Here is a 278,675-nt window from a genome sequence, read left to right on the forward strand (position 1 = left end):
CTGATACACATTTTCTTAACAGCAACTTTAGAGAATTTGGTTTGAATCAAGGTGATGTAATTAAACTGATCACATAATGTGTTCTCATCAACTGTTTGCATCTTAATGTATGGTGTTGAAAAGGAGAAGTTGCCTTTTAATCATTCAGTCTGACAATTTAAGTTTTAAGAGCAGAAAATTCTGATGTCAAGACCAAGACCAAGAGATATCAACGGAGCAAGTCCGGATCAGTATCAGCATCTGGGCAACTGCCCACCTACCCCTCCCCTAACCCAACAACAGTCAATGGATAACAATGTAATTAAATATGTGTTTATTGTTCATCGTGGTGTAAGATAGCAGATGAACTTTGTTGGTTTTTCTCACGATAGTCACTTATGATGTAGATCGCGACGTTTCAACTGCAATACTACTAGTCTTCATCAGGCGATGAGGTCGATTTTTAACATGTCGCTATTTGTAGCACGTTGGTACGCTGCTATTGGTGCATTTCGATCCTCATTATTATTCCGATCGTTAGATGGCGTTCCCTCATAGGTCCTCATAAATCGGCTCTTGTGTTGTTTGATCGTGACAATTTTTATAATCATTAAAATCTCTACAAATGTGATATTATTAGAACTATGGTATATATAATCCTTACAATCTTTATAATCATTAAAATCTTAACTATCATAATATTATTAGATCGATGGCATTTAAAGCAGATAGATAGATCGTGCTAACCGCACAAACTTAACACCTACACAAATTGCCGATCTCTTGAATTTCGTCGTAAGATCGACATATTTCCAATATAACGGGTCGATTTATGAAGTTTATTGATCGTGACCCCCAATGGTACACACGTAGGGTCAAAGAGGCTATCCATACAAGACCTCATCCCAATAACATAAATAGGGATAGCAGAATCGACATTCCCGAAGCTTGGATACCCACGATCAAACAACACAAGAGCCGATTTATGAGGACCTACGAGGGAACACCATCTAACGATCGGAATAATAATGAGGATCGAAATGCACCAATAGCAGCGTACCAACGTGCTACAAATAGCGACACGTAAACAATCGACCTCATCATCTGATGAAGACTAGTAGTATTGCAGTCGAAACGTCGCGATCTACCTCATAAGTGACTCTACCGTGAGACAAACGAACAAAGTTCATCTCTAATTGACAACAAGTTAGGATTAATGTTGGGTTAGGGGAGGGGTAGGTGGGCAGTTACCCAGATACTGCTATTGATCCGCAAGAGCTTACTTTGTAATAACGCCATTGTATTTGTATTCATCACTGACAGGGAAAGTTTTTTTTCCAGTTTCTTACATTTGGTTTCATTAGTCAGACGGTAACCAGAGGATACTGAACACTCCATGTAACTGCTTTTAAAGGTGAGCTGTCTTTCTCTTATAGTTCCATAGCCGCTGGCCATTAATTTTTATTTTTCTTGTTAATCATAACCATCACAATTTCCTCAAATGTGATGGTACATCTGCTACTTTTTTATTAACTAATCATTCTATGCAGTTGTAATCGAACAATGTAATCTGAGGTGCATTCTAAATCCAAGTAAAAGTGACACTGATACGAGCGAAAGCTGCGAGGGTCGAAAACTTTTGCTTTGATCGGATCTCTAAAAAGGATGTTTATCAAGATTGTTGTGTGTGCTCAAGTGATTAGCCTTTAAAATAATGAAAAATGAATTTTACACTTAAACCAGCGAGTCCTCTCGGAAAGAAAACAATTGCCCTCTAAAAAGTTGCGGAGAGAAGGCTTCAAAAAATAGCCTTCATCTTGTTTCGTCATTTGAGTTTTTTTACTTTTCCCTTTTTTATATTTTCACGTTAGGGGCCATTCTGATAAACGCAAAAGAGATGAATAACATGCATGAGATCCTAGAAAAGATCAAGATAGGCATAAATGTGGTCATATTTCTGTTGAGGACTGATCGTGGTATACAAGCCAGTGAGGTGTGTGGTGAATGTTTAATTTTGCTCAACAATTTTCACTGTGGTATTGATGACCTTGATGTCTATGAGGTGATATTCAATATGTATTACGCAATCTCTGGTTACACAAACGCAGCAAGATACACCAGCAGACTAATTGGTATGTTCCACAATGCTGGGATATTAATGATAGAACTGGGAGAAAAATATCAAGAAAAGAGTAGGTTTGCAGAAGCCAAGAAACTCTTTGAAGGAGCAGTTGCTATCATGAAAACTATCAGCTATAAAAGAAAAGAGGCACTGGCTTATGAATACCTTGGAGTCGTGTTTTATTCGCTCGGAGAATATCAGAAGGGTAAGGAATATTCCGAAAGAGCACTTGCCATCGCAACAGAAATTGGCGACAGGGAAAGAGAAGGATCACTTTACGGGAACTTTGGAGCTGTTTTTTACTCACTCGGTGAATATCAGAAGGCTAAAGAATATTACGAGAAAGCACTTGCCATCGCAACAGAAATTGGCGACAGGGAAAGAGAAGGATCACTTTACCTTAAATTTGGAGCTGTTTTTTACTCACTCGGTGAATATCAGAAGGCTAAAGAATATTACGAGAAAGCACTTGCAATCGCAACAGAAATTGGCGACAGGAAAAGAGAAGGATCACTTTACGGGAACTTTGGAGCTGTTTTTTACTCACTCGGTGAATATCAGAGGGCTAAAGAATATTACGAGAAAGCACTTGCAATCGCAACAGAAATTGGCGACAGAAGAGGAGAAGGATCACTTTACCGGAACCTTGGAGGTGTGTTTCACTCACTCGGTGAATATCAGAAGGCTAAAGAATATCACGAGAAAGCACTCGCCATCGCAACAGAAATTGGTGACAGAAAAGGAGAAGGAGCATCTTACGGGTGCCTTGGAGCTGTGTTTCACTCACTCGGAGAATATCAGAAGGCTAAAGAATATCACGAGAAAGCACTTGCCATCGCAACAGAAATTGGCGACAGAAGAGGAGAAGGAGCATCTTACGGGTGGCTTGGAGGTGTGTTTCACTCACTCGGTGAATATCAGAAGGCTAAAGAATATCACGAGAAAGCACTTGCAATCGCAACAGAAATTGGCGACAAAAAAATAGAAGGAACATCTTACGGGAACCTTGGATCTGTGTTTCTCTCCCTCGGTGAATATCAGAAGGCTAAAGAATATTACGAGAAAGCACTTGCAATCGCAACAGAAATTGGCGACAACAGAAAAAAAGGAACATCTTACGGGAACCTTGGAGCTGTGTTTCACTCCCTCGGTGCATATCAGAAGGCTAGAGAATATTACGAGAAAGCACTTGCAATCGCAACAGAAATTGGCGACAAAAGCGGAGAACTAACATCTTACGGGAACCTTGGAGCTGTGTTTCACTCACTCGGTGAATATCAAAAGGCTAAAGAATATTACGAGAAAGCACTTGCAATCGCAACAGAAATTGGCAACAGGGAAAGAGAAGGATCACTTTACGGGAACTTTGGAGCTGTTTTTCACTCACTCGGTGAATATCAGAAGGCTAAAGAATATTACGAGAAAGCACTTGCAATCGCAACAGAAATTGGCGACAGAAGAGGAGAAGGATCACTTTACCGGAACCTTGGAGCTGTGTTTCACTCACTCGGAGAATATCAGAAGGCTAAAGAATACCACGAGAAAGCACTCGCCATCTTAACAGAAATTGGCGACAGAAGAGGAGAAGGAGCATCTTACGGGTGCCTTGGAGCCGTGTTTCAATCACTCGGTGAATATCGGAAGGCTAAAGAATATCACGAGAAAGCACTTGCCATCGCAGCAGAAATTGGTAACAGGGAAGGAGAAGGAAGAGGCTATATAAATCTTGGAGCTGTGTTTCTATCACTTAGGAAAAATAAGCAGGCTAAAGAGCATTTCGACAAAGCGCTTTCCATCAGCACAGAGAGCGGAAACAGGAAATGTGAAGGGGAGTGCCACGCAGGCCTGGCAAATTTTTTTTATTCGCTTCATGATTACCAGAAGGCTACAGAACACGATGGCAAAGCCCTTGCCATTAGCAAGAACATTGGCGATAGAAAAAGCCAAGGAAGAACGTACCTACACTTTGGTCATGTGTCTCTATCGCTCGGCAATTATAGCGAATCAGAAAAGTACTTCGAGAAAGCGCACTTGATAAGTAACAAAATTGGAGACATTATGACTGACTTTGAAAGCCTCCTCGGAATCACCTTGTTAAAGATACCGCAATCAGAGTTAGAGAAGGCAATGTTGTATCTTTCTCAATGTATGAAAAAATATGAAGAGATGCGAAGTCTCCTCGCAGGAAACGATGACTTAAAAACATCTCTCTTAGAAGGGCGCGGTAATTTTCCCTACAAGTTGTTCAGTCAGTTGCTTTGCGTCACTGGAAGACATCGAGATGCTCTCTATGTGGAGGAGCTGAGACGAGCTAGAGGCCTTGCGGAATTAATGGGAGACAAGCTCTCAGTTGAAAGCCACATCTCAACTGATTCAACATCATGGTTTGGGATCGAAAAAATTGTAAATAAAGAAAACAGCTGTGATGTTTTGTACATTTCTTATTGTGAACGGCATGTTCATCTGTGGGTTTTGAAAGCAAACGGAGACATTAAGTATAGAGTGAGCCCCGAAATGGAAATCGACGCTCTCATCGCTGTATCAGTTTGTAACGTGGAGGACATTTTTAAAAGAAGTGCTTCCAGCTTTGGCGTTCTTATGAATGAGAATTGTGAAGATCGATCTCTGGATGACGACACTCCCATGCTCCATGAAGCGAGCCAAGCGACTGTGCGAGTTGACCAGACCAAAGCCAAAGCCCAAACCCAAAGAATTCTTCAGTTGTGCTTTGAACAGATCATCACTCCTGTACAAGATCTACTTACAGAGCCTGAAATCATCATTGTACCAGAGAGTTGCTCGTACCGAGTCCCTTTTGCTGCCTTACGAGACGAAACAGCTGGAAAGTATTTAGCAGAGACTCACCGTATCCGAATCGTTCCTTCTTTGACAACTCTCGGGCTCATTCAGGAATGTCCAGCGGACTATCACAGTCAGACTGGAGCACTAGTGGTGGGTGATCCCATGGCTGTCGAAGTGCAATACAAAGGACGTACCTTACAGTTGAAACCATTGCCTTGTGCAAGAAAGGAAGCAGAGATGGTTGGTCGACTCCTGGGGGTTCAGCCTTTGTTAGGAGAGCACGCAACAAAGAAGGCGGTACTTCAAGCAATTCATTCAGTGAGTCTAGTACACCTTGCTGCTCATGGTAACGCTGATAGAGGGGAAATTGCCCTTTCCCCTAATTGTGCCTTGGACAGCATTCCAAAAGAAGAAGACTACCTTCTGAAAATGTCTGACATTTCGAAGGTTAGGTTGCGAGCTAAGCTGGTAGTACTTAGCTGTTGCCACAGTGGGCGTGGAACGTTTAAAAAGGAAGGAGTCATTGGAATCGCTCGGGCTTTCTTAGCATCCGGTGCACGTTCAGTGTTGGTAGCATCGTGGGCCATACAAGACGAAGCAACAGAGCAGCTCATGAATCATTTCTACGAACATCTGGCTGCTGGAAAAAGTGCTAGTGAATCCCTTCACCAGGCCATCAAGTGGTTGAGGAGCAAAGGCTTCACCGAACCTTGTCAGTGGGCTCCGTTTGTGTTGATGGGAGACAACGTGACATTTGACTTAAAAAAATTTAGGTAAGCTTGAGCTTAATGAGTAATTTGTATAACAAAAGCTAATTTTTTTCGTTTGTCTCACGATGTAGTCACGTGTGATGTAGATCGCGACGTTTCGACTGCTAGTCTTCTTCAGGCGATGAAGAAGACTAACTGTATGCAGTCGAAAGGTCGCGATCTACATCATACGTGAAAACGTCGTGAGACAAACTAAAAAACTTAGCTTTTATTGTTATTAACCACTATGAATAACCACAACCTATTTTACGAAATTTGTATAATGTAACCTACACTGGTTTCTTATGATTTCGTTGTGAACGGTGTTTTGGAGCCGAACATCTTGGAAATGTAGTGATTAACAGAGTTCATACAGCACACAAAGGAACGGTTAAGACGGTTAGTTAGATTAATTTGCCATAGCTCAATATGATTTTTGTACGCAAACTGGGTTTAGGCATGGTATCCTTAACTTAATTCGCAAAGTTGAAAAACGACAGCCTTGAGCTAATGGCATCAAAGAAGTAAGCTGATCAAGGTTTTTTTTTCCGGTTTCTCAGTTTTATTTTTTGGCAATTTGGTCCATTTGCTCTAAGGCCGAAATTGTTCCTCTATCGTCACGTGCGTTTAACTTCCTTCTTTACACAAATTTTTTTTTCAGGAAAGAAGAACTGACAGATGATAAGAACGAGGCGGACAAGAGGCAGAGCAGAAACTGATCCGAGACAAAGACCCCTCTTCCTGCGCTGTGTTTGAAACTGGAAACTGGTGTTACTTTGACTCCTCTACCTGTGCTCTGGCCGAAACAGGAAACTGGTATAATTTGTACAGACATTTTTAGTTTGGTTCCAGTAAACTATTTACTTTTGAATACTATTCTTTTGATTTCGTGAGTCACTCGCTAGACTCATAAGGTAGATCAATAGAGGAACAAAATAATAAGGATGAGGATTAAAAACACTAAGGACATGAGATAAATGTTTTAAGATGCCAATATTGAGACACTTATTTTCCGATAGCGGTTCCTTAAATCTTTATTCTTTAAGGTCCATAGATTTAATTTGCGATTCTCGCTTCTAACTACGATGCATTTTATTGTAAAGTATGAAAGACAGTCAATTTTGTATATGTCAAGAAAGCAATCCAAGGCTAAAGGTTTGTCTTTTCTGGTCATTTCTAAGCTAGATGAATTGTACTTACTATGGAGATAATTTGAAAGTCAATCTGGAGGAGATAAAAGGATTACTTTCTAGGTGTTTTAGGTTTTATTTTTAGATAGAGGTCACTGTAAGACAAAATTGAGATGATTCTCACTAATAACTGTAGTTGATGAGGATCGATTGTTAACAGTGGTCCGATCACGACCTGAGTACGATTTTTTGACAGGTAGTTGATAACAAGCCATGAAATGCCAATCTTTATCGTTATCTAGAGGTTGTGCAGTGTTAAAAATATGATTAATTCCATTTATTTGCGATCAAATTCCTTGACGAGTAACAAAGGACGAACTAATTTGCTCCGCTCCCAACATGAGGGGGGCGAAGGTTCGAACCACTTTGAAGCTTAATTTTTTGCGGCTTTTTTGTCCGACTGCAATTTCTACAACTGTATTTCTTCGGTGGGAATAATTCCGTTATTCCGCATTATCCTCAGGTCAAAATATCATTGATTTCACTTATTTTGGATCCAATCACTGTTAACTCTCGGCCTATGGCAATGCCTTCTATTTTCTAGAGTTTGAAACAGAACTTATGATCATAAAAGAAGAATGATGTCCAATTTTGTGAATTTTCAGAGAACATGCAAAACAGCAAAATGCTCAAAAAGATGTTGAATTTTAAAGACGTTTGATTTGCTACTGATTTGATTGCCTCAAGAGAATTCTCTCTTGATATTCACGTAAAGATAAATACCACTAGACTACTAGTCATATATGCTTTTTTTTTTAGTATTTTTTAATTCCTCGGTAATAAAATTTGTTCTGTAAGCTGTGCTGTTGATTCAAGTATCCACATTTGTTTTTCTATGTAAGATATAATTTGTGACAATTGCTCACGGAAGGCGAAGGGAATGTTGGCTTACAATACTCAGTATGATATCAAGGGCACCATTTGAAACTAATCACTGAGCCTTAAAATAATTTTTTTATTTTGATTTCCCAGGTGATTGAATGAGCGTCCAAATTTGTTTATTTATCAAGAGACAACAAAAAGTCGTGCGAAGGCCAAGTCAAAATTTTAGTGCTTCATTTTGTAGCACGCGAAACAGATTATTTACGAGTAGCTTACCGTCGAAAAGGGATATCGACTTTCAACTGCAACTTAACGTACAAACAAGTTTTCCTATTATTCAGAAATAACAGGAAAACACTCTCCGAACTTGAGTCAACTTTTCAAAGAAGATTTTCCTCGGGAGGCATATTCGGTCACTTGACGCATTTAATCCAGTTGCGCTCTTTCGAGAGTATTGGATAGATTATGTTGAAATATGACCCAATCCTTGACTCTCTAGAGTGCGCCAAGCAAAACCAGCTGGAATAACACAACCTCCGACCAGTAATTTTGCCAATTTAATAAAACATTAGGCTGCTTTTTGTAATTCTGTACATCTGCAGTAATAGCTACTGGGGCAAGATAAAAATGGTACTTTTCGATGGATAGTCATATCAGATGGTTTTCACGCAAATTAGTACCACAGGGAGGGAAAAGGGGAAGGGAAGAGGTTACAACAACCTCTTGTCTTTATTCTTTAACAATTACCAACGAAGTAACAAAACAAACAGAAAACTTGAAGCTCTCAGAACAACAGCAATTTACTGCGACCCATAAAATTTTCAAACATAGAGGTATACTGAGAGTTTCAACGATCAGTTATATGGGGATAAAACTTATTGGCAGCTGTTGTTCCAGCCTTTGCCCACTCTTGTAATGAAACGTATACTAAGCTAAGCCTTTCTACAATAGAATGTCGCTTGAAGTAAACTTCCTCCCTTTGATAAAGCATAACAAAAAATTCGATGCTTAGTTTCTCTTGTTTACAATGATGGGTAAATTAATTATTCAAAAGGGTTAACAGCAGGTCACGCTTCTCGGTGAATCTGTTTTCTTCGCTATTTTATCAATGTGCTCATTTTATGGGAACACCCTGTCAATAATAAAATTCCTTTAACAAGACAAACTCTCCCGTAAACTTGAAGTACAGCCATACTGAAGTTTTTTCCTTTGCTTAAAGGGAACCCATGTGGTTCATACCCATGTGATTTTAGTTTATCATGTGCTTCTTTCCAGATTTTCTATGTATATTTCTTTAGGACTGAAATTTCCTAAAAAAAATGTGACCACGCCCCTTCCATCAACCCTTTCATTCCTTTAAGTGATCAACATGTGAATTCTTGTTACAATTTTAAGATATTTAAGACAGCCAGATAGTGAGAATTTACAAAATCATAGACAAAGAAGTATTGCCCTGATAATACCCAAGATTCTCAGGAATAAACAACAAATAAATGTATGCCCATCTGTTGGGAGAATTGGTTCATGGATATTAAGAGTGAAATGTCTAACTCTGATTATTTTGAAAGACTTCTATGAAACGTTGTTATTACAATGTGGGATGCTAATGATTTTATCCTTCTTGTCCGAAATCTCTGGTGAAGTCTTCAAACTTTTTCAGATCTGCAGAGTTTACTGTCGGTTTAGAAGTTGCCAAGGATCGTAGCATGTCCGGCTAAAAATAGTCATAAGGAATGTCGTAGCTGTTAATATATCTTGAAAAATAAGGATACCATTCACTAAAAAACACCGAAACTGCAAAATAACCAGTTGAAGCCTATGTGGTGCAATAACAGGGATTACTGTCTTTAAAAAAAATTCCCATTCTTTTAAATATCTTAAAAGACTCATGATCAATCAGTCAGCTTTGTTTGCTTGCCCTTTAGTCTCTGGATGGTTGATTTTAAGCTGAAAATTTCTGCATGGCTGTCAATTGCCAATGCAATGCATCCCTGGTGATAATGAGCCTCTCACTTCCCACAAGAGAAGGAATCCCATCTTCTTAACCCTCAAGGAATGACTTGCATTTCATTTCTCCCTACAATATCAGCCCTGAATCAAACATTAGGGTCATGAGAATAAAGGAAATGAACACTTAATAAAGAAGCTCTTGATTAAACAAATTCTCCTTTTCAGCAACTTAGGAAATGTATAGAGAACAGTATGGAGAATATGCATACTGATGGAAGAATTGTGAAGTAATTACCAGATTAACAACAGGCTCTAACAGCTTCTCTCCAGGTACTTGCATCCAGGTCATCTCTCTTGCACCTGGATCCCCTACAAAGAAACAGGGGAAAAAAAACTTGTGTCAAGATCTGGAGAAATTGTTTTCCTTAACACGAGGGTTTATCTTTTTTTGGAAAGGTGCACAGCAGAAGGAAGCCAAAAAGATGATATTGCAACCAAAGGGAAGGCATTGTAATAAATGATCATAGTAAAAATGATTGTAGATTTTATTACTAGACAAACATTCTCCTGTTGATATTCCAATATTTGTTCATCCAGCAAAAATTTAAAATTGTAAATCTCTTCCAAAAGCCTTCCATTCTAAAAATTCCTCCTGGTACCTGATTCAGAAGTGTTTTCATATATATTGTACTTGGGGTTGAGAAAATGCCCACAGAATGAGTAGCAAGGTTGGGCAAAATAACTAGTTGACATAGGTCAAAATTAAGACAACATGAACCAGACAGGGAAAGTCTCCAGGACCCAGGATATCTTCATCAATGTTAAGGCCTTTTCTGACAAAATCAACGCATTAAAAATTGCACATGATCAAGTGTCAGTGGTCAAAACCATCCAACTGGTTATTGAGGATTTTCTCATTCATCTACAGCCTGCTTGTTCAGACAAATGCTTAAACTTTCAGAAGTTCACATACCTTTGGTGAATTTGACAAAACAGAGGAACACAATAAAATAAAAGATATGGATAAGAATTTGAGACTATTCAATCTCAACTGTAAAACAAAATTGCCACATAAATACCTGGTGAACATGGTGTTAGGAGATCATCTGCTATGACTTCTGGGTTTTGTGGGGAGGGACCCCTCGCCTTTTAAAACCACACAAATAAAGAACAGTGACAAATTAGGTGCAAAGAAAAAGAGAACATCAGCAAATGTCTTCACACTGATCCTTAACTTAGGGGAAAACAATGAATTTGGATTTTGATGTGGGAGGTCTGTGACAGGAGAGGTAGTGTACATTACAGAACATTTTATTCAAGCAACAGAGGGAAAAGAAGACAATGTTTAGCTTTTTCAATTAGTGCTCTCAAGAACTTTGACTTGATAACTGAAGTAAAATATTTCATGCCTGAATTTGAGAAAGACATTATACAAACCAGTTTAAAATGTGTTGCTTGTTGTACTTTTCTGACCGGCTGCATCATAGCATCACGCACAACAATGCTGATGTCTGCACCCGAATACCTGAAATCATGGGGAGAGCGTACATAGTTTTAAATCGACAAGTGTTGACAAACAAGTGCTAACTAAGATTTGTAGACTTGGATATTAACCCTTTACACCCTAACATCAGAATGCATATTCTCCAAACTGTTCTCCATGCATCTCCTAAGGTGCTGACAAGGAGAATTTGTTTAAAAATCAGGGGCTTTGTTAGTTGGTGATCGTTTCCTATATTCTTGGGACCTTTATATGTGATTCAGGGGTGACATGATGCCAGTCACTCATAGGGGTCAATGGGTGAAGCTTTCATGCTGCAAAAAGTGGAACATTCAACAAGGCCTGCATTTTAACTTTTAATTATCCAATATTGATGATCCTTGATTTAATGCATATCAAGACTGACCAAACAGTAATTTTTTCAGGCATGTAATAAAACTCCACTGCCGAACTTAGAGGTAATAGGAACAAAGAAAAATAAAACTGGAGAACATAGTTTGATTTATTGAAAAAAAAAAATCCTTTGAACTAACATTCAAGAAAATTAATGCATGACAAACAGACTTTGTAGGTTTGCAGGTTAAATAAAAACTATATTTAATCTATGATCCTGAGGTTGTTTATCCCAATTAATAAGTTTGATTGTCCTCACCCTTCAGTTTTCTCTGCTAGATCCCTGAATTCTGTGGGTTGAATACAGTGTTTGATGTTTCCCATATGTAACTCAAACATCTTTACCCGAGCTGATGCCTCAGGTAATGGGATATAAATCCTTTTTTCAAATCTAGAAAAGATGTTGAGGAAATTACTCCAATTTTCCATAAAATGCAGAATATTGAATTAAAGATACATTGTGCAATGCATGAGCATGCTCATGCATATGAACATGCTGGTAGATTTCAATTAACAATTGGTTCATATGTCAGTGTACGTTCATTGAGATATGAAGCACGCAGGAAGTTTGGAGAGCATGAAAGATGCATAAGAGTTGCTTGAGGCATAGCCAAGAGCAACTCTAGCTTCTTGAGTGCTCTCCAAACTTCCCAAGTGCTTCATATCTTGATGAACACACAGATGACTTATGAACCAATTGTTTTATAACATTTTCAACCTAATGGAAAATTTTTTCTCTGGGATTTGTTTGCTGATGTCATGAGCATGCACAATAGGAACATGAAGCATACTCGCGCAATTGAATTTGATTAGACAAATTTACTAGCTATGTTATAATGTATTTTGCTTGCTTCTGCCCTAATACTGTATGTCTGTCTTGATATTGATTGACAATACTGACAAACTAAAACTTGTAAGTTCGGCCTTGAACTGCAGAGATTTTGTGCCTGTGAAAGGTGTAAGAAACAAGAAGACTTCTTCCCTTTTTGCTTGGATTTTTTTTTTAACACACGAAAGAATCAGTATCATCATCACAAAAATCTAAACTGAATTCAGTGGTCAAATACTTAAGGGTTTTGCACAAAAACTCACAAGTATGAACCCCTTATAAGCACAAGTATGCCTTGGGACAATAATTATAAAGAAATGCAAAATAATATCCTAAAGTCATGTATAATATACCTTCTTCTGATAGCAGAGTCAAGAGTCCATGGAATGTTTGTTGCTCCCAGGACAAGTACATCTTTATTATCAACTCCAACACCTTCAGTTAAGATGTAACAGATTAAATAAAATAGCACTTTAAGGACTTCTTAATAGAGAGAAGACTCCCCCTGTCAGCCAAACAAAATTGCCACCATATCACTCAGTCTTTAACCTGTGTCAATATTCCTGAAGGACAAGTCAGTAGATAAAGTACATGTGCACTGTTTTGTTAAATGCAATGGAGTTTCAAACTATTTTTAATCCTAGATATCTTGAAAATTCTGTTATCTTTCACCTGAAACCATATCCCCCCTTCACCGAGTTGCTAAAATGTACACTGATTTGTTAAATGCAGAGGAGTTTCAAATTATTTTGAGCCCTAGATATCTTATACATCCTTTTATCTCAAACCTGAAACCATGTCCTTTGGCCATTAAAATGTACCATTAAATATCTTCAACATTTTGTAGCACCAGTACCATGGTTTCTAAAACCCCCTTAGTATCCTGAAGCCACTGATAATTTCTCTGAACCCCTTGATACCACAAATTCTCAAAAACTTGTGAAGCCTTTTTTCCCTGCAGGCCCCAAGAAGCTTGAACAACAACATCAAAAAAAAAACTCCATTGTAAGGGGAATTCAAACTTTACCAGTGGTAAAAATAACAATATTTGTCAAAAAGAGAGAAAAAACTTGAAAAAAGGGTCTTAGACAAACTCTTATTTGATTTTCTTAGAATGAGAGGAAATGAAAAAAAATCCTAGAGAAAAAGTTGCCAGATAATTATTTCTGATTCACAAAATGGTGTAGGAAACATTTACTGAAATAAGCCTTTGAGTCATCTTTCTACATGTACATGCACTCTTACTGTTAAAACAAAATAAAAAAGGAGAACATATGTAATACTAAAATCAAAGAAAACTATTCCAATCTTATGCTTTTTGTAACTGTCAGGGACTTATTTTCCCTCTTTTTCAGGCCACATTCTAGACAGCAAATGCTTTATTTACACTGACTATAGAACCTAATCCCTTCCCTGCAGATTTTTAGAAATTTCAAGGTAAGATATATGTTGTTTTTATAAGACTTACCTTGCATTTGAACCAGAAACTCTGTTTTAATTCTCCTAGCTGATTCACTTTCATTTTCGCTTCTTGAGCCACACAAGGAATCAACTTCATCAATAAAAATTATGGCTGGTTTATTGTCACGTGCTAATTCAAATAGCTGCTTTACAAGCCTGAAAAAGTAAGCAGATGGGTATTAAGCATGATTGGGACTCCCATAAGTGACCAAGAAAGAACTTCTCCAAACAATATCAATATAATATCAAGCAGAAAAGAGATGAAAATAAAGAAATCCATTAGGAGATTACAAGTTGATCCAATACCAAATTCTTCAAACTCACATCATATCGGTTGTATAGCAAACAGTTGAGAGAATTAGTAAATGAGATCTTGGCAGTGAAAGGGTTAAAATGATTGGACAGGCATGGAGTCACAATGGCATTGCTTCCCTCCAGAAAACATTCATTCACACTAATGGAAGTTAATCCCGCAACATGTACTGATTTTTTCATGAGCTTATTTTTATTGATGGTTAGACCCAAAGAGAGTTCAGAGAAGAAAACTGTTTGAATCACAAGAAAAGGAGACATATTATATTACAGTTGCTTTAATTATACATCAGATTGGTTTAAGAAAGAGTGACAAAAGTTTTCTGAACCACTAAGTAAAGCAAAACTAATGGTACCCTGGATTACTCAATCGAAGGAAATTTGCAAAATTTAAAAATTTTTTTTCTCAAGGAGGTCTGTTGTATAAGCCATGAGCCACAGTTTTGAGTTTGCCTGATGTCACTGGGTAAATCGATAAATGGCCAACATGTCTTCCTGCTTGTTTTCAGTGGATTTATTTATAAGTACTTGAAATAAATTGGATAAATTTTCATCACAAGCTAGGAAAATTAACTAATGGACAACTTCTACACAGAAAACATTATGTTTTAGACAGTACCGTTCACTTTCTCCAAGCCACTTAGACACTAGGTCAGATGATGAAATAGATATAAATGTTGAGTTGTTTGCTTCGGTTGCTACTGCTTTTGCTAAGTAGGATTTTCCTGTACCAGGAGGCTGTAAAACAAAATGGAAACTGTTGTAATATATCACTGTCTTATTCTCCTGTTAGGTATTTGAAATAGGTTACCACAAAATGTTGAGTTCATGGCATTGGCAAATGAATTGGTACATGTATCTTACCCCATACAGCAAGATCCCACTCCATGGCCTTCGTTTTCCTGTCATTCAAAAGATGTGATAAATCAGTGGGTACGACATCATAAACATTCTAGGCCCGGGCAAGACAGAGACCTACCTGTAGTTAAGCTTCCCTTGAAAGAGATTATCCTTAAGAAAATTCTAGTTATCACAAAACGAAGCATAAAACATCATGCCCACAATTTACAATAGGCCTTTGCATACTGTATCAAGTTATTTGCCATCACCATAACTCTGGCTTTTTGTTCATTTCAGATAATCTAAGCTCAGCTCTCTATCTTAAGCTTAACAGTGTAATGTGTATAAACCAAATTCCTGGAGAGATAAAAACTTAATTGATAAGTAAAAACCAATTTGTCATTTATCAATTGACCTCATGTGCTGTTTTTAAAATACACAATTTTCTGCACCCTCTATTTACCTGTGGATTATGGACTCCAGTATCAAACAATATATGGTGTTTAAGTAAATCTACGTTGCTTATTTTATATTTTATCACAGTATCAAATTGTCTGGATGATGTGCATACAAATAGCAGCAAAGGATAGTAAAATTTAATTTTCAAAATTTGAAGTAAAAACAAAGGCAGTTGCCTTGTTAGTTACCTGTGAACAAGTGAGGGAATTTAATTGGTAGAATGACAGCCTCCTTCAGGGCTTCCTTAGCTGAGTCTAACCCAGCAACATCAGACCACAGCACTTTGGGTTTTTCCATTACAATGGCACCTTAGAAAAGAGAAACAAATCCAGTTCCTCAAGAACAATTCCTAAAACACTAAAAGTCCTGCAATATTTTTAGCAAGTTTTGGTGATTTGCAAAACTGCCTTTAACCTAAAGGAGAAATATAATACTATTAGTTACATTGGAAAGAAAACAATATAGATAAAAATACCCCAAGGAGGATTGAGGATAGTCAAGACTGGACAAGATGAATTCAAAGTGGATTGAAAATGATGCATATCCCCCAGTGCAAATGGACAAACCATGAGAGCATTTGAACGCATCTCATAACTTAGACAAGGAGTACCAGAAAAATTAGCTGTAGAGCAAATTACCTGAGACACAACTGAAAACTATCTGTACAGCACAGTAAGAAAAAGAACGTGGAAACAGGTGTAAGACAGATTAAGATGTTACTACTCACTGTTTAGTTGACCCCTGAGTTTTTTTGCTTGTGCATCGTCTTCATCGTCATCACTGTTATCGTCTTTGTTGCCATCTTTGCCACTGTTGGAAAAAATGAAGAACACATACTTACATGCTTATTATTTTTTTAATCCCTTCACTAGAAGAACTGACCTCAGAAGAACATTTCTCCTTTCAACATCAATTAATTTTCAAGCAAAAAGAAAAAATTTCAAGAAAGGGGAAATTGTTTGATTAAAGTCAGTGAAACTCAGACAGTGTGGAGAACTGATCCTAAGAATGAAAGGGTTAGTCATTGACCCATAAAAATCAAAAGAAAAGTGGAAGACTATCAATTTAAATCTAATTTTTGGCTCCCTTTTAACCATTCATTGAGAAATATAAAAATTGATGAATAACAAATTATTATCTCTTTTAAGAGACTATTAAACCAGCTAGCTGGTTAAATTTACAATACATAATGAAGCAGCATACAAAAAATAAATTTATAATAAATTGTAAAAAGTTAATTTTAGATAAAAAAATCAAAGTGATCTACAAAACTCATTTAGCCCTACTAGCATTCAGTATTTTCTTTTAAATAAAAGGTACATAATATTAGAAACAGGTATGTTTTTAACCCTTTAACTCCCATGAGTGACCAAGACAGAATTTCTCCTTACAATACCAATACAATATCTACCAGATAAGTGATGAGAATAGAGAAAAATATCAATTTGGGGATAATTAGTTGATCCAATGCTAAATTCTCTGAGTTAACATTATGAGAATTGTATGGTTGAAAGTAAGGAGAATTACAAATTTGATCTGGGAGTTAAAGGGTTACAGGTTGTTCCCACACAAGTAGAGTAACCAAGGTAGCAAAAGCGAATAGCTTTATCCAAAAAGGTATATATAATTTATATTGTCTTAAAAATGCTAATTTTCTCTTTACTAAATGTGATTGTGAGAATTTGGGGCTTCTTTAGGCCAATCTTTCTCAAATTTTCTCTGTTGAAATAAAAGTTACAGACCCTTTATTGTTTTCTTTTCCTCCTCCTGATGATGCTACAGGTTTCTTTTTGTTTTTGCCTTGAAGACATGTCTTAAGTTTCTCAGCCCTATCAAGGTATTGAATACACTTTTGTCTGATACTCTCCTTGGACTTATCTCCATGAGCTTCATCTAAAGTTTCATAATGGATGAGAAAATAAGGAAAAAGTTTTACAAGTTGACCACAATTAAAAGTATTAGGTAAATAACTGACTTCAGTGCTAGTGAGCTTTATGATAACCTCCATAGCAATTCTAAAAATTCCATTTTCTTCCCTTTTCTAATAATCCTTGAACCAATCCTGTATAAAAATTCTGAAATTTGTCTGTCAATTCTTGTTTAGTAGACACACTTGTTACCTTTGATCAATGTACAACAAAATTCTTTCCTCAAAATTTCAAATGCCCAGGGAGTTATGCAGGGGGTTGGCTGGGGGTAGAGGATATTGAAGTTTCAAATTGATTGCTGTATAATTACAGGAATTCTATGTTGCATAAATTTATTGTGGAACTTGCTTGCAGGGATTTTATCAGGAAATAGAGTACAAAGAAAATAGTTTCAGCACCTGGAGAACATTCTCCATTTCTACATAAAAAAAAAAAGACTAAGGCCATCCAAACTCTGAACGAGAATTTGGTTCAATAGCTGGAAAGTTCTCGGATCTTAGATGCCTAAAGAATACTCTTTACTTGCAAGAGAGAAATTTATTCTGGGCAAGTAACAGTTTGAGAGTTCTTCCTCTAAGAGCAAAGATAGAGTCATGAGCTTACAAGTATTAGCTAAAACCTACCAAGGTTAATTTTGTTTTACATGACATTAGGTGATTGGAACCATTTCTACTCCTTATGGAAGGTAAACTAATCTATCTCAGCAAATTTAAAGTAATGGATGCAAATAACAGTATATGTATAAAGCACCTGTAAAATAAACTGCATTTTAAGTGTCACACTTTTATAATACAGAATCACTTTGGACTTTTGAGCAGTTTATGTTCAGTTTTTTTCCTGCTCAGTTTGTGTGATGATATCACTCAGGAAACAATTACCATTGTTTTTCACAATAAATTGACATTCAAATATAGAAAACAACACAAGGGGTAGTTGCATGAACCACATATTACACACGGCCTTAGTTTCGCTTACAAGTGGAACTTTTGGCGGCACACGAATCACAACTCAATTAGTTGTAAATTTAAAGAGGAACTACTGATTGACAGCAGATAAAATGCGTCTGAAAAAGAGTAACAGAGAGACCTCGCGTACACCGAATGAAATACAGAAGAACATCTTTCAAACGAAAAACAAATAAGAAGTGGAAACAGTTAACTTCGTAAAAATAATCTGTACTTACATTTTATGGCATGCAAAAAATATTCCACACCATGTTCATAGAGTCGAAGAGCCTCTTCGTAATTTCCAGCTTTGTCCTCATCTGTAGCCTTAGTTACAATCTCTATAGCTTTCTAAAAACATGACAAAAGGACACGGTAGATTGAAAGCTTGAATGTTGCTTAAGGCGCTAGAACTAAGTGAGACACTTTTGCAGGTTTTCCTGAGTCGCCACGGCTTTCGATCTCATTTTTTTATGACAATTTAGGAAATCTGTGAAACAAAAAACCTTTTGAAAAGCAAGTAACAAGTTTACCTTTAAAGTGCCTCCCTCTGACATAGCTGCAGGTTAATCAAAATAGCCCAGCAGATGAAGCAAAGGAAAAGAAATCCTTCGCTGATCGACAGGAACTTACAAAAGCTAAAATGGCTGCCAAACTAGGAATACCGCTGGTCAGGTTTTATATCCTCGGGTTTGACGTCAACCTCCGAAAATAAAAAACTTACTGACGTCATAATAATTTTCAGGTTTATGATTTAGATAGTGTACTTCACTCGGGCTAATATCTTTGGTATTCATGAGAAAATTTGGCTAGGCTGTGGCAGAGAATGTAAGCCTCCTGATCAAAAAGGAAAAAAAAAATGCCTCTTGGGCGCCCCGCTCCCTGCCGCGCAAACTTTTCCTTCGATGAAATCTCTCTTAAGATGGACCAAGCTTAGTCACGAGGAACTGCTCGCAGTCAGGCGAACAGTAGAGATACTTCAGTTGATTTAGAGAGGAAAATGAAGGTTCCAAAAAAGAGAGAAATAATAGCCTGAAAGTGAGAGAAAAGGGTGAAGACAAAAGGGAAGATGGATAAACGGGAACAACTCGCCCTTTTTGATGATCTCCCTCTCACACCAATGTTCCGTTCCAATTATTTCGGATGCGGGGAGTAAACTTTTCTAGCAACCTCAGTTGTTATCTAATGGTCTTTTACCATGTTATCTAATAGTCTTTTACCCCCATCTCACCCCTGTTCATCCCTTCCACGCAACCAAAGCTGATTTTACTGTTGTAAAGACAATAACATTTTTTCTGTGAGGGCAAATTCGGAGGAGTCTATGTCTCTAGCGAAGTTACGACATGCTTTGCAAAGAATGAAACACATACATAATTATTTTTAGTGTTCATATGGTTAAAATTTGAGGCAAAGGGAAGTTATAGAAAAAAGGATGGAAAGTTTTCATACGAGGTGTACAAAAAGGGTACCATTTCTTCCGCTTGGTAAAGGTGCAATACACAACAAAAATCCGAACACTCCCTATATGTATCCAGAAGGCTGACAGTTAGCAAGTTATTCTTGATGCTCAGAGATTATAAAGAAATCCAAAGAATCCGAGAGAAGAGTAAATGATTGTATTAAACTTCAATGAAATTTTCTTTCTTTCTGCTGCTTGGTTCTTCAAAGCAATGGTGAGGTCGTTTCCGAATGTAAATCGACGACGGAAACCTCACTTTAAGTTGACACCCAAAATGCCTGGCGCTTACAACTTGGAAGTGAAAATGAAAGGTTGGCAAACTTTCCATTTGTCCAGTACCTGTGCTCGTTAAAGAAGAATGTGAACTTGTAGTGGACGGTGAACTGGATCTCAAACTTTTTCCTGATGAGCAAGTTTCCTAAACCAATAGAATACGAATCATAGAGCATGTTAAAGCAAAACCAATGCAATTCCAGATAAGTTTCAACTACCAGTCGAAAGTTGCTCCAAAATTCGCTGCAACACACCATTTCCGCATGTTAGCCGGTGTCACAGCGGATTTGGACCCCCCCGCGGATTTGGACCCCCGGTCCATATCTGCTAGCGGATTTGGACCCCCCCGGTCCAAATCCGCTAGCGGATAAGGACTCCCCTTCGCAGATTTGGACCCCCCTACCAAACTTTCCTTTTAAGCATCCTTTGTATCATATTTGGTAACTAATTCTATTTGCAAGCTTTTTGTCGATGTTCTTTTCAATCGCAACACAACATTCCTCAATAAAGGTAAAAGAAAAAACAGTCATTTCGTTCCAATTCTACCGCATTTATTTTAGCGAGTCGTACAGTAAACGTAAGAATCAGATGAGAACAAACTACTGCATTCGAACTATTGAAATTTTTACGATAAATCCTTGCTTCTTCTGATGCGAATCAACATTGATACGAAACGTCATAACAATAGTGGAGACTATTGCGTCCAGTCAGAAAAATAACTCAGTCTGATTTTCTAAAATAATAACAATAAACAGTTTCTGAACAAGAACGAAGAAACTACTCCTACTACAAGTCGTTCGTAAAGCCTATGATAAGTAAAAATGTTTCTATTCTGAACTATTGGAACTCTCAGCTTATTTTCAGATGCAAATCAACATTAATCAACATTAATGTCAACGTCTTAACAAAAATGGAGACTATTACATCGAACTCAATCTTATTTTCTAATTTTAATGATTATTAACTGTTGAGGGATCCAAAATAACACCTTAACAATTACGAAGACGTCAGAGTCTGGCGATCTGCAGACAATGCAGAGCCACTCGCCCTCCGGGGTAGTCTTAAATCATGTGAAACCATTCCTCGCACAACTCGCACCGAACCATGTCGTCCAAACACTCGGCATTGAATAATGACAAAATAAATTAGTGTCACAAGTTTGTCTCCTATTGAATCTAGTGGTGTTCGACTATCGCGGAAAAGGTTCAAAAACGACCTCTCTCCAGACATCAAATTAACTCTTGGGCATTTTCCCTTGGTCAAAAGAAACATCCGACGGGATGCCAGTTCGTATGCATTAACGATACGCATGTTTTGAATGAAAAACATACTTTAGTACGCACTGGAACGTAAAGTATCATCCATTTTTACTAGAACGTTAAGGACGATGTTTTCACTCAGTTTTGTTGGGGGTCCAAATCCGCGGAGGGGGTCCAAATCCGCTAGCGTATTTGGACCGGGGGGGTCCATATCCGCTAGCGGATTTGGACCGGGGGGGTCCGTATCCGCTAGCGGATTTGGACCGGGGGGTCCAAATATAGGGGGGTCCAAATCCGCTGGGACACCGGTAGGAGTCACTTTTCTCCCAGTTTCCAAACGCATGTTTTGAGAGTAACACATAAAAGAAATGAGTAAATTTTCCAATGCTAGTGTATAGTTGGTCTTTATTTTGTCAAAGTGATTGATTCAAAACCCTCCTCAACATTCTGTGTCCCGAAGTTTTAAGTTTTACGGCTTCTGTAAACGTTTTCTTTTTCAAGCCCAACGGGTTAAAGATTGAGACAAAGCGTACCCGACCACTACATGACTGTTACACCACATGGTTGTTCTTTGTGCATGTCATGAGCAGCGGACAATGCCATTAGGCGCCATTTTGAAAAACAAAGCTGAAAAACAGGGTACTTTTTTGTGGGCAGCGATCGAGATAAAATTTTGTCCAATATTGTTCCGCTGTATCGGGATCAATAGTATTATTTTGTAAAGAAGGCAGTAAATTAAGATGGAATGCGTGAAAACTATCGATGGATTTATCAAAAACTCACAATCTACGAGGAAATCTCCAACTTCACTTCTTTTGAGACCAAGCTGAAATAACAAAATGACAGCCAACAACAGCGAAAATTGTGGCCATGATGTTGTGTCTACTTCTTTCCCAAAGGAGATCTGTTACATAGATGCACAGATAAACAGTCTGCTAGACGTACATCTAGATCCACGATTACTCTCCGTAAATCTACATTGCAACAATATTTCTGTGATAGAGAATCTTGACAGACTGCAGCACCTTAAACACCTCGATCTGTCGTCCAATCGCATCACAAGAATGCAAGGGCTTGGTGGTTTGATGAGCCTAAAAACCCTCAACTTATCCTGCAACGAACTGCGTGTAGTTGAAGGATTGGATAGTCTAAGGTCCTGCTTTGCTTAATTTCTTTTTTTGAAATGTTGCTGGGGTCAGGGGAAGTAGGAGAGTTCTCAAGTCTAAATATGGCAAGTTAAGGCATGCTATTAAAAGATAATGGCCTAGTCTCTTTGCAGCTTCTGCTGTTTATATAACAACTATTCATCTCAGTGATGGTGTCGTTGGTGGATATTTACTGAACCACAAAGCAGTGAGATAATAGAGCAATTAGGGATGATTTTAATTAATTAATTTTTTATGTGACGATCACAGTGTTTTCAGTTGTAAGTTGCTGGGAGGTGACTAGCAAAGAACATTTGGAGTTTGAGTAGCCAATGAGGGTGCATCCTCAATGCTATCTACTGTTTTAGTTTATATTAAAACAAAGTAACTTTCTCTTCATAATCATTGGATCTTCATGATTCTCTGTTCCCATTCCCTAAAATCTGAAGCAAATATTTAATGAGACACTATTATGATATTGAAATGCATTTAAATTGATTTGCAACAGAATTTTGGAAATATAAAAGATTATCAGTTCCAAAGTACTTTTTTATGGGAGTTGCAAAAGAAAACAGATTTGGGAAATTTGTCTCACCAGGGAATGTTTGACTTCTTAAACATTTTTATTAATTTGTTTCCTTGTAGGAATCTGGTTAAGCTGGATTTATCCTACAATGTAATCTATGATCTCTCAGGCCTAAAGAAAATTCATGGATCCTCCTTTAGCTTACGAAGCTTATATCTCCATGGAAATGAGCTTAGTTCACTGGATCATTTAATTAACTGTCTTGCTGGATGCAGAATGCTTCAAGAGTTGACATTTTCACTGTATGGGGAAGCCAACCCTGTTTGTGAAATACCAGATTATCGATCCAGTGTACTGGCTTCACTGAAAAATTTGGAAGTGTTAGATGGCCAGGACAGGACTGGGAAACCAGCAGCAACAAGGGACAGTGTGCTTGACATTCCAGGTTGGATTCTTGGTTTTTGTTAATTACTTTATTCACCAAATTAAATGGGCAGCATCTATTTATTTTGTAATGTTTCTGGTGCAGTGGTGTTTATATTTGCACAAAAATGAACAGAAAGCTTTTATGTCTCCCTTGCTTGAGATAAATTTAACAGTGATGGTGTATAGTACTGAGATGAATGATACTATAATCCTTGAGTAAATGCCTCATATTCCTGGTATTCTTAGGTAATTTTGTCCCCATCTTAAAAGAGGGATATTGATTAATGTTATTTTTTAGAATTGACTTTGCTGGGATGGACTTTCTTATAGAGAAAACTAATTTTTTTGTTATTGACAATTAACAGAAATGGATGACTATCTGGAATATTTAGAATCAGAAAATTCCTCTGAAATCCCTAGTGTAAGTAAATTCTAAAATTTTGTTTAAGTATAATTAATGTATTCTTAAACATGTACAGGTTAATTGTGTTCTTGAAATTGGAGTGACTGTGACCCAGAAAACTATAATTTGTTCCTTCTTTTTCCAGAAAGAAACAAAGTATGAAGTTTTGACTCCAAAGATTGACTTGGCGCTGGACAGATTCAGGCAACGAGGACCTCTGTCATCAGAAACTGACGCTGGAGAGGAGAAAAGAACTGAGAATCCCACTGAGGTTTGCACCACATTACATACCCTTTGGATTTTAAAATAAAAGATTTTCCATATAGGCAGAAACAGCAAAGAAAAATAATAATTTAAAGAGAATTCAAAAGTTCATATAAATATTATGCTTATTATAAAAGGTGACTGGGGAGATGAAGAAGCCTTCTAGTAATACCATGGTTGTAACTGGATCAAAAGTCTTCATAAAACTTAGGAATCAAGTTATGTATAATTTGATTATAAATGTGTCATTTAGATGAAAAAGAAGTGCTTTTGTTGACAAACAATGCTTTAAATCTTACAGGTCGTAAAAGTTGAACAGGGCTGTAAATAGACAAATGAAATAAGAAAAAGAACTTTAGATATGCCACCTTCCCAGGGTGGTTCTTTATCCACCGTTTTTCCAATTTAATTATAATTTGAAGAGCTAGTTTTCCTTGGAGACAATAAAACTGAAAACCTGGAGGAAAGTCTTTGGCGAAAGATTTGGCCTGCCACAACATCAATCTGCATGTGATGTTAAGAGCAGGAATGAAACCCCAGACCAAACCTGTGGGAGGGAAGCACACTCACCACTGATCCATCCTTGCTTCTCTGTTTTTTTCATTAGTTTTCACTTTGTTTTTCAGAGGCCAGCTGTTAAAGTAAGCCTGTCAGCTGATCATGAGATTCGTTTAGAGACTCTTGAACATCAACTTAACCGTCTGATTCACAACACAGTAAGTTATATGCTAATTACCCATCTAGGTTCAGTTGTGCAAAGGGGAGATAGCACTATCCAACTGATAAATTGCTATCCATTAGATAAATGATAACAAAATGAACTGTGCTATCCAATGGATAGAGATTTCTACAGACATTGAAATGATTTAGTTGGACTGAAAGGATCCTTTACTATAAGGAGATGTCCTCCAAGTTTCTGTAGAATGTAGAACTTATAGTTTTTTGTTAATTGTCACTTTTTGGGGGATGTAGTTGGGACAGTCCTGTGTAAGATCTAATAGGGATCTTTTAAAATTGTTAGAGGACTTAAATTGTTAAATTGTCCAGAGGAAATGAAGATTTTGTGACAATGAGCCAAGACCTATGTCACTGTGACTTGTTCTAGAGCATAACCCTTAAGGAAGCTTAATAGTGTGAACCATCCATCAGATAAGAGTTATTTATGGTACATGTTTGGCAAGGAATTTTGAATCCTAGGGGTCAACAAATTTATTCTTGTGGTGAGAGAAAAAAAAACATGATGCACATGGAATATAAATGATTATTTTTTTTGCAGGAAAGAGCACAGGTTTCAAGGCAGATCAGAAATCCAAGTGCAGAGCCTGGTAGGTTTGAAGCTAGCAGGAGGATGATAACATTTATCTTGTCCAAATTTTTTAATGTATGGTGGTTTTGGAAGTGTTCAAGTCCTTAGGTACTAGCTGAAATAACACAAAGTTGTTTTCCCTTATCTAGACCACATCACAGACATCAGTGAATTGTGAATTATTAAAGAAAGAGAGGGTGATAGGGTGCTGTTTAACTGTAGGGTCTAAGGAGGCTGTTGATGATAGGGTGCTGTTTAACTGTAGGGTCTAAGGAGGCTGTTGATGATAGGGTGCTGTTTAACTGTAGGGTCTAAGGAGGCTGTTGATGATAGGGTGCTGTTTAACTGTAGGGTCTAAGGAGGCTGTTGATGATAAGGTGCTGTTTAACTGTAGGGTCTAAGGAGGCTGTTGATGATAAGGTGTTGTTTAACTGTAGGGTCTAAGGAGGCTGTTGCAGATGTGCTAATACCAGTTTAGATGTGTACATGCACAGATAAACACGAAACAAATAGTTGTAGGCTGCTTTCTCCCTTAAAGCCCCAGAGTGTTGAAGGGAACAAGTGTATAATGTACCTTTGAATGGGGGGAAGGAGAAAGACACACTGTCCCCAATCACTTTCACCAAAAAGTCCTCCATCCATAACCAAAAAAAAAAAGCTAATAAAATGGCTTGCTATTTAGTCTCATGTTAAAGAATGCAAGCACATATCACATGATGTTGTTATTCTCACTAGATATTAACCGATCAGCTGATTCTGAATCAACTGAACAGCCAGACAAAAAGAAAAAAGAACAACTTTCATCCAAAGCTAAAAGAAGTCAATGGGTTCCAGTATCAAAGAAGCCAGGACAGACAAAGACACGCACCAAGCCAGCGGTTCATGTCACAGTGGAATCAACAAGCTCCACATCACCATCAGATGAACAAGTGAGAAATCTGATGATAAAAGGCAAGACTGCATTGAAGGGGAGGACTGTTAGGGATCCTAAAGATGATGAGACTTTCCTGGTCAGTGAATTATCTCTGGTCTTTTTATTTCAATTCCTTGAACCTCCAACTAACAAGATCAGATAAGTAATTCTCCCTTCAAGCTCCTGTACAATTGTTTTTTAATTAACCAGGAGAATTTGCTGTTATATCAGTTAACTAACACTCTTTGGCTGGATAGCATTTTATTCTCATAACCAGTTTGTTTCATAATGTATTGATATCATGAGGAGAAGTTACGTTTTGATCACTTTTACGAGATCAAGAATTTCAAGAATTAGATCGAGCTTCTTGTCCCCACAAGTTTGTGGACATGGAAAATTACGTTTGCTTGGAGGAAACCTGAAACTAATAATTATCTGAAGAAAAAAAAAACTCTTATTAGGTAAGAGTTAAACAAGATAAGATTCGCATGGATTGAAGATGGCCAATTTGAAAAGTTTGCAGTTAGGTTTACAACCATGATCTGCCTCCAGTAGGAATTCTTGGTGATTTCTTTGCTTCCTTTTCACTTTTTCCCACCACACTAATGATTTGGTATGTCTTTGATTCCATATGTAATTTACTCTGCAGTCACTCATTCAAGAGTTGGACTCTGAGCGCGAGAGACGATGGAAAGCTGAACAGGCTGCCAGGCGGATGGTTGAAGCCATCAAAGAGCTTCAACAGAGAGGTTTGAGTTGGGTTCTCTTGTTACTTTTTCGATCAGAAAGAATTGACATGTATTTTCCTTCAACATTGAAGTTTTTTTCGTGCGTGCCAGGACTTCTAGGGAAGCGCAATTTTCCGCGTAAGAAAAACACAGTATTCAATTTACCTTGGCATATTCGTTTTTAAATGTCTTCTGAAAACGATCAGAAGACAACTGGATGTCTGTTTCTCCTCGGTCAAGGAACGCGAAAAACACAGGAAAATTGTCTTATAGCAGTGTGGGTCACATGACCGTACCGATTTCACAACAGAGAGTAGAGGGAATTTTTTTCGCTCTCTTGTTTTGTCTTTCAAACTTTTTCGGTTTACTTTAACGTGATTGGGAGGTACCTGAGTTACTTGTCTACAAGAGTTATTATCGAAGAGCTGAACCTTTCTCTGTGTCTTTAATGTCAGTTGTGACCCCCGCGATCGAGTCCCTTATCTTTCCTAATTTTCTTGTACTTTTGTGTTTCTACTTTATAGAGGCAGAGGAGAAGAAACTAAGAGAGACTTCTCTTGCGGCGAGCAGTCGCCTGAAGCGTGCATTACTCAAAGAGAAGGAAACTAAGGATTGTTTACAGAAATCTTTACATGAATTGCAGGTGTGAGCGTTAAAACGATTGGCGACCTTTGGCTCATTTACAGCCTGTGAAAAAAAAAAATGAAAAATAGGAGTGTAAAGTTAAGGTTTTTTTTTTTAATTGCTCGTCCCATGGAGCCCGACCAAAGTCATTCGAGTCTTCTATGTTGCACGAAAGCCATTGATTTTTTTAAAATTTTTCTGAATTTATTTGTTGTCAGACCCATAATGTCGAGCTGACTGAAGAGGTAAAGAGATTGAAGGAAAATGAAGAAGAACAGCAAAAAGCATTGCGAGCTCTGGAACAAGCCACTACCAAGATGGAGACTGAAAAGATAAAACAACAGGCTGAAGCGGTACGTTATCGCGCAACCGTCACTGGTTTGCTGTACGGCGTTTTTTTTACTAAGAGTTGTAAAATCGAACGCAAGGTGGTCTCAACGGCCAATCAGAACGAAGAAATATCACAAGGGGCCAATGAGAACTCGAAGCAAAAGCCAGCAAACTGTCCAAAGCTCTTGCCAATGTGAGTGACCTGTCCGCGATTGATTTCAGTTTAGTATTTGACTGGTTACCGAAAGCGTGGTGCAAGTTATCTCGACTAATCAAAAACTATAGTTAAGGAAACCAGCGCAATTCCGGGTAATTTTTACTGAGAAGTTCAATTGCTGACGTGAACTTGCTAATGTAAATGAGGCCTCAGAGATCAGAAATACTCAAGAAAAAGATGTCAACCGGTTAGTTAAACTCATTTAAAGGAGCTCAAACGTTTTTAAGGTGGGTCTCACCAAAAAGTCTTTTTAATAGTTGTACTGTTTTAAGGTCACCCAACTGCAGCAGGAGCAGATGAAAGTGGGCGCCTTAACGAAAGAGTGTGAACTGTCGAAACACTCAGTGAAACAACTGAAAGGTCAGGTCCATCAGCTACAGGAACTCCTCGCCAACAGAGAGCAGGAACACAGGTAAACTAGTTAATCTTTCAACTTCTAGAGGTGACTGACATGTAACTTCTCCCTTTAATATCCATACATTCTCCAGTAAACAGGTGGTGAGAGTACTCAAACTTATCAGGTACAATTTGTTGTCTTGATCTAACACCAAATTCTCGCAACTTATTCTCAAGAAAATGTGAGCAGCTTGAGGGGAGAATTAATGATCAGATCTTGGGAGTCAAAGAGTTAAGAGGCCAGTTGTACCATAACATTAACGTAATGCTCCGCGGTAACTTATACCAAGGTCGATTTCCTCTGGATTTCTTTCATAAATTTTTTACCTTAATTTTGCCATGGGTTACTTGGTAATTAACCCTCAGTCAGGAGACATTAGTTCTCAACAAGTCCTTAATGCTGTAATGATTAAACCGATAATTTCACGCAAACCTTAGTGATTACTATTCCTTGATGGCAGAAAAGCAGTGGAGGACCTGGTGCGAGTGGACGGGCAGGAGATGCGGGAGCTAGTAGAACGGGAGGCTGCTAAGCAAGAGGGTTTTCACCAGCAGATTATTAGAGAATATCAAGAAAAGTAAGAAAGAAACTGGTGACAAGTGACTGTTGTCTGTAGCCTTTTGATAGTCCTGACCCGTAACGAAACAGTATCTTAACGTACGCTAAACAAAGGCGAACTAGGCGGACTAAAGTATTCAGCCCGTGTAGTCGGTGTAACAACGCTGATAAAAGCTCATTAACTAGTGACGCTATAAGTTTTCGGGATATTTTCTGCCGCCATGTTAAACTTAATTTACCGAGAAGCTGGAGACTACGAAAGATTTCATAGGTTTGACGTTAATACACAAACCCTGCAGCAATGAATCAAGAAGGAATGCCTAATGGTCAAGGATGAAAAGATGAAACTGGATTGAAAATCACGAACATGAACAATTTACAATTGGATTTTTCAAGTGACTCGCCCTTTTTGGCAAGCCGCACTCTTAGACTGAGGTACTGCCTGAAATTCTTCCCTTAGTAGGTTTTCCTAGAGTCGAGCAGCTGGGATGGCATTGTAAAAAAAGAGCTAAATGGTGTTAGGACGTTATATTTTCTGTCTGGTTACTGAGTGCATGTAAAGCATTGTGCCGAACGCCCCATCGCTTCATGAACCTCAGCATTTGCTGGTGGCGCCAAAGGATTCCGTGTTACGTAGTTGGTAGAGTGTGCAAGGTTCTAATTCCTCGGTTCGAATCCTACATTCTAGACAAATAACCAACACCTTCTTTATGTCTTGACTCCATGACAGGTTGAACAAGCGTGATCTGGATTATGCTGCACTTGAGGACGAGTTCAGAATGGGTCTACAGATTGAAGCTAATAGGTTTAGAGAGGTTTGTAATTCTGATAAACACTTTGTAGATTACTTAGAGAATGCGTGTTAGGTCTTCAAAGAACCAAGTCTCTGTGGCAAGAATTGAACTTTTGCTGTTTGCCTTTCGCACTTTTCCCAAAAATATGAAAATACTTCCATAAGTTGTGAATAGGAGATCTCCTTCTCCTTTTTGACGGTTCCCTTGAGGGATAAGAAGAAAAGTGAAAGAAATCTGAGGTAAAGTTTGGCGTTCACACTGCAGCTTAGTTAATTTGATTGGAAATCCGTCTGTGATCTCTTCTCTTGTCCTCAGTGCCAAAATACCTTTAATGGCGAGAAACTTTCGAGAAACCTTGTCATAGAATTAATTCCACTTCCTTTTCCATTTCTCTGTACAAAATAGCTGCAAGAGGCGTTTGAGCGAATGAGCGATGAGCATGCGCAACAGAAGGAGGCCCTACACACAATAAAACAGAAGGAGAGCAAAGCAACTAATATGGTCAATGAACTCACAGCGGTAAGAACTTTTTGATGAATGATTGTTTGAGCTGATTGGAGGGGCTCTATTTCACTTTCCCTTTTATTTATTTTAAAGTATATAAATTTTCTGAAGCTGCTCGTCATTTTCAGTCTCAAGGCCAGTCTTGGTGACGTGACGTTTTCATGATTTTCATTATTTTAAAGTATATAAATTTTCTGAAGCTGCTCGTCATTTTCAGTCTCAAGGCCAGTCTTGGTGACGTGACGTTTTCATGATTTCAACTAAAGTGGTAACATCTTTTTAAGTATTCCTGCTTTTTTTTTTGTGCAGCAAGAATGTTTTCAAAACCCTCTATGTTCTTCGGCGATCGGTCGATGGGAGTCGGACACGCTCTGTGTACTTCGGGAAATGGACTACAAAAGTTAGACACGCTTCGTTCGCTTTGGGGATAAACAGTCTTATACCCTTCGTGTGCTCTTTTTTTTTTCCGAATTTGGTTTTGTCAGCCGTGGCCACCACTGATCTTTCTATTTATTAATTTGCACATAGATGGTGAAAGAACAACGTGGGAGATTAAGTGAGCTGTCACGAGGGAGGCAAGAAATTGTCGGAGATTACAAGGTGTGGCTATGATTATCTATCCAGATTTACCCTTGGGGAAAATTTATCATCCCAGGGGTATTGCAGTGTTCCCTGTCTCAGGATATCTCAATTCAATTGAGGCCGGTTACTTTTAATACATGATTAAAATTTAAACTAAAAGAAAATTCATTTTTAGGTTGAATTTCTTGTATAAGAACACGATTTATCGTTAAATTTGGTATAAATAAGCACTTGGAAATTTTTCAAAGACGCTTTATGGCTTTTACACTTTTGGTGTCTTTGAAAAATTTACTCGCATTATATTTATTTACACTAAATTGCACCGGATATCATGTTATTACTTACACTAATAGCCTAAGATTAGAGTTAACCTCCAGTTGGTTTTATCTGATTTTGAGGGAAACCTGGAGGAAACAAGGTATAGACAAGGTTTTCTGTAAAGTTACCAAAGTATGTTGATGGTATTGTCTTGTTTCGTAGGAAAGAATACAAAGTTTAGAGAAACAACTTAACGAAGCTAATAAACAGTTGACGAGACTGGAAGTACTAGAACAAGTAAGTATCAACATCACAAACAAAGGGCAGAGGCTTCTTTTCTGTTTGAGCATTAATGACACAAACTCAAAGGGAAATGTTTTTCTTAAAATCAGTTAATGACTTAAAACAATTTAATTCTCATGGCAAAAGACAGACCTATACACGAGGTAAAGCCTGGCCATCCGTAAAGACCATCAACAGCTAAGGACCAGAATGAGATTTCTATTCGCTGATGACCTGCTGTTCGTCACCTGTGCGGGTCTGCTGTAGCTCCAATCTTGGATAGAATAAAAGGAACAATCAATCTTCCTTTCCTCTTCCCCCCCCACCCCCCCCCCCCCCCACACACACACACACACAAATTAAAGGAGCAACGATAAGACCTACGTAGAGCAGTAAAAGAAATTACAAATCATGTAATTTGTCCAAGATTGTCGATAATCATTCTTGTTTGTTTTTAGGACAAAGCTAAGTTGACGGCTCAGATACGAGCTCAAGTATCAGTCATGGAAGGCCTGAGAACCGAAAGAAAACTATGGAGCGAGGAGCTTGCCCAACAAGGTAATGGAAATGTTTGCAAAAACACCTACCTTTTAAAATAATTGATTCTGAGTAAGAGCTTTGTGCTGTTTGTTTGTCACCAGGATCGTCCCTTGCTCAGGATCGAGGACGAATGGAAGCTCGCATAGAGGCGCTGACTGCTGAAGTAGGTGAAGTGAAGAAGGAATGTCAGGTAAGGAAAGATAGAGTAATATTTGATTGAGCGTCGAATGTACTCTGGGATTGCTAAGATTTTACTTTCCTTCACTCCGGGGTTGATCAAGAAAACCCGTGCCACTTATTTAACCGATGAGATGCAAAACAAAAGCCAATCGCGTGTCGGTCACTGGGGTCCTCCCGCGTTAGAAGTCGGGTTCTCATTGGCTTCCTGTTTGTATATTATCTTTATCAGCTGTTATGGTTAATTTGATTTTGTTTCTTGAAAGCTTAATCGAAAGGCGCCCTTATGAAACAAACCAATCGTCTTCACGCTCCTTTATGCATTTTTGAAGCCTTTTCTTAGTATTGTTGGTTGTTTCAGTGATTTAGAATGTTTCGAATATCAAGTTATTCTGACGTTCCTCCGAAGACACCTTCGCAAACTTGCAGCTGGCGAAAAATTTTAAAATCTTTTATGCATCCTTCCTCTTTTCAGAATGCCAATGAAACGATCGCCATCAAGGCTAAAGTTATAGAGGATCAAACGGACTCCATTAGGAAGCTCAAACAGGTTAGTCCTTAATCACACACTCAGGTAGTAACTATTGATCTCTTGTCCATGATGGCAGCTTTCTCTTTTTGGTTTTAGAAAATTGCAGATCAGGACTCTGACATGCGCAAAAGGAAGGAAGATGGCGAATCACGTGAGAAAAACCTTGAGGAACAGCTAGCTGTTGAGACATCAGCAAATCAGGAGTTGCAAGTGAGGTTCTTTGTTGGTAGAATGAGAAAGTTACTCTGACAGACCGCTTACTTAAACCTCATTTGCTATGACTCAATTCTTTTGTTATCCCATCATTGGAGAGTCCAAAGGGTTCAAGTTGATTGGTCAAGAAATCTCGTGACACAAGAGCCAATGAGACACAATACTAAAACCAGTTGCAGAGAGTGCACTTAAGTTTTCCCGCGCTTGAAGTGGCGTACTTGTATTTTCTTTGAATTCTCATTGGCTCCTGTTGATATCGACCTTGTTCTGATTGGTAGTTGCGATAATATTTGTTCCCCGACACTTAGTCGTAAGGCGCTTTGTGCTTTTGTTAAACGTTAAAGGAACAATTGGATGGACTTGTGGACCGTAAGGAATCACTCAAACAAGAACTAAGGAAAACACAGGAAGAGTTGGAGACCAGTAAGGAAAATCACAGGTATGTTATCTGGTATTACATCTTTGAAATAAACTGTGTTCAAAAATGGACACAGTTATATTTTAGGACGACAGAAGAGTTTCGCAGTACTTCGTTTTATTTTTAAGCATCCGTTTTATGTTTAAAGCATCAAGGAGGCGAAGAACTGAGGCGCATCTGCGAGTTTCTCATCTTTATACGTAATATTTGACCTCTTGTGTTGGTAAACGGAAGCTAAAGTAAATGGAGGCTTTTCAATGTAAAATTGTACTTGTTACTTGTGATCTAAATGTCATCTGATCTACAACAGGATTTTGAAAACAAAATGGCACGAAAAGAGTGAACTAATAAGCAAGTTGGAAAAGGAAGTTGTTGAGATGCGAAATAACTTAAGAGGAAAGGAAAAAACTTTAATTGAAGAGAGAGACAAAGCTGTGAAGGCGGCCGAGTAAGTATTCCGATTTTTTTGCTAGCTTACTGCTTTGAACGAAACAACCTTGCCAAGTGAAACAAAGCTAGCTCTAAAGGAGACAAAAGCTTTGTTCGTATTGTTGTTACAGTTATTCGTACTTAAGAACTTCGGGAAACTTAAAGCGCATAGGATTAAGTGTGGATACACCAAGCGAAAGTAACAACATCAGTCAATCAGAAGAGGGAAGAATAAGACAGGCTGTCGGGAAATGCGAGTGACTGAAAAGTGATTGATTTTAGTTTGATTGGTAGATCTGATTGGTTGAGAGGGAAGTGCAAGTTTTTTTTTGACCAATCGCAAAGCGAACTACATACGAAACCAAAGCAATCCGGAATTACTTTCGGCGCTCTTTTAAACATGACTCTAACCAGGCTGCCAGCCGATGTCTTTGTTGTTACCTTTTTTTTTGTAACCATACGACTTTTTCCTTTTTCAAAACGCTCAGTTCCGCCGTAGAGAGGTTAAAAGTCTGTGATGATGCTTTCCGCAAACAGCTCGAACAAGAACGACGGGCGCACGAGCAACAGCTTCAGACACTGGCCAACGAAAAACAGCAGGAGGTAGAACGAGCTAATAACAGGGTAAGGAAAGAAAGTGAAAAATCTTGTTGATCACCACAACGGTTGTACATCCGAGGCACGTCTTCTTGAATTAAATTATGCTCGTTTCATCTTTCCTAAAAATATGGCGGTGTCCCATGAAAATCCAGATAGGTCTCATTCCGTGGAAATCGAACGCTTGCGTGGAAGTGTCATGCACTTTTGACCCGGATGGCGCAAAAAACCGGGCTATGTTTAGAGCGGAGAAAATCGGTCTGGTAGGGACGAACCCCATAGACTTTATTCTGATAATCTTTGTGGTCAGGGCCCATTGAGCGCCATTTCGCTGCGACAGGGCTTTTCAACAAACCGCTTTTTGAGCACTGCTTAAAAAAAACCCGAATCGCTTTCATTCGTTTAAACATTGCGATCATTGCACAAATTCAATCAATCTAGTTTTTGGGCGCCTTGTTGGGAAAAAAATAGTTTTGTTCCAGGAACAAATGCTCTCACCAAACATCATGTAATACAAAGCGAAGTATCGCCACGTCTTATTCAAACCACGTATTGATATGTGAACCTTTTCCTTTAAACTGTATTACCACTATTTCAGTCTAGTGCCGAAAAAAAAAGAAACGGTAAGGTTGTGTTTTTCTCTTCCTTTTTTCGTAGGTCGTGGAAGTGGAAGATGAGATGCGCATACTTCTACAAGAGAATGCGCTGACCAAGAAAACTTTAGAGAAACGTCTGCAGAAACTCACATCTGCTTTCACTGAAATCCAACATGACTTAGCTAGAACGTGAATGTGCTACAATACTTTCAACAAATTGTAAATATTTTTCGTGAATATTTTCGAGAAAAACAGGTATGTGAATTATGTATGTAATAAACGATAACATAAATATAACGGCAGTTTTATCAATGTTTCTTCTGGTTAGTAACGGGAAGTGACTGAAAATGATACGAGAAAGGAGAAGACGAGGATCCGTGACGGTCTCTGATCACGCAAAGGGCTTTCAAATGGCTGGCGCTCATCGTAATCAATTCGAATTCATCTGAATTCGTAGTTCAGTCGTGGGTACCTTTTTTAACACACATTAAAGCTCAGCACTATTCGCGATACTCAAAGAAACTTCAAAATTAGAATTGGGCCTGCTAATTTGACCAATATCAGTTCGCAGATTAAACAATAGATATAATAGAGCTGAAATATAGTGTCACATTCCAAACTGTCTCATCGATCTATTGTTACATTTCGTACGTTTGTTATAAGCAACCTCCCGTAAATGACCATCTCTCCTCTCCTCACTCCGTCACCCACGATCGAAAACCATTCTCGCGAGCGCCTAGTCTTAGTCACAGACCCGATGGTGTCCTCTACGAGGACTTACAATGTATTTAAAATTGCTTCTTTTTTATTTCTTTACTCGAAGGAAATCCTAATGCTGTTCGTTTAAGTTCAAAGTGCTTTTTTCATTTGCTCAGGTGTAAACAAATCATAGCCCTCCACCCTTCCTAATAGAACACGACCTCCAAAGAAAATCCGTTTTAATCAAAGAGCATAGTCGCAACCATTAGGTAACATAAACCTCTCTACTTTTACAATATTTTTTTTTCTCTCATATCTATTTTGAAAATTCAACCTAACAGGCCGTGCAAACGGAAGTTAAATTCTTCATTTTATAGAGTATATAAAAAAAAAGGAAAATTTAATTCTTATTATTTTCGCTATTTCTTGATTCAAAATAATACCATGCGCGCTCAAGTAGATTTATGTACTCAAAGGAACGAGTTGATACAAGTCTCGCCGCGGGACAACGAGCAATAGAATGAAATAAAATTGTTACAGTATTTTTCTACCCTCTGAAGGTTATTTCATTTTAGTATATTTACACCTTAATTTGACTATTCGATCACCAAACGTAATATAATAACGTCTCGACCTGGTTGCAGATAATTCACTATCAATTGTCTTTTACCACTACAGAAATGGTAATATGCAAAGGGGCCGCGTTGGCTTGCCAACGATCTCGCATTTGGAAACTATTAACTTAGTTAGTCGAGAAGATCTCAGATAAGAAAACCGTTTTGTAAGCTCAATTCAGACCACGCGTGGTGTACCTGGCTCGGAGTCAACAGAGACCAACAAAGGGCCAGTGCACGGTCACACGGTGGTTTTCAGGGATACGGCTATTTCTTTCCCTGAGCATCGTCTTTTTTTAAATTTTTTTTGTGAGCATACAAATCTGCTCTTTTCTACTGACTTCTTCATTGAGAAAAGCTAGGAAACCTGGGACAAGCTCGACCATGTGATCTTGCTTGAATTTTCATTTCTCCATCTTAAAATGATTTATACTCATCTGTATGTAACTATTTTGAGAAAGGCAAAGGTGCCGATGGAAGACTATAGTGCAGTCAAGTGGTCTGAATTGAGACAAGAAACAGTCGATAAGAATACTATTCAATAAACCTTTAAGTAGCTGTTCATGTAGTAGTTTGATGTACGGATACCAAAAGTTAACACAAAATTTCAATCACTCCACGGAAGATTTTCAATGGTTAACTATAGCCGTGGACATTTGCAGCCATTAACTAAGATTCCTATTTCGTATTGCTTGATCAACAACCATTCAACAGAACAAGGATTGGAAGCCCATATATGTTGTAACACAATCCCACTGACCATAGACGAACCACCAGGGGCTCAAATAATTAACGAAATCGAGGCTCCTTTCCATCTGCTACGCATTGGTTTGAACTGTGAATGTTTAACCCGTTCAATCAACACCAACGTTTTGCTCCATTCCTTGAGATAACGTTCCACTTGTCAAACAAAAAACTGGAAATCCCTAGGAGGCTCTTTGCGTCTTGCAAGCGTTCTTAATACCATTTTCCTGATCTCGTCCACAAGAAAAACAGAGGAGGCTACACATAGTAACAAGAAAATGTCCATACAATGTAGGGCTTCGGTGAGAAACACTGCTTGAAGAGGTGGAAAGTAAATAACTAACATCTGTCCCATAAGAGATCCGCCTACAGCGTACAGGAACATACGGTTTGTGAAGAAACCAATTTGAAAAATAGACTTCACCTGTCAATCAATGGAAGAAAGTGGTCAGACCAGTGTTAGGATTAAACCAGAAGGTTGTGTACACCATAAAATATTTAAAAAAAAAAAAGAAAGAAAGAAAGAAAGAAAGAAAGAAAGAAAAGAAAGAAAGAGACTGTTAAAAAAAAAAAGACTGAAGATGTCTCACTGCACAGCTTGCCAAAGAAAAAAAGTCCCCCCCCCCCAAAAAAAAAAAAAAAAAAATTGCTATTGTTTGAGCCACCTTCTGCAACATTTGGCCCCCTAAAACTTCCGCCCATTTCAGAAGTTGTTCGTTTGAGTGCGAAATCTGTCAGGCCCTCCTAAAACGGTTCATCAATGGTCGATTTACTTGATCTACTTCCGGAAAGCACGGTAAGACGTGTGCGGGATTAGATCCAGGAGAGTCTGAATATTTGGAATATGGAGTAAAATCCGATAACCCTAATCTGCCGCCAGGGAAGCTTTTACAGGCTTAGCTTATATGTTGAATTTGAGCGTGAAACTATTAATAATTGGCAAGAACATTAATGGCAAACGAAGTACTAACCTGTGAACGACAGCTGAGCGCGTTGAACATGTCAAAGAACACAAAGCACGTGAATGTCATGGTGGTATCACGTGGAGTGATGACGTTATCTCTCATCTACAACAGAACAGATTGATTTGAACTAGAATCAACAGTGTCCAAAAGCAGAAACAGCCAGTTCTCTCTACTGGAAGGCGATATTCTCAACCGCAGAAAAGTGGCATCGTGTTTTACAGCCGCTTTTTCTACCAAATTAAACCAGATGTTTTCGTGCGGCCACCGATACACCAAAATAATTTGGTGGAACAGATCTTGGAGCTTACTTACTCCATTTTCAAGTCACAAAAATTCACATTCTGGAGAGGTTCAGAGTTTTAAGTTTTGCTTTCACTGAAGCTGAATTTCAGGGAAAATAACATTGATTTTTCCTAGTTCTTACTAGCAACGTTCTTGAGAGTTTTAGAGCTTTTCCCACAAGTGACGACTTAAACTAACTTGTGCAAAACATTAGTACATTTTACACCTAACGGACAGCACCTTATCTTTTAACTCCCAGGATCTGAATACTAATTCTCCCTTGAAACTAATATACATTTCTTTGCGAACTAGTCAAAAGAATTTGGTACTTTATCAAGATTCATCGAGATAGCTTGTTCAAATTTCGAGGGGATGTTCCATAGTAATCAGCAAATGGGAACTCAAGGGTTAAGACCGTACCTCTCTCCAAAATACCCACAATGTACCAGTCACTATCAGGCTCGCAGAGAGGAGAACGTTCGTTATCAAAGTCTTGGTAATCATTGGGTTCTTGACATTCCGTGGGGGCTTATTCATGACGTCACGATCAACCGGCTCCACGCCAAGACTACAAACAACGGAATAAGACCTTGTTAGCACGAAGACGAGCGGAAGATTTTAGCAAGGTAACTTGCTCTCCATTGAAAGGGGCTTCAATAACTTTTTCCAATCGCGGCTGCGACAGTGTAATAGGCGGCACGAGGCCAGTAAAGAGGCCGTAAGGCGAGACCCAAATATGAAAGCCTGCTCGCAAAGGACAGCGGTACTTAGAGGCGGCGGTAACCCGCCAATAACCGACTTCTATTGAAACACCTGCATTTAGGTATATTACAAATCGTGCTCAAAGATTGAGTACGGCGCTAAGTTGCAGTCAGAGTACAGCAACGGAGAAATTCAGATTCCTCACCTCTGAGCGGGTGGACCATCCATTATGATGTTAATCCATAAAATCTGCATGGCATTTAGAGGATTAGGTAACTTGAGAAACGTCGATATTGTTATCAACGAGATCGCTGCAATGCTCCTACACATGGGAAAAAATTTTATAACATTGAGATGATTTCAACTGAATGCAGTTGTACTGACGTGTTCTTCAACCTTTTTTTTTTTCCAAGCCGAGGAAGATTCATTCAGATATGCAACTCTGTTTCCAGGGTCAATGAGCGGGAACAAGAGAGACTCTGGGAGCGAGCTTACCGAATTTGAGGCAAACCTTAGAAGGCAGTTCCTGATAGGACTTCGTGCCGTATATTAATTGCCTATTTCAAATAATGTGAAAAAACTCAGTACTTTGATACTTTCTAAGTATGAAATCAAAGGTGCACACAGGGAAGAATAAGAATAACTTCAAAGAAAAGCATCCATCGAGTCACATGATCTGTAACGGCACACAAAGTCATTGATATCTGTACCGCGCACAATTTTATTGTGCTGCACGTAGAGAAATTCGGGTTTTTCTTTCCGGCCAGAACGCATTCGAGATGTAAATCGTACTTACGTGCTTAGCTGGAAGCGGACAAAGTTGCGTATGTTGTAAAATATTCCTTTCCCTTCCTCAATAGCAGCCAGGATGGTAGAGAAATCATCATTCACTAACACCATGTCTGACGCTTCCTTGCTCACGTCAGTCCCTGCTCGGCCCATGGCTACTCCAATGTCAGCTCGGCGCAGAGCTACTGCGTCATTTACGCCGTCACCAGTCATAGCCACCACATGATCACGCTGCTGTAGGGCCTACGAGGAAACATGGGTAATTTGTTACAAGAAGGACTACACTAGAATTAGGCGCTTATCAACTAAGAGCCACAAAGCCGAAACGAAAGTAATCGCAAGGACAAATCGGACAAAATGTCACAAAGCGTCACAAAGGGTCAAAGGGAACTGTGTATGTAAGTACAAGTTAATTGTCACTGATTACTTGAGAGGGTGGTGCTAGTTTTCTAAGCCAATCACAACGTAGCAGAGTCAAACCACGGTAAAAAATGGTTTACTTTCGACACGCAATTGAAAATTTCTCTTAAGCCTGAGCGCCCGTAGTCTTGTCCAGTGAGAACCAGGCATTTTACGTGTCGCCACTGATTTCACAGATCTACAATTTTTTCCCAACTGCCACTAAATGTCGCGCGTACATGAGGCATTCTTAATGATGCAGAAATCACCATGACTTACGGGGACGCGGGTTGAAGGATCAAAGAATCTACAAATCATTATATAACTTACCTTAACAATGGCAACTTTATGTCTAGGACTGACTCTGTAAAACACGGATGCCTGTTGAGGGGAATCAATATAACAGAATCAAAAACTCGCACTAAGGTTCCACGAAGACCTAAGGATATACTTGGTTAGTGAAACGAGAATGATAGAACCAAACAGCAGGACATGTATAACCACTTGACTTTACCTGTTGTATGGCGTCTCCCAATTGTAAACTATCCATCGTTTGTAGCTCCTCACCCGAAAGCGTTAACCTTCCTTTAACATGAATTCCTAATAATTCCGCTGAAAGTAACGTGAAAGGGAAAAGAAAATGTTAACCTTTTCATTCTCAGGATCCAATGACATTCTTCCCTCTGACTGCCTCAAATTTCCTTGTAAATTAGCCAGGAGAGTTTGGTGTAATAGCACGAGTACACACTTCAGCTGATAAGCTTGTCATGTCTATTCTCTTAACCCGTATAACAAGCAAGCAATAGCAAGGAGAAGTTCCATATCGGTCACTCCTGCATGTCAAAGCGTTGAAGAAGAAGCACGCCGCAACAATCGCTTGTTCATTAGCCTGCCATCATTGTTAGCACTACAGACGAACGTTTCTCCGTCCGCAGGAAGATTGAAGAAGAGGCGGTGAACGTTTGCCGGGGGTCTAGCACCAGTGGAGCCCTTACACACTCCTCACCGGCTCGCGTTGCTTAAGGCCCCATACTTTCCCGTGGGAAAAAGAAACGCTGGTGAAGAGCTTCCCCCCTGCTGAGGCTACCTGATGACAGCATCAGGTATCTCAAGGAAATTATTGAAACGTGTTTTTATTGAGATCGCATTTCGAGTGAAAATAAAAAAGAAAAACAAAGCCCTAGTAAATACAACGGCAACGCAAACGAGATTATCACAAGGAGCCAATGAGAACTAAAAAAGACACAATGCGCCAAGAGCGGGAAAATACAAGTGACAAGCTTCAACTGCATTTGCACTTGATTGGTTAACGATGTGGCGCCAACTTTCTGAACCAACCACAGAGCCAGGTGGAGACTCAACTGAAGATTGCTGTACATAAAGTTACCTATAGTAAGTGCAGTTTCCCGCGCATCTCCTGTCAGCATTTTAACCTGTACTCCACTCTCTAACAGCGTATGTACAGCTTCACGAACTCCTGGTCTGGGAGGGTCCAACAGACCCATGATACCCAGGAATGACAGCTGTTGTAAATCAGTTCCCATAGCCAGGGCTATGACTGAAAATAAACATGTAGATAAATCAATAAACAAAAACTAAGGCAGCAGCTAGTCTCATTCTAGGAAATTTTAAAGCTAAAATGAAAAGTTGACACAACAGTTGGAGCAAGGTCGAAGCAATTTGGTGAACACACATATTTAAAAAAGTTTCCCAGTAATGGAGACAGTAAACAACTATCTTCCCTTAAACAGTAAACTTTTTAAGCTCTGTCTAATAGTCTGACCATAGCTCCAAAATATGAATTTACAGAGTATATTTGGGAAATATCTTTATATTCATGAAGCTGCCATATGGTACATTGACTTCTTCATCTTTCAGAATTTTAGTTATTTGGAAAGGAACTTTTTCAAAGATTGATTCCAAGGGAAAACAGTTACGAAGCAAGAATGAAATGGTTGGAAGGTAAAATGTATGGATATGGACAGAGAAAATTACTTCGGATTGTAAATGACTAGAAAATATTAGCTTACTAGGAAAGAAAGACACAAAAGAGCTGATAGTGGAGCAATTTGCAAGTGAGTGTTAAAAACCAAAACCAAAGTAATAACCGATCAGAACAAAGGTTAGCATCATCATTGACCAAATATGAGAACTACAAGTAAAAACAGGCAACCTGCTGAAGCGCGGGAAAACGCTGGTGACCAAGGTGAGAGGTTTTAATTTTGCATCCGATTGGTTGAGGTGGTGGCGCAAGTTTTCTAGACCAATCACAGAGCAAAGCAAAGTAAAACCAAAGTAAGCCAGGATCAATTTCAATACTCAATTGAAAACTGCTCTAAAGCAAGAATGACTTAGAATGAAGAAGATCGACTTGGATTGTAAATAAAAAACAAAAAATTAGTTTGGTAAAATAGAAAAACACTGGCAAGGCAATGACAAACCAAGAAGGAACAAGTATGGTTAAGGATGGAGAAAATGAACACAGATCGCAAATTACAAAGTTGAAAATTTTTAGGCTGAAACTTCCATGATGCACTATTTTTAAAGTAGCTCTATGAGCCAATCAGAAGCTGGATCTCTGTAGAGCTGGGAACACAGTAAGGAATTCTTTTCTGCAACAGTTTTAGCAGTTAAAATGTACGATAGAACAAGGATTAAAATCAAAACTAGGAAACAAGATGGGTACCTCTTAATCCTCTGGATGACATAGCGGACACGGCGTCATTAAACATCTCCAGATCTCTCGCTGTCAGAGGAACAACAGAACCTTGTCCGTGGTATGATGTGCACTGCTGCAACACTCTCTCAGGTGCTCCTTTCATGTAATACATTTCTGAATTGTCCTGCAAGGGATTTGCAATTATTGGGTAGAGTCTTTTAGACATTGTCAACCTGTTGGTCGTTAAGTTATGTCAAAATATTATGACCACTTGTTGTCAGACCCTCTCTCTTCTACTTACCTTTTGTCTGTATCTAACGGCCATCCACTTTTTCTCTGAGCTAAAGGGAATTTCGGCCGTGCGTAAGTTCATTCCTCTTGGGTCATCAATACCAAGCTGTTCAGAAAACAAGATATGCACATCACTGAATTTGAACACATACTGAAAAAGCTTCATGTTATCTCGATATGGGACAACACCGTTTTGTGTAGCAAATGCTGCAACATGTCAAGCTTTAATTAAAATAAAATTGTCAGAAATACCTTTTGCCCTACTGCTATGAGGGCTCCCTCTGTTGGCTGGCCAAAAAGGGATCCATCTTGAATTTGAGCATTGTTACAAATATAACCAACCTTGGAAAAACAGACAAGCTCAGCACTACTGACAACAAAACATGAACAAAGATGTCATCCTTGGAAAATTTTCTAGAGTGCACAATAACAGGTGACCTTGCCTCCTTGCCAAGTTTGCCTCAAGTTCTGTCATCCCCAAGTGACAATCCGCCCACCTTATGGTAGCATTGCCCCCAACTATTAACCAAATTTGAATAGGGTTCTAAATTTAACAATTCTTTGGGGCGATGGACCTTGGGGCGACTATGTAAGGGGGCAATATCACCTTCCACTATGTGTACTTAATACAGGTTGTTTGCTTTAATCAAGTTAATTATAATGTAACATTTTTCTCAGTGTTCCCAGCCATCTATTGAAAACTATTGCTTGAACATCCATTTTTCACCCATCTCCCCTAGCTGAGAGCCTGGAACAGGTTACAGTGACTAATCAGTTCTTACCTCAACTACTTTTGTAACGGATAAGTTGGTGTTTGGTGTCAGATTATGGCCTGAAATGCTTACATGACCATACCCATTGTATCCTACTCCAGACACCTGTAGAGAAGACAAATAAAGATTTTATGCAAAATCTCCTAGTGATCTCTCTAGGGAAGTGCAAAGATCCGTACTTAGAATTTGTCCCACCATAATTTCACAGAAGTATAGAAGGAGCTCGAAGATCATTCCAGTAACATTAACAACAAAGTAGTAATGAAATTAAAGTTGAAGAAAGATTAGGATGAAAGGAGGTTTAAATGGAAAACTTTTCTGTAATACTGCAACAGTACAATCATTATGATATCTAACTAACTGGGGAATCAAAGCAACTGAGGAGTATTTGTAAATGTGAGTCTGCAAATACCTGAAAAGAATAAATTTCATCTCAAGTGGGTAAATTTCCATCAACTTAGTAATCCTTCTCAAAAATTTTATTATAATGAAGCTGTGCAAGACTTTAAAACATGCCCATTCTTGACCAGGGACACTTCCCAATGAAAGTTTTGACAGTTTAAGGTAAATCGGCAGAAACAAGTTTTATTTCAAGGGAGTATTTTACACATTTCCTTATTTAATGTATATAGCCAACACTATTTCCTCTAAAATGCATTTGTCTCATCTAAATGCCCCTTAATGTAACCAAGCTAACCTCTGCATAGTGTCCATCGGCAGTAAATATCTGCGTCACTGTCATCTCATTCTTGGTCAGAGTACCAGTCTTGTCAGAGCAAATAACACTAGCACATCCAAGAGTCTCCACAATTGGTAGCTTTTTTACAATGGCATTTCTTCTTGCCATTCTCATCACACCAAGAGCAAGAGTAACAGTTACTACAATGGGGAGACCTTCTGGGATGGCAGCTACAGCCAAGCTGTGGAAAAAAGAAAAAAATTGAAATAATGTAATCAAGAATTATCATTATCACTATCAGCTTATTTCATTTTAAATGAGGGGCTTATAATTATTTCTGTCATCAAGTAGGCAAAGCACTTATTTATTATCAACTTTAAGTTTAAATTCGATTACTAGATATTTCATTTTGAACTAGAAGTGCTTGATTGTGTAGGACACAAACTTCAGGAGAAAATGGTTAACAGCAAGAAATTTGATGGGAAAATGACAAAGCAAGTATCACAAGGGAAGGAGATGGGCATGATTTTTTGAAAGCTTTCTCAGTGGGTTCAAAAGAGCTGATCTCAGGTTTGTTCAAATAGGTGATTCATATCTATCGGGGAACCTCAAAACTTTTTGTTGATCAGAAGTAAGTAAATCATGCTGATTGATCAAGCAGCCACCAATTTTCATACAAAATGTGTAAAGAGTAGATGGGATGGAAGTCTATACCATGTAATGCACAAAACTTTGCCAATCTTGAATGGAAAGAGAAATGTTTTTCCAATAAATTTTTGCACCAACAAAAGCAATCAGAACTGACCTGACACCGATAGTAAACATCTCTAAAATGGCTCTGTGTTGCAGCCACCCCAAAAGAATAATAAGAGCTTTGGAAACAAGACAAAAACACATTAGTTGGTTTATGAAACTGCAAATAATAATATAATAATAATATAGGAAATTTCTATAGTGCTCACTCTAGAGTTTGGAGCACTTTACAATATGTACTAAATTAACCAGGAAATAATACTAGCAAATTAATTAATATTAATAGTCCTACAAATTGAAAGCTTGACTAACAAGAAAGGTCTTAAGCTTTGATGCTTGAGTGAGAATCTGACCGAAACAGTTCAAAATACATTGCTAAAGGTAAACATTTTTAATCTTTAAGCATAATCATGAAGAACTCAAGAGGAACACACTCACCTATGATACAAAGAGAGTAAAAAGATAATTGTTTCCCTAAGATATCCATGCTTTTTTGAAGAGGGGTCTTTGGTGGCTGAAAAGAAGAAAATTAAAGTGAATTACCCACTTTAATTTCTTTACTGTGTACACCTAGCATCTTTAAACTGTGAAAAAGATTAAGACACAACACAATGAATCTTAATTTACCAATATTTCATCAACTCTTTTTGAGTCTATTTTTGTTACTAACCTCCTCTGCTTTCATCATTTTAAACACTTCACCAAACTCTGAATTTTCTCCAGTCCCCGTGACAATGCCCTAAGGGGAAAAGAATAGATGATTGCCTCTGGTCAGTGAATGATAACTATACATCATGACAAAAGGCACTGTTCATGTTTAGAATAAAGTGCGTCTCCTTAAAGTAAAATACTCCTACTTTTCATTTTGATCGGCCAAACAACTGTTTATTTCCAGGTTGATTTCCTGTGAGTTTATTTTGCAGTCTCAAGAAAATAGAGCCAGCAATGTTCAGTTACAACTAAATACACACCTTGCCACGTCCACAGCGAACTAGAGTACCCATAAAAGCAATATTTCTTCTTTCAGAGACACCTCCACTGGATTTGGAAGGGGGAACTTCCTCAGATGTTTTACATGCTGGTTCAGTTTCCCCAGTAAAACTTGATTCATCTATTTTTAAATCTATAGCCTGAAGATAAAAGTACAAAAATCAATGTCATTAATGCTTAAATGCATCATGCTTCTTTAAAAAAACTGAAAACCAGTTGGACTCTTTTACCACTGTGAACAGTTATGTTATTGTCAATAATATTGGCTATTTTTAAATAACATATCACAGATACCTAATTTTTTATTGTGATAATTAATCCAGTACTGATGATTTAACTGATGATTTAACTTATGATTTAGAGAATGCTATTTACTGCAAGTTCAGCAAATGAGAAAAATGACCCCTTATCTTATCGACATTTTGTGCAAAACTTAAATTGGCACTCTGGTAAAACAGCAAAAAATGTCTAGCTCAAAAGCATTAAGTTAAAATATTTCCCTTCACCAGTAACCCTTTACTTCCCAGAGATGATTAACATGTAACTACTCCCTAGACTATCCATACCTTATCTGGCAAACAGTTCATGACAATACTCAAACTTATTTGTTAAAAATTTTTCTCTTGATTTAACACCAAAGTCTAGTAAGTAACTTACAAGGAAATGTGTTGCAGCTTGAGGAGAGAATTAACTATCAGATCTTGGGAGTTAAAGGCTGGGTTTAACCACTATGCTAAAGAAGTGAGTTTGGAGAATTTGCTTTGGGATCAACTGATAAAATCCCCTCATTGATATTTTCCTTCATTCTCCTGACTGTTCCACTTGATATTGCTAGGAAAAAAAATCTGTCTTGGCCACTCATGGGAGTTAAAGACTGAGTTAACTGTATAAATGGCTAAAGTGCAACAAATGCCAAACAGCATCTTTAATTAATGTCAAGAATAACCTCTTTATAACAAAGGCAACATACCTCTACTAGCCTTAAATCTGCTGGAACTCTATCTCCCACTGATATGGTAACTAGATCCCCTGGGACCAGACTTCGAGCTAGAAAGTCTGCTACTTTTCCTTCCCTGATGCTGTGTTAAAAAGAATAAAGAAAATCAATTGAAAAATAAGTTATATAGAATTAATGTATACCAAATGAATGATGCATGGTAATTTTATTTGCTACATAAAATCAAACACTAATGGGATGATCTTCATAGGTGATGTTCATTGCAGTTTTAACAACTGTTAAAAAGGTTCTAACCCACACAGAGCTTAAACCAATTACAGTACATATGAGCTATAAAGCTCTATAGGGAAAATTATGGAATTCTCTTTTCTAGATGACAAAAAAAAACCCTACTTTCTCTGCGGATGACCTCCTAACATCCCTCAACATTGTTAACAGGTTATGTATTAATAATGTATTTCATGGTTACGTCTGTCAATATTTGAGACAAAAAAAATACATTTTTTACCAGTGACACCCTGGAGGAACCAGTTTCTTGATAGCTTCCACTGACTTATCAGACCTGTATTCCTGAAACAGGAAAGCAATCATGTTAACTTCAATTATCAAATAATACTTGTATCTTAATACTCCTTCTTACATGTAGCATTAGTAACATGATTGTCTAACTTTCTTAATTCATTCAAAGCACACAGTCATCCCAATAGCTTAACATGACTGACATGATTTGATTGGAGAAAGGATAACTGGGTGAGGTAAACAAAACAAAGTTAAAAGTAAGGTCAGCCCACAAGAATCATAGTACAGTTTACCACGACGTCCCATAGTTTCAGCTGTATGAGGCAACTATGAGAAATGCTACTCCCCTGTTTTTGGGATGCTGGTTCTTTTCAGAGTTTCTCTCTCCTCCTCCCTTCCCACCCCTCTCCTACCCTGTCCCACCCCTATCCCCCCTTTTGTGTGCTTAACTGTTTTGTTGCACAAATCAATGAATGCTGAAGCTTGAAGTGGAAAGAAAATAATCTTTCACCCCTAGCCTCTCTCAGCTTGGCCTCATTCCTTTTGTGCATTTAAAACTACCAGCTACACTTGCTAATTCTCAAATTGAAACAATTGTGCTTTGAACATACCTGGACAAAAGCTACTGTCACAACTATGATTATGGCCTGAGAAATAACAAAAGTTTGATGCATATCAAATAAAAAAAATATACAAATTATTCACTTGATGCTTGAACACATGATATCTGTAGATAACAAAATCAATTAATATTTCCTGATGACCTCGTGGGGATAAGAGACATACGCTTTTTAGAAGACATTTCCAACGATCATTGTAATCTTATCAAAACATCACATTAATACAAGTACACCAAAATTTTTGCTTAAGAAATGTTGTAAGTAATTAGAGCACTTAATCTTGGTGTCATTGTCCTCAAAATAACGTGTAAGACAAGGACCAGAATCTGCTCAATGCAAGCTGTGCAGTCAACATGAGGTCTGCTTAATATACAGAGTTTTAACCTTCCACACAACAACACCTCTTTAAATGGATATCTGGCGGGGGGGGGGGGGGAGGGTTCTGCTCATGTGAAACACCACTATTATGAATACATAATATTAATAATCAAACTTTCTTACCACTGTTATACTGACAGCATCATCATATTGTCCCATTGTTACACTAACCAGCCCTGATGCTAGAAGCAATATTATCATGGGCTCTTTGAACTGAAATAAAAAATTTGATCATATTAGAGATTGGCAGTGACAAAAAAAGAAAATTTCCTTTTAACCAAACCATTATTTCTCAAAACAATAAGATCCTTAGTTATATAACAATTCTCATTTCATAATGAAATTCAATTCTCTCTCTGCCTGTATCAAACTAACTCTAGTGCTAAATGTTGGGTTTCCTCAAGGTTCAAAAACAGCTAATATCTAACCATTTTTCACACCAGTGAATAAAAAAGACACTCCTCAAAATAAGCAAAAAATTTTTGTTATTCCTTATGAAAAAGCACTAGTACCAAGAGACCAAGTTTTTATTATTTTCTTCGAAATTTGTAATTATCTCTGAGTGAGAGATTTTCTAATTCAAAGACCTGTAAGTGATGCTTTTAACTTTCAGTATACCACAACAAGATACTGTAAAGCACTTTGGAGTTTACATAAAAACTATTATTTTTTCACACATCACCAGTTTGTATATCACTCAAAAAAGGAATACCAAGTAAAAAAATAAACAAAGCCACAGCTGATTCTCATGTACTCTGACATGTTAATTAATATGATAGTTGGACTGTGTGCTTTTTCCAATTTCAAAGATGACACAGCATACAGCTGAATGCTTAAGAAGCTTTCCATACCAACAGTAAAATTATGATGAAAGAAGAGTCATTGTTGAGTAATAGAAAGAGACATTCTACAGAGCTAATCAAGAAAAAAATTTAACAATCAGGTTTGGAAGATTTCTACAGTAACCATGGCTTCACCTCAACCAATTTGGCATTTTTTAAAACATCATGAAGTTAAAATTGATACTGGGAGCTATGGAAAGGCTGGGTTAGAATTCATTCCATTAAATAATCAGACAGATAAAAAAGATATTTTATCGTTTCTTTATATTTTTCTTAGATGCATCATGAACAGAATGAAATCGTTCATTGGACAATAAAAAAATTGACATAATGCCATACAAAGAGCTTTAAAATGAAAGCCCTTTAGACAATAGCTTTTTCCAACTGAAGTGCAAATTTTAATTCCCAGAATTTCCATGCTGTGGTTTAGAATATTAGCAAGAAAATTACTAGTGTTATTTTATTGGGAACCGTGCTTGAGAAAAGTTTCGTTAATTGAGATTTTTTAAAATCAGTATGCAAACGTACTTGTACGTGTAAATCGTAAACACGTTATCAATAGCCTAAACAGTACAATTATCATTCGAAAAAAGTTTTTCTAGCGCGGATTTGTTCTTGTAATCATCTTCAGGCTCCAACATTATTAGAACTGCCACTCATGATCATGAATATTACCCAGAAGAAAGCTCAGTTGCATAAAACTGGCTAAACAAACACGAATGCTTTCAAGTAAATTTATTATACTAGATTCAAACAGTATCAGCATATGGGAATAGAAACTCGTTATGTGACTTAACAATGAAACTCACAGAGTAAATAACAGTAAACTTTTGTAAAATAAAACTAACTTCTAACAGGTTAAAATGCATGTTCAGCTTACATAATTTAATGTCACCACGAAAATTCGCACCACACTGAATTGCAAATTCTACAACTTATTCTCCATAACTTCGATTTGAAAAGCCACACATATAGAAATGCTAATTTTAAACCATAAACACAGGAAATCTCCTCGAATTTATACCGATAGCTTGTAACTTCCACTTTATTCGCTGTTTCCTTTCAAGGCTTTTTGGGTAAATATTTCTGTAGTGGCGACATGATTAGTAAATCATCTGTCTAACATGTAGAGCAAACTCCATACCTGATCTATGTACTTCCTCCAAAGCGGGGTATCCTCAACCGCATCGAATTCATTTAGCCCGTGAAGCTTTCTCCTTCTCTCAACTTCATCGTTGTTCAAACCAAGTAACGGATCACTCCGAAATTGTTTTAAAACTTCCTCGACCGATAGCGAGGAAGCCTTGCCCGACGAAATTACAGTGGACATCATCCCTACATCACTATCCTCCTCAGAGTAGTCCTCCTGCTTTAGCTGAACGTAAGTGCCCATACTGCAGCCAAGTCGTTACGTGCTTCGCCATGATTTCACTAACATATTGGCAAAGTACACAGAACACTTACCGGAGGTCGGACGGTCACAAAACACAAATTAGCATTTCCCAACATGCATCGAAGATTAGAAAATCTTGGGAAACTGGGTCGAGTAAAGGATCGCAGACAGGTGTCTTCTCGTACGCTCTGAGAGAACGCCTAAAACACCCCTCTTGAAAAGAATGAGAAAATTAACAATTTCCGTGATTATTTCCAACGGCAATTGATTGATTTATGAGACGAAACGTTTCTCCTTTTTCTAAAAAATTGGTTTTCTCAAACAGAAATGCCACTACCCTTCATACCCTGTTTCTTCCTTCATAAAAACTTACACAACTTTTGTTTTTGTACAAAAAGTATCTTGAGCTTGGGTTACCTATGGTCTTCCAAAGGTGGGTGAGGAGTTGTAAGTGTAATTTGAAAGTTAAAAACCATCTTATCACACCTATAAGTTCATATGAAGTTAAAACTTTATTTTTCACTTATTTAAAATATCACCTCTAAATAATTACATTATACACCTAAGGTGATTCATTAGCACTAATGTTATTTAAAAAATTCTTATTATTCGTTACAAAACCTCTCATAAGGCTTTTAAACTTGGATTATACTGCCATGCCTATGGTGACTTGGAAAGTGAACGAAAAAGTAGTTCTTTCTACGACCTAAATTCAGCTAGTAACAAAAAAATAACTTGAAGGTAAGACTTATTTTATAATACTGATTTAAACTTTTTTTTACCATAAAAATTAGCATATAAAAGCAACAACATTTAGAAACAAAAATTCCATTACCAATGAGAATTCAGAGTAAAACAAATAAATTACCTGGTGCACAGAAAAATGCACAAGTAACCAATCACAACTGTCTTCCTTTGTGAATTTGATTGATTGAAAGACTGGTATAGCAAAGTGATGAAAAACTGACCCAATCTGTGATTACTTTCCACTTTCAAATGAAAATTGCTCTAATACTAATGACTTAGGTAAAAGGGATGAGGCAAGAAGTCAGTGTTTAAAACACATTTAAACCTAGCTGAGCCTTGGGAAAATTTGTCTTTTTACAGCTCCCAGGGAGCCCATACATTACCATGCAACTCTGGTAATGATGCTGGATCTGGTTTTGGGTAACGCACTGGTACAGCTGTGGCATTGTATTCCTTAAGCCTGCGCATCAAATTATTCACCATCTCTGGATATACCTTTGACAGTTCATTTCTTTCTTCTGGATCCTCTCTTATATTGAAAAGAAAGGTACTGTTTATATTATCAAAATAATTTGGTGCATACTCGATGGGATAAGAACTCTCTGCTGGTGGAAGCCAACTTCCATTCCCTGGACATCCTGTTAAAAGCTTCCAATCACCAACTCGTATGGCAGCTTGTCGACAGTGTTTATATGGCTCAAAGTGAGAGTCCCAGTAAGCATCAATGGGGTCGATATTGTGCAAGATTTCCTTCCTTGGTGAAGGTTCTCCATTACTCAATGTTTCCCACACATTGTAACCGTCTAGAGGTAGATCCTCAACAGAACCTCCTGATAGATGGACAATTGTTGGAAACCAGTCAGTGACATGGATCAGTTCTGAATTTATCTGTCCAGGTTTTGCTAACAGTTTGCTGTGCACAAGACCTATACCCCTCATCCCGCCCTCCCATAGTGACCCTTTCCATCCTCGCAGAGGATAGTTATTACCGGCTGCATATATCTGTCCACCATTGTCTGTACTGAAGAAAAGGACGGTGTCATCCCACAGGCCATGTTTCTGTAGGGCCACTGTTATGTTGCCAATCCCTTCATCCATACAGGTAACCATGCCTGCATAGGTGCGGCGAGCAGGGTTTTTTATATCTTTGTATATCTCTGTATACTGTTCAGGTACCTGTAAGGGTGAGTGAACAGCTTGATATGCGACGAAAAGGAACAAAGGTGTTTCTGGATCGTGAGAAGAAATTATATCAACTGCTTCATTTGTGAACAAGAATGTTGAATAGTTCCCAGCGACATCAGCAGCAACTTCTTCATTTCTCCGCATGTCGTACCCGTTCAGACCACCGTATCCTTTTGATGGATATCCAAGGCCATTCTTATGAGTATAGTAATCTTCTCCACCTGTCAAGTAACCGAAAAAAGAATCGAAACCCCTCTGAGTTGGAATGAACTCTCTTTTGTAGAATCCAATATGCCATTTTCCGATCATGTGTGTACTGTAGCCACTCTCTTTCAGCTTACTCGCGATCGTAGTGTCATTTTTAGGCAATGCATTCGCCTGAGAAGGCCAGATTATTCCGTGTTGTAGGCCAGTGTGAATTTGATACCTGCCGGAAAAGAGCTGACTTCGAGTTGGCGTACAAATTGGTTGCACGTAATAGTTCTCCAAGCGCACTCCATTGGCTGCCAAACTGTCGAGAAAGGGAGTTTTTATGCGTGGATTGTGGTAACCGATATCATTAAAGCCATAATCATCGGCCAGAATGAACACTATGTGCGGTGGTTTTCCAGAAGCAATTTGCAAGCCGAACAGGAAAACTAATGTCACGAGACGCTCCTCCATTTTTGATGTTTTCATTTTCACTAGAAAGAAGGTGTGCACACTCTGGTTGCGTTGCATCATGGTCGTGCGCAAGCCGAAAAGGGACAATCCAAGACGAAAGACGAAAAAACATCTTTCTTAATTCTTCCCCGAGCTCAAAACTTACCATCTCTACTTTTTCTACCTAATCCAAAAGATTTTGCAAATCCGAAAACAAATTTGGACTTGATATCTTTTATACAAATCGCTTTTGAAAAGTTTGTCGAATCGAGAAATTACGGTGGCCGGTAAGAACAAAACAGAGTCACAAAACCTACAACACAAACACAAACTTAAGTTTGTGTTTGTGTCGTAGAGTTTGTGTTTGTGTTGTAGAGTTTGTGTTTGTGTTGAAGAGTCTTGTGTTTGTGTTGCGGATTTTGTGATTCTGTTTTAAGTTTGTGTTTGTTTTTTTGCAAATCCGAAAAAATATTAAGAATCGTTTTTTTTTTTTTTAGACAAATCGCTTTTGAAAAGTTTGTCTGATCGAGAAAACAATTTTAAATCCTGGTTTGATTCATAAATCCACAAAAGACTTTCATGAAAATCGAAAATAGTTTACAATCCAAGAATTTCTCTAAAATCCAGAAAATTTTGGCAAATCGAGGAAAAATATTTTGTCACGTAGCACTTTTATGCCAGTAGTCAGCAATTTGTTACGATACAGCATATTGTGTCGCACTAGGTTGCACTAGGTCGACTTGGAGTCACTACGCGAACGGACTAAACTGTACCAAGTGTCTTGAGATGTTCTACCACAAAAGTAGAAAAAAATTTGTGAGCAATGAGCTATTCTGCCGTCGATGTATTGTTCAGATTTAGAAAAATACCATGGTGTTTCTACGGACTTAAGGACTCTAAAGAGAAGGTTGATTAAGTGTGGTACGGAAGCCGTAGTGAGCTCCTAAGAGCGATTTCCTCCGAAATCGCTCTTAGGAGCTCACTTAAGGCGACTCTATGTAGTAGGTCGTGTAACAATCTTTCAATTATCTTAACATGCATCGATGATTTGAAAGTCTTGGAAAACTAGGTGGAGTATAGGATCGAAGGGAGGTCCACAGATACCGACAGGTGTCTTCTCGTTCGTTCAGAAAGACCTACCAAAACACCTCTCTTGAAAAGAATGGGAAAATTAAAAATTTCCGCGATTATTTCCAATAGCAATTGATTGATTTAAGAGACGAAACGTTTCTCCTTTTCTAAAAGATTGGTTTTCTCAGACAGAAATGCCACTACCCTACTTACCCTATTTCATCCTTCATAAAAACTTACACAACTTTTGTTTTTGTACGAAGAGTATCTTGAACTTGGGTTACCTATGGTCTTCCAAAGGTGGGTGCGGAGCTGTAAGTGTAATTTGAAAGTTAAAAACCATCTTTATCACACCTATAAGTTCATATGAGGTTAAAAGTTTTTTTTTCACTTATTTAAAATATCACCTCTAAATAATTACATTATACACCTTAGGTGATTCATTAGCAGTAATGTTATTTAAAAAATTCTTATTATTTGTTACAAAACCTCTCATAAGGCTTTTAAACTTGGATTACACTGCCATGCCTATGGTGACTTGGAAAGTAAACGAAAAGGTAGTTCTTTCTATGACCTAAGTTCAGCTAGTGACAAAAAAATACCTTGAAGGTAAGACTTATTTTATAATACTACTTACTATAAAAATTAGCATTTAAAAGCAACAATGTTTTGACCGCTCAACAGTCATTTTCAAGTTGAAGGATAACATATTTATCATACACTTAAATAATCAATTGTAAAAATGCTAATGAGATACTAAAACACTCAACAAATTTAAATAGAACTTACTTTAACCTTAACCCATTAAATAGCAGTGGCTAATTAGAAACAAAAATTCCATAAGGAGCCAGTGAGAATTCAGAGTAAAAACAAATAAATTACCTGGTGCACAGAAAAATGCACAAGTAACCAATGATCACAACTGTTTGATTGATGGAGAGACTAGTACAGCAAAGTGATGCAAAACTGACCCAATCTGTGATTACTTTCCTTGTTCAATCAAAAATTGCTCTAATACTAATGACTTAAGTAAAAGGGATGAGAGAAGAAGTCAGTGTTTAAAACACATTTGAACCTAGCTGAGCCTTGGGAAAATTTGTCTTTTTATAGCTCCCAGGGAGCCCATACATTACCGTGCAACTCTGGTAATGATGCTGGATCTGGTTTTGGGTAACGCACTGGTACAGCTGTGGCATTGTATTCCTTAAGCCTACCCATCAAATTATTCACCATCTCTGGATATACCTTTGACAGTTCATTTCTTTCTTCTGGATCCTCTCTTATATTGAAAAGAAAGGTACTGTTTATATTATCAAAATAATTTGGTGCATACTCGATGGGATAAGAACTCTCTGCTGGTGGAAGCCAACTTCCATTCCCTGGACATCCTGTTAAAAGCTTCCAATCACCAACTCGTATGGCAGCTTGTCGACAGTGTTTATATGGCTCAAAGTGAGAGTCCCAGTGAGCATCAATGGGGTCGATATTGTGCAAGATTTCCTTCCTTGGTGAAGGTTCTCCATTACTCAATGTTTCCCACACATTGTAACCGTCTAGAGGTAGATCCTCAACAGAACCTCCTGATAGATGGACAATTGTTGGAAACCAGTCAGTGACATGGATCAGTTCTGAATTTATCTGTCCAGGTTTTGCTAACAGTTTGCTGTGCACAAGACCTATACCCCTCATCCCGCCCTCCCATAGCGACCCTTTCCATCCTCGCAGAGGATAGTTGTTACCGGCTGCATATATCTGTCCACCATTGTCTGTACTGAAGAAAAGGACGGTGTCATCCCACAAGCCATGTTTCTGTAGGGCCACTGTTATGTTGCCAATCCCTTCATCCATACAGGTAACCATGCCTGCATAGGTGCGGCGAGCAGGGTTTTTTATATCTTTGTATATCTCTGTGTACTGTTCAGGTACCTGTAAGGGTGAGTGAACAGCTTGATATGCGACGAAAAGGAACAAAGGTGTTTCTGGATCGTGAGAAGAAATTATCTCAACTGCTTCATTTGTGAACAGGAATGTTGAATAGTTCCCGGCGACATCAGCAGCAACTTCTTCATTTCTCCGCATGTCGTACCCGTTCAGACCACCGTATCCTTTTGATGGATATCCAAGGCCATTTTTATGAGTATAGTAATCTTCTCCACCTGTCAAGTAACCGAAAAAAGAATCGAAACCTCTATGAGTTGGAATGAACTCTCTCTTGTAGAATCCAATATGCCATTTTCCGATCATGTGTGTACGGTAGCCACTCTCTTTCAGCTTACTCGCGATCGTAGTGTCATTTTTAGGCAATGCATTCGCCTGAGAAGGCCAGATTATTCCGTGTTGTAGGCCAGTGTGAATCTGATACCTGCCGGAAAAGAGCTGACTTCGAGTTGGAGTACAAATTGGTTACACGTAATAGTTCTCCAAGCGCACTCCATTGGCTGCCAAACTGTCGAGAAAGGGAGTTTTTATGCGTGGATTGTGGTAACCGATATCATTAAAGCCATAATCATCGGCCAGAATGAACACTATGTGCGGTGGTTTTCCAGAAGCAATTTGCAAGCCAAACAGGAAAACTAATATCACGAGACCCTCCTCCATTTTGGATGGTTACATGAAGTATGTTGTGTAACAATCTTCAATTATCTTTTTCCTGGTGCATGTCGGTAGACACTATAAACATGGCGACCGCGGAAGGATTCAGGACACATCGTACAACTCGAAGCGATTCTCAAAAGAATGGGCAAACCACGCTTTCCAGAGGATGGGGTAAGCAAGCAGCTCAGAGACTCGACACGAAGGACCAGTTCAAGAACGACCCCCTTCTTAAAACTTTGGAAGGAAAAATTGCCGTCAATTTTGGTGATTATAAACCATGGCAACGCACTACTCAGTCAAGATTTCAGAACGTAGGACAGACCAGGAGAAAAAGTGCCAGTCGTCCTTTGTCAGGGCAGACTGTGGTATCTCTTGGAAGTGCTCCTGGATTTTCTCGAGAAAAAACAATAAAAATAGGACCACGGCCATTTAGTGCAGCTACGAGTACGGCTTGTTCCACGGTTTGCAATCACCCATGGACGAAAAAACCCCCAGTTGTTGACGATGCTGAGGAGAAGAAGAAGGAAAATGTGTTGTCTATATTAAAGGTATTTCCTGATAGGTGCAATGACCTGGTTATAAAATGTACTAAGCTTGAACATCACTCTAGGGCTAAGAGTGACAGTTTCAGTGCATGTAAAGTTGATGCTTAGCTGTAAGAAAGTCAAACAACAACAACAACAAAAACAACAGCAAAAACCACAACAAAAACAACAACAACAACAAAGTTAAGAACATTTGATCATTATCATCAACATATTTCCATAAAGACTAGGTGAAGGTAGGACAGGAAACAAGTTTGCACTTGTTTTGCTCTAGTAGTTATTATTATAGCACAATTTACTATTAATTCAACAACATCAATAAAATAAAAAGAAATTTCATCCTCTTTGCATATTTCCACACAGGGTGAAAAAGAGTGGGGTAGAACACAGGAGTCTTAGTTTTTTTTTTTTTGAGATTTTTCGCTAGTTACAGTATCTCCCTTTGTTTGCCCTTATTTCTCTTACACTCTGTTTTCCATCATGTTTATATCCTCAAATTTATTGACTCAACTCAAATAATTCCAGAGCAAACAGATTGCAAGAAAGACAAATAAATATATAAAGATAAAGACTTCATGTATAATAATATTTATTTCTCAATGGTGTGTGGTTTAGTAAAGGTAATCTAGATCTAAAGTGTGATTCTTATGTTGTGCTTTGAGAGACACACAGTCTTTCTTTATTCACAAATATTAGATTTAATGGTACTTGCAAACTTTCAAACAAACTTTACAGATTACAGTAGGCAGGTTAAAGACATACCTCTGGCTAATATCTCAGGGAAAGGTTACTAAAGAGTGCACTATTCTTTCTCCAGATTCAAATTAAAACAAGACAGAAATCAATAGCTGAGTATGAAAACAGAAAGAAAGACCTGTATCTTTTGAGGATTTTGATATTTTGTTTTGGTAAAACCTTATTTGTTAGTATCATCTGTCTCTCTGAGTATCTTGTGTGCCCTTATTTTGGAGGGGTATATATATCTTCATATGCAAGTAACAAGCAGTGGTGGAGTCTTGTCACTGGAGAGAACCAATCCTTTACGCCCTGACATGCATATTCTCCATATTTTTCTCTTTTTTTCTGAGGTGCTTACATAGAAATTTGGTTTGTATATAAAAGTAATGAGCTTATTTGGTTGGTGATCATTTCCTTTCTTTTTGTGACTGTAATTTGGGACTCAAAGGTCAATATTGTAAGGAGAAATTAAATGCTAGTCACTCTCAGGGATCAAAGAGTTGAACATTACTGCAGGTATATGAACACCAGGGGTATGACGGGGAAACATGGTGGCCTTTCTGTTGATCTGCTTAACTCCAGATTGAAAGGTACTGGTCTAAGTCCCAGCTGAAGTAACTATCTTGTGCTCTTGTGTAAGACCCCCTTTCTTGTATTGTATGAATATGTGAGTGACCTCCTTAACTGTTTTACCAGACTTATTGAAAACATGAAGATCACTGATGAGATTGAATCGTCAGAGAACAGGATTGTGAGTTAAACTGCAACTGTATCTTCTTACATTCTTGTTTTGCTACTTTTGTCATTACTCCTGATAGTATAGACAATCATTTTTGCCCATCAAAAGGTTTAATCTCAACCAGAGCTTTTAATGTATAACCTACTGTTATTTAATTTTTTTAGCATGGAGATGTGAAGTCTTTACTTAGGAAATATGAAAGATTCAGGGTAAGTTACATTTACCAGAAATTTGATTTGAAATGTTTCAGTCTGAGGCTTTGGCTAGGAAGATTGTATGTAAAAGCCAGTTGATAGTAATCTTTACCATATAACATGTTGTATTTAATGCTAGTATAACTATTGGCTTAACATTTGAACTTCCATGAGTGACCAAGATCACTGGGACAAAATGTCTCTCTATCAAGCAGACAAGTAATGAGAATAAAGAAAAATATCAATTATAGGATTATTACAGTAGTTGAACCAATACCCAATTCTCCAAACCAACATTACAAGAATTGTATGGTGGACACTAAGGAGAATTACTCATGATCAAGATCTTGGAGATGAAAAAGTGAAGGAGTATCTGGAAAGCATGATATATTAAATGTAAAATTTACCCAACAAAGTATTTTATAACATACCTAGTAAATTTGTTTAATCAAATTCAATTGTGTGAGTGTGCTTCACATTCCTAAAAAAAAATTTTCCATTAGGTTGAAAATGTTATAAAACAATTGGTTCATACACCAGCTGTGTGTTCATCGAGATATGAAGCACACAGGAAGTTTGGAGAGCACGAAAGATGCATAAGAGTTGCTCGAGGCGTAGCTGAGAGCAACTCTAGCTTCTTGAGTGCTCTCCAAACTTCCCAAGTTTGGAGAGGCATGCTGATGTATGAACCAATTGTTAATTTAACAGCAATATTAACATACTTACTTCTGTTTGCTTGGGTTGTTCTATAGTTATGGAACAAGTCTTTTCCTTTTTTTCAGCATTTGATTTGTAATTGAATGATTAAGGTATCATTTCTTTGACAGGGTGCCATGTCAACATTAAATAAGAAATTTGATAAAAACCTTGTTATAACAAAGAAGAAACTGGAAGAAACAAAAGAATTAGTCGACAAAGAAGTAGCAGGTACATTAAGTAAAACTATTACTTTCTCTACCTCAATGGTCTATGAAACATTTCTGTTGTGAGTGTGAAACTATTCTTGAGAACTATAAGCTATTGTTGTCAATTAGTGAAGTTTGTTCACCAAAAAGTTAGCCTCTAAAACTTTTTTCCTGAACTTCACAATTTACCTCGAGGGTGAAGTCATTCTATGGACAGCACTACTGTATTCATCTCCCTAAGTGAGTTTCATTGTTTACTTTCATTTATTTATCATTTACCTGATTAGAGTTAGAGCACCAACTGAATGTAATGGACAAAAAGTTGCTAAAAAAGAGGGAAGAAATGAACATACTGTTAAACTATAAGGTAAGTTGAAAATATGAGGGAGTGAGGCACTGCAACAGAGTGTAAGAGAAAGACTGAATGGTATTTCATACATGGAGGGTGTACCAGAGACCACAGGGTTTTGAATTGTGTTAAAAATTGAGGTGGCTGAAAGATGTTTTATTACAAGAAAATCAAGGGTAGAGAGCTTTCTAAATTTTCCAATCATGGTTACTTAGTGAACAAGGTAGACTAAACTTATGAGAGTAAAAGGGAAGGGGGTGGGGTGGAGAGAATGAAAGAGATTCCTCCCAATGTGAAGTTGTTGTCTTAATTGTTGAGGGTTCAAATTCATGGATGTCTTCCTGATGGGAGTGCACAGCACCAGGGGATTTAACTACACTCTAGCACACAATGTTTTTGATATGTTGGTTTGAAGTCCTTGTCAGGGTCACCTTTACCTTGACAATCACACTACCCTATCAAATCCCCATATTGTTAAACCTAGTATTGTGAAATGTTATGAAAATTGAAATCTTGGTTATGCTTTTTATTTGTTGTTTTCTTTGTGTATCTTATGTTAGGATAAAGAGTATCCTGCAAAGGCACTCCAAATAGCCAAACTGAAAAGACAAAGGGAAATTTTAGAGTCAACATTTAAGGTTAGCATTGGTTCCTTACGAGACCTTCGACATCTTGTTATACTTTATTATATGATATCAGAAGTAATAATTTTTACAAAATGTGTACCCAGAGAATTAGAGCCACTCATTGTAGTTAGGCCATTGAATTACTGGCTCATTTGACAAACATCTTCTAAACTGCTAGTAGGATTTGAAGGTAGACTTAATGGTTTTGTGCTATGATGGAGTGAGGTGTTAAATTTGAATCCTGGTTACTGAAAAGAATGATGTTTCTAGTTAGTAATACAATCATTCTCAAAAAGAGAGAAATTCTGATGTATTAAGTGCTGGTAAAAATAATTATTTTAAATAGATTTATGGACTACAGTGACATTCACTTTGAGTTTGAAATGTTTTTTTTTCTCATGACTTTTTTCTTGATTTCATTTTACTAGGAGGAACTAGAAGAATTACAAGTTGTGGTTGATGCAGAGAGAGATAAATTCAGTCAACATAGAATAACTGTCCAACAAGAAATAACGACACGAGTAACAGAGGTACATTTATACAAGAAATTCACTGTTCAGCATTACTGGCTAAGTATCAAGGAGACTGGTGGTGAGGATTCTCTGGGGGGTGGTGGAGTAGGTTAAGAGTAGGTGACAACAGAAAAAACTGACTGTAGAAGTTTTGTAAAGAGTTGCCTCTTGTTGCATGGTGTTTGTAGGGTATCATAGTTTTATTTTATTGTTTTATTGTGCTTTTGTTTTTTTTTTCAATCATGATTTTTGTTTTTGTATATTTTTCAAGCCAATGGCAAATTAAGGCTTAAGGAGCAATTGATTGGTCATGAAAGACCTTGACAATATGTGTCTGCAAAGTGAAAATAGTTGATTGTCAGACTTTTGCATATGAAAAAAGCATATGAGCCCTGTAACAGTCTTTAATATGCTCTTTCATGTTAGGATACAATAAATGCTATGGGAGATGAGATTAAAGAAATGGCTTTACAAAATATGATCATGAAAAAGGTAACTTACTTATGGCTGTTCTTGTTTGATTTTTACTGAATTGAATTAAAATGCTTCCATTTATGTTGATTTTGTGTTCTTCATCTTATAGGAAGTTGAAATGCATAAAGATGAGCTAAAATCCCTGGAAATGAACAATGCAAAGTTGGAAGCTGAAATTAGGTAGGAAACCTATCCCACATGACCCTTAGCCTGTTCTGGTGATAATGTGTTGAAAGTGAGCTGGACATCTTGCAATTTTATTTTGCTGACGGAATTTCATGTATTTGCTATCCCAACAGGAAACTCTTAGATAGTGAAGCCTTAGACACACAAGCTGAGATATTCCCAGAAGTGTTTGGAAAACGAGAGAAGTTAGTAATTTCTGTGAAATATCTTTTGTTAACCCTTTATTCTGTTCAGGAGCTTTCAATCATTTAAAATTGAAGGCAGTTTTATACCCAAATGGCTTGGTCTAAAAGACTTTTATATTAGGCATAATAACAATGATTATGAGAATAATGATGATGATGATGATCATAATGACAATAACAAATATGAAGGTGCCATCCAAAGTCTAAGTGGTTCTAACTAACTTCCTTTAATTGATATTTTTATTTTGTCTCTTTGACCATACCCATGGGTGCTGTTGTAAAGTAATGATTTATTTTCATTTTTCTCCAGGTGCACACCAGATATGGAGCTTCATCTTGATATACCAACCCATGACTGGCTTCCAATATGACATCTCTTAGAGATTACTTTCTCCACAGATGAATCAGAATCTGATTTTAATGTTTGTGTCTTCAGTATGACAAATGTGAAAAGAAAGTTTAAACATTCAGTACAAAGTAACTTTTACTTTTTTGTTGTAAACATGTTCACAACTTGACCCCTCCACTTTTGTTGCTGCAAAACCCTTTGCTACTCATCAAACTTTCAATGCAATGCTTTACATCAGATTTCTTTTAGTTTTCCTCTGGTATTTTGGCATGTTTCTTCTCACCATTTTACTGAATTACTCTCAAGAATAGAGATGTGTTATGTATTTAAAAGGAAACTTCAAGCAAAGCTGATGTTAAGATTTTGTGCTAATGAAAACTGTTGAATTATCTGCAAAAAATAGAAGTGATCATTTTCTAAATTAACTGAACAAGAGGTGTCCATTGTGATACATTAATGTATTTTCCCTTCATATTTTAAGTTTTTTATGACTGCGTGTAAGAAATTTACTAAGTGTATATAAACTGATATGAGAATCTTGATTGTCAAATTTTGATTTTGGAAACTCAAAATTTTATTTTAATGTGGAATATAGGTAATGGAAAAAATGAAGGTAATGAAAACTTGAAGTAATTCTTAGCGAAATGGCGGTGGTGTTTGGAAAATGGTCGAATGCCCGTGCATCTCTGGAAAAACTGCGTGATAAAGCGCACGGGGAAGGCAAGGGGCCTAAAACTGTTGCATACACCCCAAAAGAACCTAAAATGATAATCCGTTGTTCGTTTGTTTTTATATGACGTACCTTTCTATCACTACCCACATCTCATTGCGTGCTACGGATGAACATTTAGCATTCCGCCATCTTGCCGGATTTCGATTCACGGATCTTTCTTATCATGGCGAGTTTATTGAGAATGGGTGCTTTACCTCGAATGTACGCTAGAGTTGCCTGTAGATCAATCCAGACGTCAGCAGCCCGTAAATATTATCCAGTTCCAAAGATCAGACCAGAGTACGGGTCTGAACTAGCCGCGCTGCAAGCCAAGGAACAGGGTCCGTGGACCGAGCTCACAATACAGGAGAAAATCGATTGTGAGTTACTTTATTTAACCGCGTTTACTGATATACATTTTTTTATGTTCACTCAGAATAATTTGAGATCACTTTAAATATCAGCAGTCGAGTTCTTTTAACATTTTTAGTTCATAGTAAGCCTACTTTCGGTAGGAGTTAATTTGTACATGTACGTCGTATTGATTCACTTGCTACACTGAAGGTTGGAGATTAACGCGAGTGGGTTGAAAGCAAGTGCATATCTTCTCTGGCAATGAAGTGAAAGAGAAACAGTAGTGGCGACTGTGTTTTGATATGAGTTAATTCCAAAGGGTTCAAGAATGTGATTTTGCCGTTGAATCTCGAGTCATAATTGTAGTCGTTTAACTGAGCGTTCTACATTGATATATATATATATATGGCAACGGTTTGACGGGACAACCACAGTAGGAGTGAGGAAAGGTTGAAATGAAATTCTTGGTCCAAACTAGTGATATGGGCTAGTTGTGGTGAAAGTACACAAAGTTTTAATATTGATGTGATTGAAAGGAACTGAACTATTACACTTGCACTGATTACTCAAGACTGTAATTGTAGACTATACGAGATCTTAAAGCATTTAAGGTTTTTTATTTGTTAAATCAAAATTTTGCGCCTTAATTGTCTTGGTTTTCTTTTATGCAACGTACTTGTGATTTGGAAGAGGGTAAAAAATTTTAATGTTTCACGAGCTGAAAGCTCTTGATTTTCAAGTATTATACTGCTATAACAACATCCCTCTGGAATCAGTCTTTCAGAAACTGTGGCTCATTGCATACACATGAATAGTTTTAATTTTATGTAATAACTATTTGATTTTTCTTAGTCTTTAACTTTTGCTTTGAAAGTGTGTGATATTAAGGAGGAAGGCAGTAACTGTTCACAAAGATTTATCCACTTGCTCTTTTGCATTTCTAGTGTACAAAGCTCAGTTTCCTAAAACTATAGCAGAGGAGAAGACAGAGGAGCCTTATGTAAAGAAGATGATTGGAATGCTCTCTATTTTGATGGCTGTTTCAGTTGGTCTCTTTGCATTTCTAAAAAAATATGGTAAGTGCACTCTTAGCAATTTATTGGGATACTGATTGTGTATTTTCATTTGTCATTGAGATGAATAGCATGTGGTCACAATTAATGATATTTTGTCTTGGAAAACTGTTTTTTTTTATCTGAAGTGTATTTCCAATCCTCAGTTTAAGAGAAAAGGTTAAAAAGTGTGAGAAGAAGTTGTGACATAGTCATTTCATTTATATTAAACTCTTTGGTAAATGGTGGGCCTAATTTTTATATTTTATGTTCCTGTAATTTTACCTTCCTGGCCTTTACAACTTGTTTTAAAAAAAAAAGAATTTGTACTTAGGCAAGGCCAAGAAGTGTTATTTGTTTTAACATAAAAAGATAATAATTGTCTGCATCACAATGAGTAAGGTCTACATGTATACTCAGGGATGATGTTCACATCTTCATAAGAAGATACCAATCTGAAATACCTCATCTGAATGATCTACCCACATATCACTATAGTTCTCAGGCTTTTCCTTTTTATCAGTCTACAGTGGCATGAGTTTCGATGCAAACTTGCTGAAACTACCTAATTGTATAAAGTAATTTTGAAACATTCAAATTTGCAAATTGATTTGCCTGTTTGATCTCTCTTTTGATCCTAAGCAAAGGAAATCTTCATTCTAAATTGTGTTGGTGTTGTTACTTCCTGCTGTTTAGTGACAGATGCACTTCCACTATGTGTTAAAAATTTTTCTCAGTATAATCCTGTAATTTGTGTTTTTCACTAGTTGGTCCAGAGAGGCCTCGTACCCTTACAGAGGAGTGGAGAGCAGATGCCAAAAAGATAGCAAGACAGCGTAGGGCAAACCCCATCACTGGTGTCAGTTCTAACCAGTCTTAATCAGAATTCAGTGGTTTTTACTCTTGAACTTTGTTGCTAGCCTGCTAATGAATGTGAAGTGTTCTCAGATTTTGGAATATGGTCTTTTTTGTGTGCTAATTAGATGAGTAAATGTAAATAAAAAGACAGTAAAACACCTTTTTCTTTTAATTCTTTGTGTTTTAGATCATTCAAAACTTCATACTTGAGCTAAGATCATTCTTGAAATCTTTACTTTGACTTGAAAATTAAGAGATACAGAAGCAAACCATGCTGAAATAACTACAAATGGACAGTACATGAACTTTTATTCTTCAATCAAATATTAACTGTTTTAATGAAAAGAAACTGAAGAAATTTGTCTATCTTTCTTGCCTTAGATGAAAAACAGTAGCAAAGTTAACTTCAGATTAGAAGAGTTTGAATATACAATTGAGAGAATGTATTAAGAACCCTTTGTTTTCCTGATAATTGCTTCCAATTGGTCCCACTGTTCCTTTGGAATCTAAAATGCAAGCACAACAAAAAATCAAAAGGTAAAGTTAATGTAAAATGTGATGTCAACAATTACACTGCCAATGATCACTGACTTACAAACCACACTATTGACTTGGCAAGTGTTGACAACTACCAGCACCATACAAACGACTCCTTCACAACATTTACACAACATATGAACAGAACAGAATATCTAACATACTGACAGATTGAAAATGACCAATCATGACCAACTTGCACAAAGTCTTGTAACCAAAAACAGCATGCCTGAACTGAACGATCAGTTTACTCAGACTGAACTTAACCTTTTAACTCCCATGAGTGACCAAGACAGAATTTTGCCTTACAATATTGTTACAATATCAACCAGATCAGTGATGAGAATAAAGGAAAATATAGATTTGGGGATAATTAGTTGATCTGACATTAAATTCTCTGAACTAATATTATATAAATTGTAAGGTTGACAGTAAGGAGAAGTAAAAATTTGATCTGGGAGTTAAAGGGTTAAAACTCTCGCCCAAGGACTACTGTCCTGCAGGAGATCATACTACATATTCAAATGTAGTGATTAAGGTTATAAACATACCTTTCTGAAATCATTGAATTCACCAGCCATAGAGACATACTCTCCTCCATCAAATGTTACAACCTGCACAAAATGCAAATCATTGAGAGTGATCAGAGGTTTATCTTGAATAACAGTAGGTGAATCAGAACTCCATGGGTTATCCTCCAGGGCAAGTCCTCAAAAAGTTTGTGCAAATTGTCAAGTTTCTATATTTTGGTAACACTTTTGCTTAATAAATATTTGAAATATCACCATATTCATGTGAATTAAAGTACATCAAGGATGCACGCCATTATGATTGTCTATTACTAAAGAAAGCATTGGGTTGTGGAACAGAGTCGTCATTGGTGTTGTTAAGAGGATATTACTCAAAGAAAGCTTCCCGTTTTTTTCCTTTTTAGGGGTGAGAATTTCTAATTTTCTACATGAAATTTTCCCTATTTTCTGTGGCATTTGTTACTTGACACCCTGTGTGTGTTAAGGCCAAGAATAAACAAACAACAGTGACAGAGATAAACTAGTTGAGGCATACTTCTCCTGTCATCCAACTGGAGTAGTCACTGACAAGATACATTGCTAGGTTTGCCAGTTCTGGGATTTCACCGAGTCTGCCAGTTGGAATGCGTTCTATAGCATGCTTTGTAAATTCTCCTGTGGGATCTAGACGGCTGAAGGCACCCTGAAATTACATAGATACACCTCAAAAACGTATCACGTTTTTTCCCAGTAGACAAATATTTATTATTATTAACATGAAAAATAATTATACATTAAGTCAGTGGTATAGCTCAACTAGATATGTCCCCTCTTAACCCACTAATGTACAAAGTTGTAAAATGAAAGAAATGGAGACAACTACTTGATTCTGGAAACTAAAGATTTGAAAAAATGTGATGGTAACACTGCCAATTGAAAAATTTAGTGTAAAAATTGTAAGGAAAGTTAACATCATGACTACAGTACTTCAAAAGAGAGGGGAACACAAACTTTATAACTAGAATAGGGTGGGGCTGATATTGGAGCAGGGGCAGAAGCTCTCTTCCCCAATTTTCTAGTTACTAATGGGAATCAGAGGTCTTGTACCTTGGTCTCAATGGGTCCTGGAGCAATAGCATTGAATCTCATTCCATATCTTCCCCATTCTGCTGCCAGGGATCTAACAAAGGTTAAAATTCATTTAAAACCCAAGTAAAAATAAACAAACTGCTTGAGGCACAGAAAAGCACAAGAGATCAAGTTGTCAAAGGTTTTAGCTTTGCTTGTGATAAGTTGAGATAAGGGCCTACACAATAAGGGCCCTTATTATTAGCACTTCTGAACAAGTATTTTTTTGCCTGCAGGAAACTATAAGACCTTGAGCAATGCAAGCAAGGAAGAGGTCCATCAGGGGTCCAGCAGTGCCAGACCCCTTGAAAACCTCTCTCTAACTCATCTCAAATCTTCCCACTGATGGAAAAACACTCATCCTTCAGTGCTTTTATTGAGGGTAAGCTTGCAGGCTATAGTTGAGAGGGTGTTTTGTAAAGCAATCATAAAGTGATATGAAGTTAAACCAATGCAATCCCTCAATGCTATTGACAATCAAGTGAAAACTGCTCCACCATTTGGGGTAATTTACTTTGTCATATGTTCTTACCTGGTCATGGTCTCCACACCAGCCTTAGAGGCTGCCGATGGTACCACAAAACCTGAACCAGATTTGGCATAGATGGTTGTGATTGCCAAAAAATTTGCACCTGAAAATAGATGCATGCCCTATGAAATCACTCACAGATTGCTACTTATAGGTATAATTTGGAGATTTTAGCTTTTATTTATTTAAAAACTGATATCAAAAAATGTTTTCAAAAGTAGGGCTCATGGGTATGTTCCTAAATGGCATGGGAAAAAATAATGAGTAAGAAGGGAGAAGGGCAAGGAAGAAAAGGGGTAAAAGAACTATCATATTGTCTCCAAGATATTTTTCGACTTAACATAAATTTAGTCCATTCTGACCCTGGTAAAGAAACAATGCAATTGTTAAAAAAAATACCTTTTTGGGCTTTAATCAAACGCTTTCCTAAGTCTAATGTTACATATGCTGTGCCATTTAGGACAATGTCAATGACTGTTCTCCAAGCATTTGGTGACAGCCTCTCTGTTGGAGACACAAAATTCCCTGCTGCATTGTTGATGATTATATCAGGGAGACCACACTTGTTCTCACAGAAATCTATAGCAGCTGCCACTTGTGATGGATCACGCACGTCCGCGGCTACTGGTAAAACCTAAGGATTGGAAGTTGTTTCATGAATGAACATTTCATGACAATGATCAGACCTAGTTCTGAACAGTTTTGGAGTGAGTGTTTACACTCCCAATATCAAAGAACCAATCCCCACCACTGCCTACCATACATTTCTTATAATTTGAGTGATGAAAATTAAGTATTCAATCAAACAATTTGCCATGGTTGATTCTTTCTTCTCATCACCTTTCTGCTTAAAAATGTACCAATATTTTAAGGAGAAATTCATCATTGGTCATTCCTCAGAGTGAAAGGGTTATCTAATTGATAATTTGCTGTTGGAGGTGGAGATATTCTGAGGGGATTCTTCACAGAATATGAAAACTGACTGTGTTGAACATGTTTTGACACATGGACTATATTTGCTCAGGAGTGCTCTTCAATCGAGAGTTTCTCAAAATCTAAGCAATAACAACAATTATTCAGAAAAAGGTAACATCACATGGAGCCAGGAAGAACTCAGACCAAAGTATGTAAAAATACAGATTCATCAAGTGGATTGAACACATTTTTGAGACCAATTAAAGTGAACAGTGATCAGAAAACTAACAATCTGAGTCTACTATCACCATGCAATGGTGAAAACGGATATATTGTTTCCTTTAACTAAGACTTACTTTGTTTCCAGTTTCACCAGATATTTCCTCGGCTGTCTTCTCAAGAACTTCAAGCTTCCTATTTTTCAATTAATGTAACACAATATAATTAACTGATTATGTCCTCTGATCATCCATGTGAGAGTAGCCCTGGAAAGGAATGTTGTCTGGGAGAGTGATTGACATTTCAGTAACCTAAGTAGAAGTATTCATCAGAGTCCTCTCTTCGCTCTATGAATCACTTGCACTCACAATGTCAAAACTTCAGTCAACAACTGTCCTTTCCAGGTCTACTCTCACCTGAAGGATAACACCACAGGATGAACTGTTACTCTCTGGTTTCAATCAATTGCTAATCATACTATCATAATAATCATTATCAAATACTCAGTTCACCACAATAATGACCACAAAAAAATTTGTTTGCTACTGCAGAGAACTGAGCACAGTATCTATAAATTTCTGTAATAATTTGTCAAGTGACAGCATATCAGGTCATTTTATAAAATCCCATTTTTCATTAATCCTGTAAAATGTACATTTTGACCTTTTTCTAGTTCGCAAATCCAGAAAATAAGGAAATTACTCATGTATCAATAATTGCACTTACCTAGTTGGCAATTAATTTTTTATTTCAAACTAACCTAAAAATTTTGTGAGTACCAGGCAATATTGAGAACTTAACTCTAGTCTCCAGAAATCTGCAGCATTTACATATCAGATATTATAATAATTAAAAAAAGAATAACGAACATTCATCTTAACATTAATTAAAATCAATTTTTCATTCATTATTATCATGAAATAATACATTTATTGATTCTTAAGGAATTTTTCTACAAATATTCATCTAAAAGAAAAACTTGCATTAGCACCTGCTAGATATGATGACAGTCGCACCTCGTTCAGATAGCATTTTCACCATTCCCTTCCCTAGACCTGTTCCTCCACCGGTAACGAATGCAATCTTGCCCTCAAAACATTTTTCGGGCAACATACAATCGCTTCGAACTGGAAAGTTGGCCCCTTTGGAGGGACGATTAACACTTGTATTGAAGTATCTGGTATTTTTTATTCTATTCATAAACAAAAGTCTATGTCTTAAGGGATCTATCCTAGATATAAAGTGCCACAATGAGCGAATCACTCTCTTCGAAGCCGCCATGTTGAAATCGGCTAAAAACGCACCTACTATCCCATACTGGAATCTACTTAGAACTAATTTTCTCATCACCCCTCTCTACTACGTATTGAATCTTTTTTAAGAAGTAAACTGTAGTTTATATATCTTGCAGATAATTTTTTATTGTGTTGAATAAAATAACATTTTGTCCATGAGACGATTTCTTAAAATTTCTGGCATTAAATTTCAGAGGTTTTTTCTTTGAAGTCACGTTCAATCCGTATTACCCCTCTCCACTTGGACACTTGTTGAAAACTATCCCAGTCTCTCTTAAAAAGCTACTTTTACTCCGCATTCCTCAATTACACTCCCGGACAAGAAGGACACTGATTCAATTACATAATGGCTTGTATAAGTTCTTAATTCTTAGTGCTGCGACAACAACAATGATTGAAATGCTACCCTTATAACGCTTTTAATTTACGGACGATAAAATGGAAAACTGAACAGCAGCGAAAGTCATGGATCCCTTTCGTGTTAAGCTGTTGTCTATCTCAAATGGAATCACTGATCGAGAATTCGTTGAGTTGAAGTTTATGTGCAAGCAGCACATTCCTGTCGGAGTTTTGGAGAGACTTAAAAGGCCACTAGAGTTGTTTGATGAACTTGAAAACAGAAACTTGCTAAATGCGGAGAACAAGGAATTTCTGGCCGCCATCTTAGGTGGAATCAATCGCCTGGAACTGAGAGATGACCTATTGGGTAGGAGTTTTTAGATCGATACATTTATGTAGCTTCAATTCACCACAAAATTATTAAACTTATGAAATTGATGGATTCTCCTTTTAAGGAAGTATTGATATCAACCGCAGTTTGCTTTAATACGCCCCTTCCCTCAGTTCAATTCTCACACCGTCATGAATTACGCTGGTATCCGGTTAGATCGCTCCATGGTTAGATCGCTCCAAGTCAGATCGCTCCATACGGAAGTCAGATCGCTCCACTCAAAGTTAGTTCGCTCCATCAAATAAGTTACTTCGCTCCATACATAAGTTACTTCGCTCCATGTAGAAACCTAATACACTAACTTACTTCTGATCTTTATAGTTTATAGTTGATGATGTGTATTGCGTCTTGCGATCGGTCGAATTACCGATGCTGGAACAAGTGTTTCAGTGTGTAATGAACGTAGAAAACTAATAAACTAACTTACTTCTGATCTTTGTAGTTTATAGTTGATGATGTTGCTTGCGATCAAGTTGCTGAAATATAAAGTGATCGACGATTCGTTCACAAATAAAATAAAAGAAATGACCAACAATGAATATGATTTATAAATATTGCTTTCAAAGAATCGCCATTTTTAAAAGTTGTCAAATCCAGCCGTGAGTGAGACTGGGTTCGACTCCGGTTAAAATGGCGAGTCTTTAGTCGCGTTACAATACTCTTTCTTTTCTTTTCCCTTATCCTTCTGTCTTTTATCAACCTTCCACGTTAGTTTTCTTCATGGAGCGAAGTAACTTATGTATGGAGCGAAGTAACTTATATGATGGAGCGAACTAACTTTCGAGTGGAGCGATCTGACTTCGGTATGGAGCGATCTGACTTGGAGCGATCTAACCATGGAGCGATCTAACCGTAAACCATTACGCTTTTTCAGAATACTGTACATGATCTCCATGGAAATGTATCAACAATTTAAATGCATTCTGTAAGCTTCCTTAGAATATAGAGAACCTTACCTTTATCATACTTTGGGTGGCATGGCTCATGGTATTTCTCTGCCTGTGGTCCAAAAATTCGACCTGGATTTATTCATATCTTGAACTTTAATTAGCATATAGGAACATCTGAGATTTTATTCAGTGGTAGCTTTTTTGATACAATATTGACAGAACACAATCATCTGGAGTTAAAATAGTGTTTGTGTAATGTATAATTGATTTTGATGTTGTTTGCAGATCAAGCCAGTGAAAGAAAAGTTTCATCTCCATTGAGTACATTTCAAGAATCTTTATGTGACCTATACAAGAATGTGATTGGATGGCTACAGCCTCTTGCATGGAATAAGTCATTTCATATTCACATCAAACACATCTATACCAATCTCCAGATGATCACAGAGACTCATCAAGGGAGAACCATTAAGAAGGAGCCCTTGAACTCGTATGTTGAGGTCTTTCAACGGCACTCACCTTTCACCAAGCAGAAACGTATTCTTATTGAAGGACAAGCTGGAGTGGGAAAGAGTACGTTTTTGTCACTGATAGTGTACGACTGGGCTTGTGGAAACCCCAATTTACAGCAATTCAAGCTTATCCTTTTTATGGAACTGAAACAGATGAAAGGAAATCTGAAGAGTGACCTTTTTGAGTTTCTCTTTCCAAGAGATTTTCCTTACTCTGCTGATTATCTCTTCCAGTATATCTCTGCCAACCAAGAAGATGTTCTTTTAATTTTAGATGGTTATGATGAAGTCAATCCTGTGCAACTGAAGGATATCGAAGATCTCATCATGGGCAAGATATTCAGAAATTGTACTGTCATTGTGACGTCACGGCCAGGTAAAGGTGCCCGTGTACACTGGTTCATGGATTCTCGTATTGAGATCACTGGTTTCACAAGTGAGAACATTCATGAATTTGTTCTCAAGTACTTTCAAGATGATGTACCAATGGCTGAGAGTTTGATATCACAACTTGAAATGCATCCTGTTGCTGAGAACATTGCCAGAATTCCTCTTACAGCAATGCTCATCTGTGCAATGTGGGAGGAGATGCCTCAAGCAGCTCTGCTTTCATCAATGACAACTCTTTTCACTGAACTCACTCTTTTGCTTGTGAAGAGATATTATGCCAGACAATCTGGTCAGAACAGCATTGATCCTGGTGATATCTCCACCCTAGAAGATATTCCAGATGATCTATTCCAGAGCCTGTTATCACTGGGGGAGATTTCACTCAATGGATTGCTGAATGATCAGTTACTTTTTGATGTACACGAACTTGAGCGAAAGTGCACCTACAAAGGTGTTTTAGACATTGGTTTCCTATCAAAGGAGTTGGGAGCTTCAAGGCTTAAACCCATTGAGAAGTGTCGGTTTTCACACAGATCCTATCAAGAATTTCTTGCAGCCCTGTGGTTGAGCAACAAGATCAAGCAGGCTTTCACAGACAGATCTGTCTTTGATTTTGTCAGTGTTTACATCATGAACTGCCTGTCCTCAGGATTAAATTCTGTTCTCTTTCTTTTCACACCTGGGCTATTAGGAGATGCCTTTCCACCTGTACTGGAGCTTCTTTTGCAGGAAGGTGCTGCTGAGGTTGAAGAAGATGAAAGCCTTGCACAGTTGTTCTTTGAAGTTTGTATTCTTGCCTTATACGAATCAAACCAGGGACAATTGGCCTATAAACTGGGATCACAAATGCCCCCAGGTGTGGCAGCACTACATCATTTAAATGCAACCCCATACAAAGTTAGGGCTCTGGTTTTTTTTCTGTTGAATGTCCAAACAGTGAAGTCTCTACTGATAGAGCACAGTCAAGTAGGAAAGCAAGCTCTACAAGTACTTGCAAGGTTCCTACCTGAAATGGTCTCAGTCCAAGAGGTCAACCTGCAGTCAAACATGATCACTGATGGTAATTTGATTGCTTTTACAAAGTCACTCTCTCATGTGCCTCATCTGGAAAGGTTATCACTTGCAAACAACTGCATCACAGATCATGGTTTGGGGTTTCTAATCTCAGCTTTTAAAGATCTTCCAAATTTGGAACACTTGGATCTCCATGGCAACAAGCTCTCTGATGCAGGTTTTGGATTGGTAGCTCCAGCACTCTCACTCCTACCAAAGCTGAAAGAGCTGCGGCTTGGTTGTCCTGTGGTATCTGGGACAGAAGAAATGCCACAAGGTATAGGTGTACTGGTATTTCTATTTGTATCAAAGCATTGTGAGTTCTTTTAAGCTGTTTATACTGTTTTCACTCCCAAATCAAGTTTCCAATCTCAAGAACATTCAATACACTCAGGGCTTTTTGAAGCAAGAATAGTAGAGGCAATGGTAATGACAGCTTTGCCAGGTTAAGTTTGCCACCAGTTTCACATTAGTGGTGGGAAAAGGGTGTGGTTTAAAGGATTGGCTTTGGGAAGTTGAAAATTTAAAAAAAATCCTAAGCAGAATCACTCAGAATGGCATCCACTCAGAATGGATAAATTTCAGTCAAAATCCTTACACTTTAAAAATGTCCAAAATGGATATATTTTAACTTTAAATGTTTTCAGGTTATAATCAATTCAGATTGGTCTAGTGTGTACTTTCCTTTGTTTAAGGATAATGATAAGGTATCTAGAGCAAAGAGAAATAACCAGTCAGCTAGTCTGAAACTATCTTAAAACATGAAGTGTAAATCAATCACAGTGGAGAATGGCACTCCATAGTTTGTTCCATAACTAGTTGACCTAATCACTTGAAGAACAAAAGCAGTTTGCAGCCCACATCACAAGTGATTACAATATAAGACGGACCATATTACTTCACTTCTATATGCTTTTTGTGTTAAATGTCTTCTTTCAGGTGAAGAAAGGAGTTCACCCAAAGTGTTGTCTGAGACAGTGTTTAATTCCCTGATGGAGGCTGTCCATTCTCATGCAACGCTACAAGAAGTCAGGTGAGTGCTTCTTTAAACTAGTTTTTTAAGGTTGAGTGGAGGGACAAGACTGGTGAGCCCACAGCAAACAAAAATGGGTTTCATAACAAATAGCTCATATTTTGATATAATTTTTAGCCTTCAATAAAATTTCATGACATCTTCCAAAAAAAAAATGTGAAGAGAAAAGATATACTTGTTGCCTGGAAGGGTAAAGTCTTGATGTAAGACCACGAAAACAAATTCTCTCATTTAAAGTGATTCATAAGGAAATGTAAAGCACACGCAAGTGAGAATTTTGAAAACAGCCATTGGAAGTAAAAGATAAAATCGTTTTCTGTTTTAGCAGGGTACCTTCTTCTAACCTTTCCTACCGGGAGTATTTTGGTGTCCTTGAGAGTTTTGTTCCATCATTGAATTTGATATCACAAACACAATTTAAAAAAGTATGAATAATAGAAACGTTGTTAGTCATGTGGTTATGTAACATTAATGATTTGTTTCTGTTCTTAGCTTGGACACAAAAGCCCTGCCATTGGGGCTGGATTGTTTAAAGTTTGACAGGCTCAAGATTTCCTGAATTATTGTTGAAGAAATCTTCAACACATTAAATCTTCAACAAATACCTCCAAATATGCAAAATATTTGTCATAGCAGTGGTTCCATTGGGCATTCATATGAAACTAGGATAAGGAGTTTGCCCCTGGTTGAAATGAAACGAGGAACTGTTTTTTTTTTATAACTTGATTGAATTAAAAGATTATAGTTGGACAGAAACTTAATAATGTATAATAAATTCACTCTTCCTCTCTTACTAGTTATTCCCATTTTCTTTTTTTAACATCTGCACAAAGCTTTTTTTAATGGTGGCAAGTGGGAGTTAAAAATGAGGGGGGTAGGGGGGGGATTTTTTTTTCACACTACTCCCTTCATGAAAAAATTGCACTTCACTCCAGCCTCTTGCTTGCCTCCCTTTGCCAATAAAATGCAAAAAAAACAAAAAAAAAAACGACAACCTGTTCTGCAGGCTATTACTATTTTTAATTGTTTTCCTAAATGGAAAATTGATTGAATTTCATTACCATTGTAATTTATTAATTGTATTGTAATATATAGATTTAGCCAAGCCTAAAAGCGGAGCTCGCATTTTTTTTTTTCCCGCACGTCTCAAACGCCTTGCCCCAGCCAGGACTGGAACCCGGGTCGTCCGACTCGGAGCCCAGTGCACTGACCACTGGACTACTGGACAAAGCCGTGACGTTGGCGTGCCCGCAGTTCAGTTGACGACGCATGTTAAAAGTAGCACCTTGTACGGTCGAACGGTCGTACATCCAACTTTTTTCGGCTTGATGGGTTACTACTATTTTGTATAATTGTGGGGCTAAGCTCTGCGAGCTCCGCTCTAAAGAATAATTTGACATGTACAATCATTTAATTGAAGTTGTACAACTGTAAATATTTAATGTCATAAGATTCATTTGGATCTCTAAACATTTTTAAATTGATTTCTTGTTTTACTCTAGGAGTAGTTATTATTAGTAAAATTATTGTAAACCATGACTCTTATCTAGTATTCTGATTTATTCATTAAAATTATCAGCTCAAATACCTCCATTTGATTAGTTGTGGACAACAATTACACCCTCTTCATAGTGAGGTTATTGTTTACTCACGTTCGGATGCGCAACTTGCTTTCCAGGGATATTCATCAAGCTCCCTTCATGTGATTCTTGTTCCATTTCAGCTGTAAGAATTTTTGCGCCAACTTAGGAATTTACCGAAACACATTCCATTTCTGATGGTCTGATTTCAGATTGATTATATTATCGCGCAGTTTGGAATAATTGCGACAGGTTATTAAAAGAAAAACATGAAAGAAAATTTACACTGAGAAGTTACAGAGTAATAAGTGGGGTGCTGGTCAATACAATAACGATCCGAAATGCGAGTACGATTTACCTTATCACTTCATCAATAAATAGAGGCTTTTTTTCTGACAGTGATCTTCTCTCCTAGCCCGTTTCACCTTCCTTTCCACAGGAATACCAGGGGTGCTCTAAGTAAATAAGTCTTGAGTTACATTTGGTTTCGTTCTGTGATTAATCAGGAAATCCCGAGCCACAATAGTGACCAGACCAAGGTAAAACAATCAAGTCCTGACTTAAGAGAAATTTGCAATTGAGTGTAGGAAATAATCGGAAAATTATATTGGTTTTGGTTTACTTCGCCATGTGATTACGCCTCTCTCTCGACCAATCAAATGCAAAGCCAAACCGATCACGCCTTAAACACTCGCGTTTTCCCGCGCTTTAGGAAGTTAAGTCGGTTTTTCTTCTTGGCTCTTAATGTTTTTTTCCGTTCTTCGGATTGGTATTTGTGACAACTTTGGTTTTGGTTTTGCGGCACCTAATCGAAGAATGGTCTATTACTCGTCATCAAAAAGAGGTTGCACGTTTTTTCTCTGGATGTTCTTTGGCTCCTCGGGATTCATCTGATTCGATTATTTTGGTTTTTTTTTTCACTAGCGAGTGTTTCTCGAAATGTTTTCTTATCTCGATGCAGTCTTCCACCGTCTTCGAATAACAAGCAGATGGGGACTGGGAATTGACGCGTTTGAATGCAGGTGAAGCCCTTTCACCTGATGGAGTTGCCAGGAAACGCAGCGATTCAGGATGTTTCAGTCTTCTTATCAGTAGAAACATGAATAGACAGGGGTACAAAGAAAAATGGATTTAAAGAAGTTAAGGCAAAAAGATCACCTTGTACCCCCCTTAGTTAGAATTTTGCTAAAAACAAGCAGGCAATTTTTCAAAAAGCGTAATGAACATTTTTGCGACGGCAATTAATTAATTTGCCTTCGCAATACTTTAGAGTCGAAAATGAACCACTTAGCTGTTCGTCAAACGTGTAATTTACTTCACTAAAAGCAATTTTTTTGCCGTCTGCCTCTTTGTAGTACACCAATTTCGAACATTTAAAAAAAAGCACCAAAGATTTAAATCTGTCAATCATTTTTGTTTTGTCTTACCGAAAAAAGAAGACCATTTTTTTAATGCGCGGTTAATCAAAAGACTGCTTACATATCTTGACAAGAAGGAACAGAACGTATTATCGTGTTCTGAAGAGCGTGTAGACTTAACTCAGAAGCAGATAAGACTTTAACAAATACATTTTTTCTGTGCTCAAATGCAGCTGCGAAATTTTCGAGCTAATTTGAATTTAGCTGACTAGCAAAAACGACGTGCGATAATTCATATTTGTTTAACTGGTGACAGTGTGTCACTCGGAGATCGCATACATGACAACAACATTGCATCTATGCACGCCATCCCAAGGAACTGAGTCAACAATAAATCAACTAACAAATTACATCCCTACCCCTGTGATTACAAAAATTTACCTAGTGTCAAATTCTAATTTGAAGATCGGTATCGTAAATTTTTCGTCTTACCTTATTTAATGAGAGAGAGTCCAACTGCAAAGAAAAGTAAGCATGCTTATGTTCAGGTGAATAATAAAAACCGAATTTAAATATCCGTTTCATTCTATGACTAATGAAATATTTATAAAAACTGCAATTATGAATTTTCTGTACTGTCAGTTATAACCGTGATAATGGCTTGTATGCCTCTCCAGTGGCTTCAAGACGACAACAACTCATGTTATCAACATTTAACCACATTATTTTTGGGCACAGAGGACTTTTTACCCTTTCTTTGAAAGATGATGGAAGCAAAACTTATTGTACTCGCGGTTGTCAATTCCTTACTCAGTGCATTTGGAAGTTTAATGAATTTAGTGGTTGCTTTTGTCATCGTTAACAATCGAAACCTGCAGAAAGGGCTAAATCTTCTGATCTTGAGCCTTTGTGTAGCAGACTTCATGAACTGTGCAATTTCGCAACCGATATATGTGTACGCTGTTCTAAACCTTGGTGAGACAAGCCTAACGTTTATGAAGACTTTTACGATGGTCGCTGTTATCACTCTACACGCTTCCACCATGAATCTACTGGCCATGACAATCCACCGAATAAGAGCGCTTTCCCGCCCTTTTTCGTATCTTTTTCTGTCGAGGCAGCAAGTTGTAATCGCAGTCACCCTGGTTTGGGTAATGTCGGTTCTAGTGGGTGTGTTTTTCGCAACTGATACTGGCAAACTTGTAGCGGCGTATTTTCATTTGGCAATGACATTAGCGTGGATTGCTGGCTATGTCGGCCTCTTTTGTTTGGTTAAAAGGCATAGGGCGAAGATAGTTGCATTGGAAGGTTCACCCACGACACAGTTGCAAACTGCTAGTCTCGAATATGAGAGCGAATCCGTAAAAACCTCGGCCATTTTAGTAGCTTCCTCGCTGATTTGTTTCTTCCCGGATATTGTGTTGGATTTCATGGGACGCGCAGACGAGAGCAGAATGGATTGGGGATTCACCATTTTGTTCCTGAGCTCATCCTTAAATCCTTGCTTAATCATTTGGCGCAGCCACCAGTTTCAGGCCGTACTTACCAAGATGGTGCGAGACATTCGGCAGTGGCAAGGTTTTCAACGGTAAACTGGAGTGCATCGTTTGTGAAGCTTCTATCAAATGGTCCTTGCAAATAAGTCGACGCTCTGTATTTAGTAACAACACTTAAGCTAAAAGCTTTGCTTGTAACTGTCGAAGGTATCTGTGATAACTCCCCTGGAAAAAAGAGACAGAAAGAAATGACAGAAATAATCTCTAAAGCGTCTGTTTGATCACGGTAGTTTTTTGTTTGTGGTGAGCTGTCTACCTGAGCAGTCGTCGTGTTAAATGTTCGATTTATAGAATACTGTTAAAATAGAAAATGGAAAACTTTATTTTAAATTGATCAGTACGCCTTTGTTACTCAGATGGTTAGAATAAAAATTAATTGAGTGATTTAGCTATTTTAGAATTGATGGAAAGAGGAAATAAACTTTATTTCACTAGAGCGAACTATTCTCAAAAATAATTTTCCCTAGACTGGAATTTCACATCGTTATTAATTTGTGCAAAATGCGAAAAGCACGTCGAGCCTCTTAAAATATCATATGTAAACATTTGTTTTAAAAAAAAATAGTTTCTCAAACACGTTGTTTAGTTTTTTCCCTGAACGAACCGATGGTATGTAATGGTTTCTCAAAAGAATCTGAAAATATATGACGATGAAAAAAGAAAAGGTCGCCCGTTTCCGTGTAAAGAAGATAAAAGTTTTAAGCATAAGGAAAATAACAAGAGAATATCAACTGTTTATAATCTCTTGGAAAATAACCACCATATGTTTGAAGGTTGAGACGCGTCGCTCATGCAAGCTCTCAGTCGCACGCACATCATGAAAGGCATCCATTTGTCTGTCCTGATTCATGGAGCTTGCTCCTTTTTTTTTTTCTCGTGTTCCTCAATTTGAACGAGCTGCAGAGGACAGAGTGACCCCCGCGAAGATTTGGGAGAAAAAAAGAAGAAGGAGAAAGGCAAAGAAAAGCCTTGATGTTGAGATATCATCTGTGTCAATTCCAACTTACGCCCAGAATACTTCATTTTCGACTCAGAATTTTTTGAGCCTTAGAAACTGAGCTATCTTCGATTTCTTAGTTGTTATATTCTCCGAAAAAAAGGATAAAATATGAACATTAATGATAATCAATAATTAAAAAAGGCTCGTTAAACAATTTACTGTATGCTGCAGCTGCTGAATTTAAGACAGAGTGGCAGGTTTGTTTTTAAGTCCCTCCAATCATGTGATAGTTTGCAATATGTTTGCTCTGGACATTTTAAAAATCGTACTTTTATTTTTATTTTTATTTTTATTCAAATGTTTAATGAAGTAGCAACCTCCTGAAGATAAAAATTTACGTTCTTTCGCCGCTTCTTAGTCACCTAAATTATTTGTAAAAAAAAGATATAGTCAAAGATGTAGGACCTACTGAACCGTTTATTCCCTAACATCAGTATCCATATTCTCCGTACTATTCACTATACATTTCCCAAGGTGCTGATAAAGAGAATTTGTTTAATAATCAACAGCTGCTCTAGTTGATGATCATTTCCTCTCTTCTCATGACCTTAATGTTTGATTTAAGGGTGATATTGTAAGGAGAAATTAGATGCTGGTCACTCTCAGGGGTTAAAGGGTTATAAAGAAATAAAAGGATTGCTTTGATTGGAGTTTGATGGTTACTGGGAGGGGGGGGGGACTGAATTGCACCTTTTCAAGCAGTGACTTGGTACGTTGCTTAGAAACGCCTTGATGTTTGATATGCTTGTTTGAGGCTTATATAAAGTCAATGAGAAAAGACCCGTCAAGATGCAAGTTGTTTTAAAACATATTGCAACAATATTAATTGAAGATTAAAAATGATCGTTCCAAAAAGAAATTGATCGAAGATTTCGCTCTCTTCTATCAAAAACAGAAGAAAGAGTCAAAGACTCTACATAACTTAGAGTTATTTATAATCAGTCAACGCCGCTAGATTATAATTTTATGTAATTTACGTATCAATATTCTTAAGCATTCTGATAACCGTTCCAAAGCTATAAGGCGCTAAACGATTGAATGTTCTAAAACGCAAATGAAAGTAAGAAAGACGGTCAATCAAGTCTTACTAGAGATCTCAGGGAGCCAATGAGGGCAGTGAACACATGATAATGGTCTTGTATTTGATTGGTGCAGAGCAGGTGATTAATGGCCGTGCAAAACTCTTCAGATCAATCACAGCATTAGGAAGAGCAAAACCAATGCAATCCTGAATCACCATCGACCCTCGGTTGCATTTACTTCAATTCGCTTACATAATAGTACTTGTATTGTCTCATGTTTCCAAATATGCAACTTCGAACTTTGTTAGGGGATGCTAAGCATTTTGGACCCTGGTTGCAATTCTATTTTGTACATCTCTTATTTAGAAATAAAATCTTCTCTGTTGAGCTTTAGCTCTTTTGTGAGTCGTGACGTCGCCCATAGAAACACTCCTTTCCAGACTTAGCGCGCCAAAAAGGGAAGGGACGCTAAAGGACCAAGCCTTTCGAAAGATAAGCTGGGTATCCGTTCATCAATAAATTTTAATAAATTAAATGATTAAATAACCTCAGCAAGCCCGCGATGCCCCATCCTTACGGTGACTTTTTCTCGGATTTCAAACGTGTGCATTAGTGGCAATTTTTTTTACTCCTTTCTTTGTGAAAATTATAGTGTCACCCCGCCGGCTGTGCCATGCTGACGAGTCTGTCGACCGGCACTTGCACTGAGCTGTCCATAGCTCCAGACCCACATTTGAAAACTATAGTAAAAAAGATTTTTACAATGCCATTTTTGTTACTGGGTTCAAATGAGCCAAAACAAACCAATCACATGATAGAAAAAGAACAGTGACCCCAAATGAATTCAGTTGCGGCAATCAGCGCGTAGGGAAAAAAAAAAAAACAAGTAAAGGTGACGTATCAGAAAACGCATTATAATCTACCTTGATTTGACGACCGGTTTTTTTTTTGGTCCTTCTTTTTCTTTGAAAAAAATATCTGAAAGAGGGGCACCTTAACGTCAATTTATTTTTATCTATATTCTAATTTTAACAAAAGGTGCTCTCAGCTTGTTCCATTCTGTGCGTCAACTCATTGCATTTAATTTAAAGTGACGTTAGCAGGTAAGCTGAATATTTACGCAAGGAATATTTAGTCGATCTTAACGTGACGTGTATTTTAATTCCTGACAGTTCGCTGTTGAAATGTCGGAAACTCTTTTTATCAAAGAAATCATCGTAGCGCATAATGTTGCACAGCCTTTATTGTAGATAGATGTGAATTTGTTCTTAGAAAAATTTCTTCCACGTGGCCATATGTGAGCGAGTTGGGCTCATTCGTTAGCCAGTGGTTCACAAAAAACATACATAATCAAGTACCGCTTCAATTTTTACTCGCTTCTGTTTTATTTTGACAATATTTACTTGCGATTTTCGAATAGCGATCAACCTACAGTAAAGAATCTATTCCTATAAAGGAAAAAATTGTGTAATACAAGTTTTTTTTAATCTACCTTTTTTTTCGCTACAATTAAAAATACAGAAATCTGTGTTCTAATTACCTTTTTTGCCAATGAAGCTGCAATCGGTCTAATTTTTATCATGAATTCTAAAAGTTAGATCTGCATATATTTGAGACAACCGGTGTTAGAGGTACGAATCAATTTTTTTTAAACTTTATTTCGGCCCTCTGCGGAAAGAATTAATCAAACAGAGATTTTCTTGTAAAGAAAGGCTACCGTTCCCTAATGGCCCATCTCATACACATCTGCACGTTTTGCGAAACGCTCTTCTAAACTGCTGACTTCTGCAAACAAAAACACAAGGATTTATTACAGCGTTGGCGAAAAGCAAAGTGTAAGCCCACTGCAATCTGGTTTTTTCAGCCACTCCGAGCAGTTCATACACCACATCGGGAAAGAAACAGATAACAGACGTCCCCACAAGAATTGCCGATGTTTTAGCTGCCTCGCTCTCGTATTTCAAGTTCGCCATCATAAAAGGGCATGAGACCATTCCTTCTTTAGAGGAAATTCTTTGCTTGTGTTGGCGCACAAGCCCGTATATCCCTGCATAGCTTCCAATCCACGCCAGAATGACGAGGAGATGGATATAAGGTGCGGCGGATTTTCCTGGCTCTATATCGAAAAAAACCGCCATTGTGACTGCTGCTGACCAAACGGTAACGATAGCGCACCAAGTTTGCTTTCTAGATATGAGAATGAGATGTCTGAAGAGGCGAGAGAGCGCTCTCAAGCGATACAGCGTTATGGCGGCTAGATTGTTGGTGGAAGCGTGCAGACTAACAAAGGCGAAAAAGTGAAACACCTTTATCAAATTGTGAAGATCGCTTTCCGTGCCGTGCGCGAGTAGATAGATGTAAATTGGCTGAGCTAGGACGTTGCTAAGAAGATCTGCCAATGATAGGCTTAAAATAAACAGGTTTAGTCCCTTTCGTAGGTCTTTGTTCTTGAAGATCACGAAAACCACTGTAGTGTTCAACACGGTCCCAAACACACCAAGAAGACCATTCAGTATTGATAGGCTAATAACTCGAGTAGAAGTCATCTTTTTTCAGTCTAAAAGACTGGATAATTCCACGTTAACCCATTCGTATCCTTAATAACAGCAAACTGTGCCCTTAGTAAACTTGATCGGTGTGTGTGTTCGCGTCAAATGGACTCAGCCTTCGCAAAGCGGAAGTATCAATTAATTGACAGCAAGGTACATGTAATTTTTTTTTTCTCGAGTCATGTATTTGGATGTCTTTACAAAACGATCAATGGTTTTAACGTGAACAAGCATTTGAAAGTAAAAAAGTCAGAAATTTCTCAGAAAGATATCTATTAGTTGCCTGAGTACTAATTTAAACTTGATGTTTCCTTTTTAACTTTTTGACCTCTTAGAGTGACCAGCATCTAATTTCTCCTCACAATATCACCCCTGAATCACATATTAGGGTCATGAGAATTAAGAAAGTGATCACTAACTGAAGAAGCTCTTGATTGTTAAACAAATTCTCCTTTGTCAGAAGTATTTGTACGCAGTTTATCTGTCTCAATTCAATGTGGAGCAAGCACCCTTTTATTCAACAAAAGAGATTTCAGTAAATGGATATTTGGATATCAATAAATTTCTGCCAATTAAACTGTTTCAGAAACAATGCAGTGCTTCACAGATGACGCCACTTAGCAACAAAAACTTTAAGAATCTTTTATTTGCCAGTTTTCCCAACGTCAAGGTTTATTTCAAAAAATATAAATAAAAATGGAGAAAAATGAAATTTCAGCTGCCTTTCTACATTTTGCTTGCACGCTCCTCGTAAGGTATCAGGGGGGGTTACACTGAACCCCAGAGAAAATTGCTTTGATCTTTTTCATCGAATATCTCAGTTTTATAAAAGAAAGGTCAATTACAGCCCAAACGTGATGGCAAACATACAACTTTTGTTATTATTCTATCCTTCGCTTTTCGTTTTCTGTTTTCCCATAAAAATAAAACCACGCTTATGTCCGGCCTTTGTACAGGTGTTGTATACAGTGTGTGCAGAATAAAGTAACGATTTTTTCGCTTCCTCTGTTTTAGAGATTTTATCAGTGACTCTCGTCATCCGTCTGCTTGACATTGTATTTTAAGAATTTTCAAGACAATTATCGTATTGATCACAACTGGAAAACGAAGAAGAAACTGAAATTTTTCGCATTTAGAATAATTAAGCGCTTATTGAAAATTCTGGCGAAAAAAAAGGGGGGAGCTTATCAGAAGGAAGGCGCTTAATCGAGGGGGTGCTTATTGAGAAATAGTCAACCTATACTGATTCCAATTTAGTTAAAGCTTTAAAAAGTTTACATTAAGTGGAAATAAAAACCGGTTTTCCTTGTATCCCTGCGTTTTAAGAAAGCAAGGGAAGGGGGAGGGCTTGTTTGATATCATGGCGGGGGGGGGGGGTGGGCACTTCTTTGGGGGAGAGGGCGCTTATTAGAGCGCGGGCAAAAACCTTTGCATGACGGAGCAGGACATGCTACATGACTGTAGATCTATTGGTTCCCAGTTTCCTCTCCCAGAAAATTGGTAAAGGTGGAAACGAGTGCACGTAACTCGTAAAAACTTGTCTATTATGATGTTTTCTCTTGATGCTGATCTTATTTGTTTAACCCACAGAGATGTCTCGATCACTGCTGGTTGTTGTAACCATATTTACCCAACTAATCTCCCACGATGGATTTTTCGTGGTATCTCTTGCCTCTAAGACCTGTTCTGCGAAAACTGAAGATTGCAATTTGGCGGAAGTAGATGCTGCACATCCAAAACTTTTTATGCTGGATGGTGTTGAGGTGAAATGAAGATTTGAGTTTTGATCTAGAAAAGATGTAGCTACATAAACATAAACAATTGAAAAAATATATATTTGCCTTATCCATGGATTTGATTTTTAAGGAAGGAATGAGAAATATCACGTATATTTACCTCTCTATCAGTAAGATACCAAGATATTTATTTCGAGGCGGAGGAGTACTTCTTATCTTACCTGTATAGGTGTATGCCACGAAGAGGGTTTATATCAATTGGGAGATACTTCTTAGTTTAACAGTAACTCATCAGAGCTGAAATTATGAAAAGATTTATTACAGACAGTACAGAGGTTCCCAACAGAAGCATATTTGTCAACTTCTGAAACTAGCTAGTTTTGGAATAATTTAGTCAGAACACGATATTTTTCTTCTTTCCTCTCTTTCTGAATTTGTAAAAGGTGGGACATGTTCAGGAGGTAAAATTGGTGGAAGGCAGAGTACACCAGTTAATTACTAAAAGCCTTAAACCTCTTCTTTTTGGTAAGTAATGATCACAAGATCACAATTTTATCACTAACCATTAAGCAATGATTTGTAACTAATGTACCAGTAAGACATTAAGGTTCAAAATGTGCCTGTTGGTGTGGCTAGGTTAAACCAAACCAATCACAATGGAATGTCTGACAGGCTCTATCAAATCCAGTCAAAATATTAGGATTTGCATTTGAAGTCACTGTAATAAAGTCTTAATTTAAGACTTTGTTATTATACCATAGTTTAACTACGTCTCTGTATTTTTCTGTGAATCATCATCTTGCAACCCTACAGGCAATTTAGGTTTGTTTGATCCTCAATGCTAATCCCCAACCTTGTGCCTTAATAATTTCTCTTTAGGTGTACCCTTTTGATATCATTATTGTTGTTTGCCTTTAGAAATACCAGAATTTCTAAGCGATGAGGAATGTGAACACATAATCAAACTTGCTGGCAAAAAAGGCCTTTTTGAAAGCACTACCTTACCTGATCATGAAGATCATTCTGGTGAGAATTAAAAGTGAAGGACTATTCAGATCTCTAATATGTGGATATAGCTTTTTTAACTCTGGTGTGGCTGGAGACAATCTGACCACTTCATTAGCTTACAAGAGAAGACTTCTCTTCACCCAAATCAATCAGCTCTAGTAAGGTCCATTCTAGGGTCAAGGGTGTATATACCAATTTATCTCACTCCTTCTAGCTATGCATTATGAAGATGACTGGGAAAATGTCAGCTTGTTGCTTTTGAAAAATCATAGAATGACTCCATCCCAGGAATAAACCTTAGAGCCCTTTCAATAAATTGAAACCAGTTTATACTCTTGTGTAATGGGAAGAACTATCAGTTCTACCATTCTTTTTTGGACTAATCTTTGGCTATATCCAAGACTTGCAATAAACAATTCAATACAAGGAACTCATTTGTCAATTGTAATTTTACTCCTTAGTTACAGTTTTAAGACCAGATTATCTGATAAGCGGCCTCTTTACTAACCTTTTAGCTTATAGTGATGAGGAAAAGAATGAAAATTGTAAGGATTTACTTTCCAATGACAGAGATAGTGATGGCAAGATCTCCACAGTTGAGGTAAGTCAAAATCAGAGCTCATATACCTCTTTCACCTCTTAGATCTCAAATCTTATTTTCATAAATGATAACAGTACTCTTAATTCCTCTGTTGACTAGTTTTTAGAAACTGGTGTAATATCATAATAATCTACATTTCTTTATTCATTTGTGCATTGTGATAAGTTCTCATTACCTGCCTGGTGAAAATTGATACTATTTTAAAATTATGTGAAGTCATATTTTGATTGGCCAATGGGTGGATCACAATTGAATTATTATCATTATTATTATTATTATTTATTGAATTATTACTGAAATGGTACCTAAATAGATTTGTACTGAAATTTTGGTTAATATGGATAAATAGATTGACACTTGTTAACAAGAAACATGGTCTCACTTTTTAGTTTTCCACCTTCATAAAACAGGAGTTTTCAATGTCAGTAAGTGATGCCGATGTGGACATGATGTAAGTTCATGTGTTCAGTTCCTCTTTAACTATTATTTTACTGCTGTGGGCTTTTACACACAAATTGAGTGCCTAGAACAGGCCAAGTCATCCCTAAATGAAAGTCCTAATTTTTGAAATTTTTTTTTTAATCAGGTTGCAAAAAATAAACTTTGATAGAGACAGTGATGGTAAGCTAAGTTCACATGCTTATATTTTGGTTTGGTCATTATTGTACTAATTAAACAAACAAATACATCGTCAAGTGGCTCTGAGGTGCTCAAGTTGGTCACAATCAAATTTCCAGGAAGCCTTTAAAGGTTTCTTTTATTTGTAACTGTGAGAAAATGCACTGTATAGAATACATTACATTACACAGTATCATATATATTATGAAGATCAAGCTTGGACACACTGATGACTTAAGTATGCTATCCATTGATCTGTTATGATGATGAATGGCCATTATGTCAAGGCTTGGCAGGTCTTCCAGAGTGCATCCTGTGGCTGTTCAAAGTCAGGCAAGATCAGATACATATTATAATTCTTTGTTTTTTGGAATTATTTATTAAGCCATGGTTGAGCTGTTGTGTCAAGGTCTCAGGCAAAATGACCCACACAGGTTTCACTTTGCAGCTAGGAGAAATATGCCTCTCCCTGCCTAGGGGTATTAGTGGTTACCAGAAAACTTACAGTGGGGGGAGGGGGGATAACCAGCAATGGTTTGACGAGCCAACTAGGAGAAGTAGCAATGCTCCTATTAATGCTTTGGAAACTGGAAACTTCAATGGGTGAGTAAGTCAGTCTCATATGCAGGCTTTATCTTTCAAGGTTTGATCAGTGAAAAAGAATGCCTCAAGGGCAATCATGTGGCATTTGACAAATACATGACATACCTGGAAGACAATCATCCACGAGAAAGGACAAGACTCAGTAAGCAGACTTGGCTGAGAGTAACAGGCAGCACTGATCTAGTGTTAAGGGACTTGCAAAGAAGGCAGGAAAAGTGTTCTACCATTCACTATGTTAAAAACTATTTCTTGTCTTAACTTTAAGGAATAATCTTTTTTTAATGGAATCCACCTTCATGGAAATTTAAAAATTCAAAAAGTGAAAACTAATTTACCTTTCTCCTTTTGCAGAGTGATACAGTTGACAAAACTGCCACAATTTTTTATTGAAAACAGCGAAGACTTACAGGTAAAATATGTACTCTTTGTTAATATAATGGTTTGAAGTTGATTGAAGGTCTGCTGTTAGTTGGTCAATAGTTGGTCAATGGTTGGCCAATATTCCACCCATGGTTGGCTGACTATCAACTAAGAGTTGACCAATGTCTTAATATCCTGTCATTCAGCTGATGCCACTACAAGGGAAACACTAACTAATGACTGAATATCAGTGGTTATGTAGTGACAATTGATAAACTTTTAACTGAAATAATTATCAATATTGATGCATTGCTTGATTTATCAATCAGCTATCAAATTATTGATTGAATATCAATGGTTATGTAGTGACAATTCACAGACTTTCAACTGATACATTGATGGATATTGATGCATTTATTGATTGATTTATCAACTTATTCTTTGACCAAGGTTACTTATGCCCAACATCTGTAAAATGACAATTTTGCAAATTATGCATCAGGCCTGTGCCAAGCTTATTAATGAAGGCTTGTTTACTCTTTTGATCAGGTTGTCCAGTATGGTGTTCACGGTCATTATCATGCACATTATGACTCTACAAATGAATGGAATGGTGAGGCTTCACGATGCTGTTTTGGGAATTACTCTGATAATTGCAGCCTGTGTAGGTTAGTAAGTCTATGTTATGAATAGCCTCCAATCAGTCTTATATTTTCAGATAGCTTGATTTTTTATTTACCTCATGGTTGAGCACTGTAAGACCTCTTGCTTAATTTGAAAAGCTTTTCAAATAAGTAGCATTGTTTTTTACTTTGTGCAGAGACTATTTCAAATTTACCTTTTTTGAAATTTTAATTGAATATATGTGTCATGAACGTCTATACACGTCAATCACTGTGTGTTACGTTACAGATACTAAGTAATCAATTGCTTATTGTACACTTCAGTCTTGTTGACAATAAACCTTCATTCTGATCAAATGTCAGTGAAATATCTTTGAAACTGGTGCCGAGACCCGGGTCAACCGTATGGCCTGCCACCCAGAGTAGCAGTAGCCACATGTGCATTTCATCAGACCTTTTTTCTTTCTGCCTCAGGTTTATGACAGTGCTCTATTACCTTAATGATGTAAAACGTGGTGGAGAAACAGCCTTTCCAGTTGCTGATGAGAAAAATATCAACCAAACGGTATGAGAAGCGTTCAAAGCAATTGAGGTGAAAGGTGAATTCACTCATTTAAGTAGTGCTTCGGAATTCCCTTCCAGCTTGCCAGCTAATGATACCTTGAAAAATGACTACATGAACAGTGGTACAAGAAACAATTTTGAACGGAAAAATAATTATAATTGAAAGAAGGATCACTTCAGATACGGAAATGACTAAAGTGTTTTTTGAAAATTAAGTCCTCCTCCCCTCATGACCGCCCCCCAATACCGGTACATTACTCTAATCAACATGGTTCTCAAACCAAGTGGGTGTTGTCATGGGAGCCACTTGAAGTAGTAACCAGCTGTGCCATGCAAAGTCCGTTTTTTTCTTAGGCAACTCGACGTGAATGAAAGAGGTTAGCGAGTGAGCAAAAGTTGCGTGAAAATTGAGGGCAGGAAGAACGAACGAGCATACGCCCAAATTTAGCGCGTTTTATCTACAACCCATTATACCTACTTGATTTTTCTTACTGCCATGGTAATGTCATACTTATTCCTTGAAACTATGTATAGGAAATTGAAAAGGAAAACCGGACAAATTTAAGCATCCACTGCTATGACGCTAATGTGGTTGTACGTCCTGCAAGAGGCAAAGCTGTTATGTGGTACAATCACATGATCAGTAACGTGACTGGTTTGCTTGGAACACACGACGTACGCTCTTTACACGGAGGGTGTGATGTCCTGGAAGGTTCCAAGTGGATTGCAAACAACTGGATAAATGCACCATTTGAATGGAAAGAAGTCAGCTGATGGCGCTGATTAGAATTTATCTCCATTTTCGTTTGAAATTCAACGCCAAATTCAACGCCAAATGAAGTCTCTCTCGATCTTGATGTAGAGAGTATATATACTTTTGCGATAAAAGTTGATATTTTGCACACATCTCAGTGTTGTTTTCTGGTTGTTATGAGCCCCATAACGTCGTCCTCTAAAAGAAATTCTGGAATGTGAGTAACTGACTAAAGTGGGTTAATGGACTTTAATATACAATTTGGATTGGTCAATGATTTCATATATTTTTTGAAACTGTGTTTCCGCATTAACCTAGTATTGCATAATCTTTCCTAATTTGGTATTTAAACTATTATTTTTTTCCCCTGTTACATATTTTAGTGCAGAACAGCAGAACACTTAGGGACGTGTCCGAGTCCGTGATTCACCAGTATATTAGTACACTTTTTTTTTGCTCTGATTAAGGCCTTGAAATCTTCATAGTACATTCGGTGATGAAATTCTCTCCTGATTCTACGTCCATAGTTTACCTCGTCCTATCCAACTGCACTAGGTAGTGTTCAAATAACGCGTGAATCGATTACAAATATAAGTCGTTATTAGGACAGTTGGTTATCACTAGTAATTTTGTACTGTAAAAAAACCTCTTCAGGCAGTCGCCTGAGCGTGCTACACTTGTCAATCTGCTTCGCTTTTTCAGGCTTACAAGAAATGCTCAGAAAATTAAGCCTTTGGATAATAAATAACTTATCACACGTTTTGGTGTGTAGTATTGTTGCTTATTTTACTCGTTCAGTGTTTGTAATTTTACTCACTCTACGGCCTCGTCCAAATAAAGCAAAACTTTGTAAAAAATACTCAGTAATACTACACACCAAAACATCTATTAAGATATGTTATGTAACCTCAAGGAACAAGTCGAGCTTTAGTAAGTAAAATTATCTTCCTTTTTCACAACATCCCTTTACCGAATTTTCATGGATACGAACCATCCTCCGGGAGAGGACAATCTAAATATAAACCCGTTTCAGAAAACACCTTGTGGCAGTGACACAGTTACTATTAAATTAAATGAATTTAAGAAAGTGCTAGTAATGTTATGTCTGCGATGGGATACTTTATAGAAACTAACACAACCACACTCCTTCTGGTAGAATATCCGCTGTTCACAACTGAGCCCTACGTAAAAAAAGCGGAAGTGATCAGAGACATTGATGCAAAGAGATTCTTTCGTGTCTTTCATGTAGGGAGAAATAGAGTCTTATGAATTATTGGTAAGTACATGATAGTGTGGAGAACTTCAAAATATGTTGATTCAATCTTTTTTTGTCGCAAATTAGAGGCAAGAGCAATGTTACGCTTTGAATTGGTATCAGTACGTCGCTGTCGGCATTACAGTTTATCACTAATACAGCGGAAGTAAATGCTTTTAAAATGTGAAAAAAGGTTTTTTTAATTTCATGGTGAGGTTCTTGCTTTATCCTACTTCGTCCCTCTTCCGCCTCAGCTACATATGGGAAACTTTTGTGCTCTAGAATTGATAACATGCTGGCGGGTAGACTGCTAAGATGTATCTTTTGGTCTGATTCTGCTAAAACAGTCAACAAAACTTGTAGGAAAATTGTCTAGAAATATTTATGTTTGATTTCATCTTGCTTTGCATAGTTTGATGTGAAGATTTTCTCTCTAGGAAGATTACTTTTGAAGAATAAGTCTGCATAATGGACTCCACTGAGGGGAAATATTCGAGCGAGGAAGTCAATACCGAAGAACTGATTAAAGTAGTCAAGACAATGTTGCTTCAGTCTATATCGCTGGACAACTCGGAAGGTTTCACCATGGCTGTAGAAGCTTTAGAAGAACTCAAGATTGATTTCAATTGGAGTGCCTTTTCCAAATCCCTGGTGCATGGCCGTGGTGAGTGGAATACTCCGCTCACTCTGAGTTCAAAGCTGGGTCGGGTATCCATGGTGAGCGCTTTACTTCAAAAAGGAGCTAATCCCAACTTATGCTCTGATTCCGGAGTTGGGAAATCGACTCAGCGGACGCCTGTCCATGAGGCGAGTAAATCCGGGTATCTTCAAGTTGTCGACTGTCTGCTGACGTATGGGTGTGACGTCAACGTACCTGACGCACGTGGTTGGACACCAATTCACGATGCAATTTGTCATGACAGGATTGAAATTGTTTTCAAGTTACTTGAAAATGGTGCAGATCCAGGAAAAAGCTTTTTCGTAGCTTCTTCAAATTTGAAGAATCTTGATCTCATTGGAAGGGGATCTCTTATGTTTTCTACCAAGCCTTATACAATAGAGTCATCAATGCCCGCGTCCTTTGAGTGGAATTGTCTATCGTTTGCTGCTAATTGCCACCAGCCTCGGGTAGTGGCGAAGCTAATACACGAATATTTACATGATGCTGTCAAACACCAAAGTTCATCTGGTAGAACTGCTCTTCACGAGGCTGTCAACTTACCAGAAGGTTTGAATCTCGATAAGGAAGCTGTTGTTCGAAATCGGCACGAAACTATGAAAATCTTACTGAATGCAGGTGTCGATCCAAATTTGCCAGATCACTTGGGAAAAAACGCTCTTCATCTCTTCTTAGACCATGTTAATTTATATTAAAATATTCCGAGATCGTTCCAGAAACAATCCTCTTACTGCACGAATATGGCATTCGTCTAGACATGTCGGACCACACGGGAAGGACTGTCCTTCACCAAGCCGCTGCCTTTGGCCTGGTAGAGGCAGTGCAGATTATTCTTAACCTTGGTGCTGATCTTCACGGCGTAGACAACGATGGAAACACGCCAGCACATGTCGCAGCTAACCACGGTAATTTTGAAGTACTAAGCAGCCTGATGAATCACTTTTCACATGCGGAGCTTTTCAACCTTCACGGAAATACGGTGTTACATTGCGCGATAATGCCAAAAGCCGACGAGGATGCTCTGATACGGGTCGCGCAGACTGTGATAAGCGAGAAGGGCTCTTATAAAACGCGGGTTAACGCTGATGGAGCATCAGAATATGACCTGGCTGTAAAGTTTCAGTTCAACGCACTGGCCCGCTTCCTTTTTGACCACCGTGATGATGCTATGGTTGCCAGTTCTGATGGCCTGTCGGATACTACAGAAGTCCGACATGAACGAGGTGCAGGTAATGAAAGCAGTAGCCTTGAAATGAGGACCGAAGAGAGCACTATGGCTAGTGAAGGTGTCAGAGATCGCAATGGGCAATTTACTTTAGGTAATGAAAATGATTTTGATGAGAACTGTGAGGACTCTGAAATACCTGAATTGAGAATAGACGCCGACACAGACGTCAGCGAGTATTTAATGAATCTTTGTTACGAATATCGCGTTAGAGGCTTTCACTTGGAAGGTGAGGGAATGTGCCACGAGAGATGCAAAATTGCTAAACAGACCGTGGATTTTGTAGAAGAACTTTTGAAACTGGTTTCTGAGGAAGATAGGAAGTTCAACAGTAAAATTTTAAGCACCGGAAGTGCTTTTGAAGGCTACAGAATCGGTAAGCCCGACGAATTCGATTACATGTGTGAATTAGAATCCTTGACGGATGAAAAATGTGAAATTCTTCCGACTGAAGATCCTGGGTTTGTTCGTGTCCGAGTTAAAGAGGATTACAGAGAAGAATGGAGGATGTTTCTATCTGAAGAAGGATTTCTTGACGCCTCAAAAATCAAATATTTCCTGGCGGAAAAGTTGTACGTGAAGTCTGGTTCGAAAGCCTTTGCTCGAAAACGATGGAATTTGAGCTTTAACACGACAAGCTATGATTCTTGCGTGCTATGTCAACCAGTCATAGCTACGAGCAAAGCTGGTTTGAAGATGACTTTGTTTTGGCGTGGTAATGTCTATAAATTCATGCCTATCGATATTGACATCACACCAGCAATGCACATTCCCGGGTGGCCAAAGTCAGCTAAAGTACCCCCATCCCACGTCCTGAGCAGCTGTGACGAAGTGGGGTATCATATTGTTCCCAAGTCAGAAGGAGGAGATTCTTTGTTGTGGAGATTGTCCTTTTCCGTTGCCGAACTGCAGATTCTACAAAACACAACTCCAATCCAAGCAGCCTGTTATACAGCTCTGAAAATAATCAAAGGACAGACGTCATTCAGAGGTGTACGCTCGCAATTTTTCGCTCATTTTGGCTTCCTTCACACTTACGTTCTCAAGATGAAGTTCTTTGAAGAACTAGAGCGCTACCAGGACCAAGAGATGTGGCAAGAAGGCAAGCTAGTTGAGCGGATCTGCTCCGTGTTAGAATCTACGGCACGTCTTCTAAGCCAGAAACGGCCTTCCCAAGTGGAATCCTACTTCTTGCCAGGACACAGAGTCCTTCGACAGGCGGACAAACACTTCGGAAATTTCGTGGCAGCATCTATCAAAACGACCCTTCGGAAGGTAATACGAATGTTGCGCAAGGAACAAGAAGCGCTGGCTGAAAACTCACCGGACGGCACTAGCTTCACAATGCGGTTTGACCCGGATTCAGGTTCAGAATCAGACAGTGAAAGTGGTGCAATTCTTAACGATCCAGGTACAGTGGCCAATAACATTGCTGCTTCGCTACTGTCATCTATATGCGAGGGTAAATAAATTATACTTCAGGAGCTCTAAGTAGATTCATTAGTAGCCATTTCATAGGACTCTGGAATGATAATTGTATCAACAGTATAACTTACTCTTCCCAAAAATATTTGAACAATTAGAACCTAAATTTTAATCCACTGAAGGGAAATTTTTTGATACGTAACTCTGAAAGACTTCTATTAAAATGACCAAAAGAACAGAAAGCTTAAATAAAACATTATATTTGCGTAAAAACTTCATTACAATAATTACAACAAATGGTTCCTTTGCCTCTCTCTATCTCCAACACACTTAAGACTTTTCTTTCCTTGTAGCAGTTACTTGGTACATTTTCTAGAAATTTCTCGAAACAAATTTGTTTCAAGAGTTGTAAAAGCTGATAACAACAAAAACAAACAAACAAACAAAAAAAACGAAGAAACTTGTGAAGTTAACAGCGTTTCAAGTCTTCCCAATTTAGCGCAGATTGTTGTATCTGCGGCGTTAGATGACGTTTTCAAACTCGTTAATGAAATGAATACCTAAAATTTCTTTTATGTTCCATTGCCAAACAGCTCCAACAGAAAGTTTTGAAAACAAAAATTTATGCCATATTTAATGTGCAAGAGAAAACAAGTGATGTTAAAATAAATTGAGAGGGATAAAATATTTCTCACTGTTTTTACTACTTTTGAGCTCAGGTTATTGTTTTTCTTATCAAATCCCCACAAAAGTCATGTGTGACAAATCGTGAGGTTATGATCATGATTTATTTACTGAGGTATATGTAGCTGGATACTGACCAAGAATTGTGTAATTATCAAGCTATCTTAACCAAATAAGCTTGGTAAATAAAGGAATAATCAGATGGCATTCATAAACTAAACTGAAAATTTGCCAAATGAATTCACAAAACCAGAAGTCTTTAATCTGTAGTAGTTTTCTTTGTTTGACTGTCTTGAGAAATACACTTGGACTCTCTTGACTGCTAAACTGGCAGAAAACTTTTTTCCAATGACACAATAAGTTGCCTTGAACTTGCACATTTCGGTGTGTAAACCATGTAAATCTTATATATTTCTGATGTGAGATCAAAGTGGGCAATCCCAAGCAGAAAAACTTGCCCTCAAAGGCAGCTTAAAAGAACACAGGATATGCTCCATGTCTCCTACTCTCAGAGCCAATTGTCTAATAAATATTATCCATGTACACTTAATGATCAGCTGTCTATCACTCAAAAATCTCCCTGCTTATTTAGACTTAATGTGATTGTGAGAAAACAGGAGTTGATCGCAGTGCAAGAAGAAACTCTCAGTACTCTCAAGAATTTTCTTCATATCTACAAAGGTTGGTCTTGTTTTGTTCCAGACATGCAAAGTTCCAAAGGAATCAACAAAACCCAAAATATTTTAAAGCTAAGGACTTTTCTGTAAAGACTATCTGCTTGAAGAGGGTCCTTCTCTTGGTGACTCAGGATCAACCTGCATTCCTTGGTGTTCATCTGCTGGTGATGTACCACTTGATGTGATGGTTAACAAATCACTAAAGTCCATTCCTGTTCCTTCTTTTTCCTAGACAGGAAACCAGGCTTAGTTTTACAAATATATTAATAATAAAGAAACTGCTTTGATAACAATAATATCATGATATAATTATAGTAATAATAATAATTTAATAATAGTAAAAATAATATTTATAACAATCATCATCATTGCTATTGTCTAAATCATCATCCCCAGTATTACATAATTATGAAAATTTAGTTGACATTCACATTTTATCCAATTCACTTTCAAGATCTCATCAATAATTGTCTGCGATATAATTCTCATGATATTGGTTTGGAGAATTTGCTCTAATAACACCCTAATTACTATCTTTCTTTATTCTCATTATTTGTCTCCAGTACTGACATTATTAAGAGAAGTTATGTCTTGGTCACACATTAGAGTTAACAGGTTAAGCACTTACATCAGATATCTTAGATTAATTCATACACTACTTGCTTTTTTCCTTGATCAATCTTTCCCATGTGCGAAATTATTTGAAGGAGTTCTTCTGCAAAAAGTGCCCCTTTACTATCAGAATGACATGTAGAGACGGAATGGTAAAAAACGAGACATACAAAACACTCACAGATCTATATTCCAAAAACATTTCTTTGAAGGTCATGAAGTCTGTAAAGCTCATCAGCATCTCTAAAATATCTCCTCCGATTTGATCATGACGGCTTCTGCAAGTGGATCAAAAAGAAAGCCAATTGTACTTCAAGAGCTTGTGAGATGAAAGGGTCCTCTTTATGTTCTCACTTGCTAATGGGAAAAAGCAGCATGACTGCATTTCTTTTTTTAGGAGTATGTCTGCTTGTGTCTTCTTATTAAAGTAAATCTTTCTTCCAGTCAATGAAGATTGCTGTGGGTGTGCACTTAAATCATTCTCAGTCTGGTGACTTACTCTAAAGACTTTGAAAATTCTTCCATGGAGAAACCCGATATTCTTTTTTTAAGCTCCTCTTCAATGTAATTTTCCACAAGAGCAACCTTAAGTACAAACAAGAAAACAAAAATGAAAAAATTATATAATAATAATTATGGTAATGTGTACAATGAGAAAAAATACCATAAGACAAACCATTTTATTTTTATGGAGGGGAAGGGCAGGGGAGGGTGTGTTTCTGGAATAGAACAAAACTCAAAACAAAACCAGATCAAAAACACAGATGAAGCACCATATTTCTAAAAGAGATAATGTGATCCCTCTGCCAGAATGAAAAGGCAAGTTATATGCAACATCAAAATAGTATTTAATTAAGACAAAAGTCTCTCTATTTATTACGTCACCTCAGTTATGACTTACTGCAAATAGCTTTCCTTTAGCTGAGGGTCAAGACCTGGGCTATAATACTCACATATTCCTGGAATATATCCATATATATAAGCTTGTTCTCTTCTTCATCTGTAAAGTGTTGGTAATACTTTTCTTTGAAGTCATGCTGCATTGACTGAAATTTTTCTTCTGCAAAAGAAAAAAAAACCTATAAGAAATTAGGGCTGTATCCAATTCATCCAAATATCCACACATATCCACCTATTATCCAACAGAACTTACCCATGATTATGTCTTCTATGTGACCAACAGTTGTATCAAATTTTTTATCAGACCGACTGGACCTGGAATTGAAAATAAAACATTGCAAGAAACAATTGGTTTGGTCCATTATAATTGGCAATAAAATCTCTTATTGGAGAGTCTGTGATTCTAGAGTTTTGATAAAAAAGTGAAATAAATTATAATTTAACTGTGGATGAGTGGTGATTAAAATCTTCAATGTAAACTACATAGGAAGTCCAAAAGGAGAGTTCACACTTGCATAGGAGTGAACCTGTGCCTGCCTGATACCAGGCTAATGTGATCATATTCTGGGTTGGCAATAATACTGATTTGTAAAATTTTTGCCTCACAAAGGAAAAAGGAAAAAAAAAAACCAAAAACGGTATCTAAAAGATAAACCTCTATCACAGTACATTTTGCTAACACTTGTCTGCTGGATAGCGACTTATCCTTTGGATAGTTTACTGACAAGCATACTGGAGTGAAATAAAAGAAATGATGGACCACTAATTTCTTAAGCCCTGGTTTAATCAAAAAACATTGTCAAGACTTCAAGTTAGCCGCCAAATAGTGTCTATTACTAAATTCTGGTTGCTAACAGTCAATTTTCGGTTGCATTGGCAACCAGTTGGTCGTAATTTTGAACCCTGATACTCAATGTGTTAGAGACAGTGTAACCAAAGTGTGAAGTCCCCAATATTCTTAAAAACTATGTCGATTTCGTTATAAAATAAGCGAAAACAAAACCCAAGACGGCCCAAGGTACTGAAACAGACAAATAAAGGAATATAATGGAGTTCACTGTATGGGCGGTTGGCCACACAAGGAATTGTTGCCATTGGACTTCCGCATATGTAAGATTATACTTGAACTAATTACATACAATAACATTCATTTCCAAATTAAATGTTTACATTCCAGTGATAGAACAAAGCGCATCTTCAATTTTATGTCACAAATTCTTAGAGCAGTTTTTACTTTACACTTCACTTTGCTAGGAATCATGGTTTTGATCGCTGAACGGATATCGATAAAGAATGTAAGCGACCTCCGGATTATCTTCTGTAACCAAGATCTGGCGATTATAAATTTGAAATTCGTTGCTTCCTTCTGAGATACAAACCTTGTACTTTTACGTTCGAATTGTTCAATATCATTCAAAAACATACTAATTGGGATCAGTCAAACTCTTGGAAGAAGTCTCTAGTAAACTGGCGATATGAAATACTGAAGCTATAAACGACTATCGATCACTAAAAATCAATGTAAAAGCATATAACAAATTATTACCTTCCAGTTACCAAATCTTCGTCTAAATCAAGCTGCTTAAAACCTAAACAAGAAGAAAAACAATTTACAACTGACGAAAACACATCAGAAACAAAGCAACGTTATTTCAAACCTTACCCGCCATATTGGAAAACAACAGTCACCATGGTGCAAACCGCTGACAGTAAGATATGCTATTAGGGTCAACACTCAACATGTCAAACATAATGAAAATTTCTTAAACCAAAAAATCCTTTTGACAGATCGCTTTCTTTATCTCTACAAATAAATATTGGGTAATTTGTAATTGACACAGATTATTATGATAAGAATTCTAATAGAGTTATTGGAGGGAAAATAAAAAGTCGGGCTACGATTGAATATATCTTACACAACGTTATTCTTGTAGGGCAGCAGCTGGGGGTCCCAACCTCTCTCGACCTTCCTCCTCTCACGCGAAAATGGCGGCTGTCGCTTCCGAAACTGAACAAATGGTTGATGAGACTAACGCAGAAATTTCAGCGCCAGAGAAACCTACAGATGAGAAACTTATAGAAGAAGAACAAAAAGATGGAGGTACGTTATCTGGGGGACATATTTTCCCCACATGTAGACACAATGCACAAATTTTCGTATTTGGCGCAAACTTTAATTTGACCTAACACGTGGTTTATGCCCCAGCATTTCAGTATGTGTGATTTTGTGAAGTATTTAAATAATCGGTTGGTTTCTGTTTTAAGGGATCTATTGAATTCTCAAAGATTTTAGAGAGACATCTAAATGCATGCCATAAACTCGCTTGGAACTTCTCAAAACCTGCCGATCATGATTAAGCCTAATTTTCGCTCTTGCTAATAATGATTATGTTCGCTGCTAAAATGCTCAATGCTCAGATTTACCACGTATTAATAATATTCACCGCTTTGAAAATGGAAAATAGCTTGTTTTACCATTTTATTTGACTAATGCATCAACTCAAACATCTAACTGTTATTAATATATTATATTGACGCTGACAATGACATTTGACATAACTAAAATAATGTTTGACGTTTAGTACTTTTCAAGTGATACGGTATGCAAGAATTCGAAGTGTTTTCCAGCTTTCAAACTGGTTCAGCAAGTACATGTATGGCAGGTTATGGATTGTCCATTAGGAACCAAAGAATACCGTATTTATTTAGTTGTGCCCACCTTGAATAAGTGCCCACAATGTACTTTGTAGACAGGAAAAGTTGATAAGTGTTCATGGAGTAAGAGCCTGCCTTGTAGCCAGAAAAAGGTAATAAGTGCCCACCTCAAATAAGCACCTACCTTGTTGTAAAAAAAAAAAGCTTCTGTGGCTCAATTGTAGATTGAAATGTACATTATGTATGTATATGCATTATATTTTGTGTCTTTCTATATGGTTGTATATGGCTTGTTTGGCATATTTTGGTCAATGAGTACTTTATTAAATGAGACAATTTTGACATACATTAAAAAAAGTGGCAAAAATTGTTTCAGGTGATAGACAAAATTATCTTCTATTCCCTTTTGAAACTGACAGAGAAGAAGATATGGAATCAAAACTCACTTGATGCTGCATTCTCTGCAGCTCTTCAATTTGGACCATGGGAGTTGTTTGGCTTAACCCTTTGAACTCTAAGAGTGACCAGCATCTAGTTTCTCCTAACAATTATACCACTGAATCATTCATTTGAGGTCATGAGAAAAACAGGAATGATCACCAACTAAAGAAGCCCTTGATTGTTAAACAAATTCTCCTTGTTAGCACCTTAGGAAAGGTATCAATAACAGTATGGAGAATCTGCATACTGATGTTAGGGTGTAAAGGGTTAAGAGTGAACTGAGGCTAATGAGTTGGCTCACTTTGCAGTTGCTTAAATGACCCTGTTTCCTGCAATGTAAGCCCTCTTGATTAATGTCCGGTAACAGGCCTGGTTTGGTTTATGTGAGGATTTTCAATCTATTTTCTTGTGATAAACAAGATCTTGGTTTCTGAGCTAAGATTTCAGCTCATTTATATTCATATAAAATTAATTCAGCTTAGTAACAGATACACAATGTATAACTGAACAACAGTGTTCTTAAAAGATTGTTTTTAATGCTGTTTCTGTGGTGCTAACAACTATGTTATCCTCTCCTGTGGCGGTGAAATGAGATTTTGGAAGCAGAGCTAATCCAGTTGAGCAGGCCTGTATCAAGCCATTACTCTATGATGGGTTTTGATTCAGAATTATATCTAACTATACATATTATTCATAGAAAAAACAGGAGATGTTCAAAATGAACCAGATGACAAGGCTAAAGAAGAGGAAACGGAAAAAGAACCAGAAAAGGTAAAATTTGGATTAAAAGTGATGTTGAGAGTATCACTCTGAGGTTCTGTAATAAGCAAGCCTGTAGAGTTGTTCACTCATAATTCTTTCTAGGATTTGACTTTTTCCCAACTCAGTATAGACTGTAATGGCACGAAATACTTTGGTGTAGGCGTAGTATTCATGTGCCATCATGAAACTTCACAAATACTGTACATGTAATATATCGTATTTGACCAGTGAGTTAGATAATCATTAAGGTATTGATATTCACAGGTTAGCTACAACTAAGATTGCTGGAAGAATTTAGACGTTGATACAGGCCATTTTTTCCAGACTTCTTTTCCAACAGTGAACCTGTAAAGATAAATTGACACAATATACTGCAGGGCATGAAATTGTGCCTAATACAGGCTCCAATGCGACTAAATTTTTCCCTTTGGCGACCAAATCCTGAAAATTAGTCACCAAATTGGCGACTAGAATGTTTCATCATAACCTTACCAAGAGATATCATGAATTAAAAAGATTTGCAAAGATAAATCCGCGGCAAACTTCCTCGTTAAGTTTGTTTCCAAAATGCAGCATGTGCATCTCGATCGATAACTAGACGCCATCTTGAATTTAGGTAAGCTTGAGAGTTGTATATCATCCCTCCTAGTGTCCACTTTGTAGCACGTTAAAGATCTTTCCCCTAACTTAATTTTGGAGGGTCTCTCTAGAAAGCTGACAGCGTAAAAAAAGGTTTTGTTTGTCTTTGAAAATGGCGACCAACTTTTTTTGAATTGGCTACCACTTGGAAGAATTTACGAGCAAAGTGGCTATCAGAAAAAAAAGTTAATTTCATGCCCTGTACTGTATTACTATCCCTGTGATCTATTGACAAAACTGTTTTAGAGATTGCAAAGGGCTATAGAAATTTTGCTATGATTGTGGGGAGTGAGAATGTAATTCATTGAAGATGCTCCATCCCAGACTACAAGTGTTCCCTTCTTTTCAGGGAAGTCTGCTGTGTAAGTCCAAAAAACTAAATTTAGAAAAAATTGATGTTAGCGTGCAGTGGGGAGTAGCACAGGAGCTTTGCTAAAAAAGTAGGGACTAGGGACTAAGCCCAAGAGTTTGAATTTTGTGTTACATTGCTGGAAATTTGTGAACAAGTGGTTATGCATGTAAACGCTTGTCAACCCTTCAGATCATTAATGGGTGATTTCCCACAGGAATGTTTATTGCAGTTTGCCAAAAAGGAGGGAGTGCTTGCTGTCATCTTTCAATTCTCCTCCCCCACCATGTTCTTTATCTTTCGCATAACTTACAGTTTTAAATTTCATGTGGTATTTCAGGGTTTAAATGGAGAAGAAAAAGCAGCTGACAGTTCAGAAGGTTTAGCTGACAAGGTAGCAAAACACTACAATGAACTTCCATCAGCAGGAAAAGAAATTCGTAAAGAAAGTCCTATATATTACCTAAGGAACTTTAACAACTGGGTGAAGAGTATAATCATCAATGAATGCTTGGAAAAAATCAAGAGGTAAATGTGCCATTGCAATCTTAATGGTTGAATTGTTGTGGGTGAATGGTTGGAAAGATGTCAGCTGGACAAAGTATTTGTAAGTTGTGTTGACTTCTAAGGCAAGCCACTTAACCCTTCAAATTCCATGAGTGACCAGGACAGATTTTTTCCTTACAATATCAGTGTAATATCAAGCAGCAAAGTGATGACAATAGGGAAAAATATCAATCATTAGTTGATCCAATACCAAATTATATGAAAAAACATCATAAGAATTGTGTGGCAGACAGTAAGGAGAATTACAAATGAGATCTTAGGAGTGAAAGAATTAACTCTCACAGAGACTCACTACACAATGTAGGAATAGAACAAGCACCAGAAACAAGAAAAAATGAATTGGGAATAGGATGAAGTGCACTGCTTGATGCTGCTGAATTTGGGATGGTCTACAGTTGTTCATTCACAGTTTACTTTTAATTCTTAAGACAGGAGTGCTAGAGGCAGAAATGAACAGCAAATATGTGGAGGGACTTGATGGAACTTAATTATTTTATTGAACTTGCTACTGTTGTTAATGTTCTGACAGAGTCAATTCAAAGGAGGTGGCTGTGCTGGACCTTTGTTGTGGAAAAGGTGGAGATCTTCTTAAATGGCAGAGGGGAAGAATAAAGACACTTGTATGTGCAGGTCTGTTTTAGTAGAATTCTCCAGGTTTGATAAGTGTTTAAAAAAAAACGTAACTGAAATAATTTTGGAAGTTGTTGATTGTACATACATGGAGAGATTCTTTATTTACTAACCATATGTCAATGTGGAATTCAGGTAGTTGGTTTATTTTAGAGGGTGGAAAAGGAGGAGGGGATAATTAGAGAAAGGGCAAAAAGAGATTCTGTGATTCAAATGGAGGTCACTAGTGGGAAGCAAGTGTAGCCAAGTTTGTTCTATCTCTGCACCAGTGAAGTAATTATCCCTTTGACCTGTAAGAGTGACCAGCACCTAATTTCTCCTTTCAGTATCACCGCTGAATCGTAGGATATGTGTAAAGAACAGTATGGGGAATATGCAAACTAATGTTAGAGGCTCAAGGGTTAATTGATCAATTGAAATGTGTTTTCCTAGATATTGCTCAAGTCTCTGTGGAACAGTGTGAGGAGCGATACAAAGAGCTAAAAAAGACGCACGAGACTCGACGTTATAGGGATCCTCTCTTTACACCTGAATTTATCACAGCTGATTGTAGTAAGGTAATGAAGATGAACTAAATTTTTTCCTTTATTTAACAATAGTTAGATCAGGGAGCTTTTCTCGCAGTTTCTGTGGCTTTACGGTTACAGTAGCTTACTGACTTCCAGAGGTTCTGATTTTAGCTCTAGCTTGGTCATTGAGCCCAGTGTTCTCCCTTATTTTAAGCACAACAGATAAAGAAATTTTCAAATTGTAGAGCAATCCTTTTACCTGTTTGATTTTCAAGAATCAAGTTTTCAAGTGATTTTAGGCAGTAATAATAGGTACTACAAGTGGTGAATTTTAGCAATTACCAACTGGAAAGGAGAACACTGTGTTCTGTGTTTTGTGTTCCTTGGGTGAGACATGTTACTCTCCCAGGTCCCACTCCATACTGTAGTATAAATGAGTATCGGTGGACTGTCTAGGAAACCTATTGAAAACAATTTTTTCAATTTTTTTTGGGGGGAGGGGGAGGGGGGGGGAGGGAGGGGGTGTGGTACAGAAACCTGACAGGAACCTTAATAAGCTGGATAAAATATGGCTTGGTTTGTGTTCTGACTTAACCTTACAGAAACAAAACTTTTCACTAACTTGAAGTGACCCTCTTTTACTTTGTACATCATAAGAGTAAAGGAATCAAGTGTCCTATCTCCTGTTCTAACCTTTAAATTCCCATTAAGTTTTTTTCATCATTTTCCCTCTTGTTAATTTTTCCAATGTTACCCCTGTTATCACAATTTTCTGGTTCTGCCACATATATGTTTTTAGTAATCTGTGCTCTTTTTTGTAGGAACGACTTCAAGATCTTTACCAAGACAAGAATATCGAGTTTGACTTGACAAGCTGCCAATTTTCATTTCATTATTCATTTGAGACTTATGAGCAAGCAGACATGATGCTAAAGAATGCTTGTGAGAAACTTAAAGTCGGAGGTTTTTTCATTGGGACAACACCCAATGGATATGAGTTGGTGTAGGTGTCTGATGATAACAATCATCTTTTATAAGTAGTATTTTTCTTTAAACGATTAGCTGATTATACACAAATTTTGATTGGTTCCCGGAAACAGGACAGAAACATAAATGACATCACTATCTGCAACATTTTGCTTTGTTATCATTTCAAAGAAATAGATTCCATGTTACCATGGATTCATACATTGGTAGATCAAAGGAGATTTCAAAGGGTGATAAAAACATTAGTGATAGTCTGGGCTGTACCTTGTGTGCCCCTTTTTTGTTCTTACTGTATTTTGATTTCATCTGCGATCTAAAAATGTGCATGGCAAAATGGAAACTAATGGATGTGTGATCTGAAGGTGAATAGGAGTCAGAATATAGGTGGCCCACCCCAGATGATGCCTAAACTGCACTCAATGGTATTACTTCCTTTTTTTGTTTCAGTCGTCGATTAGAGAAATCAGAAGGTCTTTCCTTTGGAAATGATGTTTATAGAGTTACTTTTGAGAAGAAAGGTGACTATCCTCTATATGGCTGCAAGTATGATTTCCATCTTGAAGGAGTGGTTGATTGCCCTGAGTTCTTGGTATACTTCCCTCTGCTTGAAAAGTATGTAAACATTTGTAGATACTAATTTTGACATTATCAACAAGTTTAAAAATCCATAAAATCCATCTTAAGGATAAAACTTGAAACATGTGATGACAAGAAAGTCCAAAGCTTGATTAACTGCCCAAGTTTTTAAAGGACAAACACTTGTGCAAGATTACCTGGGTTCTGTAGGTTTTGTAGCTATGATACATGTTTTGTAGATCTCTGTCCCCTTTAGATCCTTTTCAGTCTTTTTAGATGGTAACTGGTAATTTTAAGATGTAAGTGGTATGCAATGATTTGAATACAGGTTGCTTGTAGTGGCTGTTTTAGTTTTGTGAATCCTTTGCACTGTAGCATCAATATGCATATTCTCCATACTGTTCTCTATACATTTCCAATGGTGCTGTCAAGAAGAATTTGTTTAGCAATCAAAAGATTTTTCAGTTGGTGATCATTATTTTCTTTTATTATTGTGATGTTAATTTTTGATTCAGGGGTGATATTGTAAGAAACAATTGTATACTAGTTACCCCTAGGGATCAAAGGGTTAATTGTTTTCGCTGCTGCATCTCTTGTTCCAGAATGGCAGAAAAGTATAATATGAAGCTAATGTACACAAAGACATTCCATGATTTTTTCCGGGAGAAAACCAAGGAATCCACCTCTCTCCTGTACAAAATGAAAGCGCTTGAGGTATGTGTGTATTTGGATGTATTAGAAGTGTTTTTTGTGTCAGGATATTCGTGTATGATGTAAAGAGACATTTTCAGCCAAAGATGAACATTAACATGAACATTAGTTTTAAACACTGAAAAATTTAGTTGACTTAAAAGTGTTTGCTGATACCATGAGGATTATGAGTACCAATCAGAAAGCTAAATTTTCATTCTAGAGTTCTGCAGCTTTCCAAACCGCCTAGATGTAGGGAAAGGCTGTAAACTGCCATATGCTGCTTAGAATGATTAAAGGGATCAATCTCCCTTTTCCTTCAACTAAATTATTCTTGTTTTCTTGTCACCATACTCCCACCAATAGGTTAGCTCCATTTTCTGCATATAAGCACACACATCAGCACAGTCGATAATACCAAATTATCCTGTTATACTCTTCAACTGATGCTTAACTTAACTCAACCCATTCATGCATAAATATAAATATTATTTTTCTGTTTGCTTCTTTGATTAAGACATACCCACCACGTTTAGAAAATGAGAGCTTGGTTTCAAGTGCTGAGGATGCATACACACATGCAAAAGACTTTTTAGAAGGAATTCAGCTGAATCAAGATAAATCTTCCTCAACCAGCAAGTACAGAGACCACAGGGAAAAGAACTTAAAACATGTGGTAAGTTGAAGAATAACTTTCTTGTTTTTCTTGTTGTTGTTGTGGTTTTTATTATTATTCTTAATACTATTATTACTATTGCAGTAAACTAGTATCATGAAATATTATGTTGCTGCCCCTTTTTGTTTTGTTTTGGAAACAAGCTTTCCTTTTTTATCACCTGATGAAGAATGTGGGCTATATTTTGTATAAAACTGGTCAAAACGCAATTTCAGTTATCGATGTTTGTTAAGAAATGTTATTCACTCTCTAAGGTGCTTTTGGAGATTGCATTTATTATGATTTGATTTTAAAATTTTAATGACATTTCTCTTTTTATAATTACAATCTAAAATAGAAGCAAGGGTAAAAGTTAACTTCATGTAATATATTATACAGTCTGTGAAAGGTTTGCACGTCTCTGTATTATTATACACATGTATGCATGACTCTGGAATGTCTCTAGGAATGCCAAATGATTCATGCCCTCATCTGCTTTTCTAGAATGTTAGTAATGTTAGAAACTTTGACTGCTTTAGTTCTTTGGAGTAAAAGGCCGAAATAGGGTAATTTTTTTTCAATTTTCATTGTCAGTTTTAAATATTTATGTTGTCATAATTTGTATCATTCACAGGGAACCATGTCAAAGTTTGAATGGGAAGCTGTTGGTAAGTTTTAAACTCCGGAGAGTATGTTTTTCATGAAATAATAATATTAATAATACTATCTAAGCTTGTTGCCAGTGTGGTATTCTCTTAGCTGTTTGCTGTTGTTTGCTTTAGGAATGTACTTGGCATTTGTGTTTGTGAAAATTGATCCAGAAGCAGAGCAAAAGAAGGCAGAAGAAGCAGAGAGAAGGGCAAAGGAAAGAGCAGAGCGTGAAAAGGAGAGAGAAGAGAGAGCCAAAGCTGAACAGGAAAGAGCTGAAAAAGCTAAAGCTGAGGAAGATAAGGAAGAACAGGCTGAAGAAAAACCAGAAGAAAAAGCAGAGGAAATGGAAGCAGAGCCCAAAGTTGAATCAAGGAAGAGGAAACATGAGGAAGAGCCAGCAGAAGGTGATGGTGATGATGGTGAACCCGTAGCAAAGAAACAAGAAACTGTTGAGGAAACATCTGGTTAAATATGTTGACTCTAAAATTATGCAGTGATTTAAAAAGACTCTCATTTTGAAGAACTGTAACTATGGGTGAGGCAAGGAATGGAACATTTTCCTTTCCCCCAGAACTAGGACTTTTTTTCCAATTGTAAAAAAAAAAAGAGATACATTCCTTGGCATAGAAAAATAGATTGCATTTTTAGCTTGATAGGTTCATCCAAAATAGCTTTGTCTCTTTCTGTGTGCAAAGTAATACTTAGGTAACATTTCCACTCCCAAAATCTGAAAGTTAATTTTCCTAACTGAGCGGTATAGTATGCGGACTGGTTGTGATCTGATTTTCTACTTGAATTAATATCTTTTTCTGTACAAACACAACATGGACTAGAGGTGCAAGGTGAAAAAAGTAGGTCACATCCTTATTCTCTTCTGAAACCCTCATCTGGTGTGGTTATTATCCACAGACCACAATGTATCATTGATATTTGAGAATGAAACAGACTATGTGCAGTCCAATTTGTATGCACCTTTTAAAAGTTTATTTTAGAACTTTAAAAGTTATATGATACACAGTTGATTACACTCTTGTTACCCAACTGTGCCTTTATTTAATGTGTATGCTTGTGAATAGCTCTCTTGTTCGTTACCTCATGTTATCATTGAGAAATGTTGTGTAACAGGCTACAAAAAATAAGGTTATTAGAGCAATTTACAATCAATTGTCAACAGTAATGCATGATTAACGCACAATTTGAAAGTTTCAGTCAGAAGTGGTTGGAAGTGGGAGTCAGCCATCCATGTTTAAATATCAGGGAATTTCCTTGTTCTTCTTTGGAAGTCTTGATAGGCAGTTGATGGAAGTGAGACTCTATGTTTTAAACTTCAGATGAGTATGAAGAAGAAACTGGTATTCTTTTACTGAGAAGATACATTTACACCAAAAATGCTTTGCAATCAAATTGGTTTTGGGTAGCGCTTGGAAAGTTGCAATATATTTATTAGTTAGTGGTGGAGTGACATATGTTCTTCAGAATTAGGGGGAGGGATGAAGGGAAGAAAATTGTATATCTTTTTCTTTTTTTTTTTTTAAGAGGAATTTGAGGGCATCCCCTTGGTCTGTTCTTTAGCTCAATCGAAAGGACCCTTCCAAACCTTACATTTGCTACATTTTTACTTTGTGCATGTAACATTATAAACTAGTCATAGATTTTCTTGTGATGTACTATTGTTAATACTTAAACTTTGATTGATTAAAAAGAAAGCTATTTTAGTTCAGGTGTTTTGGATGTAGGAATAAGTGATTCAGGTGTAGTTCAAAGTGTGTGAACTGATCTCGTTTTGAAAAGATCAGCCTGGAAAATACGTTCGTAACGCCTTACTGCCTAACCCCTCCCATATTTCCACGGATCAACCGAGAAAAATAATAGTAAGTTACCCACCCCTCCCCTCTTGCCTTCTCTATCACCTATTCAGATATTGAAGCTTTCATCATAGGGTTTGTAATTATAATCATTATCAGCTATTTGTCTTCTTTTTACTGGTTTTACTTTTCAAATAGTTTTTCATTTCGTTCTTTTCTCATATTCCTAAGGGCGGATACTTTCCAGTCCCAGCCTCCCTTAGAGTTTCATGCTATTACCGCGTAGGACTGTTGCGGGTTTCTTCACTAGAAGTGTCGTAAAGGTACCCAGGTGTTTGTGAATTGCACAAATTTTTGTCTTCGTTTCACTCTATAATGGACGAGTTTCAGGTGCCTTGAGGTATGTAGAGGTATGTCAGTTTTTTCCCCTTTATATTGGCGCCCAAAATAATGGTTTCTCTTGATACAATCCGTCAAGAAAAGTGATGTACTTGTGCCTATGCATGATTACATATTGTTTATGTACGCAGCAGACTGTGTGTCTCAGTTTGTCCAAGGCTACATTTCGTAGTCCTTTGTTTGGAATTTTTTTTCTATCTGCGTCGTTCCAATTCTCTGAAGTTTGTTTCTAATTATATTATTGCTTTGTTCGTACGTCTTTTGTGATAACTTGACTTCCGTAGTAGGCATATTTTTTTTGTGCAACATCATGGCGAACCAGCTATGAGCTGAAATCTATCATATTAAACGAGGGGACCAAAGAAATTAAAAATTACTCCGGAATTCAATGAGTAGTCCTTTCGTGAAATTAATTATCGATTTTTCGATGTCATGGCCTGGTGAGTGTTAGTAGTTTTTAAATTTTACCCACCGTCAAAACACTTGATTATGTTTTAAGCTGTGTCAATCTTCTTTCATTTAGAACTTGCATTAAATCTGGTAACTAAAGGTCTGGACTAATGATGGATTTGCTGTTTTATGTGTAAGTGCAGTCTAATTAGTGTTTATTATTCTTGGGATAAATTACGTAAGCATCTTCTTTCGCGCGAGGATCAAATCTTCGCCGCAAAATTTTTAGTGCTGAATCATATAAAATTAGGCGTTAGTTACGTCAAGATTGTAACATATTATGTTCCTGAAATAATTTGAGCATTATTCTTAAACTTAGAGAATAATATAATCTTTCTGTGACAATATCATCCCTGGGTAGTCGACAACTGTTTAACTCTAGCATACTTCTCTGTGTAAATCGGTTTAACCAAAGATATGTTTATTTTTGTGTTTTACTTTCTTTCTGTGAAATCATTACTGCTTACAACGTCATATATTTGTATGAAGTCATTCTTGAAATAAGTGTTAAATATGGGGACCATCTTCGTGAGTTCTTTTTTACTCGCAAAGAATGTCTGTTGACCACTGTCCCTTTTTTGTGATTAACTCCTTTGCCCATAGCCCCAACAAAAACACAAACTACAATAAATGGTTGGATATTATTATTTCAAGCTTGTAGACATGTTTTCATAGGTATAAGATTAAATCAGTTTCAGATGGTTGACCTAACAAACGAACCATAAGTGGAACCACTTAGGACAGTGTTTCTATGTGAATTACTTGGTAGATCAGTGATTATTTTTTTTTGACAATCACACAACACAGAAACAATTTAATCACAACTCCAGATTTTGGCCTTCAGCCATTGTAAGATGGAACTGTTTATAAGATTAAAAAAGCTCAAAATATAACAAGCTTAAATACTAGATATGAAAAATGCAGTTGTAGTTTATGCATTATTAGTGCCATCACATATTATCAAAAAAGGATCATATAATAAGTGAATGGTGCACAACAAGAAGGTTCTAGTTTTTCTTGTCTTCTTATCACCATTTGCTTATCACATGAACCTACAGTACAAACTATTTCAGCCATGTACTTTCTCATTACAGAAATTATTTATCCTTATTATTATATTTTTCCTAGTTTTCCTCTTAAAGAGGGATCTGTTGCAAAGTTTTGTACCTATTTGTAAGCAATACAAGAACTATGAACAGTGTGTGTTTTTTTTTTGTTAATAATGAGCTCTGCATCTTTAAACAAGAGAACCAAAGTCTGTGAATTAGTATGAAAGTCTGTCTGTCAAAGCTCACTGGTTTCTCGTTTTTTTGTTCATTCAAGTTGTGATGTGGTTCCTCTTTGTTGTGTTACTTTTTGCTAGCCACATAAACTTTTATGATGTTGGTTTTGTTGTTACATGTAATAGAGGAGTCATTGTAATCTAAAGTTGTTAACTTTAAGATGGATTTTTTTCAGGATTATAATAGTTGTGGTCATCTTAAAACTTATCTTCTGGATATTTTACTTCTATGCAAGAAATCGAAGACGACTTATTGCTCAAGCATTAAGGCAACATAGTCAACAACAGGTCAGTTTTTGGTAGTGTATTATCCTTGCTAGGTTTAAAATTTCTAAAACCTTTGTGATGAGGTGTTAAGTCTTCCTTTTGCAACTTTCCCTGAGTCCCTGAAGCTGAGGCTGATGTATTTGTTCCTAAGTCCTAAATTTATTAACAAAGGTCCTTCCGACTCAGCCTAAATCATTGTTTTCTAACCCTAGTGGGTGTGCATTAATGCAATCTTTGTCTCCACTGCATGTCTGTCTGTTTACTGTTTAGCCTTTTATGATCTGTGTTATGACAGCCCCTAGGGTTCCAAACTATAAGAATTGTATACATAATTATCTGATTAATTAGTATGGTATCAATAATTTTGAACATTTTAAAGATGACTACCCAGACACCATCAAATTTAATTTCATTTGTTACTTTAGCTTTTTCCTTTTCCATTGTTTTATTGGTTTCAGATTCCTCAGGGCCGCCAGTATGAAGAAGAGCCTGCAGTTCCTCAGCCAGCTTATGTTTTCACTGAGTACCCATTTGGTGTCAATGGTGTACCAGCAAACCTTCAAAATCCTCCCGTGTATTCAGTTGAGGATCCTGTTAAATTAGATGAACCTCCACCTCCCTATATAAATGATGATGACACAGGAGGACTCATAGAGAACCAGGAGAACTGAAGTTTTCATAGAGCTTGTACATATGCATCATATGCAATTTTACCTTCAGACCAGTTTTAGACTGTAAATTAAAGGCACTTACCTGCTGTGGTCTCAGATTAGGGTAGTATCCAAGTCCATGGCTGCAAAGACATACATCCATTAACCATAGATATTAGTAGCTATAAAAAGACAGCTTCTGTTTAAGGAGAAGCATTAGTGAGTGTTAGGGCTAGACGTTTCTTGCATTGCCATGAACATAAAAAAATACAGAGACAAAGAGAGTTATTATAAATCTACCAGTAGCTTATCAAAAATGTTGCAATCTGATTGGCTATGCCACTCTCTGTCTATCCAGTGATAGTTAATGAAATGATCAGCCTAGCAGCACAATGTGTGGTTGTAAGCATATTGGAGTCAACACTTGTTGCCAACAAGTTAATAATGTTATCTCAATTTTTATGAGTCATCTTTAAGGAGAGCTTTTCCCTCATCAACTATCACAGGATAGAAATCTCAAGCTCACAGCATAGTTATTAATTAGTATTTGTCAAATTATTTCCTATGATAAATATGGAGCTTTTTTACCCTTAAAGAGTTTTCTTGGTTTTACTTTGAGTTCTGATTGGCCACTGATAATTTTTCAGTTGTTCTGATTGGCGATAACTTTGGTTTGGTTCTTTGACACTCAGTTAAAGAGTGCTCAAGAGAGAGGTAGAGGTAGAAATATGGTTGATCTTATGATTAGAATATGATCACATTTGGCTGGTTCCATCATTTGCCAACCATTTTATATGGTCAAAATGATACTTTTGTTCTTTCCCAAGATTGGGTACTTATTGAAAAGCAAAATGCTTCATGTCATTGTTTGGGTTTACATTATGGATTAGCTGCTAGAAAGGTTTAACAAAATAAATGACATATATGGAATGGATCTACCAATATCTTAAACTTTTGCTAGACAAATTCTTAGTTCTCTTGCTGTATGTACATTTTGCTTCATTCGCCATGTCCATGACTATGCTCTGATATAAAAGTATCACTATTTTTTTTGGTGGTCCATCTATAGCTCTTTTCTGGAAGTGCTGAAACAGGTTTCTGGCCCTCAATTAAAAAAAAATTACTGTTATCACTTAGATAAAAATGACCTACAGGTGTAGGATAATGAATTCCATCTCTGTTTGTAGTTGTCCTTGTTATTATTGGTTCTAGGTGCAGGTTCGCTCACATGAATTTAGCTGGAATTCTTTTTAATTTTTTCATAGTTTGTTTGCATATTAAAGGTCAATTTACCTCTGTATTTTAACTGTAAATTTTTTATCACCTAAAATAGGGAATTGTAATGTTTGTCTTTCCCTATTTATGCACACACATGTAGTCTCAAAGAAATGTAAAAAAGAAAATAATTTTCAATTAATATTATCCTTACTTGTTTTAAAATTTTTGATGCAGTGTGCAATAGGTGTATGTTTAAATTAGACCGTATTTGAGATGAAAGATTTAGTGCTGAAATAAAAATGCATTTCAAAAGTCTTCACCCTGTTTCTTCTGTTTACTGATTTCTTGACATTTTATCAGTTTTGCAAGACCCTTCTTGCATTTCAAGCAAAAGCAAGAAAGAGGTTTTTAGGAAAACATTCCCTCACTCCATTGGGGTTTGTCATCCATCTATTCCTTAGTTTTTGTCTGGTTTTAAAACACCTTTAATTATTGCAGCTTTTTCACAACCTTTCACCTCATAGATGCGACTGCCTTTAGTTGAAAGAGTAAAGAAAACTTGTGGTTTGGTACCCCCAGCCCGATGTTCCTCAATCTTATGTGTAACTTCATGACCAACTTTTCTTGAAAAGAGAAAAAGCTGAAGACTATCGGTTTGAAAAGAATTCAATGGAGGGTGAACACGCATACCTAGCAGACCCTATCACCAAAGGAACGAAGCCTCTAGCGTCGTCAAATCTGCTGAAGGACTAGGACTAGCCCAATTCAGGCAAGATGGCGGTAAGTGTAGTGTTTTGAAATGATTACCATGCATTTTCTTCTTCATCGTCTTTCTGTGAATTAGGAAATCGAGAGCTGATTTTTTTATTCAATAAGTATAACTTTGCTTTCATTTTAAAATATTTTTATCATCATGCGTTACCATATAGCTCTGAATTAGACCGACATCATTAACGTCGGCTACACAATACTACTCTACACGCTGATTAGAGCCGTTCTATCTTAATATTTTTAAATGATCCCTCTCATCTTTGGTTTTATCTATGTCACTCATTTAGTTAGTGTTAGGGAAACTTGTCTGTCGAATATCTTGTTTTATTTTGGAAAAGACAGATTGTGGATGAAACACTTGATATGCCTGCCATATTCCAATTGAACTATAAATACCCAAAGATGACTTCAAAATGTGTATATCACTCCCTCCCCTCCCTAAATCACTTTGGTTAGGGCAGTAGCTAATTGTGTAAAGGACTGGAGTCACATTATAGGAAGGTCATAGAATTTATGCCATTACTTTACTACTATTATTTCATGTTGCTCTTGATTACTAATAAATGTTTTTCATATAACTTGCATTTCAGCCAAAGAAACAAGGAACTAAGGGACAAAAGCAAATTCTGGAAGAAAACAACAAAACTCTGGATTTTTATGCCAAGGTTATGATAAGTATTGAGGTAGGGGTTTTTAAATTTTTCTGAATGTGAGCATATTTTTTTTTCACTGTAGTGACAAGTATTGTATATGGAATTCATTCCTTTTTTGGTATTAAAAAAAATTCTGCAACTTTTCTCAACTTTAATGACCTTCTCATGGAAAGAAATGAAGGAATTCTCGTTAATTCATCCTTGATTCCTCATTCTTTATTTCAGGTAACATATATAATATTCCGATTCACATTTTTTGGCTTCAACTCAAGTTGGTTTTCATGGGTAAGGTCTTACTTCTTATACAATCATTGTTCTTAGTGATATGAAATATTTCTGTTTGTTTGATGGTGGTATCAAGAGTTTAATTAAAACAAAACCTGAATTTTTGTTTTGTGATTGGTTACGATCTAGCTGGCTTTTGCCAGGTCATTGTACAAGAGCCTTTTTCTAAGGTAGTGTGAGCTCTTTAAGCCCTAAGAATGACCAGATCTAATTTCTCCTAACAGTAAAACTGCTGAAACATTCATTAAGATCATGAGAATGAAGGAAATGATCAACTTAAGTTTTGATTGTTAAACAAATTCTCCTATTCAGTATCAAACAAAAAAATTGGAGAAAAGTATGGAGAATGTTGATACTGATGTTAGGGTGCAAAGGGTTAAAGGGTATTTGCACTTCATGTAGGAGGAACTGGAAAAACTCTGGCCATAATAACTTTTTGAAGTTCTGCATTTTGCCTTTTTGCACCAAGGTCCTCCTGGTGCTTGCCACAGCACTTTATAGTGGATGTTACAAGTTTATGGCTTCAATGGCAAAACCTACATATTCCTCATCTGGAAATCTTATAGACGGAGGAATGGATCTTAATCAGGAGTCAGGAACTGCAGAGTATGTACTTTTAAGCTATAAATGCTGAACAGTGAGATAAGTTCTCTTAAGTTAGTGTACACCTAAGTTGTTCAAAAGATGGATGATCACTTTCCAGTACATTCCTGTTAGCACTTAAACCCTAAAGGTGACCAGCATCTAATTTCTCCTAACATTCATTTATGAAGATCTTGATATTAAAGGAAATGATCATCAACCAATGCAGCTTTGATTGTTAAACCAATTCTCCCTGATAGTGCTAGGGGAGATGATTAGAGAGGAGTATGGAGAAGAGGGATTTTGATGTTCGGGTGTACAGGGTTAAAATGCATCTGGTCTTACAGAGCCATAGGCAGACAAAACCTTCAGCAGTACCAATGTCAGAGAAACCTCTCTTGTGTATGGTTTGCTATGTGAATGAAACTTATACAATTTTGTTTGCTTAGATTTACTGTTTGATAGCTGTCTAAAACCTGGAAGAGGAACTCTTTTACTAAGGGTAGTTCATTGGTTCACCTCACACTGGCTGTAGCTCAGACATACTTTGGTACCATCTGGAGAGTGATTTGTCTGAATGATAACAAAATTTATTATACAACTAAGGTGTTAACAAAAAACAACAAATGTGAAAAAATACTGTATTTTTTCACACATGTTTGATATCTCCAATCAGCTGCTGACAGGTCACTCGCCTTTAGCACCACTCTGTCAGGTTGATGAAGGAACTATTTTCTAATTAACCATCCACCATGAGTGTATAGTAATAAGTGTAGATCAAAGCTCTAAGGTATTCAATGTCTTATGAATGCCTGGTTTTGTTCTTAACACAATCTACTGTCATCTTTGATATATTTCTGAAAAGTGGACAGCAACTAGAATATATTTGTGTTGTTTTAAGTAAGAGACAGGGAAATTGCTATTAAACGATGATGTCATATTTGTACATATCCTGTTATGAAAAGATAAGAACAAAAAAAATTCTAAGAACTGAAATGTATATATAATTCAACAACTCATTGGTAGTGAGCATAATATACATGGTCTTCTGTGATAAAGACTTGGTAAAAATAACCTAAAAGTATTTATTATTTACAATGGACTATAATAAAGAATATAAGACCCCTCCCAGTTTATTATTGTACTAATACCATATTTTGAAATTTCATGTAAACACTAAAATCTAATAGATGTTATTTTGTCATTTATTTGTCACAGACATGTTAAGGACCTCATAATATTAACAGTGATAGTTCAGGGACTTGGAATATTTACAGACTACATGTGGCTGTTTTGGCTCCTGGTGAGGGCATTTCTGTTTTTTTTGTTATCAGCTTTTGAGAATCCCCGCAGCAGCATTTACAAAAAGATTTTCAGGATTGCTCTTTGGGTTTTACAAGCATTGGCCTGGTAGTAGGTGTGCTGTACTCTGAATGGAGGTGAAAGATGTGGTGGTGTGATGATTAGGGCTCTGGAAATTGGGTCAAGATGTCTGGATTCAGGACCTGGATGGGTCATTGTGTTGTGTTCTTGGGAAAAGCATTCTCACAGTGCCTCTCTTTCTCTCCACCCAGGAATATAAATGGGTAAAGGAAGAGTCAAGAAAGCCCAATTAAATGCTGGGGGGTAACCTTGCAATGGATTGGCATCCCATCCCCAGTGCTTCAGTTTGCCACTATTGTACCTTTCTGTTCCAGTTCTTCATTAAAAATGAAGGAAGCCAAATGGACACAGTGTCAGGAAAGCCTAATGAATTGCTGGGGGGGGGGGCTAACCTTACAATGGATTGGCATCCCATCCCCAGTTCTTCAGTTTGCCACTAATGTACCTTTCTGTTCCAATTCTTCATTAAAAATGAAGGAAACCAAATGAGCACAGTGTCAGGAAAGCCTAATGAAATGCTGGGGGGTACAGACTTCATCTACCCACCTTTCATTCTGAGTGGAGAGAATTGGGTTTCAACCCTGGTTGGGCCATGGTGTTATGACCTTGGGCAAGAAACTTTACTCTCACAATACCTTTTTTCACCCAGTGTTATAAAAGAGTAGTGGTTGACTTCTAGGGAAACGGGGGGGGGGGGGGGGTGGGTGGTAATCTTTGATAAACTGGCCTCTTTCTCAGGGGTAGTACTTAGTTCTTAGTGCTTTAGAAACTGAGAATAGACACCAACATTTAATAGCTAGCTGGATTTAGGACTTGAGCCCACTAATGTGTTCTTTGGGTTTCGTTTCAGGTGCCCTGTAGAGCTGTCTACTTGTTATGGGTTTATATTCTAGGACCTTGGTTCTTTGCTCAACCCGAGGAAACAGAAGTGGATCCAAAGAAACAGAAGAAAATGGAAAGGAAAATGAAAAGAGCAGGAATGATGTAGCATATGAGCGCCTGTACAGTTTGAACAATCAACTTAAGTACTTCTGATTGACGTGAGAAGGGAACTAGCAACCCAGGAAACCAGAAAGACAACGCGTGATAGGAGCACAAGAGGGGTGGGGTGGAGATAAGAACCACCACCTGTCCTCACCCCTAGTGCTTCAGTTTGCCACTAATGTACCTTTCTGTTTCAGTTCTTCATTAAAAATGAAGTAAACCAAATGGAATGGCTATCTATCCAGCATTACGTACTTCTGTCAATTTGGAATTCTTGACTTAATTTTCTAAGGCCATCCTGGACCGTTGCTGAAAGAGGTCCATGAAGAGTTGTTTACGTTGAACAATTAATCTAGGCCAGGGATGATTTGTAGGGAATATATTTGGGCGTAGTTCCTCCAACCCATCGAGCGCTACCTTTCTCCTAATCCGAAATTAGAGCGCTTTTCGATTGAGTGTCGTTAGACTAAAACCAAGGTAATCACAACGGCCAATCAGAAGAGAAGAAAACACCCTGAAGAGCCAATGAGAACTCAAAGTAAAAAAAACAAGCAAACCCAACTGAAGCGCGGGAAAACGCGGCCGACATAGTCGTGACTGGTCTTAGTATTACTTCTGATTGGTTGAGAAAGTGGTGTGAAGTTTCAGGACCAATCAAGTAAGGCGAAATAAATGCAATCCCGGATGACTTTCGACACTGAGTTGAAAATTGCTCTATCAGCCAGCTTGTTCACAGACTTAACATCATCTCTCAGATCCTCTTCCGGAGTGCAAGTAAGGCAAGAGTTGCGAGTAATTAACTCTTAGAGCGCTTTTCAACTGAATGTCTCTCACTCCAAGACTCTCTTTTAAATTAATTTTACACCGGTTAATGTTCTTGTCGTTCACATTTGTTTCCTCAGTAACAGGTAATTGATTTTCATCTTTCTGGGATCTCGGGTTTTACCTTACCACAGCATTCCCACGCGGTCCAAAAGTTCGCCTCCCATTTTCTTCAGCCTCTGCTTAAGTTGCAGTTCCACTTAATAACTCAATAAAGGCAATTCTAAACTCTTTTAACCTGGCTACGTGAATAAACGGGTTGAACAATGAGTTTGATATTGCAAACGACGGAGAAATTAAAATACTAGCATACATGACCTCTGGAGACGTGTTATTGCGGTGGAGTACCAAAATAAATCTATAAAGGAATAGAGGTGTATAACAAAGGAAAAGGACCAGAGCGACGGTAGCTGTTAGTTGTAGAGATTTCCTGTTCAGTAGAATTTTCAGCCTTGCCTCTGCTGCTACTTGTTGTGAAATTTCGTTTTGATGTCGTCGAACCTCGTGATGAACAGTGAAATGGCAAAAAAAGGTCGTAACCGGAGAAAGGACGATGAATGTGTTTTTGAATCCAAAAGCTACTTGTGGGTGAATAGAAAGAGGTATTTGCAGGACGAGAGAAAAGAACCATGCTGAAGCAGATGTAATCAGCAAATGGGCTTCCGTTACGAGTCCAGTATTACTGGCGAGTGGGTGCTTTATGGTCAGATATTGTTCCCAACTTATAGGGACCAAGTGGGTAAGATACGACGTATCGCATAGGAAATTCGTGAGCAATATTGTGACAGGTTTAATGCACACGATCCTATCGTTCTCTTCCCGACAAACACTGATGTCGTTACAGCAATGAACATTGATTGAACAATCACACCCACGGCTAAATCAGACACGGCTATACATGCGAGCAGAATATTAGACTTGTTGGCTCTCAACCGAGATTTCGTTCGCACAGCCATCACAACCAACGCGTTTAAAAGCCGTGAAAGGGAGTGAAAAGATGTTTAAGATGATAAAAGATAGAAGAACAGCCTGGATTCAAGTGGCAGAGGGGGGCAGCTCCCCCGCTGGAAGAACATGCCTTTTGGAACTAGGTGGAGGTACCTCGTAGTCCAGTCGGCTTGAATTCATAGCTTCTGTGACTCTCTCTCTCTCGGTATACTATTGCTAGTATACACTTTCTGTCCTTTGCGATCCAAATACGTGTTTACATTGCTATATACTTCCTTTGTTGACGGTTCTTTTGTCTTCTGGTATATCTCAGTTTTGTGCTCATTTTCCTTTTTAAGTCTTTTATAATAAATAGCATACTGTTATTGTATTTCATCTGACTTTTCATTACAATTTTTTTTGGCAGGGTTCATTTTTCTGGAAAAAAATTGCTTAATACATTTCCCTGCAAAAAATTTGCTGACTCATAGTGATCAACTGAACGATGAATGACTTCAAACGAAAAATGATTATAAAACGGGCACTAAACGCTACGGGAAGATGAGTGGCCATAGTTGTTGCCTGACTTGACAAAGAAATTAGTCAGCGCCCTTTTTTTTCCTTTAAAAACAATGAGTAATTCTTAACCAAAGTAAATGCCCTAAACATGAATAAGCTGCCTGAAATGGAATCTAGAGGTATGTTCCACGAAGATTAGCCACCATTTTCTGACCAGCTGGTACCTGAAAACTTCTTCCCACCCGCTTTACAACCACTGACAGACCCTGACGCGATGTCGTTGAGAAACGAACAAAGAAATCATTTCAAACGGGGAAAGCTTATACGAGGCCGAAAAGTTTATTGTATCAAAACGTAGAATAAACAGTTTACTATTTTTGCTGAGTTTGATTAGTACAATAATGTAATGGATCGTAAAGGAGCAACATGATAACATGAGATCGAAAAAGAAAAAGCAGCTGCAATCGCCATAATTTTTTTTTTCTTCTTAAGTTCATTCGGTGTCGGATGGGATGAGAATTGAATTTTAAAAGATACCAAAACGCTAGTTTGCAGGTCAAAAATTAGTCAGTGCATGACCCAAGTTGTGGTCGTGGGATGATGCAAAATGTGAGAAAAGAGCTCTTTGTTGAAGCAGATGACAGTTTGACCGACGGAGTTATATTTAAGTGCCTAGCGAATTTCCTCGCATAAGCGCCTACGCTTTAATAAGCGCCCACGCTATAATAAACACCCCCCACGACTAAGCGCTCTCCTCTTCCCTCAGGCACTTTCTTAAATAGTAGGCTTACAAGGAAAATATATTTCTCAGAATTGCCCCTTTATAACTTTTTCAGCTTTAACTACAGAAAAATCAGTACAGCGGGATGATTAGCAACCCCCTTTCATTAAGCACCCGGGTGCCTATATGGGGAACAACGGTAAGTTAACCTTAGGAGTTGATACGCTTGTCTATACAATCTACTGTTTTTCACTAGTTTTCCTATAATTAATCAAGGGAAAACAAAAGAAAAGGAAATGATGTGCTATTGCTGCCAATCCAATAATAATAACTAATGCAAAATTAATTATTTCGACCCCAAAAGCCTGCTTTTGAAACGAGTACTAAACTGAGGCCAGGGGTGGGGGTGGGGGGGAGGGGGGGGTATCTTTTCCTTTGTGTAGTCCCATCACCACCTGACACGCTCACTCTGAAACATCAAGTTGAAATAAAATACTGCCACATGCTTCTGATATTGCTTATCGAAGATTTATAAATGCAAGCGTATTCAAAACGCACAATGAAAGGCCACTTGGCTTCGTAAAAGAGTGAGTCACTTGTTGGCAGATTAACGCGACTATCATCTGAAGCTTCGCAAGGACATAGTCTGGCAGCCGGTGTATCACGAAACGCCGCGCCCACGATCTACACGTTTCTTGCTTCCTATAATTATATGTTTAATGGCTTTGGTTTTTCTATTCGAAACTGGAAAACTGCGGTTAACTATTCCGTCGAAACTGAAACTCCGCTCTTGAAACCGAAAAACCGCTTAGATTTTGTCCTCATATACCGGAGAATGATTGTCATTAATATAGAAAGAACGAAAACCGCAGTAGATACCGAAACAGCGGATAAGCCACGCCAATTGTTGACTAACTGATCCGCTCAAACGCGATCTTGGTTTGTTTGTTTTTTATCAGAGCCACATGGTTCCTCATCAAAACGATTTGAATTGAAGCTTTTTTTTTCTTTCCATTAGAAAAGCTTCCACTTCAGAGGCACTCGCGTCGCCAAGTAACTGACCGACGTGCCATCTCCCTGCAGAGCTGCCATGAGTCACGAATTTGTATTCCGCGAAAAATTTGACAGAAGCACTGATGGGAGGATGAACGTGACATCTGTCAACGGAAAAATTGCCGACAGCCGAAAAGGAATTCGTTCTATTACGAATGAAGTTTTGCACGGGAAGATAGTAATGATCATGAAAATCGGAAAAACGAAAAAAGAAAAATCGAAAAAAATTAATTTTTCTATCATCGAACGTTTCTTCTTTAGTGTTTCTCTAAGAGGAAAGAGCCGATTTCGTGATTAGGAGTACAAATTATGCATGAATCTTATTAAGTTTTTGCCAATTTGTGCGCTTCAGTTTTGTTCTGGATTTAGTGTGCACCGCAGCTTCGGTATCAACTTTTTCAACATGTAATTTCAATGAGCGAAAAGTTTTTTTTTGTGTTATTTTCTCTTTTCTAGTTTAATATAACTTTTGTATCAACTTACGCTGATTGAATTTCGCTTTCGAGCGATTAATACATCTCTTTTTTCCGGTTTTGATGGACATCTTGGCGACTTTTCCGGATTCTAGTCGGTCCATGAGATTATAGGTAACATTTCTTTTGCTTTTTATCTACATGAGATTCACCACGTTTACGCGCGTAATGATTAGAATAAATTATGTTGCGATTCATAGCACGTGTCAGAACAAAGGTAAACGTGTAGGATGGATGGCAAAACATTCATTCTTTTATAATCATGAAAATGACGGAGATCACGTAGCGAGGGTTTTGTGCCCAGGGAAATGCAGCTGCGCCAGTTATCTGAAGCTTTTCCACAGTGACCGCTTAAAAAAGATTCTTAACTGATAATGTTTTCTTTTATTTTCATTAATTCGTTTTTGAAAGTGAACTACTAATTGACTGTTTTTCACAAGTATCAACAGCAAAGCCCGCTAGAAATAAAACATAAAATTAACAGATTTTCACCTTTCGATGAATGTACCTTTTAACTTATGTACAATTTTAAAATTTAAAAAGCTTCTCGCACAGTTCTTGGAAGTCTTTTCATGATTGGCTGCAATTTTTAAGCAAGATCTGAGGTTACATGTAGTTTATGATAGCGGCTCATGGTCAAAAGTTGACTTAATGGAGACTTCTCTTTGGCTTAATGACAAAGCAATTTCGATCAGTGAACAGAGGGCCCAAGTTCTGAATCCTTTTCGGGACTGGCTTCATTTTTTTTTGCTCCTTACTCGTGATAAATGCATGGCCAATATCTCTTTATATAATCTGTAGAGTTGTCTTGTATAGCACCCCTGATGAAATAACCAACATTCCCGATTACACTTGGATTATTGGTTCATTCGACTCTGGCGTATCGTTGATAATGACATTAATTTGAGGTAACGTTCGTTCGTGTCGCGAAACAGCAATGTTAGATACCTCATCACTGTTCATATTCACGTTTGATACGGGAGACGAAAGTCTGAAATTTGCGTCGCTTGGTATAATGATGGGTAAAGCAGTGCGTGTTATTGCTTGAGTCAGCGAGGTGACATTGTTTAGCTCCATACCGTTGGTGAAATTACCATCACTGGCTGCCCTCGGTCTGCTGTAATAATACGACAGGCGTCTCGCTAGCAAACGCTTTTTGAGGCCCTCAAGCGACACCTTAATGTGCCATCCATTTATCATGGCAAAGAACACGATGTTCATGAAGAAAAACCCGAGAGGAACGTACTCCAAAGACAAAGGTGTGTAAGACGAAAGAGTTATCACGAGCAAGGCGATAGGACACAGCGCCCTTAGTAAAATTGTGAGAAAGAATCGGAGCGCAGACGTGCACAAGACGAGCCAACCGGTTTTGCTCACGCCCAGAAATCGAAGCAGAGAGTTCAAGTCGAATACAAAGACGCTTCCCTCGAAAAGAAGCCCCACTACGCCAGATATTGAGTTCTGTCTGTAAGCAATTATCACGCCGTAAGTCGTGGCAGTGACAAAGTGATGCAGCAAGCTAATCTTGTAAAGAGGGAGCTCGCGTCTCAATAAAAAGTCCTGACAAAACTTGAACACGTAGTTTCCAAGGTATATGGCGAAGAAGATCAAGAAAGTCGATGATGTGTTGCGAAGAGGCTTGGTGTACGTGTCTCTCGAGGAAGAGCAGTACAGTCCACAGGAGAAAAGCAGGATGGCAAAAATTTGGTCCCTGAAGCTGGAAAAGGGAGAAAAAATATGTGTGATTAATTAAATACAAAGCAAATCCACAAGGGATCAGATTACTTTATTTCCCGCCCTTAGCCGATATCAGGAACTTTGAGTATTAAGGACGAAACCATATTGACCCGAGGATTAGAAATTATATTAGGACTTTATCTGACGGGGGAACCATTCGGCAAGAAATAATGAAATTGATAAATTTATGACCCTCAGAATAAATAAAAGTCGAAATGAATAAATCGTATATTTCTGTACAATGAGTTAAAGCCTTAAGCTAATTGTTAATTGGCGTCAGAACCATCGTCAGCTGACTGCAAAAAAAGGCGCTATTCCACACAGAGACACGGGAACTTATCAATCGGTGTAAGCCGCGTTCTTAGCGGAGCACCGCCAATATTTACAGTATTGTTCTCCTCTACCCTTCAATATCCCCTGTATTCGTTCAGCGGATTACAGAATACTAACTATAGTTTTTGTGGCTTAGAACTTATCCGTACAAGTGGTCCTATTCTCGTCCTCAACGCGGAAGTAGGGCAAGATCAGAGCTGCTATTCTCTTCAGTGAGCACCATACAATTTTTTTGTTATTAGTAACAGGAATATAGCGATAGATCAAGACTCCCCCAGTTTTACTTTGGCCTAATTTTTTACTCTTTGTCTTAACAAGGAGAGAAAAGTGCAGCAAAGTTGCAAATTGATACTCTTGAGATTCATGGAGTTCGGTTAAACGCTACGGGATAAGCTTCTAGAATCAACTTTTGGATTAGATGCCAATTAAAGAGAATTCAAATTTTGTCACGCAAGACTGCAGCCTTGTCACATTTTTAAATTCGTGCTTGAAAAGTAATTTATTCGTCGGCGTCTCGATCAAGCCACATTCGATCTTTTACAAAGAAAATAAAGTAATTCGAAAATGAAACAAACTCTCAATGGATACACGTGTGAAGGCTAAGACCGCCTGGTAACTATCCACGTGTCGAGAGGAAAAAACACGCGTCCAGTTATAACTTACATGATAATGTCAAGATTCGATACGGAAGCTGAAATTTGGCCAATCAGCTCACTTGTTCTTTTAGGTCTACGATGGTCTTTGTTTTGTTGCAATCCTGTTGTACTATTTTTAGATAACGGGAAGGTACTGCGCTGTAAATATACTATTTTGAAAACCGAAATCTACGAAAAAACAGAATGAATTATTACAACCGTGCGTGTTATTCCCCGTAAATTGTTTAAAGCTGTGTTCGTGACAGAATGACATTTCGCGTGTCGCTTTAAGTTACATAAGGGGTAAACCCCGAAATACCGAGGTCACATTTCTAAGATTTTTCTGTGTGAAATTCAAATATGAAGGATAAACGTTTTAAAGACACCTATTGACTACATTTTCGTGGCATTAAATGAAAGAACAGCCGTTATATCAGGAACATTATAAGAATCGAAGTCAGGAGGTCGATCGGGCTTCACGTAGCCGAATCGATCATTAGCCAAAGCCAATTATTATTGTGCTCGTAGCACTTTTTCAAACCAAGCGGGAAACTCTGCAGGCTGTTATGAGCTAAGATGGCTATCGAAATTAAAACACACAAAGCCACAAGCAGAAAGGGAAAGGAGGTTGCGGAAAAAAATCGCTGGAAAGTGACAGTTCTAAAAAACAGCTGGTTGAGGTTCAAAATTGGGTCTCTAAATGTACTTATTATTCAGTAATTGCAATAATATAGAATATTTTTTTATCGCATGAAAAACACGCATGTTTTTATCACACAATAGTGCTCTTTCAGAATTAAGTGAAAATTCCGTACTTAAGGAATACTACGTAAGTTTAATTTCCTGCAGCGAATCAATCGTGGATCTTTAGATATTAATATTTTGTGGTCAACATTCATTTTGAATTTTCCTTACAGAATATTCCTTTTCCTTGTTTAGAACGTCTCGATACTTATTATTCTTTAAATGATTTTCAAGACAACATTCAATACTCGTCGCTTTCTTTGACCAGAACGTGCTTAAATCTTGACGCAATACGCGCGTGATACGATGTGTTCATGCGTGAAAACACGCGTGAAATAACGACCTTCAGCCTGAATGAATGATTCGCGGAAAAGAGCTTCAACGAAAGCGCCTTACTGAAGTTTAATGGAATAACACTGTTTACTTCCACGCTTCCTTTCCATGAAAAATGTCTTTCGAGAGACATTTTCCCCTTACGATTATTAAAAAAATTACTGTAAAGAAAAAATTGAAAAGGTTATAGCGGTACTTACAGTTTTCGGATGAGCCTTGGTTTTTCCTTGTAGAATTTGATCAGCCGTTTAGCGATCTCGCTATCTGACTTTGAAATAGGAAAGGCGAGCGCTGGAGCGAGGAAGAAGTAAACTCCAGCTGAAACATTCACAGTCAGTGACAGGACTAAAAAGAGAAACAGATTCGACGAGAACATGATTTCCAAATTTCATTTCGGAGTTTCAGCAAAGAGAGATATAAGTAGTTTAGTCTGTGGACCTCCAACCGATCCTCATTTAGGTGTAAATGTACGGAAGACGATGAAATCACACAGGAACTGGGAACTGGCAACGTTCTGAGATAATTTTTCCTAGACTAAATAAACATACGATCCCTTGCGGTCAGAGTTGGTCGCACACGGTGTAGTAGGAATTAAACTGTCAAATCTTCTTTTCCGCGAAATACTGCGTACTGGTTGACTGACGTTTCTGAGAAATTATCACTTTCGTTTTTGCGTCGCTTCTTATACTCTATCGGTGAAGTACATTAGAGCCCCTCGGTGCCAGCGGAATATATTCTTTTCAGCAAAAACTTCCTGGATCTCAGTACCTTAGTAGCAGAGTGCAAATCAACATGTAAATTATTACAGACAATAAACTTTGGCCTCAATTAAATGTGCAATTTTTGTTTTCGGCTTAAGCGGGGTCAGTGAGGTCTCATTTACCGGAAGTAAACATCGTGGGTCCTGGTATCCTAAGTTCTACGATAAACATTTCTACAAGAACAAGGGAAATTCATTCATGCAATACCGGTGTATTGGTAAAATGTAAATTACTTCGAACATTTAAACCCGGGAAACGACATTTTATCGAATAGAGATCTTCTTCATTCAAAGAAAAGTCTGCTACTTGTAACAAAACGAAAATAGAAATCCGGTGTTCTTTAAAAAAGCATGACACATGCTAGGTTTTGTTAATAATTCGACTTTCTTATAACCTCGATTCAGTTGTTTCTCTCACAGCGGATGTTGATAGCGGCGGTCGACGTCATGATACAAGGGAAGTCGTAAGAGACTGACTAATGAAATCGTAGTAAACAAACTGAGAGCTGACAAATTTTCCCTTGCGCTTGTTATTACCTTGTTCTCTTATTCAATTATTTTTTTACCTTCTATACTAAGATTTCAAAAGTTCCCTTCAATAATTTTAAGGTAGAACGGTTAGCAAGTAGTAACACCAGCTGACTGTACAGATAAACAGATGGACGTAACTCAAAAAAGGTTTAAAATTTACTGCCGGAAAGTTCCCTGTCATGAAAACTGGCGTAGATCGGTTGTGAAAAATGACATTGTGTTTTTAGGTAAGCTTGAAGTTTTTTTTTCGAGCTGACAGATCTCTCTTGTTGTAGTTTTTCTCATGACATAGCTTGCCGTTCTAATGTGAGGCAAAACAAAATCATTCACGGGTAGTTATTTCTATTTTTTCACACATTTGGTGTTCTGCAATAAATATACTTCACTCTCAGACCAACATATATAAATAATTGAGTAGTAGTTTTATGAGTTCAAGTCTTCCTGTTTTATTCAATGTAATCAATGACAATATGATAAAAGAATGTTCTTATTGCTTTTAACCACTATTCCATAACTCGAAAACAAAGGAGAAACGCGTCATAGTGGAACAAGTGTTCTTGAGTTGTAATTAATTCGAGCCTTAAAACTGTTGAGTCGGCCAATTCATTTTTTCGTGCTGCTATTTTCAAAATTTTTGAAGAAGAGTAATTTTATTTAACTTTACTACTCCCCCTTGACATTTGCAACGTCTTCCTTCCATTCTGTGGCTGTTAAAAGAAGATTTTGAAAACAGGAACATCAAAATGATGCAGCCGTGAATTCATAATTGCTGTCAGTTGTTGAGTTAGGCAAGCTCACGTAAAAATGATAAAGCAGCGCTGTTATGAATTCAATGCTTACAGTATACTCCATTTTTCAAAGAACTAAGATATTCAGCCGAATTATTTTCTGTAAGATAAGGAATTCTTTCATTCCTATTTCAAATCGTTTTGCATATTTTCGATTAACATCTGAAAGCTCTCCAATAATATTGAACTTATCCTGTCGTTTATTTTTAAAAACACGAACCCTTATATATCATGCATGCAAAATTGCTTCATACCCTGATCTTTACAACCAGAAAACATAGGCAAATTACAGAAACCGCACCGCCTTGCCGAGGAGATTTCTTTCTTTCGGAAAGACAATGTTTTTGGTCTCCTTTCATTCTTATGTCAGTCTGTCGATAATTATCGTGCACAAGAGTCCGAATTCATGCATAGAGAGCGTTTACTTAGCTAAAATTCCTTTCCTTAAATAACTCCGTCATAGTTTATTTTCGATGAATTCAGAGTACAGTTCTCGCAATTCCCCAACATTATTTTTCAAAGGGTTTAAACGCCATCCCGCTGTTCTCGCATGATCCTCTTTTGCTGAAGGAAGGATGTAAGCTGTTAATTCGTGATGTTGCTTCGCCACAATACTTTTAGATGTGCACGTTTCACACAAAGGTTATTAAGCGAAACAGGAACCGTAGGTCGCCCCATGTTGGCTTAGCACTCGAAGCTCGAGACAAAATATTAGAATCTGTTAACTGTGCAACTGGCTTTCCGCGCTCACGTTGAAGCAAACAGGTAGCTGGTGGAGGGAGGGGGAGAGAAGAATTGGTAATAGGGGGGGGGGGAGGCGGGGATGGAAAGGTCACAGAATTAAGTTTAGTCATTTGGTGGTCTTTTATTTTCTTGCACTCAATGTAGTCGCACATTTTTAAGTTTTTTTTTTATCGCCTGGGTATTTAACACGGTTTGCCAAGATCCATAACTTTTAGCGGTGATTTACTTCGGATGGAGTTCGTACGATACTTGATCTGTCCATTATTTCAAGTATCACCTGCCTATGATAAAATTGCTTCAATGAGTATCATAGGCTATTTATGTTAAACGAGACGACACAGGAATTCCACTAAATCTTTCCGGCCATTCTGAAGATATTCCATCCAGGAGGAAGGAGGATATAAAGGATTAACGATCACTCCAAGTTTAATTTTGTTGTTTGGTGGTCTGTATTCCTGAACACACTAACCTGCGCTTTGTGCCGTTTCGCCTCCGCGAAAACCAAAGCAGAGTGGAAAATACCCTTGTCGAGCGCCTCAAACAAGTTTGTTCGCGTAGAGCACGGTTTTGCAATGATGAAATAGGTTGTGGTGTAACCCGCGCACAAAATGTAGGGACACACCAGCTGTTTAACCTGCTCAACAGAATTTACTGTGACATAGTCGAGGAACAGCTACAAAGTACGAGTGTTAAAGGTTTCAAAATATTTTTTTATCTAAAATTAGTTTCACCTGGCCTTTCCCTCGCCTAGCGCACTCGCACGACGATTCTCAGCACTTACTATGTTCAAAGGGATTTAGAACCGGTAAACAGAAGAAAACAATCCAAACGCAAAATTATGACCTTTATTGTCTGCCTCTCACCCATTTACGCACAGGAAGGACTTAAAATAAGTTAAAATAGGAGAGGACTTTGAATACGGACAGAAGAACTCTTATCAGGCACAATATTTTGACCGTCAACATTTTTAGAAAGAAGCACCAATATCACCCAATCACATTGCCTAGGAACCAATAAATTAATGAGTCCTCTCCCTCACTTGAGTGACCAAAATGGGGTTTCTCCTCACAAAATTGATTCATTTGAGGTCCAAAAACATGATTAGCTCAAGGTAAAAAGGTGTGTAAAATTATAAGAAATTAATTTTTAAACCTCTCACTTACTAATATCAGTATACATATTCTCTGTGCTGTTATCCATGAATTTCCCAAGGTGCTGACGAGGAGAATTTATTTAACAATCAGGAGATTCTTTAGCTAGAGATAATATCCTTTCTTCTTGTGTGTGATCCAAGGATAATATTTAAGGAGAAAATTAGATGCTGGTTAAAAGGTTAAGGTTGTTACAACACTGTTAGGTAAGTCACTGATTTGAGTTTTGGCCTCAATCTGCTTCGTGTGGGTTACTTCTCAAGGAAGCCAGTACAATTCTTTTGATTGTTGCAATGAGACAGGGGAAATTGTTCATTAGATTTTAGGAGTTAACAGTTTATTCATTGTTTGTTTCAAAATATATGGAATACATGTAACAAAATGCAGATGGTAACATAGCTGATTACAACTTGTGTTGGCACCAAATCTGCCATTAAGGTTTTAACCAGGTACAAGGTCTGGCCAAACTAAAACAACTGTTTTTTTAGGAGGATGTAAGCTAAGAAGCATAAGTCAACTCCTTGAGTGTTCAGGTGTTTGACTTATGCCATTCCATGTTTTCAATGCCAAAAGGAATAAAAATTATTTTCATCATTCACACATTGTTCACAAATGTAAAGACAACAAGAGTAACCATTTCTCATGCTCAGACAACAAATACTGGGGGGGAGAAAGGCGACCTATTATCATCATAATAGGATACATGAAAAAATTACTCAGTTCTGATTGGTAAAGATAAATGCATTTCAGGTAGTTCAATGCAGAAGAGGGTTATTTCAATGCAAATAAGTAACAAACCAGACTGAACAATTCCTTGAACTGTTCAGTTGGACTTTGAACTTTTTTTTGCATCTTAAAGATGTGAAAATATCATTGTATATTAATGTTTTGATCATACATGTCACTTGCAGGGTTTGAATAAATTATTTTTACACTTGATGCACGTGCTTTACTTCTGCATAATTATGATAAGCTATCTCTTATTTTTTCATTTATATTATTAATACGTAATCACATGATTTTTCTTCTGCAATTTGGAATAAATAAGCACTTGTAAATTTTTCAAAGACCTCAAATTGCACTCACCCTACGCACTTGTGCAATTTTGTTAGTCTTTGAAAAATTTACTCGTGTTTATTTATTCCAAATTGCAATAGAAATCATATGATTACCTGCACTTATAAAAAGTATTCATCAAGAGCATTAACAATTACAGATTGGCTGAAGAGGAATCTTAAAGTAAACTTTCCATTGCCGTCAGCTATTCATGCCAGTTGAATGAGCACCCCTGTAGGTAAAAAAAATCCATGAACAGCTCACAGTCAGTTTATACACATTCCAGGAAGAACAAAAGTGATCCTGCAAAATTAATTGAAGGGAAAACAGTCAAGTATTACACAATGCTTTGTGTCATTAACTTGTACAGCAAATTAGGCTACATGCACATTGCATCCCACATAAATTATATGTGCTGTGGCCACAATATAACAAAATGTTCTTTTCTGCAAAGAAGTGTTCTGATCCTCACTGTATGCAACTTGTCTCCTCTTAATCAGAGAAATCAACACACAGTAATTATAGAATAATCTCCAATGGAATATGTGACATTTGCTTGTCCAATAAATGAAACCTCTTCTTTCATAGCTGAATATCATCTTTTCTTTTCTATCACCAGCTTTTCATGTCTGTACATTTGACCTAAGGACACCTGCAAAAGATGCAATATAAAACATATCATATGGTCTTTCTCACTCTGTCTCTACCCAGAACACATTTCATGCTACTGATCAGAGCTAATATGTGGGACATTTGTGATATATAGACCTAACATCTGCCCTAGCTTACCTTCAACCAATGATTTTTCAATGGATCAGTTCATAGATTATCAAACTGCTAACCTAGATCTGGGCAGGGTTCAGTACTCACAAGTGTTTTTTGTTTTCACTTGTAACACATACTAAAATTGACACCAAACAATATCTAGTCTAACTCTTTTTTTTTTTTTTTGCTGTTTTGGAAGTGTTAGTATCTAATCCTGATAACTTTGATAAAAGAAAAATGGCAAGTAAAGAATAAGAAAAAGATGAACAAGTACCTGTCTTTTCATTACTTGTAAACTATCCTCTGCTCTCTTAATTAGTGTCCTGATTTTTTCTGGATCTGAGATATCTTTGTTTTCTCTGAAGGCATCTTTTATTCTTCTGGTGGCATACATCCTAACATAAAGATTTAAACAACATCCATTAAAAGAGAAATTCCTCAGATTTACCTCCACAAAAAAAAGATTGAATTTGGTACGCTAAGCCTTTTTTGTATGCCATTTATCTGACCTCCCCAAATAACAAAAAAAGGCCAGTTGATGGAGATCCAGGATTCAATCATTTTTTACAGCTGTTCCAAGTAGCTTTTACAAGAAAACTGCTTCAAAGTAAATTAAGCATTCAGTTTTGCTTATGAAAGTATGCGAGTTTGTGAAGAATCCATTCCAAAGCTGTTTCGTGCACAGATTTTCTGCCAAGCCTGGAAAAAAGAGCAGCTGGGCTATCCAAAATTGAAGTATTTGCTTTTAAAATAAGTTGACATAGATGCTGAACTTTTCATGTGTTTAATTCAAGGTATTGGGTTATGTCATCAAAAGTTTGGTGTTTAAAGTGGGTCTTATGTGTATTTTCTTTTTTGGATCCTTGAGGTATGCTCTTTGTTTTGATTGCCAATAAAGTTGCTATTAAGGATCAAGCTTGCTATTGAAAAATATTCTAGTCCACATGCTTTGTAGGCCTATTTGTGTAACACCTAAGTTAACCACAAGGATTTGGTATTCTCTGCAGAGTACAGTCAACCCCAATAAGATTTCAAGTGTTTCCTTTGCTTGTGGGCTCCAATTTTTATTTATTTTTTTATATTTTTTTAAATAATGAAAACTTTGTAAATTATCCCCTGCCACACTCCTATTGCAGAACACAGCAAAAATGAGAAAGTAAATCAGTTTCCAATCTTTATCTATGTCTTGTAAGTTTATGGTTTCTTTTGATGTTGAAAGTCTCTATACTAACATACCCCTTGAGGGGTGTATTGACTTAGCGGTCAATTACATTTCCAAGGGCAATCCCAACATTAAGCTAAGCAAACCTGACCTTAGAAGCCTCTTCACTACAGCTACTGCCCAGACTCATTTCATATTTAATGGTTCTTTTTATGATCAAATAGATGGCGTAGCCATGGGGTCTCCCCTGCTCCTGTCTTAGCTAACCTTTTCATGGGACATCATGAAAAACTTTGGTTGCAAAATTTTCATGGCTCTACAATTTTATTTTATCGTTGATGATACTTTTTGCTTATTTAACTCAGATTGTGATGCCACTATATTTTTCCACTATATCAACTCTAGGCACCCTAACATCAGGTTCAGTATAGAAAAGCAGGTTAATCACAAATTACCCTTTTTAGATGTCTTGACTAACAACCATGACCCCAATTCCTCTCTAACTAGTGTTTACTGCAAGAAAACTTTCACTGGGTCACTAACTAATTATTTCAGCTTCACCTCATACTCTTACAAAGTGGGTCTCATTAAGACTCTCGTTGATAGGGCCTACAAGATTAATAACACCTGGTTGGGGTTTCATGAGGACATTAACAAACTTACTGATATTCTAAAAAAGAATCTTTTCCCTGCTCATTTAATTGAGAAGATTATAAACCGTTACATCACTGGGACCCAAAGCAATTATCATCCCCTGGGGTTCCCTTCCCACCACTTCACTTATGTTTTACTTTGAGCTACCCTAGATAGGCCACTTTTCTGCTATCACTTGAAAAAAGATTCACCATTTTATTAAGTGCTATTGCAATGACTTGGATATTAAACTGATTTTTGCTTTGATAAAAATTGGCCACTTGTTTGGTGTGAAAGACCCTGTCCCTAATGGGCTCCGTTCACAAGTGGTTTATAAGTTTGTATGTGCTGGCTATAATGCCTGTTATGTTGGTGAAACCTGCTGGCATTTTTCCACAAGTGTTAGAGAACACTTAGACAGTGATATGGCCTCTCACATTTTCAAGCATCTGAAAGAATCTGCACTTTATGTTCAGCAGATAACTTCCATGTTTTAGATCATGCCTCTACCGGTTTTCAACTCAAGATAAAAGAGGCTATTCATATTCAAAGAGAACAACCATAACCATCCTTGAATCAACAATTACACCATGTAAATCTAAAACTATCCTTTTAATTCTCACACTTTCATGCTTTACCTCTTTTCTTGTTGTCACTATTTATCATAATTAGCATTGTTCTACTTATTATATAATTAACTGAAGATGACAGAAGTTTCTGTCGAAACATGTTTTACAGACTTAAAAGTTTTGTCGCTTTCTTTAAATTCTTGACTTGCCTGCTAATATCAAGACCCTTTGGAAACATTATTTTCATAGGTTGTGAACAAATAAAAAAGAACTAATTCTGCATCATGCAAAAACCCCTTTCACCCCCTCAACAAGCAAATGAGGAGCCCCTAAGGGCTTGACAAATTGGAGGGAGGGGAAAGAAATGGTAACATTTCCGCACAGCCCCATACTATTGTAAAACAAATCTGTTTTCCCAAAGGCAATGTATAGTTTTTGTCATCGTTTTGTCTATCCAAGAACTGAATGCATAACGTAGTATGGGGCTGTGCGGAAATTTTACCAAAGAAACAACTGGAATGATGAAATGGACCAAACAAAGCGGTCATATGACAACCAAATGTCAGTCAACAGCTAACCAATGTCAACAAGGAGGTCTGGGACTAATTAAGTTATTCCCTTGGAATATGAACCACGTGCATGCCTTGAGCGATGTTAAGTTATTTCGTAAGCGTTGTGACTAAAGGGTAAGATACAACGAGAAAATCTACACCAGCGTCCATCTTTATAGAACTGCGCTTAAGATACATACTGGACAGACTCTCTTCCTAAGATCGAGGTTACGTAATGAAAGGTAGAAATTTGGCAACAACGTTTCAGGGAGGGATGGCTAAATTTAGAGATAAAAAACAGCATTTGCAAAATATCAGGCAAAATCTTCTTTTTGATAAGAAAGCATGAGGAGCACTACACACCTGAAGTTATAACTGGTAAATGCACTCCCCATTCTTAACATCTGACGGTAAAGTTGTAGAACTTCTCGACTTGAAGACATATTGAAGACAGCCGCCATTGGCAAAGGATCAATGTAACGCATGCTCTTTTCGATTGTTTTGCTCGTGGGCTCATGTGCCTCGTGGTACCTCGTCGGAGTGACTCAGTCAATTCTGAGAAGTTAAGCTTGGCAGACCTTGACAGGGACAATAAGGATTAGTCAACCGTAATCATGACTCAGTTATTTTGCTTACTGTCCATGAGAATGGTGTTGTTATATCAAAGGGCCTGAGCGATGGCTAGGAATCACGTTTTGTTGTTGTGGCTTTTTTTGAAGCTGGTTTTTCTTATTCACTCGAGGTGAGAATTTTCATTCCTATTTCCTTTCAGGTGCCAGTGTTTTTACACGTGATTTGTGATTCCATGCATGACCCCTTACTTCCGCTGAGAAAGCGAAATCTCTGAATACTCGTAGATCCATGCAACATGGCTTTGTTGTAATATTTATTTACCTCTCTCTCTGTTTGTGCTTTGATTTTGTACATTCAGTCCCATGAGGAAAGAAGCACGGCTTATAATATAAAGCGCGAAAGTGCTGGCAGAATTGTTTCGTTTTCGATTTGGATTTGAATCAGATGGAATTTGATATACAACTTTAAGAAAATTCGATTTGTTTTGTTAAACTATAGACGTAAACTTCTCCTTGCTTGTGGATCTAAATAAATTGTCGATCTATTGCAGTGATTTCTAGCGAATACGATACATTTACGAGAAATAAAATGGTAAACAATTATCTTATTCATCGCTCCTCATTTGTTGTTTACGTCTGCAGAATATTCAAAGTATTTTATTTAGAAACCAGTCTCTGCTTGTTTAGTTATTGCACTTTTTCAGAAATATATAGTAGTTTACACGAAAGGAGACGTGTTTCCAACAGATTTGTTACAAATTTATCATAAATTTCAGTTTTAAATAGAGTTCGGAAAAATTTGTTCTGCTCTACCTCCCAACTCAAATACGTGTCCTGAAGAAGGAAGAAAATGTGTCACATATCATGGATCAAAACTATATAACTTCTAAGGAGGAACAAAATCATTAACTTCCTATGGAAACAAAGACTTGAACTTTTGCCTTGCATGTGATCAGGTCATGCACCTTAAAACTGCTGCAAATTTGTGTACCAGCCTGCCTCAAGAAAATATTTTTGAAGTCAAAGCAGCTAAATGCATTCAAAAACGAAGTGAAAAATACATTTGGAAAATTTTAATTGGTGGTGTATAATATGAAAAAGGTGTTTTCCTGAATATTACAATTTCTGTTACTTCAAACCTATTATCTGCTACTCCTTGACTATGACCAGAGATCAGTATTGGACTATGCTCTAATGTTTATGCTTTGACTACTGAAGGCTCCATATCAATGATCTTCCTGTTGCATTAAAATGAGGAGGGCTCTAATCTCACAGTGTTTGCATTTAAAATTCTTGAATTTTTAGCATTTTTGATGTATAGATTTTTTAATTTACATTTGGGATTTCTAACATTTTACAATGAAGTTGCTAAGTGACACGTACCCTTGTATAATTTGTTCTATTTTGAGTGGAGGGATAACAATACTTCTACCTCCATAGGGAAAAAGTAAGATTTGTTTCCCTGGAAACCTTCAGTATTCTACAGGGCAAAGCCTAGAGGAACAGTCAGGGTGTCTGGGAAACAAAACTTGCCATTTCCCTTCAGGCTAGTTGTTCAATGTCTACTGTCAGAATTTTTGGTGTAAAGGGAAATAAAAGACAATTGTTGAGGTAATGGGGTTTTCCCATTGTCGTACTGACCTTGAGTGTGGAATCAGTGTTATCTTTTGTCACAAACTTAATGATCTAGATTAATTTCACTGGCCAGTAAAGCAAGCACAAAGAACTGAATAGATTTTGTTTCAAATACCTATTTTTAATTAATTGCTCATTGGAATTTATTTCTTTACAGTGAACAGTTTGAAGATCCTTTACAGCAGCATATTTTAAGTAATGAGGATGGTAACCATGAATTGAGTGCATTGGTAAGGAATGATCAATTTCAGTATCTGAGCAAATGTGCTTATATACACCCCTTGCTTAATCCAACAGTGGTCAACTGATAATAAGATAGGTTAATTTTGTGTTAAGAGCAGTTATCCAGATACTAACATTTATCCAAGACTCTTTTTTACATTATATTTCCATTTTTTTGATATTTTTGTTATTTTATATCGTTGTTGTTGTTTTTTTTTTAACAGGAATTTCAAAAAATCTTATTTGAATATGATAAGGATGGAGATGGAGAACTGTCAGGACAGGAAATGTCAAAATACATTGAGGATACTTTGGTGGGTATTTTTGGAACAAACTACTGTCTAAATTTATAGGGCAATTAATATTCATGTTTTTGCGACAGCAATAAGTAGGCATCTATTTTGTATTGCTTTTGACCTTTGATATATTCATTAAGTGTGAATGGTAGTTTAGTTTATACCTGATTGGTAATAGTAGGAATATTTATAGATATGCCATTTTGTAACCTCGGTTTATTAGATTTTATTTGGAAAATATTGTACACTATATAAGCATTAAATTATCATATAAGCATTTAATTATTATTAATATCTGTTTTCATTTAAGCCTTTGATACTCAGGAGTGACTAATGGATAATTTCTCCATGAATATATTTATAAACTCTATATATTTATACTCCATGTACATTTTCAAGCAGAAGAGTGATGAGAAGTACCAAAAATGTCAACTATAGGATTTTGTTAGATTTAGTCCTAAATTCTCATTGCTAACTTTAAAAGAAATATATGGTAGACAGTGTGAAGAATTGGTATTTAGATCTTGGGAGTGAAAGAGTTAACACCAAATTGCACTCATAATCATGTTGTTTCCTATACTTACATAACAAAAGGTGTAAAGCCCCATAAGAATCAAAGTTGATCGAAACATTTTATCACTTTCTTTAATTGTAATCATCAGGCAACCTTAAAACCAGAAACTGGTGAAAGAGATTCCAAAGAAAAGCTACAGAAAGGTTCAGTTGGTAATAGGGGTTCAAAGCAGAAATCTTCAAAAACAGCACAGACATGGAGTGTGAAACAGATTGTTGGGGGTCTGGTAGTAGTCTTTTTTGTGACTGCAGTCTGTGTTGCATTACTACAAAGGAGGGACCAAACACCTAGCCAGACAGGTGTGAATTATGGACAAAATTATTGTTTTCCATATTTATCTACATCATTAAATTATCATTAAATTTTGTCTTAAGGATGTCAGTTTTCTTCTAAGACTCTGTATCAATTAAAAATGATTTTTACCTGGAGTAACAGTACACTATGTGGTGAAAAAATGTTTCTGTTATAGATAGATTGTTTAATGTTCTTAAATGTTACTGAACCAATAATACATATGTATTTTTTGCTATTTGATGAGCAAAGGAAAAGACAGCTAGTGCTGAACTGGGCTATTGTGCAAAGTCTTGTAATTAGTTATGATAATATCATAAAATATTGTGTATTATAATTTCTTTTTGGGTTATATTATAATTCAACTAGCATCTTAACTTTTTACTTTTTAAGGTTGCAACTTATTTAAGTTACAATTATGTTTAAAAAATTCTTGTCAGTAAGGACTTGAAGTTTTTCTTTCTCAATTTGTTAGCAGTTGAGGTTGCTGATGTTCGAGCTGCGCGTTTGCGGAAGCTAGCTGGTGAACAATCTGACACCAAAACAGAAAACTCACCTCCAGCTTGTGTGAAAGAAACTTCTGCTTTAAACAGACAACCTTCAATAGATTCAAACAAGAAGGGCCTTCGAAAAAGAGTTGAAAATAGTGAGATAACTGCTACAAACACTGGAGAGGGGAGAGTTCCTGGAACTAACAAACCGAGAGATGGGTTAAGACTTCTAAGCTCAAATGCTGTGAGTTCAGAGCCCTCCTCTCCTAATACAGGGAGGTCACTTTCATCCATTGAAGTGGAGCCTTCTGTAGTCAGAGCGTCAACATCAGAGCTTAGTCCAGTATCCATCACTGGTTGTAGTCAAGGAACTACGGCTGACAGGTTTCAAGTAAAAGATATAACAGAAGTCAAGAAAGAAATTTCAACATCATTGTCAAAGAGGCCGACAGGTACATATCATCAGCTACATATGTTACAAATTTCCAGTAGGAGTTAGTAGAGTTTTGACTTCTTATGACGGCTGGTTGAAAATATGACTGTGATAATTATTTACAGTTTTTTTTCACAATGCCATGTTATTCATTAAAAATGCTGTTATTACCTCTAAATTATTTTGTGAATAATCTTAAACATTTAATATAATGGATATTATTTAAGACTGATACTATATTTGATAAAAGATTTAAATGTGCTCATCTTAACATTATAAAAATTGTTTGTTTTAGCACCCAAGCAAGAAAAGATACAGGTTAGACCAATTCTATTTGAACAGACATCGTATTGATAGCTTGTATTATTATGCTGAATTCCATGATTTGCATCATTCTGTAATAGCTTAAGGGGTGAGCCAATCATTGAACCAGGCATTTTTTGTGTAACAAATTACTTGGCCAGTTATATGTCAAAGAAACATGTCAAGCACCCTCGAGAATCCATTTAGTACCCCTAAAGGACCCCTTAGGTACATGTTAATCAAAGTCATGAGCCCCTCAACTACACTCTGATAATATTATACAATGTACAAAGGGGTAATTTATGCAATAGTAACAAAATAGAATTTTGAAAAATTTCCAGTGTCTGCAGACTGTTCCTGGAAAATTTTACTATTAAGGAAATTTCTGTCACATTTTTGTGAAATGGGAATTTGCTGTACCCAAACTTTCAAGGAATAATGTGCCATGGACATGGAAAGGACACAAACTTTTGAAGAAATATTCTCCCTTTAGGGTGAAAGAGATCATGAGAGTGGGCATAAGTTTATCCAGGTGGCTGTAGTGAGATATCTTATGTACAAGAGAATAATATTTGAATAAAGTATGGGTGAATATTAGAATTGGGATTTTGACAGCATGATGAAGAATGAGGGAAAACAAAATTTGAGAGCTGGCACATGTACTTGTAATAGTATCTGTTCATACTATCATTTTGTTGTTGCTAGGACCTGCCATATCAAGATGTTGCAAAGAAAGTGTTGATGCAAGTTCTGGAGTGTTCTTTTGTAAGTGGATTAGCCAGCATGCAGAAGAGTGTTATTAACCCTTTAACTCCCAGAAGTGATTAACATGTAACCTCTCCCTAGTATATCCATACACTATCCAACACACTGGTGATGAGAATATTCAAACTTGTCTGTTAGAAGTTTTTATCTTTATCTAACACCAAATTCTTATTACTAATAACTGGAAAATGTGTAGCAGCGGGAGTGGAGAATTAACAATCAGATCTTGGGAGTTAAAGGATTTAAAAAAAGAATTTTGGAATTGATTTTTATGTATTATAGTGTATTTTTGTAAAATTAAGATAAATTTTGTTTAGAGGGACTCGTGACTAAGATCATAGATGTACATACTTATTGCCTGTGGAAAAGAATATTATTAGTCATGGGTATTTGGGACTCTGTCTGTTTGATGTCAAAAGAAAAGAGAGAAATAAAATGTTAAACCCTGAAGAAGTGGTATTTTCTTCCTTTAGCAGAAAGATTCAGTTGTCTATATGACACTAAAATGTATGATAGTGTGTAAAATGAATGTGACTTCCTTTTTGTCACTTTATTTTAACAACAGGTTCTGAACCCAATTTAGTTACATTTCTCTGGGTAGTTAAATGTCTCCTTTATTTATCTTTACAGGAAAATCAAAGTTCCAAAAAGGATCCACATATTCCACAAGTCAAGGTATAGAGAGATTGCAGTTTTTTTATTGCCAGTTGAAAATGATGTAATTATAGCCTATTGGTGTTGGTGGAATTGGTGATTGTTGGAATGATTTGGTAATACATAACTCCACTTATAACCACATGCAGACTGCAACTCAAAAGCTAACCAGCATTAAATGGGGTAAGTTACAAAGAAACTGTGGTGCTGTGTTGGTGGGAGAGTATAACAGGGTTATTTAGTATTATTAACTAAGTTGATAGTGTAAATTGGCCACTGTAAAGAGTTTCAAAGCTGATGCGTTAATTGTTAGCCCTTTGTCAGAGCAAACATTTGCAAAACATTCTTTTATGGTCATAACTAGAGATTGAAAATCATAAGACTGGTTGCCTTTCCATTCTAAACATATTTTTCATTCTTCAGACTGACACAGACAGAGGTTTGGCAGTTTTGCAAGTTGAAGCATCTGAACTGCCTGTCAGCTGTGATGACTCAGGCAAGGTAAACAACAATGAAATGCTAGAAATCTGGTAGAATTAACTTGTAATTCTCAATAAAAGTTACTGGACCAGCTAACTGTGGTTTTTGAAATTGTGTGAAAATATTATTTTACTGGTTTTACGCTTTAACTCCCATGAGTGACCAAGACAGAATTTCTCCTTACAATGTCAATACAATATCAAGCAGACAAGTGATGAGAATTAAGAAAAATATCAGTCAGGGATTTTAAGTTGATCCAATACTAAATTCTGCAAACTAACATCACAAGAACTGTATGGTTGACAGCAAGGAGAATTACTAATAAGATCTGGGAGGTTAAAGGGTTAAAAGAAGTGGTACTTGTCTTCTTACCTGTATGTGTATTATTTTTTGTTTTTATAGAAAATAGAAAAACTTCTCGCTAAAAGGATTTATCGGGAAATGGTAAGTTTGTGTTTCTACTTGTAAATACCAATGTACTTTACATTTGTAGAGATCTACATTTATTTTTCAATGTAAACAAGATTAGGTAAACCTGTGATTTACAACAGAAATCTTGTTATTTATGCACCAGTTTCTTGCCTTTCTTGTTGTGTTTAAGAGTTAAGAAATGAGTTGAAATGAAAAGACAGAAATGGGAGATGAAGACATTATGATGACACCCTGAGAAAGTAGTGGGAGGGGGGAGGGGGGAGGGGGGAGGGGGGAGGGGGGAGGGGTATCAGTAGAGGATAAATGAACACTTGATTCAAAATGTGCTCATTTAATTTTCTTTGTAGGACCCAATGAAGTTTGCCATTCAGTGCTTTGATCGCTGCTCTCAGCTGCCTGCAAAGAACTTCAAATTGATTCAAGATGGAGAAAGGATTTGGAAGGAAGTGGCTTCAGCTGTTATGGAGCCCTGTGTAAATACTGTTTTGAAGCATCTTGTCCATGGTGAGTTGTAACATACACTCAAACTTTTTGCCCCTCAGTTCACTGTATCCAAGATGATGGATTTGATGTTGGTAAAATCTGAGCCATGGTTTCACTGCTTATGGGTGACTTACCATCTTATATATGTCTCATGTTAGTTACAAACAGTTCTTTTAAATTGCAGCTGCTGCAAGTCCTACAGCGGTTGAAGATGACTTGTGGGCAGATTTTGTCCAATCAGGCCAATCAGAGGTACATTCTATAAATATGTACTGTACTTAATATTGTAAAAGATAATTATGTTTCTTCTTGGATGAATTGGTTTGGATGTTTACACCCATCTTTCCTTCAGAGCCATGATATTTTCACCTAATGCAGGCTTGTGGAGTACAAGAGCAGTGTGATGGTGTAAAATATAATTTTCTTTTACCAGGGTCCATCCCAGTATTTCCTGTCGAGTCTTGGAGGCTGGTCAAGCGATGGAGTGACAGTTTCTGTAGAACTTCTCAACAGACTGCTGGAAAAAGGCAAAGAGGACCCAGAAGTGAAAGAGACATTTGTTGAAATGGTATTATAGACAAATAGTGTTTTAGGCAAAGTATAATGCAATTTCAGGAGGGGATTTCCTTGTCAAGTTGATAGAATTAGCTGACGTTATATACCCTAGCTCTATCTGAAAAACCTGCAAACTAGGAAAGCACATGTAGGTGGACTGGGCAGCAGACTTACCCTCCCTTTAATGTGATGTACAAAAGTATACTTAAAATTTCCATGGTAAGTACCTCCCTAACTCTGTAGAAATTCCCCCTCCTGCTTTTGGTTTGCATTCTCAAGGTTTGGTCGTCTTGAAATTTTATGCCTTGTCATGCTCCAGGCCTGAATAGTCTTGGAATTTGAGTGTTGGCCATGAAAAGTCATGGAACATGACTGCTGGTTAATTTTTCTAAGAAGAAAAGAGTAAGAAATACAGGCTATTTTGAAACATAAATTCTTAAATGAAGGTCATAGAAAACTTAAAAAGGGTCTTTGGAAAGGTCTTGGAAAGTAATGGAACTTTATAACTTGGAAATGATACAAATTCTGATTCATGCTTGTAATGAGTTTTAGGTTCCCCTCTCTCTGGCTTCTCATTCAGCTTTAATTTCGTCTGTAACTGTGGTTCTCCCATGAATGACCGAGAGAGAATTTCTCCTTACAATATCAATACATTATGAAGCAGAGAGGTGATGAGAACAAAGACAAATTTCAATTAAAGGATTATTAGTTGATCCAATATCAAATTCTCCGAACTAACATCATAAGAATTGTATGGCAGACAGTAAGGAGAATTACTAACAAGATCTTGGTGTGAGACGGTTACATGTTTATCGTCATTACATTTCAGTCAATATACATTTCGCTGTGTATCAGTTAAAATATTGATGTTCGTACGTTTTATCCGTAGATAGCAGTCGGAGGGAAGCAAGTCGAAAGAGTGAAAAGGTATGTTGGACAATTATTGCTTTGATTGGCATAAAAAACCCGAAAATTTAGGTACAAGAAAAAGCCAGACATGTTACAGGGACGTTTCAGTAAATACTGTCAGCATCTGAATTATGAAAAATCTTATCAAACTTCTTTTTATTTCACCATATAGGATAAATGAGATCACACTGGAGTGCAAATGTATTTTCAGAGGATTGGAAACCCTCCTTTCTTTGGTAAGGCATAAATATTCAAACACGCACCTAGTTGGAGCAGTTACCAAGTGAGCGTTGAGAGTAATCCCTGATTGCTGTTGTTTTGCTTAGGTAATTTAGTGTTAACAACTGGGTTGAAAACGTAAATTAGCCACCGTAAAGTTTTTTTACTCTTTACGGTGGCTAATTTACTTTTTCAACCCAGTTGTTAACACTAAATTATCTGCTATACTCTCCCACCGACGCAGCACCACAGTTTCTTTAGAAACTTACCCCTTTATTCAGTTGTTTTGCTTAACTTCACTCTGTCATAGGTCCAGGAAATTCGCGCCACCTTCTCAACCAATCAGATCCAAAACTAAAACCAATCCAGATTTGGAGGCTCGCGTTTTCCCGCTTTTCATGTAATATACCAGTTTTTGCTTTGACTTCTAGTTGGCTGATGATGATGCCAACCTTCACTCCGATTGGCTAATGATGATGTCAACCTTCACTCTGATTGACTGTAGTGATCATTTTGGTTTTTGGAAACTGACTGTTCTAGAACGTTGACTAATTCGATTTCTTTTGCATTCTGTTGTTTTGGCTTTTAGCCTGTTATGGGTGACTTCCTGGCTGAAGCTCTTGAAAGAGAGCTGGACACTGGAATAAATGAGCTGGTAACAGTTTTGTTGATTAAAAAAACATGAAGATTGTTTACATTCCCTTGTTTGTGTACTTGATATGAAATATTCAATGAATGTCTCTTTTCGCCAAGGGTGTCTTCTTCCAACACAAATCGCTGTTCTCGTCCTTCTTGGCAACCTCTACAATGGATATTAAAATAGACAAGAAGTCGCGTTCCTCCATTTGTTTTGTCGAGCTGCCTCACTTCCCGCAGGCCTTCCGTAGCGACGTTGATCAACTTCAAGTACGTAACGTGAAGTTTCCTTAAGCTGTGATATGGATCGCCATGTGAAATTTTCTCTTTTTATTAAATATGTCCTCAAAGTTAACACTATTTTCTTTTGTAATTTTCTTGAAGTGCACTTTGTTTTATATGCTTTATTTTCATCAAATTCTTCATACAACATCTCACTGGCAGGAGAGAGTTTGACTCACGTAATATTTTTTCGGCTCAGATAACACCATGTGATGGTTTGCAACCCCATCAGAGATGATTTTATTTTTATGCATTTCATATTGTGGGTGAGAAAAAAGATGAATGAGGGCAGACTGCAGTGTTCACAGAATTAGCTATTTCTTTTTTCCCCCTTTGTGAAATCGTTCATTACATAACAATAGTTTACCTTTCACTTGTAGTCTCAAATCATGGATGGCATTCATTCTTGCCAGAATGTTGTTTACAAGGCTCTTGTGAAGCTGCTGAAAACTGATAATCGAGACAGGTATTTTCATTTACCTTTTGACCCCTAGAGTGAGTAGCATCTAATTTCTCCTGACATAGTTTCCCCTGCATCACACATTCAAGTCATACGAATAAAGGAAATGATCACCAAATAACGAAGATCTTAATGGTTGAAAAAATGATCTGTGTCAGTACCTTAGGAAGCGAATGGAAAGCAGTATGGAAAATATGCATACTGATACTCTGTTATGGCGCTTTCCACTCGCAATTTTTGGCCTTACAGAAAATAATTGGCGTAAGTGGAAATCTAAGTCTTACTCCTCGTGCGTAACCGGGTGCGATTTGTATTCTATAGCATGTTGTCAACGCCTTAAGTGTTGGGGCGTTGTTTGCACTATCGTCTGCATTATACGGATGACACAGTCGCCAAACGGTCAGTGCACTGGACTTCGGGTCAAGAGGTCTGCGTTCGAGACCTGGCCGGGTCAATGTTTTGTGTTCTTGGGCACGACACTTTCCTCTCACAGTGCCTCTCTCTCCAGCCGGGAGTATAAATGGCTTCTGGAGAAATTTTAGGGAAGCCCGATGAAATGCTTGGGGGTAACCTTGCGATGGACTGGCATCCCATACAGGAGGGAGTAGTAATACTCTTAGTCTCTACATGGAAACCGAGATAAGCACCGCGGGCTGGGTGGGCCAATAGGCTCCAGTATGGACTTTGTTTTTCCGTGCAATATATGCAACTTAAAACTCAGTCCCGCGCATTTTGATGGTTGTTGGTATGTAAGAACTCAATGTCTCGTCTCCCAGGACAGGCCATGAGAACAGAAAAAAGCGCAAAGTGTAACTTACAACTGTAAAAATCATCATGTTTCAGTGTGTTTTGGAACGGTTAGGATAGGATTTGCCATCTTTAGATTTAAATGACTTCGGCACCCCTATCCATTCTCGTGAGTATCAGAGGAAAAGTAAATTAAACTTTAATGATATATGTATTTGTCTTTCAGCGCAATAGCATGGCTGGCCGGGGTTGTCTCACTCAATGATCTGAGACTGTCAGCAAACTTGCCTAGAGATAACTTGATGAAGGCAACAGTGGCCAACGATGGTAAGATAGAGTGAAAACAAATTTGTATTAGCCGAAATGCTATCAACAACGCTTGTTATCAAATAATTTCTCATAAACTCTCGACAATTCCCATCATAAAGTATTTCTCCATTCGCGGTAGAAAATTTTGTCCTAACGAGTTTTTAATCCACGAGTCTCCATGGTGACAAAAGGATTTGTGAGGGAAAGAATTCTCGATTATTTTAATAGTTTTACAAGAGCCTTTACGGTAACGAAACATCTGTAATAAGTTATGGTAACTTTCAGAACTCGTGTTTCTCTTGGTGGTAGGTTTTATGGTGAATCTTTGCTCAGTGGCTCTTCAGATGTGTGATTCGTTCCTCCTGACCAAAGGGAAAGATAAATACAAACAAATTGAAGCACTTTACTGCACCTCCAAAGCTTGCCGTTTAAGATTCACGAACGAGCGAACGCTGGCCGGTGGACACATTGGTAAGTAACAGTTTCGGCAGACCGTTAGTTCGGGAGACTTGCGCCTCAGATTGATATCGTTAGAGTAAATGTTTGACACTTTTTTGGAAATTACTTCGAGTTGCGAATCTGAATTAGGGACAGTTTTTTCTTTCCTCGCGCTAATCTTTGTAGTGTCGACGACCTTTTGACTGATTGTCATGCAACAAAAACCAGAGCAAGAACGTCGACCAGTCATGACAGACAAAGGGGTGAACGTCACAAGGCGCCAATGAGAACTCATAGAAAGTAAACTTTAGGCTTGGCAAAACGCGATCAGCCCAGTCGCCAATGGTTAACATGATGCATCTGAAAGGCCGAGAGAGTTGCGGGGGGTTTCGCATGCTTTCTCGACCAACCGTCAATTTCTAAACCAATCTTGATACAGAGATGGTAGGAACAATCAAGGAAAGTTTCAAAAAAAACGTCGGAATCGCTCATTGTTCAGCAGGTTCTAATCTAAATCTAATCTTTTGTTTGACTTACTAATTTCATCAACTGTCATCTTGTAATGTGCTCATGTAACTGTCTTTAAGTATTTTCTAATTAATACAGGTTGCATATGTTGTTGTTTTTTTTCCATGCAGGAACAGAGAATGAGGACAGAACGGATCTCCGTAGTGTGCTTTTGCCCTCAGGAGACCTTAAGGGTACTTATTTTCCTTCTCTTTATGTGCATGCATATTTTATCGTTGCTAAATGATCAGTGATTTTATTTTTTCGTTTCTTTTTTTTTTTTTTTAGTTTCGTTTATTAATCTGCTCCAAACAATGTCGCATTTCCTAAAATGGCGAGTCTTAGTAAAACTGTTCCACCACGCGTTCTATTTTCTCTTTGTCTGTCTTTATAACCTTGTCTCCCATCCCACTGTAAAAAATGATCAATCAGTTTTCGCGAGCCAGTTTTCCCTCAAGTGATTGACGAACAGCTCTTCACGTGACTCCGATGCAGGCTCTCGCTTAAGTTCTCAAGACGACAGTCACTGTTATGGGCAACAGTCCTTCATAGGACTTAGCCTACGTATAGCCTCGCTTCCGTTTCACCTTTTTTTTTTGGGGGGGGGGGGGGAAATTGTACGGCTACAAGTAGGCTACGTTGGACTATGTTCGTCGAATTGTCTGTTCGTCGATCTTTTGTTCCCGAGGTCAAACCAGTTACTGTATTACTGTTCCTCTTGTTTGACACTCGACGTTGCATGTCATGTTATCTTTGTAGGTCAGTTCAAACTGATAACAGAGATGTTTCACATCACGCACCGCGCGCTTCATATCGGACTCACCACTACCATTCAACACTACAACAGAATCATGAGGTTAGACATACTCAGTACTCATTCGTATATTAAAAAAAAAAGTCAGTCTTTTGCAATCCTGTTTTTGAAAAGCAGCTGAACCCTTTGTGAAGTTGCTAAGGCGATAGCTCCTTTCTCGATGATGAACAAGCAGATGGGCTTCCTTTGGGTTAACCCTGTAACTTCTAGAAGTGATCAACATGAGACTTCTCCCAATCATATCCTTATTATCCAGCAAACAGGAAATGAGAATATTTAAACTTATCAAGTAGTAGTTGTTATCTTGATCTTACACCAACTTCTCATAACTAATTTACAAGGCAATGTTTAGCAGCTAGAGGGGAGAATTAACAATCAGATCTCGGGAGTTAGAGAGTTAAAATCTCAATTTGCTCAAATTTTAGTGTAGCTACGTTACACAAATATCTCCATGATGAAAACGTACGCTAGCGTTTGAAAAGAGCCCAAGGAAAAAGAAACAGAAACAAAAAGTAAAGATCAACAACAACCAAAAAAAATACGATAATTGAAACTTGGCAAAAGAGATCGGTTATTTTTCCCATTATTGTGTTTGGCTCTCTCGATGGCCAGTTACGCCAAGTTTTAGCGCCTAAGTTCGCGAGTACCGACTTTTCTCCCTCAGTGCATCACAGACTACCCATTCAGACATTCTCTTAATCTCGGTAATGAATTCCTCCGTTCCAAAATCGGTACGTTTCTTTATTCCTAAAATTCCAGACAGTACACGATGTTATCTGAAATGAAGGAGGGCAGCTCTTTTGAAGCGGAAACGAAAAAAATGCTTGTGGTGAGTGTATATCATGTAAACAAATATATCTGACCAGTTCAGGCAAAGATCTTTCAAGAGCAAACAACAATTTCTTGATCTCCTTGTTGAATTGGGGTTTAAAATGGTCTTGCGCTAGCGCAGGACCCCAAGTAGTTCTTTTATTCCTGACCTTCTATTAGAAGAAAGCTTTCGCCATGATACGAGAGAATTCAGACTTAATCAATCAAAATGCTCTTCGATGTAAGCTGCTTTCACGTTTAAGCGATTTTTCATGTCAATCCACTTGTTATGTCCTGTTTACAGTTATTCGTACTTCAATGGAATACTTGTCTGGAGGACGACCACTTCATGAGGCTGTGTTCAGAGTTTTATATCACAAGCGCCGCCTGGCTTCTTCATCTTCTTGACAGCTGTGCTTCTGAGTATCAGGTAAAAAGTTCATACGGTATTTAGAAGAGGGATGAGGGGTTTTACATGTAGGAGACGGTGTGTTCTCAGGAAGGAAAGAGAAACAAAAAGGAAACGTGTCGAATTTATATAACAAGACCACCAGCACTCCATAGCCCATTTTTAGAGTTTCAAGACCACAACTGGCCTCCATTGCATTGAACTGGGCTAGCCTGCATAAATATCGCTTATAAATAAATACATAAATGAATAAATAAATAAATAACTTTGACCAGACCATATGGTCCGGAAAACAGAATTTGACTTCATCCAACAATTGTTTACTCGTATTTTCAAGATAAGTGGTTTGTATTAATGTAGTATTAAATTAATATTTGGTGTTTTATTGTGGAATTGGAGGAGAGAGAACTTGGTAAAGGCGTTGTATTACCAACTAATCTTATGGATTTTGTTGCTTTAGGGTTTGTCTGAAAACGAAATCAGAGTCAGGCAGCGAGAGATACTTGTGAATATTCCCGAGTTCTACGTCAAAGACATGTGCTCTTGGTTTAGCTTTGTCGCCGCACATAAACCTGGCGCTCTTAGGGGGTTGGACGTGAGTATTTAATTGGTTTTAATTCACCATACTTTGATTCAGTAGTCAACTAGCAGGGAACACATTTAAGCCTTCAATTTTTAGACGCGCTTACTGGAGAAGAGCTGTCCATCCGAGACTGCGCGAGAAGAATTGCCATGCGATAGCGAAGAGATTACCGTGTGTGAGAGAGGAAATAGGCTCATTTTAGAGAAGGGATGAGCAAGCTCGATCAAAGTGGAAAGCGCGAATTCGCGTGCAAGAACGTACTGGAAGGTACTTGGACGCTTGACTGAGTAGAGGCGTGCACTTCGAAAAGAGACACGATTGCGTACTGAAGAGGAGATACGCGTGCGTTACGAAAAGAGAGACGAGTGCATACTTAAGGGGAGATACGCGGGCAAGAGGACGTGTGTAAGAGGTGCTAGAGACGATGCCCGTTAAGAGAACAAATGTGCTTTTTCATTAAAGAAGAGTTACGTTCGTGCAAGAACACGTGTGAAAGGAGTGACGACAATACATGATCGCAGTTTAATATTTTGTTTATAATATCATGCGATTCAAAGTGAGTGCATATTGCTCGCCATACCACTCATGTCACAATATTTCTTCTTGACAATTTTTCTGAAAGCCTGCCTCAAGGACTACGTTTTGCAACTTTTACTTTGTCTTATTTATGATTAAATTGTTTGTGTTTTAGATCTGCATTTTCGTTGACTGCTGTTGTGCTCTTATGGAACGGAGAGACATCATGCCCGGACCAGTGGCAGCCACGAGAACTGTGACAGCTTTGTTGTCATTTGCTGAAATATGCCAGAGATCTAAAGGGTATTTTGTAGTTATGTTCAATTATTGTGCAGAGGAGAATGTTTTTAAGAAACAAGAGCAATTTAACACAACAAATGACGGAGAGAGTATTAAACAAACAGGTTCACATACAAGAAAGGAAGAAAGAAACAAGCAAAAAAAAAAAAGGGAAAACAAAAAACAGAGATAGAAGCGATTGCAAAGTTCAGACATTCAACCAGGGCTCAATATGAACTCTAAGTATGACTGCATTTGTTGTTAAAAATGTCTGAAAGGTAAATTGAGGGGGCAATTTTTCTTTTTTCGTTTTCGTGTTACTTAATTTGAATCTCTTTGAGATTAGTGTTTGCGAAGAATTAATTAGCAGGATAAAAGAAAGGGAAAGCAAAGTTATATAATTCTATCTCTACTATAAATCGGGATTTTCAATTTTTTCTTTTAATCATTAATGACAAGACTTTGTGTCGTAATTTATAGAATAAATAAAGTTCTCATCATGAATCTCCCGACTCCCAATTATTTTGATTTGATTCTAATTCTGGTTTGTCTTTAAGTTTAACTGGTATGTTGAGGAAGATTTTCTGTTTGACAAAGGTGAAAATGCCTGTTGAAAGCTACAATCGTCATTTTTCTTTACCAATTGAGTAATCAAGAAAATTTTCTGTGCCTTTCAGGAAGAACAAACTGTTGGAGACAACTACGTGGGGAAGGTAAGGAAGGGTTTAGGAATGATTTATCAGGTTTTGTCGGTGATCTCTGATGACCTTACTCGCCTATATATTTTCTGATTTGCAGCGGTATCGAAGGTGACATGGTGGCCTGCGTTGCTATGTGCCCAGCGGTGAGAGAAAAACTCGGTCCAGCTCTTATTCATACTTACTCTTCGGTTGACATCGTGGAGGGCCTGGACGTGGACAAAGAAGAGTTTGACAAATTTTCTGCCAGGTATAATCAGCTTTTTTGCTGTCCTGAGATTTTAAACGCAACAGCACATCCAATATTGTAGCTGCATTTACGAGAATGCTGAGGAAGCGATCTTGTCCCGTTAGAAGAGGACGCAACATACTCAACCTATGCAGGATGTTTAAGGATTTTAGACATTTTTAGTTGTCGCGGACCTGGAAATTTTTTTCGTTTTGAATGGAAGTATCATTAAACCTTTTACTCTCAGATCTCACCAGCAATTCTCCTTACTGTCTGTTTTAGGTTTGAAATTGTCAAGTTATTAGAAAAGCTATGGAAGAGACCCGACTGTTTACCTTCGATTTTACAAGAATGTGGAACGGAAAGTTTTCAGGTAAGACAATCATCGGCCATGAGCGTCCTTCGTCAGGTAAAAGTTTGTTCTTTTTTCTATACTATGGTAAACCAGACAAGGCTAGATCATATTGTTATTGTATATTTCTGTCAATACGCAAATTGTAGTCAAGTTTCATGACTATTTTTTGTTTCATCAGTCATTCTTAGGTGCTGTGTTTGACACTCTTCTTTACGTTTTGAAAGATGGCTTGCTCCGCCTAACAAATGTTAGGAAACTTCAGTGTGCCAAGCAGTGTGGTAGGTAGCTTTTCAAGAGAGGTTAACGAACGGCAGACCGATCAAATTATCCCTCGGTGAGCTAACAAACGGAAAACAAACTGCGACAGACTCACACACACACACGCAGTCAGACACACAGACTGATAGACTTAAAGCCCACTGGGATAGAAAGACGGACAGACAGATGGACAGACCGACTAAAGCCGACAGGGGTAAACAGATAGACTGACTGACTGACTGGTAGACAGAAAATGCTGAAGTGTAGAATAAGCCACAAACCCATGTCAGCATTTTTGTCACTATTGATTGACAGCAAACGTCACTAATATTCTAATCGATGATTAAGCGTGGTCGACGTAAGCCAATGCCCCAGTCATCTTTTAACTGATTTTAATTTTAGACGATCACCAATGCGGCATTGTTAATCAATACACCTTCAACTTATCTAAAAATGAAATAAAAATAATGAAAAAAAAAAAACCAAATCGTTTATCTTTCTCTTTCTCTCTAGCTTTTTTTCTTAGAGTAGCATCCTTCCTTAAAAATGCAATGCGGAAATCTAAGTCGATATCCAACCTTAAAAAAAGTTTTGTTTTTTGCACAGATGAAAAGTGGAAGGAGTTAAGTGTAGATCAGCGACAGGAGAAGGAACATTTTTTGAAAAGCGAAGAGCACGTTTCGAAATCCTGTATGCAAATGGTATGCTGTTGTGTGAATTAAAATGTTGAATTCGTCGGAGTTATAATAAATAACATCAAAGCTGCATCTTTCAGGCGAATGCAACCTTAGCTTTTCTGGAGAAGATCACAGAAGAAGAGAAAGTGGCTCGCTGCTTCTCCCGTTCTCCATTATCACTCAGGGCTGCAGCAGCGGTATGTGTTCCCAGCTTATCACCTCGTGTTTTTCACTTTATCTTGTTCCCACCAATAGCGTAGCTTCATTTTTTCTTTATGTAAACCATGCACAACCCACAATTCCTCTAACGGATGGCTAACGCTGGAAACGTCATGTTTAGAAACTCTTAACGGTGGCCAACTCATATTTTCAACTCAGTTGATAAAACCAGATGATCTTGTATTAACCCTTCCCCCCTCCCCCCTCCCCATCAACGCAGCATCGCAGTTTTCTTTAGAATCTTACCTCCTTGATATTTATGGCCTAGTTTCAGAGGTTGGCCTCATGGTTAGTGCGCTCGACTCCGGATCGGGTGGTCCGGGTTCGAGCCCTGGCCGGGGTCATTGTGTTGTGTTCTTAGGCAAGACACTTTGCTCTTACAGTGCTTCTCTTCACCCAGGTGTACAAATGGGTACCAGCAAATGTGCTGGGGGTAACCCTGCGATGGACTAGCATCCCATCCAGGGGGGAGTAGTAATACTCCTAGCCGCTTCATGCTAAGAAAACCGGAGTTAAGCACCGGCCCCATGGGCCACCTGGGCCCTTATAAAGGCTTACCTTACTTCAGAGGTTAGGTGTGAGGGGCAGGTCATTGAAAATTTTGAAGACAATGTTGGAGATTAGTTCATCATATCATGGAAAAGAACCTGCCGGTTTATTACCCTCAACCTTTTGAATCCCGTTTCGATAAATCGATGAGTTTAAGTTCAGCCGCCGGTGTTCTCTTTTTGACTCTCAGATAATTGGATTTTTGGACTCATTGTGCGGCCGCAAGTGTATGGATTTGAAAGTCGAAAACATGGATAGGTAAGTTGTTGATTAAACTTAAAAGTGTATGTTTTGTATTTAGGAATTCAGACAAGTGTTTCACTTTTATCTAGAGCCTCTACTAGAATAACTTTTTGGTGACGAAATCATCAAGGGACGATTTCTTTAAAAGCGAAACGATCAATCTGGCTCGAAATTATCTTTTGTTCATTTTTGTGTGATAGAGTCAGATGGTGGCCTTAACCTCTTGAGATCTGATTCGTATTTCTCTCTTCTGGCTGTTATACATTTTCTAGTAGATATGTTAGGAGTATTTGTCAGTTCTCATTAACTCTTTGCTGGCTTTTTTTTAAGGTTTAAGATACTTCTAGCTCTTGGCTTCGCGAAATTTCCGCTTTATCTCCAAAATGAGCAATTTTAGATTACCTTCCCCCAACTTTTTTGATAGGAAGAAATATCCTTAGATTTTATTTCATAATTATATATTACTAAATATTATTGTATATTACCTAGGATGTATTTTTGTTGTTACATGCAGGTACTCGTTCGACCCTCGTGACTTACTGGTTAAGATTTTGACGGTGTTAGTGCGCATGTCAAATGCTAGTGAGGAGAGGGAATTTGTGAAATGCCTTGCTGCTAACCCAGACTACAGCGGGCTCAGCGTCGAGCGAGCTTTACGTGTTGTTCAGCGCGAGAATCTCGCTCCAGACTTCGTGGTCGAAGACTTGAGACGAATTGTACAAGAGGTTAGTGTTATTGCATTTGTGCTTTTTTACAAAAAGGAATCAGGTAGTTTTTAGGAAGAGTATTTCATATAATAAATGATTAGAAACCACGATTCCAGTTGACCGTGTAGTCTGATCGTCTTGGTGAGAGCAGGCCTGGAAAGGATAGTTGTCGACAGTTGTGATTGATGTCACGAGAACCTGAGTGAAAGCCATCATGAAAGTCAAGTGATCACGTGACTCTGATAATGACTTCCGCTCAGGTTGCGAGACATCTGCAACTACTACCGACAGCAGACCTTCCCAGAGTCTTCGTGGTGGAAGAATCGATTTTAAGTCAAAATTTAAAGAATATAGAAGCAGATTCTGGCATCCTAACCAGTCGATTTTCTTACATTAGCAGGTAATTTTATTTAAAAAACTCTCATCCGAATGGTCGCAGTACACGAGCAAAAGTGTTACGTACTTATTTTAAGCAAGACGTCTGAAGCTGGTTGGACCGAGCGTTTCCTTTCGGAGAAGAAACTTGACTTTGTGATAATAACTCGTACCTTAAATTATAACATAACCCTTCCCTCCCCCCCCCCCCAAAAAAAAAACATAAACAAAAAAACCACAAAAACAAAAACAAAAATAAAAACTCAATATTTCATCCACTGACATGAATTAGGGACAACCGTTTAACAACCTAATAGCCATCACCTCTTAAAAGTACAAAATATTAGTTGCTCATTCACAGATTCTTATGCAGAGAAATTGAAAGTGGCCCGTTGAATTGATGTTTCACAGGTGAGCTCATTGTTGGCACGAGAAGATGAAAATTTCTCTGTGTGGGAGATCGAAACAAACACAGACGAGAATGGACTAGAAGAACCACCCGAGGGGGGTGGGAATGGATCTTGTGCACCGGATCCTTGTGACCCAAAACAGGCTGATCAAGCCTATATCGAAACACTTGAATCAATCAAGTTTGAAGCAGCCGAGCTGGTGGTAAGAGCAGTACACGACTGATACATTTGATGATAATTTTGGAGTATTTTATTCACTAAGCGTATAATATCTGAGTTATGTAGACCAGGAAAGAGGATATCAAGCCTAGAGACTGAATTGTCTGGATAGGTCGTATTCCTAATTAATAATACGTAAGACATTTTTAGATTATTCCCGTTTTCGGAAACCTCAAGAGAATCTAGAGATAAACTATCCTTTGTGGAAAACTTGTTGTGCGTCTCTTCGCCGTCCATGGAAACATTTAAGAAAAGGGAGTAGTGTAACATTATTATCTGGAAACTTAAGTCTGAAAATGTCTGTGCCTTTGTCAGGGATTCAGTCTAAGGTGTTGAAACTCTATTGGACCGGTCATGCGGATTTAAATGTTGTCCCTCGTGGTCTAGTGTTCTTTCAGTCAGGGTGTGCGCCAGCCTTCCCTCCGTTGTAAATTTTCCCAAAGTCTGTGTTAACTCAGTTTTAATTGAAGCAAATCACTTCAAAGATAACGATGACCAAAAGAACTACCTCAATGTGTCCAGCAGTTCTCCACTCACAGACCATGGGTCATTTTTGAACTTAAGTAAAACGCCCAGAGTAGGAGAAATATCGGTTGGGTGAATTTAGTTTAACGGGCCTCGTGTGCAACTATACCCAGAGCTTAATCGTATTCCTTTAGCACTGAGCTACTAGGATAATTGTTACTAACGGGTTCTTAGTGTATAGCAGGTATCCTCTCCTTTACCCCCCCTCCCCCCCCTCCCTCCTCTGCTGTGTTTTGGAGCACGTCACAATGAGCTTGCCAGCATTCAAACCCAGACCTCTTTTTTTTCTCTCTCTTTTTGTTGTTGTCGTAGATGATTTTATTGGGTAAACTATGATAAAAGGGTTTTCTTTTCTCGTTTCAGGATTGTCATGCCTTCCGGTCCTGTGCTAGTCAGCCCATGTGTCCCAGGTAGATTTTTGTTAACCTTTTCTTAATCATGTGCAAGACGTTTAGCTTACTTTGTTTTGACCGCTTGTTTTTGTCAGGTCTGGTAAAGTGCGGGCTCTTATGCGTGAAGCAACTCAACTGAAAAACAACTTGCCGATCCATCCAAATTCTTCTATACTTGTCAGGCAGGTTAGAACGATTCCGCTTTTTTTCATTACTTACTGTGATGATGTTAGTCCGGTAAAGTTTCTTCTCGCCGCCGTGTAAAACGTGAGGAGAAGCCTTGTTTTCTTGGGCAGGAATACATATTCAACTTAATTTAATAGGAAGTGAGCGGGCTAAAATTTTTTTTTGAGGAAACCGCTTAACTAGGTTCATATTGCTTCCCAGTTTGACACAAGATACCGCCTACCTCGGACACGTCCTACATTAACACCCTTTTAATAATTAACGACGAGGTCTTTGCAACCAGATTAACTCTTCCCCTGGGAAACTCCTCAAAAAGGCCTCTTCACTTTCAATATGGCGCCCCATTTAAAGGTGCCTTTGGCCCTTAAGCCCATCATGGATAACAAGTCTTTCCGGTGGGAATGAGCGCTTTTGGCGTAGGAAGAGCGCTTGTATCTTATTGCAGGGGCCTGGGTTTGATTCCCTAGACCTGGCTTCGCCTAGATTGAGGTTTTTTTTTCGTTCTGGTTCTCCTCCCTGGGGTTTTCTCTGGGCTAGCTGGTTTTCCTACTTAGACCAGAAGAAAAAAAAAAAAAAACCACTTGAATTTCCAACTCAACCTGGAAAAGAGTAGACGAAAAGCCTCCTCTGTGATGTACCACTCCTGCGATCCAATTTATTTTGATTTGATTTACAGTAAGTGTTCAGAAACCTGGAAACTAGCGAGTTAAGAATTGTAGATAATGGATAATACTTTTTTCTTTATTTCCCGCGCAGGATGAGAACCGTATGGATTTTGTCCGTGCTCTTATCACCGGCACGGTAGATACGCCTTACAGTCGAGGCTGCTTTGTGTTCGATATCTACTTTCCGTCTTCATATCCAGTTGACCCACCTTTGGTGAAAATCATCACAACTGGTAATGGTACAGTCAGGTGAGGTAGTAAGGTTTTTGATATCTATTGTTTGATTTTTGTAAATTATAGAGCGGTTTGTAAAGAATTGTACTCATTCTTCTAAGCTTGTAACTCTCCACTTCTGAATTATGATTCTTGTCTCTTTCTAGGTATTGTAAGTTATTGAATGCAAGTTTTTTTTTCACTGCAGGTTTAACCCGAATCTCTACGCAGATGGAAAGGTAATTTCAAGCTGTACTTTGCCAAGATTGTTCCATTTGATGCTTTTCACGCTGATTTCTTGATTTTTCGTGTTTCATTCTTCATTGTTGTTCACATCTTTAGGTTTGTTTAAGTTTGTTGGGAACTTGGCATGGTGGAGATGCAAGTGAGAAGTGGGATCCAAAGAAGTCTTCTCTTTACCAGGTTTGGTTTTCGTTGAGTTTGTATTTATTGTTGTTGTTGATGGTGAATCTACTCACAAAGTTCGTTAGTTCTGTCCCTGATCTGTTGAAAGCGCCTCTGTGGGGATGCAGTTTTAGGTTTTGATACATTACTGGGCTAAGTCATGTGTATTTGATTGTTGTTTCTCATGATCAGTTGGTTCCTTCAGTTGAACGCTTCAGTTCAATATACAATCATTCCATTTTACCTTAAGCACGGAACACAACACAAAGAACTGGTTTGGGCTCGAACCCAAACTTTTTGGTCTGGGATTCGTCGTATTAACCACCAAGGTAGTGCGGGAATGTACTGGAACATTTTTGTTCTAAACCGTTATCCTGAGGTTAAACTAATGCTTAAAGAAAAATTGACCTTGAGAATGGATTGTAGAGGAAAGTTTACCACTGCGCGTCAATATTTCTTGGCGTTCCATGACGAGGCGGGGAAACAAGTATTATGGTGATCAAGGGAAAGTTGGGATTGAAATTGTGACCCTCTGGTGAGCGCCTGAAATATATGTCACTACTATTTTCGATCTCGGGAATGAAAAGTGTTGTACAAAATTTGGTCCACGTTCTCAATCTTCTTTTTCGGACTCCGACCATTAGTAAATGAGGACTTTGTAAATATCAGGTAAATTGACGCTAGTTAGAGAGGTAACCATAACGCCTTCATCATTTATTAGCCAAGACCACTGGTTCCACTCCATCTTCGAAACCAGAGCTCTGTCTTAAAATTGAGTTTTTTACTTTTTTTCTGTTATCGTAGAGACAAAGTTATGCTTTGAACTGTATTTCTCTTTTTGATGCTTTGCCAGGTTTTGTTGTCAATTCAAGGCATGATGTTTACTCCTGATCCGTGTTTTAATGAACCTGGTTACGAAGGTATCAAAGGAACCGACGAGGGAGACGTAAGTGAAATTCTTAACGGTTCTCTGTTTGACCAATGGACGTGTTTTTTGTTGACGCTGAAATTGAAAAGCAAAGTCAGTAATGAAACCACACCTTTCAAGTTTGCTGCGTAAAATGTGCGTCAATCTTTTACTCCATGATTCCTTCCTTGCTGTTACTGTTCATCTACCCATTGGTACTGGTCCATGATGACGATGAATAGGAATAAGCTGATGTTGTCATTCCAATCTGAGAATATGTGGCTATAATTTACACGCTCTTTCCGATAAGGGATATGTATCCTGTAAAGGTTGTTTTGCATCGGCGAATTGCCTATCTGCGCAGTGTTACCTGGAGATTGCGATGGTGGCTGAAAAAAAAGGGTGGCACAGAGCAGATGACTTCCGCTTAGGTTGTCGAAACCACTCACCCAGACGATTATGCTACACTATCCCATGTTACCCCGGGTTCAAACCATTCATTGTATTATAATCGAGTCGCTTCGATTCCATTTATTATCTTGTGTTAACTGAGAGACGCTATAGCTAGGTATTTCACGCCCTGAACTCTAGACGAAGAGTTCTGCATGCCAGCCAAAGCTAGTTCACTGTGTTGGGAAAGTTTATTTACCCTTACTTTCTGTCTCCTCAACCCCGGCTTTAGTAAGGAGTGAGATATTAGGTAAGCAAATGAAATGATTGCGTGTCACCTGCGATTCACAGGTATCCCATCCAAGAGGTGTAGCAATACTGTGACCTTAGTGGGTCACTAACTTTTAAGACATAACTGTAACCTTGCGTGACTTTGATTTCACTTGTCTCTCTCTCCCTAGGCTCTGTGTAAAGAGTACAATGCAAAAATCAAACTTCACACAATACGTCATGCCATGGTTGGGCAGCTACGTGAACCAGCACCTGGTTAGTTAGATTATTATAACTTACCGCGCTCTTTTGGAAACACAGCTACTGTGTACTGACTTTGCTTGTTATTATTCTAAAGAATTTAAGACTCCACTTGGTTCTCATTGGTCATATGCAGAAGGAACAGTCAATAATTACAAAAATAAATGCGTGATGTTTTGATTTAGTTCGTAGCTACTTGTATTTTGACGATGAGGTGCAGTTTCACTAATGATTTGGCAATGACGCAAGTAATGTTTGTTATTTTGTACACGAACCCACCACACCATAACACCAGTATGCATATTCTACATATTGTTCTCTGTACATTTTCTAAGGTGCTGAAAAGGAGAATTAGTGTAATGATCAACAGCTTCTTTAGTTGGTGATCGTTTCCTTGATTCTTGTGACCTTAATGTTTGATATAGGGGTGATATTGTAAGGAGAAAGTAAAATCTAATCACTGTAGGGTCAAAGGTTTGATCGGTTACAAAACTGTTTTTTCCCTCCCTCTAGGGTTTGAAGAAGCCATTCGTACTCACTTCCGTCTTCAGAAAGAGGCTGTTTTGAGGCAGTGTGCTGATTGGCTCACGCAATGTGCTGATGCTGAGGAAGAGAGACGCATGCGCAAGGCCGTGGATACGTTAAAAAGCGAACTCGATAAGCTGTAGAGAAAAGGAGAGGGGAAGAAAAGTGAATCCAAATGCTGACCGTGTGAATCTCTCGGCTTCGCAAGATACATAAAACCACGTTTGGTTTAGTTCTTTTTCGGAAAGGAGAACGAACGCGTAACACCTCACAAGTTACCTACTTTTCCAGTGCAGCATATTTTAGCTTTAAATTGTGACTTCCATGCAATTTATTTATTGTGATGTCTGATGTCAAGCGCGGCTAAGGTCGGGTATCCATCTCATTCCCACAAAGAGAGAGAAAGGGTGGAATAATATCCCTTTTTGCTTAAATTATTTGAAATCAGGAACAAAAATCTGTACTGTCTTTCTGCTTTGTTTGCCTTTAGCTTTGACCGAGGTGTGACCACATTGTTGTGGCAAGTGATGAAAAATATTTCACTCTAAAAGCGTAGTTAAAATGGGATTGTATTTTAAGGGTAAAAGGTTATATTCATAGTAGAAATTGAATAATTAGCAATAAAATACTTTTAGCGGGAATGAATTGTTTTCTTGTGTCACTGTAAATCCTGAGAGGGACGTATAACAGTCGTTTTAAGTTTGTAAGGAGGAGACGTGAAAGGTATCGAGAGATTCTTCAGTGCATAACTGCAAACATTAATTGAAGCTTAAAGCAACCATGAGAAATGCCTCCACAGTGGTATCATGTTTGCAAAAATCGTTCTGCCTTGTTTTCCTTTAGCTTTGACCGAGGTGTGACCACATTGTTGTGGCAATTGATGAAAAATATTTTACTCTAAAAGCGCAGTTAAAATGAGATTGTATTTTAAGGGTAAAAGGTTATATTCATAAAAGAAATCGATTAATTAACAATAAAATAATTTTAGCGGGAATAAATTGTTTTCTTGTGTCACTGTAAATCCTGAGAGGGTCGTGTAACAGCCGTTTTAAGATTGTAAGGAGGAGACGTGAAAGGTAACGAGAGATTCTTCAGTGTAAAGCCGCAGACATTGACTGAAGCTTATAGCAACCATGAGAAATACCTCCACGGTGGTATTATGTTTGCAGAAATCATTGTGAAAAGGTCGCTCGTATTTTCGCTCGTATTTTCATTTGGTTTTGAGTGGGGTTGAATTTTTTCTGTTTTGTTTGATTTTAACTGTTACTTGTTCTGAAAATCGTTTGTTCTCCAAAAAACCCTCTCAGCCATGGCACAATTATCAAACCTAACAAAAATTTACTGCTCTCCTTTCAAGTGTTTTGTAAACTGTCTGCAAGCCAAGAAAATAAAATACCAACCTTGAGCAGTGTATTCTAAATCTTAATACTCGCCTAATCTTCCTAGTACTGTCATGCTTTGGAAACTTTCAAAAGAAGTCGGGTGATATCTCCAAAAACTGCCGAAATGCTACATACATATTTTTGGCTCAGAAGTATACCTTGACTCAATCCTAGTTCTTGACAAGAAGGTTGATCCCATAGAGACGCCTTTCCTTTACTGTACTCAAGCAGAAATTTCAGAGTTCAGTTCGCAGTTACGCATTTTGACTCCCCTACACTGAAATTTTCAAATATTATTTCGTTAGTCCGTTGATTTGACAGAAAACCGGTAATCTGCGGGTAAGAAAAATTCATAAGATTTTCACGAATGTGACTCTTGTCCATCTTAGGCGTAGACAACTCACGCTTCACGCACACTCATTAATTCACGAATCACGTTCCTCTTAGGGTTATTTTCACGCGTCACGTACTAATTTGTTTCCCTAATCATTCATCACACGCACCTTCTCAAATATCGTCGATTAAAACCAAGACCGTTTCCTGGTAGCCAATATTATTCAGGCTTTTATTCGTTCGAGCCGTCAATTTTGAACAAGTCCAATTCAAAGCTTAACAAATTCTACTTACTTTCGATTTATCCGAAACTTTTTTCGTATCTTTCAGAAGCATTTTCCCTGTTCGAAATGTTCTCGTCCTTTCTAAGAGGGGACCTTTCGGATAACGAAGTTGATTTTCTCGCCTCAGAAGGCCGAGACTATTTTCTCACTCGCGGAATGATTTACAGAAACAAGAGTGGAAATTTAGAGCACAGACCCTTTACTGTCCTTCCCACTCCATTTCCTAGAAGACTTTTCGCAGCTGCCAGAGAGGTTCAAAAGGATTTTAATTTGCTGGTGCACAAGGCAAGCCAGGATTTCCAGTTCACGAAAGACGCACTTCTGAGGTACACTTTCATCTTTACTTTAATTTCCATACTGATCATTCCGAATCGCTGGTTTGTGACAGTGAATCTCTCAAACTCGTGGATTTTCTCTTGATCTTCTGTACTTATCTTTTAGCACCATAACTGCGGATGTATTCACAGCAAAAATATTTTCCATTTACGAGAAAACTCAAGAGCAAGGCATAGATCAGGTGTGTACACAACTTGGCTGTTAGGGAGGTCTATGGATGCATGTCTTATACATATTAATTATTGAGCGAAAGATTGTCATTGATTCTACTATAAATCAACCTTTTCTTTCTTTAAGGATCCATGGAAAAAAATTGATCGATTGATACCCTCTTTTCGTAAATTATTTAATTACTCTTTTAACATAAAAGGAACATAAACAATTTTGTTTCGAATCGTTAGGTAAATTACCATAAACGTTTTATTTTTCTCAGCCCATTTCGTTGGGAATCTTCCGATCGGACTACATGCTTGAACAAACAAGCGGGTTGCACAACCAAGAAGACGAAAACTTAAACCTTTGTATCAAACAAGTTGAACTAAACACTATTTCCATAAGTGCCATATCTTCATCATGTCGTGCCTCCAGCCTTCACAGGTATGATGCATCCTATTTTTTTATCCAAATTTTTACTTGGGACGCACTGATGCAATTACTTATGCCTGTGGCGATTTTGCGCTCTTTGGAAAGACGCTTTACGCAAAGGCAATGTATTGTTTACGTCCGTAAATGTTAGAAAGCTGCGCGAAAATCTGTCCCTTGATTAGACTTAGATAAACAATGAAGGGGATAAAGAGAAAAAAAAAGGGTTTAATTTACGCAACATTTCGATGTCTTCGCGTTATGAGAAAAATTTCAAGTGATGAAATAAATGAAAAGAATATTCAATCTCCTTACAAACATATTCAGCGTGTAAAACTAGAATTAACATTTTAAATTGTTCATCTTTGTAGCTACTGATAACAATTTGAAAAATTGACCAACGCTGTTTCCTAGCGATAAAAGCACATTTTTACCCATGGCACCGAAACAATAAGTGACCTTACCAGTAACTCAGTAACCGTCCTCAATGAGAAATTGAATTGTTTAAGCCATCCTACGATATGTCATTCACATAAAAGAAAAATCCAGGCCCAAACACGCAATCAAAATCTATCGTGCAAAATATCAGTTAGTCTGTAGGGTGAAAATCAGGTTGTTAGAGACTGCAATACGCATTTTTTTTTTATAACTTGTCAACTCCGGTGCTTGTCAGTTCTGCGCTCTAGCTATCTTACATTTCCTCGTAAATTAATTACAAGAATTTGGTATTAGATCAAATAAACAAACTCTGCTTGATAATTCTGAGTATTCTCATTACCTGTTTGCTGGATAAAGTATGGATATTATAAGGAGAAATTACATGTTAATCACTTGTGGTAGTAAAAAGGTTAAGGAAATATGACATTGAAACTGGAAGACATAAGCAAACCTAAAATCGTAGATTTTCTCTCTGTGAAAATTGATTTTTTTGGAAGAATCTACATTATTTTGTTTGTTAACAGCAACATCTTACACTGCAAATAATTCTTCAAAAATTTCTTGTTTTCTACCATTTTTGATTTAGATCATGGAAATATTTTAAACTGTGTACTTCTAAATACTAAGAGCAATATATATATATATATATATATGTTTGAATTATTTTCGCTTACCCCAATGATTCATTTACGTGATTCCAGACATCTGTTGAATCTTATTGGAGAAGAGGAGAAGGTATAGTAACTATCATTTACTTTTGATATCGTGCTTGTGTTCATGTAACTTCCAAAACCGTTTTTTTTCTAAAACCATATGAAAAAAAAAATCATATTTACAGAGCTTGGACTAGAATCCTTCAATTGATGTTATTGTCGTTTTCTTTTTTCAAGGGTGCTTTAGCCCTTTTTGCTAACCAGTTGTCTTTCTCCTTGCATGCTTCTTTGTAGTCACCGCCTCCAAACTTTGCGCTCGATGAAGTAGCTGAGGGACTCATTAAGGCTTGGGAACTATACGGGTCATCGAGGTATAACCGATACACTTAACTAATATTTAGACCAATGATTTTCTAGTTTTCATTCGGCCAGCAGCTTCGATCACATTTCAAATACGTGCATCAGTCACATTATCTGGCAAAGAATGAAGAAATGATCCCGCGTGGGGTGTTACTACATCTAAGCGAATTGCGGTCGTTCCGCTCGAAAGACAATCCGCCCGAGAATGGAAGTCGATCCGCCCGACGAACAAACAGTGCATCAAATTACAAAGATTAAACTGTTATTCCATTTTTTATTTCTTTTAGTAATGTTTGAAGATATTTGTTGACCGTGTCATCAAAACAACAGCTCATTCGACCGCTGGGATATTTAACTTCTTCGGAACCTCCGCGATCAAAAGCAATATCATTTTGTTATGTAATAGACGCATCGAGGCCAAATATTTGAGGAAAAAAGTCAGTTGTGATGTTAGTATAAAACTCAGAGAAAAATATTAAACCATTCATGTTGTATTTCGTTACAAAAACTCATAAAACACTAGTTTTATTTTATGACACCATTTTAAAGAACTCTACAAAACTCATAGATAAGACGACATATACATCGGGCGCAATGACTTCGAAGTTCGGGCGGAAAGGTCTCGGGCGGTTTGACTCTTGGGCAGAACGACCGGATACCCATCTAAGCAAGGTACATGATTAATAATCGGGCGAGGCATTGTGTTACTATATCGATCAATGAAAAGTCTTCTAATCCAATCGTCTTGTTTTATGTTGCTGACCAACGTTTGTTGTTTTCCATTTCTAGCAAGGTTTTACTTTATATCTTTTCAGTGCTGTTATCATGTTTATCGTTCGTCCTGATGAAGTGAATGTGTATGTCCAAAGGATTCTGGAATACAGCATCAGAGACAAGTAATGAATTTGCAGATAGAACGCTTTTCTACTTAGTGTCGTAAAACCAGAGTGAGAGTGATCACCACAGTTCATCAGAGGAAACAACATCATTAAAAACAACCATAAATTCAATGCAAATTGAACGAAGCGAGCGAGAAAAATGCGAATAACTAGTTGAGTCATGATCGATTTTAATTCATTGTCTAGCCGATATTCGAGATCCAACGCAAGTTTTCTAGACCCTAAAATGTAAAACCACAGGTAGTAAAACAAAAGCAATCAAATCTGTGATTACTTTTGCCCTCGAGCAGTGCGAATGATTTAATTCATAAAGATATTGCGTGTATCTTCAACTGGTTAGCGGCCTGATGTGTGGATCTAAAGGTCCGGGTTTCAACGGGAAAAACCTGATTTCACTATTCAGGGGTGTGGGAGGAATTTTCTTGTTTGATAGGAATGGGGGGGGGGCATTATGAACTATTTTAGGTGATGAATAAAATACAACTTCATCTTTATTCTTGCAGAAACCGCGCTGTGAAAGTGATCAGACGAACCTTAACCGAAATTTGTACTCAAAGCGAAATACAGGGCGACAAATCTCTCTTTGTGTAAGAAAGTTGGCATTACATTTATTATCTCCCAGTTTTCGTTTTCTGTTTAGTAACTCTTTGATCGTACCTCTTAATTCACCAACTAAACGACTGAGAAGCTGATTCACTGGTTAACTCCCCATGTATTGAATGAATTGCTTTCTGACTTACTGACTGGGCGATAAAATACTTATGTACTCGCAATGATATACCTAATACTAATTGTAGTGGTAAAGTTCTCCGTTTCCTAGTTTTTGGGTGATAAAATGGAAAATTACTTTTTGGGTTGATTTCTTTTAGTTTATTATTTCAAGTTATTGAGATAGTAATTCCAAAATCGTGCGAAAAAATCTGCTTTTATAAATGACTACATATGTATACGCCTGAACTCTTATTAGGTTCTTACTTACCTTTAACAGGGATGGACTTGAGGTTGCTGTAGCTTACTTTAGAGCAGGTTACACACCCGTTGACTACCCTAGTGAAGACGTAAGTGCCCTTGCTAACTCCTTTTTCAAACCTTGGATAAGAATTTTTCGAAAAATGTTTTCCCGAAGAATAAATTATGTGGAAACTAGCTCAGTGAAAACGTACTACCGCGAGAAAACTATACACCTGTATGAGATAAAACGCAGAGATTTTATAAAGGATAAGTGATAAATTTATTTGCCACGAATTCTAGAAAAGGAAACGCTTATCTAAGTTTCTGATAGGCTCATGTATGTGTTCTCAGATGACATACATGTTAATTTTCTGACTCAGGAATGGTCAGCTCGTCTAACAATCGAGCTGTCTCGTTGTATTAAATGCCCGACAGTGGCTCATCAGTTGATGGGAACAAAAAAGATGCAACAAGTATTTGCTGAACCTGGAGTTTTAGAAAGGTAACAAGCTCCGAAGAAATTAGGGCTCGAGATAAACAAGGCACAATCTTTAGGTTTTTTCTTGTAAAACTGGGTGGGTTGGTTGGAATGGGGTGTTCAACCGTGATACCGTTATCCGGGTCAGCCCTCCCCGCCCTTTTATGGAGACACATTGTAGTTATATAAGAAACCGAGCCATCCCCGATTGACTGAGCTCATATGAATACAATCCTAACCCTTTATAGACCTTTACAACCTCAGATCAGAGTAGATATTCTCCTTACTGTGCTCTACACATTTCCTACGGTTCTGAAAAGGACTAGTTGTTTTACAATCCAGGGCCTCTTTTGTTGGCGATCATTTCCTTTATTCTCATAACCTTAACATTCGATTCAATGAACAAATTGTTAGGAGAAATTAGATGCTGGTCACCTTTAAGGATTGTAGGGTTTATAATCTCCAGCGGTGTAGTATTTTTATGCAACTGAGTCAATTAATAACTTCATTTTTCATATTTTGAGTAGGTTTTTACCGAATAGAGAGGCAGTGGACAGAGTAAGAGCAACCTTTACTGGATTATACACTCTCGATCCGGTAAATGAATAACTGTACATAGTGTTAAGAACTTTACCCAGTGTGTGAAGGCAGAATTTTAATAACCAGACCTTGCTAAGGAATGACATACTTGTGTCTCTCCCCTGAGAAGCTAATCTGTGGTGATCTGAGACAGTGTATAGAGTACATCTGTTGCTGCATGCGTCGACCCACGTCATGACTGTTCGTATCTGTAGGTTTGCATTTAAGATGCATTTACAAGTCTCTTCAGTATGTAATGTGTTAAACGTCATTTAAGGACATATCTACTAAAATAACTGGCATGGGTATACAGTCTATGGAGAATTTTCAGATTGAATGTAAATTGTCAAAATCATGAAATATGCCAGTTTTTCGAACCTATTTCAGACCGAATCAAAAATTTTATTCTATATTTCTCAATTTCAGGGACCATCAGGAGATCGCAATGTCGAGTGTTGTCTCCAAGCAGTGGAAAGGTTTGTCATGAAACCTCAGAGGGAAGGAGGAGGTATGATATGATTTACCTTTAATAGCCAAATGGAAAGAGATGAGAGAAATAACAACAACTTTGAGCTTCGCTGTTCTCTTTGAGAAGTGCAAAACTAGCTCTAGCAATCAAAAAGTAAAAAAAACACTACTAATTTATTACACTAATTTGTGTGAATACCTGCTCATCCCATGACTACAGGTAATCTCATCTATGGGGAAGATATCCGGCACACACTCCAAAGCAATCCTGAAAAGCGTTCTCAGTATATTTTGATGGACCGAATTCGACCTGCTTGCATCAACAGGAACTTTATCGTTCGTCAGGAGTCTATAAAACCTGCAGAAATTATCTCTGAACTGGGGATTTTTGGCATTTTTCTCAGGTAACCGGCGGTTTTTAATATAATTTGATTTTTCTGTGTTGCTGGAACCATTTTCAGTATTGGAGGACATGTAAGAAAACCCTTCGGATATCTTTAAAGTTGTTACCTGATTTTTCGACCTGACCCGATCGTTTTCACGATGAATAGGAATCTGACCTGATCAACACTTCCTATTTATACGCATTTAGCCTCATTCGATGAAAAAAGATAAACTAAGATTGTTCACTGTAATTTAATTTTTTCCTTCACAAATTGCTGCACCGTTGTTTTCATATTTAACCCTCTCTGACTCTCCTCAAAACAAGTCAGTTTTTATGATTATGTCAGTAAAATCTGTTGGATTCTATAGAAGCGCTTCCCGATTGCTTTTCACAATCGATCACAACGGCAAATAAGATCTGAGGTTAACCCTTTAACCCCTAGGGGTGACCAGCCTCTAATTTCTCCTTACAATATCACCCCTTAATCAAACATTAAAGCCACGAGAATTAAGGAGATGATCATCAACATATAAAGCTCTTGGTTTTTAGACAAATTCTCCCTGTCAGTCCTTCAGGAAATGTATAGAGAACAGTATGGAAAATATGCATACTGATGTTAGGATGTAAAGGGTTAACAAAGCAAGGAGCCAATGGAAACTTAAAGTAAACGCATGAATGCTTTAACCCTTTACCTTCCATGAGTGACCAACAGAGAATTTCTCCTTACAATATCACCACAATATCAAGCATAAAAGTTATGAGAATAAAGTAAAATAGATTATTAGTTGATCCAATAGCAAATTCTCCAAATTTACATCATAATAACTGTATGTCCGACAGTGAAGAGAATTACTTATTAGATCTTGGGAGTTTAAGGATTAAGTGCGCGAAAACGTGAATAACTCCGAGCTATGGTTAGCAATAGTTTTGAATCTGATTGGTCAAGAAAGTGACACCAACCACTGGACCAATCATACAGTGTGGTGATGCAAAGTCAAGGCGATTGCTGTCGACGTTCGATTGAGAATTCTCTTGCATCTTGCCAATTAAAGCCTAACAAGCCTTTTTCTGCTGTTTTAGTCAGGGAGATGAGATACTAATCAACAAAGATGGAGGCTACCTTGTCCGCAGTAGGCCATGGGATAAGTTAGAAGTGATAAGTCTTCATGGAGAAGGCGCCTACTGCAGTCCATATTTGGTAGACTAGAATGCACTTCACTTAAAGAGTAGCAAGCGAATAGATTTTATGTTGCTGTGCGGCTGTGCTGTAGAAAAACACAGATAACGTCAAGATGTAATAAAAACGAAAGAATGGCACAGGAGGCACAGTCGAGTGTGTTACTGATGTTCTTAACGGTAGTTTTCTCTTGTCCTCACTAATTGTTCAAAAAAAGGCTGGTATGACCCCCTTTGTCGTACAGTGATATACCTCTTGAATTTGTATTTGAAAGGTTGCGGAGAGGCTGCGTATCTGCAGTGAAATTAAATTTGCTCTCGCCCTTCAGTGAGGAGAATTTCCAGAGGGCTGGTTAATCATTTGAGTGTGCGAGGCGAGAATAAAATCAAATATGTCCCTTTGAGCTGATTTTTGTCTTTAAAAAAGACTTTAAAAGGAAAGATCCCGAAAACTGCCATGAAATCTTCTTCTCTAAGCAAAAAGTCGTCGACAATTGACAGGGATGGCAGGGTTGGTAATGTTCAGCTTTTAGCGCTGGGTACTAATCCCTGGGGTTTTAGTGACGGGATTTCAGCGCTAAATGATACATGTAAGGGGTTTCTTGATGAGAGAGGAATTGAATAACGAGCCAAAAGAAAGCCAGGAAGGAGGTATTCATAACGAGTTTGCAGCACGCACAATTTTCATTTCCATGTCCGGTTGTTATAAATGCAAGTTTTATGTTTTGTGTTTATGTGACCTTTGTGATATTCAGTCACGGTTAGTCGCAAGTTAACTTTACCTCCATGATATTTTTATTTGAACACATCAGGGCCTAGTTTTTAAAAGAGCGGATAACGCTATCCGAAGGATAAAACGCTATCCAGCGGACAAGAGTTAACAAAACATACTGTGCTATCCACCGTATAGAGATTTATCCCCGGACTAGTATAGTTTATGATTACCCAAGAACTCCTACATAGAGCCAGAATTTCACACCGCACACAAATATTAGCAACCTTCAACAACAGCGAAAGGGAGGAACGAGATGCAAATATTGTATGCAAATATTGTATGGAATATATGCATGGAATAAGTGCCCGACAGACTCTCCTTCCACAATTGAAGATTCGTGTCTACAATCAACAAATCAGTCTATTTTGTCTAATCACAACATTGAACGTCTTTCCACGAGGGATACGGGACTGTTTTCTTTTTCTTTCGAAGCTCAGATGGCAATACTATTTGGAATTTGCTCTGGCAAAAGATATGGGTACGGGACACAAAGTTTTGCGTTTCGCGCCTTAATTTCAGCGGATATGCCCTTCAGTTTCCTCTGAAATACTTCAATGGCGGCTTTGGCAGGTTCTTCGATGAATAGCTCCTCTGGGTAGTCACCAATGAATTTCTGTCAATTAGAACAAATGATAAGTGGTTTTGAAGTAGTACGAACTACGATCGAAAAAACAAACATGTACTTGATAATATCAACTCTGCACTGATGGTTTTTGCATGATTTGTTGATGAAGCACGCATGCGTATCGATTGCCTGCTTTTCGAAATGTGTTCCGTTAACACTAAGTTCACTTTAAATCCTAGAGGTGACCTCAACTGGTACAAGAATAAATGGGGTAAGTTTCTAAAGAAACTGCGGTGCTGCGTCGGTGGAGGAGTATAACAAGACAAATTGGTTTTATCAACTGAGTTGACAGTGTAAATTAGCCAGCGTAGAGAGTTTCTAAAGCTGACTTTTCAAGCATTAGCCCTTTGTTAGAGCGAATTGACGATCACGAATTGCTGAGGCTCTGGAAACTCTTTATGGTGGCCAAGTCACATTATTAACTCAGTTGATAAAACCAAATTACCTTAACTGGTACAATTGAAGACGATCACGAATTGAGCACAGAAGGTATGCATTACGGTACCTCGTCTTTAAAAATACGGGTCAAGTCGTACACCGTGGCAATGGTGAGGGAAGATTGGTGCTTGGTAGCCAAGCATTTCATGAGGTCTGCTTGCCCCACAACTCCTTTCTTGGTCGGTGGTGGCTGACGCATGAGTGCTGGAGAATTTGGCGGGAAACCGTATACGTCCATCTGGGAGAAGTTAACTGCTGCGTGTTGGCAGGCGCAGGTGAAGATGATGGAGGTCAAGAATTCATACAGCTGGACGCAACTGGTAAAAGATGGCGGAACACCATGGTTTGTATGGCCTGGTTTATTGGGATAGCCATTGTCATGCAGATCTTTGACCCAATTCTGAAGCTCGTAGTCCTTTAATAAAAGTAACACGACGAGTTTTATTTGGATGGATTACAAGACACAGATTGCGAAAGGAAGAATAAATAGCCAAAGTGGCAAAACAATATCCCGAGTTGACGGGATAATAAATTATGAGTGTTTGATTATCGCGGATTAACACTCTTCCAAAAAAAAAAAATGGATTTCAACCTCAGTTCGAATGGAGGCACGGAAAGGATAAGCTTAATCTACAGTCGTCCTTGATCAGGAGACCAACAAATGTAACTACTGTGCGCGGATTTAAATCATATTCACCATTTTTGATTTCATAAACCTTTACTTTTATTAACTCTCTGATATGGTTTAAGTAAAATCGTTAAGTGCGCAGGCACAAAAACAATACAGTGCTGACAACCTTTTATCTCCCAGAAGTGACTAACATGTAACTTCTCCCTATAATATCCATATACTATCCAACAAAAAGGTACTGAGAATATTCAACGTTATCAGGTAGAAGTTTTCATCTTGATCAAGCATCAAATTCTCCTAACTAATTCACAAAGAAATGTGTATGAGCAAGAGAGGAGAGTTTACAGTCAGATGTTGGGAGTTAAAGGGTAAAAATAACTCAACGTGACCGCGTTAGATTTGGTGTGGATTTTACTGCAAGGAGATAGTGTGGCTTACTTTACCACTTCGTCGTAAAGACTTAGTAAAAGCTGTTTTTTTGACCTCCTTTGGTTCTTAGAATCCTGAGGAAACTGATTAACGTCCAAAAAAAGCCATCGAAAGCACTCTATATTTCTCCTTCTATGCTGCTCAACGTGATGTAAGGTTGAGAGGAAGGACAACTCGAAAAGCTTCAGATTTTGTAAATTGGTCGGCTTTTTAGATCGTTATTTAACAACTTTTTTTTAGTAATCATCCAACACCTTTTAGGATTATTAATCCGGTCTATCGTTCGATTTAGTAATTGACTCATATGATTACCTTCTGCACTTCACCATCAGAGTGGTAATAGTCAGACAAGATCTCCTTGACGAAGTCTGCAATGGCTGCCCAGAGTTTTAAAGAATCTTCGCGGTAGTGGAAGTTGGGTAGTTTATCGGGATCATCCACCCCTCTGTTTTTTAGCACTTGTGGCAGGATGTACGAGGGCCAGGTACTGCTGCTCTTGTAGAATTTCTTCATTAGGGTGACATGCCCTAGCAAAAGCAATTAGACACATGTGTAAAGCGCGATAACTCAATTAAGCTCAAAGTAACATGGGAGAGTAGATAAGAAAATCGTCAAAATTCATAAAGATGCCCTGCAACTGGATTTGTTAAAAAATGTGGTAAATATCCTTATTTTTTCCATGTGTAAGGAAGCAATTTAAACCAGACACTTGGTAATTTGACCTCCCGGGAGACAGATTGACGCTATGAGTTATCGTTTTACCTCCTCCGCCAACAGTCAAAGTGTTATCAGCCACTCCTCCCTCCGCTATCAAGACATCTCTGCCAAGAGTGTTGATGGCCAGAACTCCTCGGATATGAGGGGCCAACAATTTCCAAATGGGGTGGATTGTGGGTAGCTGTCTATAGCTGGCAACGGCAATGGGTTCCATGAAGAGATGGGTGCGGAGAAGATGGGTGACCATCTAAATACAACAGACACAAATGACAGGAAATCTTATTTTGTAAAAAAAGTGCATTTTTCAGGCATCACTCTCGTGGTTCTGGGAACCTATCTTGCGTGTCGACGTATTATTTACCTTCTTTTTTGCACAAAATTACGGAGTGTTTATTTTTCAAGTTCTTTACGGGCTGTCCAGGGAACCCAACGATCAAACGTCGAACATGCACCAATGGATCACTTTACAGCCGGCTGCGCCAATCTCCCGCGCAAAAATTTCAGGGGAAATTATATTGATACACCTTAATAAATCAACAAAGCTGAAATGGTAAGCTTCTTCTCAAGCCTGTTCTCCATTTCCTCTGCGATCCATATGTGGATGATTATCTATGCCTCTCACTCTATTTGAGGAGACAATCCGTGATGCTGAAAACGAATTAGTTTGTTTTCACATAGCTTCAGGGTAACGTCTCGCACGCAGGCAAGAATTCATGTTGTCTCAGTTAATAAGACGGGTTTCAAAGTAGCGTACAAAATAAACAAAGCATTAAGGACAGTTTGAATTGACCATTACGGGAGGTGAACGAATGGAAATGATAAAAATAAGTTGATTTGAATTTCACGAAATCTCTATAGATTCTCCATGTTGATGCCGTCTCATACCTGATGGAATTGAGTGTCAGAGTTACGCAGCCACAGCTTAGCACAGGTCCAGTCCATCTCGGAATCATTTGGGGTCCATATAGGGTTTTCATGGTGTGGTTCCTGATGGAACTGAACTGCTATCGGCACCAGGTCTCCGTTACCTTTCACGTAAAACAGGCCTAGGCTTGCGCACATGTATCTCCTTTCTAGGTCCGGTCGGTCCTGCCCGTAGTGCGGGATGTCCTCCAAGATCTTATAATCCACCATGTAAATACGGCCATCCTATGTGATGACACCAAGAATCTTTTTCAATACTTACATGAGACAATGAAATGAGATATCCTCGCGAAATTCTTAATTATTTTGGGCATTAAAAAAGAGACCGCATAAACGTCAACCTTTCCACAATCAACTAGTGCTATTTCTTACATGTGCAATGTTTCTATTCACTAAAAGAACTTATTTACCGCCATGGTTTTCAAATACCGTTATCTCTTACATGTGCAATATTTCTATTCACAAAAAGGACTTATTTACCGCCATGGCTTTCTCTAAAGTGTCCCCACTGTCCAGCAGGTTACCAACCAACTCCTGTGTGACAGGAAAGTGGGGTGGCAGTTTTGTGCACCTCATGATTGAATCAGGATTACAGCCATTGAGAAACTGGTATCCAAAGAAACGGTCCTCTTTCCAGTATTTTGCAGCTAGTGGAACCTCTCCAACAAAGCCAGTGAATGCCTATTTAAATAAATGTAGAATTTTTACAAATATATCAGACTATCAAATCAGTATGAAATCACTTGGCACTTAATAATCATTCTGCAATAATCTGATAGAATTGACCGAACCATTTCAGAACTCAGAACAGAACAGAACCGAAAAAAAAGTGTCTCTAAAAATCGGAAGTGTCAATCGGCAAACCTTGTAGTAGTCATCAAAGTCGTCCCACTGGTCAAAAAAATTCAACAAGTGCACAAGACCCAGGTTGATGAGTGCGTTTTTCCTGGCTCGATGAAGGTCATAGGCAGCTTCCTCGGTAAACTGCACGTCCTTGGGAAGATTCTTCACTCCAGATGCTTTCACGTAGCCTGGCAGATCCTCATACACCTCATCTCTACCCCACTCATACAGTGCCCTCCTCTCCTTAAGCTCGGCTTCACGTCGACTTTTCAATTCAGGATGTTGCTCATCCGTGGGCAGTTTAGCTGAAATAGAAACGCAGCGGCATTAGGGGGCCATCCATACAAACTGGTCGACTATGCCACATTCTTCTGTAGAAATGTGAATCTTGCGCCAGGGTTGGGGGGGAGCGCACCCCCCCACCCCTTCCTTGAGATGACCAGTGGCTTTCTTATACAACAAGTATTGTGCGAAAAGAAAATGGAAAAAGAAAACTGTGATTTATTGGCGTTGAAGTAAAACATGAGATGAATTTAAAGAATTTATGTCAAACGCCTTAAACGTTTCGAGCATTAGCCCTACTTTTCGTCATAATAGACGTCAGTTACCTCATTCCTTAGTAGTGCACCCCCTCCTAAGAAGAAGAATCTTGGCTCCGCCCCTGTGTGCATGTTCGACGCGCTGTTTAGCAAAGAAGCTTGCGAGAGAGACCAAGTTATGGCTGTCTTACCTTTTCCTTCAAAGAAAGTGACTTCACTCTCTACCCAACGATTGCAAGGAAAAACATAGGTGACGTTCTTAGTTTTGATTGTTACTCGGTCGACGAACCAATCACTTCTGTACCCGCCGCCATCATTTTTTAGAGTGATCATCAAAAGCTCGCCAACATCCTTGGCGGTTATGTAGTAGTCGTCCTTCTGTCCGGCTTCAAAGTCATTATGGAACCATTTGTCCATAGACAGAGGTTTTGTTTCGCCGTTGCTACCTGAGATGAAATTTTTAAGGCATTGTGTGAGGTTTTAAGTAGAAATTGGGGTCATTCATTTCACAAATGTTCACGGCCGCTCAGTTTGACAAAATTAAAAATGATTTTGTAGAACTTTCCCTCATTTCTTGGCTTCCACTAAGACAACCATTCTGACGAGGTGTGCAGCTTTCAGGTTCTATTTATCCAAGGTATTCACTACGATTGAAAATCTCAAACGTAAACATTTCATTGCTGAACTTGCCTTCATAACGGAGGGAAAAGGTTCACAAATAAGGAAATCTAGTGAAGTTAAAACGGTCGCAGAGAATCTAAAGATTGTACCTCCCCACCAGAGGTCTAAATTGACTCGACGCCTCAAAATTTAGGTTCTCGTGTAAATGCTAAGCGCCAAGATTCAAAAAGTCCATAAGGTTTCTTCGGTAGTATATTTCGATGGAGAAATTTGACGAGAGCAAGGTGTTAGGGTGAGTTACCTTTGATTATAAGAGACACTGATGCATCTGTACCAGCTCCTTTGCGGTTTCCCGTAACGACAGTGATTATATATTCTGACGTCATCTTTTCGTCTCCTGAAATTGACAGAGGCTGTATTCAAGAAATATTTCTAGTTCAAAGATATATAATTAGTCTACATGCAGATATTTTTGAGGAAGAATAAAAAATAGAGAGCTGACTTTTTGCTTCTTCATGTATCTGATTGCTGCCAGATCCACAACTGGCTAGTAAAGAACCCGCCATGTAAATTTGTTCAAGAACCAATCAATGTCAAGTAATTTTTCGTGGGGCATTTCTCAAAATTCATGAAAAATACCCTCTGTCTCAGCCAATCAACATTTAGTCATTGGCCCCCAAAGGTTATGAAATTATACCACTTATGATTTATGAAATCACTCGAAAGGCAAACGATACCTATAGTCAATACTACCTGTTTGCGGTTACATACGATGCATATTCGGTTGAGGAAATTTCCTTAAATTTACTTAAGTGTGTAAATACAAGTTAATTTCAACAACACTATTTTATCCGAAAGCCTGTTATTTTTCTGAAAAATAGTTTAAAGTTCTAACCAATTTATCAAAATAGAAAAATAGATAAATTATTGCTAATATTGAGATCCCTAGTACTGTCAAAGATTCCAGCCATTCACATGAAGAACAGGTTTTTGGCAATCGCATTGGTGTTTAGCAGCATGGATACGGGTTTGAATTTAAATAACTTTTGAAACCACCCTAATTATCTCTGAACTATAAAAATTTTTAATGTTTCATCTTTATCTTTCTTTTCTTTCCGAGCATGCATGACCCCGTAAAGTCGATAGATATTAACCTTGATGAGAATGATATGTTAAGAGCGGTTTTGAATTTAATTTAGAACTAAAGCACCCATAAAATTAGACACCCAATTTTCGTAATGTTGTATTTAAGCATCCTAGTCGTAAATGTGCTTTAGTGGATAAACCGAAACAACTGACTAATTTGAAAAAGATTACTTATCAGGTTGCTCCTTGTGGAAGTAGCAATCACAGAACAGGGAGGTGATCAGTTAGAAAATCGGTCTGTGTCAAAAGAATGGATACATTCTTACTATTGGTAAATAAAGTACTCATTGGAAAAGGAAAGAGTTCTTGGCAATAAAGAGACGAGATTGAGCAATTTGAAACCGGATCTTAGCAGTCAGAAGAAAAATGATCTTGCCGCGGTTGTTCGAAGGTCTGATAACTTTATCCATAGGATAAATCTCCATCTGGTGGATAACGCCGTACGTTTCGCCACCACTTATTTTCGATTCATCCGTTGGATAGCATTATCCACCCTTTTCTACGAATGAGTCCTGGCTGTGAGGTTATTATGGCACTGAGTAAATTTAAAAGCATAAATCAGTAGCTTATAGCAAGGGGTAAAAAACAGAAATGAAAACACTCTCTTTCATGCGCAAACCTGAAATGTCGACATGTTTGATCCCTTTAAATTTAAGTCTTATCCAATCGAAACACTGGCATAATTCTTTCAGTTCGTTCAATTTCGACTCCATACCAACAGAACAACACCGGATCGAGTGCAGGCGAGGAAAGTCAACTTTGCGAACAGCTTAACTGCGAATTCAGTGACCCACTCGAAGCCTGGGGCGATAGGCGGTCAGAACATATGCTGTACCTAGCGGAGGGGGGAGGGGAATGAAAGAAGTCAAGAGATCGAGAGTTGGTGTGCATGGATATTTCTAAACCGAGCGAGCGAGTCTGGAGAAAATGTTTGAGTTCTGACGTCGAACTCGGAGTGATCTTCAGCTCGAATTAAAGCGTGTGTAGAAAAATGGTGGCTTTCATGTTATATTGATAAGATTACGTTTCTCATAACTGGTACTTTTATAAACGCCATGTAGCTTTGTGCCTTTGAATTTCGCCGGTTGTCGATTTAAAGCGATAAAGGAGAACTTTATTACACCGCGGTGAAAGACGTCAAGTCAATGGTGACAATTATATTTATCGTTGTCACTATTTTATCTCTAATAATGTACATGGAAAAATTATTCAGTTCTGATTGGTTAAGATAAATGCAGTTTTCAGGTAATTCAATGCAGAAGAGAGTTAATTCAGTGCAGAAGAGGGTTAATTCAGTGCAAAGAAAGTAACAAATCAGACATTCTGATTGGTCAATAATCAAAGAAACTCACAGATAGCCAATCAAATGCGAGCCTCGGATGTCGCAACAAAATTTGAAAATTTGCGAGCGAAACAAAGGCCTGCGTTTTAAGTAGGTTTTCTTTCGCCACCACAGTGAAAAGCACTGCTTTTTGGTTGTCGGTTTGGAAAAAGTGGTGTTTAGAGGAGGGAATTGCCAAGGAAATCGAAAATTACGAGCCGACCCAGCTTAATCATGACGAGCTTTGCGTCGGAAAAAAATTTTATGCAAATTAGCTGGCTGCACTAATTTGCATAAGTAATTCAAGCCAAGGTTTGACGCCTCTTGCTGGCATGAGGTGTTTGCTGAACATTCTAGGACATCCGGTAATCGCCACAGAAAGGTTAGTAAAGGTCCCCTGGAATGGAAACCGCAACTTCCGATGATTACATTTCTAATCATTTTCAAGATACAACTCTTCTTTGTTCTCTCACTTCCCAGAAACAAGAGTCCAGAGAAATGTTTTATACAAACTTAACGGGTCTAATTCTAAAAAACCTAAGGGGCGGCACGCTAAGCTTATTTTCTCTGTAGAGACAGTAAATGACAACAGTAAGACAGAAGACAACAGTAAATCAATAACACAAGGTTCACAAATAGTCCTGACCAAATGTTACAGAAACATATAACAGGAACAATTTAAAACACGTAAAAAGAAGAAACTCAAAAATTGCCAAAAAAGCGGCACCGATAAAGCCGATTTCACCTCCATGATCGAAGACCTAAGCCTATTTAAGGTTAACTCCAACAAACCTTTCTTTACACAAAACTTTTAAAGTCTAGAAACTGTGTTGGTTAGATAATCCTTCCCGTTTGGTCTACAAGCTTCGGCGCAATGCAACTGTTCTTATAATGACTATTTATCTGCGAAGGTTTTGGAACGGCATTTCTAGCTTTTCCGAAGACATCATTCTTGCCAAAACGACTATAACAGGGAAGAAGCTGGTCTAAAACACCGTTATTGCATTTTAGGTCATTGTGAACAAATTCACTCGTATGAAAATTGTCTCACGCGTCTGCCGTGTAAGGAGGGTAAAGAAGAGGTTAAAAACAACACTCAGATATAGGTATATATTACCCAAGAGAGTATAGAACAGATTAAGAGAGGATGTCAGCATCCATCGAACAAATGTGAAATATTGTGGCAAGTCGCCCAAGTGGGTGACTTGCCGCTGTTTGTCTGATGCATGTTGACCTTAGCTCTTAAAAAAAACCCTCAGGTATACACTACCCGAGAGGGCATAAAAGAGATTAATAATAAACCTCAGGTATACACTACCCGAGAGGGTATAGAAGAGATTAAAAATAACCCTCAGGTATAAACTACCCAAGAGGGTATAGAACAGATTGAAACAACCCTCAGGTATACACTACCCAAGAGGGTATAGAAGAGATTAAAAATAACTCTCAGGTATACACTACCCAAGAGGGTATAAAAGAGATTAAAAATAACCCTCAGGTATATACTACCCAAGAGGGTATAGAATAGATTAAAAACAACCCTCAGGTATACACTACCCAAGAGGGTATGGGAACGATTGAAACAACCCTCAGGTATACACTACCCAAGAGGGTATAAAAGAGATTAAAAATAACCCTCAGGTATACACTACCCAAGAGGGTATAAAAGAGATTAAAAATCACCCTTAGGTGTAAACTACCCAAGAGGGTATGCAAGAGATTAAAAGTAACCCTTAGGTACACACTACCCAAGAGGGCACGAAAAATTGAATTCCCCCCTATATATATATATCAGGAGACCGCTCTTTGTCTGGAGTCTTTTTTTTTTTACTGAAAGTTGAGGCATCTACCGTTAGTTATATAATTATTATCTTTTACTAGTTCTCCAATGTCGTTGTCAATCTCGGCTATTCTTGGCTGACAGCTTTGCAATTTCCCATGATTTTTCGACTGGAGGCATTTCCCGCCTAAGGTATACGGTCGAGAGCGATTTGATTTACCGCATCAACAACAGGATTATATTTTGAGACCTCGCGAATCCATCTGCTGGAATTCTCCTTGTCTAATCAGTCCGGCACAGAGACCAATTGAAGATTTAACATACATTTTGTTTGGTTACCAGGCATTGAACGAACAGCCTTTGTTGGCGCGCTTGAGACCTGCTGGCGTGACAGAACGTATTGTAGACATCGCGGAATGGACGAAACAATTTGTTCTTTGCAAAAGCATTCGACCTGATTTTACATTAACTTTTCGTTTACACATACCAGTACTTTTCGGGGTCGAGATTGGATCCCGTAACTATAGAAAGCTCAGCCGATCGATCGATCGATCGACAGAAATATAGTGCCTCCGTAGAATGCATGCTGCGAATTTTTTTCGGGGCCAAAGCTCCTCATGGTTGCCCGAGCGGTCCAACGCCGAAATTAAAAACAAACATGGTTAACCTCGGAAACGACGATTCCATTTCATCGAAAGTGATTCGGACACAGACTGAACAATTCCTTAAACTGTTTAGCCGGATTTCTTTTTTTGCGCCTTAAAGATGTGAAGATATCATTGCATATTATTGTTTTGATCGTACGCGGTTGTTTAGACCGAACGCAAGGTTTGAATTGATTATTTTTGCACTTGATGGGCGTGCTTTACTTATGCTTAATTATGATAAGCCATCTCGTGTTTTTCCATGTATATTAGACCTCAATCGACGCGGAATTTTGCTCTGAATATAACGGCTTAAGTGCCGTTAATTGTTGTGAAGATATCATTCAAAATGACGTGTATGCCTGTGATATGTAAAAGCATTATTCCAGCGTGGCTGTGCATTGCCAGTTTTTTAAAGCGCTTGATTAATTTTTACTTACGTCCTATGTTTGTGCAAATATTCTAATTAGACCCAATTTATTTTCAAATAAGCTTCATTTTTAGCATGCCAGGAGGTAATGTGATGTGAATACTAATCGAACTTCAAATGATCAGGGAATGTTAAATATACCCATGAAACAAGTCTTCATGTTAAGTTGCCCACTCGTAGATTCTCTTACCGGTGCAAAGCTCCTCTGTTAGCTAATAAAACTGCGATCAATCACTTACGCTATCTTCCGAACTCCGGGCGGAATGCAGATTGGAATGTAGAACGGTAGAGACGTCAGTAACAAAGATAGGTGAACTCACAATTAAACAACAGATAGTAGCACAAACGGCTAGGACAAACACTCAATCTCTGATATTTTGTTAAATTGTTCATCGCAGAAGAAAAGAATCAAGGAGAGTGCGTATGTAAGTAAACTTGCTGCAAAAAACTGATGCCAAGAAGACGAAATAACATTTACATTGGTTACAAGAAAGTTTTAGCCATCGAATTTCGATGTTTAAACTGGTTTACTTTTACCATTACCAACCCATACGAGGGAGATATAAAATATCTAAATGCTATTTTTTTAGTTTTTTACCTCAAACCTTGGAACCAATAACTGATGCTAGGCACTTGCCTTGACTGGAACTCTGATTTCGTTGAAAGCGTCGAACGTTTTAAGTGACTCTTCGCGCGCAATTTAATATATAGCGTCACAAGCGAACCCACAAACGCAAATACGGGTCACGGTGTTCCAATAGCTTGTAAGTATTTGTTTAAAAAAAAAAAAAAAAGAAAAAAAACAACCGCCACAAGTATTCCGCTGTCCACTTCCAGCAGATATGCGCGCAAACAGACCGGGAGATGTAAGCGCTTACTAAATCATTTAAGTCATTATTTTACAAATGATTTAAAAAAAAAACTTTTATTGAGAATAATTTAAAACCAACAGAAATGATACTTGTAACAGCCAATTTTTTTAACATAAACGTAATCAGTACTATTTCCTCCATTTGAGAAAGTCGGTAACTTACAAATGACTTCCGGAATAATCTTGTTGACATACATGAAGGAACAGACCACAACATAGCCCAATGTCAATAGTGACGCAAGAATAAGCGCGTTTATTTCGTGGGTATTGAACAACTCACTCAAGAGCACTTTCCAGGCAAATTCGACTAAATCCTTTTTTTCTTGATTTAGTTTTTGATTTCGCTTTTGAATTTCGTAGTCCTCTTTTGATCTTCATATTTGACTGCCGCTGAATGACCCCCTTTCGACACGATATGATGATCTTAAACATTCTTCACAGCCTTTGGATTTTAACCCTAATCTTATTAGTAGAAATATACATCATAACAAAGGGCCAATATTGGTGTCACGTACTTCATCACAGGTTTGTTTTTATAATCGACTTATTTTGTAAATACTAACAAATTTTTGACTTAAATCGTTTAAACAGATTTTTGAACAACAATTTTATTGTCCTTTGGAGAGATTGAGAGAGTTTTGTTTCCTAATGTTTCTCAATGGAGTGTTCAATAATGGTCAGTTCCTCCCAAAAAATTATTAGAACTCGGTCCTACTTGATATACAAGTAATATATCATCATCATCACTTCACGGGTTTATTTAGAACCAACTTCATGACCAGCTCCCAGTTGGCTTGTTAGCTCAATTGGTAGAGCGCTGCACCGGTATCGCAGAGGTCATGGGTTCAAATCCCGTACAGGCCTGAATTTTTATCAGGCCTTATTTTCACTACTGCCTAAGTAGTGCACATTACTGCGAGGATCACTTTCATTCACTTCAAGTAATAGTCGTGTTGGAATTTTGGAGCCCAAATGCTCGTTAAACAGTCTCAAGTGACAAGAAACCGCCTACGCAACCCTTGTTAGAAGTTTCGTCACGTAAAGATAAAGAAAATTGCAATACGAGTGTAACTGAATGATCTTTTTGATCAGACTTCAGTTGCACTATCAATAAGTAGCCATTGATTTGTGGTAGTCGGAATATATATTTCCTCTTCCTCTGACGAAACACCTCTCAAGTTATTAAGGATTAAGACAAGTGATTGCTGACGAGGAAAGCTGCGGTTTTGCAATCGAAGCTCATTCTGCCAAGAAACGGAACTCGCTATTCATAATTTTTCCCTTGAGCATCATGTCTACCCTAATGTACTAACCAAAAGTTTTCTCCGCTGAGCACATTTTTTTTTGTCATCTTCAGTAGTCTGTTTTGTTCCTCTTCTGGGATTATAGTACAGTGAAATTCAATCGTTTTTTAACTGTCATAGGACTTTTGAAACTACGACCCTCTTAAACTTCATTTGAAATTAAAGAGCGAAGACAATATAATATTTTTGACAATCACTTGTAAATTTCTCTGTAATTCAAATAATGCATTAGCATGAAGCGAAGTAGTTTATATCCATGTGATCAGCTTTATTTCTTCTACATTTATTCGCTCTTCAGGTCTTTTGGCTACTTGTGCAAAATCTGAATTGTGTTCGTCATGAAATCTTGCCGATATGAAGCGTCAGCTCTTTGGAGGAAGGAACAGTATTCCAGCGATACAAAACAGTTCAATTGGTGCCTATCATTAATTTTAAGAACGGGTTTCCCTTTCTATACCGAGGAATAAAAGGAATTAATTCATCTCTCCGAGGGATGGGCGTAGGAATTCTGTCCATAAGTAATACGTACAAGTGTACTTGTCGGCGCTGTACACATTACAACACAGAAAAATAGAAATGACTGGGTGCCAATCCACTATCAAGTGTTTGTGCTAGAGAAAAAGCATGATATAAGTATCTAAAATACAGCTCATAGAATGCAATACCTTCTCCTTCCGAAATCATCTTGATCCTGTCCTCGACAATAAGAGCAGACCTTAGCCAAACTTCGCTGAATACAAACTTTGCCCAGAATTTTGCATAAAAATTGTTTTAAGTTATGAATATATTATGGTGGTCCCTTGATAAAAAAAAATGAATATGCAAGATAAAGGATTGCAAAATAATTAAGTTTTTCATACTACGGAATACCACAAGATCCTTTGTTGTAATTTTTGTGGATTATTTTGTTCGTTTCCACATTTGTTTTCTCACTCCTGATTTACATAAAGATAAAGAAAAAAACCTTAAGAGGAATCAAAGCAAAGGTCTTGTAAGATCTAATTGCAAGATTTTTTTTATCCGCGATTTTTTCTCAGTGTTTATTACCAGCATAGCTTGTTTTGTGTTCTGTCAGTTTCTTCGCTTGTTTCCGAAGGGTTTGGTGATTCGTGTTTCTTTTCGCTTCTCATCTGCATTTGCTTACCGGCATGTTCGCCTTTATTAGCGCCCTCATAGGTTTTTTTCATGTCCTTTTAAAAGGAGGAGATTAAACTCCCAAAAATGTTTTTCAAAAGACAACCGACAGCGATAAAAAAAAATTGAGCAAAAGTTTAAAATGTTACCCAGAGGAATTCGTGTTCTTGAATCCCCTGCTTTGTTGTTTTAAGTCGAATGGATACGTTTCATTTCAGTTTGGTATTTTGAAAACATTGGAAAATAAGTGAGTAGTTACTTCCGTCGCTTAAATCGATAACTTGCCCTTGCATTCGTATTTTTAAGAATATTTATGATCCATCAAAATAATTTTGGCTCGCGTGCTCTTGGTCTAAACGGTTCACAGTTTTCCTCGAACTCCGCTCTTGGAAAACTGTTGGCATCTTGGAACAGATAATGTCCGCGAACAAATATCCGTGCATATTTTCACGCCAAATATAGAGCTATTGTTTATACATCCATTTATTCTAAATTTCGAATTGGCTCAAAATTGTTTCATAAAGTGGAAGTTTAAAAAAATAATTTCATATGTTGTAGTATTTCATCTCACTGACTGATTTTCCTACCCACTTAGCTATTGATTACAATTTTTATTTCACAGCACGCCATTAATGAGAGTTCATTACTTATCGCTAGCTTCTTTGCTTCACGTTAAAATATTTCTCACCATTATTGTTTGACTTATTGCAAAATTGACTTCTTTTATTAACTCTTTGTAGACCCCTAGGAGTGACCAGCATCTAATTTCTCTTTACAATATCATCTCTGAATTACTCATTAAGGTCAGGAGAATAAACGAGCATCTAATTTCTCTTTACAATATTATCTCTGAATTACTCACTAAGGTCAGGAGAATAAACGAAACGATCACTAACCAAAGAAACTCTTGATTGTGATACCAATTCTCCTTGTCAGCACCTTAGGGAATTGTATAGAAAAAGAAATAGAGAATGCGTACACAAAAGCAAGTCAGGAAGCGGCTAGGTGGGCAAGTGTTACATTCTCACCCGAATTCAAACACTACAAACTATCAGAAGGACGCTTATAGAAGATTGCGGTGGTTAAACTAAGTAAATGGCCTCATCAACTCCATTAGTCCTAGCATCAGTATGCATATTCTCCCCATACTCTTCTCTAAACATTTCCTTAGGTGCTGGTAAGGAGAATTTGTTTAACTATTAAGAGCTTATTGGTTATCAGACTACACTTCCACATGTTATCCCCCGGCTTCAAACCATTTACTGTACAAAACAGTACGGTAGACTTACGGTAGACACTCGTCAGTTACGGAGAAAAGTTTTTGTATAGCCATTTGCCTTTAGGACATTGGAAACATATTTCCTCTTCTCAGCCTTCGAGTCGAGTGAAGATGGTAGACAGTCAGCCCTCCTAAGTAAAGTTTTGGCTACAGACTTTTTATGGCAAATAGGGTGGTGAGAATCGAAAGTGAGGTATTTGTCGGTGTGGGTAGGTTTACGGTAGACACTTGTCTCTAAATTACCCTGAACCCCTCTGGACACATTTCTTGATTTAAATGTGTCCAGAGGGGTTCAGGGTAATTTAGAGATTTATTTTAGTAATTTTCTCCGTAACTGCCAAAAACCAGTAACAAATAATAACGCTCTTGACGAAAGGGAACCAGCGACTGGTTTTGCTGTTATTCCTTACATACAGGGTGTTACGGAACCCATCAAGAGAATTTTGAATAGCCACAACGTGAAAGTTGCTCAAAAACCTTTTCAGACTTTGGGGCATATTTTCGCCAAACCTAAGGATCCTGTCACGAAAGAACAACGAACCGACGCCATTTATTCTATTCCTTGCAATGACTGTGACAACGAATACATCGGACAGACCAAACGTCAGTTTGGTACACGGTTAAAAGAGCACCGGTTTTTCTTTGCAAAAAGGAAAATTCAGCTTTATCGGAGCATACATGCCTAACCAACCATACAATTGGGTGGGATAATTCTAAAATTATCACCACTAATCGGCGTTACCACCACCGTTACCGCCTTTGTTTGGAGGCTTGGCATATTAACTCCGCCCACGCTCCTTTGCTTCAGGTTTGCTTCCTGACGCCTATTTACACCTCGTCAGAAAAAAGGCCGCTAATTAGTGATCATATAAAAGGACCTCTTGTTGCAGCGTTTAGATCACCCCTGATGAAGGCACTAGACAGGAGTGTCGAAACGTTGGGTCTATGAATTGTAACTTCTTCAGTTACATTCATTAAATCTGCAAACCAGAGTAGCATCAAACTATGTCATGCTGGTTAAAATTAACACGACGATCTTTTGTTATCACCGACAAAGCCTGTCAAATCAGCGTCACCCTGACTGACAAATATACACTCAATTTTATGTTTCTTCCCACACTATAATGATGGATTCACGGTCAGATGAGCATATCATAATTCTTTACAAATATGTCTTTTGAGAAGCGGTAGGGGTAAACGTTTTTTTTTGTTTTTTTTTCAATTCGCGTAGTCACGTAGGATATTCTACCTATATCACGAAATCTATGAATAACCTCGCTATTCGGTGTTACGGCTTTCAGTTTGGACAGATTCCTTGCCATCCATTTTCATCTCAGATATCAGGAACTTGTGACTCAAAGGCGTGTTGTTGCCGCGGCATTGTGGCGTGGATCTTCAGCGAATCGCTTTCATCCCTTGGTCTGTTGATTCCAAGGAATGTCATAAAGCTGGTTTTTGCTGCTAAAAACGTTATTTGCACAGTGCTGACGACAGTGGTCTTCGCTAATCTTCTTGCAGTTTTCGACGCTTTAGTTACCAAGCTCAAATTCCAGTGCAATACTTTGGTTAAATGGTAAATGGGACGGGTCTTAGAAATTCTGCCATGGTTGCCTTGTATATTAGTAATACTTTTCACGATAAATTCATGGACCTTAGTGTTTGTTAATTCTTCTTTAAACCCTATAATTTTCTGCTGGAAGATGAGGCACATTCGACGTGCTATTTTAAACGTTCTGCAAAATGTGCATCAAAGTTGTAGGTCAAGTTGATATCACTGTTACCGAATATCATTTAAGATCTTGGATATTTTGGGTTATAATTTCATTCTATTTGTGTTTGAGGAAACGGAGCCACCATGTCGTTCTTTCAAACACGGTGCAAAACCGTGAACACATTTTGTTTGTTTATAGTGAGTAAAAATAGCTCTGTATTGTATTTCCACTCAAGATTTCCTTGACAGTTTTATCCCTGATAACTTTTCCGTGTCAATGTAGAAAGAAGATAGTAAGCAGTGCATAATTATTAAAAATGTTTTCTTTATTCGATCTTTTGTTCTAAGAGCTAAACTTTCTGTGGCTTCTGTCCATCTTTCTTTCGTGCACAAACGGACATGCTATATTTTTTTTAAGGATAGTTACAAAGAAATTTGGAAAAAAGAAATTTCGTAGTGAAGATCGACAAGATGTCTAAAGTCAAGTAAACATGGAACGGTTTAGTTCTAAATCAACGAAAATCTACTCCAGAGCTGCTGTCATTTTGTTGACAGGTGTTTCTGATTAGTTTACTCTGTTAATGTACAGCAGATAATTTTCCGCAATGTGTTTGTCATAAAAAACTTGTCAGCGTAAATGTGGCTTAAACAACGTCACCGAAGGTCGCGTTGTCTAATATAAACTAAACTGAACCGATGACATATTAATGCTTTTGACAGCTGCTTATAATCTCTTGTTGAAAATCGATCTTTTTTTTCTTCGAATAAAGGTTGTGTTTTGTACAGTAAATGGTTTGAAGCCGGGGGTAACATGTGGAAGTGTAGTCTGATCGTCCGGGTGAGTGTAGTCCTGAAAAGAACTGTTGTCGGTATTGGTGACCATGAGCAGAAGTCATCACCAGCCTCTGATGATGACTTCCACTCAGATTGTCGAAACGTCAGTCACTTCAACCGACCACAGTCCTTTTCAGAACTACACTCACCCGGACGATCAGACTACACTATGACATAGTATTTTGTGACTCAAAGATTTGTCGAAGAGAAGAAATCTTTTGTGTCAGAATGAATAACAAATGCATTTGCACTCAAATGGCGCCTTTGATAGACTTTCCACCGTCATCAAGAGCTCGGTCTTCTTTTGTCACGAACGCTGAACAATTTCACGAACTGCAGCTGGTTGTTGGCACTCTCCTTTTAAGGTAGCTAACTGATAACAATACCGTCTTTCGATAAAAAAAATTCAGTCATCTGTTTCATCTCATTTATCACCAGCGAAAATTGACCACAATTTCTTGCGACTGAAGTTTCTATTGACTGACAATTTCTAGTGACTGACAAGACCATGAATTTTTTTCTAAAGTATTGAAAATTTTATGCCTAGCACGTTTCAATGAAATTTTTGTTTTTCACCTCAGTGCACTGGGCACGTCTCTGAATTTCTGTGAATGGAGACGAACGTAAAAGCAAGCCAGCTAAAACAGCGGTTGTATACCGAAAGGCGGCAAAAGCATCATCTTTCCCTGGCGCCATTTTCTTATCGTCCTCAATAATCACGAATGTGGCACTGACATCCTTCTTTTCAGCTAAGCTTTTTAACGGCAGTTCTTCGCTTTTCGTCCTCTCAAGCCTGTTTTGCTTGTACGCAGTAACCATAGCCACTTGGAAATATTTTGGACAACCGATTTAATCTTCTCAGCATACTATTTGGGGTAGCATTTGTACGTGTAACTGGGTTTAACCAGAAAAATAGGAAACGTCCAGTCTTCTCAAAAGATACAGAGACATTTTCCATTTGCCTCCGTTACACTATAATTATCACATGTATATACTTCTGCCTAGTAATAAATTTTTAGTATCTGTCGAGTTATATTTACATTTCTTTAGATATTTCAAAACAAGCCGTACTCCCTTTTAAAAAGCAAATATGAGGTTCATCTAAATTAAACTTTAAGATTCAGCACGAAGAAGAACACACTAAAGAATTACCACGTATAGGGCTCACCTAGATGAATAAATAAATAAATTACTGTAGAGAAAAACTATTTCAATGCGAATATTGATGAAAACTTGTTTTACCATGTAAATTGAACACGGCCCGTTAAGATGTTCTCGACTCTTGAAAGCATTCACTTTCGAACATTTTCTTGGCTGTGAAACGTAACGCAGCCATGTGTATTCTTATCAAGTAGCTAAACAAGTTGCTATGTAAGAATTATAGCATGCTTCTCTAGATAGCGATGCTGTTTGGTATTTTCTCCGGAAGCAAATAAGTATAAGGAAACTTTAACTTCTCATTCCTTTTCTTTATTGACGCCGAAATTCTCTGAAGTTTTCCTTGGAAGCGCAAGATGGCCTCTCTGGCAGCCATGTCAGTGAAGGAGCTATCAGGGTAATCACCAAGGAAACGCTTGAAGGTAAGAAAAGAATATCTACAATCAGCGTCAAAATTGGTTGACACATCATGTTTGAATGTTTGAAGAGAAATACCAGGATTTGTTAAAGAATATCAAGGTTATAACTTACCTCATCGGGAGAAATTCGAGTCAGATCGTTCACCGTCGCTATAGCAACTCCTGCCTGGTGCTTGGTGGGAAGAGTCTTCATTATGTCTTTCATGGTCACTGTGCCTTTTTCCTTTGGAGGCGGCTGTCTCATGAGGCCTGGCGAATTTGGCGGGAAACCGAGCACGTCCATCTGCGAGAAGTTTACAGCTGCATGTTGACAAGAGCAAGTAAAGATAACAATAGTTAGTATGTGAGCCAGCTGCTCAGCGCTTGCAATAGACGATGGGAAGCCATGGTCCGTCTCTCCTTCGCGGACTGTGTAGCCATTGTCATGAATGTCGAGGATCCACGCCTGGAGTTCTGTATCCTGGCAGAGAGAAAAGTCACCGTTGAGTAATGATAAATTCTTGAATATGCATTTCGCGATTTCCTGGTTTTCCAGATAAAACACTTCTCACCTTTTGAATAACCTCATCTAATGGGTAATAGATGGATACAATCCTTGTGACGAAATTCTTGATGGCCTGCCATAGTCGCAAGGCATCATCACGATAGTGGAACCCAGGTAGTTTGTCTGGATCATCCACTCCTCTCTCCTTTAAGACATTTGGCAGGTCATACGACGACCACTTCATGTTCTTGTAGTACTTTTTCATGAGATCAATATGACCTACAATGGACATTAAACTGAGCGTTATGAAAACGAAGTAACCTTTTGGTATCCTCTGAAATCATTACAAACTTTTTCGTACAAGTTGCTGCATGAACGGATGAAGAGATCTGGTTTACAAATATACATTGCCGAATAAAAATCTTCCAATGATAACGAAACAAAAAACAATATTAAAAGCTTTAAATATTGGACAGCTCATCTGAAATGTAACATGAATGGTAAAGTAAAGGACTCTTAAAAGCCGTCTTAACAAAGGTTTCGTCAAAAAGGTGTGCGATACGTTGAATTTTTGGGGCGTAAATATTCATTCAGGAAGTTAGGAGTTCTGGCAATATCCACAGACGGAGCTCCCTTACCTCCACCTCCTATACTAAGAGTTTGATCCACTACACCTCCAGCTGCAATGAGCCTTGCTCTCCCAAGGGTATTGATGGCCATAACTCCCTTCAAATGAGGGACCAATAGTTTCCACAGTGGGTGAAGAGAGGGAAGTTGTCTCCAGCTGGCGAGAGCGAGTGGCTCCATGAAGAAATGAGTGCGAAGAAGATGCGCAATCGTCTAAAGAGAACGTAAAGGAAGGGGTGTTGGGCAAAATCAATTGGCAGGGGAAGGGAGGGGATAGTAACAGAAATCCTTATCATCTTTAGTGTTAAAAATCGTAAGTATGGTATTTACAATCATCATCATCATCCTAACAGATCGCTGGAATAGTTTATATCTGTGCATTAAGAGACGCAACGCTAACCAAATAGAATCTATCCGGAGAGGTAATGTATCCACCTATTCTGGATTTCTATAGTTGAGATCCTTAACTTGAAAACTTACTTGATGCCACTGCATGTCAGCATTACGCAGCCACATCTTGGCGTAGGTCCAGTCCAATTCAGAGTCATTAGGGGTCCATAATGGGTTGGTCACGTCAGGTCCCTGGTGAAGCTGAATTGCGATGGGAACCATATCTCCAGTGCCCTTGACATAGAACAAACCCATCGCCGCACACGTATAGCGCGTCTCTAAGTTTTCATCTAAGAATCCATAAGATAGGATGCCATCAAGAATGCTGAAGTCGACCATATAAACACGCCCGTCCTTATTGAAAATAATTTAAAAATGAATAATTAGGAAGAAAACAACAGAGCTTTGCACGAGCTATGAACATGAAAAGGTTATATTCGATCAAATAGGCTGTAATAATAATAATAACAATAATAATTGACCACTCCCCAAATGGGACTTTCAGGGCCAATACAAAAAAATTGTACATAAACACAGGGTTAAAAAATTCCAACTGGCGGGAGACAGACCAGTTGGCTATAGACAAGGCGTAGCCACGAAGTTGAGCTCAGGCAACCTAAAACAAATCCGGTGGGTAACAGGGTGAAGGGCATGAAACCGGGACCACCAGGTTACTAGCCCAGCGCCCCAACCACTCGGCCACATTGCTTCCTTAGTAAATCAGTCATACGCATGTGTGATTATTCGATCGTTCGATCGTGCATTTGGTCTATCGGTCGTTATTTTTTCTCGTCGTCCCTAAGTTTCGTCGTCAGTCTTCTGGTCACACAGTCACTTCGTGAGTCTGTCGGTTCGATCATCCATGGATGCAAATGAACAGTTCCGAACAGTTTCATGTGTAGGTATATTTACCTTCATTGCTTTCTCCAGAGTGTCATCAACATCAAGAAGGTTTCCAACCAATTGCTGTGTCACGGGAAAGTTGTAAGGTAGTTCCGTACATCGCTTGATCGTTTCAGGGTTACAGCCATTCAGGAACTGTGCCCCGTAGAAGCAGTCATCCTGCCAGTGGTCGGCAGCCATTGGAACATCACCAACGAAAGAAACAAACGCCTGCAACAAAATGGACTGCTGTAGATTTCCTTGTTAAGGTAGCACAACTCACTTATTTTCCCATCAAATGCACAACCTTCATGGATAAACGTTTTCACCTAAAATGTTTGTTGAAGACGCTGTGCAAAGAAAGTCCTGCAGCTTGTTGAGAGATTTCTTTTGTATTATCAAGCTTTTCTATGAAAACATATGAAACGCACATGGAACATGCTTTGACAACCCAAACACACACTTGACAAAATTTCAAAAGTTCCCTCATAGGACCTAACGGATAAAGTAAAATTAAACAAATGCATACCTTACGGTAATCATCGAAGTCTTCCCAAGAATCGAAGATATTCAATAACTTTATTAAACCAAGATTTACTAGTGCTTTATTTCTGGCGGTATGAAGGTCATCCACAGCTTCCTCTGTAAATTGGACATCTTTGGGGAGCTTTTTCCAGTGCTCAGACTTGACATATCCTGGTAAACCGTGGTTCAAAGGATCTTCTCCCCATTGAAACAGTTCTTGCCTCTGTTGAATTTCGAGTCGCCTTTGGCTTCGTATCACTTCGTGCTGCTCATCTGTGACTAGAAGGGCTGGAGGAAAGTCAGAAGGCATTCTTTTAATCTGTCCTCGACCTTGCTTCACTTTCAACACTCTATCATCGATAGAGGCATGAAACATTGACTAAGGAACCTGTCATTATTCATCGCCTGGGGGGAAGGGGGGGTTGTGTTACGATCAAAATTTACTTCACGCCCCCTCCCACCATAGGATTCTGTAACACTGTTATGATCCCCCTCCATAGGAGTTAATCGGGAATCAATTTTCCATTGCCCCCCTATTGGCGCTGTTGGCAAAGACTAATGCTCCCTCCATCCCCCCTGAAAACCATGTGGTCCTCCAAAAATCCCCCGACCCCCTCCAGGCGATAAATAAAAATGCTCCCTAAAGAGGGTTCATTTTATTTATCAGTACTGTGGAGATTTATGTCATCATTAACTTCGTACCTTTTCCTGTAAAGAAGATGGATTCACTCTGCACCCATCGAAAGCAAGGAAATTCATAAAGCTTTTGAGGATTTTGGCTGCAGGTAATCATGATTTTCTCCACGAACCAGTCACTATACAAACCACCCTGATCGTTGTGTAACTTAATCATCAACAAATCTCCGACATCTTCAGCTGCCAAGATATACGTATCGTCTTGTCCAGCCTTAAAGTCGTCATGGAGCCATTTGTCCATCAAAAGAGGTCTTGTTCTACCTCTACTGCCTAAATACGATTTCAAAAGAGTCACTCTGAGTCAAATACAATGGAGTCCATCATTTCGCTCCATAACTGAAAAGATAACTGATTTGTCTGAGTGCAGATCTAAATGGGAATAAGTACCTTCTGATGGCTTTGGTGATCTATCCAAGTGTACCTTTTAACAGCACTGACAAGTCATAAAAAGTATGGGTCTAGGATCTTCTTAAACAAGACCGTCATCATTGCATGCCTATGACGTGACGAGTTCAGTCAGCGGCTGTGAAGTAGGGAACAAACCCACGAAAGAGTAGACTAAATAAAGAATCTCGATTGGTTTTAATGCCACTCAACCCGAGCTTTCTCTTCTCTGGGCCGGGTTTTTCAAAGCTGGATTAAGATACTCCAGGGTTAGTGCGAAATCTGATTTCAGAACTGATAGCTTTAAAACAAGATTCAGTCGGATTCTTTTTGTCTAGAATACGACTATTTGATGCTCTAAAAAGAACACAAGAAATTATCCTAAGAATGCTTTTGAATAAAGGAATGAAAAACTCAGATTACGGTTTAATCTTGGGTTAGCGCTAATCAGCCTTCGAACAACTGGGCCCTGGATTCTAAAATGGAAGATGGTAAACACTCTTTAAGAATTATCGTCGTAGCGTCTCATCGAGGGTGCATGTCGTCCCATATATTCAGTTTGCATACAATTATCCGCTGATCAACGATCTATCTGGTGGACTAGATATGCTCGTATCTTGGAAATAAAGAAGTCATACCTGTAATTGTAAGGGTTACATCGGCGTTGGTACCAGCATGTTTTCGGTCTCCCGTGAACACAGAAATGCAGTAGATGGACATATCTCCCTCTGATTTAGAAGTCTTCCTTAAAGAAAAGCTCTGCTTTTTAGGTCGTGATTGAAGTTTCGACTTTAAATACGCCATGGAATTATAGTCGTAGATGGTCTTGGCAGAAGGGAGTGACAAAGACCCACACGGTATATTTTCTAATGAACAACGGGTTCCCTTTGTTACATCCTCTGGTAAAAGTGACGTCAACCTGACTTCGGCGAGGTCTAGCCAAGGGTGAGTTGCTTGGTCCCAGACTCGAGCCGCGTGAAGCACAAGATGTGAGTCGTCGGGTTGTTTTTCATGTAGTTGTATTTGAAGTTTGTATTGAACGCCACCTTCTGACATACGCTCTTCAAAATCAGCAGTTAAATAGGACTTAGGTCTCCTATCACCCTCCCATCGAAATGTTTCCCTACAGAAAAACAAGAAAAATAAACTAAAAATTCCTATAGCTGGTTTCATGGTAGATTTTGGAGATCAGCCAGACAAGCTAACTAGCACCTCTAGTATCAGTTTCTGCGACCACATTGACCACTACTATCATAATGGTAAAAAAGCAAAGAAAAACAAAACAAACAAACGAGCCGTGGGGAGCAGGGACACAAGAAAAATCATTGCGATGGCAGTAATTTGCCGGTTTAGTAGTCATAAAATTGTTTTTGACGTACACTTTTTTTTTTTTTTTAAGAAATTGACATACCTAGCTGCGTTGTTATTGTGCAGGAGTCTGGCTCAGAGGTTGCGGATTTACGCCTTTCCTGGGTCATTGTGCTGAGATCTCGGGAAAGACAATGTAGTCTTACGGTCCTTATGCCTCCCAAAAGTTCAAATTGGTTCATACCGGCGCACTTACTGCTAAAGAAAACTAAAGAAATCCTGAGCATACGCTCACCGAAAGTTCGCTTAGCATTTCTTCAACAATGTTCATAATTTTCCTCTCGCAGCACAACTAATCGCTTAAAGTGAAAATTGGATAAACTACTAGTGTACATGTTACTTGACCCTTTTATGATTTTTTCTCTGGGCTGAATTAACTAAAAATAATTCCTCTTCGGGAATTGCCGAGAATGAACAACAGGTCCTACCAAGGTTTTCTTTGCTCTTCTTCTGTCATAAGTCCAGTTTCTTCTCTATCATCAGCAGGGACGAGGCGAAATTTGGCGTAGCGAGGCACACCGTCTCTCGCTTTGTATTCAAACGCCATCCACGAGTAATACCTCTGGTCAGTAAATGATTCAGGAGCTCGACGAAATGCAGCAATGGTTAAGTAAAAGCTGTATTTGAAGAAGCAGATAAGAAACGGAAATTCATGAATTGCGGTACTTTTAGCTTGTAGCTGTTTAATTACTTGGCGGCAGATGCAAGAAAAAAAAAGCCTGTTTCGGGCACTCAGTTTTGATTACAAACAAAAAAGCGGATGGCTCTCCATTTTTGTTTTTGGATCTTTTTGAAAAAGGTAGTAAGGCTACTCAATAACAGGGAATCCAGTCTTGTGGCCGCATATGTTTAATACAAAGATCTCAGGACAGATCGGAAGTTGGAATTTATCGAAAGACTTCTCCCGAGCGTCTTGTGAATAAATTGAAAATGAAATATCGTATCTCATTTCTTTCACTTAAATGCGAGCTAGCTCAAAATCGAATCAAATTTTGTGCCCATTTCGTACAACGAAACTTTTATGATAACAGGTCAATTACACTTCCCTTTCTCCAGGCATTTACCTTTTAAGTAAAGTTTTCTTTTATTTTGGTACGATATGTGAACAGATAAAGTTGCCACTTACTGCCATGGGTCCTCCAAACAATATGTCGCAAATGTTTCTGTCTCACCATACAACGCACTAAGCATCTTGTCTAAGCTATAGAGGCTCCAATACGCAGCCTCCTCACCAGTATGTAACAACAGATCAAAAGGTGATTCGAAGTCACTATCAGCAAACTTGAGAGCCGCTAGTCTCACGTCTAATTCGGCATCGTCTACCTTGATAAGATTACAGTGGAGGAGGCGGGCTGGAAACACCCTTTCTGCAGAGAAAAAGTCGTGCGCAGGGAGGAGAGGGTTGTTGAGGACTGTTACAACTCCAGTGGCTCCTACACCTCTTGTTTGTTGTGTCAAGAGTGTCTTGAGAAGGAACCCGGCTTGATACTTTTTAACATAAAGGGCCAACTGCGACGCACTGAATGGCCCAGCTTCTGGTGGAGGCTGTAAAGGGAAGCAAGTACAGAACTAGTCTCTAACCTTTATCTAAAACAAAATTCGTTCACTATGGAGATTAAATGAAAACTTAAACATTATCCTGGAGAATTGCTAGACACTCCTGATTATATCCCTTCACAAAAACCATTCCTAATGTTTATTTGTAATCGATGACGATTACAAATAATAGCGGTAACTCTATCGTCGATGTTAACGAGTATGATATGGATCAAGGACAATTACCAAACAAATATAATGATAGCAATGATGAAAATGTTTCATCTCTGAGGTGAGATCGGACATTAAAGGCATAAAGAACTTGATTACCTCGTCTGCCTCTACCATCATTTTTTCAAATAATTCCGGTCCCATCATTTCCTTGACTATCTTGAATCCCATGTTCTTCCCTATTTACATTGTAAAAAAGCACAAATTAGTCAAAGAAAACATAAATCATGCATAATTTAAACTCAGACAGGAGATGAACAGTTCTTGTTTACTTACAGCCTTCTGGCTCCTGATTTGTTTCAACTGTTGGTCTCTTGATGGTTTGATTCACTCTTTTCTTTTTTCCCTTTGATGGAATAATGCCCATGTTTCTAAACAAGTTTTTTTTTTTTCTGGTAAGTGATAGAATAAAGAGTCAATGCCGAGTATAAGAGGAATGCTTATGGATGTGGTGATCCTAGTCGACCAGCCCTATTCTTAGTTACGTTTGACCCCGTAAGCTCTTGCTCCCCATTTGAGACAGCTTTCGAGACTGAGTATTTTGACCACAAACGCAGTACAATGACCCGGCCAGAGACACCAAGCCCGGAAATTTCGATCCGGAGTCCCACCTTTCCCGATGTTTTAGGTTAATTGATATGCATTCGGTGAAGGTTTTGGTCGCCTTTGCAGCTTTTGATGCTAATATTTCCGGGACGAAACGTCCATTGTTCTCACGAAGTGTTTTAAAGAGCGCATCCAACATTGGAAATGTAAACGTAATAACATAGCCTGCGCGGCAGAGAGGGTAAATCTGCCAGCCGCGCGCTCCTCACCCCTTACCCCACCCCTCCCCCCTCATCCCTTATCATCTCCCCGAGCGTGTCACGCAGACGAAGAATAATGCATTTGTGAAGCTAATCGTCTTCATCATTTATATTTGTCCAAGATTATCATACCGATGGTTTATTTTGGATATTGAAAGTCACTCGGGATTTTAGAGGTAACTTAACGCATTCAAATATCATTAAAGTGTACTTTTATCCCATCTTTTTCTTCTAATCAAGCTGAAGAACGTTTCTTTCATAAGAGACATCGCTTTCCTTACATTCAAAGTAAATTTCAACTCAGTAACTAGCGATGTAGGAGCGCATATTAATGACTCCTTCTACAAGCCACCCGAAGTCATTAATATGCCTGCATATTCACGAGAGGACTTGTATTTTGAACACTATTAAGAACTAAAGGTTAGCTGTAATAATAAAAAAGGGCTAACGCTCAACACGTCAGCTTTGAAACTCTTTACGGTGCCCAATTTACGTAATCAACTGTGTCGACAATGCTAGTATTACCCTAGTATACTCTCCCACCGACGCAGCACCACAGTTTCTTCAGAAACTTACTCCCTTAATTCATTTGTAATAATCAAGACATGCTCTAAAATCTTCATCGACGGAAACGTTAAAAAAATAATGAAACGTGACAATTGTCACACAACTCTTTCAAAAATCAATCCGTTTCCATGATATTGGACTCCCACTGAAACTAAATTTTCATCGTTTCGTATAAATATAGCACTTAGCCCGCTGGCAGATTGAAATAGAACAAAGCTAGTGAAGTAAAAAAACCATTTAACGAGCAGATACAGCTTACGGTCAAACAACGCGAAATAACACAATTATGAAGCATCGGAATGGTGTGCTCATTACCAGTTCGCACAATGATTGTGGAGTTTGCATTTCATCATTGGTCCTGGTGAAAGGCGGGTCAGAAACATTGCACAAAACATGTCTGTAGCAAATACACTACTTGATACAATATACTCACCTGCTATGAACCTGTGAACGATATCTTGCAAATTCCCTCAATATTTATTTCCCATATCGATCACTGCGTCACTTGTTGCTCTTGCCCTGACGTCAAGTGACAAAGAACTCAGCTGTTGCCTAGAAACAAAGACCTAAAGCTGTTTATAATGCCCTAAGGGAACTTAACACCTCTGCATGTTACTTTGAGATCACTGAGCCTTTGCTAATTGTACCGTGGAAAGCGTTCGTGTCTAAACATTTTAAAAATATAAAGGGACGTATTCTTAAGGGCTTAACTCATCCATAAATCTCTAATCTCTCTTTATTCAATAATAATGATGAAATTTAAAACCTTTTTCTTTCATGTTACGTTTCATGTTTCCCCGACAGCGCTTGGCCAGTGGTTGCGAAAACAAATGTCTGTCTGAGCTAAGCTAAGTAGCACCAATACAATGTATAATCCGACACCAGTTTCGAGTACTGTATTATAAGGCACTTGGCTTTGTAACCGTAAAAAAATCCACGATCAAAACAGCAGCTTAAAATTGTGACAACTTACTTCGCGCTTCTTGTCATTGACGTGATCCTACGATTATTTTTGTAATTCTAGCTTAGGCCCACGAATTGACGTTTAGACATCGAAGATGTGACGATATCTTCATGTCATAAATTTCAAATGCTGTATCACGCAATGAAGGCCGAGAGACGTATGGCTTACGTCACTATTTGTACACTGTAAGCGGAGACGGCAAAGTTTTGTCGATGGCGATCATCAAAGTCCACTATACACAAAACGATCACACGATTTATTTCCACATTTCTTTCAAAATATCAAGGGCTGCAGCCAGGATGGATCATAATAAAATCTAAAACTTTTCCAAGCTGAATATTTATTCAAGAAACACGCTTTGGAGGTCTTTGGTTTTGCAAAACAAAAGCGAAAAACCTCTCTAAGAGCCGTTGAGGTTTACAAGATATTAACCCAAAGCCAATGACAGAATCTTCAATTGCTTCCTTTGTAAATGTATATGCCGCTGCGCTCACTCGTGAGCTATCGAGTTAAACACTCGAGGAGAAATTCCATATCTAGGCGCGCTCATATATCATTCTCTATTTCTCGCGGCTGAGAGGGAAAATCGGCAACTGGAAAATTTGCCACAGGCCGATTTTGGTCGTTTACCCGAAAGATTTCTTCTGCCGGTAAGGACAAAGTCAATAAATGAGAATTTTGTAACTTGAAAATTACGACCATTGTTGTTTTGTAATCCCGATTCATTTTTCCATCTTGAGACTTTGCGCCAACGCTTTGTATGATTGTCGATTCTTTTTTTTTTCATTTATTAAATCGGCTCTTCTTGTCACCACAGGGCTATTGTGTTTATATGATACGCAAAATAATACATGGTTGCTTGTAGATATAGAATTTCTCTGCTCGTGTTAAACCCGACATTTCACTAATTCGCTGCGCTCACTCGTGAGCTATCGACTTAACATCGAAGAGAAATCCCATATCTACGCCTGTACATGTATTATTCTCTATTTATTGTTACTCTTTTTTTAGTGTTTTGTTTCTTTTATTACGCAAAATTATGTTCTTATAAACTAATTCAGTTCTCTAAATTTATCATCAGAGCCAAACTAGTAGACGAACTTCCGTCTTAGAATTGATGACTTAACAATTAACCCTTTAACTCCCAGATCAAATTTGTTATTCTCCTTACTGTCAACCATACAATTCGTATAATGTTAGTTAAGAGAATTTAGTATTTGATCAACTAATTATCCCTAAATTGATCTTCTTCTTCATTCTCATCACTTATCTGGTTGATGTTGTATAGACATTGCAAGGAAAAATTCTGTCTTGGTTACTCATGGGAGTTAACGGGTTAACCCTTACTGCCTCTTGCCACTGGGAGAGAAACTCAGCTACACAGGCAGCATCGAAGTGCACCAGTCATAATTGTTGAGAACCAACTATACACGATTTGCAGTCGAAACGTCGAAGCGCGATCCTCATCATTGGAAAAACGATATAGAAAACTCGTTGCTTCATCGAGTCTCTTATTCTAAATTTATTTTTCTACATTTCTCGGATTAAATCATCAAGTTGATGCGACTTGGATCATTGTCGGATGTTTATTGGTTAATCATTTATCCTTGAAAGAGAACATCAACCTTATATACTGAGAGAGTACAAGTACATGGTCCAAATGGCACATACGAAAAACTTGACTCGGGATTCATATCATCGGAGAAATAGCATTCTGGAATCGTTCATTCGATGCGCAGTTCAATGATATCCAGGGTACTTCTGAGAAGTATTTCCTGTCTATTTCACACTGGAACCCATATCTGGGTGTTAATGATATGTGAGTATCTTGGTGGAACCATGCCTAAATAGCTATACTGTTTGGTATTCTTTCCGGAAGTAAATGAATGTAAGGAAACTTCAAAGTATCATTCCTTTTCTTTATGGACCTTGAAATACGATTAAGTTTTCCTTGGAAGAGCAAAATGGCCTCTCTGGCAGCCATGTCAGTAAAGGAGCCATCAGAGTAATCACCAAGGAAACGCTTCATAGGAAAAAGAGAGAGATAAATGCACTTGTTAATACGATAACCTATACGCAAAAATATAACTCAGTAAGATAAATACGTGAAGTGTGTATCTATTATCTGAACTCTGGCTTGAGGGGAAAACTGAAAACTATAGGGATGGCTATTTCGACAAAATCTAACTTAGGCCGAAGTTTTAAAAAATCGATGAACCTCGAGATTTACTTTTGAGTAGGCTGTCTGAAGTGAATAAATATTTTCAGTCCATCTATAAAACTGTTCCCATCATAAGTTCAGATTAAAAAATATGGCCTAAAACACAGGTTTACTAAACAACAACTCAAGTCAATTTTAAATGACCGCATATGATGCTTCAGCTTTAACTGTAACAGTGATTGGCATGACAACTTGAAAAAAGAAATTTATATTTTTATTGTGTGATAACTACACAACAGGAAAAGTAATAGAAAAGTATAGTTTTGGGACAAAAGTTCAGATATTTCTTACCTCATCAGGAAATATGCGTGTTAGATCGTAGACGGTCGCTATAGCAACTCCTACGTGGTGCTGGTTGGGCAGGCTTTTCATAACGTCTTCCATGGTCAGTTTGCCCTTCTCTGTTGGAGGAGGCTGTCGCATGAGAGTAGGTGCATTGGGAGAGAAGCCATACACGTCCATCATAGAAAAGTTGACGGCTGCGTGTTGACAAGAGTAGGTAAATATGACAATAGTAAGTAGGTTGGCCAGCTGCTCAGAGCTTGCAACGCACGATGGGAAGCCATGGTCCGCCTCACCCTCCCGGACAGTGTAGCCATTGTTGTGAATGTCTTCGATCCACGCTTGGAGTTCTGTGTCCTGTTGGGAAAAAAGGCAGCATGGAGTGAGAGTGTATTTTAGAAAAGGTTTCCAGCTCTTTCTTACTTTCTGAGATAAAACACTTCTCACCCTTTTGATATCCTCATCTGATTTGTAATAAATCGATAGCATCCTTTTGACGAAGTCATTTATGGCCTGCCATAGTCGCAAAGCATCGTCGCGATAGTGGAATCCTGGAAGTTTGTCTGGATCGTCCACTCCTCTCTCCTTTAGGACATTTGGTAGGTCATACGATGACCAATTTATGTCCTTGTAGTGCTTTTTCATGAGATCAATGTGACCTAAAACGGGAAAAATGAGCAGATTATTATAAAACATGATAAACAAATATTGGCAATATTCACATTGTAACCCAGGAATGTTGGAGCAATAATGGATTTGAAATGCATGCTTACCATTTCATATGTTGGAGAATATTGTAAAAAAAAAGACGATGAATAGAAATGTAATCTCAACAGACAACCAGAAAAGCTGATTTGATATATAAGGTTAAAAAATTGCTCATACAATGAATGTTCAGCCTTTCGTATAGGTGACGTGGTAACACTTGAAATTATGATTTTAATCTCATTCATATGATATGCGTGAAATTTGAAAGATGATATGAAAGGTGTAAAATAGGGGGGAACAAATTATGCGGGAGACCCAGACAGAAAAGGGACACCAAAATGATGGCCGGGTGACATTCACAGAAGCATTTTACCTCCGCCTCCCACACTAAGTGTGTGATCAGCCACACCCCCCGCAGGAAGCAGTAATTCCCTTGCAACGGTGTTGATGGCCAAAACTCCCTTTATGTGAGGTATCAGTAGTTTCCATAAAGGGTGGACGGAGGGAAGCTGTCTCCAGGTTGCAACAGCGATCGGTTCCATGAACAGATGAGTTCGAAGAAGGTGAGTGATCATCTGCAAAAGAAAAATGTTTACAAATTTTAGGAAGGTTACTAAGTTTTTTTTACAAAATTTTGTGTAGTCGCCTAAAACGTATGTTTAAACAAGCACTTATAAGTAAGGTAAATCTTGTACAGTGAACTGAGTTGAGATTCATATCTTCAAGTACATGTGACTCAATTTTCTTGATTTACTTTGCAGTGTTACTTTCCATAGTGTTATTATCTTTTTCAGTAAAACTTTTGAATATGCAAATGATACATAAGAAACTACTTTTGAAGTGAGAATAAAGAAAAAAAATACATATTTGCGACTCCGAACTGTTATGGCTCTGGAAAATGACAACCTGCGCGGCGATATGCCTCGTTTAATTGTGAACCTGTGAAGTTTTCTCTGTTATGTCACTATTATTTGCTCAGGCTCTATTGCTGTGTTTTTTTCTTCTTCTTTGTTCTTCGTCACTCGCGAACGTGACAGGATCATACACGTAGGGTTGGGTAGAAATGTTTTGTAATCTTTCACCTGGTTGCAAATGTCGTTTTAGATCCGGAAATACTCACCTGATGCCACTGAACGTCTGCAGTGCGCAACCACATCTTAGCGAAGGTCCAGTCCAACTCGGAATCATTTGGGGTCCATATTGGGTTGGTCTCATTCGTTTCTTGGTGGAACTGAATTGCTATGGGTGCTATGTCTCCAGTGCCCTTGACATAGAACAACCCAAACGGCGCAGATATGTAGCGCTTCTCTAAGTTCTCGTCATTCCAGCCGTAAAGCTTGATGTCCTCAAGGATCTTGAAATCAACCATGTAAAGACGACCTTCCTGAAATGTATGATAAAATTGAAAAAGAAACACTCACGCACAAAACGTCAGTCTTGAATTGGGAACACAAACTGAAGTTTGTTTTAACGAGAGTCACTCGGCTTTTTGGGTCAATAACCCGTCGGTACGTATATTCTTCCGAACGTCCGTCTATTCGTGCTTACATCTTCCTTTCGTCCCTCCTTTCCTCGCTGCCGTTCGTCCATCAGAAATCAATTGAAAAAAAACACTTACTTTCATTGCTTTCTCTAATGTATCACCCTCATCAAGAAGGTTGCCAATCAGCTCTTGTGTGACGGGGAAGCTAGGGGGGAGTTCAGTACATCGTTTGATTGTATCAGGGTTGCAGCCATTCAGGAACTGCGCTCCGTAGAAGTTGTCTTCCTGCCAATGGTCGGCGGCTTGTGGAACATCACCAACAAAAGCGACGAACGCCTAGATAAAAGTCGACCTCCTGCTAATCAATCGAATTTCACTTGTAACACGTTTAAAATTCTAGTCTAAAACACGAAGAGAATTTTATTATTGGTTTTCGTATAAGATCTCGCATTATTTTTTATTAATATTATGCCAGATTAAAGAGTAATTACTGAAATATACGGACTTAAAGATTAACAGAACCTCCCGCGGGTGTCTCTTTACAGTTAGATGAAAAGGAAATGCTTAGAGATCTCTTTGACGATGAATCCGACTTTGAATTGTATCATGCCTAAACCTACCTTACGGTAATCATCAAAGTCTTCCCAAGAATCGAAGATATTCCATAATTTTATCAAGCCAAGGTTTATTAGAGCTTTCTGTCTGGCTGTGTGAAGGTCATCGGCGGCTTCAGTGGTAAACTGGACATCTTTAGGTAGTTTTTTCCAATTTTCAGACTTGACATATCCAGGTAAACAGTGAAATACAGGATCGTCTCCCCACTGGAACAGTTCTTGTCTCTGTTGAATTTCAATTCGTCTTTGGTTTTGCACTGCTTCATGCTGCTTCTCTGTGACAAGTAACGCTGAAGTAGATTAAACAACACCAGCCATAAGGAATTGTGATATATATTTGTTGTATTCTAGAGTAATAGGTATTTTATTTAATCGCAAGAGTTGCAGCGCGCGAAGAGCGCTTAACTAGGTATCGAGTTATGCCATAAACGATGATTGTGCCCCGTCAAAGTTAGAGTGGTAAGTGTGATTGTGATATGATGTTTGTAATTCCCTTTTCGTTTATCCGTCTATAATACGATTAGGGATCCTCATCATGTTATACCACGTGTCTACGCAAAGATCTGGTTGATCGAGTAAAACAACTAAGTTGCGAACAACTTAACAACTAGGTTGCAATTTGCAGAAAATACCTTCCGCGAATACCTCATGCAAAGAAAAAATCGACAATACACTCCAAATTTCTACTTTTCTTTAGGGCCGTTAAGGTTTGTAATAACCTCCAAGGGATGAAGCCTTGAAAGATAAATGTAGAGAAACACCCAAGAAACAAATTATATTGAGACAGTTTTTGGCTAGAGATGATAAGAAGGGTTGAAAAAATAGAAATTCTTGAAAACTTGAGTTTTCATTCTTGACAAGCATGGCCCTCGGCGAAGCTCCTTTGAAGTTGCAGTTGTCCCAAATTTACCGAAAAATCTCAGCGATATCGTTGTCAAAGTTATCCTTTCATACAACCCTGAACAACATGGTTGCTTCCATCAACACTTACCTTTTCCTTCGAAGAAGACGGATTCACTCTGTACCCACTGAAAGCAAGGGAATTCATAAAGCCTCTGGGGATCTTGGCTACAGGTAATCATGATTTTCTCCACAAACCAGTCACTTAACAATCCACTTTGATCATTGTGTAGTTTAATCATTAAAAGCTCCCCAACATCTTCTGCAGAAAGAAGATAAGTATCTTCTTTTCCAGCTTCAAGATCGTCATGGAGCAATTTGTCCATCAAAAGAGGTCTTGTTCTTCCTTTGGTTCCTTGGAAAACGTTTTTTTTAAAAAAAGCTATTATTGCAGTAATCATAAACATTTTACCATTCTAAATATCAAACGTTAGTTCATCTTTGCCTTCAGAGAGGGTGAACTCTGAATTGTAAAGTATTTTTCCATTGCATAACCGTGACAATAGATTTAATGTGAAGAAAGTGTTTGAATTGAAATGTTTGAATTCAGTCTTACCTGTGATGGTGAGGGTTACATCGGCGTTGGTACCAGCATATTTTCGATCGCCAGTGAAAACTGAGATGCAGTAAATGGACATATCTTCCCCGGTTTTCGAAGGTCGCCGCAGATTCAATTTATTGCTTGAGCCAGATTGTACTTTTAATTTCAAGTACGCCGAGGAATTGTAGTCGTAGATAGTCTTGGCTGGTGGCACTGACAAAGATGAGGGCATATTTTCTAACGAAGAACGTGTTGATTCAGTTACGTCTAATGGTATAAGTGAAGTCAACTTGACGTTAGCTAAGTCCAACCAAGGGTGAGTGACTTGGTCCCAGACTCTAGACGCGTGGAGAACAAGATGTGAGTCCTCGGGTTGTATTTCATGTAGTTGTATTTGAAGTTTGTATTGAATACCACCGTCTGACATGCGCTCTTCAAATTCAGAAGTTAGATAATCTTTAGGTCTCCTATCTCCCTCCCAACGGAATGTTTCCCTACAGAAAAGAGAGGAGAAGTAAGTTAAGAAATGATTGATTCTCTTGTTTAAAGTTAGCCGAGCTCTGATTCATTCGTTCCAGTACAAGCTTCTAAGACTGATTGATAATGACCATACATCACACTTTTTAGTATGATTACAAAGAATGGACAACAGGTCCTACCAAGGTTTTCTTTGCTCTTCTTCTGTCATAAGTCCAGTTTCTTCTCTATCATCAGCAGGGACGAGGCGAAATTTGGCGTAGCGAGGCACACCGTCTTTCGCTTTGTATTCAAACGCCATCCACGAGTAATACCGCTGATCAGTAAATGAGTTAGGAGCTCGACGAAATGCAGCAATGGTCAAATAGAAGCTGTATTTGTAAAAGCAGAAAAAAATTAACTTTCTAAATTTCATTTGACCAACTCTTTGTCTTTTTGTGTTACTGGCTCAGCAGCCGGCGTCGTAAGCATTCTGAAAACAATTTTGGGTTATTATACTTTTGGGTCATCAGTGTTTTCACATATTTTACATTGATTGTACTTACTGCCAAGGATCCTCCGCACAATAGGTCTCAAATGCTTTTATGTCTCCATTCAACGCACTAAGCATCTTGTCTAAGCTATAAAGGCTCCAATATGCAGCCTCTTCGCCAGTATACAAAAACAGATCGAAAGGTGATTCAAAGTCACTGTCGGCAAACTTGAGAGTCGTTAATCTGATGTCCAATTCGGCATCGTCCATCTTAACGAGATTACAGTGACGGAGACGGACTGGAAACACCCTTTCTGCAGAAAAAAATTCGTGGGCAGGGAGGAGAGGGTTGTTTAGGACTGTTACAACCCCAGATGCACCTACACCTCTCGTCTGTTGTGTAACGAGTGACCTGAGAACAAAGCCGGCTTGAAACTTTTTTACATAAAGTGCTAATTGTGACGCACTGAACGGTCCAGCTTCTGGTGGAGGCTGTAAAGGGAAGCAAAAACACGACATCAGTCATGCTTACAAATCACGGTTATATTTGGAGAGGCCTTAAACACAAACAACATAGGAAGGTCGGTAAATTTAACATCCTGTAGTTGATTAAAGAAAAACATGCTATTTTTCTTGCAAAGAACGTGCAGCACTGTTGATCCTCGCTGTATGCAGCTGCAGGGCATGTATCACATTTGAACTTAGTAATGGTTTAACTCATCACAGAGTTCTGTGTAGTTAAACGGTCACGCATCGCAACGCGGAAACCGCAGGTGCGGGGTTCTATTCCTTAAGAGAAGTCAGATTTGTTCCTTATCCCACTCCCGTCATGACCGTGACAAGACGGATAACCTTTTGCTGTAGTCTTCAATACTGGTGTTTAGTGTTTTGGATAATGTATGGGAAAAAGATTTCGATGAAACAACAAAAAATACAATAGCGAGAACAAAAACGACAAAAAATTAAACAGAGGGTAACCCTAGACGAAAATCGTTTCTAATTTTGATAACGATGATGGCGATTATGAATTATGAGGGTGACGTTAGCGATTGCGTTACCGAGACAAAAGCTATATTGATTATGAAATTTTGATGAAAATTCTATGAAAAAGTTCTTCACCTCGTCTGCCTTTGCCATCTTTTTTTCAAAAAATTCCACTCCCATTGATTCCTTAAATATCTTGAATCCCATATTCTTCCCTGTTGAAATACACATACAACTCCCAAAATTAGTTCAAATCGTTTACACTGGAAATAATAACATTTAGAGACAGCAAGAGAGGATAAATATGCTCTGTTTGAGACAGTTTCTTTTTTCTCTACTTACATGGTTCTCGTTCTTCGCTTACTTCAATCGTCGGCCTCTTAATAGTTCCAATGACTTTGTTCTTCTTCCTCTTTGAAGGAATAATCCCCATCTTTACCCGGATATTCTGCTTTTATGTTATAAGTAAAAAAGATAACATTAGCTAATTTGTCATGATCTTGCTCAGTCCATGTTCCGTGGAATGAAGGGCAAAATAAAAGACGACAAACACGTTGCATGTTACTTTTACTTATGATTATATTTTCTAAGATTTAATCTGATATGAGGCCTTGCTACTTTCTCGAAGGCCTCCTTGTGAGAAGGAACGAATAAGTGATGGGGAATACCGCTGAAATTGCAATTGAGTGCAATATTCGTTTCACCATATGCTCTTTGTTTACTGGTGCATTGACTTTTTCGTCCAGCGGAACATCACTGATCAAATTGTTCAAAACAGGAATCTATTGTCGTGACGTGAGAAAGGAGAAAAAGCATTTGTAAGGCTAATTCGCCATGAAGCGTTAGGAAATAGCGCATAATTGATACTGAAACAACTTAAACGATATTTAAACGTTTCTTCATACAATAATAATAATAATACCATCAGTTTTTTTCATTTGCACTCGCAAAGTGAGCTCTTTGAACGTAATTTATGATTAAATTTGCTTACTATGGCTGAAGCGGCGCTAGTTCGCCCTCACGACACGTATTCGACTACAAAACTGATTCCGTTGTAATTTTCAAAACACATTGTAAGTTACAAAAACTCATTTCGTCAGGTGGAGTCGGCTAAGCCTTGGGTCTCTCTTTTGAGTCATCTCATCTCGTTTCGTTTAACGGCCTGGTGATACATTGCTTCGCTGATGAAGTGAAACAATTTATTTATCGGACGACGGGAGCTGTCCGTGAGTTAAGACGAAATGTGCAGAGTACAGTGTCAAAATGAAGAGGGTACGAATTGCTCATAAGCAAGGTTAAAATCATTTGAGCTCGTGACGATAGACTAGTTTGTCTTGAAACATTCTACAGGACCCTTCGGCGACACATGCAAGTCGCAGCGCTTAACACGTACCTTTGAAACGTTTTCACCGTGTAGATCTTATTGCTAAATTGTGTTTCTTTTCTTTGTTTATTCCGTCATGTCTTTGAATCTTTACACCCTCGTCTTTGGTTGTTTCCGTCACGTCATTTAAGATAAATACTGAAAATACGTGTTTCCTAGCGATAGAGACCCTCAGTAAACAAACCTGTTTAGTATGCCCTCGAGGAGCTTAATCAACTCTGCGTCTTTCTTTAGATCATTGAACCTTGACTAATTGCTCTCTTGTAAACATTCAAAAGTAAGATGGAACGCATTATTGAAGCTTAACACTCCTATAAAGACAAACCATAATACAAATTGATACAACTTAAAAAAATTTTCTCTGTCACGTTATCTTGCATTTCTTTTTCAAAATGCTCTTGCAGCAGTTGTGATTGCATAGCTTATGCTCTCTTGGTGCAATATTATCCGCGAATAAACTTTAAATATAAGTGAGCATTGTGTACTGTATTACATTTGCATTCGCTTGACTGTTTATGTTGCGTTTATATGGTAATACTGTTGTTTATGACGCAATCCTCGGAATCTTTTCTTTGGATAACTCTATAGTTGTGCCCACGTACTGACGTCTGACGAGGACAATGAAGGCAGCGCGAGTTCTCTGATGATAACATATCAGTTATGTAATGAAGGACACTACTGTGTACCATGTGGGTGTTGTTGATGGCAACGGAACGTGCTATTCACATAATGCCCACGCTCAACTTCTTTCAGAGATTTCTAAATTATTCTCATTGCACAAAGTGCATTCAGTAATGCTGAGTAGCATTTCATACACAATTAAAACGGTTTATGAACTGAGTTGATCGAAGACCCAATCTATTTTGATTTTTGAACTTTTTATGCACTCTATTTGACCCAGTGCAGCCTCATCAATTTTCCTTTAACAAAGCCAAGAAAATTTTGAAAAGTTGCGTTGCTTTGATTCATTTGATTGTTGGTTGCACCCCAACGCGATGGAAAAATTTTAGATTTTTATCATGATTACCTCCCCGGGGGGCTCAACTTACATACAACAGAGCCATACTAACTCTACGTAAAATCACTTACAATAATTACGATACTAACAATGTACTCGTTACTTACAATACTACCCCCCAGTTTTTCTATATATATTTATCAATACTCATGTTTAAGACTACTTAAAAATGATTTTTTTTTCTAATACTAGCTTGCAATACAAATTATACGATTCCTTCTCCACTTGCATTACGAATTTTAAATCAATAATTAGCTTACTCTACATACTAAACAATATTTACTTACACCAGGTGAGGCTATTACAATTTATGAGAGGTAGACTAGAACACAACACAGACACAATGCAGGTACTTCAGTTACATTTCGGAGCTCAGGTTCGTTACCAAAAAGAAAAAAAGAAGGTAATGCTGACTTTGAATGAGCTAACTACAATTTTTAAAATTTTTTTGAACCTCGTAGTTGATATAGGGAAAATCTTCTCAATTCTTTCAAAAGTTGTTTCGGCACGTATTGGTATGCAATTGGCGTACTCCAGCGGAAGTTGTGCTGATCTTATAAACAATGCATATCTTCTGTTTACGTTTTGTAGTTCTCCAATACTAGTGAATGACAGAATGGTAAATCAATTCATTCTGAAACTTATGACCACATTTCACCGATGTGTCCACCATTTACGGGGGATCTGTTATTCACTTCAAGTGTATCACACTAATCGATTGCGTATTCCAGAAAATTATTGTAAATTTAATACATGATTAGCTGGCCCACAGACTATTATCGTATTGAGTTCATGTAGCTTTTTCTCTAAATTAGCTGTTAGTGAAAGTGCGAACGAGGAGGTGGAGTGGGGAGGAGATAGCGACAAAAAAAGTGAGTGCTCATGGAATAGAAAAACAATAAGAGGGAGAAGGGAACAGCGACAGGGTGCACTGAAATGAAAATGGTAAAATATGGAATGGAATGTGTGGATCGTGGAGTAGATGATAAAAAAAAACAAGGAAAAGGAAATAGTAAGAAATCACTGGAACAAGAAAAGGAAACGGCGGCTTTTTCAACGCGGGAGCTGAATTTTCCTGAGGGGCTTTGACCTTTTTTGCGAACATGTTGACTTCTTTTTTACTCAGTTCCCCTGTTGAGGTGATAACCAGGCGGTGTGCGCGCACTGATGACGTTGCATCATGGTCGTAAAAGAAACAGGCAGTCCTATGCAAGTTGTCGTGGTCGGGTGAACATCTTTGATGACAGCGAAAAACTAGCGTGAATATACATGGAATGCAATGGGGATTCATCGTTTGTTGTCATTCCTTCGAAAGTTTAAAAGTGTTGATGGGCCTGCGCGACTCCTGTCATTCCACCGCGACGAATTCGTTCCTAGGAAGGAACTGACAAGATTCATAAAGAATTGAAACTGCAGAAATGGCAACAGTTACACTCTCAGCCGATAGCTTTATAAATAATATCAAATTCACAAATTACATTTCTAGACACGATTATTTCACGGGGAATCGACCCTTGACACGCAAACGCATAACATAAACCTTTTAGCCCACAAACTCTTTTTTTCTCGTGTCATTCACCGGGCGTCGGAATACGAAGTCCGTAAAAAAAGAAGCGCTACGCCTCTTGAGAACTAATTCGTCACGATCCATGTTTAATATAAACGCACAAAGTTTCAAAATACGCTCAAAGAATAGAGGATATCTAGATGAAGGTTTTGAGAAAAGTATCTTGAGTTATTTTTGCGAGATAGAAAGTACACTTAACAAAAACAAATTACATAGAAGAAAATAGTACCTTTTGTAACACAATCTCATCTGGCTTATCCTAATAAGCGCTTAAATTGAAGGAAGCAGATTTAAAAGCGCTAGCGAATGGCAGGAGTTGCTCTGGCCAGTCAAACACCTTTCTTAAACGCTTGACTGGCTTACCGGGCGTGTCTACTTGAGCAATGTTGAGTTACTCATTCGGTTAAGTGACTCCTTTCATTGCTGATTCAATTGTCTTTCTTTGATTAAGATAATAGATTTAGCATACAATACTGGCGATTATTTGATTTACTTTTATTAAAGAAAGTAAAATTACAATACGATTAAGTAGATATAGGAAATGTCCCTACAATAGTGACGTTATGTAACGCAATACACTACACACACACCAACAAGCCTTTTTGCGGCCTTAGCCGGTCTCGAACATCAGCACTTAAAATGAATAATTGGTCAGAGCTGTTAAAGAAGGATCAAAGCAAATTAAAAATCAGTGAATGTGTTTGTCCTTGAGAACGATTGAATACGCGACAAATACGTACAGAGAACACCAATAAACATTCAGAATAAATCAAATATCATTTACCCGTGGTGAAAGGAAAAAGGAACACCCCAACTTATTTGATTTCTGCCACTTTCACCACCATGTTGAAAATAACGCTACCACAATGCAACGCAATCGGAGTGCATTCAGTGGGAGAGGACTATAACTAGTTTGATTTGGATCTGTCATACACGAGTTCCTCGATTATGATCATTAAAATAATTGCCTAAACGATAAAAGCATTTTACAAATATTGGTGGAATGGTAAAATTAACCAAAAAGGTAGCAGATGATGTCGCTAGTATCACTAGAAAATTGCCAAATATTCTTCTGGTTAGCTCTTCCGTTATTTAACATTTACATTTTCTATAATAAAAGAAGCAGTGTAAACTTTGTCTTCTATCTGGTTATGGACATAAATATAGATTAACCCCTCAGTAACAACGAAGTTTTGGTATGGTAGCTTTCTTCCATGATGTAGTTAGTCATTTATTCGACAAGTATTCTGGCCATTCTGTTCTCTTTTGTAGTATCTCTAAATGGCTATACTGTTTGGTGTTCTCTCTGGCAGCAGATATTCGTAAGGGACCTCTAACCGTTTATTTCTTTCCTTTATTGCGCTGGAAATCTCATTGAGCTTTCCTTGAAAGCGTAGAATTGCTTCCAATGCAGCGTTGTCGGTGAATAGGCCGTCCGTATAGTCACCAAGGAAACGCTTAGGGAGAAAAAAAACGGATGATTTTTTAGTAAGTGAAGGTAGGAAGAGTTATCCATAAGTCAGCACGTCAGCTTTGTCCGATAAAGAGGTCGATGAGACTTTTAGTCTCCCCCCGACCAGGAAGATAAATGGGTTCCAAGGGTCGTTAACTGTGAGTCAAACCCTTTAAAATGCTGGGGGTGACCTTTGATTGACATGCCTTATCTTATCCTAGTCTCGTGGCAACTCCTAATTGTTTCTTGAAGCTACCGTAACCTGAACAATCTTTGGTAACAGTGAGTCTCGTGTTCAAACTTGAATTCAACCAATATCCAACACCATTCACAATAATGGATACTTAAATATATCGCATTTTGATCAATTTGGCTATCTTCTCCACATCCCCTGGTCATATTTTGAATCAGGCTGACCTGAATTAAAATTACCTCGTCTGGAAAGATGCGTGTCAAATCATACACTGTTGCTATGGTTACTCCCGCCTGATGCTTTGTTGGTAAACATTTCATGACATCTTTTATGGTTACAACTCCCTTCCTTGTGGGAGGCGGCTGTCGCATCAGAGCGGGAGCGTTTGGCGGGAAACCAAAAGTATCCATTTGAGAAAAATTCACAGCCGCGTGTTGGCACGAGCAGGTGAAGATTATGATAGTCAGCAGATGTGTCAGCTCTGGGATGCTTTTAACCGATACAGGGAAGCCATGACATTTCTCCCCGTTACGCACAGGATAACCATTGTTGTGGAGATCCAGAATCCACGCTTGGAGCTCTGTGTCCTGTGAAGAGTTGTTAAACCATTATTTCAAAAGACCTGGTTGAAACAGTTGGAATCGTTACTTTTGCATTAATATCAAGGGCTGTAAGATATATTCGCTGAGAATTAATGGCTGACGATGCACCAATAAGCTATATCCCAACGAGCAACGACTCTCAGATACACGAGTCGTCTAGAACTTCTTAGTGTTTAGAGTGGATATGTTTGCATGCGGTTTTAAGAAAATTGCTTAAAGATATATGAAGGATGAGTACGTCCAGGGTTTTAACCTAATGACGTACAAGAAGAACACTGGAATATAAAGAGCATTCCCGAGAACTTTTTTTTTTAACCTCAGAGGGACACTGGGATGTAACACAAACACAATACTTGCCATTTGAATGTCATGATCAGAATGGTAGTAAACTGATAGAATGTCTTTGATGAAATCGCCGATGGCCTGCCACAGACGTAAGGCGTCGTCTCGATAGTGGAAGCCAGGAAGCTTATTTGCATCAAAAACCCCTCTCTCTTTTAACACTTTGGGAAGGTCATACGATGACCAGCTTAAGCTCTTGTAATACTTCTTCATAAGAGCTATGTGACCTGGGGATAAGAAGACACCATGCACTGTAAAATAAATAATCTTTAAATTTCCTCAGCTAAAGAGTAGCCTCATCCACGTCTATAAAGCAAAACTGGCGATCATACACTGCACTCATTTAGTCTTTGGCCACCATCCTTTTGTATGGCATTAAGGCAACATTAAAGATTGGACGCAACCTGATTGAGTGGTATGAACCCTGAATAGAAAAGCCAGAATTCCACTGGTCTTCCTCTCTCCAGTTTAAGGGTTAACACCCATTTTCATTTAAATATGTTTCATTGATTTGCTCTTCTGCGCCAGTCCCAGCACTAAGAACACCACTGAGGGAAAATAGATCCTAAATTTTTGTAACCATGTACACTTCAACCACTTTTAACGCATAAATATCATACTTGTGAACTGCGGTTTTAGAAATGAAAATGTAAGCGATCTTCGCAGTGATGAACATTACTTAAGCAGAAATAAAAATAACGCCTGAAAAAAAATTCAGAACATCTGAAAAAAAAAATTCTCAAAAATAATTTTAATATATTCACAGTCATTGATCCATCACTTCGCGAGTATACTACGAACCAACATAAAAAGCAGCTCCTACTTGGTAGTGCACCGCACCGGTATCGCAGAGGTCATGGGTTCACGTCCCGTACAAGCCTGAATTTTTTCAGGCATTATTTTCACTACTACTTCAGTAATGTTTACGAAGGTCGCTTTCATATTTAATGTACACTCCATTGGCCTTACCTCCACCACCCAGGCTAAGCGTGTTGTCCGCCACACCTCCGGCAGGAATAAGTCTCTCTCTTCCAAGCGTGTTGATGGCCAGAACTCCTCTCACGTGAGGGGACAATAATTTCCACAAGGGGTGGAGTGCTGGCAATTGCCTCCTGCTGGCAAGAGCGACAGGCTCCATGAAAAGATGAGTACGAAGTAGATGGGTTATCATCTGTTAATGCAAAGGAAATTTCGATCAAATTCTATAAGAGATATCGAGAGAAATACGTTAAGGCAGAAACATTGATTCAAAAGGGTAGTATTGTCTTGCTAGGATTCGAAATACAGGACTGACATTTTAAGACTTACTTGATGCCATTGTGAGTCAGCATTGCGAAGCCACATTTTGGCGTAGGTCCAGTCTAGCTCAGAATCATTTGGGGTCCATATTGGGTTTGTCTCACTTGGCTCTTGATGGAACTGAATTGCTATTGGCACTACATCCCCACTACCTCGAACATAGAACAAACCTAAAGATGCAGACGTGTAGCGCCTTTCTAGTTTTGAATCGTTTTGGCCATAATGTGGAATGTCGTCAAGAATCTCGTAATCTACCATGTACACACGGCCATCCTGAAAATGATACAGTGATAAAAGCCTTTACTTAATGTTCCATACAAACAACTCTTATTGCCGACATCTTCCTCGCAAAGTAATTGTTCCTCTTTAGAAAAGGGATAGTTTTCTGGTGAATTGCAAGCTAGAGTGAGAAATTCTCTCAAAAAATCCATTGGAGTATATAATTCACTTTGTTTATTTTGCTTCCGGATCCTCTTAGAAAGGTTTTTTTTTTCCGACACCACAAAATTAAATTTTAGTTGGAGAAGCCTTTGGTCATTCAACAATTTGCAATTGAGTGCATGTCAAAAGTGATCCGTGATTGCTTTGGTTTTACTTAACCCTGCTCTGTGATTGGTCCAGAAGACTTGCGCCATCCTTTCAACTAATAAGATGTAAAACTAAAAACTTGATAACTCACGTTTTTCCGCACTTCAAGCAATTTGCTTCTTTTCACTCTTAGGTCTCATTGGCTAATGATGATGAAACCTTTGTTATGATTGGTTAAGGGAATTACTTTTCAATTAAGTGACAGGTATAGGGACGCTCAATTGAAAACTGCTGTACTTCTCTACGTTACAGATGTTTACTGTCCTGTTCCCCCTAAAAGTTCCTGAGTTCTTGACATTTATCTAGATATTTAGCACTAACGATCGAATTTGATACTCAGTGAAGAGTAGAGGTCCGTACCTTTATTGCGTTTTGCAGTGTATCACCCGCATCTAGGAGATTGCCAACCAACTCTTGTGTCACGGGAAAGTTGGAGGGAAGTTTTGAGCATCGCATGATCGTGTCAGGATTGCAGCCGTTAAGGAACTGTGCTCCGTAGAAACGGTCATCTTGCCAGCGCTTGGAGGCCAGAGGAACCTCTCCAACAAAAGAGACGAACGCCTACAAAGTAGTGTTTGTTAGCATCTGAAAATGAGAATGTTCAAGATCTGAAATTGGGCATCAATTCTGTAGTGTTAATCTGTTACCTTCTTGAAATCATGAAAATCTTCCCAAGACTCAAACATGTTCAGCAATTTAACCAGCCCTAGGTTGATTAACGCTTTTCGCTTTGCCTGGTAGAGGTCATCGATTGCTTCTTCTGTAAATCGTACGTCTTTTGGAAGTGTCCTCACGCTCTCGGATTTGATAAACCCTGGAAATCCGTCAAAATTGGGATCATCTCCCCACTGGTATATTTCTAGCCGCTTTTGAACCTCTAGGCGTCGTTGCTTTTTCAGTACCTCGTGTTGTTCATCTGTTATCAACTTTGCTAAAAGGGACAAAATTGCACATCATGAAAGTTAGTTTTAAATTGTCTCATGAGAAAAGAAAGGGATGAGTCAAGATGAATTTCACCTTTAGAAATTCGTGCATAACTCTAAATCTTTGGCTTCTTCGTGTGGACTATCCAGCTATTTTGAAATTACAAAAAGGATACAAGGGAAGCTCAACTAAGTTGTAGCACACGTTGTCAATGCAAAGTGACGCAAATGCAATTGCAACTCTGTAATTGCCGATACAAAAGTTACTTTATACAACAACTCTCCAGGTTTAAGGTTTGTAATAACCTCCAAGGGATGAAGCCTTGAAAGATAAATGTAGAGAAACACCCAAGAAACAAATTATATTGAGACAGTTTTTTGGCTAGAGATGATAAGAAGGGTTGAAAAAATAGAAATTCTTGAAAACTTGAGTTTTCATTCTTGACAAGCATGGCCCTCGGCGAAGCTCCTTTGAAGTTGCAGTTGTCCCAAATTTACCGAAAAATCTCAGCGATATCGTTGTCAAAGTCATCCTTTCATACAACCCTGAACAACATGGTTGCTTCCATCAACACTTACCTTTTCCTTCGAAGAAGACGGATTCACTCTGTGCCCACTGAAAGCAAGGGAATTCATAAAGCCTTTGGGGATCTTGGCTACAGGTAATCATGATTTTCTCCACAAACCAGTCACTTAACAATCCACTTTGATCATTGTGTAGTTTAATCATTAAAAGCTCCCCAACATCTTCTGCAGCAAGGAGATAAGTATCTTCTTTTCCAGCTTCAAGATCGTCATGGAGCAATTTGTCCATCAAAAGAGGTCTTGTTCTTCCTTTGGTTCCTTGGAAAACGTTTTTTTTTAAAAAAGCTATTATTGCAGTAATCATAAACATTTACCATTCTAAATATCAAACGTTAGTTCATCTTTGCCTTCAGAGAGGGTGAACTCTGAATTGTAAAGTATTTTTCCATTGCATAACCGTGACAATAGATTTAATGTGAAGAAAGTGCAATGTTTGAATTCAGTCTTACCTGTGATGGTGAGGGTTACATCGGCGTTGGTACCAGCATATTTTCGATCGCCAGTGAAAACTGAGATGCAGTAAATGGACATATCTTCCCCGGTTTTCGAAGGTCGCCGCAGATTCAATTTCTTGCTTGAGCCAGATTGTACTTTTAATTTCAAGTACGCCGAGGAATTGTAGTCGTAGATAGTCTTGGCTGGTGGCACTGACAAAGATGAGGGCATATTTTCTAACGAAGACCGTGTTGATTCAGTTACGTCTAATGGTATAAGTGAAGTCAACTTGACGTTAGCTAAGTCCAACCAAGGGTGAGTGACTTGGTCCCAGACTCTAGACGCGTGGAGAACAAGATGTGAGTCCTCGGGTTGTATTTCATGTAGTTGTATTTGAAGTTTGTATTGAATACCACCGTCTGACATGCGCTCTTCAAATTCAGAAGTTAGATAATCTTTAGGTCTCCTATCTCCCTCCCAACGGAATGTTTCCCTACAGAAAAGAGAGGAGAAGTAAGTTAAGAAATGATTGATTCTCTTGTTTAAAGTTAGCCGAGCTCTGATTCATTCGTTCCAGTACAAGCTTCTAAGACTGATTGATAATGACCATACATCACACTTTTTAGTATGATTACAAAGAATGGACAACAGGTCCTACCAAGGTTTTCTTTGCTCTTCTTCTGTCATAAGTCCAGTTTCTTCTCTATCATCAGCAGGGACGAGGCGAAATTTGGCGTAGCGAGGCACACCGTCTTTCGCTTTGTATTCAAACGCCATCCACGAGTAATACCGCTGATCAGTAAATGAGTTAGGAGCTCGACGAAATGCAGCAATGGTCAAATAGAAGCTGTATTTGTAAAAACAGAAAAAAATTAACTTTCTAAATTTCATTTGACCAACTCTTTGTCTTTTTGTGTTACTGGCTTAGCATGTAGCAGCCGGCGTCGTGAGCATTCTGAAAACAATTTTGGGTTATTATACTTTTGGGTCATCAGTGTTTTCACATATTTTACATTGATTGTACTTACTGCCAAGGATCCTCCGCACAATAGGTCTCAAATGCTTTTATGTCTCCATTCAACGCACTAAGCATCTTGTCTAAGCTATAAAGGCTCCAATATGCAGCCTCTTCGCCAGTATACAAAAACAGATCGAAAGGTGATTCAAAGTCACTGTCGGCAAACTTGAGAGTCGTTAATCTGATGTCCAATTCGGCATCGTCCATCTTAACGAGATTACAGTGACGGAGACGGACTGGAAACACCCTTTCTGCAGAAAAAAATTCGTGGGCAGGGAGGAGAGGGTTGTTTAAGACTGTTACAACTCCAGATGCACCTACACCTCTCGTCTGTTGTGTAACGAGTGACCTGAGAACAAAGCCGGCTTGAAACTTTTTTACATAAAGTGCTAATTGTGACGCACTGAACGGTCCAGCTTCTGGTGGAGGCTGTAAAGGGAAGCAAAAATACGACATCAGTCATGCTTACAAATCACGGTTATATTTGGAGAGGCCTTAAACACAAACAACATAAGAAGGTCGGTAAATTTAACATCCTGTAGTTGATTATAGAAAAACATGCTATTTTTCTTGCAAAGAACGTGCAGCACTGTTGATCCTAGCTGTATGCAGCTGCAGGGCATGTATCACATTTGAACTTAGTAATGGTTTAACTTATCACAGAGTTCTGTGTAGTTAAACGGTCACGCATCGCAACGCGGAAACCGCAGGTGCGGGGTTCTATTCCTTAAGAGAAGTCAGATTTGTTCCTTATCCCACTCCCGTCATGACCGTGACAAGACGGATAACCTTTTGCTGTAGTCTTCAATACTGGTGTTTAGTGTTTTGGATAATGTATGGGAAAAAGATTTCGATGAAACAACAAAAAATACAATAGCGAGAACAAAAACGACAAAAAATTAAACAGAGGGTAACCCTAGACGAAAATCGTTTCTAATTTTGATAACGATGATGGCGATTATGAATTATGAGGGTGACGTTAGCGATTGCGTTACCGAGACAAAAGCTATATTGATTATGAAATTTTGATGAAAATTCTATGAAAAAGTTCTTCACCTCGTCTGCCTCTGCCATCTTTTTTTCAAACAATTCCACTCTCACTGATTCCTTAAATATCTTGAATCCCATATTCTTCCCTGTTGAAATACACATACAACTCCCAAAATTAGTTCAAATCGTTTACATTGGAAATAAGAACATTTAGAGACAGCAAGAGAGGATAAATATGCTCTGTTTGAGACAGTTTTTTTTTCTCTACTTACATGGTTCTCGTTCTTCGCTTACTTCAATCGTCGGCCTCTTAATAGTTCCAATGACTTTGTTCTTCTTCCTCTTTGAAGGAATAATCCCCATCTTTACCCGGATATTCTGCTTTTATGTTATAAGTAAAAAAGATAACATTAGCTAATTTGTCATGATCTGGCTCAGTCCATGTTCCGTGGAATGAAGGGCAAAATAAAAGACGACAAACACGTTGCATGTTTACTGGTGCATTGACTTTTTTGTTCAGCGGAACATTACCGATAAAATTGTTCAAACAGGAATCTATTGTCGTGACGTGAGAAGGGAGAAAAAGCATTTGCATAATACCATCAGTTTTTTTCATTTGCACTCGCAAAGTGAGCTCTTTGAACATAATTTATGATTAAATTTGCTTACTATGGCTAAAGCGGCGCTAGTTCGCCCTCACGACACGTATTCAACTACAAAACTGATTCCGTTGTAATTTTCAAAACACATTGTAAGTTACAAGGACTTTAAAACTCATTTCGTCAGGTGGAGTCGGCTAAGCCTTGGGTCTCTCTTTTGAATCATCTCATCTCGTTTCGTTTAACGGCCTGGTGATACATTGCTTCGCTGATGAAACGAAACAATTTATTTATCGGACGACGGGAGCTGTACGTGAGTTAAGACGAAATGTGCAGAGTACAGTGTCAAAGTGAAGAGGGTACGAATTGCTCATAAGCAAGGTTAAAATCATTTGAGCTCATGACGATAGACTAGTTTGTCTTGAAACATTCTACAGGACCCTTCGGCGACACATGCAAGTCGCAGCGCTTAACACGTACCTTTGAAACGTTTTCACCGTGTAGATCTTGTTGCTAAATTGCGTTTCTTTTTTTGTTTATTCCCTCATGTCTTTGAATCTTTACACACTCGTCTTTGGTTGTTTCCGTCACGTCATTTAAGATAAATATTGAAAATACGTGTTTCCTAGGGATAGAGACCCTCAGTAAACAAACCTGTTTAGTATGCCCTCGAGGAGCTTAATCAACTCTGGGTCTTTCTTTAGATCATTGAACCTTTACTAATTGCTCTCTTGTAAACATTCAAAAGTAAAATGGAACGCATTATTGAAGCTTAAAACTCCTATAAAGACAAACCATAATACAAATTGATACAACTTAAAAAAAATTTCTCTGTCACGTTATCTTGCATTTCTTTTTCAAAATGCTCTTGCAGCAGTTGTGATAGCAATATGATCCGCGAATAAACTTTAAATATAAGTGAGCATTGTGTACTGTATTTGCATTTGCATTCGCTTGACTGTTTATGTTGCGTTTATATGGTAATACTGTTGCTTATGACGCAATCCTCGGAATCTTTTCTTTGGATAACTCTATAGTTATGCCCACGTACTGACGTCTGACGAGGACAATGAAGGCAGCGCGAGTTCTCTGATGATAACATATCAGTCATGTAATGAAGGACTCTACTGTGTACCATGTGGGTGTTGTTGATGGCAACGGAACGTGCTATTCACATAATGCCCACGCTCAACTTCTTTCAGAGATTTCTAAATTATTCTCATTGCACAAAGTGCATTCAGTAATGCTGGGTAGCATTTCATATACAATTAAAACGGTTTTAAGAACTGAGTTGATCGAAGACCCAATCTATTTTGATTTTTGACCTTTTTATGCACTCTATTTGACCTAGAACCCGATGGAGGACGGAAGTGGTTAATGGCCTATGCTCCAACCGGAGCTAAGGGAATATATATATATATATTTGACCTAGTGCAGCCTCATCAATTTTCCTGTAACAAAGCCAAGAAAATTTTGAAAAGTTGCGTTGCTTTGATTCATTTGATTGTTGGTTGCACCCCAACGCGATGGAAAAATATTAGATTTTTATCATGATTACCTCCACGGGGGGCTCAATTTTTTCCGGGTTTTTCTTTGATATCACTGATTCTCTCTAATATCTTTACTCCCTTGGAAAAACTAGGAAGAGAATGAATCTCGTAGTTTTTTTTTTTTTTCAGAAGTTGTCTTTAAAGACTATCTTTCAACTTACATACAACAGAGCCATACTAACTCTACGTAAAATCACTTACAATAATTACGATACTAACAATGTACACGTTACTTACAATACTACCCCCCAGTTTTTCTATATATATTTATCAATACTCATGTTTAAGACTACTTGAAAATGATTTTTTTCTCTAATACTAGCTTGCAATACAAATTATACGATTCCTACTCCACTTGCATTACGAATTTTAAATCAATAATTAGCTTACTCTACATACTAAACAATATTTACTTACACCAGGTGAGGCTATTACAATTTATGAGAGGTAGACTAGAACACAACACAGACACAATGCAGGTACTTCAGTTACATTTCGGAGCTCAGGTTCGTTACCAAAAAGAAAAAAAGAAGGTAATGCTGACTTTGAATGAGCTAACTACAATTTTTAAAATTTTTTTGAACCTCGTAGTTGATATAGGGAAAATCTTCTCAATTCTTTCAAAAGTTGTTTCGGCACGTATTGGGATGCAATTAGCGTACTCCAGCGGAAATTGTGCTGACCTTATAAACAATGCATATCTTCTGTTTACGTTTTGTAGTTCTCCAATACTAGTGAATGACAGAATGGTAAATCAGTTCATTCTGAAACTTATGACCACATTTCACCGATGTGTCCACCATTTACGGGGGATCTGTTATTCACTTCAAGTGTATCACACTAATCGATTGCGTATTTCAGAAAATTATTGTAAATTTAATACATGATTAGCTGGCCCACAGACTATTATCGTATTGAGTTCATGTAGCTTTTTCTCTAAATTAGCTGTTAGTGAAAGTGCGAACGAGGAGGTGGAGTGGGGAGGAGATAGCGACAAAAAAAGTGAGTGCTCATGGAATAGAAAAACAATAAGAGGGAGAAGGGAACAGCGACAGGGTGCACTCAAATGAAAATGGTAAAATATGGAATGGAATGTGTGGATCGTGGAGTAGATGGTAAAAAAAACAAGGAAAAGGAAATAGTAAGAAATCACTGGAACAAGAAAAGGAAACGGCGATCGAGCAAAGAGGATCAGCGGCTTTTTCAACGCGGGAGCTGAATTTTCCTGAGGGGCTTTGACCTTTTTTGCGAACATGTTGACTTCTTTTTTACTCAGTTCCCCTGTTGAGGTGATAACCAGGCGGTGTGCGCGCACTGATGACGTTGCATCATGGTCGTAAAAGAAACAGGCAGTCCTATGCAAGTTGTCGTGGTCGGGTGAACATCTTTGATGACAGCGAAAAAATAGCGTGAATATACATGGAATGCAATGGGGATTCATCGTTTGTTGTCATTCCTTCGAAAGTTTAAAAGTGTTGATGGGCCTGCACGACTCCTGTCATTCTACCGCGACGAATTCGTTCCTAGGAAGGAACTGACAAGATTCATAAAGAATTGAAACTGCAGAAATGGCATCAGTTACACTCTCAGCCGATAGCTTTATAAATAATATCAAATTCACAAATTACATTTCTAGACACGATTATTTCACGGGGAATCGACCCTTGACACGCAAACGCATAACATAGACCTTTTAGCCCACGAACTCATTTTTTTCGTGTCATTCACCGGGCGTCGGAATACGAAGTTCGTAAAAAAAGAAGCGCTACGCCTCTTGAGAACTAATTCGTCACGATCCATGTTTAATATAAACGCACAAAGTTTCAAAATACGCTCAAAGAATAGAGGATATCTAGATGAAGGTTTTGAGAAAAGTATCTTGAGTTTTTTTTCGCGAGATAGAAAGTACACTTAACAAAAACAAATTACATAGAAGAAAATATTACCTTTTGTAACACAATCTCATCTGGCTTATCCTAATAAGCGCTTAAATTGAAGGAAGCAGATTTAAAAGCGCTAGCGAATGGCAGGAGTTGCTCTGGCCAGTCAAACACCTTTCTTAAACGCTTGACTGGCTTACCGGGCGTGTCTACTTGAGCAATGTTGAGTTACTCATTCGGTTAAGTGACTCCTTTCATTGCTGATTCAATTGTCTTTCTTTGATTAAGATAATAGATTTAGCATACAATACTGGCGATTATTTGATTTACTTTTATTAAAGAAAGTAAAATTACAATACGATTAAGTAGATATAGGAAATGTCCCTACAATAGTGACGTTATGTAACGCAATACACTACACACACACCAACAAGCCTTTTTGCGGGCTTAGCCGGTCTCGAACATCAGCACTTAAAATGAATAATTGGTCAGAGCTGTTAAAGAAGGATCAAAGCAAATTAAAAATCAGTGAATGTGTTTGTCCTTGAGAACGATTGAATACGCGACAAATACGTACAGAGAACACCAATAAACATTCAGAATAAATCAAATATAATTTACCCGTGGTGAAAGGAAAAAGGAACACCCCAACTTATTTGATTTCTGCCACTTTCACCACCATGTTGAAAATAACGCTACCACAATGCAACGCAATCGGAGTGCATTCAGTGGGAGAGGACTATAACTAGTTTGATTTGGATCTGTCATACACGAGTTCCTCGATTATGATCATTAAAATAATTGCCTAAACGATAAAAGCATTTTACAAATATTGGTGGAATGGTAAAATTAACCAAAAAGGTAGCAGATGATGTCGCTAGTATCACTAGAAAATTGCCAAATATTCTTCTGGTTAGCTCTACCGTTATTTAACATTTACATTTTCTATAATAAAAGAAGCAGTGTAAACTTTGTTTCCTATCTGGTTATGGACATAAATATAGATTAACCCCTCAGTAACAACGAAGTTTTGGTATGGTAGCTTTCTTCCATGATGTAGTTAGTCATTTATTCGACAAGTATTCTGGCCATTCTGTTCTCTTTTGTAGTATCTCTAAATGGCTATACTGTTTGGTGTTCTCTCTGGCAGCAGATATTCGTAAGGGACCTCTAACCGTTTATTTCTTTCCTTTATTGCGCTGGAAATCTCATTGAGCTTTCCTTGAAAGCGTAGAATTGCTTCCAATGCAGCGTTGTCGGTGAATAGGCCGTCCGTATAGTCACCAAGGAAACGCTTGGGGAGAAAAAAAACGGATGATTTTTTAGTAAGTGAAGGTAGGAAGAGTTATCCATAAGTCAGCACGTCAGCTTTGTCCGATAAAGAGGTCGATGAGACTTTTAGTCTCCCTCCGACCAGGAAGATAAATGGGTTCCAAGGGTCGTTAACTGTGAGTCAAACCCTTTAAAATGCTGGGGGTGACCTTTGATTGACATGCCTCATCTTATCCTAGTCTCGTGGCAACTCCTAATTGTTTCTTGAAGCTACCGTAACCTGAACAATCTTTGGTAACAGTGAGTCTCGTGTTCAAACTTGAATTCAACCAATATCCAGCACCATTCACAATAATGGATACTTAAATATGTCGCATTTTGATCAATTTGGCTATCTTCCCCACATCCCCTGGTCATATTTTGAATCAGGCTGACCTGAATTAAAATTACCTCGTCTGGAAAGATGCGTGTCAAATCATACACTGTTGCTATGGTTACTCCCGCCTGATGCTTTGTTGGTAAACATTTCATGACATCTTTTATGGTTACAACTCCCTTCCTTGTGGGAGGCGGCTGTCGCATCAGAGCGGGAGCGTTTGGCGGGAAACCAAAAGTATCCATTTGAGAAAAATTCACAGCCGCGTGTTGGCACGAGCAGGTGAAGATTATGATAGTCAGCAGATGTGTCAGCTCTGGGATGCTTTTAACCGATACAGGGAAGCCATGACATTTCTCCCCGTTACGCACAGGATAACCATTGTTGTGGAGATCCAGAATCCACGCTTGGAGCTCTGTGTCCTGTGAAGAGTTGTTAAACCATTATTTCAAAAGACCTGGTTGAAACAGTTGGAATCGTTGCTTTTGCATTAATATCAAGGGCTGTAAGATATATTCGCTGAGAATTAATGGCCGACGATGCACCAATAAGCTATATCCCAACGAGCAACGACTCTCAGATACACGAGTCGTCTAGAACTTCTTAGTGTTTAGAGTGGATATGTTTGCATGCGGTTTTAAGAAAATTGCTTAAAGATATATGAAGGATGAGTACGTCCAGGGTTTTAACCTAATGACGTACAAGAAGAACACTGGAATATAAAGAGCATTCCCGAGAACTTTTTTTTTAACCTCAGAGGGACACTGGGATGTAACACAAACACAATACTTGCCATTTGAATGTCATGATCAGAATGGTAGTAAACTGATAGAATGTCTTTGATAAAATCGCCGATGGCCTGCCACAGACGTAAGGCGTCGTCTCGATAGTGGAAGCCAGGAAGCTTATTTGCATCAAAAACCCCTCTCTCTTCTAACACTTTGGGAAGGTCATACGATGACCAGCTTAAGCTCTTGTAATACTTCTTCATAAGAGCTATGTGACCTGGGGATAAGAAGACACCATGCACTGTAAAATAAATAATCTTTAAATTTCCTCAGCTAAAGAGTAGCCTCATCCACGTCTATAGAGCAAAACTGGCGATCATACACTGCACTCATTTAGTCTTTGGCCACTATCCTTTTGTATGGCATTAAGGCAACATTAAAGACTGGACGCAACCTGATTGAGTGGTATGAACCCTGAATAGAAAAGCCAGAATTCCACTGGTCTTCCTCTCTCCAATTTAAGGGTTAACACCCATAATATTTTCATTTAAATATGTTTCATTGATTTGCTCTTCTGCGCCAGTCCCAGCACTAAGAACACCACTGAGGGAAAATAGATCCTAAATTTTTGTAACCATGTACACTTCAACCACTTTTAACGTATAAATATCATACTTGTGAACTGCGGTTTTAGAAATGAAAATGTAAGCGATCTTCGCAGTGATGAACATTACTTAAGCAGAAATAAAAATAACGACTGAAAAAAATTCAGAACATCTGAAAAAAAAAATTCTCAAAAATAATTTTAATATATTCACAGTCATTGATCCATCACTTCGCGAGTGTACTACGAACCAACATAAAAAGCAGCTCCTAGTTGGTAGTGCACCGCACCGGTATCGCAGAGGTCATGGGTTCACATCCCGTACAAGCCTGAATTTTTTCAGGCATTATTTTCACTACTACTTCAGTAATGTTTGCGAAGGTCGCTTTCATATTTAATGTACACTTCATTGGCCTTACCTCCACCACCCAGGCTAAGCGTGTTGTCCGCCACACCTCCGGCAGGAATAAGTCTCTCTCTTCCAAGCGTGTTGATGGCCAGAACTCCTCTCACGTGAGGGGACAATAGTTTCCACAAGGGGTGGAGTGCTGGCAATTGTCTCCTGCTGGCAAGAGCGACAGGCTCCATGAAAAGATGAGTACGAAGTAGATGGGTTATCATCTGTTAATGCAAAGGAAATTTCGATCAAATTCTATAAGAGATATCGAGAGAAATACGTTAAGGCAGAAACACTGATTCAAAAGGGTAGTATTGTCTTGCTAGGATTCGAAATACAGGACTGACATTTTAAGACTTACTTGATGCCATTGTGAGTCAGCATTGCGAAGCCACATTTTGGCGTAGGTCCAGTCTAGCTCAGAATCATTTGGGGTCCATATTGGGTTTGTCTCACTTGGCTCTTGATGGAACTGAATTGCTATTGGCACTACATCCCCACTACCTCGAACATAGAACAAACCTAAAGATGCAGACGTGTAGCGCCTTTCTAGTTTTGAATCGTTTTGTCCATAATGTGGAATGTCGTCAAGAATCTCGTAATCTACCATGTACACACGGCCATCCTGAAAATGATACAGTGATAAAAGCCTTTACTTAATGTTCCATACAAACAACTCTTATTGCCGACATCTTCCTCGCAAAGTAATTGTTCCTCTTTAGAAAAGGGATAGTTTTCTGGTGAATTGCAAGCTAGAGTGAGAAATTCTCTCAAAAAATCCATTGGAGTATATAATTCACTTTGTTTATTTTGCTTCCGGATCCTCTTAGAAAGGTTTTTTTTTTCCGACACCACAAAATTAAATTTTAGTTGGAGAAGCCTTTGGTCATTCAACAATTTGCAATTGAGTGCATGTCAAAAGTGATCCGTGATTGCTTTGGTTTTACTTAACCCTGCTCTGTGATTGGTCCAGAAGACTTGCGCCATCCTTTCAACTAATAAGATGTAAAACTAAAAACTTGATAACTCACGTTTTTCCGCACTTCAAGCAATTTGCTTCTTTTCACTCTTAGGTCTCATTGGCTAATGATGATGAAACCTTTGTTATGATTGGTTAAGGGAATTACTTTTCAATTAAGTGACAGGTATAGGGACGCTCAATTGAAAACTGCTGTACTTCTCTACGTTACAGATGTTTACTGTCCTGTTCCCCCTAAAAGTTCCTGAGTTCTTGACATTTATCTAGATATTTAGCACTAACGATCGAATTTGATACTCAGTGAAGAGTAGAGGTCCGTACCTTTATTGCGTTTTGCAGTGTATCACCCGCATCTAGGAGATTGCCAACCAACTCTTGTGTCACGGGAAAGTTGGAGGGAAGTTTTGAGCATCGCATGATCGTGTCAGGATTGCAGCCGTTAAGGAACTGTGCTCCGTAGAAACGGTCATCTTGCCAGCGCTTGGAGGCCAGAGGAACCTCTCCAACAAAAGAGACGAACGCCTACAAAGTAGTGTTTGTTAGCATCTGAAAATGAGAATGTTCAAGATCTGAAATTGGGCATCAATTCTGTAGTGTTAATCTGTTACCTTCTTGAAATCATGAAAATCTTCCCAAGACTCAAACATGTTCAGCAATTTAACCAGCCCTAGGTTGATTAACGCTTTTCGCTTTGCCTGGTAGAGGTCATCGATTGCTTCTTCTGTAAATCGTACGTCTTTTGGAAGTGTCCTCACGCTCTCGGATTTGATAAACCCTGGAAATCCGTCAAAATTGGGATCATCTCCCCACTGGTATATTTCTAGCCGCTTTTGAACCTCTAGGCGTCGTTGCTTTTTCAGTACCTCGTGTTGTTCATCTGTTATCAACTTTGCTAAAAGGGACAAAATTGCACATCATGAAAGTTAGTTTTAAATTGTCTCATGAGAAAAGAAAGGGATGAGTCAAGATGAATTTCACCTTTAGAAATTCGTGCATAACTCTAAATCTTTGGCTTCTTCGTGTGGACTATCCAGCTATTTTGAAATTACAAAAAGGATACAAGGGAAGCTCAACTAAGTTGTAGCACACGTTGTCAATGCAAAGTGACGCAAATGCAATTGCAACTCTGTAATTGCCGATACAAAAGTTACTTTATACAACAACTCTCCAGGTTTAAGGTTTGTAATAACCTCCAAGGGATGAAGCCTTGAAAGATAAATGTAGAGAAACACCCAAGAAACAAATTATATTGAGACAGTTTTTTGGCTAGAGATGATAAGAAGGGTTGAAAAAATAGAAATTCTTGAAAACTTGAGTTTTCATTCTTGACAAGCATGGCCCTCGGCGAAGCTCCTTTGAAGTTGCAGTTGTCCCAAATTTACCGAAAAATCTCAGCGATATCGTTGTCAAAGTCATCCTTTCATACAACCCTGAACAACATGGTTGCTTCCATCAACACTTACCTTTTCCTTCGAAGAAGACGGATTCACTCTGTGCCCACTGAAAGCAAGGGAATTCATAAAGCCTTTGGGGATCTTGGCTACAGGTAATCATGATTTTCTCCACAAACCAGTCACTTAACAATCCACTTTGATCATTGTGTAGTTTAATCATTAAAAGCTCCCCAACATCTTCTGCAGCAAGGAGATAAGTATCTTCTTTTCCAGCTTCAAGATCGTCATGGAGCAATTTGTCCATCAAAAGAGGTCTTGTTCTTCCTTTGGTTCCTTGGAAAACGTTTTTTTTTAAAAAAGCTATTATTGCAGTAATCATAAACATTTACCATTCTAAATATCAAACGTTAGTTCATCTTTGCCTTCAGAGAGGGTGAACTCTGAATTGTAAAGTATTTTTCCATTGCATAACCGTGACAATAGATTTAATGTGAAGAAAGTGTTTGAATTGAAGTGTTTGAATTCAGTCTTACCTGTGATGGTGAGGGTTACATCGGCGTTGGTACCAGCATATTTTCGATCGCCAGTGAAAACTGAGATGCAGTAAATGGACATATCTTCCCCGGTTTTCGAAGGTCGCCGCAGATTCAATTTATTGCTTGAGCCAGATTGTACTTTTAATTTCAAGTACGCCGAGGAATTGTAGTCGTAGATAGTCTTGGCTGGTGGCACTGACAAAGATGAGGGCATATTTTCTAACGAAGACCGTGTTGATTCAGTTACGTCTAATGGTATAAGTGAAGTCAACTTGACGTTAGCTAAGTCCAACCAAGGGTGAGTGACTTGGTCCCAGACTCTAGACGCGTGGAGAACAAGATGTGAGTCCTCGGGTTGTATTTCATGTAGTTGTATTTGAAGTTTGTATTGAATACCACCGTCTGACATGCGCTCTTCAAATTCAGAAGTTAGATAATCTTTAGGTCTCCTATCTCCCTCCCAACGGAATGTTTCCCTACAGAAAAGAGAGGAGAAGTAAGTTAAGAAATGATTGATTCTCTTGTTTAAAGTTAGCCGAGCTCTGATTCATTCGTTCCAGTACAAGCTTCTAAGACTGATTGATAATGACCATACATCACACTTTTTAGTATGATTACAAAGAATGGACAACAGGTCCTACCAAGGTTTTCTTTGCTCTTCTTCTGTCATAAGTCCAGTTTCTTCTCTATCATCAGCAGGGACGAGGCGAAATTTGGCGTAGCGAGGCACACCGTCTTTCGCTTTGTATTCAAACGCCATCCACGAGTAATACCGCTGATCAGTAAATGAGTTAGGAGCTCGACGAAATGCAGCAATGGTCAAATAGAAGCTGTATTTGTAAAAACAGAAAAAAAATAACTTTCTAAATTTCATTTGACCAACTCTTTGTCTTTTTGTGTTACTGGCTTACCATGTAGCAGCCGGCGTCGTGAGCATTCTGAAAACAATTTTGGGTTATTATACTTTTGGGTCATCAGTGTTTTCACATATTTTACATTGATTGTACTTACTGCCAAGGATCCTCCGCACAATAGGTCTCAAATGCTTTTATGTCTCCATTCAACGCACTAAGCATCTTGTCTAAGCTATAAAGGCTCCAATATGCAGCCTCTTCGCCAGTATACAAAAACAGATCGAAAGGTGATTCAAAGTCACTGTCGGCAAACTTGAGAGTCGTTAATCTGATGTCCAATTCGGCATCGTCCATCTTAACGAGATTACAGTGACGGAGACGGACTGGAAACACCCTTTCTGCAGAAAAAAATTCGTGGGCAGGGAGGAGAGGGTTGTTTAAGACTGTTACAACTCCAGATGCACCTACACCTCTCGTCTGTTGTGTAACGAGTGACCTGAGAACAAAGCCGGCTTGAAACTTTTTTACATAAAGTGCTAATTGTGACGCACTGAACGGTCCAGCTTCTGGTGGAGGCTGTAAAGGGAAGCAAAAACACGACATCAGTCATGCTTACAAATCACGGTTATATTTGGAGAGGCCTTAAACACAAACAACATAAGAAGGTCGGTAAATTTAACATCCTGTAGTTGATTATAGAAAAACATGCTATTTTTCTTGCAAAGAACGTGCAGCACTGTTGATCCTCGCTGTATGCAGCTGCAGGGCATGTATCACATTTGAACTTAGTAATGGTTTAACTCATCACAGAGTTCTGTGTAGTTAAACGGTCACGCATCGCAACGCGGAAACCGCAGGTGCGGGGTTCTATTCCTTAAGAGAAGTCAGATTTGTTCCTTATCCCACTCCCGTCATGACCGTGACAAGACGGATAACCTTTTGCTGTAGTCTTCAATACTGGTGTTTAGTGTTTTGGATAATGTATGGGAAAAAGATTTCGATGAAACAACAAAAAATACAATAGCGAGAACAAAAACGACAAAAAATTAAACAGAGGGTAACCCTAGACGAAAATCGTTTCTAATTTTGATAACGATGATGGCGATTATGAATTATGAGGGTGACGTTAGCGATTGCGTTACCGAGACAAAAGCTATATTGATTATGAAATTTTGATGAAAATTCTATGAAAAAGTTCTTCACCTCGTCTGCCTCTGCCATCTTTTTTTCAAACAATTCCACTCTCACTGATTCCTTAAATATCTTGAATCCCATATTCTTCCCTGTTGAAATACACATACAACTCCCAAAATTAGTTCAAATCGTTTACATTGGAAATAAGAACATTTAGAGACAGCAAGAGAGGATAAATATGCTCTGTTTGAGACAGTTTTTTTTTCTCTACTTACATGGTTCTCGTTCTTCGCTTACTTCAATCGTCGGCCTCTTAATAGTTCCAATGACTTTGTTCTTCTTCCTCTTTGAAGGAATAATCCCCATCTTTACCCGGATATTCTGCTTTTATGTTATAAGTAAAAAAGATAACATTAGCTAATTTGTCATGATCTGGCTCAGTCCATGTTCCGTGGAATGAAGGGCAAAATAAAAGACGACAAACACGTTGCATGTTTACTGGTGCATTGACTTTTTTGTTCAGCGGAACATTACCGATAAAATTGTTCAAACAGGAATCTATTGTCGTGACGTGAGAAGGGAGAAAAAGCATTTGCATAATACCATCAGTTTTTTTCATTTGCACTCGCAAAGTGAGCTCTTTGAACATAATTTATGATTAAATTTGCTTACTATGGCTAAAGCGGCGCTAGTTCGCCCTCACGACACGTATTCAACTACAAAACTGATTCCGTTGTAATTTTCAAAACACATTGTAAGTTACAAGGACTTTAAAACTCATTTCGTCAGGTGGAGTCGGCTAAGCCTTGGGTCTCTCTTTTGAATCATCTCATCTCGTTTCGTTTAACGGCCTGGTGATACATTGCTTCGCTGATGAAACGAAACAATTTATTTATCGGACGACGGGAGCTGTACGTGAGTTAAGACGAAATGTGCAGAGTACAGTGTCAAAGTGAAGAGGGTACGAATTGCTCATAAGCAAGGTTAAAATCATTTGAGCTCATGACGATAGACTAGTTTGTCTTGAAACATTCTACAGGACCCTTCGGCGACACATGCAAGTCGCAGCGCTTAACACGTACCTTTGAAACGTTTTCACCGTGTAGATCTTGTTGCTAAATTGCGTTTCTTTTTTTTGTTTATTCCCTCATGTCTTTGAATCTTTACACACTCGTCTTTGGTTGTTTCCGTCACGTCATTTAAGATAAATATTGAAAATACGTGTTTCCTAGGGATAGAGACCCTCAGTAAACAAACCTGTTTAGTATGCCCTCGAGGAGCTTAATCAACTCTGGGTCTTTCTTTAGATCATTGAACCTTTACTAATTGCTCTCTTGTAAACATTCAAAAGTAAAATGGAACGCATTATTGAAGCTTAAAACTCCTATAAAGACAAACCATAATACAAATTGATACAACTTAAAAAAAATTTCTCTGTCACGTTATCTTGCATTTCTTTTTCAAAATGCTCTTGCAGCAGTTGTGATAGCAATATGATCTGCGAATAAACTTTAAATATAAGTGAGCATTGTGTACTGTATTTGCATTTGCATTCGCTTGACTGTTTATGTTGCGTTTATATGGTAATACTGTTGCTTATGACGCAATCCTCGGAATCTTTTCTTTGGATAACTCTATAGTTATGCCCACGTACTGACGTCTGACGAGGACAATGAAGGCAGCGCGAGTTCTCTGATGATAACATATCAGTCATGTAATGAAGGACTCTACTGTGTACCATGTGGGTGTTGTTGATGGCAACGGAACGTGCTATTCACATAATGCCCACGCTCAACTTATTTCAGAGATTTCTAAATTATTCTCATTGCACAAAGTGCATTCAGTAATGCTGGGTAGCATTTCATATACAATTAAAACGGTTTTAAGAACTGAGTTGATCGAAGACCCAATCTATTTTGATTTTTGACCTTTTTATGCACTCTATTTGACCTAGAACCCGATGGAGGACGGAAGTGGTTAATGGCCTATGCTCCAACCGGAGCTAAGGGAATATATATATATATATTTGACCTAGTGCAGCCTCATCAATTTTCCTGTAACAAAGCCAAGAAAATTTTGAAAAGTTGCGTTGCTTTGATTCATTTGATTGTTGGTTGCACCCCAACGCGATGGAAAAATTTTAGATTTTTATCATGATTACCTCCACGGGGGGCTCAATTTTTTCCGGGTTTTTCTTTGATATCACTGATTCTCTCTAATATCTTTACTCCCTTGGAAAAACTAGGAAGAGAATGAATCTCGTAGTTTTTTTTTTTTCAGAAGTTGTCTTTAAAGACTATCTTTCAACTTACATACAACAGAGCCATACTAACTCTACGTAAAATCACTTACAATAATTACGATACTAACAATGTACTCGTTACTTACAATACTACCCCCAGTTTTTCTATATATATTTATCAATACTCATGTTTAAGACTACTTAAAAATGATTTTTTTTTCTAATACTAGCTTGCAATACAAATTATACGATTCCTACTCCACTTGCATTACGAATTTTAAATCAATAATTAGCTTACTCTACATACTAAACAATATTTACTTACACCAGGTGAGGCTATTACAATTTATGAGAGGTAGACTAGAACACAACACAGACACAATGCAGGTACTTCAGTTACATTTCGGAGCTCAGGTTCGTTACCAAAAAGAAAAAAAGAAGGTAATGCTGACTTTGAATGAGCTAACTACAATTTTCAAAATTTTTTTGAACCTCGTAGTTGATATAGGGAAAATCTTCTCAATTCTTTCAAAAGTTGTTTCGGCACGTATTGGGATGCAATTAGCGTACTCCAGCGGAAATTGTGCTGACCTTATAAACAATGCATATCTTCTGTTTACGTTTTGTAGTTCTCCAATACTAGTGAATGACAGAATGGTAAATCAGTTCATTCTGAAACTTATGACCACATTTCACCGATGTGTCCACCATTTACGGGGGATCTGTTATTCACTTCAAGTGTATCACACTAATCGATTGCGTATTCCAGAAAATTATTGTAAATTTAATACATGATTAGCTGGCCCACAGACTATTATCGTATTGAGTTCATGTAGCTTTTTCTCTAAATTAGCTGTCAGTGAAAGTGCGAACGAGGAGGTGGAGTGGGGAGGAGATAGCGACAAAAAAAGTGAGTGCTCATGGAATAGAAAAACAATAACAGGGAGAAGGGAACAGCGACAGGGTGCACTCAAATGAAAATGGTAAAATATGGAATGGAATGTGTGGATCGTGGAGTAGATGGTAAAAAAAAACAAGGAAAAGGAAATAGTAAGAAATCACTGGAACAAGAAAAGGAAACGGCGATCGAGCAAAGAGGATCAGCGGCTTTTTCAACGCGGGAGCTGAATTTTCCTGAGGGGCTTTGACCTTTTTTGCGAACATGTTGACTTCTTTTTTACTCAGTTCCCCTGTTGAGGTGATAACCAGGCAGTGTGCGCGCACTGATGACGTTGCATCATGGTCGTAAAAGAAACAGGCAGTCCTATGCAAGTTGTCGTGGTCGGGTGAACATCTTTGATGACAGCGAAAAAATAGCGTGAATATACATGGAATGCAATGGGGATTCATCGTTTGTTGTCATTCCTTCGAAAGTTTAAAAGTGTTGATGGGCCTGCACGACTCCTGTCATTCCACCGCGACGAATTCGTTCCTAGGAAGGAACTGACAAGATTCATAAAGAATTGAAACTGCAGAAATGGCAACAGTTACACTCTCAGCCGATAGCTTTATAAATAATATCAAATTCACAAATTACATTTCTAGACACGATTATTTCACGGGGAATCGACCCTTGACACGCAAACGCATAACATAGACCTTTTAGCCCACGAACTCATTTTTTTCGTGTCATTCACCGGGCGTCGGAATACGAAGTTCGTAAAAAAAGAAGCGCTACGCCTCTTGAGAACTAATTCGTCACGATCCATGTTTAATATAAACGCACAAAGTTTCAAAATACGCTCAAAGAATAGAGGATATCTAGATGAAGGTTTTGAGAAAAGTATCTTGAGTTACTTTTTGCGAGATAGAAAGTACACTTAACAAAAACAAATTACATAGAAGAAAATATTACCTTTTGTAACACAATCTCATCTGGCTTATCCTAATAAGCGCTTAAATTGAAGGAAGCAGATTTAAAAGCGCTAGCGAATGGCAGGAGTTGCTCTGGCCAGTCAAACACCTTTCTTAAACGCTTGACTGGCTTACCGGGCGTGTCTACTTGAGCAATGTTGAGTTACTCATTCGGTTAAGTGACTCCTTTCATTGCTGATTCAATTGTCTTTCTTTGATTAAGATAATAGATTTAGCATACAATACTGGCGATTATTTGATTTACTTTTATTAAAGAAAGTAAAATTACAATACGATTAAGTAGATATAGGAAACGTCCCTACAATAGTGACGTTATGTAACGCAATACACTACACACACACCAACAAGCCTTTTTGCGGGCTTAGCCGGTCTCGAACATCAGCACTTAAAATGAATAATTGGTCAGAGCTGTTAAAGAAGGATCAAAGCAAATTAAAAATCAGTGAATGTGTTTGTCCTTGAGAACGATTGAATACGCGACAAATACGTACAGAGAACACCAATAAACATTCAGAATAAATCAAATATCATTTACCCGCGGTGAAAGGAAAAAGGAACACCCCAACTTATTTGATTTCTGCCACTTTCACCACCATGTTGAAAATAACGCTACCACAATGCAACGCAATCGGAGTGCATTCAGTGGGAGAGGACTATAACTAGTTTGATTTGGATCTGTCATACACGAGTTCCTCGATTATGATCATTAAAATAATTGCCTAAACGATAAAAGCATTTTACAAATATTGGTGGAATGGTAAAATTAACCAAAAAGGTAGCAGATGATGTCGCTAGTATCACTAGAAAATTGCCAAATATTCTTCTGGTTAGCTCTACCGTTATTTAACATTTACATTTTCTATAATAAAAGAAGCAGTGTAAACTTTGTTTCCTATCTGGTTATGGACATAAATATAGATTAACCCCTCAGTAACAACGAAGTTTTGGTATGGTAGCTTTCTTCCATGATGTAGTTAGTCATTTATTCGACAAGTATTCTGGCCATTCTGTTCTCTTTTGTAGTATCTCTAAATGGCTATACTGTTTGGTGTTCTCTCTGGCAGCAGATATTCGTAAGGGACCTCTAACCGTTTATTTCTTTCCTTTATTGCGCTGGAAATCTCATTGAGCTTTCCTTGAAAGCGTAGAATTGCTTCCAATGCAGCGTTGTCGGTGAATAGGCCGTCCGTATAGTCACCAAGGAAACGCTTAGGGAGAAAAAAAAACGGATGATTTTTTAGTAAGTGAAGGTAGGAAGAGTTATCCATAAGTCAGCACGTCAGCTTTGTCCGATAAAGAGGTCGATGAGACTTTTAGTCTCCCTCCGACCAGGAAGATAAATGGGTTCCAAGGGTCGTTAACTGTGAGTCAAACCCTTTAAAATGCTGGGGGTGACCTTTGATTGACATGCCTTATCTTATCCTAGTCTCGTGGCAACTCCTAATTGTTTCTTGAAGCTACCGTAACCTGAACAATCTTTGGTAACAGTGAGTCTCGTGTTCAAACTTGAATTCAACCAATATCCAGCACCATTCACAATAATGGATACTTAAATATGTCGCATTTTGATCAATTTGGCTATCTTCCCCACATCCCCTGGTCATATTTTGAATCAGGCTGACCTGAATTAAAATTACCTCGTCTGGAAAGATGCGTGTCAAATCATACACTGTTGCTATGGTTACTCCCGCCTGATGCTTTGTTGGTAAACATTTCATGACATCTTTTATGGTTACAACTCCCTTCCTTGTGGGAGGCGGCTGTCGCATCAGAGCGGGAGCGTTTGGCGGGAAACCAAAAGTATCCATTTGAGAAAAATTCACAGCCGCGTGTTGGCACGAGCAGGTGAAGATTATGATAGTCAGCAGATGTGTCAGCTCTGGGATGCTTTTAACCGATACAGGGAAGCCATGACATTTCTCCCCGTTACGCACAGGATAACCATTGTTGTGGAGATCCAGAATCCACGCTTGGAGCTCTGTGTCCTGTGAAGAGTTGTTAAACCATTATTTCAAAAGACCTGGTTGAAACAGTTGGAATCGTTGCTTTTGCATTAATATCAAGGGCTGTAAGATATATTCGCTGAGAATTAATGGCTGACGATGCAGCAATAAGCTATATCCCAACGAGCAACGACTCTCAGATACACGAGTCGTCTAGAACTGCTTAGTGTTTAGAGTGGATATGTTTGCATGCGGTTTTAAGAAAATTGCTTAAAGATATATGAAGGATGAGTACGTCCAGGGTTTTAACCTAATGACGTACAAGAAGAACACTGGAATATAAAGAGCATTCCCGAGAACTTTTTTTTTAACCTCAGAGGGACACTGGGATGTAACACAAACACAATACTTGCCATTTGAATGTCATGATCAGAATGGTAGTAAACTGATAGAATGTCTTTGATGAAATCGCCGATGGCCTGCCACAGACGTAAGGCGTCGTCTCGATAGTGGAAGCCAGGAAGCTTATTTGCATCAAAAACCCCTCTCTCTTCTAACACTTTGGGAAGGTCATACGATGACCAGCTTAAGCTCTTGTAATACTTCTTCATAAGAGCTATGTGACCTGGGGATAAGAAGACACCATGCACTGTAAAATAAATAATCTTTAAATTTCCTCAGCTAAAGAGTAGCCTCATCCACGTCTATAAAGCAAAACTGGCGATCATACACTGCACTCATTTAGTCTTTGGCCACTATCCTTTTGTATGGCATTAAGGCAACATTAAAGACTGGACGCAACCTGATTGAGTGGTATGAACCCTGAATAGAAAAGCCAGAATTCCACTGGTCTTCCTCTCTACAATTTAAGGGTTAACACCCATAATATTTTCATTTAAATATGTTTCATTGATTTGCTCTTCTGCGCCAGTCCCGGCACTAAGAACACCACTGAGGGAAAATAGATCCTAAATTTTTTGTAACCATGTACACTTCAACCACTTTTAACGTATAAATATCATACTTGTGAACTGCGGTTTTAGAAATGAAAATGTAAGCGATCTTCGCAGTGATGAACATTACTTAAGCAGAAATAAAAATAACGACTGAAAAAAATTCAGAACATCTGAAAAAAAAAATTCTCAAAAATAATTTTAATATATTCACAGTCATTGATCCATCACTTCGCGAGTGTACTACGAACCAACATAAAAAGCAGCTCCTAGTTGGTAGTGCACCGCACCGGTATCGCAGAGGTCATGGGTTCACATCCCGTACAAGCCTGAATTTTTTCAGGCATTATTTTCACTACTACTTCAGTAATGTTTACGAAGGTCGCTTTCATATTTAATGTACACTTCATTGGCCTTACCTCCACCACCCAGGCTAAGCGTGTTGTCCGCCACACCTCCGGCAGGAATAAGTCTCTCTCTTCCAAGCGTGTTGATGGCCAGAACTCCTCTCACGTGAGGGGACAATAATTTCCACAAGGGGTGGAGTGCTGGCAATTGTCTCCTGCTGGCAAGAGCGACAGGCTCCATGAAAAGATGAGTACGAAGTAGATGGGTTATCATCTGTTAATGCAAAGGAAATTTCGATCAAATTCTATAAGAGATATCGAGAGAAATACGTTAAGGCAGAAACACTGATTCAAAAGGGTAGTATTGTCTTGCTAGGATTCGAAATACAGGACTGACATTTTAAGACTTACTTGATGCCATTGTGAGTCAGCATTGCGAAGCCACATTTTGGCGTAGGTCCAGTCTAGCTCAGAATCATTTGGGGTCCATATTGGGTTTGTCTCACTTGGCTCTTGATGGAACTGAATTGCTATTGGCACTACATCCCCACTACCTCGAACATAGAACAAACCTAAAGATGCAGACGTGTAGCGCCTTTCTAGTTTTGAATCGTTTTGTCCATAATGTGGAATGTCGTCAAGAATCTCGTAATCTACCATGTACACACGGCCATCCTGAAAATGATACAGTGATAAAAGCCTTTACTTAATGTTCCATACAAACAACTCTTATTGCCGACATCTTCCTCGGAAAGTAATTGTTCCTCTTTAGAAAAGGGATGGTTTTCTGGTGAATTGCAAGCTAGAATGAGAAATGCTCTCAAAAAATCCATAGGAGTATATAATTCAATTTGTTTATTTTGCTTCCGGATCCTCTTAGAAAGGTTTTTTTTTCCGACACCACAAAATTAAATTTTAGTTGGGGAAGCCTTTGGTCATTCAACAATTTGCAATTGGGTGCATGTCAAAAGTGATCCGTGATTGCTTTGGTTTTACTTAACCCTGCTCTGTGATTGGTCCAGAAGACTTGCGCCATCCTTTCAACCAATAAGATGTAAAACTAAAAACTTGATAACTCACGTTTTTCCGCACTTCAAGCAATTTGCTTCTTTTCACTCTTAGGTCTCATTGGCTAATGATGATGAAACCTTTGTTATGATTGGTTGAGGGAATTACTTTTCAATTAAGTGACAGGTATAGGGACACTCAATTGAAAACTGCTGTACTTCTCTACGTTACAGATGTTTACTGTCCTGTTCCCCCTAAAAGTTCCTGAGTTCTTGACATTTATCTAGATATTTGGTACTAACGATCGAATTTGATACTCAATGAAGAGTAGAGATCCGTACCTTTATTGCGTTTTGCAGTGTATCACCCGCATCTAGGAGATTGCCAACCAACTCTTGTGTCACGGGAAAGTTGGAGGGAAGTTTTGAGCATCGCATGATCGTGTCAGGATTGCAGCCGTTAAGGAACTGTGCTCCGTAGAAACGGTCATCTTGCCAGCGCTTGGAGGCCAGAGGAACCTCTCCAACAAAAGAGACGAACGCCTACAAAGTAGTGTTTGTTAGCATCTGAAAATGAGAATGTTCAAGATCTGAAATTGGGCATCAATTCTGTAGTGTTAATCTGTTACCTTCTTGAAATCATGAAAATCTTCCCAAGACTCAAGCATGTTCAGCAATTTAACCAGCCCTAGGTTGATTAACGCTTTTCGCTTTGCCTGGTAGAGGTCATCGATTGCTTCTTCTGTAAATCGTACGTCTTTTGGAAGTGTCCTCACGCTCTCGGATTTGATAAACCCTGGAAATCCGTCAAAATTGGGATCATCTCCCCACTGGTATATTTCTAGCCGCTTTTGAACCTCTAGGCGTCGTTGCTTTTTCAGTACCTCGTGTTGTTCATCTGTTATCAACTTTGCTAAAAGGGACAAAATTGCACATCATGAAAGTTAGTTTTAAATTGTCTCATGAGAAAAGAAAGGGATGAGTCAAGATGAATTTCACCTTTAGAAATTCGTGCATAACTCTAAATCTTTGGCTTCTTCGTGTGGACTATCCAGCTATTTTGAAATTACAAAAAGGACAAAAGTTCACCGGTATTTAGGGAAGCTCAACTAAGTTGTAGCACACGTTGTCAATGCAAAGTGACGCAAATGCAATTGCAACTCTGTAATTGCCGATACAAAAGTTACTTTATACAACAACTCTCCAGTAACAAAGACCCAACCGACCATGTAAAGTCTGATCATTTAGCTTTTCTTTCGCATGAAGAATTTTAATTCTGACCATACGCTTTGGGCTCCGCTCAGTCGTGTGACACTTATGCAGAAGAAAGTAGTCTTCTACCTACCTTTCCCTTCAAAGAAAACTGCCTCTTGCTGCACCCATCCGTAGCATGGAAATTCGTAAACTGTTTGACTGTTTGAGCTGCAATTGATCTCAACCTTGTCAACGAACCAATCACTGGAGCGATGGAATCCGACACCCTGGTTATTCTCGAGTTTTATAATTAAAGGCTCGCCAACATCCTCTGCATTAATGATGTAAGTGTCTTCCTGTCCTTTCTGAAAGTTATTGCGATACCATTTTTCTAGGGTAACTGGCTTTGTTCTTCCCTTAGTCCCTAGAAACAGATTTGGTCTTTAGCCCAAGTACCTTAATGTGACCTTCTTTTCTAAGAATCCTTAAGGTATAAAGCAGCTAAAATAAATAGCCCGTTGTAAACTGACTCGTTATTGGTATAGGGACATTAACCTGACAATGAAATTAACTGGTATCAGTAACAGTCAACTCGTTACGGTGATACGCTACGTGTAAAATCCTTTTAGTGTTGCAGACATTACACGTAGAGAGCTTCCGAAAATAAGAATGAAGAGAAGAAGAATTTTGAGGAAGACCCATGCTTTAGACAACTTTGCAATCGATTAAGGCCGCTATACCATCAATCATGGTTTTCACTGGCGACCCGCACACAAATGCTAAAGTATTTATTTCCCAGAATAATAACACTGAGGAGACTCAGTAAGGTTAAGTGCAAAGACAAATGATTTGAATTGCCTTGTATGGTTTTTGCTGGTTGTCATGTTATTGTTATTGATCACGCCGATATATTCCACGGTTAAGAAAAGAATGAGAGATAATGTTGTGCATGATTGCGCTTGTATTTGCGGGGCAAATGAAAACGTATTGCTACCATCTTGTACATCGTACTCTTGGAAGGCTTACCTGTAATCGTCAAAGCAACTTTCGCATCAGTTCCTGCTCCCTTACGATTTCCTGTTTTCACCTTGACGCAATAACTCACTTCGGATAGCATCTGCTCTCTCGATACCTTTTTACGAGGCCTGTTTGAACTCATCATATTCGATGTGGGATAAATTTTCGACCTCAAGTAAGCAATGGAATTGTAGTCGTAAATTGTGTCAGCAGGAGGAATGCCAAGCGATAGGGGGCGATGCTCCAATGAATAACGAGTGCGCTCTACTATCTCTATTGGCAACACTGACGTAAGAGTGACATCAGCAAGATCCAACCAGGGATGTGTTTTTTCATCCCAAGCCCTGGCTGCGTGCAAAATTAGATGTGAGTCATCCGGTTTTATTTCGTGCAGTTGTATTTGAAGCTTGTATTTTACTTCCCCTTCAGCAATCTGATTCATGAATTCTGGGATTAAGTAACTCTCGGGTCTCTTTTCGTCTTCCCATCTGGCAGGCACCCTAGAACGAAGGAAGTTTCGTCTGTTTAGAACGTCCCATTTGGTTTTGATTGAGTACTTTCTCGTGAACAATTCATCTTGATTTTTCATCAAATTAGCAATAAAACAGACCAGCAGACACGAACAGATCAAATGATCAACAGAACAAGAGTATAAGAGACCGACACACCACCAAATCAACGAACAAAGTTCTAATTATTCCCTTAGTTTCTTCCATGCTTTGTCTGAGAGGCTGCACCTCGAAGCATGCCTATCATTAATAATACTCAATGTTATATGAAAAAAGGTAGTATAAACTTGTCATCGGCAAATCGGGCTGGGGAGAGTAGTTGCTGGACATACAGCATTGACCATCTCGGTTGTTATCACTGCTATCTGATCATGAAACTCTCAAGTGATGATCATATCCTTGGACGATCATGGAAGGAAATTGTTAATACAAAAAAATTACCATGGTTTCCGTTGGTCATATTCTGTCATCAAACCAGTCTCCTCTCTGTCATCTGCGGGAACGAGGCGAAATTTTGCGTAACGTGGTACACCATCTTTTGCTTTGTATTCAAACGCCATCCACGAGTAATACCGCTGATCAGTAAACGACTTAGGAGCTCGTCGGAAAACTGCTATGGCTAAGTGGAAGCTGAGATAAAGAGGCAAAGTTATTAGCCAGTTAAAAACGACTAAAGAGTCAATATAGGCATCTTGTAAGACATTTTTTTCTTTACATAATTTTACAGAGCGTAGTCTCTTTTACTGCACCTTTGAATGAGCATAATTCCGTTTTCACTCTCCCATGAAATCGAGAACTGGTCGATTTCACCCGATTTATATCGTATCAAAGTCAATATTTTCCAATATAAACATGTTATAAAATATAAATAAAAGTAAGATACACAAAAGCCTCTGAGCATTCTATGTCTGATATGTAATGTAATTTAAAAAAATTTTGACGGACTTACTGCCATGGATCCTCCAAGCAGAAAGCTTTGAATAATTTTGGACCCCCAGCCAATGCTGTCAACATTCTATCAAAACTAACTATGTTCCAAAAAGCAGCCTCTTCACCCGTATGCATCATCAAATCGAACGGCGAGTCGAAATCATTGTCCGCAAACTTCAGAGACACCGCCCTTACGTCTAATTGAGTATCATCCGTTCGCACGAGGTTGGAATGGCGGAGGCGGACTGGGAATACGTGCCCCACTTTGAAGAATTCGTGCTCGGGAAGAAGAGGGTTTTCTACCACTGTTACGGTTCCTATAGCCCCAACACCTTTAGCGTGGGTCCCACGTTGACGAGTAATCAGAGTTTTTAAGGCGAAACGGGTTTTGTACTTTTTGACGTATCGAGCCATTTGTGATGCACTGAGGGGTCCAGGGTCAGGTGGAGGCTGATAAAAATGCATAAATTAAGTCGTTATTAAAAGTTGGGATATATTGCCGTATAACGACAAAGAAAGACCCCTTCGTCTACTGTGTTGGAGCAGTCTGCAAATCAATTTATGTAAGAGATCATAATCTCTTAATTAAGGCTGGTAACTGACTTCAGCCGCTGTTTCAAAACGTCACTAGCTGCACGAGAAAATCCCTTCAATATCTTTTTCAAGAAATAGTGTTTAGTTTATTTGCCCCTGTTTGCTATCATTTGTCAATGTTCTGTCTCCTTTAGTTTGTCCACACCTTATGCCAACACCTGTTTTATTTTAAGCCGACACCGCCAAAATCCTTTTTCTAAAATACACTTTTACATAAGAGAAACCCAAATAAAGTCTAACTTTTTATTTTGGGTTAGCAGCCATGGCTAAAAATAGAAGCCCCTGATCGGAAAGTACTATATAAGCCGACCAATCAGCGACGGAGTAGAGCTATTTCAGTTAAAGTCACGGATTACAAAGAGAGGCAACCTGCACCCTGTGGCTATTTGAAGATTTTTTCATCAAGGTGTCCCGAAATTTCAGTTTGTTTTGAATGGATAATACACTGCTGGGTTCGCCTGTGGGAATTATCATTTCTCCTGATCTTGAATGCATCAGAAATAGACATACCTCGTCGGCCTCTTTCATTTTCTTGAAATATAACTCATCTCCCATTCTTTCTCGGTAAAGTTTAAATCCCATGTTTTCCCCTATGGATTCAAAACACAAGATTATTATGAACTCAACATTCCACATCCTGTGCTCCCACTTGAAGCCGGAATATATTATCATTTTCGTCGACTCACCAACATTCTTCTAAGATCGCGCCGAGTCTCTCTCCATTCTTAAGGTGGCTGGAAAGAGAGAGATCCTGACGACCAGTATGGACAAGCCTAAGGCAAATAGGCCCTCTGTTGTAGAAGCCTAGATATCTCTAACCCGTCCAAAAACTCAGAGAAGCTATCAGCTCTACGACTTTTAAAAGTTATATTCAGGCTAAGTGACTCAGTTATACTCACATTCGGTAAGTTCTTCTCTGCTTCCAACAATTGATTTTTTCGTGAAGCCGTGTATCACCTTGAGTTTCTTTGAATTTACTCCTCCCATATTAAAGCCGCAAATCAAATCTATTGAAAGACAAAGAGGAGACAATAGCAGTGAAAAGGTTTACATCCGGGGAAAACTCTTCACAAATACAATGTCCGGATACATTTTAAAACGAAAACGCTGTCTCGGCCAGGGTAGAAATAACCATAAGCGTTAACATTTTTGAGGTCTTTTTTCGAGGGAAGGCGCTGAAAACTGCGAAAATGAAACAAAAATGAGAAATGAGTGTATATAAGGGATAACTTGAACCAGAAGTTAGTGATTTTCTCAATAAAATCTCCCGAACCTGGTCTTCAGTTTTAACGATAACCCTATCCGAAATCCCAAGCCTAAATCATGTTGATAACATCTATTAAGTTTAACTATAATTGCAGTTAGTCTTATAATGTTATCGTTGTCCAGGCCTAACCGCGCACCACGCTTCTCGATTAATTAAATGCCCGAGGCTCGCGTGGGAGCGTAAGAAAGTGCGTGAAGGAGACTCATCCAAGACTGAAAATCTTCCGTTTGAACTTTGAAATTTAGGTGAAAAGCATCTTAGATCACGTGACGTCCTCTCCCTTAGCCCGGATATTGACATACAGGTTATGTGAGCTGAGAGGGCTCTGTTTACTTGATATCAAGTTGATTATATCAAGTTGCGTTTCCATAATGTCTTCACGTAGAAGCAACAGTAGGTCACAATGTTGAAATGTTTAACGTAAGATGAAGATAGCTGTGAAGCTTCTGAGGGTAAAATTAAATCTGCGGAGAGTCTTTTTAGGGCAATGTGTAGTCATCTAGCACACTTACGAGAGAATGTAGAATTTGAAAGAAATGCTTGGTATTTCCAAATATTGAGACGCTATGTTTCAAATTCAACTGACACAAGCATTTGAATAATTATAAGCTTACAGCTAGGTAGCTCTTAATTTCTCTTTTAAAATAATAAACATCTAACGGAGCGGGTTTGCTTTCGACAGCTTTAGCACTCACTCTTGAGTGACATTAAGTGAATTTGCATTTTCTAATGACTTCGATATGTTGACCCCTAAGCTTTTACGTCCTAAAATAATTCAGAGATGTGACAGCCAATTGTTCCGTTGCTATTATGAAGAAAGCGGAAGCCCCAGAGGCGCATAAATAAACCGCGTCTTTACGTGCTCAAACATTCTGTTAATAGAGTCGAGTTGATGCGCAAGAAACTATTGATTGCTTGTTTACCATCCGCTTGTGAGAAAGTGAAAAACTTCTGTCACGCTATGAGCCCTGCACCATCTTGTACTGGTAGCTGAACAGAACGCATCAGCACATCGATTTGCGTTTACTAAGCTTGCCATTAATTGTATTGTATTGTATTCGAATAAACATTTTATGAAAAATAACACGACTCGCCATTGAATGCTAACTGCCCAAAGTGAAAATTGGCAGACAAAACACTAGCTTTCAGTGTGACGATACAATCTAATGCATCAGCACGGCTACAGGAACGCAATGTTTGGCCGCAGTTGACATAAAAGCTAGAGGATGACTATCAGAACTTTGACTCGATTGTGATTAAATTTCAATGCAATTTATGACATGATGAATGTGGTACATTCCTACCTCAGTTGCCTCTGTGTTGATATATTGAGCCACTTCTGATCTAACTGTGAAATTAGTGGTTTGTAGCGTCTTCTGATGACTCTCGCGATACGCCTTTCGTTATGTAAGTTTGATGACGTAAAGCTTTCCGATTTCCGGTCGACCGTCGAGAAAAAAGGAAAATTTTCCCAAAGTGCTGAGGCCCTTGTTAGACTGCCGCCCAATGATCGAAGACGGGATTAAATAGATGTTTCACTTCGACGTTGTTTTGGAGATGATTTGTTTAAAGTTATTGAGGTCACTCACTGAAACAAAGAAAATATAAAGCTCATTTGTGAACGGTCTTCGAAGCGATTACTCTTGTTTGGTCAAAATTTGCCGAAATAACACTGTGTAAGATATTTAACTTGACAAATCGGAACTAACGTCTTTAGGAACTAGTTTTGAGACGAAGCCACCTTCCCGGTGATGATCCCTTAAATCAGCGTGGCTGGTCATGCCGTGTTTGTCACGATATATCGGTCTTTTTTTTTTATGTCAATACTGATAACATCAAAGTTCAGTGATATCGTCACAAAAGTGTTATTTTGGGGTAAGAAAAGCATTTAAGAAGATTGAAAAAGGAAGAGAGGAACAGCCAGACGCTTACATCGCACAGTGATCCATTATTTTTCTTGGCCAAACATGGTTTAAGCACACCGACTATAATGTTTCCTACTGGGTAAAATATTAGGTGTGGGCAGTCGAGTATATTCTAATCTGTTTCCTGGGGAAGATATCGTGTGTAGGGCAGGACAGAAGGAAATACAATTCAGTCATTGAAGAATTAAAGAGATCAATGTAACTTCCGAAGGAAATGCAAAGAAAAAAAAAAAAAAAGAACAAGGATGATGTTTACATATTCTACCATTAGACATTCTACCATTCTGTATAGTATCTATCTACAAGATGTTGAAAATAAAGTGAAAACGTTATGTCGATCTAGCTAACATCAAAGGTATTTAAAAGTAGCAGTTCAAAAACTTGCTGTTCACTGACATCTTTTAGCGTCAACCGGAAGAGGGTCAAAAAATAAGTTTAAAAACCTGAACTGCCATAAAAAGATATCCATGAAGCAAGAATTTATTATGAGGTAAAACAATTATTATCCAAAACAACCTGAGCAGTAAAACGTAAAAACGCACTTTGAAAACTGCTATGAAATGTAGATAACAAAAGCCTTATTACATATTTAGTCAATCGTTGGCCGATAATCTAAACCAGCGAAAACAGAATTATTTTAAAGAAAAATTTAATCACAAAAAGTTTTTTCTGTATTAGGGTCTATGTCTTACTAAGGTGTTGGGAAATGAATGGAAATAAAACATTGTCGTATGCCATTCAACAAAACTATAAAAGTTAGTTGATTACGACTATTCCCTTAATAACCTTACCTTTTAATAAGAGTATTTTAATTTTAGCACGTCACGTTCACATCTCTGTTGTTCAAGGTGACCACACAATATAAATAAATACAGACATCCTGAGCCCACGCGCTTTTCACGAGACGCGAGCTTGGGATGCCTGTGGTATGAAAAACCTTTATTTCAATCCTCCGCACGAAATTTAGTGATATCATACAGTCATCGCGGAATTAGTTTTACTATATGAGCAATAGTCTTTTGGGCGAGTCAAAGTTATTAGATATTTGTCCATATATAGTATCTTTTCCGAGAAACTAAGAGATTTATAGAGCTATGCTCAAGAAAAGGTATGAGCCAGTGTATACGAGAATCTCTTCAAGGTAAATGGAAGCTGGTGAAATTTTTTCCTTCAAATATTCTTTCTGCGCGTGGGATCGGCTAGACAAAGTATTGACGACAACTTTGCGTCAAAACTTTTACTGCGTGGGATTTTGTGTTGGACCATTTGAAAAAACAAATTTGTCGTTAGTGCAACGTCAACACCGTCTAACATCGTGAAATAAACTTTAAAGGAATATTTTTCTTTATTTACTGGATTTTTTTGAAATGGAAAATATCACTTGATGTACATCAGAAATGTCGCCATTTTGACGGAGAAACCCTAAATTTATCATAATAATTTGTTCCTTGTTAATTTTTTTCTTCACATAATAACTGACTTTTCATCCTCGTAAAATTCTTCCGTCTTGAACAAAGCTTTCAAGGCTTTATCTAAAATTAGTGCAGAAAGCCAATTAATCAGTTCTTTTGGTAGCGAAAGGACAAGCCCTTGCGTAGAATAAACATACAACGTTTTAACATGGACACCATCTTTGTAGTCAGAATCAAGTAGAGTTTATTGGTGAGGAACTCGTAAATAGTATGCATGAATGAGCAGCTTTACGCTTTGCAATTCATCGTATTCGACTAGAATGTGTCGTAAGGAAAATAATACTCGTTTTTGAATGCTAACTGTCAAGGCTTAAAGCGGCAGACGACACCCCAGCTGCCGTTTTCCTGTGCAAAAGATATGGCTACAGTTCGCTAAGAAAGTTAAATATAACTGTTCTCGTTTAAGACGAGCTTTGATACCACTTACGCACAATTTCATTAACGTTTCAATTTGACAATTCCAACGTAATGAGAGGTATAATCATAACTCTGTATACCTACCTTAGTCGTCACAGTGTTAAGCTCTTTTGCCTCAAATGGTTTACACGTAAAATGAGTGATTTTAGCGCGTCGTGATGTACACAGTAATGATTGTAAAGCCACGTGATTTCATATTCCTTATTACCTAACCTATGACGTGAAAGTCGTTTTGTCGCCCGTCATTCAGTTCAGCGTCCGCGGGGATAATTAATAACGTCGCCAAGGACATAATGCCAGTTGCGTCAAGATATATTGAGTAATTGTTTTGAACAGTTCAATAACATTCAAATAAAATCTTTAGAAAAACCAGTTTGTTACGGTGGCTAAACCTCTAACATGGGAGTATACCAATAAAGAACGAATATATTGCCTATGTTAAAAATAATCGGTGCGTAGCCAAGCATATGAGATTGTGTCACTTCTAGGCTTACTAAAAACACGCGTGAAAGAACACACAAAGGCCATAGCAACATTGGATGAAAACTCTTTGTTGGCCAAACACCATATGCTTCACAGTCACCAAATAGATTTGGGGAGTGTTGAAATTGTTGACAGGTCATCGGCGTGGCGACAGACTAATTCTTGAAGCTTGGCGTTCCATGCGAGATAGAAACGCCATAAACGAACATATAACGCCACCAAACATATACAATAACATTAAGAATTTTTAGAGCCATTCAAAATACTCTAGGGACTATTATTGCATTTAAAAAATTCCTTCAAGATTTAGTTTTATCACACATCGTGGACATATACCAAGCAGGACTCTACATTTGCATTTTTATATTTGCCGAAGAAGGCAACAGTAGCAGCCGAAACGTCCAGAACAATATACTTTTTAGCCAGTGTCAACATTTTTAGGATTCCTTTTACCAATATTGCTAATATTACCCACACATAACCGTCGAACAGTGGTCCAATATCTCAATAATCCTACAACCGATTGCGTCTTATAAATTTCAATGCGTGCGTTCAGTGCAGGCTGATTGGCCGATTTGATCAATTGTCAGTGGCCCGCCAAATCCTTACACGTGCACGTTAACAGAGAAGCGAAAAAAAAAATAGCGGATAGAGGAAATTCAAGCCGTAAAAGCTGATGATAAGTTTTCTTCAGTCGAAGCTTTCCTCTAGGGTAGACCGAGATATCCAAGATGTTTTATCATATGCCTAGAAGTGGCACAATCTCTAACAATTTGGGTCGGCTTTGTCAATTTAAAACCATTATTTATGACCACATCGAAGTCAAATGCATGGGAATTACGTCGTATTTTTTCACGGGTGCCAACATGTAAATCTGCAGACTTGTCCTTTTTACTCAAAATGATCTCACCCTGGGAAGACCGCCACACTTAAGATCGAAACTCAGAGATGAAGGTTTAAGTCCTGGTCAGTTCATGGCGTTGTCTTTAATTTTTGGCAGAACCCTCTCCACTTTCACCGCTTCTTTCCACCACTATAGTACCAGTCCACATTCAGAGAAACTTGACAACGTTCTTAACCCTTTAACTCCCAAGATTTAATCAGTAATTCTCCTTACTGTCTCCCATACAGTTCTTGTGATGTTAGTTTGGAGAATTTGGTATTGGATCAACTAATAATCCCCCTAATTAACATTTTTCTTTATTCTCATCACCTGTCTGCTTGATATTGTATCGATATTGTAAGGAGAAATTCTGTCTTGGTCACTCATGAGAGTTAAAGGATTAGTTAGTTTGCTCGACCGTTGCTCATGAAATGTGTTTTACTTTTGTAATTTTATTCTTACTTTATAGAAACGGAAATATAATGTCCACTTTATTTACTGTAATTTGCTGTGTGCATATAAGAACCATATTATGCTAAAATTTGCGATTGTAGCTGCACTTTCAATACCTCTAATCAAGAAATGATCCAGATACCTTATCAAGATAGATACATAAGAATACTTGAAGTAACTTAGGAAAAAAAGTAGCAAAAGAATGCAGAAAGGAGCTTAAAAATCGAAGAAAAATACAAAAAAAAAAAACAAATAAAAAAACGAATATGGAAGCAATTCTCGCAGTAACGAACACTGCTGAAGTAGAAGGGAAAATTAGGCCTGAAAAAATTCAGACCCGTACGGAATTTGAATCCATGACCTCTACGTTACCGGTGCAGCGCTCTACCAACTGAGCTACTAAGCCAACTGACAGCTTGTTATTATGTTGGTTGCAAATAAACTCTCGAAGTTGGCTTGTTGGGAAGTTGGTAGAGCGCTGACTGGTATCGTAGGAGTCTGAATTTTTTTCAGGCCTTATTTTCATTACTACTTAGTAGTGTTCATAACTTCGAGGATCGCTTCCATATTCATTTCTTCAACCGTAGTTGACATATACGATTTTCATATATTTACAGTCAGATAAAAAAAAAAAAAAAATACCATGCAAGGGTTCATGCTCGGCCGTTGTAAAATTTAAATGTTATGTATATTTTCATAATTAATCAGGGCCGTTACACGACAAATCCTTGCTTCTGTTATGAAACTCTACATGCACAGCCATATGAATAAGGCTTAGAAACATTTATGCAATGATTCCTTGTATATGAAAAGCGAAAGTTTAGACTCAGAGGCTTTATCATCAGATTTTCTCTCTTCCACTAGATTTGTTAATTGATCGCTTTTCAGTTTCTCAACAGGGGAGGAGCTACGATCCTGTTACTACTGCTTCACTCGCTTTTTAATTATTTTACCCTCACCAATAACTTATCATAAATATCATCAAAATAACGCGAGACTGACTATCATGATTTTTCTAAGGATGGATAGTTTTTAGCTATTTTGTTCCAAAATGAATTCAATGCTTTCATCAAGAGAGAAAATGCAGTTCTAGACGCTTTTGATTCCCAAGGTGCTTTGCGACATACGCAACTTTTTCCAGTACAGCCAGGGTCACAAACAGTTCCTTTAGGACAGCAATGCCAGTTATCCCCACAATCCATTGCATCCTTTAACATACAACAGCCAACGAAAGAATTGGAATAACCGTTTAGGCAGCAGGTTGTGTTTCCAGGACAACCTGTCAGGTTGTGTATGTATTTCCCTTTTTTTCCTGTTTTTGGTACACAATAGAGTGAACCAGGAGGAGCATCGTTTTGCTTGGAAACTGTCGAGAATAAAATGATCTTTTTTAGCGACTGTGTGTTTATTTTTTGGCTGTCTGATATCCTGATTTTCCAATTAGGAGAATATTGTCTAAATAATTTTGTGCCAGCTTTTCGTATGACAGTTTTTTGATACGGGTAATAATTTAATTGGTGATGAAACATATAAAGTCGTGAGGTGGACTTGTACGATGCGAACTCAAAATGGGCGAGACCTCTGTAAGCTGGAGAACGCCCACGAAGATCGTCAATGCGAGAAGCGTAAACAGGAATGAAAGTCTTCATCGAAGGGTAATGAACTAAAGTAGAGTAAAGTGAGTACAGTGGACCAAGACGAGTAATTTGGATTTCTACATACTGTAATGATGAAATATCAAGTTAACACTATTATCCCGAATTGCAATCCCTAAAATTGTGGAAAAGAATTATCCCATATTTGAATGGAGCTGAAAGCAGTTACTCGATCCATATGCTTCTACTTGGCCATTTATATTTTTCCCTTAAAGTTCTTTCCAACACTGATATGCTTAAATTGCCAGGTTTGAACTGTCTTATCAAAGGCAGCCCTCATCTGAAAGATTAAACTTGTTAATTTTACACGTTGCTATCCACACAATTCTCTCACATCTTTCTGATTTTTAAAAATCATGGACTAAATTTGTAAATATTAATGTTTGATACCTTTTTTCTTTCTTTTCTTTGTTCGTTTCAACAAAGACTTGAATCCTCGACTGACCTTTTCAGCCAATAAAAAGTACCCTTCACCACTGAGATGCTAGTGAGAGAAAAGGTCTTTCTCAATAATATTTTAAAGTAAAAATTTCTCAAGGAAGTGCCTCTTTCCACAGGTGTTTCAGTTATAAAGGTAGTAAATTGAAGAGGGCCACCCACATCAGGAAGGCATCCCTGATAAAAAGGGACCAACCCATAGACCTGATAAGCTTGTATTTGAGCAGAACCCTACCTATTTTGCACATACTTTTTGTATCTATGCGATGCACAGTTGTTAAAAAAGAATAAAAATTATTTAGAGCATATGTACACTTTCGGCCATTCGCATCACTTACTACATTTGGCTGATCCAGAAATAGACTGCATTTTTTGGTCAGTCCACCACATTTTTCGGTTAAAGCATGATATACGTCTATTACTTTAATGGATTTATCATCCTTCATAACTCTGTAAGACCAAGAAAGAAAAGAGAGTTTGTGAACAATCCCTTCAAATTGCCTTTGTCGATCGAATTGAATTATCACTGCAAATTTACTTTCACCTTCCGAGAGGATGATTTACTCTCGCCAACCCGTATTGCATATCGCACGATGCGTGGAGTTAATAGTACTCACATAATACCCTAACAGTCAAAACATTAATAGTTCTTTGTGTGTTAGTGACAAAAAACACAAGCTATTTTCAACTCACATACTTTTTTGCAGCTTTGTTGTACTGTCTAAGCCTCTGGTCCATCTTTTTACTAAATGGGACGGGTGTGGAGGTCGCGAAGCCAATCATAGCGCCTGTTTTTAATAAAGCCGACTTGATTTTATTCAGATTTTTTTTGTATTCTTTGAGAGGGACATACTTAAAAGAAGAAAAAAAAACGACATCGATTTGAGTTGAACTGTGATGAATACTTACTACTCAATTATACGTGAAATCAAGAAGACATTCGCACCATTGATCATTTTTTTGATACTTATAAGGAGAGACACTTTTGTTCCTCACAACTAACCTTACCATTGTAATTAATGGAATATTTTGGCAATGCCATCTGTTTTTGTTGCTTCTGTTTTTATCGTTTAGATGTAATCGACGTTTTTTGTATAGCAAAGGAGGTAAACACTATTACGCAAACGTGAAGGAAATTTCAAAACCACCCAAGCACCACTAAGAACTCATTAAAGTATTAACAAAAAGTAGTTTGGATGAAATATTATAATTCGATAAATTTTCAACCCCCAAACTGTCCCGCTCCTTCAGCCAGGTATGAAGTGTTGTAAGTAAAAAACATCTTAATATTTACTCTCATCATACTGCTTTCCTGAACGATGGTGATTTCATAAATAAAGTGCAATAAATACAAAATAACAAAAATAAAAAACAAACAAACAAACAAACAAAAATTCCATTTTTGGAATGACGATTTGGGTAAAGTAGAAAATATCTCACTAACCTCGTTATGATAATCGCAGCAGTCAATATCATGAATTCCAGCATTAAATATTATGGCGTCATACTGAACAGGTTCGTAGAAACTTGAGGATAGAAACATGGGTAAACACTGAAGCATATAGCGCGTGTCCAAGCTTCCTCCATCACCAGACCATGGAGCGTGATAGACAGTACAGTCTCCATCGAGCAATTCAACAACATAATCCATATAACTAAAAGGGGAAACAAAGTGTAAATTGAAGTTAACACTACGGTTTTGTTTTGCTCATTATAAATTTAACTGCAACCATTGTGATAATATAAACTCTTTTCTCAATCCTCATCATTGGTGCAGAAGCTAACAGTGAAAGTTAAGCAATTAAACATCGTTTCCAGCGGGAAATTTCGTAGAATGTGACTCCTCGAAAGACGATCATTTCCCGCCGTTTTGAAAACGAGAATAGGCGATATCTACTTTCCTTAACACAAAAGGAAAGGTTACTCTCTGCTACACCTGACGTAACCTCCCCCCCCCCCCGTTTCCCTACCGAGTGCATCATAGTGAATGATAAATCAATTGTGACACCATCTGAAAAATCTTCAGTCCTGCTCTTTCGCAATTTTTGTGTATTTCTGTCGAATTTCTTTGGCTAATTTTGTAAGCGAAAGGGTCAGTAACTCATGCCATCCTGAAACTCTCCTAACTCATGCTCATGCTCACCCAAAATTACTCGTGAGAAAAACAATGATTTTACTTTCTCCCTCGATTCAACTCTACCAACTGCAATTTCGATCAACCGGATAATTATCTGTTAAAAGCCGAGGTTTTGGAGAAATGTAGCAGTAGCAGCCAAAGAAATCTGAGCTTTCTCAGAATTTGAGGAGCACTGGTGAGGGTGGTGCACTTTCATTGAAAATAGCATCGGAATTGGAAGAAAGAAGAACCGGCACTATTTATCGTGGCGGCATCTTAAAGTTACCTATCTTAATAAGAAGGTGGATGAATTAACTCCATATTATATCGATCTCTCACACAATAATGTTACTCTTTATTGTATTCATTCTCCTCCTCACCACACCCACTCGTCAATTAGTAACCTTTCATTTAAGCGTACCCTAAACTGATCGAGTCACCCATGATGAGACATTTCTTATCCGCGGTATCCGATGATTTTCCTGTCCAATGTATGGGACCTGGACGACATATTCTATCAGCAGTAGTGACATTTGAGGGTATGGAATCTAAAAGTCTTAAATAACATCAATTGTTTTAGTGAGACACCTCGAAGCCGTTGTCTGAGAGGGTATCTAGAGTTACTGTGACGATAACGATAACTGAAGTGATAAAAAAAAGTTATAGCACGGAGTCTTGCCTAAAATTTCGTGAATAGCTCTTAATGCGAAATACTTAACCATGCCCCATAATACTACTCGGTGTGAAAAAGATGTAGACACAGATATTTTCAATACCTACTTTTCCATAGCTCTTAGAACAGTCCATTTTCCTAGCCTACCTGCAGGTGAAATCGGACAAAGTAGTTTTCATTTCTTATGTCACGAAATAAACTTAATTATAAAATTAAATATTTCGAAGCTGGTAGACTGAAACTAGCTATTAAGTGCCCTAGGGTTGATGAGATGAAAATGATCGCTAAAATTCGGCTAGGGAACTCCCAGACCGAACTAAATTTAGGGCCATCGCGTAGGATGTCCACAGCTAAGTTCCCATTCCTATTGTTATAATAATTATCATTATTATCATTAACATCATCATTATTATTATTATTATTATTAGTATTAATATTACTATAACTTTTGTCTTGTGTATTTTGTTTCTATCGTTGACTCAGTGTGACTGACCAAGTCAATGGAGTGTCTATATTGGTCTGGTAGGTCAACATGACTGCAATTCCCTTGAAAACCCTGAACGCTCAGGTACAAAAAGAACTTAATAAAAATTAAATACCATAAGGGAGTGCACAGCCGTATCTATTATTTAACTATGCTAAAATCAAAAGAAATACCTTCAACGTCGTTGCTGATGTGAATCACTTTGTGTCCTTTAAAGCTATTAGTACTCATCTCTTTTGTTTTAGAATCTTTTCTGTCGATCTTTCCCCTGTTTGAAGGCTTTGAATCTTTCGGAGAAGATATGACTAAAAGGGTTTTGTTTTTTTCCGAACTCCTTGCAAAGTCAACAAGATGGCGTTTAATAGTATGAATAAAGGGAAGAAGATTTGAAGCAGCAGTCTCTGCAGCAATTCTGGGCTCGATATAGTTAATAATCGAAAAGGCCTCTGTGAAGTCTGTTGTTGCTTTGAGTTTCTCTAATAGGAAAGATAAAAGAATTGACGAAAATTAAACGAAAATTAAACGAAAATTAAACGAAAATTCATCTATAATCTACTGAGATCGAGTTTAAAGTATCAAAAAATCTCCAAGACTTGAATGCATACACTGAACGCTGATTTCACTGAAGACTTTGCAATTTAAATAAAACAAATCTCTCTCTCAAATCCACTTGACATGCTACAAATTTCAGAAGACTAAATCAGTGTCGTAACCAGATGCGTCACTTAAATTAGTGCTGGACGAAAACTTCCTAAATAACTAACTATAACTTATAATTATAGAATTCATCTAATGTAAAGATTTCCTAAGTAATTCACTGCTCCAAGAAGATCATACTGTTTGTCAAAACGAAGGTAATGACTGAACCAACAAGTATACAAAATCAGCACATCGTTGCACACCTGCTGAAGATGAATGCTTCACATGTACGAGGACCATCACAGGGACCAAGAGATTCTTCAGCATCCATGGACACAGATTGATAGAGGTTTTACCATTGAAATAACGAAAGAGGTACCTATTGCCATTCCTCATGGCCGAAGAAATTCAAACTTTAAAAAGCAGATCATCATTGCATCGTGATCCATACGGCAGGTGGTTGAGGTTTCCCACCTGCAGTAGATAAATATCACTGAAGGCTGTCTCAAAAGACTCGGATTGCAAATTCTGATTAACAATGCAGTAATCGATGTGAAGTCAAGAGCAGTCAACTTATCCGTGTCCGTCAGTTGCGTTCATGTCTAGGAGTGTGCGCTCAAAAGACCTTACTTTAGAAACGAACGTTTGCACACATACTAAGTGTTTATACAGTATTACCTGGGAGTTTTGCTGCCCTTTCGGGGGTTCACCGGGTATAGAAGCGCCTTAGCAATCCCTTTTGGTAGTCGGCTTACATTCTACATCGTGCACGGATTTTAACGTAGATTTTAAGGACACATCACTCCATTACACTGGTAATTTTTGCCTGAGGCGTACATTGCTTTGCTAGCCTGGGGGTAATTTGCAAAAGTGTTGTTTATCCCATATTCGATGGAGAGGGAAAAATAGTCATCTAAGTTGAGGATATTTCCGGATTGACGAAACGATTTCTCAAATGCAAAGAGCTCAGAAATGAAAACTGTGGTTTGATTTGGTGGTATTGAAGAAGAGTAAAATAAAACTAGCCTTTTCTCGTACACTTCTGAGTGCAATTTAAGCCTAAAACTGAAGTTTTAATGGCGGGAGATCGTGGGATCATCGTATTTAACCTTTAATGCCTTAATTTGACATTCACACGAATTTGTGAGCAAAAATTGCGCATCAGACGATGACATTTTCCGCCAGCGTAGCAAATCCAACCTTTCTTCGATACTTTGTCCATGGTAAGCAAGTTCCTGGGAATTCGTTAAGCCTCCTGACAGTTGTTTATTACCATTTACACTTCTAGGTGTATAGCAACAATGGAAGATCAATAGGTTGGGATCAAAAATTAATTCATCTTTCTCGAAACACGATAAAATAAGCTTGCCATAGTTGGAAACCTGGTCTCACAATCCAAAGTAAGCAGCATGGGACGGAAATGCAGTTACTTCGAGGCAGAAGATGCTCAGGTGCGAAGAACGAAGGAAAGAAATGGTCATAAATAAGTTTTAGGAAAGAAAATGAGAAGAGAGGAAGACGGTGATTAAAAGGTGTTGAGTTGTGTACTACATCATATGAAGAATTTCCTCCACGCGATCATTTCTATCATTCAAAAGTTTCTACTGTTGATATCAGATCAGGGAGAAAAAGAAGAATTTTCATTTAGACGAGACTGTTGTCAACGAAAATTCTTCCTTTCCCATCTTCAGGAGGAAAATCCTAACATGGCAGCTACCCATTGGGTGAAATTGTTCAACAAATATGCTGGAAAATGGTTATAGAAATGTCGGTAGAAATTATCAATACGGACAGATGAGCTATTTCTTAAGATTCACGAAGAATAAAAGAGAAATTGTTCATTTTATTCACATGATCTCTCCACTGATATATAGTGAGTTCGTTATATTTTACATTGTGCATAAGATGACAGACGTTATGCTTCCCCGCCCACAAAAGTTCTATGAACTTTCTTAAATGGAGTTAATGTCAGTTCACATTCTCATGACTTTTTTGCTCCATAATCTTCCGCAATTTTTAAGGCGCGACTGGCTTTTTCGGCGGCTCTTCGAGCCAGCAGCATCATGTCTTCAGCTGCAGCTGCGGCTCGTTTTGCTTCCTGGGCAGCGGTCATTGCTGCTTCCTCAGCAGCATGCGCTAGAGATTTTCCTATGAGTACAAATACATTATCTTTTAGAACAAAAAATTGTCAAGAAATTTTAAGTCTATGTCTACAATAGGCGTTTGGACGAGAGCAAAAAGACAAACAAACAAAGCCAAGCTACATAAATTTAAACAAATAATGTAGCGGGAATTAGTTTTAAAACTCATAGTTTAGGTAAAAAAATACATGTCACTCATTACCAGTCCTTTTGTTTGGGCAGTTATGCTCATCTTTGTTGTCATTGCAATCGCTGATGTTGTCACACACCCAGGTCAGCGGTAGGCATTTCTCTCCCTCGTCGCAGGATAACTTATTTGACTCACATGCTTTAGATTTTAAATTCATAAAAATAAGAGTGAGTGTTAACTCAAAGATTTACACCACGTGATATCTGGGAATTTTGTTTTGAATTGGCAACGGCTATATGGTTTGGAGAATCACTGAAAATGATATTAAAGTGAATTATGATAATTTTTGAGATATTGTAATGAAAGAAAAGAAATTTAGATTGTGATACAGAGAAAACTAGACATTTTAGAAGAGAAATAAGTAAGTCTTTTCCTCTGGCGGGTGGTCTGGTGACTAAGAAAGACAGGCTTAGAACGGTGCAAATATAAAGCTGACACATCATGGAATAACAGTCGTAAATAAGGAAAACAAAGGTCACGACTCAATGGTGGATATACATATCGCACTGATTTAAAAAAAAGTCTTTCAAAGGGTCAGAATCACGTTCGCACAGAATCTTAAAACAACTAGAAAAATACAATCGGCCATTGGCAACGGTCAAACATACAACAACATCGTCCCCGCAGTCACCTACCTGGTTTTAGAGGACAGTTTTTCTCATCTGTGCCATCGTGGCAATCGCTCATGTCATCACACAACGAACTCATAAGGAGACATTTTTGACCTTCGTCACATGAGTAAGTATTTCTCGGGCATCCTGGATATAAATTAGTACAAATAAAAGATGAGTCTAATTTGTGACCTTCTTTCTATCTGATTCAAGAATGAATTCGCTTACCACTGATTCCGGATCTCCTGGTGCCGTCTATGATGTCTTGAGCTTCACTGATTTCCTTGGCATGAACTGTGAAATGTAATTTCCCGAATATTATAGTATACAGCCATAGAAAAAAAAAAAGAAAAAGAAGAAACTCGTAGATATCAAATTAGCCATGAAGAAGATTATAATGAGGACAGGACGCTGAAAGACTGAAAATCTTAGCAGTCCTCGACGTTGTATCTTCTTTTTTTAACTCAGTAGTTGCGAGCATGGATGGAATTACCCTTCTTGCTTTCAACCTTTTACTCCTTTGTTCACTACCTCATTTCGTTACATAATTATCCGTTCTAATACCTAGAGAGCAATTTTTCCACATACCGTTCCTTTAATGAATTGAACAGTTATTGGAATTTAAACTTACTGTAGGAAGGAATGCTGGTTTCGTTTCCTGTTAAGCAATTCCGCTCATCGAGTTTATCGTCACAGTCATGAACTCCATCACAGATCCATTTTAACGGTATGCACTTATTCCCTCCTTCACATCTATACCGATTATTTGCACAAGCCCCTGTAATTTGCACAAACAAAAAAAGGTTGATCGAAGTTAGAACACAAGGCCAAAAAGTCGAACAGACATTTTTTTGGAATTCTTCCACGAAAAAGGTTGATAGGCAGGACGTAGCCAGCTTTTTGACTTGTTGTAAGCTTGTTCCCGAAGAAATTTCAATTTGTTTTTTAAATTTGCAAGAGTGAGATTATAAAATTCATCTAGGGAGAAAATTGAAAGCCCGGACCAACGGGTCCATAGGCTGGCTTCACCCCGACTGGAGAAGATCATTTTGAAATTTTTGAGAGTTAATTTATATTCAGCATTATTTGATCCATAGGATTTACCTTTTCCAGGATTTTCAGTATATTGTCTGTTCCTAACGTAGGGCTTGGCTTCTAAAAAAAAAAAGCAAAGGAAAGCTAAGTTCTATGAAACAGGTCAAAACGAAACGACATAAATCGTTAGGAGCATGAGTAAGAGGTGATAAATTTAATGTCGTCACACACTTGTAATTATTTTTTAATTTAAGTTAATTGTGGTTTTTTTTTAGCTGATGACGCATTTGTCCTTTACGTATAAACTTATGAAATTTTTCTGCATTGTTTATTTACTATTTGTCTATCTAATTATTTTTATTGGCCAAAATGGAAGGGCTAAAGCTTTCTCAGTCCCTGCTCTACGCTGTCCCTGTCAGAAGGGTTGCTGGAGAGGGAGTGGCAGTTCCTTCTGATTGTTTTCTTTCATAAATTGGTGAGTTTTTTTTAATGAAAAGCAGAGTTGACGGTGGTGTTATAAAATAGATTTGGAATCATCACCTGTGATTTCTATAACAGCAATAATCACTGCGAAGGTCACTACGGCCCAATGCATCATCGATACTGATCTATAACAACCTAAGCAAAAACAAGAGCAATTGTTTCTTCATAAAACAATATGTGAACGGTAGCTCCTTCCAGAACTTTATTTCCATCAAGACAACTATACCACATACGAAAACCATGCAAAATAAAAGCTTTGGAAATTGCTCGGTACGAGAAAATTAGGAGTAATCCTCTGATTCTATATAACGAGAATTTCTCATTGTCAGATAAAGAATCATCTGATTGGTAGACAAAGAAATATGCCATGAAAGGCTTGTCAAAGTATGCTTCCACACTGAGGACGTCTGAGACCTCACTGTAGCCGGAGGTCATCTGGTACTCTCCCTAAGAGTCAAACAGAGGAACTTGCAAAGGTCGAGTTTTTCTAGATATACAAATGTAGATGACAGGTTTTCTTCATGGAAGTAAGTAGTGAACAATATTTCCTTGGCAACTACAATGACCAAGGATAACTTGCTAGTACAAAGGGGGTTCAGTTGCTTTCCACTTCATGGATTAAAAATTGGTTCGACAGGTATTCCTCTTGTAACTGTCAATAATAATTAAATGCATACTGATCACCTAACAATATCGCAAAACATCATATGCTTCTGAGAAACATACTGGACATTGATGACAGCTGCAGCAACTGAATTCGCAAAGAAAAAGAAGGAAGTAAAAGGGTAAATCTACAGGCAAGGCTCAGGTGGAAAAAGAGATCCTAAATTATCTTACCGGGTCGAGTGAAACCTGGCAGGAAACTGGTGGCCAGACTGAGTATTAACAGGTAGAGATCGCGCCAAACAATATGGCGTCGTACGCGGTTTTAAAACCACACATTTTTTTCGTGATTGGAAGATAAACCATTTACACTCTTGCAACAACGACAAAGTAAAGATAAAAATTCATCTGCCCCCGTTCAGATTGAATCTATTATTGTTCAGACCTGTGCTATTTTTTTCTTAGTATAACAAGCGCTTATTAAGAAGATCCCATTTGATTAATAATTTTCACTCTCTTTAAGTCTGGATAATAAGTTAATAAAATTCAAAGTTTGCTTTAGTTATACACGACTTCCTTACCTCAAAATTGACATTAATGACTGGTAAAGCTCTCTATTATTTTTCAGTAAGATTTAATTTGGTTTCATGACCAAAGGTAGACTGGGGGCAGAGTATATCCCGGAAAACTCATATTTTGAACATCGACGTTGAAGAACGGAAGTAATTTGGTTTAAACATCGAAACCACAATATGAAACATGTAAATATGACTTACATTGGATCGACGAAGGCGTAAATCACCACATATCCTGCCCGACGAAAAGTCAATTCGACCTGTTCATGGACGACAAACATCAAACATCGTATTTTGCAGACTAAACTCTATCTCGATTTTAGCGGAAAAAAAAAACTGCGCAGCAAAAATGTAACCGTTATGTCGTATGTTAGATTTCTTACCTTAAAAATAAAAAAGGGAAAAAAGCAATCCAAAAATTCCTTTTCGTTGTAGCGTAGGAAAATACTAGATGAATTTGACATCAATCTGTTATGCATACGTTATATCCTTGACGTTCTGATTTGAATATCTGACAGATGAACAGGTGGTTAATTAAGGAAGATAAAGGGCCTCTTCATTGTTCTGAGGGTGTTGGTCTTAAGGGGTCATGAGCAGAATAGCTATTTCAGTGTTTAAGAATTGGAGGTACGCCGTGGGTTGTGCATTTTGAAAAAAAAAATCATGTCCATTCTTGCACCCCTTACCGTCTTTGTTCCATTAACGTCTGTGTTTCTCGTTTTGAGAAATTAAATCTTAAAAACCCTCAAGTTTGTCGAGACGTTTCACGAGCCTCTTCCTAGCTAATTAAGATTGAAAACCTCTTCAAACGTTTAACTAAAACGATGGAAAGGCTTTTGTACAGTAAGCCATTTAAAACAAAAGCCCCTGTAAAAAATCATGTTAAAATTGGTCTGTCCAACAAGGAATAAACCTCAGTCAAGTGGAGCGCTGTATGCCAAATGACCCTTAAAACATGTTACTGCTCTAACTTGGACAAATTTTTTTCCTTTCATTTGTATCCTCCCTTACTACTTCGTGACACAGCTTCTCATGAAACGAAAAACAAATTGAACGGTAAATGAAGTACAAGTTGCAAGATTTCGGAATCTGAAATGTTCATCGTAGATTAGAGCAAGAAAATAAATTATTTTAATGAGAGCACGATGTATAGCATAGGTAAGATTGCATGAAACAGTTCCTTGCAGTATTTTTATCCTACATAGATAAGAAAAAGCAAGATTGAAGAAATATCAGGGCTTTGTCAAACCTTGCTTTGATTATTTTTCATGTCACTTACCAAAATACATTATCATAAATTATGTTGATATGTTATTACGTATTGTCTTAACATAAAGCGTCATTAGAGCAAAGCTTTCACTGTTAAATAGCTAAACTTTAATTTGGGTATATGTCATCGCTAAATGTTATTGCGGGTGTCATCTGCAGGCCATTAATGTGGCTTAGTCATTGTTTAAATCCTAGAAGTAGGAAGCTTGAGCTTGAAAACTTGACCTTTATTTATATTTTTTTACTCATTAACGAGAGGTGCAAATTCAAATATACTCTCCGCTCTGAATGTAATTTTGGCATGATAGCATTTATAATCAAAGGAATGGTAAGGTGATGTAATGAATACTTTAAAAGTAGAGGGATTAATTATGGTGTAAAGTTGCTTTGTGCACAAATATTTATTATACTTTTTTCTTTCAAAGGTCTTACAACCAGGCGACAATTTTTAAATTCTATATTTTGTAAAATCTGACTGCGAAAACTAGAAATACTGCTACTCATTTTTACATAAACATGGTCTGTATGGCGTTCACCGCCACTTCTTCAGCTTTCGCTGCAACTTTGATTGTCTTTAATGCCCATAGTGCTCTCTTGACTGAGATGTCCTGGGCCTTCTGAGCTAGTTCCGAGATCTCCAAGGATGAGCGCGCAGCTTGAGCTGCAGCAACAAGTGCGGTGGTCTGGGCCGAGGTTGCCTGCAACAGAGCTGTGTACGAGGCAATATTAGAAGAAATCCTTGCAATACATTAGTTACCAATTTGCACTGGTCGGATGGTCCATTATGATAAGGTCTACATTGTAAATCAAATCTGGTTCGGAGTTTTCTTCCTTTAACTCAGACAAGTCTGATATTGGTATGCTTCATTCACACACCTGCCTGGTGCACGAATTATACACGTTTTCACTTTTGCCTGGTTAACCTGTTGTTTCTTGTTAAGCCTGTGAAAACTAATTATTTACAAAATAAACTTGACATGTTTCACGATACAATTACATTACATGCGGTTTCTCACCTTCTCTTGTTAATGTCATATCCTGCGATGTCAGTACTTTCTTGTGACTTATTTTATTCTTTTTCCCTCCTTTACCATAGAACTGCTCATAAAAATGGTCTGAGGTGGTTCAAAAGAACACAAAACAAAACGAAATGGAAAGAAATAAAACGCTTGATCATCGGCTAATTTATTTTAGAAGGTGAGAAAAAAAAATCAAAAAAAGAAAGACAAAATGGGTAAATCCATGCTAAATGCCTCGGGATAAAGTCAGCAGTATGCACTCAAAGGTTTAAAATGCTTCAGCCAATCCCGCTGAATCATAACTACTCCGCCCTAGACAAGCTTCCAATCCATCGCATTGTTATTCGACAGCCTTTCTTCAGGTTTCTCTGACACAACGTAATTGACATCTATTCATACTCTTGATGAGAAAAAGGCACTGAGATAGAAATGTCTTTTATTAAGAACACGACACCGTAACCTGGCCAGGGTTCGAGCTCAAACCTCTTAGTCGCAATTCCTGTGCTTTATTTACCAGGCCATCGAGTATTTCACTCTGGTATCATATGCGCATGTCTAGACCAAAAGCGACGAGAAACGAGGAAGAATCATCGTTCACGCGTAAGGCTCTAAACATTGTTCAAGTCCTAAGCTACTAAGTGCTAAGGCTAAACGCTCTGAATTAAACAAAGATGCTCAAACTACCTTTTATGGCGTTAATCTTTTCATACTCTTGTCCGGGTGGAGGTCGAAAGAATGGCGACACTATAGCTCGGCCATCTATGTTTCAGAAAGCTCAAGTCAGTTGGGAAGAAAAAAAATTCCTTGCAGACTATGTAAAAAGGTGGAATCACTGTGGGTTAAGGGATCAGAGAATTTTCGCTGCAATATATGTAACAGAGGGAAGGATATCTATTCGTGTAATATGCGTAAAAGAATGGTTTTACATGCACTTCTTATATTTAGTCGATTGAGATTTAAAAAAACTCTGACTTTAGAATGAGAAATTAGAACCGAAGTTTCACATTCTTTTATTAGTATGTAGGACTACAGCGATTGCTGATCTCAAAACTAAACTCAGCTCTCTCTCAAATCTCCACGGAAATTTTGAGAAGAGCTTTCTGAAACTCAGCATTAATTATTTTATAACCACATACATATGCATACGTGTTTTAAAAAGCGCATTTTGATTGAGTGTTGTTAAAACGAAAGTGATCATAACAGCAAATCAGAAGAAAGCAAAATAACACGAGAAGATAGTGAAAACTCAATGTAAAAATAAGCAAACTGGCTAAGCGTGAGAAAACGCGATTGATTAAATTGCGATTATTTTTGTCTTGGAGTTCTTACTGTCGAGAAATTGAAGCGACTAGTCACACAGCAAAGTAAGCCAAACCAATGCAATTCAGGGTCACTTTAATGCAAAAATCAAGATTGCATTTTAGGTGAAAACTAATTACCTGCGTTGTCCTCTAGCAGCAGGAAAAGGAGAAGGGAAGGCAGCAATAACGGTGCACTCAATTTTGTTCCGATCATCTCAAGCTCAGGCTTCTGTAAGATGATATGCATGGAGATTAGTAACACTTGCATCCCAGCAAAACATAGAGAAAGGTTGATCATTATCGATTTATACACTTCTAATATTCTGATACGAATTCTGCTTTATAATTGATTGAGGTATTCGCCCACAGGTCTATCAACTTATAGACCTGCAAGAAGAAACAGATAGGGTCTTTGCCGGTAAATAATTGATGAAAGGAGCCATAATCGTCCCACCAGGGTGAATAAGGATTATAGCGAAATTCATGCGATGCAAATTTGTCTTGAGAAAAATCCAATTCGCTCGTCGCTAACGAGTTAATGGTTTCTTACGGGAGTTCACGGATTTCACTGGGAGGCAAAATCAAAACGGGAATTGATAAAGTGTCTGCAAGAAGAAGTGTCCGCTTACGAGAGTGTCCGTTGGCGGAAATTCTCTCGAGAGAGATTCAGAGAGTTGACTGTATCCGAATTATACATGTTTAATTGAAGCACTTAGATCCAACACGTACTCCAAGGGTCATTGTTAAACAGTGCGCTGAATAACTATGGCTATGTGCCCAAGGACTGCTTTTAAGAAGATTTTTTTCCTATTCTACACTTATAAACAGTGTGTTTCTATTCCACACATTAAATATGAATTCCTCAAGGTAACTGGAAAGTTATTATTTAGGACAATGTCACGATAGACAAGACGTTTCCCAAGCCTCATGTCAACATCTGAATAAAGTGGGTAGTTTGTTAAAAAAAAAAAAAAAACTGTCGTTCTGCGTCGGTGGGAGGTTATTACAAGATAATCTGGTTTTATCAATTGTATTGATAGCATGAATTGGCAACCGTATAGAAATGATAAAACTGACGTTTTTGAGCGTTAGCTCGTCGTTAGAGCGAATAACGAAGGGCTAGCTTTATAACCTTTCCACAGTGGCCGATTCAAAGTATCAACTCAGTTGATAAAACCAAATCACTGTTATGTCAATATTGCCGGTGCCAAGCTCTCGTCGCCTGAGGTTTTCCTTCGTGTTTACATACTGTCACTCTAAAAATGCATCCTTATTAACTCTGCAAAATTGGAACTTAAATTTAAAATCGTTTGAAAACCAGAAATATTTCGAAAAGGAATCTATTAACTTTAACAAGGGAAATCAAAGGGAGAAAGTTGAGGTAAACGAAGATCTTTCAAATATATGTTTCAAACTTGTTTTTTACCGCATCAAAGGCAATTCTAACTTCTGAACTTTACTTAAAATATGCTTGACAAATTTAGATGGCTCATGTCACAAGGGAACGAGTAACACTATTGTATCTTGGAAACTAAGCTCTCTCTCCCTTTAAAGCAAAGAAACTGGTTCATAACTTAACAACCTGTGCTGTTCAAATATTGTGGAAAGATTTCAAGCGTTCCTAAAAATCTGATTTGTAAAATTCATGGTGCACTCATGTTACTGGATCAAATTTGAAGCAGAGTGGTCCTTACCTCAAATCATTTTCCCAATGAGCCGTTCATCCAAATAAGACCTTTCTATTATAATAAGTCACACGGCGCTTGAAATTACACTTCCGTGGAAACTGAAGTGATGCGACCTGCGCCTTTCGAACTGCGATTCGATATCAGTGTGGTTGTTGACATTTTATTCAACTGGTGACAAGGTCTTCAAAAGGATGACAAACAACAAAGACAACAAGCGAGGGTTTGCCGAGAGAAAAACCCGTTATCGAGCTTGCATGAACATACAAATGGAACAAAGTTTAAAGGCACGATGACCATCATGATTCCAAAGAATCGACGGACTTCTTCAAAGGCTCAAAAAGATCTGCCACGGTCCTTTCGCTATTAAGATGGCAGAGCGCGCCAAAACGCACCAATGAAAGCAAACAACGTGCTATATAAAGCGACACGTAAACTTCCGACCAAGTCACCTGACGAAGACTAGCAGTCTAACAGTCGTAACGTCGTGATCAGCACAATTGATAGCCTGAATGTAAACCGTGAGGCAAATGATGGAACGTTCATTTAAACATTTAAACTTTCCTCTCGCTGTATATTCTCGTTCCCGAAGAGAACTTGAAGTCTGAAAATGATATTCATGGCAGGATTATTTTGTCTATGTACAACTCTGTTTACTTCACAATGTCCTTAGAATGCATTTTCATGAATTCTGGTTTATCTGATAATTAACGATCTGATAAGGCTTATTTAGCCACTTGAGCCTCAGGACACACAACCTGGCATTCTTACCAAAGAAACGAGCCTGCTGCACAATGCAAGAAAAAGTGTAGGTTATAACAGACGAAAATAAATGCGCTGACATCAGTCTCAGATGCTACTATAAAATATTCTCGCTGGTATCTTTTTTTTTCTTTTCCATTTTTTATTTTAAGTATACATATATATTTTTGTTTTCTTTTCCCTTTTCCCAGGGCTTTAAAAAAAAAAAAGGATAATTACCCTGCTCCATCTCATGAAAATGAGAGAGCCAAGACGTTATCAAAATGAAAAACTAATAAAAGGGAGAATAGTTCCAGTCTTTGTCTTGAACGGAATCTTTTGTTCACTGAACCACTTCATTCATTTAATCAGCTTTAGATTTGTGGATTGAGCCAAGAAACACTCTCTCTTTGAGTCACGCTTTTTTTTCATTATTATCCGCAATAACCTTTACCTTATGAATTTTTCAGGACTTGTGACAGAAGACAGATGAATGGAGCAAATAAGTCATAATTCGTAATCATGTATTCTTTTCATGCCATAATTACTCACGAAAGTATTCATGACCAAAAAAACCAGCATTTAGAGAATTGCAAATTTTTCTTGAAACTGAATTATTCAACTGATCAGCAGAGTTTGGAAAGTAAATATATATGGCAGAAATGTTCTGATACGTACTAAAGTCCGTTTTTATGCTGTATTACTTAAGTTCTTTCATTTGTAATGGTTTGTTTTATATGTTTCGTGGATTGTTAGATCTGCTGGCGAATAATTTTTTTCCCTTTTGCCCAAACACTTTATTAAAAAGGGAGAATTTTTTCTAGAATAACGACTTCCACAATGAATAATTTTCTTATGAAATCTTTCATTTATCCCCCATAATATTTGAGGAACAATGCAAACGCTTATGGAGGATCACACATTATAACAAAAAAGAAAAAAAACTAACCAAAAGATGGATAGGGGAAATTTCCGAGGATGATAATCTTAAGTGCGTCTTCCCACCAATTTTGACCAGTCGTTTGTTGAATGCTACTTCTTCCAACAATTTTTTTCATGCCCCCAGATTGATTGAGTATATACCTTTATCAAAATGGGAGCCATGTTGAAAAGGATGCAGCATTATGAACAATTAAGATTTCCCTGAATGACCATATCTCTTCTTTCTTCTCTGAGTCAGGAGATTTGTTAGCATTCCTTCCTTATTGAAAATATCATTAAATATTTGAAAGGTTTCTTGAACATATTCAGTTGTAAAATACTTGATGCTTGTGGTCATATTTAAGTAAAAAAAGTGTACGAATTGATTTGAAGGATTGTTTTATTATAAATCTTCATTAACAGAGCGTACCCAGAACATTAAAAAACCTCTTCCGAAAAGAAAAAAAAAAAAAAAGAAGTAATAAACTATCTATATATCTCACCTGCACAAAGCTGTTAAATGCTTCGTTGATAAACATTTCCATGCGTTTCAAGTAGAATGACTCTAAGTGTGTCTTGGCCTCCCTTAAATTATTTTTCCACACTGCGTATTTCACTATTTTAAGTCAAATCAAGCTATTAAAAGTGCAAATATCTCCAGAGATGAAAAGTAGTAGAACCGTCTCGTGTAGTTCATTTTTATTCCCGGCAATTTATTTGTTTAGAAAACGACACTACTACCAACTCTGCAAGCATTTTATAAATAATCTAACGAAGCTTTTTTGTCCATGTTTAGTGTCCACGTTGTCATTACCAATTAACAAACCCTAAGCCTAACCCTTTACACCCTAACATCAGTATGCAAACTCTCCATACTATGCTCTATAAATTTCCTAGGGTGTTGACAAGGAGAATTTGTTTAACAATTTAGGGCTTTTTTAGTTGGTGATCATTTCCTTTACTCTCGTGACCTAAATGTGTGATTCGTGGGTGAGATTGTAAGGAGAAATTAGGTGCTAATCACTATTTGGGTTTAAAGGGTTGAAGTGAAGGTGGTTTTTGTCTCGTAATAATCAATGTTGGAATCACGAAACCAAAGCTACAGGCAGCTGCCTTTTTTATGTATATCTTATCTTCGTAACCAAGACAAGAACATTTTATCTTAAAATCTTACAAATGAAAACGAAAACGAAGACTAAACAGAGTGGAGGATGACATTACTGTAAAATATTTCACGATGAGTAAGAAACTGCGGAAACTAATTTGAAATTTGCTGCATTAAAAATTGGGAAACACGACGGAAAAAAACGCAACAAAGCAAAGCCTGAAAAACAGAAAACATTTCCAGAGAGGAAAAACTAGCGTGATAACAACTCACCCCCACTTCCCACCAAAAATGTAGCGCCTCTTTTGCCTAATAAACAATCACTTTAGATTTTGTAAAAAACCAAGCGCCAGATATATTCAAAGTGACCACATTATGTGACCATATATTTTTCGTATTAATTAGAACCACTTGTCTCATTAAGAAACTTCCACCACAAAAATTGTGAATCAATTTTCTTTTTTCTCCGCATTAATTTCCCTAAAGTTCCATTGCATAACTTGAAGTCATTAAGCAAAGACTAATATTGCAAATTAACGCATGCAAATGTCTTTTTTTTAATAAAACAAAGGCGTACCGTGGAGTTATTGACCAGATGACAACCTTGTAAATGATCGTGAAGATTACAAAGACGCCGTTTTTTCTCTTAAAAATGGGTACGACCACAATTAAACACTCCCACCTGCACAGTAGTATCACGAAGCTGAATATTGAAGTCTCCAAGTTTAGCTCATAGTTCCAACTTACTGTTTGCAACAATCCAACGTAAGGGAAAAATCAGTCGTCTTTCAAATCCAAATTTTCTTGGTTTTAAATTAGGATCTAAATTTTAAGGCGGAGTAACGATGTTGTTCCCCATGAATTAACAAAAATAACAGTAATGAAAAAAGAATCACGTGTTTCCTCGAAACTATTGACATCACAAGCTTATACAGAAGCGATGCATTTGTAACAGATGTCGGGGCGAAATTAAAAATAAAGAAAGATTTTTTCGCAAGCACCGCTAGGCCTCAGGGCTCACTTTTTCGTTTGGAAGACGTGTCAAATAGTCTAGATGTGGTATGATAAAAACGCCTTCTCACACATGTTATTCAACACATTTAAATTGGGGTCAACACCTCTTATCAATAAAATAATCAATATCTCTTAGTACAGATGCTTAATTCTGACCGACACCAGTCATTTTGAAACTTTTTTCTCTATTCCGTTGGATTCCTCAGATTCCGGCCTTGCTGTTGGATTACTTGACGACAATATTATCCTTTCTTTGGACGTTTCTAGTTTTACAATGTTTTGGAGGTATTCGTGACATTAATTTTTTGCGGTAATAAATTACCAAATTCCGTGCTGCGAAGAGTACCCAATTACAATCACCAGCGCGCGAACAGCTGTTGACAATTTCGAGTGAAATTATAAAAGAGCGCAGAACTGGCCAAAAAATTGTTATTCATTGCTTTAGCTAATACAAGCCCAACAAAGCATTCCTTTGGCTACAGCCAGTGACTTGAGTTTGACCATGAAATTCACTAGGGTATTACTCCTTCTCTCACTTGTCGCCTGTTTGTTGGCACAAGTTGAGAAAATCTCCGCCGACTCTCTTTTGGATCTGATGAGTAAGTATTGTACAGAAGTTAAAACATATCCATACTGTAAATATCATAAAAATTGTTAGCGGGTATCCAGATTCAAATAAAAACGTTTTTATAAAGAAGCTTCCCTTGAAAAAAGTTTCCCCACTTGCCCCTTTAACCAAAGAACGAAATTTTGCAGGAAACTTTTCCATAAGGAGGGTTACGAGTGTAGATTGCATAACGAGGGTAGTTTTTGAGAAATTCATGTGGGTGTAATCGTAATTATACCACAGGAATTATTTCTAAACGAGAACCATAAATAAGTTTTTAGTTTTTTATTTTTCAGTAATGCATACAGGGAACAAACGTTCCTTAATAAGTACACTTTCCACGGAAAACTTGAGATTTTTCTTTTCTTCCAGAAGTACAAAAATCAAGAGAACTCTTGACTTTCCTTTCATTCAAATATTTTCTGTGAAACCTTTGAGATATGCTGAAATGAACTTTTCGAGAGTCAACAAGGGGCAAATTACATTTGGAAACAAGTTATTGCAAATTTAGTCTGATATGTAGGCTTTCACTTTGAAGCAGATACAACGTATATTGCTGACGTACCTGATCCACATCTATGAGTCTAATTACAAAGCAAACCATAAAGTGTAACAAATAAGCGTTTTTAAGGAAGCGGGGAAGGGGGGTGGGGAAATTTATGCCATGCCAATCATTGATATACAAATACCCCTCGGGTAACCCCTTTTTCTGCTTTGGCGACGTAATTTCAAATTCCTTTTGAGAAACCTCTCTGTAAGTTTTTGTGGTATTGCCTTGTTTATTGCAATAAAAACATCGGATATGTTATAAACTATCCTTATCTCTGTTATTACTGAGGCCGTTCTGCATCCATTTTTCTTGCTGTTTGTTTCCCTGTTGTTTTGTTTACTTGTTGTTTGTTTATTTTCTTGTTGTTTTGTATGGTTATTTTTTCAGCTGCTGACACAGGCAAGGATACCTCTGAGGATATTACAACTCGCAATTTGAGCGGTAAAATTGACAACCAATTCTTATATCAACATTTTATGTTATTTGAATTTTTTTTCGCTCTAGTTCTCAATAGACCTTATCATCTTTTATTTACCTCGATATTTCATCCTTCACAGTGTCTGTCGTGTGGAATCATTTCGTGACAATTAACTCCTTCTTAAATACTGGTTTGTGATCAGATCGTCGACTTGGTTCTCTCTAATTGAACCTGGTACTTGTCAAACGAGCCAAAGAGTTTTTCCTTTTTTTCAACAGTGAATGTAAAACTTTATCGGCAATAGAGAATTTTAATGTCTCATTTTTCCTTTGATTAACCCTTCACACCCTAACATCAGTATGCACTTTCTCCATACTGTTCTCTATAAATTTCCTAAGGTGCTGACGAGGAGAATTTGTTTAACGATCAAGAACTTTTTTAGTTGATGATCATTTCCTTTATTCCCATGACATTCATGTGTGATTCAAAGGTGATTTTGTAAGGAGAAATTAGATGTTAGATACTCTTAGGGGGTCGAAAGGTTAACAATGCGGAAGACTGCTCGGGTTTCTAACGGTGGACAGAAAGGAAATATTTCACGTATGTTCAATTGCCAGAAGCTTCATACTTATATGTTATTAAGTTCTCTTAGGAAATAACAACAACTACGATCAATTTTCAATTTTTTTTTTACAACCATTCTGTCCTTTTTCGCTCTACTTGCAAAAATTGTTTGGCTCACGCTTTACCTTATCTATCGCTATATTTGCGTAATATCCACAAAAGATTTTAACTGATAAATTTTAATCGTTTTATTTTTATTTTCTTTCAGCATGCAAGGACGAGCACAGTGAAGAGTTTTGTGATCGGTTTAAATCATTTTGTGCGGGACATGGAGGAGTTAAAAATAAAGTATACCTGTGGCGAAAATGTCGCCGCACATGTGGAGTGTGCTAAGGAGGTAAGTGCCCCCCCAGAAGACAGTCCGTAGATTGTTAGTGAATAAGTACACAAGAAAGAAAGTAAGCAGGTTAGAAAGTAAGTAAGTAAGTAAGTAAGTAAGTAGGTAGGTAGGTAGGTAGGTAGGTAGGTAGGTAGGTAGGTAGGTAAGTCAGTCAGTCAGTCAGTCAGTCAGTCAGTCAGTCAGTCAGTAACTAAGTAAGTAAATAATTAAGTCTTGTCCCATCATTTTGATTTCTATAAAACTTTACCCCTATAACTTTTAGCCCTTTAGAAGTGCAGGCATGCATGTTTATTTTTTTCAGATGAGGATGGTTATAGAATTAAATACAAGAATGAAGTTAGAGCACAATAGA

The 278,675-nt window shown here is 38.0% G+C and overlaps 30 protein-coding genes and 2 pseudogenes across 41 annotated transcripts; 13 read left to right on the forward strand and 19 right to left on the reverse strand.

Annotated features, from left to right (window-relative positions):
• Window positions 1–1,885: 1,885 nt before the first annotated feature.
• Window positions 1,886–6,415, forward strand: LOC131779038 (tetratricopeptide repeat protein 28-like). Its single transcript, XM_066163603.1, has 2 exons — window positions 1,886–5,676; window positions 6,314–6,415. The coding sequence occupies exons 1-2, from the start codon at window positions 1,886–1,888 to the stop codon at window positions 6,369–6,371; spliced, it is 3,849 nt and encodes a 1,282-aa protein (XP_066019700.1). The 3' UTR covers window positions 6,372–6,415.
• Window positions 6,416–8,206: 1,791 nt separating this feature from the next.
• LOC131782002 (vacuolar protein sorting-associated protein 4-like) lies at window positions 8,207–18,931 on the reverse strand. The gene is made up of 14 exons (XM_066163991.1): window positions 18,815–18,931; window positions 18,521–18,632; window positions 17,152–17,302; window positions 16,137–16,219; window positions 15,598–15,717; window positions 14,975–15,012; window positions 14,730–14,848; window positions 13,806–13,954; window positions 12,691–12,772; window positions 11,768–11,899; window positions 11,052–11,139; window positions 10,694–10,760; window positions 9,910–9,983; window positions 8,207–9,378 (listed from the first exon to the last, which is right to left on the reverse strand). Exons 1-14 carry the CDS (start codon window positions 18,836–18,838, stop codon window positions 9,277–9,279), a joined length of 1,341 nt encoding a protein of 446 aa, XP_066020088.1. The 5' UTR covers window positions 18,839–18,931; the 3' UTR covers window positions 8,207–9,276.
• A 2,958-nt stretch (window positions 18,932–21,889) lies between these two features.
• Window positions 21,890–35,537, forward strand: LOC131782000 (leucine-rich repeat and coiled-coil domain-containing protein 1). Of its 2 annotated transcripts, none has more exons than XM_066164494.1 (24): window positions 21,890–22,425; window positions 23,063–23,388; window positions 23,735–23,790; window positions 23,918–24,043; window positions 24,663–24,752; window positions 25,313–25,371; window positions 26,076–26,352; window positions 26,905–27,004; window positions 27,508–27,626; window positions 27,826–27,960; window positions 28,427–28,566; window positions 29,012–29,128; window positions 29,840–29,924; window positions 30,309–30,422; window positions 30,936–31,007; window positions 31,470–31,544; window positions 31,988–32,087; window positions 32,171–32,259; window positions 32,722–32,796; window positions 32,875–32,988; window positions 33,336–33,430; window positions 33,720–33,857; window positions 34,327–34,462; window positions 35,093–35,537. In XM_066164494.1, the coding sequence occupies exons 1-24, from the start codon at window positions 22,112–22,114 to the stop codon at window positions 35,222–35,224; spliced, it is 3,084 nt and encodes a 1,027-aa protein (XP_066020591.1). In that variant the 5' UTR covers window positions 21,890–22,111; the 3' UTR covers window positions 35,225–35,537. The 2 variants fall into 2 exon arrangements, with proteins under 2 accessions (XP_066020591.1, XP_058954693.2); XM_059098710.2 differs by having other exon boundaries at window positions 25,313–25,361; window positions 26,078–26,352.
• A 415-nt stretch (window positions 35,538–35,952) lies between these two features.
• On the reverse strand, window positions 35,953–51,177 carry LOC131781984 (calcium-transporting ATPase type 2C member 1). The gene is made up of 22 exons (XM_059098690.2): window positions 50,832–51,177; window positions 48,969–49,058; window positions 48,459–48,494; window positions 47,837–47,898; window positions 47,341–47,449; window positions 46,352–46,510; window positions 46,051–46,119; window positions 45,819–45,894; window positions 45,433–45,499; window positions 44,646–44,868; window positions 43,958–44,053; window positions 43,428–43,517; window positions 43,186–43,281; window positions 42,912–43,068; window positions 41,613–41,783; window positions 40,740–40,837; window positions 40,556–40,606; window positions 39,834–40,069; window positions 39,243–39,359; window positions 38,756–38,903; window positions 38,060–38,155; window positions 35,953–37,512 (listed from the first exon to the last, which is right to left on the reverse strand). The coding sequence occupies exons 1-22, from the start codon at window positions 51,078–51,080 to the stop codon at window positions 37,249–37,251; spliced, it is 2,760 nt and encodes a 919-aa protein (XP_058954673.1). The 5' UTR covers window positions 51,081–51,177; the 3' UTR covers window positions 35,953–37,248.
• Window positions 51,178–51,573: 396 nt separating this feature from the next.
• LOC131782001 (arylsulfatase I-like) lies at window positions 51,574–53,721 on the reverse strand. Its single transcript, XM_059098711.2, has one exon. The coding sequence runs from the start codon at window positions 53,688–53,690 to the stop codon at window positions 52,182–52,184; it is 1,509 nt and encodes a 502-aa protein (XP_058954694.1). The 5' UTR covers window positions 53,691–53,721; the 3' UTR covers window positions 51,574–52,181.
• Window positions 53,722–55,358: 1,637 nt separating this feature from the next.
• Window positions 55,359–56,969, reverse strand: LOC131781978 (arylsulfatase I). Its single transcript, XM_059098683.2, has one exon. The coding sequence runs from the start codon at window positions 56,967–56,969 to the stop codon at window positions 55,830–55,832; it is 1,140 nt and encodes a 379-aa protein (XP_058954666.2). The 3' UTR covers window positions 55,359–55,829.
• Window positions 56,970–57,328: 359 nt separating this feature from the next.
• On the forward strand, window positions 57,329–63,789 carry LOC131781979 (uncharacterized protein C20orf96-like). The gene is made up of 12 exons (XM_059098684.2): window positions 57,329–57,868; window positions 58,683–58,741; window positions 59,300–59,354; window positions 59,507–59,551; window positions 60,364–60,463; window positions 60,729–60,808; window positions 61,351–61,428; window positions 61,845–61,946; window positions 62,355–62,420; window positions 62,512–62,582; window positions 62,702–62,773; window positions 63,084–63,789. The coding sequence occupies exons 1-12, from the start codon at window positions 57,344–57,346 to the stop codon at window positions 63,142–63,144; spliced, it is 1,314 nt and encodes a 437-aa protein (XP_058954667.2). The 5' UTR covers window positions 57,329–57,343; the 3' UTR covers window positions 63,145–63,789.
• Window positions 63,790–63,926: 137 nt separating this feature from the next.
• Window positions 63,927–66,270, forward strand: LOC131781981 (cytochrome c oxidase subunit 4 isoform 2, mitochondrial-like). The gene is made up of 3 exons (XM_059098687.2): window positions 63,927–64,214; window positions 65,133–65,264; window positions 66,008–66,270. Exons 1-3 carry the CDS (start codon window positions 64,019–64,021, stop codon window positions 66,118–66,120), a joined length of 441 nt encoding a protein of 146 aa, XP_058954670.1. The 5' UTR covers window positions 63,927–64,018; the 3' UTR covers window positions 66,121–66,270.
• Window positions 66,245–71,243, reverse strand: LOC131781980 (2,4-dienoyl-CoA reductase [(3E)-enoyl-CoA-producing], mitochondrial). Its single transcript, XM_059098685.2, has 8 exons — window positions 70,927–71,243; window positions 70,073–70,130; window positions 69,201–69,435; window positions 68,805–68,904; window positions 68,252–68,324; window positions 67,701–67,847; window positions 67,187–67,249; window positions 66,245–66,604 (listed from the first exon to the last, which is right to left on the reverse strand). The coding sequence occupies exons 1-8, from the start codon at window positions 71,214–71,216 to the stop codon at window positions 66,545–66,547; spliced, it is 1,026 nt and encodes a 341-aa protein (XP_058954668.1). The 5' UTR covers window positions 71,217–71,243; the 3' UTR covers window positions 66,245–66,544.
• Window positions 71,244–71,536: 293 nt separating this feature from the next.
• On the forward strand, window positions 71,537–77,417 carry LOC131782030 (nucleotide-binding oligomerization domain-containing protein 2). The gene is made up of 4 exons (XM_059098737.2): window positions 71,537–71,936; window positions 73,136–75,082; window positions 75,745–75,838; window positions 76,331–77,417. The coding sequence occupies exons 1-4, from the start codon at window positions 71,696–71,698 to the stop codon at window positions 76,395–76,397; spliced, it is 2,349 nt and encodes a 782-aa protein (XP_058954720.2). The 5' UTR covers window positions 71,537–71,695; the 3' UTR covers window positions 76,398–77,417.
• Window positions 77,418–79,540: 2,123 nt separating this feature from the next.
• Window positions 79,541–80,368, forward strand: LOC131782033 (cannabinoid receptor 2). Its single transcript, XM_059098742.2, has one exon. The coding sequence runs from the start codon at window positions 79,541–79,543 to the stop codon at window positions 80,366–80,368; it is 828 nt and encodes a 275-aa protein (XP_058954725.1).
• Window positions 80,369–83,538: 3,170 nt separating this feature from the next.
• On the reverse strand, window positions 83,539–85,023 carry LOC131782028 (melanocortin receptor 4-like). The gene has a single exon (XM_059098736.2). The coding sequence runs from the start codon at window positions 84,898–84,900 to the stop codon at window positions 84,091–84,093; it is 810 nt and encodes a 269-aa protein (XP_058954719.2). The 5' UTR covers window positions 84,901–85,023; the 3' UTR covers window positions 83,539–84,090.
• A 1,379-nt stretch (window positions 85,024–86,402) lies between these two features.
• Window positions 86,403–91,920, forward strand: LOC131782034 (transmembrane prolyl 4-hydroxylase). The gene is made up of 11 exons (XM_059098743.2): window positions 86,403–86,666; window positions 87,083–87,164; window positions 87,558–87,665; window positions 88,163–88,248; window positions 88,638–88,699; window positions 88,835–88,869; window positions 89,510–89,675; window positions 89,821–89,878; window positions 90,379–90,497; window positions 90,927–91,017; window positions 91,551–91,920. The coding sequence occupies exons 1-11, from the start codon at window positions 86,496–86,498 to the stop codon at window positions 91,788–91,790; spliced, it is 1,218 nt and encodes a 405-aa protein (XP_058954726.2). The 5' UTR covers window positions 86,403–86,495; the 3' UTR covers window positions 91,791–91,920.
• On the forward strand, window positions 91,861–96,838 carry LOC131782051 (uncharacterized; annotated as a pseudogene).
• LOC131782053 (ADP-ribosylation factor-like protein 2-binding protein) lies at window positions 96,599–100,911 on the reverse strand. The gene is made up of 7 exons (XM_059098763.2): window positions 100,891–100,911; window positions 100,774–100,816; window positions 99,481–99,542; window positions 99,281–99,387; window positions 98,827–98,912; window positions 98,509–98,605; window positions 96,599–97,943 (listed from the first exon to the last, which is right to left on the reverse strand). The coding sequence occupies exons 1-7, from the start codon at window positions 100,895–100,897 to the stop codon at window positions 97,809–97,811; spliced, it is 537 nt and encodes a 178-aa protein (XP_058954746.1). The 5' UTR covers window positions 100,898–100,911; the 3' UTR covers window positions 96,599–97,808.
• A 270-nt stretch (window positions 100,912–101,181) lies between these two features.
• On the forward strand, window positions 101,182–111,053 carry LOC131782052 (mRNA cap guanine-N7 methyltransferase-like). Its single transcript, XM_059098762.2, has 11 exons — window positions 101,182–101,328; window positions 103,021–103,094; window positions 104,414–104,601; window positions 105,170–105,270; window positions 105,703–105,827; window positions 106,601–106,782; window positions 107,214–107,378; window positions 107,945–108,056; window positions 108,550–108,708; window positions 109,322–109,355; window positions 109,470–111,053. The coding sequence occupies exons 1-11, from the start codon at window positions 101,214–101,216 to the stop codon at window positions 109,805–109,807; spliced, it is 1,593 nt and encodes a 530-aa protein (XP_058954745.1). The 5' UTR covers window positions 101,182–101,213; the 3' UTR covers window positions 109,808–111,053.
• A 386-nt stretch (window positions 111,054–111,439) lies between these two features.
• LOC131782054 (uncharacterized) lies at window positions 111,440–115,724 on the forward strand. Of its 3 annotated transcripts, none has more exons than XM_059098764.2 (4): window positions 111,440–111,543; window positions 112,066–112,125; window positions 113,451–113,562; window positions 114,000–115,724. In XM_059098764.2, exons 2-4 carry the CDS (start codon window positions 112,103–112,105, stop codon window positions 114,210–114,212), a joined length of 348 nt encoding a protein of 115 aa, XP_058954747.1. In that variant the 5' UTR covers window positions 111,440–111,543; window positions 112,066–112,102; the 3' UTR covers window positions 114,213–115,724. The 3 variants fall into 3 exon arrangements, with proteins under 3 accessions (XP_058954747.1, XP_058954748.1, XP_066020463.1); XM_059098765.2 differs by having other exon boundaries at window positions 111,445–111,553; XM_066164366.1 differs by lacking the exon at window positions 111,440–111,543 and adding an exon at window positions 111,861–111,982.
• Window positions 115,725–116,173: 449 nt separating this feature from the next.
• LOC131782004 (transmembrane protein 208) lies at window positions 116,174–120,292 on the forward strand. The gene is made up of 6 exons (XM_059098714.2): window positions 116,174–116,189; window positions 116,771–116,863; window positions 117,059–117,118; window positions 117,588–117,724; window positions 118,919–119,003; window positions 119,934–120,292. Exons 1-6 carry the CDS (start codon window positions 116,184–116,186, stop codon window positions 120,069–120,071), a joined length of 519 nt encoding a protein of 172 aa, XP_058954697.1. The 5' UTR covers window positions 116,174–116,183; the 3' UTR covers window positions 120,072–120,292.
• A 780-nt stretch (window positions 120,293–121,072) lies between these two features.
• On the reverse strand, window positions 121,073–121,845 carry LOC136279665 (melanocyte-stimulating hormone receptor-like; annotated as a pseudogene).
• Window positions 121,846–124,951: 3,106 nt separating this feature from the next.
• On the reverse strand, window positions 124,952–129,148 carry LOC131782041 (uncharacterized). The gene is made up of 2 exons (XM_059098749.2): window positions 128,565–129,148; window positions 124,952–126,299 (listed from the first exon to the last, which is right to left on the reverse strand). The coding sequence occupies exons 1-2, from the start codon at window positions 128,738–128,740 to the stop codon at window positions 125,429–125,431; spliced, it is 1,047 nt and encodes a 348-aa protein (XP_058954732.1). The 5' UTR covers window positions 128,741–129,148; the 3' UTR covers window positions 124,952–125,428.
• Window positions 129,149–132,658: 3,510 nt separating this feature from the next.
• Window positions 132,659–137,574, reverse strand: LOC131781982 (LYR motif-containing protein 4-like). Its single transcript, XM_059098688.2, has 3 exons — window positions 137,438–137,574; window positions 134,434–134,554; window positions 132,659–134,046 (listed from the first exon to the last, which is right to left on the reverse strand). The coding sequence occupies exons 1-3, from the start codon at window positions 137,557–137,559 to the stop codon at window positions 133,990–133,992; spliced, it is 300 nt and encodes a 99-aa protein (XP_058954671.1). The 5' UTR covers window positions 137,560–137,574; the 3' UTR covers window positions 132,659–133,989.
• Window positions 137,575–137,605: 31 nt separating this feature from the next.
• Window positions 137,606–163,501, forward strand: LOC131781983 (ubiquitin conjugation factor E4 B). Of its 2 annotated transcripts, none has more exons than XM_059098689.2 (43): window positions 137,606–137,816; window positions 139,439–139,511; window positions 139,728–139,817; window positions 140,462–140,672; window positions 141,140–141,607; window positions 141,884–141,906; window positions 142,597–142,656; window positions 143,287–143,331; window positions 143,734–143,811; window positions 144,193–144,234; window positions 144,570–144,726; window positions 144,890–144,957; window positions 145,139–145,273; window positions 146,150–146,187; window positions 146,342–146,405; window positions 146,978–147,043; window positions 147,142–147,294; window positions 147,687–147,772; window positions 148,740–148,840; window positions 149,132–149,293; window positions 149,899–149,961; window positions 150,527–150,623; window positions 151,341–151,410; window positions 151,696–151,821; window positions 152,261–152,395; window positions 153,075–153,202; window positions 153,856–153,891; window positions 153,977–154,126; window positions 154,388–154,478; window positions 154,639–154,738; window positions 155,325–155,419; window positions 155,494–155,592; window positions 156,354–156,421; window positions 156,921–157,131; window positions 157,900–158,100; window positions 159,006–159,052; window positions 159,130–159,220; window positions 159,977–160,134; window positions 160,307–160,337; window positions 160,441–160,521; window positions 161,357–161,449; window positions 162,262–162,346; window positions 162,845–163,501. In XM_059098689.2, the coding sequence occupies exons 1-43, from the start codon at window positions 137,752–137,754 to the stop codon at window positions 162,997–162,999; spliced, it is 4,596 nt and encodes a 1,531-aa protein (XP_058954672.2). In that variant the 5' UTR covers window positions 137,606–137,751; the 3' UTR covers window positions 163,000–163,501. The 2 variants fall into 2 exon arrangements, with proteins under 2 accessions (XP_058954672.2, XP_066019303.1); XM_066163206.1 differs by having other exon boundaries at window positions 141,143–141,607.
• A 1,322-nt stretch (window positions 163,502–164,823) lies between these two features.
• LOC131781986 (glutathione synthetase) lies at window positions 164,824–172,491 on the forward strand. Its single transcript, XM_059098694.2, has 13 exons — window positions 164,824–165,181; window positions 165,297–165,372; window positions 165,625–165,788; window positions 166,913–166,946; window positions 167,159–167,235; window positions 168,040–168,120; window positions 168,627–168,710; window positions 169,112–169,181; window positions 169,455–169,576; window positions 170,080–170,149; window positions 170,558–170,639; window positions 170,820–171,003; window positions 172,065–172,491. The coding sequence occupies exons 1-13, from the start codon at window positions 164,922–164,924 to the stop codon at window positions 172,189–172,191; spliced, it is 1,431 nt and encodes a 476-aa protein (XP_058954677.1). The 5' UTR covers window positions 164,824–164,921; the 3' UTR covers window positions 172,192–172,491.
• Window positions 172,492–172,932: 441 nt separating this feature from the next.
• On the reverse strand, window positions 172,933–186,965 carry LOC131781985 (allene oxide synthase-lipoxygenase protein). Of its 3 annotated transcripts, none has more exons than XM_059098691.2 (10): window positions 186,864–186,965; window positions 179,004–179,099; window positions 178,273–178,527; window positions 177,564–177,847; window positions 177,180–177,380; window positions 176,661–176,924; window positions 175,821–176,022; window positions 175,371–175,585; window positions 174,066–174,413; window positions 172,933–173,548 (listed from the first exon to the last, which is right to left on the reverse strand). In XM_059098691.2, the coding sequence occupies exons 1-10, from the start codon at window positions 186,880–186,882 to the stop codon at window positions 173,369–173,371; spliced, it is 2,064 nt and encodes a 687-aa protein (XP_058954674.2). In that variant the 5' UTR covers window positions 186,883–186,965; the 3' UTR covers window positions 172,933–173,368. The 3 variants fall into 3 exon arrangements, with proteins under 3 accessions (XP_058954674.2, XP_058954675.2, XP_058954676.2); XM_059098692.2 differs by lacking the exon at window positions 186,864–186,965 and adding an exon at window positions 184,622–184,773; XM_059098693.2 differs by lacking the exon at window positions 186,864–186,965 and adding an exon at window positions 184,661–184,718.
• Window positions 186,966–190,871: 3,906 nt separating this feature from the next.
• LOC131782035 (allene oxide synthase-lipoxygenase protein) lies at window positions 190,872–201,922 on the reverse strand. 2 transcript variants are annotated; one of them, XM_059098745.2, is made up of 14 exons: window positions 201,663–201,922; window positions 200,133–200,227; window positions 199,956–200,035; window positions 199,216–199,634; window positions 198,518–198,706; window positions 197,360–197,844; window positions 196,344–196,607; window positions 195,646–195,929; window positions 195,147–195,347; window positions 194,325–194,588; window positions 193,856–194,057; window positions 193,285–193,496; window positions 192,846–193,193; window positions 190,872–192,729 (listed from the first exon to the last, which is right to left on the reverse strand). In XM_059098745.2, exons 2-14 carry the CDS (start codon window positions 200,221–200,223, stop codon window positions 192,550–192,552), a joined length of 3,219 nt encoding a protein of 1,072 aa, XP_058954728.2. In that variant the 5' UTR covers window positions 200,224–200,227; window positions 201,663–201,922; the 3' UTR covers window positions 190,872–192,549. The 2 variants fall into 2 exon arrangements, with proteins under 2 accessions (XP_058954728.2, XP_058954727.2); XM_059098744.2 differs by having other exon boundaries at window positions 200,133–200,248.
• A 1,780-nt stretch (window positions 201,923–203,702) lies between these two features.
• LOC131782014 (allene oxide synthase-lipoxygenase protein-like) lies at window positions 203,703–212,469 on the reverse strand. Of its 2 annotated transcripts, none has more exons than XM_059098725.2 (14): window positions 212,269–212,469; window positions 211,218–211,323; window positions 211,011–211,090; window positions 209,965–210,383; window positions 209,602–209,790; window positions 208,958–209,436; window positions 208,493–208,756; window positions 207,508–207,791; window positions 207,023–207,223; window positions 206,525–206,788; window positions 205,778–205,979; window positions 205,144–205,355; window positions 204,706–205,053; window positions 203,703–204,216 (listed from the first exon to the last, which is right to left on the reverse strand). In XM_059098725.2, exons 2-14 carry the CDS (start codon window positions 211,306–211,308, stop codon window positions 204,037–204,039), a joined length of 3,213 nt encoding a protein of 1,070 aa, XP_058954708.2. In that variant the 5' UTR covers window positions 211,309–211,323; window positions 212,269–212,469; the 3' UTR covers window positions 203,703–204,036. The 2 variants fall into 2 exon arrangements, with proteins under 2 accessions (XP_058954708.2, XP_058954707.2); XM_059098724.2 differs by having other exon boundaries at window positions 211,218–211,326.
• A 2,853-nt stretch (window positions 212,470–215,322) lies between these two features.
• On the reverse strand, window positions 215,323–224,442 carry LOC136279888 (allene oxide synthase-lipoxygenase protein-like). Of its 2 annotated transcripts, none has more exons than XM_066164314.1 (14): window positions 224,352–224,442; window positions 223,545–223,653; window positions 223,339–223,418; window positions 222,293–222,711; window positions 221,923–222,111; window positions 221,279–221,757; window positions 220,824–221,087; window positions 219,969–220,252; window positions 219,682–219,882; window positions 218,743–219,006; window positions 218,404–218,605; window positions 217,450–217,661; window positions 216,730–217,077; window positions 215,323–216,301 (listed from the first exon to the last, which is right to left on the reverse strand). In XM_066164314.1, the coding sequence occupies exons 2-14, from the start codon at window positions 223,633–223,635 to the stop codon at window positions 216,122–216,124; spliced, it is 3,213 nt and encodes a 1,070-aa protein (XP_066020411.1). In that variant the 5' UTR covers window positions 223,636–223,653; window positions 224,352–224,442; the 3' UTR covers window positions 215,323–216,121. The 2 variants fall into 2 exon arrangements, with proteins under 2 accessions (XP_066020411.1, XP_066020412.1); XM_066164315.1 differs by having other exon boundaries at window positions 223,545–223,650; window positions 224,352–224,392.
• Window positions 224,443–227,616: 3,174 nt separating this feature from the next.
• LOC136279899 (allene oxide synthase-lipoxygenase protein-like) lies at window positions 227,617–236,786 on the reverse strand. Of its 2 annotated transcripts, none has more exons than XM_066164344.1 (14): window positions 236,658–236,786; window positions 235,851–235,959; window positions 235,645–235,724; window positions 234,599–235,017; window positions 234,229–234,417; window positions 233,585–234,063; window positions 233,121–233,384; window positions 232,266–232,549; window positions 231,979–232,179; window positions 231,040–231,303; window positions 230,701–230,902; window positions 229,743–229,954; window positions 229,024–229,371; window positions 227,617–228,595 (listed from the first exon to the last, which is right to left on the reverse strand). In XM_066164344.1, exons 2-14 carry the CDS (start codon window positions 235,939–235,941, stop codon window positions 228,416–228,418), a joined length of 3,213 nt encoding a protein of 1,070 aa, XP_066020441.1. In that variant the 5' UTR covers window positions 235,942–235,959; window positions 236,658–236,786; the 3' UTR covers window positions 227,617–228,415. The 2 variants fall into 2 exon arrangements, with proteins under 2 accessions (XP_066020441.1, XP_066020442.1); XM_066164345.1 differs by having other exon boundaries at window positions 235,851–235,956; window positions 236,658–236,765.
• Window positions 236,787–239,921: 3,135 nt separating this feature from the next.
• Window positions 239,922–251,041, reverse strand: LOC131782012 (allene oxide synthase-lipoxygenase protein). The gene is made up of 14 exons (XM_059098722.2): window positions 250,758–251,041; window positions 249,086–249,193; window positions 248,697–248,776; window positions 247,612–248,042; window positions 247,104–247,292; window positions 246,163–246,653; window positions 245,288–245,560; window positions 244,572–244,855; window positions 244,285–244,485; window positions 243,347–243,610; window positions 243,008–243,209; window positions 242,049–242,260; window positions 241,330–241,677; window positions 239,922–240,900 (listed from the first exon to the last, which is right to left on the reverse strand). Exons 2-14 carry the CDS (start codon window positions 249,171–249,173, stop codon window positions 240,721–240,723), a joined length of 3,243 nt encoding a protein of 1,080 aa, XP_058954705.2. The 5' UTR covers window positions 249,174–249,193; window positions 250,758–251,041; the 3' UTR covers window positions 239,922–240,720.
• A 4,701-nt stretch (window positions 251,042–255,742) lies between these two features.
• Window positions 255,743–261,480, reverse strand: LOC131782025 (uncharacterized). Its single transcript, XM_066164325.1, has 9 exons — window positions 261,355–261,480; window positions 260,626–260,928; window positions 260,076–260,115; window positions 259,717–259,851; window positions 258,624–258,834; window positions 257,877–258,031; window positions 257,518–257,629; window positions 257,132–257,225; window positions 255,743–256,452 (listed from the first exon to the last, which is right to left on the reverse strand). Exons 1-9 carry the CDS (start codon window positions 261,416–261,418, stop codon window positions 256,091–256,093), a joined length of 1,476 nt encoding a protein of 491 aa, XP_066020422.1. The 5' UTR covers window positions 261,419–261,480; the 3' UTR covers window positions 255,743–256,090.
• Window positions 261,481–262,922: 1,442 nt separating this feature from the next.
• On the reverse strand, window positions 262,923–267,210 carry LOC131782032 (LDL receptor repeat-containing protein egg-1). Its single transcript, XM_059098741.2, has 9 exons — window positions 267,113–267,210; window positions 266,931–266,989; window positions 265,609–265,686; window positions 265,138–265,188; window positions 264,665–264,811; window positions 264,262–264,327; window positions 264,058–264,180; window positions 263,435–263,560; window positions 262,923–263,239 (listed from the first exon to the last, which is right to left on the reverse strand). Exons 3-9 carry the CDS (start codon window positions 265,664–265,666, stop codon window positions 263,073–263,075), a joined length of 738 nt encoding a protein of 245 aa, XP_058954724.1. The 5' UTR covers window positions 265,667–265,686; window positions 266,931–266,989; window positions 267,113–267,210; the 3' UTR covers window positions 262,923–263,072.
• Window positions 267,211–267,875: 665 nt separating this feature from the next.
• Window positions 267,876–274,175, reverse strand: LOC131782038 (uncharacterized). 2 transcript variants are annotated; one of them, XM_066164300.1, is made up of 5 exons: window positions 274,169–274,175; window positions 270,457–270,547; window positions 269,702–269,776; window positions 269,015–269,113; window positions 267,876–268,707 (listed from the first exon to the last, which is right to left on the reverse strand). In XM_066164300.1, the coding sequence occupies exons 2-5, from the start codon at window positions 270,530–270,532 to the stop codon at window positions 268,505–268,507; spliced, it is 453 nt and encodes a 150-aa protein (XP_066020397.1). In that variant the 5' UTR covers window positions 270,533–270,547; window positions 274,169–274,175; the 3' UTR covers window positions 267,876–268,504. The 2 variants fall into 2 exon arrangements, with proteins under 2 accessions (XP_066020397.1, XP_058954730.1); XM_059098747.2 differs by lacking the exon at window positions 274,169–274,175 and adding an exon at window positions 272,013–272,227.
• Window positions 274,176–278,675: the final 4,500 nt, after the last annotated feature.

This window comes from Pocillopora verrucosa, chromosome 3, assembly GCF_036669915.1.
Source record: "Pocillopora verrucosa isolate sample1 chromosome 3, ASM3666991v2, whole genome shotgun sequence".
In the NCBI taxonomy this organism is placed as follows: domain Eukaryota; kingdom Metazoa; phylum Cnidaria; class Anthozoa; order Scleractinia; family Pocilloporidae; genus Pocillopora; species Pocillopora verrucosa.

Bases quoted from the DNA above. Each gene is read 5' to 3' on its own strand.
- LOC131782038 (XM_066164300.1), bottom strand. From the start codon at position 270,532: ATGATCGGAACAAAATTGAGTGCACCGTTATTGCTGCCTTCCCTTCTC. The intron at 269,777-270,456 runs GTAATTAGTTTT...TCTGAAACATAG, and splicing joins GCTGCTAGAGGACAACGCAG to ATGGCCGAGCTATAGTGTCG. The intron at 269,114-269,701 runs GTAGTTTGAGCA...GAACCACCTCAG, and splicing joins AAAGATTAACGCCATAAAAG to ACCATTTTTATGAGCAGTTC.
- LOC131782034 (XM_059098743.2), top strand. From the start codon at position 86,496: ATGTCTCGATCACTGCTGGTTGTTGTAACCATATTTACCCAACTAATC. The intron at 87,165-87,557 runs GTAAGTAATGAT...GTTTGCCTTTAG, and splicing joins CCTTAAACCTCTTCTTTTTG to AAATACCAGAATTTCTAAGC. The intron at 91,018-91,550 runs GTATGAGAAGCG...AACTATGTATAG, and splicing joins AGAAAAATATCAACCAAACG to GAAATTGAAAAGGAAAACCG.
- LOC131781980 (XM_059098685.2), bottom strand. From the start codon at position 71,216: ATGGCGGCTTCGAAGAGAGTGATTCGCTCATTGTGGCACTTTATATCT. The intron at 68,905-69,200 runs GTATTTTTTTTA...ATCTATTTTCAG, and splicing joins TTTGATTAAAGCCCAAAAAG to GTGCAAATTTTTTGGCAATC. The intron at 67,848-68,251 runs GTACAAGACCTC...ATGTAATTTCAG, and splicing joins CAGGACCCATTGAGACCAAG to GGTGCCTTCAGCCGTCTAGA.
- LOC136279888 (XM_066164314.1), bottom strand. From the start codon at position 223,635: ATGGGGATTATTCCTTCAAAGAGGAAGAAGAACAAAGTCATTGGAACT. The intron at 220,253-220,823 runs GTAAGTGTTGAT...TGTCCCTTTTAG, and splicing joins CGTCTTCTTCGAAGGAAAAG to CAAAGTTGATAACAGATGAA. The intron at 217,662-218,403 runs GTAAGGCCAATG...TCTTATCCCCAG, and splicing joins GCTTAGCCTGGGTGGTGGAG to GTCACATAGCTCTTATGAAG.
- LOC131779038 (XM_066163603.1), top strand. From the start codon at position 1,886: ATGCATGAGATCCTAGAAAAGATCAAGATAGGCATAAATGTGGTCATA. The intron at 5,677-6,313 runs GTAAGCTTGAGC...TTTTTTTTTCAG, and splicing joins TTTGACTTAAAAAAATTTAG to GAAAGAAGAACTGACAGATG.
- LOC131781978 (XM_059098683.2), bottom strand. From the start codon at position 56,969: ATGATCGGAAAATGGCATATTGGATTCTACAAGAGAGAGTTCATTCCA.
- LOC131782028 (XM_059098736.2), bottom strand. From the start codon at position 84,900: ATGACTTCTACTCGAGTTATTAGCCTATCAATACTGAATGGTCTTCTT.
- LOC131782054 (XM_059098764.2), top strand. From the start codon at position 112,103: ATGATGGATTTGCTGTTTTATGT. The intron at 112,126-113,450 runs GTAAGTGCAGTC...GATTTTTTTCAG, and splicing joins ATGGATTTGCTGTTTTATGT to GATTATAATAGTTGTGGTCA. The intron at 113,563-113,999 runs GTCAGTTTTTGG...TATTGGTTTCAG, and splicing joins GGCAACATAGTCAACAACAG to ATTCCTCAGGGCCGCCAGTA.
- LOC131782053 (XM_059098763.2), bottom strand. The intron at 99,388-99,480 runs GTAAGTTCTGTT...TTTCTTTTGCAG, and splicing joins CATAGAAGACATAATCATGG to AAGAAAAATTTCAGTCAATG. The intron at 97,944-98,508 runs GTGAGTGTTTTG...TTTCCTGTCTAG, and splicing joins TGTTTTTGGAATATAGATCT to GAAAAAGAAGGAACAGGAAT.
- LOC131782030 (XM_059098737.2), top strand. From the start codon at position 71,696: ATGGATCCCTTTCGTGTTAAGCTGTTGTCTATCTCAAATGGAATCACT. The intron at 71,937-73,135 runs GTAGGAGTTTTT...TGTTGTTTGCAG, and splicing joins ACTGAGAGATGACCTATTGG to ATCAAGCCAGTGAAAGAAAA. The intron at 75,839-76,330 runs GTGAGTGCTTCT...TTCTGTTCTTAG, and splicing joins GCAACGCTACAAGAAGTCAG to CTTGGACACAAAAGCCCTGC.
- LOC131782025 (XM_066164325.1), bottom strand. From the start codon at position 261,418: ATGCTGAAGAATCTCTTGGTCCCTGTGATGGTCCTCGTACATGTGAAG. The intron at 260,929-261,354 runs GTGTGCAACGAT...CTTTCCTATTAG, and splicing joins GAAGCATTCATCTTCAGCAG to AGAAACTCAAAGCAACAACA. The intron at 256,453-257,131 runs GTATCAAACATT...TATTCTCGACAG, and splicing joins AAAGAAAAGAAAGAAAAAAG to TTTCCAAGCAAAACGATGCT.
- LOC136279899 (XM_066164344.1), bottom strand. From the start codon at position 235,941: ATGGGGATTATTCCTTCAAAGAGGAAGAAGAACAAAGTCATTGGAACT. The intron at 235,018-235,644 runs GTGAAGAACTTT...TTCCCTTTACAG, and splicing joins AGATGGCAGAGGCAGACGAG to CCTCCACCAGAAGCTGGACC. The intron at 234,064-234,228 runs GTAGGACCTGTT...TCTTTTCTGTAG, and splicing joins GAAGAGCAAAGAAAACCTTG to GGAAACATTCCGTTGGGAGG.
- LOC131782012 (XM_059098722.2), bottom strand. From the start codon at position 249,173: ATGGGAGGAGTAAATTCAAAGAAACTCAAGGTGATACACGGCTTCACG. The intron at 248,777-249,085 runs GTGAGTATAACT...TTGAATCCATAG, and splicing joins CAGAGAAGAACTTACCGAAT to GGGAAAACATGGGATTTAAA. The intron at 241,678-242,048 runs GCAAGTATTGTG...AACTCTTCACAG, and splicing joins CTGATCATGACATTCAAATG to GACACAGAGCTCCAAGCGTG.
- LOC131782004 (XM_059098714.2), top strand. The intron at 117,119-117,587 runs GTAAGGTCTTAC...TTTTGCACCAAG, and splicing joins ACTCAAGTTGGTTTTCATGG to GTCCTCCTGGTGCTTGCCAC. The intron at 119,004-119,933 runs GTGAGGGCATTT...GTTTCGTTTCAG, and splicing joins TGTGGCTGTTTTGGCTCCTG to GTGCCCTGTAGAGCTGTCTA.
- LOC131782041 (XM_059098749.2), bottom strand. From the start codon at position 128,740: ATGTTCTCGTCGAATCTGTTTCTCTTTTTAGTCCTGTCACTGACTGTG. The intron at 126,300-128,564 runs GTAAGTACCGCT...TCCCTTTTCCAG, and splicing joins CCAAGGCTCATCCGAAAACT to CTTCAGGGACCAAATTTTTG.
- LOC131781984 (XM_059098690.2), bottom strand. From the start codon at position 51,080: ATGGGCACTTACGTTCAGCTAAAGCAGGAGGACTACTCTGAGGAGGAT. The intron at 47,899-48,458 runs GTATGTTCAAAG...TTCCTGTTTCAG, and splicing joins TGACAGTAGCTTTTGTCCAG to GAATACAGGTCTGATAAGTC. The intron at 40,607-40,739 runs GTAAAGTCAAGT...TCCCCTCAACAG, and splicing joins TGGGAGACGCCATACAACAG to GCATCCGTGTTTTACAGAGT.
- LOC131781986 (XM_059098694.2), top strand. From the start codon at position 164,922: ATGTTCTCGTCCTTTCTAAGAGGGGACCTTTCGGATAACGAAGTTGAT. The intron at 169,577-170,079 runs GTAACAAGCTCC...TATTTTGAGTAG, and splicing joins GAACCTGGAGTTTTAGAAAG to GTTTTTACCGAATAGAGAGG. The intron at 171,004-172,064 runs GTAACCGGCGGT...CTGCTGTTTTAG, and splicing joins ATTTTTGGCATTTTTCTCAG to TCAGGGAGATGAGATACTAA.
- LOC131781982 (XM_059098688.2), bottom strand. From the start codon at position 137,559: ATGCGTTACATTGATCCTTTGCCAATGGCGGCTGTCTTCAATATGTCT. The intron at 134,555-137,437 runs GTGTGTAGTGCT...TCTTTATGTTAG, and splicing joins TTTACCAGTTATAACTTCAG to GATGTATGCCACCAGAAGAA. The intron at 134,047-134,433 runs GTACTTGTTCAT...CATCTTTTGCAG, and splicing joins TACAAGTAATGAAAAGACAG to GTGTCCTTAGGTCAAATGTA.
- LOC131782014 (XM_059098725.2), bottom strand. From the start codon at position 211,308: ATGGGGATTATTCCTTCAAAGAGGAAGAAGAACAAAGTCATTGGAACT. The intron at 210,384-211,010 runs GTGAAGAACTTT...TTCCCTTTACAG, and splicing joins AGATGGCAAAGGCAGACGAG to CCTCCACCAGAAGCTGGACC. The intron at 209,791-209,964 runs GTAAGTACAATC...TTACAAATACAG, and splicing joins TGTGCGGAGGATCCTTGGCA to CTTCTATTTGACCATTGCTG.
- LOC131781983 (XM_059098689.2), top strand. From the start codon at position 137,752: ATGGCTAGGAATCACGTTTTGTTGTTGTGGCTTTTTTTGAAGCTGGTT. The intron at 153,892-153,976 runs GTAAGGAAGGGT...TCTGATTTGCAG, and splicing joins GAGACAACTACGTGGGGAAG to CGGTATCGAAGGTGACATGG. The intron at 158,101-159,005 runs GTAAGAGCAGTA...TTCTCGTTTCAG, and splicing joins TTGAAGCAGCCGAGCTGGTG to GATTGTCATGCCTTCCGGTC.
- LOC131781979 (XM_059098684.2), top strand. From the start codon at position 57,344: ATGTTGTGTAACAATCTTCAATTATCTTTTTCCTGGTGCATGTCGGTA. The intron at 59,355-59,506 runs GTGAGTTAAACT...TAATTTTTTTAG, and splicing joins AATCGTCAGAGAACAGGATT to CATGGAGATGTGAAGTCTTT. The intron at 62,421-62,511 runs GTAACTTACTTA...TTCATCTTATAG, and splicing joins AAAATATGATCATGAAAAAG to GAAGTTGAAATGCATAAAGA.
- LOC131782052 (XM_059098762.2), top strand. From the start codon at position 101,214: ATGGCGGCTGTCGCTTCCGAAACTGAACAAATGGTTGATGAGACTAAC. The intron at 105,271-105,702 runs GTCTGTTTTAGT...GTGTTTTCCTAG, and splicing joins AAAGACACTTGTATGTGCAG to ATATTGCTCAAGTCTCTGTG. The intron at 105,828-106,600 runs GTAATGAAGATG...TCTTTTTTGTAG, and splicing joins TCACAGCTGATTGTAGTAAG to GAACGACTTCAAGATCTTTA.
- LOC131781985 (XM_059098691.2), bottom strand. The intron at 178,528-179,003 runs GTAACTCACCCT...ATTTCATCTCAG, and splicing joins AGTGTCTCTTATAATCAAAG to GTAGCAACGGCGAAACAAAA. The intron at 176,023-176,660 runs GTATGAGACGGC...TGTTGTATTTAG, and splicing joins CTGACACTCAATTCCATCAG to ATGGTCACCCATCTTCTCCG.
- LOC131782032 (XM_059098741.2), bottom strand. From the start codon at position 265,666: ATGATGCATTGGGCCGTAGTGACCTTCGCAGTGATTATTGCTGTTATA. The intron at 264,328-264,664 runs GTAAGTTTAAAT...TACATTTCACAG, and splicing joins AACCAGCATTCCTTCCTACA to TTCATGCCAAGGAAATCAGT. The intron at 263,561-264,057 runs GTAGGTGACTGC...TAAAATCTAAAG, and splicing joins AAACTGTCCTCTAAAACCAG to CATGTGAGTCAAATAAGTTA.
- LOC131781981 (XM_059098687.2), top strand. From the start codon at position 64,019: ATGGCGAGTTTATTGAGAATGGGTGCTTTACCTCGAATGTACGCTAGA. The intron at 64,215-65,132 runs GTGAGTTACTTT...TTGCATTTCTAG, and splicing joins AATACAGGAGAAAATCGATT to TGTACAAAGCTCAGTTTCCT. The intron at 65,265-66,007 runs GTAAGTGCACTC...GTTTTTCACTAG, and splicing joins TGCATTTCTAAAAAAATATG to TTGGTCCAGAGAGGCCTCGT.
- LOC131782002 (XM_066163991.1), bottom strand. From the start codon at position 18,838: ATGTCAGAGGGAGGCACTTTAAAG. The intron at 14,849-14,974 runs GTAAGATACATG...TTTGTTTTACAG, and splicing joins GTGGGATCTTGCTGTATGGG to CCTCCTGGTACAGGAAAATC. The intron at 9,379-9,909 runs GTAATTACTTCA...GACTATTTTTAG, and splicing joins TAGAGCCTGTTGTTAATCTG to CCGGACATGCTACGATCCTT.
- LOC131782033 (XM_059098742.2), top strand. From the start codon at position 79,541: ATGATGGAAGCAAAACTTATTGTACTCGCGGTTGTCAATTCCTTACTC.
- LOC131782000 (XM_066164494.1), top strand. From the start codon at position 22,112: ATGACAGCCAACAACAGCGAAAATTGTGGCCATGATGTTGTGTCTACT. The intron at 32,260-32,721 runs GTAAGGAAAGAT...TCCTCTTTTCAG, and splicing joins AAGTGAAGAAGGAATGTCAG to AATGCCAATGAAACGATCGC. The intron at 33,431-33,719 runs GTATGTTATCTG...GATCTACAACAG, and splicing joins ACCAGTAAGGAAAATCACAG to GATTTTGAAAACAAAATGGC.
- LOC131782001 (XM_059098711.2), bottom strand. From the start codon at position 53,690: ATGAAAACATCAAAAATGGAGGAGCGTCTCGTGACATTAGTTTTCCTG.
- LOC131782035 (XM_059098745.2), bottom strand. From the start codon at position 200,223: ATGGGCATTATTCCATCAAAGGGAAAAAAGAAAAGAGTGAATCAAACC. The intron at 200,036-200,132 runs GTAAGTAAACAA...CAATGTAAATAG, and splicing joins AAATCAGGAGCCAGAAGGCT to GGAAGAACATGGGATTCAAG. The intron at 197,845-198,517 runs GTAGGACCTGTT...GTTTTTCTGTAG, and splicing joins GAAGAGCAAAGAAAACCTTG to GGAAACATTTCGATGGGAGG.